Source organism: Macaca nemestrina, chromosome 18 (genome assembly GCF_043159975.1).
Source record: "Macaca nemestrina isolate mMacNem1 chromosome 18, mMacNem.hap1, whole genome shotgun sequence".
NCBI lineage: Eukaryota > Metazoa > Chordata > Mammalia > Primates > Cercopithecidae > Macaca > Macaca nemestrina.
This window is the reverse complement of record NC_092142.1, coordinates 88,196,960-88,456,296: the sequence shown is the minus strand read 5'-3', so window position 1 is coordinate 88,456,296 and position 259,337 is coordinate 88,196,960. Positions and strand designations below refer to the sequence as shown.

Genomic DNA, 259,337 nt, shown 5'->3' with positions numbered 1-259,337 from the left:
GCAATTCATCAGAAGCAGTGTGGGGTGTTGGCAAGAGGCCTCCTCTGGGAAAAGAACACTGGGTTCTGTCCTTCTCGGCCTATGACCTTAAGCAAGTTGTTAACTTCCCCAAGCCTCAATCTTCTCAGCAGTAAAATGGGGATGATAATTATTTGCAAAGCAAGGCTAGTATCAGCCTTGGGTTTCCCACAGGGTGGTTATAAAGATAAAATGCAATAAATGTGTGTGAGGGCAATTGATGAGCCAGGAAGCCTTGGCATCCAGAGTTATGACTAGGATGTCATGGGAAATGAGGGTATGGGAACAGAGTATTGATGCATTTATTTAAACTCATCTGTTTAACAACCGTGCTTTGAAGGCTGGCTGCGTCCCAGGCCCTACAGGTGAACCATGACTCTCACTTTCAGCCCCGGCTGTAGTGGCAGGCAGCAGAGGCTCATGTGGCCTCAAGCAATAGGGGTTCTGTTTAAGGATCCGGGTGCCCCATGGTTTGGGGGTTTTGTTTTTGTTTGGGTCCATGATTTGGATTCAAGAAGAAGGATCTGTAGGAGAGCGGCCTCCCGGGTCTGCTTTTGCCCTCAGAGCCTGCAGCAGAGCAGGACGTTCGCCTTCCCTTCTCCACCCTGTGTGTTCTTTCTATGCTTTTAACTGCTGCTTGCTCATTTGTACCTCCGCGTCACCCCTCCTCAGCCCTCTGAACTCTGCTCTCGGACTTCCCTTCCCTGCCTGCTCTCTAGAGAGGCAGTCTCTTGGTGACTCCTGGTTTGGGTCCGAGCACGCCTTAGGTCTCTGGATGGCTACCAACCCCAGGTTCCCTCAGCTCTAGCCCCATCAGAGAGGAGGCCTCAGGAGCGCCTAGGGCAGCCCTGGGCTGTGGGAAGGGCAGGTGGGCAGCGAGGAGGCCCCATTCCTTTGTTCCCTGTTAATGCAGCAGCGTCCTGTGCTCTGTCCCTTATTCCTGCTGTCGGCTGAAGGACTTCAGGCAAGCTGCTCTACAAACTTCAGTTGCTTCACCTATCAAATAGTATTTTTTTTTTTTTTTTTTGAGACGGAGTCTTGCGCTGTCGCCCAGGCTGGAGTGCAATGGCGCGATCTCGGCTCACTGCAAGCTCCGCCTCCCGGGTTCACGCCATTCTCCTGCCTCAGCCTCCTGAGTAGCTGGGACTACAGGCACCCGCCACCGCGCCCGGCTAATTTTTTGTATTTTTAGTAGAGATGGGGTTTCACCGTGGTCTCGATCTCCTGACCTCGTGATCCGCCCGCCTCGGCCTCCCAAAGTGCTGGGATTACAGGCGTGAGCCACCGTGCCCAGCCTCAAATAGTAATATTTAACATTCTGGAGACAGAAGTTGATCTTTGGGACTTTTTTTTGGTTTTAAGATCTAGGCTGGCTGGGGCGGTGGCTCACGCCTGTAATCCCAGCACTTTCAGGGGCCGAGGCGGGCGGATCATGAGGTCAAGAGATTGAGGCCATCCTGGCTAACATGGTGGAACCCCGTCTCTACTAAAAATAGAAAAAATTAGCCGGGCGTGGTGGCAGGCGCCTGTAGTCCCAGCTACTCGGGAGGCTGAGGTAGGAGAATCACTTGAACCCGAGAGGCAGAGACTCCATCTCAAAAAAAAAAAAAAAAAAATCTAGGCTTCTGGCTGGGTGCTAAGGCCCATGCCTGTAATCCCAGCACTTTGGGAGGGCACGGCAGGCGGATCACTTGAGGTCAGGAGTTCAAGACCAGGCTGGCCAACATGGTGAAACTGTCTCTACTAAAAATACAAAAAGATTAGCCAAGCGTGGTAGCAACCCACCTGTAGTACCAGCTACTCGGGAGGCTGAGGCATGAGAATCGCTTGAACCTGGGAGGTGGAGGCTGCAGTGAGTTAAGATCGTGCCACTGTACTCCAGTCTAAGTGATGAGTGAGACCCTGTCCTTTTTTTTTTTTTTTGAGACAAGGTCTCACTCTGTAGCCCAGGCTGGAGCGCGATCTCAGCTCACAGCTCACTGCAGCTTTGCCTCCCAGGTTCAAACGATTCTCCTGCTTCAGCCTCTCGAGTAGCTGGGATGACAGGCATGAGCCATTGCACCAGACCGACTTGTCTCAAAAAAAAAAAAAAAAAAAAAAAGGATCTAGGCTTCCTTATTACTATCTGAAGAAATAATTACATGTTTGCTTCTTTCCAAATTTGGCAGTAACTAAACTTAAAAATTTTTTTTTTTTTTGAGACAGAGTCTTGCTCTGTCGCCCAGGCTGGAGTGCAGTGGCCGGATCTCACCTCACTGCAAGCTCTGCTTCCCGGGTTCCCGCCATTCGCCTGCCACAGCCTCCTGAGTAGCTGGGACCACAGGCGCCGGCCACCTCACCCGGTAATTTTTTGTATTTTTTAGTAGAGACAGGGTTTCACTGTGTTAGCCAGGATGGTCTTGATCTCCTAACCTCACGATCCGCCCATCTCGGCCTCCCAGAGCGCTGGGATTACAAGAATGAGCCACCGCACCCGGCCAACAAAAATCTTTTGAAGCACATTTGCTTTTGCAGTTAGCCTGTTGCTCTCCAGAGTTCCTGTACTGCTGTGCCCATGATGGCCGCCAAAGCTGCACCCATGGTGACTCTTCCTGCTGAAGCAAAGCCCCGCAGGACGATACGGTGTGTGTTGAGTATGAGGATGTCTTACATAAAACATGTCACCTTGTGGAATGCTTGAAAACAAACAAGTTCATCTCTGTAAATTTTAGTAAATTTTCTTCCTGAAGCTCTTTCTTGGGGAAAATTACTTCTCATATCACTTGTTAACTGGGCTTTACTCACCCCATGTACAACCAGATTTTATTTTTCTTTAAAGGATGGGGCCGGGCGTGGTGGCTCATGCCTGTAATCCCAACATTTTGGGAGGCCAAGGTGGGTGGATCACCTGAGGTCAGGAGTTGGAGACCAGCCCGGCCAACATAGTGAAACCTCGTCTCTACTAAAAATACGAAAATTAGCTGGGTGTGTTGGCAGGCGCCTGTAATCCCAGCTACTTGGGAAGCTGAAGCAGGAGAATTGCTTGAACCTGGGAGGCAGAGCTTGCAGTGAGCCAAGATCGCACCACTGCACTCCAGCCTGGGCGACAGAGTGAGATTCCATCTCAAAAAAACAAAACAAAACAAAACAAAAAACGCTGGGCGCGGTGGCTCACGCCTGTAATCCCAGCACTTTGGGAGGCTGGGGCGGGTGGATCACCTCAGGTCAGGAGTTCGAGACCACCCTGACCAACATGGAGAAGCCCCGTCTCTACTAAAAATACAAAATTAGCCGGGTGTGGTGGCATGCGCCTCTATAATCTCAGCTACTCGGAGCTGAGGCAGGAGAATGGCTTGAACCCGGGAGGTGGAGGTGGTGAGCCGAGATCGCGCCATTGCACTCCAGCCCGGGCAATGAGCGAAACTCTCTCAAAAAAAAGAAAAAAAAATGAACTTTCCATCTTTTTTTTTCTTTGAGATGGAGTTTCGCTCGTTGCCCGGGCTGGAGTGCAATGGCGCGATCTCGGCTCACCACCACCTCTGCCTCCTGGGTTCAAGCCATTCTCCTGCCTCAGCCCCGAGTAGCTGAGATTATAGAGGCGCGTGCCACCACACCCGGCTAATTTTGTATTTTCAGTAGAGACGGGGTTTCTCCATGTTGGTCAGGCTGGTCTCGAAATCCGGACCTCAGGTGATCCGCCTGCCTCGGCCTCCCAGAGTGCTGGGATTACAGGCGTGAGCCACCACACCCGGCGGAAAGTCCATTTCTGCTAGCAAGAAACCTGTACAGGAATTTGAGCGTGACTAAATAATCATGTATTCCTCAGTGTTTCTTTAGACTGTTGGGTGTTGGACTTTGGACAGGTGTTCAAGGACCTGGAAGGGACAGCCTATGTCCTCTCCACGTGACGGGAATCCCCACGGCCCTGGGCAGTGCATTCCAAGTTCGCCAACGTGGCAACTTAAAACAACAAATACTTATCTCACTCTGTTTCTGAGGGTCAGGAATCTGGGAGCGGCTCGACTGGACCGTTTAGTCTCTTGGACTGGACGAGCTTGCAGTCCAGCTGATTGATGGCCAGGGCTGTGGTCGTCTGAAGCTTGACTGGTGCTGGAGGACGTGCATCGCGTCCAGGGTGGAGAACTCATGCAGCTGCTGCCAGGAGGCCTCAGCTCCTCGTCACGTGGGCCCTTCCCCAGAGCCAGTGACCAGAGGGCAGGAGCCACAGCCTTTTCTATCCTCAACTCAGAATTGACCGTCACCTCTGCCAAATTGGTCGCCAAAACCCACCCTTGGACAATGTGGGAGGGACTGGCTGGGGTGTGAGTATCCGGTGACGGGGTCATGGAGGGCCAGCTGGGCTGCTGAGCATATTGATGATAGTATTGAGATCTGCTCAGCAAGACGTATCCAGGCAGCTCCTCATGGCTCCTGACCATGTGGACCAGGCCCAGGCCCAGCCTTCACAGCCACACTGATCAACTCAGGAACAGAAAGTCAAACCTGTTAAGTCCGTCCTCTCGATTTGTATTTGGAGAAGAGACTTTGCCTTTCGGGTCCCAGAGCTAGAAGGGTGAACTGTGAAGAGAGCTGTTAGCATCTTTCCACCTGGCGAGGAAGCCAGCCATGGCTGAAGAGGACCAGGCCCACAGAGTGGAAAAGAAGGCAGGAGATGAGCGTCCCAGACCCAGGCCTGTGTCCCTAGATCCAGTCCCTCGAAGGGGCTCCCTTTCATTTCCTTGTCATGAGCCAATCCCCTTTTTACTATGTTGCCTGTCTAAGTCCATTAGCTACTGGGCTGCTCACACTGGCCAGAGGCCTGGGGACCTTCCTGAACATCCCTGGCAAGGCTTCAGAAGCCTCATATGGCTTCAGCTACTAGGAAAGAAGGATCATCTCTGGGCATCAATTTATAGCCTATTCCTAAAAGTAACTAGTTTGAGGTGTCTCTGGTCCCAGGGAGAATTCCTTAGGGGAATGATACGCTATTTGAAGCGAGAAAAGGTTTGCTAGTCTGTGGCTGGTCTCCCAGTTTTATTTTTATTTATTTATTTTTTGAGACAGAGTTTCACTCGTTGCCTAGCCTGGAGTGCAATGGTGCATTCTTGGCTCACCATTGCAACCTCCATCTCTGGGGTTCAAGTGATTCTCCTGCCTAGTCTCCCAAGTAGCTGGGATTACTGGCGCCTGCCACCAAGACTGGGTAATTTTTATAGTTTTTAGTAGAGATGGGGTTTCACCATGTTGGCCAGGCTGGTCTCGAACCCCTGACCTCAGGTGATCTGCCTGCCTCGGCCTCCCAAAGTGCTGGGATTGTAGATGTGAGCCACTGCACCTGGCCTGGTCTCCCAGTTTTGAATGTGCCATGTAGCCAACAGGATGCTATGTTTGCTTGTCTCTGGGATACAGCCAGTCATCAGATGGTTGTGTCTTCACCGTTTCATTCCCAGCCAGCCACTGTCAGCTGAACTGCTCCCTGATGCCTGCTGGACAGAACCTGGAGTCTCCCTTGAGGATGGCGGTCTCATGCCATCAGGCCTTATCATTAGGTGACAGGTTATCACTGGCTTGTGGCCGTTGGAGGTTCTCAGCACATCAGCAGTGGATCTGCTGCTCGGGAGTTTCCCATGAACCACATTGGAATTTTGACAGCCACAGCTAACAGGGAAGAGGCTCGGTGACCAGTGACACATCCCGGCCTTTTCTGCCAACACCTAAAAGAAACTCTACTTGGCTGGGTGCGGTGGCTCACGCCTGTAATCCCAGCACTTTGAGAGGCTGAGGGAGGTCGATCACTTGAGGTCAGGAGTTCGACACCAGCCTTGCCAACATGGTGAAACCCCATTGCTACTAAAAAAATGCAAAAAAAAAAAAAAAAAAAAAAAAAAAAGCCGGGAATGGTGGCACGCACCTGAAATTCCAGCTACTCCGGAGGCTGAGGCAGGAGAATCGCTTGAACGTGGGAGACAGAGGTTGCGGTGAACCAAGACTGCACCACTGCACCCAGCCCGGGCAACAGAGCCAGGATCTGTCGGGGGGTTTCTGGATGAGAAGTTTTGAGGGGATTGATGAGAAGCCAGTGTGGTTGCAGAGGATGAAGGGACTGGAGACGAAGGATATTTTCTGTAGGATAACAGGGAGTGGCCTGTAACAGATACTTGCCGAGGGACCACACTGCGCTAGGCAGTGTCCTAGAAAACAACGCCTGTCCTCAGTGAGCTTCCATTCTATTGAGGGAGAGAACGAAAACAAGCCCAGCAAACAAGGCACATGGTGAGCAAGACAACGAGAGGCCTCGGAGACAGAGTCTGAGGTGCCATAGGCAGGGCAAACTTCATAGAAAAGAGGATTTGACCCAAACATTTAAAAATTTTTTGGAGCAATGTTGCGAAAGCTGGTTTCCAACTCCTGGGCTCAAGCGATCCTCCCACCTCCGCTTCCCAAAGTGCTGGGATCACAGGCGTGAGGCACTGCACCTGGCCAAGTGACTAGTTTAGAAAGGGACTTTAAAGCCTTCACTGAGATGTGGTGCAGGAGCAAAGGGAAGCGCATCATCCCAGGACAGAAGAGGCTGCCCAGACAGAGGCCCGGCCAGCCCCATCGGTGTGGCCAGTTGGGAGGGGGCAGGGAGTGCTGGAGAGTCTGAGGGCGAGTGTTGCTGAGGACGAATAAAGTCTGTGGTAAAAGCATTACTGGCTGCCGGGAGGAGAATGGACTCTAGAGAGGCCAGAGGTGGGAGTGTGAGGCCAGGGAGGAGGGCGGCGGCTTCTGCAGCAGTGCCAGAGGGAGGAATCCTGGCAGGACTGAGGCACGGGGCTGGCTCTCCAAGAGGCTCCAGTAAAGCCTGGGGTGTCTCGGTGCCCACTCTGGGCTGCTTTCTCTGATCTGCAGCCCCAGGAAGAGAGAAGCCAGCAGAGGCCAGCATGTGGCTGCTGGTGGCCCAGCTGCTGAGGGGGATGAGGGTGAGTCCCCAGACCAGCCTCTGAAATGCCAGGACAGGGCCACAGATGCCAGGCTCAGTGTGGACGTGGAGCAGGAGGAGGGCTTTCTTTTCGCTGTAACTTAAAGGGCTGGTCTGACAAGGAACAGGTGGTCATTTCCATATAGAATATCCACCCTGGCTGGCCCACTTCAGACCTCCTCACCTGGCGGACCTGTGGACAAACAGAACGACGAGTGAACTCAGGCTGCTGCTGGGATTTTCCTGGGGTGCTCTCAGCAGCCCTTCGGAGACCAGCATGCATTTCTGGTTTCTGGAACGCTCCGCGAGCTCTGGCTGGGGAGTACAAGGGCTGATCAGGTGAAGTTTGAGATTATCCGGAGATGGAAGGGTACTTTGGCTTTACATACACCTTGAACCAAAGCATGCAGTTTGGGTTTTACCATCCCTGTCCCTTATGTGTGTTTTTTTATTTTTTTATTTTGAGACAGAGTCTCGCTCTGTCGCCCAGGCTGGAGTGCAGTGGCACGATCTTGGCTCACGGCAACCTCCGCCTTGCAGGTTCAAGTGATTCTCCAACCTCAGCCTCCCAAGTAGCTGGGACTATAGGCGCCTGCCACCACGCCCGGCTAATTTTCTGTATTTTTAGTAGAGATGGGTTTTCACCGTGTTAGTGAGAATGGTCTCGATCTCCTGACCTCATGATCCGCCCACCTCAGCCTCCCAGAGTGCTGGAAGCCACCACGCCCGGCCTGTCCCTGCTGTTTTATGTTTTATTTAGCTTGACAGTTTACTCTGGCCTTAAGGCAGTCCTATATGAAGTTACAGTTTCGTAAACAGAACAGACAAAATAGAACAAACTCCATAGACTATGTCTGCAACACTTTACCAGTAAATGGAAGAACCGAAGCACTTGTCCAGGAGGATCTGGGCTAAGACAACACCATTACTCCACGGGGCCCAGAGGAGCCGGCCTCCCTGCGGCGTGGAGACGGTGCACAGGACCACTGAGGAATGACTGACAGTAGTTTAAAACTAAAACTGGAACAGCCAGTAGCATTTCTATATTTAACTCATACAAAATATATTCTTTAATGTTTCTGAAAAAAATTTAAACTTGGCAGAGTAAAACCGGGTTTCAGTAATAAAATGTATTAATTTATATGACACTGAGCACCTATGCCCTCTCTGTGTGTTTTTTTTTTTTTGAGACGGAGTCTTGCTCTGTCGTCCAGGCTGGAGTGCAGTGGCGTGATCTCGGCTCACTGCAAGCTCCGCCTCCCAGGTTCACGCCATTCTCCTGCCTCAACCTCCCGAGTAGCTGGGACTACAGGTGCCCACCACCACGCCTGGCTAATTTTTTGTATTTTTAGTAGAGAGGGGGTTTCACCGTGTTAGCCAGGATGGTCTCGATCTCCTGACCTCGTGATCTGCCCGCCTTGGCCTCCCAAAGTGCTAGGATTACAGGCGTGAGCCACCGTGCCCAGCCTCTGTGTTGTTTTGTTTTGTTTTTCTAAGACGGAGTCTTGCTCTGTTCCCAGGTTGGAGGACCGTGGCATGATCATGGTTCACTGCAGTGTTACCCTCCTGGGTTCAAATAAGCCTCACATCCAGCTGGGTTTTTACTTTTGGTAGCGTTGAGGTCTTGCTATGTTGCCTAGGCACTTGCAGTGTTGCCCTCCTCACCTCAAACAATCCTCCCACCTCAGCCTCCCAAAGTGATTCCTGCTTCTTAACATATGAAACATTACCTGTTAAATTTCCTGGAAATGTTATTAATAACATCTTCTGGCTGGGTGCAGTGGCTCATGCCTGTTAACCCAGCAATGTGGGAGGCAAAGGCAGGATTGCTTGAGCCCAGGAGTTCGAGACCAGCCTGGGCAACATGGTGAGACCCTGTCTCTACAAAAAAAAGAAAAAAAAAATCGCTGGGGGTGGTGGCATGTAGATCTAGTCCCAGCTACTCCGGAGGCTGAGGTGGGAGGATTGCTTGAGCCTGGGAGGTCAAGGCTGTAGTGAGCCTTGATTTTGCCACTGTACCCCAGCCTAGGTGATAGAAACCCTGTTTCAAAAAACAAAAAACCAAAGAAACAATTTTTCCAGACAAAGGTATCTGTGAGTTTTACACATTTTAAAAGGGAACTTGTCATATGAGACTCATGGCTCACGCCTGTAATCCCAGCACTTTGGGAGGCTGAGGCAGGTGGATCACCCAAGGTCAGGAGTTCAAGACCAACCTGGCCAACATGGTGAAACCTCATCTCTACTAAAAATAGGAAAATTAGCCCAGCGTGGTGGCACATGCCTGTAATCACAGCTACTCAGGAGGCTGAGGCAGGAGAATCAGTTGAACACGGGAAGTGGAGGTTGTAGAGAGCCGGTATCGTGCCACTGCACTCCAGCCTTGGGCGACAGAGCGAGACTCTGTCTCAATAATAATAATAATAATAATAATAATAATGATGATGATAATCATCCCTTGCAAGCCCTCTCTAGCTGAGAAATCCTAAAGTACTGTTGAGGATTTGAGGAATGTGTTATTAAACCTTTACTGAATTCAGCACTAGTAAGAAGTTTTGAATTGGCTATCCTGTAGTATAAGCATTCTATTATTCCCAGAACTGGCCCAGCCAGGGGATGGCTGTCATGACGGCTTTAACCACATAACTCAGCTGAATTCCCAAGGGCTGATTTCCAGGGATGGACGGAGCCTCCATGGCCCATAAATCTTCGGCTGCTTCCCAAATCCAAGGAGCAGCTGGAAAGAGTATTGTGTCATGCACTGGATACATCCACACGCAGGAGTGGAGACTGGAGTCCTTGCTGGGATGGCGTTTGAGATGCGTTCGGTTTCCTCCCTGCTATTGCGGCAGTGCTTGGCACCGTGTCTCCACCCAGCAGGCGCTGGAGCCTTTGCTGAATGAGGGCACGACTAATTTTCCCAACTAAGCCCCTGCTTTCTGTAGTCTGCAATTCATCACATAAAACACATCGGGCAGTGTTATGACAGCCTTACTAGGAAAAGTCCTGAGAAGTTTTCTTTTTTTTTTTTGAGATGGAGTCTCGCTCAGCAGTGGCGCGAGCTAGGCTCACTGCAACCACCGTCTCCTGGGTTTCTCCATGTTGACCAGGCTGCTTTTGAACTCCGGACCTGAGGTGATCCCCCCACCTCGGCCTCCCAAAGTGCTAAGATTACAGGCGTGAGCCACCGCACCCAGCGACTTTTTCTTTTTTCTTTTTTGTACTCCCAACCTTCCCGGTTGGATTATAAGTATGTAATTTGTGATATAATGAGAAAAAAACATATCATATACTTAGACTTTAAAATGACACCAAAACGGATAGGGCCATAATTAGGCAATAACAAGAAGTGAAAGGTACAGGCTGCACGTGGCAGCTTATGCCTGTGATCTTAATACTTTCAGAGGCTGAGGCGGGAGGGTTGAGTGAGCCCAGGAGTTTGAGGCTGCAGTGAGCTCCAGCCTGGGTGACAGAGCAAGACCCTGTCTCTAAAAAAGTAAAAATGAAAACTAAGGGAAATAAAACGTGCAGGCTGTGGGGTGCTCGCCTGTGGTCTCGGCTACTCGGGAGGCTAAGGTAGGAGGCTCCTTCGAGCCTAGGAGTTTAAGACCAGCCTGGGCAACATAGTGAGAACTAATCTCTGGAAAACAAAAAGAGAAGAAAAGCAACAAAAGACATGTAAATTGGAAAGGAAGAATGAAAATTCTCTCTCCAGATAATATGACTTTTTTTTTTTTTTTTTTTTTTTTTAAGACGGAGTCTCGCTCTGTCGCCCGGGCTGGAGTGCAGTGGCCGGACCTCAGCTCACTGCAAGCTCCGCCTCCCGGGTTCACGCCATTCTCCTGCCTCAGCCTCCCGAGTAGCTGGGACCACAGGCGCCCACCACCTCGCCCGGCTAATTTTTTGTATTTTTAGTAGAGACGGGGTTTCACCGTATTAGCCAGGATGGTCTCGATCTCCTGACCTCGTGATCCGCCCGTCTCGGCCTCCCAAAGTGCTGGGATTACAGGCTTGAGCCACCGCGCCCGGCCGATAATATGACTTTTTAAAAGTCTAGCTGTTTACTTTTTTTTTTTCTTTTTGAGACAGACTCTTGCTCTGTCACCCAGGCTGGAGTGCAGTGGTGAGGTTTTGGCTCACTGAAACCTCCGCCTCCCAGGTTCAAGCAATTCTCCTGCCTCAGCCCCCCAAGCAGATGGGATTACAGGCGCCTGCCGCCACGCCCGGCTAATTTTTGTATTTTTAGTAGAGATGGTTTTACCATGTTGGCCAGGCTGGTCTAGAACTCCTGACCTCAGGTGATCCACCCGCCTCAGCGTACCAAAATGCTGGGATTACAGGTTTGAGCTGCCGTGCCCGGCCTTTAATTTTTTGAGATGGAGTTTTGCTATTGTCACCCAGACGAGTGCAGTGGCGCGATCTCAGCTCACTGCAACCTTCACCTCCCGGGTTCAAACAATTCTCCCACCTCAGCCTCCTGAGTAGCTGGGATTACAGGCATGTGCCACCATGTCCAGCTAATTTTTGTATTTTGAGTAGAGAAACGGTTTCACCATGTTGGCCAGGCTGGCCTCGAACTCCCGACCTCAGGTCATCTGCCCACCTCGCCCTCCCAAAGTGCTGGGATTACGGGCATACGTCACTGCACCCGGTCTAAATATGACTTTTTAAAAGTAGGTCGGCTGCGGTGGCTCATGCTTGTAATCCCAGCACTTTGGGAGGCCGAGGCCAGTAGCTCACCTGAGGTTGGGAGTTCGAGGCTAACCTGATTAACATGGAGAAACCCAGTCTCTACTCAAAATACAAAAATTAGCCGGGCATGGTGATGGGCACCTGTAATCCCAGCTACTGAGGCAGCTGAGGCGGGAGAATCACTTGACCCCGGGAGGCAGAGGTTGCGGCAAGCCGAGATCAAGCCACTGCACTCCAGCCTGGGTGACAGAGCGAGACTTTGTCTCAAATTAAACAAAACAAAACAAACAAAACAAAACAAAACAAAAAAAGGCCAGGCGTGGTGGCTCATGCCTTGTAATCCCAGCACTTTGGGAGGCTGAGGTGGGCGGATCACGAGGTCAGGAGATCAAGACCATCCTGGCCAACATGGTGAAACCCTGTCTCTACTAAAACACAAAAAATTAGCTGGGTGTGGTGGTGCATGCCTGTAGTGCCAGCTATTTGGGAGGCTGAGGCAAGAGAATTGCTTGAACCACTGCACTGCAGCCTGGCGACAGAGCGAGACTCCATCTCAAAAAAAAAAAGTCTAGCTTTTTACCTTTTTTCAATACTTTTATATACATTTGAGGTTTATAACATGATGTTATGATGCTGGGCACAGTGACTCACACCTATGAGCCCAGCACTTTGGGAGGCTGAGGATGGGGGACTGCTTGAGACCAGGAGTTCGAGAGAAGCCTTAAAACATAGTGAGACCCCAGTCTCTAAAAAAAAAAAAATTTTAATTAGCTGGGTGTGGTGACTCACACCTGTGGTCCCAGCTACTCAGGAGGCTGAGCTGGGAGGATCCCTTGAGCTCAGGAATTTAAGGTTATAGTGAGTCTTGGTCACACTATTGCACTCCAGAGTGGGGGGACAGAGCGAGACCCCGTCTCTAAAAGAAAAAAAGAAAAAAAAAAAGGAAAAACAAACAAAAAAAGATGGTATATTTCATATTATGTGTATTTTACCACAATAAAAATTGGGGATAAAATAGAACAGAAAATAGTATTTGGCAATAGACACTGCAATTGATAGGGCTGCTGACGAAATATGGGATTTAGAGTTTTAAAAATTGGCCAGGTGCGGTGGTTAACGCCTATAATCCCAGCACTTTGGGAGGCAGAGGTGGGTGGATCACCTGAGGTCAGGAGTTGGAGACCAGCCTGGCCAATATGGTGAAACCCCATCACTACTCAAAATACAAAAATGAGCTGGGTGTGCTGGCGCACGCCTGTAATCCCAGCTACTTGGGCAGCTGAGGTAGGATTGTTTGAACCCAGGAGGTGGAGGTTGCAGTGAGCCGAGATCATGCCACTTCACTCCAGCCCAGGCCACAGAGCGAGACTCTGTCTCAGAACAAAACAAAACAAAAAACTGGGGTGTAGCTTTAGTGACGCTGAGGTCAGGGGCTCCCAGAATATCTGATATTGTTTCATCCCTCAGCTCCCCCTGCTTTTGAGTTCTGGAAGGTGATACCCCACAGTTATGGTAACTGGGAAGCAAGACACATCAAAATGTACTTTGAAATGAGCCTGGGTTCCAAATCCTAATGCTAGGAATGCTGGAAGCTGGGGCTGACCACAGGGCTGAGGCCAGGCCTGCCGGACTCAAACTGAGCTGTCAGTTCTCACCACAGGTCCTGGGGGAGGAGGCAGAGGGGAAAGGCCAGAGGTGGGCTTGCTCCGCCTATTTCTGCCACTTATGAAGAAGAGGAAGCAGAAAGAATGCAGGTGGCTGGGCGGCCTCCCTTCACAGTGACCTCTGGCCCATCTGTAAGGAAGAGGCAGAGGGTCCCACTGTGCACGCAGTTGCTGGTGGGTCCACAGCAGAGAGTGGGGTGTCATGCAGGAGCAGGACTGTGGAGGAGCCTTGCAAGCCTTTCCTTAGGCGCAAAATGAAGTCTGCACATCCCTTCCCAGAAGGGCGGCTGTCCCACATCTGGGAGAGCCTGGCACTGGGCTCTTCCCCATGGGCCACCACATCTGGGAGAGCATCGTCAGAGGCAGTGCCTGAGTGTTTGGCTACCCAAACTGGGTCTTTCCTGGAGCCACATGTGGCTGAGGTTCAATGAACAATTAGCTTCTTTGTTTCAGGGAAGAGAGACACCCGAGAATGTAAGAACCTTTGTCAGGGACTTAGTTGGGTTCACAGCTCAATCCACAGCGCTTAGGTCAGTAAGTGGTAAGTGGCAGGCTCCGAATCAGTGTCTGCTGAATGAATTCAAGAGCTCAGGGTGGGGCGGGCTGGGTTATAGTAAACACAATTGCAGAGCAGCAATGGAGGCATCCCGGGGTGGGTACTGTAAGGACCAGGCCTTACCGGGGAGGCTGGGATGCTCTGGAGACGGAAGGTGACGCCAGGAGTGTTTTTCCTAGACAGCACCTGGACCACCTTGGTGCACACTTTTTTTTTTGAGACGGAGTCTGGCTCTGTCGCCCAGGCTGGAGTGAGTGGCGCCATCTTGGTTCACTGCAAGCTCCGCCTCCCGGGTTCCCGCCATTCTCCTGCCTCAGCTTCCCGAGTAGCTGGGACCACAGGCGCCCGCCACCACACCCGGCTAGTTTTTTGTTTTTTTTTTGTTTTTTTTTGTATTTTTTTGGTAGAGACGGGGTTTCACCGTGTTAGCCAGGATGGTCTCGATCTCCTGACCTCGTGATCCACCCATCTCGGCCTCCCAAAGTGCTGGGATTACAGGCGTGAGCCACCGCACCCGGCTTTTTTTTTTTTTTTTTTTGGGACGGAGTCTCGCTCTGTTGCCCAGGCTGGAGTGCGGTGGCACGATCTTGGCTCACTGCAAGCTCCGCCTCCCGGGTTCACGCCATTCACCTGCCTCAGCCTCCCGAGTAGCTGGGACTACAGGCGCCACCACCACGCCCGGCTAATTTTTTTGTATTTTTAGTAGAGACAGGGTTTCACCATGTTAACCAGGATGGTCTCGATCTCCTGACTTCGTGATCTGCCCGACTCGGCCTCCCAAAGTGCTGGGATTACAGGCTTGAGCCACCACGCCTGGCCAGGTGCACCCTTTTTTGTTGAGACCGAGTTTTGCTCTTGTTGCCCAGGCCTCAGCCTCCCGGGTTCAAGCGATTCTCCTGCCTCAGCCTCCCGAATAGCTGGGATTACAGGCACCCGCCACCATGCCCAGCTAATTTTTATATTTTTAGTAGAGACAGAGTTTCACCATGTCAGCCAGGCTGGCCTCGAACTGCTGACCTAAGGTCATCCACTCGCCTCGGCCTCCCAAAGTGCTGGGATTACAGGCGTGAGCCATTGTGCCGGGTTGGGTGCACATTTCTGAATCTCACTGCAGATCTACTGAATCAGAGTCTCCAGGGTGGGCCCAGGGGACCGCCTTAAAGAACACAAGCATCCCAGGCCAACTATTTGAGGATGTCCCATCGGGGCTCCAGATGAGGGTTTTGTAGATCTGGGGTTTTCTCTGGCCCACAGAATGTTTTAAAAATTGCCCTTAATGAAATGTCCCATCAAAATTTAATTTCCAGTTTGGAGGCTGTGGCAGTGCTGGCTCTCCAGCAGCTGTCCCCACGGCCCCTGGGGTTGTGCTGGCCGCCTGGCCCTCCCCGGCCTCTCTGCATCCTCCCGTTGCTCTGTTTCTACTCAAACTACTATGACAGCTTCCCACCTGGCCTTTCTCCCTTCACGCTGTTTCCAGGGTGACGTTGTAAAATAGGAATCTGATCTTCAGGCCTTGCGTTGAAACCTTCACTGGTGCCCTGCTGCTATTAGGCCAGGGGCACAGCTGCACCCCAATGGCCTCCCTGCTCCTGCTTCCGTCTGGCTGTGGCTCTGGTTTCTGGTGCTGCTCCCCTCGTGCCCTGTACCCATTACCCACGCAGGAGGCCCAAAGAACATCTCAGACTTTAAGTGCACAAAACTCAACTCTTTTTTCACCCAAACCGCCCCTTCCTTAAAGCTGTCTTCCAGGCAATGCTAACCTCACCCTGAACCCTTCTTTTACAGCCCACAATACCTTACCGACTGTCTTCGGTCCAACCGTGGCTCTACTCCATCCACACCCCTGTTCCTGTGCGTTCCTCATCTCAGAGCCATCCTTTCATGCAAGTCTGACCATCCCCTACCTTCCCACAACCCACCTCGGTCTCCCAAAGTCCTGGGATTACAGGCGTGAGCCACCGCTCCCCGCCTCAAAGATCTTCTTTTTTTTTTTCAGATGAGGTCTCATTCTGTTGCCCAGGCTGGAGTGCAGTGGCGTGATCTTGGCTCACTCCAACCTCCGCCTCCTGAGTTCAAGAGATTCTCCTGTCTCAGCCTCCTGAGCAGCTGGGACTACAGGCGTGCGCCACCACGCCCGGCTAATTTTGCATTTTTTTAGTAGAGATGGGGCTTCACCATATTGGCCAGACAGGTCTCGAACTCTTGATCTCATGATTCGCCCGCCTTGTCCTCCCAAAGTGCTGGGATTACAGGCATGAGCCACCACGTCCGGCCAAGATTTTCTAATTAATGCATTTCCTGGCTTCTTTCCCTTTACTCTGCATTTCTTTTCTCTATCATATAGGTTCTACTTCTGTCGAAATGCAGTTTGCTTTTACCTTAGTGTATTTTCAGATTCTGTTTCCGAGGCCAACTGCCTGCTTATTCATATTAATATTTTGTACTTTAAATTCGCTTGATAGCTGAGCATGGTGGTGCATGCCTGTAATCTCAGCTCCTCAGGCGGGAGGACCACTTGAGCCCAGGAGTTTGAAGCTGGACTGCGCTGACCGCACCTGTGAGCGCCACTGCCCCTCAGCCTAGGGGAAACATTGCCGAGTGCGAGCTTGACTGCTTAGGTTGACGTTTTTCAAATTTTCCCAATGATGAGTATTGTAAGGGCCCAAAATAAAAAAATACCAATGCCTAGTTCCCTCTCATCTAGAATAGTTCAATAGGTGATGATGGGGTCCAGGACTCTGAATTTCGTCCATTTTAGCAGATACTTCTTCCAGTGAGGCAAATATGGAAACCCTTGGATCACCTTTTCACGAACGCAGATCAGCCCATACATTGGCTGTTTTTATCAGGCGCTCACCCCTCGTCCAATGACGTGACTAGCTGTGGGTGGAGCCGGAAATCTGGCTGCCTAGAGAAGGCTGAAGGTCCAGTTACAGCATAACTAATGTTTCCACAGAGCTCCCATACGTGCCAAGCACCGTGGAACACACAGCCCCTTCATTTAATCTTCCCTATGGGCCTATGAAATAGGTGCTCCTGGCCGGCACCGTGGCTCATGCCTCTAATCCCAGCACTTTGAGAAGCCGAGGAGGGAGGGTCGCTTGAGTCCAGGATTTCAAGACCAGCCTGGGCAACACAGAGAGATCCTGTCTCTACGAAAACTTTAATAATTAGGCGGGCATGGTGATGCCTGGCTGTGGTCCTAGCTACTTAGTAGGCTGAGGTGGGAGGATCCTCTGAGCCCGGGAAGCGGAGGCTGCAGTTAGCACTGCACTCCAGCATGGGCGACAGAGTGAGACCTTGACTCAAAAAAAAAAAAAAAAAAAAAAAAAGAAAAAGAAAAAGGTGCTACTTGTAGTTCCCATTTTACCCATCAAGAAATTGAAGATCTGAGAGACAAAGCCTGCAGGGTGACCGCTAGTCACTGGTAGGGCTGGGATTTGAATAGGGGCGGTTTAACAACTGATCTTTCAACCACACTGCGTGTTGCCCAACTAAAAAGGCCGTCCTCACGTCCTATTTACTCTGGACTTTGCAATTCCGTTATTTCGTAAATTGAGGCTTGTAAATAGCGTGCTAACCAGTTGTCTTAGCCCCCAGTAACATGCAGAATTGAAAAAGAAACTGAAAGGGGCACCGATTTTGTTCACCTTACTTTTTTGGTTTAGTTCTGGAGGAAAACACAGGTGCACTTAGAACAGGATCCACACTTACCAGAAGCTTAATTTTAGCTGCAAAGGAAACCAGTTCTCATCTACCTTTTTCGCGTGTTGGAGGATTAACTACCAAGGCAGGGGCTGCGGCGCGCCCGAGGGCCGTTCTCTTCGATCGCAGAGCAAGAGTCACCGCGCGGGAGCCCCGAGCGACCGCCCCGATGTCCCGGTCCCCTCCCCTGGCCGCCGCCCAGGGCTCTTCATGCCCCGTGACGCCCTCCAGGACAACGCGGCCGAAGGACGGGCCTTCCGGGGGCCGAGCCGGACGTGGCCCGAGATGCCCGGGTGCCGGCAAAAGACCACGGGTACTCGACAGGCAACCGCCGCTCAGGCCCCTGGAGGCGGACGTTTTGTCTCGCAGCAGTTCAATACCAGATTTTGTTCCCAGAGCACATCCCCGTTGCTTCCGGCAGTTGGAAAGACCAATCGTCAGGCCCGAGAATGCAAGACCCACCCTCCTTTGCGACGGAGGAAGCCAATCCAGTTGCTCGCTACTTCCAGTGTCGCGTGCGCCCTCACGCAGGACCCTGCCCAATCGTTACCGTGACGTCCTCCTAGTCCCGCCTCCGGGCCGCCACAGAGGCTGTCAATCCCGCCTCTCCCCTTCACTCCATTAGCGCACTAACTCCCGATGCTGTGACGTGCGCAGCCCCTGCGGCCGGCCGGGGCGGGCCAATGGCGGTGGCGGATACGGCGGGCCAATGGGCGGGAGCGTCTCATGCGGCCGGCGCCCGCCGCAGCCGCCGCTGGGTCCTGGAGCCAGAGGCCGCCCTGAGACGGTGCGCGATGGACCGAGGGCCTCAGCCGGGGAGGCGCCGCCGCCGAGCCCGCGGCCAGACGCCCCTTCAGTAGCGTCCGCACCGGGAGCCGCGGCGCTCGCCCTAACCGTGGGCGCGCCCGAGGGGCGGGCTCGCTTCCCGCCGGCCCTCGCAGGTCTGCCGGGCCCGAGCCCGCGCCGCCGCCGCCGCCGCCTTCCCGCTCGGGCCGCGCGGCCCGGGAAACGCGGCCGCGGGCTGCATGGGCAGCGCCCGCGCCCCGCCGCTGAGCCGCCGCGGAGCCGCGCAGCCCTCGGAGCCCGGTGAGAGGCGCCGCTGGCCTGGGGGCGGTGGTCGGGGCGGGCACGGGGTACTTGCGCGGCCTTGCGGCCTGCAGGCCTTCCCCGGTGGCGGAGCTGCGCCGCGGGCCTCGGGGCAGGCCTGGGGGCCGGAGCCGGGTGGGCGGGGGTCTTTCGGGGCCCGGGGCCGTCCTGAGGGGCCAATAATGGGACCCGGGGCGGACCTGCGTGTCCGGGTTCGGGACGGCCGGGGGTCTTTGGGGGCCCGGGGTGGCCGTGAGGGGCCAATAGGGGGCTCCGGGGCGGGCCTGGGAGGTCGGGGCGGCCGTGAGAGGGGTCCGGCGGCCCGAGGCGGCCGTAAGGGGCGGACGGGGGCTCCGGGCGGGCCTGGGTGGCCGGGGGCCCGCGGCGGCGGTGAGGGGGCGACTGGGGGCTCCGGAGCGGGCCTGGGGGGCCCGGGGGCCCGGGACGGCCGTGAGAGGCGGCCGGGGGACTCCGGGGCGGGCCTCGGGGGCCCGAGGCGGCGGTGAGAGGCGGACGGGGGGCTCCGGGGCGGGCCTGGAGGTCTTGGGGACCTGAGGCTGCCGGGAGGGGGCTGCCAGGGGGGCCGGGTGCTGCGGAGCGGAGGCGCCGACCTCTGACCCGCGAGAGGGGCGCCTTCCCGGTGCTGGTCGTAGTTGTTATTCTCAGCGTCCCTATTATTATCGCTGTTTTGAAATGAGAGCAGGCGGCTCTCGGGCTCCGAGCCGGAGGGGGCGGGCGAACTGGGGACCTGGGGGCGTCGGGGTTGCAGGAGGCGCGCGTAGGCCGAGGAGGGGCAGGAATGCGGGCAGCCGTGTGGGGGGTGTTAGGGGGAGGGTAGGCGGGCCGGTGGAGGGGGGTGGCTGGGAGGAAAGCGGTGGCGGTGGCGGCTGCAACAGCAGCCCTTGGCCTCAAGGAACAATGTGAGACGTTGCCTGAAATGTTAATTTCCGTTCCTCATTTCATCATCCCCTGGCAGGGCGGTAGCTGTGTGTGTGGTGTATGTGTGTGCGCGCGCGCGTGCGTGTGTGTGTGTGTGTGTGTGTAGGGTTGGCCCTGCCACATTGATTCAGTCCCCTCTCAAAGAGGGATTGTACTGTTAACTCTTGTATTTGTGTCGTTTGGGAAGGTTGGAGGGGGTAGTCTTGATGTTTCTCGATGCCTGCTCTTTTCGCAGTGCCCCGTTAAGATTTTCTGCTTCTGTTGTGTTTTTGGAAGGTTAGTCTTGTATACCAGCTTCCAAGAAGTTTTGGAAGAGGCTTGGGAAGATGAAGCTGGTCTCACAGTTCCCTATGCTTTAAAAGTGTTTTCCTTCTACACAGTTAAGATGTAACATGCTTGGGATTCATGGTTTTTGTAGGTTATAAGTAGTTTTGTATCCATTTGCAAGAACAGGGTTTTTTGGTAGAGAAATTAGATTTCAGGCTCTCTTATACGAGGAGAGAGTTTTATGCAGTCATTTGAGCAATATCCTTAACGCTTGAAATGAGAAATAAAAGTGTGCACAGTGGTTGAACTGCCAAACTTAGAGAATCTTTTGATCGTTTTTGGGATGTTGACACTTACTCAGCCAAACATACAAGATGATATTACTTGTGGAAAAAGTGCCATCGAAACAGTTACTGTTTTGGTTGTGTGCAGACCTAGTCTATGTCATAACGTGGATAGTTCAAAATCAGAGACCCTGAGACTGTTTTTTTGGTTTTTCTGAGACCTTGATTTCTCTTGATGAGTATTGGCTGCCCTGGAAGACTTCGAGTTCTGTTAGGGAATGATTACAGAAGTCCTCTGATTTTACTCTGCAACAGTAGTTAAACTAGAAAAAAAAAGGTGGGGGGCGGATGTCTTGCTCAGCCTTCATTGTGACCTCGTATAGTTGGCGTGGCCTCCCCCACCCTCCATTCAGCTGTTGTTCTCCTCTTTCTGTAGTTTCTCCCCGAAGAGCAGGATCTCATTTGATAGGCTGGCCATCTGAATGGAATGGGATGGGAGGGAACAAAGACCAAGTTGCTATGACGTTTTCTCTGTTCTTTGTGATGCCTCTTGAGTTTGTTGAAAAGTTCCCTCCCTACAAAATATTGCTAAATTTGACCCAAACTTGAAACTTTCAGCAGCTTTTTCTTCTGTTTTATTTTTACTGTGGTAAAATATACATAACACAATTTACCAGAAATTCGTTTTTAAAGGTGTCACCTTTAAAACCTGAGTTCCTCTTTTGCAGCTCTAATTTGTGTCAGCCTTCTAACTTGCATTGCCACCGTCAGATGCTTTTCTCTCGACCGGCCATGCTGGTCACCCCATACCAGCAATGCCTTTCATCACACCCACCCAGATGGGCTGCTGCTGCTAAGTGGCCGCCATGTTAGCTGTAATTACAGTGTTGATACCGTGACAAGTAGAAGTCCCTATAAATAGAGTTAACGAAACTATGCTGTTTGTATTGGAGAATATTTTTCCAAGAAGTTTTTGTGCCCCTTTTTATTTTATTTTATTTTTATTTTTTTGGAGTTTTGCTCTGTTGCCCAGGCTGGAGTGTGGTGGCGCTATCTTGGCTCATTGCAACCTCCACCTCCCGGGTTCAAGCATTTGTCTGCCTCAGCCTCCTGAGTAGCTGAGATTACAGGCGCCCACCGCCACACCTGGCTAATTTTTGTATTTTTAGTAGAGACCGGGTTTCACCATGTTGGCCAGGCTGGTCCTGAACTCCTGACCTTGTGATCCATCCACCTTGGCCTTCCAAAGTGCTGTGATTACAGCCATGAGCCACCGTGCCTAGCCTCTTTTTGTGCCTTTTAAGGTAGATTTGACATAGAAAGGTTATGCTTCATCAAATATAAGAGGAGAGTTATTTTGCATATGGGCAGTGAGCCCATCATCAATTAAATAACATAATTAGAGAGTATCAGTAAATGATGGTTCAGAAAATAATCCGCATTTTGTTGCCAAAATAAGTGTTTTGATGTGTCCATTACCCTGTGTAAGTCCCTTCATCCTCAAATGGTAAGTGTAATGGATGAGTGTCTCTTAATAGCAAGGTAGTTGTAGTTAAGAGGTGAAAATGATGGTGCATTCCTTGTCTGACGGCATGCTGTGTCAGTTTATGACTGCTGTGTAGTCAGTGCTCTGTGGGAATTCAGTGTGGCTCGTTGGATAAACTTTATAGCAAAATGGAATGAATTCAAAGAATTAAAAGTTATTGTCTTGAAATCTTGAAATGTTTTCAGTATGTGTTCTCTTAATTTGGAATTTTTTTTTCTTTTTTTTTTTTTTGAGATGGAGTCTTGCTTTGTTGCCCATTGCCCGGGCTGGAGTGCAGTGGCGTCATCTTGGCTCACTGCAACCTCCACCTCCTGGGTTTAAGCAATTCTCTTGCCTCAGCCTCCCAAGTAGCTGGGATTACAGGTGCCTCTCACCACGCATGGCTAATTGTTTTGTATTTTTAGTAGAGACTGGAGTTTCACCATGTTGGTCATGGTGGTTTCAAACTCCTGACCTCAAGTGATCCACCTGCCTCGGCCTCCCAGAGTGCTTGGATTATAGGCGTGAGCCACCATACCTGGCCTCAAATGTTGTTTTTATGATAACAGTGGTGATTGTGGCCTAACTCTGATTCCATGCCCCATTCTTGACCCCTGACCCAAGCTTCCAGTCCTTCTGGCTACATTGGCCTTTCTTTTCCTCAGCTGGGCCACGTGCCATAGTTTGTGGCATGACCTTGACATACCTCTCGTTGCCTCCCATGCAGATCCCCTGCAAACTCCAAGATAACTCCCACTCAGCCTTTGTGTCTTAGTTTAATATCACTTCCTTTAGTAAGTCCTCTTTTTTTTTTTGAGGCAGGATCTCACTGTGTTGCTCAGGCTGGAGTGCAGTGGCCAGTTGCGTGAACACAGCTCCCTTCAGCCTTGACTCCCTGCAGTCTTGACTCCCTGGGCTGAAGCAATCCTCCCACCTCAGACCCCTGAGTAGCTGGGACCACAGGATGTGCCACCATGCCCAGCTAGTTTATTTTTACTTTTTGTGGAAATGGGGTCTTCCTATGTTGCGTAGGCCTCAGCCTTCTGGGCTTACCTCAGTCTCCTGAAGTGTTGGGATTATAGGCATGAGCCACTGTGCTCGGTCCCCATTTGTTTTCATTATAAGTTTGCTTTTACAACTTAGATAAAGGTGGGAACACAGTTTTCAAAATGGAGACAGAACAAGAGATAAAGAAACATAATTAAACGGAGGGTTGTCTTTGTGGGAAGAAAGTGCTTTCTGTGAAAGTGCATTTCTGTGAAAGCACTTTTAGTAGGACTGCTGTTTTTAGGCCAAAGTAGAAGGCCAGAGGCAGTTTTTATTCGGATTTCCTCATCGTTTCCATCAAGGTTTCAGTTGTTATAAAGGATGGGTTGAAATCAGTCTGGACTGAGTGTCGTTTGCTGCTGCTGCTTATGAGAATTAGGTGTTTCATTTGTGGCTTTGAGTACCCTCTGGTCACATGTAACTGAACAGGTGCAGTCATGTGAAAGTTTTAGCATTTTAATGAAGAAAAAGTAATCCCTTTGGAGGGAAATACAACGAAATGGAAGTGTGCCTTATTGACTTTCCCATATGTTTAGGTTTTCAAAGTTACGTTTTAAATGAAACTGTTAGGTAATTGGCAAAACTTTGCTTTTTAAAGACTATGGGTATATTTGGGAGCTTGAGACTTGTTTTAGCTTTTTGGGTTTACAGTAAGGGGCAAGGGTATTTGGTGGAGGGGAACTGGTTGGTTGTGGTTGAAAACATTCAGACACTATTCTAGGTCTAAGAAACCCCACGGTTTAGTTTTGTTTTGTTTTGAGACAGAGTCTCTGTCACCCAGGCTGGAGTGCAGTGGTGCGATCTTGGCTCACTGCAACCTCTGCCTCCTGGATTCAAGCGATTTTCCTGCCTCAGCCTCTCGAGTAGCTGAGACTACAGGCACATATCACCAAGCCCAGTTAATTTTTGTATTTTTTTGTTTGTTTGTTTAGTAGGGACGGGGTTTCACCATATTGGTCAGGCTGGTCTCGAACTCCTGATCTCAGGTGATCCACCTGTGTCGACCTTCCAAAGTACTGGGATTACAGGCGTGAGCACTGCGCCCGGCCAGAAACCCCACAGTTCTAAAGCTGGCTCTGTGAAGAAAGGGTTAAGAGAGTTTTCGGTGTGGAAATAAAAGGAACCTATCCTGTTTGTATGGCTAAGGTTTTTCAGGGTCCTAAAGGACTGAATCCTGTTGACCAAAAACCCAGTCTTCTGGGCTTCCCCACGCCTGCTTTCTCTCTTTCTCTTGGAGTTCAAGGTTGAGGCAGGTGTCTGGGTGCTGCTGTCTCAGTTACAGCGTCCTCGTGGCTGGTGGAGGGTGAGACCTGTTTCCAGGCCTGTCCTTCGCATCTGTGCAGTGAATTATTTATTATACTGGAAATCTGTAGGGGCTCTTTTTTCCGTTTGTAAAACAACCAGTGTGTACCTGCTCATTATTTGAAAATGTTGGCTTTTTCTTTTTCTTTTTTTTTTTTTTGAGACGGAGTCTCGCTCTGTCGCCCAGGCTGGAGTGCAGTGGCGCGATCTCGGCTCACTGCAAGCTCTGCCTCCCGGGTTCACGCCATTCTCCTGCCTCAGCCTCCCGAGTAGCTGGGACTACAGGCGCCCACAACCGCGCCCGGATAATTTTTTGTATTTTTAGTAGAGACGGGGTTTCACCGTGGTCTCGATCTCCTGACCTTGTGATCCGCCCGCCTCGGCCTCCCAAAGTGCTGGGATTACAGGCGTGAGCCACCGCGCCCGGCAAATGTTGGCTTTTTCTCAACAAAACATTTTTGTAACTTATATGAAAATTTCTTCTGTCATGGTAAAATTCATAAAACTTTCCCCCTCGTTACTTAACTCTAAGAAGTGTGATTTTTAAGAATGGCTGAAATTGAAATGTTATTTGTAAATGCTTAATAACTTTCTGATATCAGAGGTTATTTTTCATGTAAAATTAGCAAATAAACCTCTTTTTGTGGTACATTGATAGTAAGTTGCCCTTCTTCTCCTCCCTATGGCACTTTTTAGACTTAGGATGTTAACGTCTTAGGATAAAGAATGCAGTATTTCCAAGTAAAGGGAAGATTGCGTAGGCTGCTTGGTTCCTGAGGTTTTACTAGAGTTAGGATTAGCTTACCACTGCATTTATATCTGGCACAATCAAAGAAGACTTTGATTTAATTCTGGATGATGATGTAAACTTGAAATCATTATGGCTATACTGTTTAAACGTATCTAAAATAGAGAAGGTAAGAAGCAGTGAAGGACCTTATTTTTCTCTTAAGAAATCAAGCTTTGTTAGTATCCACCATGTTTCTAGATGTGGTTTTACATCTTGCAAAACAGGAAATAAAAGTAGAAAACCAAAAAAACCCCAGAGCACCACTCTTGAAAGAATTAAGTTTTTAAAAATGATTTTGACTAAGATGTCTGGCTGATTAAAGGGTGTGCAGAGCATAAATAACCTTTGCCTTTTCCGATGGTGACAAAGAAGAAATCCAGCTTTCAGGAGGCCAAAGAGCGCCTTGAGAACTTGCAGTGTTAGTATTCCACCACCCCACAGTTGATTTGGATTTTTGAGAACTTGCCGTGTTAGTATTCCACAACCCCACAGTTGATTCGGATTTCAAGGAATTTTTAGACTTTGCGAATTTTTTCTTCTCTAGAATTGTATGTTTGGCTCCTAATTTATTTAAATTACATACATAGATATTTTTGTTACTTTGAGAATAGTCTATCTGAAATTTGAAGTTCTTTAGAGCTTAATATATTAAATATGCTAACACTCAAAACATTTTCTTTTTCTTTTCTTTTCTTTTTTTTTTATTGAGACGGAGTTTCCCTCTTGTTACCCAGGCGTGATCTCGACTCACCGCAACCTCCACCTCCTGGGTTCAGGCGATTCTCCTGCTTCAGCCTCCCGAGTAGCTGGGATTACAGGCATAAGTCATCACTCCCGGCTAATTTTGTATCTTTAGTAGAGACGGGGTTTCTCCATGTTGGTCAGGCTGGTCTCGAACTCCCAACCTCAGGTGATCCACCTGCCTCAGCCTCCCAAAGTGCTGGGATTACAGGCGTGAGCCACTGCACCCGGCCAAAACATTTTCTCATAGGAATTTTTCCTCTGACACAAGAGGTATCTTTGAATTGTATCCTGTATCTTTTAGTATGAAACTCAGAAAAGTGGTATGCGCTTGCACTTACAGTTTAGGTAATGTTAAGCATATGTAGCCTTAATGAGATTTACATTCATACTTTATTTTTCTTTGGCAAAGTGATTAGATCTGATTCTGCTAAACTTGGGTTCTCATTGGATGACTGGCCTTTAAAAGAAGATGATATTGAAACTGACTCTTATTAAAAAGGACATTTAGTAGAAGCTAATGGTACAGTGAAGTTTTAGAGAGTTGAGGAGAAAATCTGTCTTAGAACTTAACCTATACCTTTTCCTTAATAGCTTTCTTCTAAGCCCATAAATACATGGGTTCAGGGGGTGAGCGAAGGCAGATGGAGGGTGAGGAAGAGAGAAGGACAACAGCTCTCAGACGTTGGAGAAGTGCTGGGACTCGTGTCAGTGTTGCCTGTGTTGCTTTTCTAGTGCTGCTATAACTAACCACCGTACCCTTAGATTTATTGTTTTATAGTTCTGTTGATTAGAAACCTAACGTGATCTGCCTGGGCTAAAATCTAGGTAGGTCGGGCTGGTTCCTTCTGGAGGCTCCAGGGGGGAATCTGTGTTCTTGGCTTTTCCGTGTTCCAGAGGCTGCCTGCATTTGGCATTCGGCCTGCAGTGCTTTCCTCAGTCTTCAAAGCCAGCTTCGTGGCATCTCTCTGGCTCCTCTGCTGCCCACCCCCCTTTTTTGGAGAGAGAGTCTCAGCTCTGTTGCCCAGGCCGGAGTGCAGTAGCACAATCAAGGCTCACTGCAGCCTCAACCTCCTGGGCTCAATCAGTCCTCCCGCCTCAGCCCCCCACAGTGCTGGAGCTGCTGTGCCTGGCCCCTCTCCCACTTTTGGATCCTCGTGTTTACATTGGGCCCGCCCGAACACTGCAGGGTCATCTCCCTCTCTGCTGATTAGTAACCTTAATTCCCTTTTCCATGTAACCTAAGGCATTCACAGGTTCCAGGGATGAGCAAGCTGGAGGTTTTTCCAATAATGTTCCCTGCTGTCCCCCGATGCCATCCAGGATCCCACACTGTGTTTAGTTATCATGTCTCCTTAATCTCGTCTGTAACCGTTTCTCAGTGTTTCCCGTTTTTCATGACCTTGGCAGTTTTCATGAGGGCAGTGTGTGTGTGTTTTTTTTTTTTTATGTCTTTGTGACCATTCGCACATTTGGCATGTTTGCAAAGCACTGTGTGGCTGACTTGTGGCTCACCTGACTGCTTTTCCAGATGGGCTGCGGTGCACTGTACGGTGGGAGAAGAGCTCTGTGTCTTCATTTAGCCGGAAGGAGCGCCATGTTTTATGGAAGGGACTTCTAAAACCAGACAAACTCTGCTTTTTCTGACGTTTCACTGATTTCCTCCACAGATGTTCATTGGTTGTTCACTGTGTGCAGCGCTGTGGCCTCCTGCTCTAAGATCTGGGAGAAAGATGCATTCAGTTGACTAAAGCTTGCATTAAGTATTGGTTTTTATGAAAAGAGAGATAACAGATCGGAGGAGAGAAAGGCTCTGTGACCTGGGAGATTTAACGGAAGAAGTGCTATTTTTTTTTTTTTTTAACTGTAAGTTATGTTTCTGTTTTAAAAAAAGAATCAGTGGAATGTAACTGCAGAAATCAGAGTAAGGGCATCTTAGACTGCGGGAAGGCTGTGGACAAAGGCTGGGAAGGCCGCATGTAACGTGAGAAAGTCAGCCAAACCTGTCTGAACATGAAGCCCGTCAAAGAAGATGGTAGCAGATGAAACTGGAAGCATGATTAGAGTTGGATTGTATAGAGTTTGCAATGATAGACCTGAATTTCGTCTGCTGACTTTTTTTGAGGCGGAAGATGATGTGTCAGAGTTTGCAGGTGGTGGATGGGCTAGATGAAAGCACTGACTTGGCAGCACTGTGGTGCCTAAACTGTTCTTTTTTTGAGATAAGGTCTTGCTGTGTCACTCAGGGTGGATACAGTGGCATGACCATAGCTCACTGCAGCCTTGAGCTCCTGGGCTCAAGTGATCCTCCTACCTCAGCTTCATGAGTGGCTAGAACTACAGGCATGCGCCACTACACCAGGCTAATTTTTAAAAATTCTTTGTAGAAATGGAGTTTCACTATGTTACTTAGGCTGATCTCGAACTCCTGGCCTCAAGTTGTCCTCCTGTCTCAGCCTCCCAAAGTGCTGGGATTACAGGCACAAGACATCATGTGCAGTCTTAAGAAGATCCTTACAAGAGAACCTGGAGAATCTTGAAACAGGGAGGGGACTTGGAAAGCAGACTGTGTAGGCAAATTGTGAAGACTTAATGGTGTTTGTTAGCAGGTATTCATTAAAAAGACTTGGAAAAAGAGAAGACAAATTGATTCCTAGTGAGGGGAATGGGGCAAACATTAGTTAGGAGAGTGGCGTCGTGAAAGCATAGAGCAAAGGAGACAGAAAAGAAAGCAGGAATGGGGAATGGGGCGGTGGAACAGAAGCTGGGTGCTGTTTACTTTGTGCCTACTGTATGTCATACTCCATTCTCTGCCCTGGAGACATTTGACAGATGTGGATGTTGCTGGTGTCATTTGCCCACATTCTGGAGGGAGATGTGGGCATCTCAGTTGAGGAAAGGAAATGGCTATTTGGGGAAGTCTTGAGGGGCAGAGCCTTGTGTTAGATGGGTACCTGCTGGCTCTGCTCAGCTCAGCAGCTCTGGTATTTGCCCTCAGATATTTTGTCAGGACAGTGTAAAGTGTGGACCAAGATAGTAGTTTTGGGTCCACATAGAAGGGGAGTAGAGATTTTGGAGGTTGAAGCCTGCTGCTAGAAGCAGCATAGAAGAAGAGGGATTCTGTTTGCCCAGGCACACGGTTAGGCTCATCTTGGACTTGTTTTATATCTTCTACTACTTCTACGCACATATTAATAGATACCTAATTAATATTTGGTTGGAAATCTTAAAAGTTAGAATTTTTTTCTCTTTTTTTGAGACGGAGTCTTGCCTCTGTCACCCAGGCTGGAGTGCTGTGACTTGATCTCGGCTCATTGCAACCTCCGCCTCCTGGGTTCAGGTGATTCTCCTGCCTCAGCCTCTCAAGTAGCTGGGACCACAGGCGCCCACCACCACGCCCGGCTAATTTTTTGTATTTTTAGTAGGGGCGAGGTTTCACCGTGTTAGCCAGGATGGTCTTGATCTCCTGACCTTGTGATCCACCTGCCTCAGCCTCTCAAAGTGCTGGGATTACAGGCGTGAACCACCGCGCCCGGCTGATGCTTAATATTTTATGCAAGAAACATTTAATGTGTTAAACCTGTGCCAGGCTTATGAGCTCATGTGAATGTTGGAGAGTTGCCTCAAGTGAGTGGTGTGCAGCCTCCCTCTGGGTATGAGCCTCTGTGGTCTGTCTGTGTGTGGGGCAGCAGCACCGGGCCCTTTGGTTTGTTGGGTGGCTGTCTCCGGCCGCAGTCTTTCTGTCAGCGCCCTAAATTACATTTCAGCGTAATTGCAGATGCAGAGATGAATGGGGAGCAGAAGTCGGTGTTCTGGACACGCCTCATTGCCCTGCATGTACTCAGGTCCAGGGCTCTTAAAGGAAGTTGCTTCCGGGTAGGGGAGGCCCTGTGTGGCACACTTTCTTTCTTTGTGCTTATTTTTACATAAGCCCTCCAGAGTCTGGCTGAGTCCTTTTCTTAACCAACCCTTCCCTCACAGGAGAACATTTTACTGTCTTTTTTTTTTTTTTAAGATGGAGTCTGTTTCTGTCGCCCAGGCTGGAGTGCAGTGTCACGATCTCAGTTCACTGCAACCTCCGCCCCCTGGGGTTCAAGTGATTCTTTTGCCTCAGCCTCTCGAGTCGTTGAGATTACGGGCGCCCGCCACCACGCCCGGCTAATTTTTTATTTTTAGTATAGATGGGGTTTCACCATGTTGGCCAGGCTGGTCTTGAACTCCTGACCTCGTGATCCACTCCTCTCGGCCTCCCAAAGTGCTGGGATTACATACATGAGCCACCGTGCCCAGCCAACATTTTACTTTTTTCCGGGGTTACCTTGAGGGAGATTGTTTTACAATTTGACACTGCCACAATGCAGTGTCAAGATTGTAGACAATCAGTTTCCTTCTTGATTGTTAGACTGCACTGGATTTGCCATTGAGATCCATAAGGGCCTGGGTGACCTTCACTCTGGGGTTTCACTAGTGCACTGACTACTGTGCCAGTGGGCACAAAACAGCTCTCAGGGCCTGAGATCAGACAGCACAGCTTGGCCCCTCCTTCCTTTTTTTTTCCTTCTCCTTTTTTTTTTTTGAGCTGGAGTCTTGCTCTATTGCCCAGGCTGGAGTGCAATGACACGATCTCGGCTCCCTGCAACCTCTGCCTCCTGGGTTCAAGAATTCTCTTGCCTCAGCCTCTGGAGTAGCTGGAATCAGAGGAGTGCGCCACCACGCCCGGCTAATTTTTTGTATTTTTTAATAGAGACAGGGTTTTGCTATGTTGGATAGGCTGGTGATCTGCCCACCTCAGCCTCCCAAAGTGCTGGGATTACAGGCGTGAGCCTGGCCTGCCACCTTACTTTTTTTTTTTTTTTTGAGACGGAGTCTCGCTCTGTCACCCAGGCTGGAGTGCAGTGGTGCGATTTCGGGTCACTGCAACCTCTGCCTCCTGGGTTAAAGTCATTCTCCTGCCTCAGCCTCCTGAGTAACTGGGACTACAGGTGCCTGGCACCATGCCCGGATTAATGTTTTTTTTTTTTTTGAGACGGAGTCTTGCTCTGTCACCCACGTTGGAGTGCAGTGGCATGATCTTGGCTCATTGCAAGCTCTGCCTCCTGGATTCATGCCATTCTCCTGCCTCAGCCTCCCGAGGAGCTGGGACTACAGGTGCCCGCCACCACGGCCTGCTAATTTTTTGTATTTTTAGTAGAGATGGGGTTTCACTGGGTTAGCCAAGATGATCTCAATCTCCTGACCTCGTGATCTGCCCCCTCGTCCTCCCAAAGTGCTGGGATTACAGGTGTGAGCCACCGCGCCTGGCCTTTTTTAAATTTAATTTAATTTATTATTATTTTTTTTGAGACGGAGTTTCATTCTCGTTGCCCAGGCTGGAGTGCAGTGGCATGATCTCAGCTCACTGCAACCTCCACCTCCTGGGTTCAAGTGATTCTTCTGCCTCAGCCTCCCGAGTAGCTGGGATTATAGGCATGCGCCACCACACCCAGCTAATTTTTTTGTATTTTTAGCAGAGATGGGGTTTCTCTGTGTTGGCCAGGCTGGTCTCGAACTCCTGACCTCAGATGATCTGCCTGCCTTGGCCTCCCAAAGTGCTGGGATTGCAGGCGTGAGCCACCATGCCAGGCCTAGATATTTTTTATATCAGGTCACGTGTTTTATCTAGGAGGCAAACTTTCCTTGTAATTAGTGTTTCTTTTTTCTTTTTTTTGTTTTTGTTTGAGTTGGAGTCTCCCTACTGCGTCCGGCCGTGATTAATGTTTTTCTAGTGATGCTGCAGTCGCTTGAAGTCAGTTAACTGTCACCTGAATCTTCAGGGACTGGGTTGGGTTGTGGGGTGGGTGGTGGCATGACTTGCTGCTGATGGGACAGGAGGACCCACTACTCACACAGGTACCACAGTTGTGGCTCTTGAGGCCTGAAGGTTGAGGTTGCAGTGAGCTGAAATCATGCCACTGCACTCTAGCCCCGGTGACAGAGTGAGACCATCTCGGGAAAGAAAAAACGTTAGGTCATTATTTACGCACCCAACAAGTGAAAGGTCTGGAGGGCCCAAGTGAGGACAGCTCAGTTCGGGCATGTTTAACCTCCAGATTACCTCGTCCTTGAGAAATTTAGGAATAATCCCAGTTTCAGTCTTTTGTGGTGTGGTTCTTTGATGTTAGTCATGGGAATAAGGAATTTGCATTTAGCCTCAAGAGTTGTGGAAAGTCCTAATGAGAAATATCACGGGCAGAAGCTGCTGCTCGCTTCAGTGGTGCAGGTGATGATTGTGCCGGAGAACTGTGCATAGCCAGCTGCTGGAGGAGAGGACGTGGCCTCCACAGGCAGCTTCACACTAGGGGGTGACTGTTGGGGGCAGCAGGGATGAAAGGGACACGTTCGTATGCTGCTCAGTTGCTTATGTCAGCAGGATGTCCAGGTTGCGTTTTTGGGGGGCAGTGGGTCCTTGAGACCTGAGACCCATTCTCTTTGGAACGTAATGAGTTACCAGGTGGGCTGCGGGAGAATGTTCAGTTGTGGTACGGAGGCGTTGGGTTGCTTAACCTCAGAAGGATCTTTTTTTCCTATGAGTTGTGTAGAAGAAGATGTCTTACATAGATTTGAAGGACATTGAAAAAACAAAAACAAAAACAAAAAAACCAACCCCAATTTGGCTTTCCTTCTTTTTTGTTAGGGTGATAGGCCTATGTGCATTTCTGTTTCCTGGCCCCTGGATGTGAAAAGTGGGTCATTGGAGGCACTGGGAGTGTTGCCATGCTGGCCCCAGAGGCCTGTGTGTGCTGCTGGCGAGGCAGCTGGGCCACTGTCGCTGTGCCCTGACAACAGTGGTGGGAACTGTTCCTGAAAGTGTGAAATAAGATTTCAGTTTATTAAGCGCTCCTCTCATTACGCCATTGTTTTCTTTTTCTTTTTTGATTTTTTGAGCTTCTTTTGAAGCCACAATAAATTGGGATAGAAAGAATACATACCCAGAAACAAATATTAGGTTTGATTTTTTTATTTTTTATTATTTTTTTCAGATGGAGTCTTGCTCTGTTCCCAGGCTGGAGTGCAGTGGCGTGATCTTGGCTCACTGCAGCCTCCGCCTCCTGCATTCAAGCAGTTCTTCTGTCTTAGCCTCCTGAGTAGCTGGGATTACAGGTGCCCAGCACCATACCCAGCTGATTTTTGTATTTTTGGTAGAGACGGGGTTTAACCATGTTGGCCAGGCTGGTCTCGAACTCCTGACCTCAGGTAATCCAACCGCCTCAGCCTCCCCAAGTGCTGGGATTATAGGCGTGAGCCACTGCACCTGGCCTCTCCAGTATTTTTGTTATTAAAATGTTAAATACTGCTGGGTGCAGTGGCTCATGCCTGTAATCCCAGCACTTGGGGAGGCTGAGGCGGGCGGATCACCTGAGGTCAGGAGTTCGAGACCAACCTGGGCCACATGGTGAAACTCTGGCTTTTCTAAAAATACAAAAAATTAGCTGGGTGTGGTGGCAGGTGCTGTAATCTCAACTACTGAGGAGGCTGAGGCAGGAGAATTGGTTGAACCCAGGAGGCGGAGGTTGCAGTGAGCCGAGATCGCGCCACTGCGTTCCAGCCTGGATGATAGAGTGAGACTCCATCTCGGAAAGAAAAAAAAAATTAGGCGTGATGGCCCATGCCTTTCATCCCAGCTACTCAGGAGGCTGAGGCAGGAGAAACGATTGAACATGGGAGGTGGAGGTTTCAGTGAGCCACGACGGCGCCACTGCACTCCAGCCTGGGCGACAGAGCGAGACTCGGTCTCTAAAAGAAAAAAAACAAAAGAAGGAGAAATGACTTAAAGGTGCCGCTTTTATACTACACTTCTATTGTGTCTGTTTTCTGAGATACAAATTTAACTATAGCTAATTCTCTTATATGATAAATACTGGACAAAGACAAGACCGAAGGAGACCCTTTTTCTCCGTGTTTCTGACTCTGCTTTTATCAATAGATGCTCGTGGTACAGTCTTCCGCTCACTTTCCCTTTCACCTCTGAGGTGCGAGCTCCTCGCATTCTAGATTGTTACCACGGCATGTGTTCCAGTCTCCATGCTATAGTCTTCCACTCACTTTCCCTTTCACCTCTGAGGTTCATGAGCTCCTCGCATTCTAGATTGTTACCACGGCATGTGTTCCAGTCTCCATGCTATAGTCTTCCGCTCACTTTCCCTTTCACCTCTGAGGTTCACGAGCTCCTCGCATTCTAGATTGTTACCACGGCATGTGTTCCAGTCTGTGCTCATGTATAAAACGTGTGTTGTGTCTTAACGTGATACTGTGAGATGAGTCTGCCCAGAGGGACTCTGAAGTCAGGACTGTCTTTTCCACACCTCTCCACCCTAGCCCTCATCGTGGCTCAGAGAGAACCAGATTCAGAGTGTGGTGAGGGGAGGATGAGGTGGTTTCGGGTGGGCGGTGGGTCCCCATCTCTGCTGGAAGTGTAGTGTACCTCTAGGGTATGTTCCAAATAGTTGGTTGTAAGACCACGGAGGAGAAGTCTGTTTCGGCAGGCTAGTCCCTCGGCTTGAGGTCTCGGCGTCTGTAACCGCCAGCCTGCAGAGCCCCACCTGGCTGAGTCAGGAGTGTGTTGTAACCTGCCCACCTGCCCAGGCTGGTTAGAAGCAAGCGTAGGCATTGGGTCTGCCTGTCCTGGTCCAGGCACCTCTCCTGGTTTGGCCAGGTTTTGGTTTGTATTTATTCCTCATGTTGACATGTAAATAATACCGTTACAAAACAGGTAGTTTGCTTTGCTGTTCTACGAACAACCCAAGAACCTGAGGGTAATAGGACACATTAACATTCTTCTAGTTAAGAGTTCTGATTTTGTGACTTCAGAGGACATATGACCATCCTGACTGTGGCGGGTTATTAAGGCTGTGACAAGTCACAGGTAGCTGTAGGGATGTCAAAGATAGGTTCTTTGAATTTGATTTCATCTTTTTTTTTTTTTTTTTGAGACAGAGTCTCGCTCTGTAGCCCAGGCTGGAGTGCAGTGGTGCAATCTCGGCTCACTGCAACCTCTGCCTCCTGGATTCATGCCATTCTCCTGCCTCAGCTTCCCGAGCCCGGCTAATTTTATTTTTGTATTTTTAGTAGAGACGGGGTTTTACTGTGTTAGCCAGGATGGTCTTGCTCTCCTGACCTCGTGATCCTCCCACCTCAGCCTCCCAAAGTTCTGGGATTACAGGCGTGAGCCACTGCGCCCGGCCTGATTTCGTCTTTTGAGAATGGGCTGCTCTACTTGAAATTGGGTTTGTAGTTTTGGTATTTTGATGTGAGAAGGCATTGGCTAACATTTTTGTTCTCATAATTTGCATATTTTCTGTGTTTTTCCCATTGTTTGGCTCAGTTGTTTTTCTTTGTTTTTTTTTTGAAACAGAGTTTCACCCTGTCTGTCGCTCAGGCTGGAGTGCAGTGGCGTGATCTCTGCTCCCTGCAACCTCCGCCTCCCAGTTTCAAGCAGTTCTTCTGCCTCAGCCTCCTGAGTAGCTGGGACTCCAGGTGCCCTCCACCATGCCTGGCTAATTTTTAAATTTTTTTAGTACAGACAGGGTTTCACCATGTTGGCCAGGCTCATCTTGGACTCCTGACCTCAATTGATCCACCCGCCTCGGCTTCCCAAAGTGCTGGAATTACAGGTGTGAACCACCGCGCCTGGCCTGGATCAGTTGTTTTCACGTTCCTTATCCCTCTTTAAACTTGGGAGGGCATTGCGTGTTTCATGGAGATATTACAGCAAAGATCAGAATTTTGATTGTAATTGTTTTGTTTGTTGTTGACTTGCTCTAGTTACTGTTTTCAGACTTCCAGTGTGAACGATAAAAGATTGTTTTAAAATTTTAGGAAAAACTATCTTTCGTGTGGGTAGTGAATAAATAATTAGCATTAATGTTACTGATGTCTTCTACCTAGTTCTTTATCAGAATTCTTTTCCTGGCTGCAATATTTCATTTTAATAGAGAATAATTTTCATGTAAAACTGGTTGCTTTATATTTTCTTTCTGGTTGCTATAGAAACAGTGCAGTGTGGTGGGTTACGGGGCTTTCATGAGGGAGCTCTCTGGGAGGCAGCAGCCGCCTGGTGATGAGGGAGGGGCACGGAATTGTCGTCTTTCACATCCCAGCTTGGCCGTGGAGCCTCAGGAGCTGCCTCGCCAGAATGATGGGATTTTCTTGTCCCTCCAGCTTAAATGCTGTTGGCTTTGTTCTCCAGTGGAGTGGCCATTGCCTTTTTTCCTACCTGTGAGCTAGTCCATCTCTCCAACCCACTGGCGATCCAAGAGCTCTCCAGCCTTTCTCTGCCTGTCATGGTCAAGACGGTCTGTTGGAAAATTACTGACTGAACAACAAATGCCAGAAATTGCCCTGAATTGTGGAAGTCCCGGCTGCCACCCCCTTACTTGAGGTCCTCATCTCACTGCACCAACAGGGGTGAGGAGAGGGCAGGGGTGAGGAGAGGGCAGGGGTGGCCCTGCACACTGCTGGGGAAGAAAGGAGGCAGCTCCTGGCCAGGCAGGGCACGGCCTTCCTTGCTAGATCATCAGCACAAATTTGCGTTTGAAGGTTTAACTTACATTTTCTTTTTTATTTGGATTATATATCCGTAAGTTTTGGGTTGTTATGCAGTATTCTGAGGATTGACGTTGGTGGCATACGTTAACCTTGAAAGCAGCATTTTGTTCATTATAAAAAACTTGGAATATAGTAATTGAGTATGAAGTAATTGAAGCTGTGAGGTCCGTTATAAGGAACTTGGTCTTGGGAGTCTCTCCGAGCCTACTCTGGCTTGGGAGGCTGCCTTGGTCTCAGTGAGGCTGGCATCGTCTGTGTTGGTGGGAGGTTGGAAAGAGCGTTTGGCATTCTGAAGAGTGACCTGTGCTCCCTTTCTGGCAACCAGTCATTATTTGTGCGTGGAAGGAAGTAGCATGGACGAAAGTTTTTCTTTCAAATGGGATGATGGGTGGGACTGTATTTCTGGTCTTAAAAAAATTTTTTTTTTTTTTAATAAGGTAGAGACAGGGACTCACCATGTTGCCCAGGCTGGTCTCAAGCTCCTGGGCTCAGTCGTTCCTTCCACCTTGGCCTCCCGTAGGCATGAGATTGTAGGCATGAGTCGCCATGCCAGGCCAGTGTGTTTCTTTGCTACTGCTGTGTAACAGATTGACACATGACGCATTCATGATCTCACGGTTTCTGTGGGTTGGAAGTCTGTGCACAGCTTAGTGGGATTCTCTGCTCAGCGTTTCATCAGGTTGCAGCCTTGGTGTTGGGTGGGACTTCGATCTCATCAGAGGGTCAAATGGGGAATGGTGTGCTTTTGGGCTCTTTCAGGTTGTGACAGAAGTTGTCTCTTTCTGATTGTGGGACGGAAGTCTTTGTTTTCTTGTTGACTGTCCCCTGAGGTCTCCTCTTGACCCTTAGAGGCCCAGGCCCCCTGTACTTGCTTGGCAGGTAGTCCCTTGCAGCGTGGCAGCTCCCTTCAAAACAGCAAAGAGTCTTCTGCCTCAGTAGACTAAGTCTTACGTAACATCACGTAGTCATGGGAGTGACATCGCATCAACTTTGCCACCTAATGCAGCGCAGTCAGTGGAAAGCTGTTCCATTGTGTTCACCACATTCTGTGGGTTAGAAGCACGTCACAGGTCCCGCCCGCCCTGCACTCCAGGCAAAGTGACTACAAGGAGGCACTGTGGGGAGATTGGGTGGGGAGATTGCCAGGCTTACCTAGGGTCTGTCTGCTGGCCTGGGGTGTTCTTCATTCCCTGGATACTGACATGTCAGTCTCTGGGAATTGTTTGCATCTCTCTCTCCTCCATGACGTGTCAGTCTTTGGGAGAGGGGTGCATCTCTTCTGTCTCCTGCATTTGCATGCACTCCCAGATCCACTTGTAGAATGGAAGTAGAATCAAGACTCGTGGCCACAGATTGGGTGGACAGGACACTTGGGCTTGCCCTGGTACTGTCAGGCTTTTTGCCCTATATCTTGTATTTCCTGCTGTCCTGCCTGCCTCTCAGGCTTATGGTGAGGATGAGATGAGACGATGGATGTGGTCAGTGAAGCAGCTGGTCAGGGCCTGTTGGAATTCCACTCTAGTCCCGTCTGCCTCTTTCTCCACCTCTGTCCTCTAGGCAGAGATTGGTTATTTTCAGGAGTAAGTGTGGGATCATCAGAGTTCTTGAGGTCTTTGGTTTCTGTCTGAAATTCCCTTCTGTCCTTTCCCTGACTGATGCCTACTCATCCTTCAGGCCTCCACCTTCCCAGTGATCTTTTTTTTTTTTTTTGAGACAGGGTCTTGCTTTCTTGCCTCGGCTGGAGTGCAGTGGTGTGATCTTGACTTACTGCAGCCTTGACTTCTTGGGCTCAAGCCAAGCCATCCTCCTGCCTCAGCTTCCTGGGTAGCTGAGACCATAGGTGTGTGCCACCCCACCTGGCTAATGTTTGTATTTTTTGTAGAGACGGGGTCTCACTGTGTTGCCCAGGCTGGTCTCCCGACTTCTGGGCTCAAGCGATCCTCCTGCCTCAGCCTCCCACGGTGCAGGGATCACAGACATGAGCCACCATGCCTGGCCCCCAGTGAGCCTCCTGGTCTCATGGCTGAGCTGTTCGACTTCACTTGTGACTTTGCCATTGGTTAGATTTCACCCTTGGTCTTGCGGTGTCCTCTGCTCCCCTCTCTGGTAATAATTTATGTTGTGTTTTAGTTACCTTTTGCTTCCTTTCTGCTGAGTGATACTTGTTGGATCCTCAGACACAAGGCTTGGCACACTTACGGCAGATACCGAATAAAACAGTAACACTCTGGGGCCAGTATTTAAATGGTGTGCACAGCCACCAGAATGGAATCAGCTGGGCACAGCGGAATGGGAGGTTGATGTTGCAGTGACCCATGAATATGCCACTGCCCTCCAGCCTGGGGGACAGAGCAAGACTTCATCTCAAGCAAACAAACAAACAAATCAATCAGTGGATCAGAAGAGGTGATGTGCTCGTGACTCGAGTCCCTGCTCTGCCGTCGAAGCTTCTCCAGCCTTACTGCTCCTTTGCTTTGGATCTTTTCATTCCTAGGTTTATTGTTGAGTCTGAGACGGTTTTTCTTCTCTCTTCCCCTTCTTAGTAAATATGCAGATCTCCTAATAATGCACCTGACTTAGAGATCTTGGTACCGTACCCACAGATCCACACAAACACAAAAGCACAGGTGATACTCAGGTTGGAACATGACGATGCAAACTCAGCATCCCCATTTGCCTCTCACTTTTCTGTCTTTCTTAGCTGTGTCCTGTGAGTGTGTTTTGGGCAGTGTTGACAGCAGGTTCAGCCTCAGAAAAAGGATGGGAAATGGCTCTCAGACTCAGAGCCCTAAACGTGGTCCGCATCAGGTTTCTGCCCTGATCCTGACACCTCTCTCTGCCTGGTGGAGAGCACCTTTGCACCTTTGCAAGTGAGGGTTAGGGCTGGGCACAACAGCTTCCTATTTTGTTCAAGGAGATGTGTCTGGAGATAAAATGAGCCTGTGGTGTTTGGCAGGGCTGCATGCGTCGGGGGTCATAGCCATGCACCTGATGTTCAGGAGCTGGTAACTGGGGGAGTAAGGACTTAAGGTACATGTTTTACTGTTTCCTCTTTGCTGTGAGGTGTTGTTGCATGTGAGTTGATTCGGGTGGTAAATGAAATCGTATCTTTATTTTTTGAGACAGTCTCACTCTGTCGCCCAGGCTGGAGTATAGTGGCATGATCTCAGCTCACTGCAAGCTCCGCCTCCTGAGTTCAAGCAACTCTCCTGCCTCATCTTCCCAAGTAGCTGGGATTACAGGTGCCCGCCACCACACCCGGCTAATTTTTGTATTTTTAATAGAGACTGGGTTTCACCATGTGGGCCAAGCTGGTCCTGACCTCGGGTGATCTGCCCACCTCTGCCTCTCAAAGTGGGGATTACAGGCATGAGGCACCGCACCCGGCCATGAAATCATATCTTAAGTGTTTCCATGGTGGCCTAATTTGTTACCTGAAGCTTTTTCTCAGAGCAGCCTCTAGCAAGGAGAATCACTTCCTGTCGACTCCTTCAGGACTGCAGGGTAACTTGGTGAATGCTTGCATCTTGTGAATTCCTGAGTGGTGAGAGCACCACTCCACACAGGACTTCAGGGCAGCAGGCTTTTAGGTTTTGCACACAGTTCCTCGAAAGCTGTGATTTGGAAATTGTTAGAATTTCTAGATAGTATCTAGTTTGGAGGGTCAATAGTGCTTTATTTATTTATTTATTTTTACTTTTAAAATAGAGGTGGGGTCTCACTCTGCTGTCAGGCTGGTCTCCAGCTTCTGAGCTCAAATGATCCTCCTGCCGTGGCCTCCCAGAGTGCTGGGGTTACAGGAGTGAGCCACTGCGCCCAGCCGCAGTCATGCTTTTAAATTGAGGATATAGGAAGGAAGGCTTTGGCTGCTATGCTGTCATGAGATTTCTTTTTTTTTTTTCTTTGAGACGGAACCTCACTCTGTCCCCCAGGCTGGAGTGCAGTGGTGCGATCGATCTCGGCTCACTGCACCCTTCGCCTCTCAGGTTCACGCCATTCTCCTGCCTCAGCCTCCCGAGTAGCTGGGACTACAAGTGCCCACCACCATGCCCAGCTAATTTTTTGTATTTTTAGTAGAGACGGGGTTTTACCACATTAGCCAGGATAGTCTCGATCTCCTGACCTTGTGATCCGCCCGCCTTGGCCTCCCAAAGTGCTGGGATTACAGGTGTGAGCCACCGCGCCCAGCCGCTAATACTTTTTTTCCCCTCCTTTCTGAGTCTATCACGTTAACCAGTATTCCTTACCTACGTTTAGTCTGTACGCAAAACACCCATGGCTGCCTCTCCTCAGACTGACCCGTGTTCACCTGGACTTGGATAAGCCTCACTGTCATCTGGGGTGTGTTTCTCCTTGTGTGCCTGTCATAATAGTGCATCACATTTCAACGCTTCTTCTACAGGGCAGGATTTGTAGAAAGGGTTTGAATCTTAATGATAAGCTATGACCATGAGTAAGTTACTTCATTTTTCCTTGCTTTTGGTTTTCTTGTAAGAATTGGGATTATAGGCCAGGCATGCTGACTCAGGCCTGTAATCCCAGCACTTTGGGAGGCCGGTGCGGGCGGATCATGGGTTGAAGACACGAAGACCATACTGGCTAACACACTGAAACCTGTCTCTACTAAAAATACAAAAAAATTAGCTGGGCATGGTGGCGGGCGTCTGTAGTCCTAGCTACTCAGGAGGCTGAGGCAGGAGAGTGATGTGAACCCGGCAGGCGGAGGTTGCAGTGAGCCGAGATCACGCCACTGCACTCCAACCTGGGTGACAGAATGAGACTCCATCAAGGCCGGGTGCGGTGGCTCAAGCCTGTAATCCCAGCACTTTGGGAGGCCGAGACGGGCGGATCACGAGGTCAGGAGATCGAGACCATCCTGGCTGACACGGTGAAACCCCGTCTCTACTAAAAAATACAAAAAACTAGCCGGGCAAGGTGGCGGGCGCCTATAGTCCCAGCTACTCGGGAGGCTGAGGCAGGAGAATGGCGTAAACCCTGGAGGCGGAGCTTGCAGTGAGCTGAGATCCGGCCACCGCACTCCAGCCTGGGCGATAGAGCCAGACTCCGTCTCAAAAAAAAAAAAAAAAAAAAAAAAAAGAATGAGACTCCATCAAAAAAAAAAAAAAGTTTTTTTTTTTGTATTTTTAGTAGAGACGGGGTTTCACCGTGTTAGCCAGGATGGTCTCCGTGTCCTGACCTCGTGATCTGCCTGCCCTGTGTGGCCTCCCAAAGTGCTGGGATTACAGGTGTGAGCCACTGCGCCCGGCCTACTTTTTCCTTTCTCATTTGCATACCTTTTATACCTTTTATCTCCTTTCTCTTGGGCTAGAACCTCTAGTGCAGTGTTCCAAAGAAGTGATGAGTGGAGATGAGCCAGATGCGGTGGCTCACGCCTGTAATCCTAGCACTGTGGGAGGCCAAGGTGGGTGGATCACCTGAGGTTAGGAGTTTGAGACCATCCTGGGCAACACAGTGAAACCCTGTTTTTACTAAAATGCAAAAATATTAGCCAGATGTGGCAGTGTGTGCCTCTATTCCCAGCTACTCAGGAGGCAGAGGCTGGAGAATTGCTTGAACCTGGGAGGCAGAGGTTGCAGTGAGCCTAGATTGCGCTACTGCATTCCAGCCTGGGTGACAGAGTGAGACTCAATCTCAAAAGAAAAAAGAGAGAGGATATCACAGGCTTATTTCTTTTTTTCTCTTGTTTTTTTGTTTTTTTTTGTTTTTTGGGAACAGAGCCTTACTCTGTGGCCCAGGCTGAAGTGCAGTGGTGGCTCACTGCAAGCTCTGACACAGGCTTATTTCTGATGGTAATTGAAAAGTGTCCACTTTTTCACCATTAAGTTTGCTAAGGGTTCCTAAAGGCACTTTGTGAGGTTAAGGAAGTTCCCTTCTTTTATAGGTTTGCTAAGTATTTATCAGGAATGGACATTGAATTTTATAATTTTCTTTTACATTGATTTATCATTTGGTTTTGTTTTTCAAATGTTTAGGTTTTGTTTTTTGAATGTTTAACCAATCATGTATTCCTGGGTTAAACCCACATGGTGACAGTGTGTCATTCTTCCTGTATGATACATTGGCAGGTAGGCATCAGCTGAGCCCTGCACGTTTCACCATCCAGCAGGCGGCCGCTGGGGCTGCCAGGGCAGCAGAAGCAGAAGCAGGGGCCACACAGCTTCACTTCTGCTGCACCCTTCTTCTTTTTGAGCCGGAGTCTCACTCTGTTGCCCAGGCTGGAGTACAGTGGCGCCATCTCGGCTCACTGCAGCCTCCGCCTCCCGAGTTCCCAAGCAGTTCTCCAGCCTCAGCCTCCTGTGTAGCTGACGTTACAGGCCTGTGCCACCATGCCCGGCTAATTTTTGTATTTTTAGTAGAGACAGGATTTCGACATGTTGGCCAGGCTGGTCTTGAACTTCTGGCCTCAAGTGATTCACGGGCCTCGGGCTCCCAAAGTCCTGGGATTACAGGTGTGAGCCACCGTGCCTGGCCAACTTTTGCTTCATTCTGTTGGTAATAGCAAATCAGTGAGGGAGACCAGATTCTAGGGGTGCAAAATAAACTTTCCCCCCAACCTCATGATGGGAGGAGGGACACTCACATTGCAGGTGTGGGTGAGAAGCTGCGAGAGTCTATGCCATGTGGCATAGCTACCACAACAACTTCAACCCAAATCCTCTTAGTTTTGCTGTAGTCATCCTCATAATTGCTGAGATTTCTGCTTTGGTTTCCTTATCAAATTAACACTAAGTTAATAGACCCTTCTTTCCAAGTTCATGACTACAGTGTCACCAAGTGATAAAGACTGCAGTCTGTGCGCCATGGCTCATACCTGTGATCCCAGCACTTTGGGAGGCCGAGGTAGGCAGATCATTTGAGGCCAGGAGTTCAAGACCAGCCTGGCCAACATAACGAAACCCCGTCTCTACTGAAAATACAAAAGAAACTTAGCTGGGTATGGTGGTGCACAGCTGTAGTCCCAGCTACTCGGGAGGCTGAGTCAAGAGAAACAGTTGAACCCAGGAGGCAGAGGTTGCGGTGAGCCGAGATCATGCCCCTGCACTTCAGCCGGGCAACAGAGCGAGACATTGTCTCAAAAAACAAAACAAAACGCTGTGGGTAGCAAGTCACCCGGTTGTCTTATCTGATTTTTAAAAACATATGCAGTACGTCTTATGGTGTCTTGATTGGATTCACAGCAGCATTTGGGATCAGCTGTGCAGTGCATCCTGCATGTTGAAGAGTGATACGAGGCCAGATACAGTGCCTGTAGTCTCAGCACTTTGAGAGGCTAAGGCAGGGGGATCACTTGAGACCAAGAGCTCAAGACCAGCCTGGGCAGCATAGCAAGACCCTGTCTCTACAAAAATAAAAATAAAACTTAGCTGGGTGTGATAGCGTGTGCCTGTAGTCCCAGCTACTTTGGAGACTGAGGCTGGATGGCCACTTGAGCCCAGGGTTTCTTTTTAGAGACAAGGTCTTACTCTGTGGTCCAGGCTGGAATGCAGTGTTGCTGTCACAGCTCACTGCAGCCTCAACTTCCTGGGCTCAGGCAGTTCTCCCACCTCAGCCTTCCAAGTAGCTGAGACTACAGGTGCGTGCCACCATACCCAGCTAGCTAATCTTTCTATGTTTTTTGGTGGAGATGGGGTTTAGCCATATTGCCGTGGCTCATGTTGTACTCCTGGGCTCGAGCGATCCACCTGCTGTGGCCTCCCCAAGTTGTGGGATTATAGACGTGAGCCAAGGCTCCTGGCCCGATTTCAGCTTGTTGGTTTGGCAACTTTGGTCAATAAAAGTTTATGTGGTCTTTTTCTACCCCCACCTTCTCACTCCTGGCACAGAGTTCCTGCAACCTTTGGAATTTCTTGTGTGATAGGATGTCGTTTGTTATTCATAACTAGCTCTTTTCAGATCACACCAGAGTTTAGGCTAATGAACTGACAGGGTAGGGCTGGTCACCAGGAAGACCAGGTGATTATTAGAAGGCTAGAGCTTTCATCTGCAGCCACTGACCTCCAAGGAGGGGAGCAGGAGCTGAAGATGAAGCTCTAAAAACTCGTGGACACGCCCGAGTCGTGGGAGGGCCCCTGCCGCCCACACCTTGCTTTTTGCATCTTTTGTGTTTGCTGCTGCCGAGTTGTCTTTTTTATGTTTTCCGTGTCGAACACGTGGGATACAGTTCGACAGCTTTTAATACCTTTGTCTACTAATTTTAACACCTGTTTCAGTTCTAAGTTGGTTGATTTCTTTTCCCTCATTATGGTTTGTATTTGTGTTTTTTGAGCACTAATCATAATTCTCTGAGGCTTGTATTTTTTTGCTTCTTTGCATGCCTAGTGATTTTTGTTGGATGCCATGCATTAGGAATTTTACCCTGTTGGGTGATGACTTTCTTTCTGAAATTATAAAATAAGATGTAGTTCACAGAATACAAAATTTACCATTTAAAGCTCACAGTTCAGTGATTTTTAGTATATTCATTATATTGTGCACCCATCACCCCCACTGTCACATTCCAGCACGTTTCCGTCCTCACGAGGTCCCCTGTCTCGTCAGTCCGTGTTACCCTTCCCCCTTTCCCTGACAACCGATACTCTACTTTCTATCTGGATTTGCCTGTTGTGAACGTTTCACATAAATGGGAATTAAGTCTTTTGGGTTTTAGATAAGTAAGATAATCATTTCCTCTTCAGAGAATGGAACTGTCAGCAGATGGGGCTCGTTACTGAGGGGGCTGCATGCACTCTGGTGTTCACCGGGTGTGCCTGAGCCCACTTTCAGTGCAGCAGGTTCTGCCAGCGTCTTTTTCTGGGCAACTTGTTGAGTTTATGACGCAACCTCCTTTTACTGGTCCCTGTTGTGATCAGCACCCTAAGCTTTTAGAAAGTGTGATGGTGGCCGGGTGCGGTGGCTCACGCCTGTAATCCCAGCACTTTGGGAGGCTGAGGTGGGCAGATCATGAGGTCAGGAGATCAAGACCATCCTGGCTAACACAGTGAAACCCCGTCTCTACTAAAAATACAAAAAATTAGCCGGGCGCGGTGGCGGCGCCTGTAGTCCCAGCTACTCGGGAGGCTGAGGCAGGAGAATGGCGTGAACCCGGGAGGCGGAGCTTGCAGTGAGCCGAGATCGCGCCACTGCACTCCAGCCTGGGCAACAGAGCGAGACTCCGGCTCAAAAAAAAACAACAACAAAAAAGCAAAAACAAAAAAAGAAAGTGTGATGGTGGCTGTGGAGCAGAGGAGTCATCTTTTTGCTCGTACACGTGATGTGCCAGGAGTACATGGGAGTCGTGTGCCAGTGGACACACAGAAGAGACTTTTCCTTTGTCTCATGGTGGAATGCTGGAGAAGCAAGTGTTCCCACCTGCTGAGCAGCTGAAAGCAGGCTTTCCGCGGATGTGTGCGGGCCGGCAGTGTGGCACAGAAAGGCCTCGACGGACTGTCTGCTCTTCACGGCAAAGAGTGTGCTGCCCCTGTTCTCTGTCGTGGCCTCTGCTGTAAAGATGAGAGAAGTCCAACGCCAGTCTAATTCATGATTCTTTTTTAGGTAAGCTTTTTAGGATTTTATGGAAACTTGTAGGATTTTCTGTTTATATGTGGGAGTCTGACATTTTGCTATTTTAGGGTTTAGATTGTTACTTTTTTATATTGGTTAGCATCTTGAAGCTCTTTTAATATGCAGACTTGTCTTTTTCATTCCATCTCAGTTTTTCTGTCAAGGGCCAGGTAGTAGATACGTTAGACCTTGTGGCCGTGTGTTCTCTGACAGCTCTTCAGCTCTGCTGTGGTATCATGGAAGGAACCGGGGCCACACTTAAAACGAGCCTGACTGTTTTCCAGTTAAAACTAGTATTAACACTGAAATTAGAATTTCATATAATTTTCACCTACCACAAAATGTTATTTTCTTTCTCAACCAGGTATAAATATAAACCTCATTCTTAGCCTGTGGACTGTCTAAAAAAGACATTGGGCCAGATTCGGTCCCTGAACCTCAGGTGGTTTCCCCATCGTAGTAGGTGAACTTGGAACTATGTGGCTTTATTGATTTTTGTCCTTGAAGCTTTTCCTGTGCAGCGGTCCTGACTTTCTGTAGAGTTTGATCTCTGCAGCTTCTTCCTTCTGTAGAGTTTGATCTCTGGTTTCTCTAGACTGAAGTTATTTGATCTCATTTACTTTCTGTTAATTTAGGTGCTTAATTCTGGTCATCTGTTGGCATATCATTCCTCTGTTTTCCAGTGCCGTTACGGATTTATTCTTTTCTTTTCTTTTATTTTTTTTAGATGGAATCTCACTCTGTCGCCCAGGCTGGAGTGCAGTGGTGCGATCTTGGCTCACTACAGCCTCCACCTCCCAGGTTCAAGCGATTCTCGTGCCTCAGCCTCCCGAGTAGCTGGGATTACAGGTGCCTGCCACCATGCCCAGCTAATTTTTTATTTTATTTTTATTTTATTTTTATTTTTGAGACGGAGTCTTGCTCTGTGCCCCAGGCTGGAGTGCAGTGGCGCGATCTTGGCTCACTGCAAGCTCCGCCCCCCCCGGGTTCACGCCATTCTCCTGCCTCAGCCTCCCGAGTAGATGGGACTACAGGTGACCGCCACCTCGCCCGGCTAATTTTCTTATATTTTTAGTAGAGACGGGGTTTCACCGTGTTAGCCAGGATGGTCTCGATCTCCTGACCTCGTGATCCGCCCGTCTCGGCCTCCCAAAGTGCTGGGATTACAGGCTTGAGCCACCACGCCCGGCCTATTTTTAGTAGAGACGGAGTTTCACCATGTTGGCCGGGCTGGTCTTGAACTCGTGACCTCGTAATCTGCCCACCTCAGCCTCCCAAAGTGCTGGGATTACAGGCGTAAGCCACTGCGCCTGACCAGATTTATTCTTTTCAAAATGTTTGTTACTTTAAGAAATTTTAGTTGAGAGGGATAGATTCCACCATTGTGATCTTTTTTTTCTTTTGAGGCGGGGTCTTGTTCTGTCACCCAGGCTGGAGTGCGGTAGTGGGATCTTGGCTCACTGCAGCCTCCACCTCCCAGGTGCAAGTGATTCTTGTGCCTCAGCCTCCCTAGTAGCTGGGACTATAGGCGCCCACCACCATGCCTGGCTAATTTATGTTTTTTTTTTTGTTTTTTTTTTTGAGACGGAGTCTCGCTCTGCCGCCCAGGCTGGAGTGCAGTGGCCGGATCTCAGCTCACTGCAAGCTCCGCCTCCCGGGTTTATGCCATTCTCCTGCCTCAGCCTCCCGAGTAGCTGGGACTACAGGTGCCCACCACCACGCCTGGTTAATTTATGTATTTTTAGTAGACACGGGGTTTTACCATGTTGGCCAGGCTGGTTTTTAACTCCTGACCTTAAGTGATCCTCCCACCTCACCCTCCCAAAATGTTGGGATTACAGGTGTGAGCCACTGCACCTGGCATTACCGTTGTGATCTAATAGTACTGCAGTACTATTATTTCTTGTAAATAGAATTGCAATGTGACAGGAAGAACTTCCACCATAGGTGTTTTGAAGAAGTTAATTTTTTCCATAAGTAGAAAGCTATGGGAACATGAAACCTAGTAACAGTCTATTGCTTGTAACTTAGGGAATTAATTTTGAATTAAATGTGAACTAGACAATTTGCCATGGAATACTACGTTGAAATTATTGAAAAACACTGAGTGTGAGGCTTTTCTTAAATGAAGCTTGTGACAGAGGGAAGTATACCAGTGATTAAGAAGATGCTGGGATGGGCTTTTGCAATAGATGCTCTGCAGGTCTCCAAAATGAGCACCAGATGTGGGGAGAGGGCAGTGACAGAGTCTTCGGAACGTTCTGAGAGCTGAGCTGCTAGGAGACAGGCTTAAATGAGAACCCTAGTTTTTAAAACTTAATGTTTTAATGGAAATGACCATAATTATTAGTGTAGAAAGATAAATTTTGGCCGGGCGCGGTGGCTCACGCCTGTTATCCCAGCACTTTGGGAAGCCGAGGCAGGTGGATCACAAGGTCAGGAGATCGAGACCATCCTGTGAATGGTGAAACCCCGTCTCTACTAAAAGTGCAAAAAATTAACCAGGCGCGCTGGTGGCGCCTGTAGTCTCAGCTACTCGGGAGGCTGAGGCAGGAGAATGGCGTGAACCCGGGAGGCGGAGCTTGCAGTGAGCTGAGATCCGGCCACTGCACCCCAGCCTGAGCGACAGAGCAAGACTCTGTCTCAAAAAAAAAAAAAAAAAAAAGATACATTTTATTTATTTAGATTAGAAGATGAAGTTCAGAGAATTTAGGTAGCCTAAATAAGATGGCATAGTTAATAATTCTATGAACTTTTCCTTGTTTAGTAAATTTAGTATTAAAATGGAATTATTACGTGGGGTGGGGTGGCTCATGCCTGTAATCTCAGCACTTTGGGAGGACAAGGGAGGCAGATAACTTGAGCACAGGAGTTTGAGACCAGCCTGGGCAACATGGTGATACCCCGTTTCTACAAAAAATACAAATATTAGCCAGGCGTGGTGGCACGTGCCTGTGGTCCTAGCTCCTCAGGAGGCTGAGGGGAAGGATTGCCTGAGCCCAGTGGTGTAAAATTGACCATCTGTACCATTTCTGAGTGTGCAGTTCTCTGGTATTCGATTCACATTGTGTTAAGCCATCACCACCATCCCTCTCCAGAACTTCTTGGTCTTCCCAGACGACACCGGCTACCCTTAACACTGTTTCTGCGTCCCTCTCCCCGTAACCCCAACCACCAATATGCTTCTCTTATGAATGTCACTACTCAAGGCACCTCTCCTATAAAGGGGAGGTCATAGGATATTTGTCCTTTCTTCTCTTGTGAATGTCAGTGCTCAAGGCACCTCTCCTATAAGGGGATCATACGATGTTTGTCCTTTTGTGACTGGCACATTTCCCTTTTGGATCAGTTTGTTACTGTGGGTCAGAGTCTTCATTTGAACAATTTGCCCCCACAGCTCAGAGTCCTCAGTTGTGACCACCCTCTGCAGGTCAAATTCAATTTTTGTTTACTGACTTATTTTGAGGCAGAGTCTTGCTGTCTTGCCTGGGCTGGAGTGCAGTGGTGTGATCGTGGCTCACTGTGGCCTCGACCTCCTGGGTTCAAACAACCCGCCTGCTTCGGCTCCCATAGTGATAGGATGACATGCGTGAGCTGCTGTGCCCAGTGTCAAATTTAATTTTTTTTTTTTTTTTTTTTTGAGACAAGAGTCTCATTCTGTCACCCGGGCTGGAGTGCAGTGGTGCTATCTTGGCTCACTGCATCCTCCACCTCCCAAGTTCAACCAGTTTTCCATATTGGCCAGGCTGGTCTTGAACTCCTGACCTCAGGACATTTATAGAATACATTTATTATTTTTATGACCAAAGCGTGTGATTTTTTTAAATTTTAATTTTATTTTTTAATTTTTATTTTTTTTTGTTTTTGAGACTGTCTTACTCTGTTTCCCAGGCTGGACTGCAGTGGTGTGCAATCTCAGCTCACTGAAATCTCGGCCTCCCAGGTTCAAACAATTCTCCTGGCTCAGCCTCCCGAGTAGCTGGAATTACAGGCTCACACCACCACGCCCAGCTAATTCTTTTGTATTTTTAGTAGAGACAGAGTTTCACCATGTTGAGTAGGCTGGTCTCAAACTCCTGACCTCAAATGATCCACACCAGGATCTCTCAAAGTCCTGGGATTACAGATGTGAGCCACCGCGCCTGGTGGGCTTGCTTCTTTTAGTTTATCCTAACTCTACATTTAATCTAGAAAACAAATCTTTGAGGGGTTACTACAAAGCTAACTGAACATCATAATGTGTCTAGCACATGCATTTCAGGGCTCCACTGCAAGGAGCTGTGCTGAGACCAGCTGAATCATGATTAATAATGGAATCTAAGGAACACAGGCCTCTAGATGTGACCCTTGCCATACCCTCAGATTACATCAGGGCAGAGCTAATAGTCTGCCTGGCCCTGAACCCACGCTGCCCTCAGCCACCCAACACCTTGGAGGCAAAGAACACTCCCTTTCATACCATGTTGTACAAGGTGTAGTAAGAGACCTGCTTTTTTTATTTTGAGACGGAGTCTCGCTCTGTCGCCTGGGCTGGAGTGCAGTGGCGTGATCTCGGCTTACTGCAGCCTCCGCTTCCCGGGTTCACGCCATTCTCCTCCTTCAGCCTCCTGAGTAGCTGGGACTACAGGCGCGCGCCACCACGCCCAGCTAATTGTTGGTATTTTTAGTAGAGATGGGGTTTCACTGTGTTAGCCAGGATGGTCTAGATTTCCTGACCTCGTGCTCTGCCCACCTCGGCCTCCCAAAATGCTGGGATTACAGGTGTGAGCCACCGCACCCGGCCTTTTTTTTTTTTTTGGATACAGGGTCTTGCTAGGTCGCCCAGGGTGGAGAGCAGTGATACAATCTTGGCTCACTGCAATCTTGACTTCTGGGCTCAAGCGATCCTCCAGGCTCAGCCTCCTGAGTAGTTGGGACTGCAGGCACTACCATGCTCAGCTACTTTTTTTTGTTTGTAGATATGGGGCCTTGCTGTGTTGCCCAAGCTGGTCTCAGATGCCTCGAGAAATCCCCTTGCCTAGGCTTCCCAGTGTGCTGGGATTACAAGCATGAGCCACTGTTCCTGGCTTTTATTTTTTTAAGCCTTTTTTTTTTTTTTTTTTGAGACTGAGTCTGGCTCTGTCGCCCGGGCTGGAGTGCAGTGGCCGGATCTCAGCTCACTGCAAGCTCCACCTCCCGGGTTTACGCCATTCTCCTGCCTCAGCCTCCCGAGTAGCTGGGACCACAGGCGCCCGCCACCTCGCCTGGCTAGTTTTTTGTATTTTTTAGTAGAGACGGGGTTTCACCGTGTTAGCCAGGATGGTCTCGATCTCCTGACCTCGTGATCCGCCCGTCTCGGCTTCCCAAAGTGCTGGGATTACAGGCTTGAGCCACCGCGCCCGGCCTTTTTTAAGCCTTTTAATAGAACATGATCAGTTGTTTGATAAATACTGAAACAGTACTAGGAATCAGTTTTTTTAGTTGTTTACCAAACATATTATGCAGGAACTAAATTCACAAAAAGTTCTTTTGAAATTTGGTCCACAAATTTACTGAAGGTTGGAAATTAAAAACTTGTAAGAGGCCGGGTGTGGTAGCTAAAAAAAAAGAAAAAGAAAAAAAAGGATGCTTTCAGGCTTAGAGTTAGTCTTTTTTTTTGAAAATTTTCACAACTTCAGAAAAACTTCATGGACAGGTTTAGAAGCATCTGTTTTATTGACTTTCCCGATTTCTTCGTATGAGTCAGTAATTGTTTTTGTTAACTTGAGGATGGGTCTGAATTCTCTTTCCCAAGCTCTCTCTGCTGTCTTCACTCTTACCACTGTTCCCTCCTCTCAAGACATGCTTCGATGCAGATCTCAATATTACGGTCAGAAAACAGAACCAGATGCACATCTGCCTTTCTCATCCATGCTCTTGGCCCAACCTTGAAGGTTGTCTTGATTTCTTAGAAATTCATCAATCAAGAATTTATTCGTAGCATTGGCAGCCATTGTCTGATCCATTTCCCATGTGAATAAATGCATGTGTGGTTATTTCCTCTAGCACAGTCTTCCCTTTAATATAGTTTTCAAAGAGTTCACCACTGTGAATCTGGGGTCTTTCATCACAGAGAAGTTTTCCTGAAGACAGGTGTCTGTGATCAGTGTCACGACGGTGTGGGTTTGCTGTATCCCCTTGCCAGTGCCAGGACCCCTGAGGAACCACAGGACCAGTGGGCAGCTTCATGAGGCCGGGACCGCAGAGGAGGTGCAGGCAGCCAGTCAGCAGCAGGAAACTGAGGCCCAGGGCACGCAGTGGCCAGCAGCAGGCTGGCTCCCTATTTGGGAGTTTAAATCAAGTTTTGGTTACCTAAGGCAAAGCAAGCTTGGATTTTGTTTAAGGAGATGTTGTGGAATGAAACAGCTTCTTTGTAGCAAGCAGCCTTGGAGATGATGAATGGAACATGTCTGAACGTGTCAGAGTGATGCTCAGCCTTCCAGTGGAACTGCACAATCATGAGTGAAAGCCTGGCAAAGAATTTTCTTTAATGTACAATGTTATTCCTAAGAAATGAAATCCAGGTATCTCAGTTACGTAAAGCAAGTGCTCACGTACAACAAGAATCGGAGTTTATGTTTTGAAGAAAATTGGTTGAGTTTTATTTTGATTAAACCGCTAAAAAACCATTTCAGAAACTTTTTTTTTTTCTTTTTGTGTCACTGCTTTTCTAGCGCCACCCCACAGCAGTGGTGTCTGAGAACAGAGCTGCAGGCGGATGGCTGCGGTCTCCAGTTCCCAGGAGCAGGGTCTCCAGGGCTCTGGCCAGGATATCTTTCTTTGGGAGCAACTCGTTGCGAGGTGCAGTCTCAGCCAGGTGCTTGGTCTGAATCTGACGATTGTGTATTGGTTCACGTGGGTCCATTCAGCTCCACACTTGTGCGTTTCACATGTCCCTGGATTTCTTCAGTGATGTTTATACCGGTATACTTTGTGTAATAAAAGCACCCATTCGAGAAGGTACTGTAGGATGAGTTTGGTAGTTTTCTTACCCCACGTCTTAAGCACCAGATTGACATAGACGTTTCCATTACTGCAGAATGCCCGTTTGTAACCAGAACCTTCTACGGCCCCAAGCACTGCTAGCCCACTTTCTGTTATTATGGATTAGTTTTGCTCATTTTAGAATTTCATATTAATGGAGTTTGTAGTCTTTTTTTTTTTTTTTTGAGATGGAGCCTTGCTCTGTCACCCAGGCTGGAGTGCAGTGGCGTGATCTCAGCTCACTGCAGCCTCCGCCTCCTGAGTTCAAGTGATTCTTCTGTCCTAGCCTCCCAAGTAGCTGGGACTACAGGTGCCTGCCACCACACCTGGTTAATTTTTGTATTTTTAGTAGAGACAGGGTTTTACCATATTGACCGGGCTGGTCTTGAACTCCTGACCTTGTGATCCGCCCACCCCATCCTCCCAAAGTGCTGGGATTACAGGCGTGAGCCACTGTGCCTGGCCTGGAATTTGTAATCTTTTGAGTCTGACATACTACTCTAATTTTCTAGAGGTAGGATTCACGTCACGAACATCCTACCACTCTGACCACTTGAAAGTGTACAATTCCCTGGCCTTTAGCACATTTACAACTTTGTGCAACTAGCACCATTATCTCTATTCCAGGATATTTCCGTTTCCCCAGAAGGAAGCGCTCCACTTCTCCCCAGCTCTTACAGCCACTTGTTGACTCTGTCACCGTGGATCTGTCTATCGTGGAGACTTCCTAGGAGTGATTTCATGTAATATGTGGCCTTTAGTGTCGGCTTCTTTCACGTAACATGTCTTTGGAGTCCATCTATGTTGTATGTCTTGGAATTTTATTCCTGTTTACTTGTGAATAATGCTGCGTTGTCTGGGTGGAGGCATTATGTTTACCCATTCATGTCTTGATTGACGCTTGGCTTGTTTCCACCTTATTTTTTTTGAGGTGGAGTCTTGGTCTGTCATCCAGGTTGGAGTGGCGCAATCTCGGCTCGCTGCAACCTCTGCCTCCCAGGTTTAAGTGATTCTCCTGCCTCAGCCTCCTAAGTAGCTGGCATTACAGGAGTGCACCACCACGCTCGGCTAATTTTGTATTTTTGGTAGAGACAGGGTTTCTCCTTGTTGATCATACTGGTCTCGAACTCCTGACCTCAGGTGATCCACCTGCCTTGCCCTCCCAAAGTACTGGGATTACAGGTGTGAGCCACCTTACCTGGGCCCCGTTTCCACCTTCTTTTTTTTTTTTTTTTTGAGACCGAGTCTTGCTCTGTTGCCCAGTCTGGAGTGTAGTGGTGCAATCTTGGTTCACTGCAACATCTGCCTCCTGGGTTCAAGTGATTCTCCTGCCTCAGCCTCCTGGGTGGCTGGGATTATAGGTGCCTACCACCACACCAGGCTAATTTTTCTATTTTTCTATTTTTTAGTTGATACGGGATTTCAGCATGTTAGCCAGGGTGGTCTTGAACTCCTGACCTCAGGTGATTGGCTAGCATCAGCCTCTCAAAGTGCTGGGATTAGAGGTGTGAGCCACCACGCCCGACCTGTTTCTACCTTTTTGACTGTTTTGAATAATGCTGTGAGCATGTGTGCACAGGTTTTCATTTGAATACTTTTTGGGTGAACACCTCGGAGTGGAATTGCCGTGTCATATCTTAGTTCTGTGGTTGCTTTTTGAGGAATTGCCAGAGTATTTCAGCAACAGCTACACCATTTTACCTGCCTACCAGATAGGTCAAAACGCACAGCCCCAATTCTGTGAGAATCGAATCTGCAGCACTCTCTTTTGTACCAGCAATGGGGCTGCTGTCTCCAAGGATGGGGTGTGTGAGCAGGTAAGTTCATCACCATAGCTCTCTCCTGCCCGAATTGAGCAGCTTTTTCATTAGGCGTTCTCTGCTTGTTAGAAGTTTTTGATTAGATTCCACAGTTCTGAAGATGTTGATTCTGACAGTTTTTGCCAGGTTACTCATTGCACTGTTGGAAGGAATGAGTTTTGGAGTTCTTGTTTGTGCTATTTTCAGTTACATCCCCACCTGGTGTGTTTTGAGGTTTGTCCATGATGTGGCGCGTGTAACTCCTTTGTGGTTTTTCTTACTGAGTAGGTTATACATCTTTGTTGGCTCTGCACTGCTGCTACAGCACTTAAGGGGAGATAGCATGAGGAACCCTAACAGCACCTGGGGAAGCAGCTTGAGGAACCAGAGCAGTGGTAGCCGCTGAGAGTCTCACCTAGAGCCACTTTCATCATGGCTTGATTTAAGACAGATTTATAATTTGTGAAGGAGAAAATTGGCATTATTTTATGAGCAGTGCTTATTAAAAATTAATTGCTTATCTGAGTGTAGTATGATTGTTTTAGAAACTTGCCTTTTCTTAGGGTGTTTTTACCCACTAGGTTAAAGATGTAAGATCTGCAACCTGCAATAGAAGCCTTCTGTGCCCATGTGGGTCAGATCCTTGCTGTGGGACTCAGCGCAGGCCTCAGGTGCTCTCCTTATCTGCCCATGTGTCCCAGGCAAGCCTGCAGAAGTTGTGGTCTGTGGCCCTTGGTCTGTAAGCTACAGCCGCCCACACTTGCTGGGCAGTGACTGAGAGCAGCTCTTCAGGCTCTCTTGCTTGTGGCATGGCTGTGGTTGCGTTGGCTGTGGTTGCGTTGGCTGTAGTGTGCCAGGGGGTGTTGCGAAGCACTGCCCTGTGATGAGTTGAGCGTGCGTGCCGTCTGCATTGTGGAAGGTGGTTGTGAAACACGCACTACCTGCTGGGTGCTCTTCTGTGTGCTCCGTGGAGATCCACTCGGACAGTCCTGGGGACTCCTGAGATGTGGGTGCTCCTCTGCCCCTTGCGGCAGAGATAAGTCAGTTGAGGCGCAGAGAAGTTGGGCCGCTTGCCCAGGGCCACACAAGTTGGAAGTGGACGCCAGCGGTGGACCCTGGGCGGGCTGGCTCCAGAGTCCTGCCTCAGAATCACAAGTTCTATCTCCAGTCATGTTTTGTAATACTTCCTGTTCTTCTTGGACAGGTCAATGGCATACGGTCTCTTTGTTTGTCACTGTGTCTTCAGCACATCACGTTGTCCTGAGTGTGCTATGCTTGTATTTTCCCATGTATGTTCTCATTCTTGAGAAAATGTTTTGTGCTTTTATTTAAATAACATCTCTCTTGCCTCCTTTCTGTTAGCCACACTTTTTGAAGTACGCGATACAAGTGATGGTCAGCTGGCAAGCAGCTTTGTCCTGGGGGACACCTTGGCAGGCAGGACATGTTCCTGTGAAAGGTGGTTTGGCTTGTAATAGTGTCTGGGAAGGGAGAGAATTCTGTCTTGTGCCACTTACATTAGTACTTTAACTTAGTTGAAATTCCTATTAGAATTTTTGAGGAAACGTTCATAAGGAAATAGGTGTTCTCTAAGGGATTCCTCTTCCATTTTGAGTTGGAAGTTGGTATAAACGTGGTTATTTACCTCGAGCAATAGTTTTCTTATTTCTGGGTTTTGAAACATTGATGTAAGCAAGCTGAAACAAAATTTAATGGCAGAGAAATAGTTTTTGAGAGTATCTAAGAAATGCACTTAATCCCTGAAGGGCAGGGCAATAAAAACAAAAAGGAGCCAAGATATTTGTCTTGTTAAATGCTATTATTAAAACAAACAAAAAACGAAAAAGAAATGTGCTTAAGATGTTATGTGTAGCCAGCCGGGCGTGGTGGCTCACATCTGTAATCCCAGCACTTTGGGAGGCCGAGGCGGGAGGATTGTTTGAGCCCAGGAGTTTGAGACCAGCCTGGGTCTCAACATAAGGAGACCCTGTCTCTATTTAGAAAATAAAATGAAAGGTGATACGTGTTTCTCCGCGCATGTGTGGTTGTATGGAAAAGCGGGTGTGTGCAGTTTCTTTCTAGAAGACCATGTGAAAACAAGAACCTAAAAGTAGTGAGGGGAATAGGACCTCTTAATTTTCAAAGATACCATCAAAGTATTCTTTTTTAAAATTTATTTATTTATTTTCTGAGACAGCCTCTCTTTCTGTTGCCTAGGCTGGAGTGCAGTGGCGCGATCTCGGCTCACTGCAACCTCCACCTCCCGGGTTCTGGAGATTTTCCTGCCTCCTGCCTCAGCCTCCTGAGCTGAGATTACAGGCTCCTGCCACCACACCTGGCTAATTTTTGTATTTTTAGTAGAGATGAGGTTTCACCATGTTGGCCAGGCTGGTCTCAAACTCCTGACCTCAGGTGATCCACCCGCCTCCGCCTCCCAAAGTGCTGAGATTAGCTTTCTTGATTTAAAAAAAGTAAACGGCTGTGTCCTCACCCTCTGTGGTTTCTAACAGAAAGCTTTGTGTTACTGGTTTTAATCATACCCAGGGTGTGGGAGAGAATTTGGGGTTCCTGGAGCCATTGGTGGCAGGACACCAGGTGTGGTTGGTCCTCCCTACCTTGCCCTCTCGGCTTGTGGCTCCTGGGATGCGGGGTAATGGGTGTACTCTGCTGTAATTCCTGTCTCTAACTTGCAAATGAGTTTTTTTGTTTTTTTTTTTTTTTTTGATACAGAGTCTCGCCTTGTTGCCCAGGCTGGAGTGCAGTGGTGTGATCTTGGCTCACTGCAACCTCTGCGTCCCAGGTTCAAGCGATTCTTCTGCCTCAGCCTCCCGAGTAGCTGGGATTATAGGTACACGCCGCCACGCCTGGCTAATTTTTTATTTTAGTAGAGATAGGGTTTCACCATGTTGGCCAGGCTGGTCTTGAACTCCTAACGTCAGGTGATCCACCTGCCTCGGCCTCCCAAAGTGCTGGGATTATAGGTGTGAGCCACCACACCCAGCGCAAAGGAGCTATTTGATACCAGAGGTTAAATTTTGAACGTCTGGACATGTTTTAAAGATTTTTTAGGATTTTATTGCGGATTGCGCACTAAACTTTAGGTCTTAGATTACAAAAGTACAATTATACAGATAGTTGACTTTTCTTTCCAGTTTTTAAGATTCATTGAAATACTTTTTCCATCACAAATTGATGCATTTTAAGTATGCAGTTCAGTGACTTTTAGTTAAGTTTAGTTAAGTTTGCTTACTAAAAGTGATTTGTGAGATGGGCCGGGTGCAGTGGCCCTCCCAGCGCTTTGGGAGGCTGAGGTGTGCAGATCACCTGAGGTCAGGAGTTTGAGACCAGCCTGGCCAACGTTGCGAAACTCTGTCTTTACTAAAAGTACAAAAGTTAACCAGGCTTGATGGCGTGTGCCTTTAGTAATCTTAGCTACTTGGGAGACTGGCGTGTGAGGATTGCTTGAAAACTCGGGAGGCGGAGTCTGCAGTGAGCTGTCACACAACTGCACTTCTCCCTGGGCGACAGAGTGAGACTTCGTCTCAAAAAAAAGTTATTTGTGAAACCATCACCGTAATACAATTTTAGAAAAATGTTGTCACTTCAGTAAGATCCCTCCTGTCAATTTACAGTTAATCTGTTCACACCCCAGGCAACCACTAATCTACTATCTGTCTCTATTGATTCGTCTTTACAGATAATTAACTTTTAAAACAAAAACCTGAAATGCCCTTCAGACTATCAGCACTTGAGCCGCTCGTTAGGCTGGTCTGCAGAGGTGTAGTTTGGGTTCTCACGTAGGCCAGGCGTTGGCAGACTTTTTCTACAGAGGACCAAGTGGTCAAGAACTTTGCCAGCCGTAGGTCTCTCTGTTGAAACTACTTAACTTGGCCACTGAAGCATGAGTACGCCTGTGTATGGCTGTGTTCCAGTAAAACTAAGACGTTACAGAAGAAGTGCTTGGCTCACCCCGACACCTCCATCCAGGCTATAACTCTTATCTGGGTGATGAGCCAGCTGGTCTTCCCATTCCCCAATGGAAAGCAGGATGGGGCCACATGGTCATTTACATTTTCATTAGTCATTTTTGTGGCTGATGGACGGCACATTTAGTTTCTGTGTGACATTAAATTGAGCAAAAGAGAATTTAGAATATCTTGACACGCTGGGCGTGGTGCCTCATGCCTGTAATCCCGCCACTTTTGGAGGCTGGGGTAGGAGGATTGCTTGAGGCCAGGAGTTAGAGACCAGTCTGGGCACCATAGTGAGACCATAGTGAGTCTCTGTAAAATGGAATGTTTTGAGAATTTGGAGAAAATAGGAGTTTAGGAATGTATGCATAGTGAAAGAGAGTTTGGGAATGATAATCACAAGAAAGGCTTAGAGCTTAGTGGGATTGTCAGCCCTTGTCTGCAATCAGTACTAAAACAGAGCGGGTCTAGGAGTTAAAACGAACTTTACACTTGCAGCTATTTGTTCAGGGTCACAGGAAAGTCCTAACTACTTGTACACCATCGGAGGTGAGGCACAAGTTTTGTCCTTAGGGCCCATTAGGGTGGTGGTGTCACGGTAAAAGCTGTTCTTCCAGCCAGGTATACTTAGTTGTATTCTTGCATTCTGTCCCTGAGTCTTATGTTTTTATTTGCTTTTTTACAAAATGGGAGTGAATGTCTCAGGTACTTGAATTTTAAGGGAGTAGAAAGAATTGATGACATATCTTCAGGTAGCAGTCGGCTCCCCGGTCTGAGCCAGCTCCACGCTCAGGTCTTGATTTGGGTGTGGAGGTTAAGAGGAAGTCCGGGTCAGAGTCAGAATCACGCACTCTCATCACTCAGGTTCTTTCCTGCAGCATGGAGGGGAGTGTGACACATTCGGTAACACAATTGTTTGCAGATCCTGAAGTCACTGGGTCTCTTGAGAAACTGAGGGGAGAGAATGCCTTTTCCTGTTGTGAGATAAAGCACTCCCCGGTGCTTAGGCAGGGCTCCCCGGTTCTCAGGCAGGGCTCCCCAATGCTCAGGCAGGGCTCCCCGTTCTCAGGCAGGGCTCCCCAATGCTCAGGCAGGGCTCCCCGTTCTCAGGCAGGGCTCCCCAATGCTCAGGCAGGGCTCCCCGGTTCTCAGGCAGGGCTCCCCAATGCTCAGACAGGGGTCCCCGGTTCTCAGGCAGGGCTCCCCGGTTCTCAGGCAGGGCTCCCCAGTGCTCAGGCAGGGCTCCCCGGTTCTCAGGCAGGGCTTCCCGGTTCTCAGGCAGGGCTCCCCAGTGCTCAGGCAGGGCTCCCCGGTTCTCAGGCAGGGCTCCCCAATGCTCAGGCAGGGCTTCCCAGTGCTCAGGCATGGCTCCCCGGTTCTCAGGCATGGCTCCCCAGTGCTCAGGCAGGGCTCCCCGGTTCTCAGGCAGGGCTCCCCAGTGCTCAGGCAGGGCTCCCCGGTTCTCAGGCAGGGCTCCCCAGTGCTCAGGCAGGGCTCCCCAATGCTCAGGCAGGGCTCCCCGGTTCTCAGGCAGGGCTCCCCAATGCTCAGGCGGGGCTCCCCTTGCTTAGGCAGGGCTCCCCAATGCTCAGGCAGGGCTCCCCAATGCTCAGGCGGGGCTCCCCTTGCTTAGGCAGGGCTCCCCAATGCTCAGGCAGGGCTCCCCAGTGCTGAGGCAAGTCTCCCTCAGGCTGCTCAGTGAAGCGGGAGGAGCTGGGACTTGTAGCCAGTACTTCATTCTTTAGTGTGGCTCTGCCTGTCTGTGACTTTGATCATGTCGCCTGCTTTCTGTTGCCAAGATGTGAGCACCTTACCTAGCTCACCAGGTTGGTATGCACACTTCTTTTCTTTTTTTTGAGATGGAGTTTGGATCTTGTTGCCCAGACTGGAGTGCAATGACGCGATCTCGGCTCACTACAACCTCCACCTTCCAGGTTCAAGTGATTCTCCTGCCTCAGCCTCCTGAGTAGCTGGGATTACAGGCATGCGTCACCACACCTGGGTAAATTTGTATTTTTATTAGAGATGGGGTTTCTTCATGTTGGTCAGGCTGGTCTCAAACTCTCGACCTCAGGTGATCTGCCTGCCTTGGTCTCCCAAAGTACTCGGATTATAGGCGTGAGCCACCAAGCCTGGCCTGCACACTCCCTCTCTAAGTATAGAAGAATGTGGAAGGTGTGTGTGTGGGTATAATTTAAAAAAAACACACACACACATTTTCAAAGATCCTTGTTTAAATTTGCCCCATTATAGCTGTCTTCTCTCTCCATGTCTGTGTTTCTTTTTTTCTGAGACAGGGTCTCATTCTGTCACTCAGGATGGAATGCAGTGGTGGGATCACGGCTCACTGTAGCCTCGACCTCCCCAGCTCGGGTGATCCTCCCACCTCAGCCTCCAAGTAGCTGGGACTACAGGCGTGCACCACCGTTCCTCATGCCTGCAAATTTTTTTGTTTTTGTTTTTGTAGAGACTGGGTTTCACCGTGTTGGTTTGGCAGGTCTTAAATTCCTGGGCTCAAGCAGTCCTCCAGCATCAGCCTCCCAACATGCTGGGATTACAGGTGTGAGCCACCACACCTGGCCCGTCTCTGTGTTTCTATTCTTGCATTTTCTTTTTCATTTGTGATTTGAAGTAGCAAAGAATAAAAGAAGCTGCTTTGTGATGGTTGATAGCTGCTACCAAGAACTAAATAAGATGGTGATATGGGCAAGTCAAACTTGGACAGATGGCGTGTTAGGTCTGGGGTGTGGAGTTTTGCTTGTACTCAGAGTGAGCCAGAGGTGGGTGGGGATGGAAAGAGCGCTCCGGCCCTGCCGCACGCTGGGACTCACGTGTGCTCTGGTGGGTGGGGCGGTGCTGGTGAACGTTTTTTCTAGGACTGTGAGTCCAGCACAGTCTCGTCTTGGACTTTGAGAATGATTTTAGGGTACTGTAAGGTCTCAGAAGTAGTTTAACTTTACTTTTAAATGTTAAATTCATTAAATTTGTGCAATTAAATGCCTACTTTTAATTCGGCATATTTGAAGATTATTTGGAAGGTATTATTGTGCTTATGTCATTTATAAAATACTTCAATTTTTAGTTTCAACTTTTGGTTTGAGAGTTTTAATAATACAGTAGTAAGGCTAATTTAAGAAAAAAGAAAATGGAGATTTGTGTTGAGATGCTGTAGTAGGTTTGCTTTGGCCAAGGCTTTGAGTACTTTGGTGTGATTTGGAACTCATGGTGTGAATTCTAACAGATCAGGGAGAAGTTTTTCTTGAGCAGTAATATAACTTGTCCTTTCAATTCAGATTTTCAAGAAAAGGTTTCATCATTGGACTGTTTTTGCTCGTTTTACAGTTGAGACTTTTTCTTTGTATATGATATGGGAATAATTTGCACATATATTCTCCCTAACTAAAATTATCACCTGTCTGGCTTATTGAATTCCTGTGCCCACTGTCGGCAAGGTACCCACTGTCGGCAGGGTATCCACTGTCGGCAAGGTACCCACTGTCGGCAAGGTACCCACTGTCAGCAAGGTACCCACTGTCGGCAAGGTACCCACTGTCGGCAAGGTACCCACTGTCGGCAGGGTACCCACTGTCGGCAGGGTACCCACTGTCAGCAAGGGTGCATGTGACAAAGTCATCCCTGCTTCAGTGAGCCCCAGGCTCAGTCAGAGAATAGATGGCCCAACTCTCCAAGGACTTCCTCAGCAGGTATGCACCCTGCCCCGTGTTGGGGCCTTAGGGAGGAACTGGCTGCGTTCCTGTGGAGATGGATTGGACAGGTCCCTGTTAGAAGAGCTTGGGAAGGACTAGAGCAAGGCAAGTGCAGGCTAGAAGAGAGCTCCTTAGCTAGGCGCCGTGGCTCACGCCTGTAATCCCAGCACTTTGGGAGGCCAAGGTGGGCGGGATCATCTGAGGTCAGGAGTTGGAGACCAGCCTGACCAATATGGTGAAACCCCATCTCTACTAAAAATACAAACATGAGCCAGGCGTGGTGGCGGGCGCCTGTAGTCCCAGCTGCTTGGGAGGCTGAGACAGGAGAACTGCTTGAACCTGGGAGGTGGTGGTTGCAGTGAGCTGAGATTGTGCCAGTGCACTCCAGCCTGGGTGACAGAGCAAGACTTTGTCTCCATTAAAAAAAAAAAAAGAAAGAAAGAAAGAAAGAAAGTTACTGTATTTTAGGAAAATATTAGATAAATGCTGGTACACGTAATGAACACATGAGGATGGCAAAAACTGGGGAATATGGTACTTAAACGAGTGAGTCTAGCAAACATTGGCTGGAGGAACTTCTGGGTGGGGCAGAGGGACAACAGCAGAATGGATCTTGCCAGGTTTTTTTGTGTTTTTTTTTGTTTTTGTTTTTTTTGAAACCTAAGGGAATAGAATAGAGAACATCAGGCAGGGTGAGGTAGCTCATGCATGTAATTCCAGCACTTTGAGAGGCCGAGGCAGGAGGCTTGAGCCCAGGAGTTCTATCTAGGCCAGCCCGGGCAACATAGTGAAATGCCCATCTCTCCGAAAAATTTAGAAAAACTAGCTGACCATGGTGGTGCGGGCCTGTAGTCCCAGTTACTCGGGAGGCTGAGGCAGGAGGATCACTGAGCCCAGGAAGTTGAGGCTGCAGTGAGCTATGATCATGCCACTACACTCCAGCCTGGATGACAGAGCAAGACCCTGTCTGTAAGAAAAGAAAAACCAGTGTGTCCATGTAGTATAAGGTAATATTATTTCTGTCAAGTTTCATTTTGCTTGGGTGTGGCACGGCCTTGGCCAAGGCATGGGTTTTTTTTTTTTTTGAGACGGAGTCTCGCTCTGCCGCTCAGGCTGGAGGTGCAGTGGTGCGATCTCGGCTCACTGCAAGGTCCGCCTCCCAGTTCATGCCATTCTCCTGCCTCAGCCTCCTGAGTAGCTGGGACTACAGGCGCCCGCCACCACGCCCGGCTAATTTTTTGTATTTTTTTTTAGTAGAGATAGGGTTTAACCTTGTTAGCCAGGATGGTCTTGATCTCCTGACCTCGTGATCCGCCCGCCTTGGCCTCCCAAAGTTGTAGGATTACAGACGTGAGCCACCGTGTCTGGCCCAGGTTTTGTTTTTAATCATGGATTATACTCAGAAATGTGGGAGAGCTTCTGGTCTGAATCAGCTTGAAGGCACTGTTTACCCCTTGAGAGTATGGTTTGTTTTATTTTTGTAAGAAATATCTGTTGAACAGTTACTGCATGCCAAGGCCCTAGCCTAGGATACTGGGGTAGAGAAACAAATGAGGTACTCAAGCCTTGAGGAACTCGAGGAACTCTTTGCCTGATATGAGAAAACCACTTCTATAAAACAGTTATTATGATCTTTTTCATTGATTCCAAGGTGCACAGTTTTTTTTTACAGTTCTGAAGTGAGGATGTCTGTGGACAGGCAACTTTTTTTTTTTTTTTTGAGACAGAATCTCACTCTGTTGCCCAGGCCGGAGTGCAATGGTACAGTCACTGCTCACTGCAGTCTCCAGCTCCTGGGCTCAAGCGATCCTTGTGCCTCAGCCTTCTGAGTAGCTGGGGCTTCAGGTAGGCACCACCACACCTGGCTAATTTTTAAATTTTTTGTAACGATGGGGTCTGGCCACGTTGCCTAGGCTGGTCTCGAACTACTGAGCTCAAGATAGACGGTATTTGTAATGTCGTAATTTCTTGCAAGTGGGTGGACCTAGTCATTGCTGTTCAGACTGTCATCAACTCACTTGAGTTATATATGTTGTTACTATATATGATACTAAAAATGTTAAGTGTAGTTGATGTTAGAATGTCTTTAGATTCAGCCTTAGAAATGGAAAGTTCTTTTGTGTGCAGAAAGCAAGCAGTAGCCGCAGAGCAGAAGGCTGGCTCATGTCAGTATGTCAGTGAGGTGCGAGGTCACCACTGGTCAGATGACTCCAGTTCATCATTTCTTACCGAGCAGTAACTAAGCACTCCATGGACCAAGGAGGGGTGATGAACAGATGTGGCTCTGCTCACCTGCGAGCTGAGGAGTGCCTGTCCTGCTCCACGCACTCCACACCTGCCCTCAGACAAGCAAAGCAGAGGCTCACGCAGGAGGCAGCTGTCTGGAGGGCGAGGCAGCGTTTGGTAGTTTTTTTTTTTTTTTTTGAGACGGAGTCTCGCTCTGTTGCCCAGGCTGGAGTGCAGTGGTGCCATTTCGGCTCACTGCAAGCTCTGTCTCCTGGGTTCAAGTCATTCTCCTGCCTCAGCCTCCCAAGTAGCTGGGACCACAGGCACCTTTTTTTTTTTTTAAAGCAGCAAAACGGATGGAATCATCGGATAGATGACTTGATACATTGGGGGGAAATGCCATGTAAGTGCATAGTGGCGGCCCTAGGAACATGTGACACCTTAGCCCGGTGGCCTTCCTCCTGCCTTCCGAGGAAAGGGCTCTTGACTTGGGTTCTGCAGGATGAGGTAGGAGTTGACCAGATGCACAGAAGAGTGGTTGGTTCTGGAAAGAATCAAATGCTGGTTGGTGTGGCCAGGATGGAGGCAGTGTGGCTGGGACCCGTTGGAGGGAGGGTGGGGTGCACAAAGATCTGTGGGGCCCTGAGGATTATAGAAAGGAACTGAAGGTGAATTCCAGAGGAATTTTTGTAGTATGTGTTAGTTGGTATGTATTAGGATTTTTTTTTTTTTTTTTTTTTTGAGATGGAGTCTTGCTCTGTCGTCTAGGCTGGCGTGCAATGGCATGATCTCGGCTCACTGCAACCTCCAACTCCCAGGTTCAAGCAATTCTCCTGCCTCAGTCTCCCCAGTAGCTGAGACTACAGTTGCTTGCCACCATGCCTGGCTAATTTTTGTATTTTTAGTAGAGACGGGGTTTTGCCATGTTGTCTAGGCTGGTCTTGAACTCCTGACCTCAGGTGATCCGCCTGCCTGGGTCTCCCTAAGTGTTGGAATTAGAGGCATGAGTCACAGCATCCAGCCTCTATTAGGATATTCTGTGTTTAAAAAATACAGAAGTTATTTTGTAGCAAATGTTGTAGAAAGTAAAGCTTAGTAGAGATGAGTGGCAAGGCTCCCATAGTAGACAGGAAAGGATGGGATTTTTGGAAGGATTGGCCACGGGCGGAAAGAATCCTGGTTCCTCCAGAGAAAAGGTGCAGGTATTGAGTTGGCAATTGTGGAAGCTGAGGGCCTGCATGCCTGGATGCAGTGTTCTTAGGGCCAAAGGTGGCTGTTTAGGAGGAGTGAGAACAGGTAGAGTGTGGACACTTAAAGCACTAGGCCAAGTGTGGAGCATTGTCGTAGGATTGTGGACCACAGCAGGGATGTGGGTGCACGGACGGGGATCACGAGGACTCTCTTACTCGTAGGATTGTGGACCACAGCAGGGATGTGGCTGCATGGATGGGGATCATGAGGACCCTCTGACTTGGGTGTCAGCTTTGTGGTTACCACAGTCTAGATCATGCTATGTGATGTTTCTTTGGCATCTCAGGCCCCCTTGTTGAGGTTCAGCAATATCTGATGCAGAGACAAGGGTGTTGGGGTGTTTGTGATAAGGCGCTGGATAGGGAAGACAGGGAGGCATCTAGGGACCACTGTCTTTAGGAGTTTAATGAGGGCAAGGAAGTGGGTAGTAGGAGACAGGGCAGCAATAGTGATTAAACTTTTGGCAGTTACGGATTGCAAATATGCACTGGAGATGAGGAGGCCACTGGTGTTGGACGATGAGCTTTGTGGTTGGAACGATGAGTGTGCCCTTTGTGTGGGGGTCATGCAGGCACGTGCTCGGTGGCTCTCATGTAGTGTCTTTGTAGGGTGGGGAGGGTGGCAGGCATTCAGTGGGTGGCAGGTTGTGTTGGGTCCTTTCCAAGCTTTGCTTCATTCAGGCTTTAAGCAGGCCCTGGCCCGTGAGGTACGTGGTGCAGAGTGGAGGAGGAGAGAAGCGGATGCTCGAGGTGAGTGGGAGGCTGTGTGTGAGAAGGGCCGCTGGGTGCTCACTGGCCAGGGAGCTGCTTGCTGGTCGTGGCTGTGGCCAGTGCCACTGTCATTGTGTGCCCAGGGTCCTGCCACAAGGATCTCAGGGCTTTACCTCACAGCCCTCGATGGCCTGGCAGCCAAAATTGAGTCTGTGCGGTTGTTTTTTATTTTTGTTTTTGTGTTTTTTTGAGACAAGGTCTCGCTCTGTCACCCAGGCGTGGAGTGCAGTCGCATGATCACAGCTCTGCCTGCTGAGCTCAAATGATCTTTCCTCCTTAGCCTCCCTGTTAGCTGGGAGTACAGATGCGTGCCACCTCACCCGGATGATTGTTGTATTTTTTGTAGAGATGAGTTTTTGCCATGTTGCCCAGGCTGGTCTCGAACTCCAGGGCTCAAGCAATATGCCTGTCTGGGCCTCCCAAAGTGCTGGGATTATAGGTGTGAGCCACTGCACCTGGCCATCTTAGTGTGAAACTCCGTTTAGATGCAGATACCACAGAAGCTTTAGAAGAACCTCACCTGTTTTCATATTAGAAGCTTTTTTTCTTGTTCTCGACACTGCATCTCAGTAGCTCATTCATTGAAAACACACCCAGTTAGGGACTGATGAAGGATTTTCTACCCACTGCCTTCATGAAATGCAATTAGAAGTCCTTTTTAAACAGGTTTTCTTTTCAAAAGACAGTGGTTCTAAGTGTGGATCCATCTGAAGAACAAAACAAAGCATCATATTCTGTTAGGCAGGAACATATACTAAGCCTTTTTTTTTTTTTTTTTTTAAACCAAATCTGTCCTTTTTTTTTTTTTTAACTTTTTTTTTTGAGACGGTGTTTCGCTCTTGTTGCCCAGGCCGGAGTGCAGTGGCACGATCTCCACTCACCACAATGTCTGCCTCTTGGGTTCAAGTGATTCTCCTGGCTCAGCCTCTCGAGTAGCTGGGATTACAGGCATGCACCACCATACCTGGCTAATTTTGTATTTTTAGTAGAGATGGGGTTTCTCTATGTGGGTCAGGCTGGTCTCGAATTCCTGACCTCAGGTGATCCGCCCGCCTTAGGGGCCTCCCAAAGTGCTGGTACTATAGACATGAGCCACAGTGCCCAGCCTCAAAACTGTTTTTGTTTTTTTTTTAAATAGTTATTTCCTGATTTTATTGAAGGGAATGTTGAGGTATCAGAGTAAGAATTCAGATGTCAGGTAGGGCATTGTCCCTGTGCTTGTGATGATTGCTGTCTTTGTTTCCAGCTTTGGAGTAGCCTGAGCATTTGGAGGAGGACAGGTCATCCCCAGCCTCTGTGGGTCGTTGGGGCTGGGGCATTGGTCCCAGGTATGTTTGCAGATTGGGGTGGAGGATGATAGTGACGTCCATGAGAGGTGTGATGTTGCTTCAGGGGCAGCATCTTATGCCCCAAGGAGATGACCTCTTAGTTTACGTGAACCTCAGAGAGGCTGAATTTGCTCAGCCAGTGGTTTGAACCGGCTGAGCAGTGGTTGAACTAGGGTTGGACCTATATATATTAGTTAAAGAAAACAGCTCACTTCCCTTCACTTACTAATACATTGGTTAATGCCATATCCAAACAGCGTGTTTTACTTTTGTAAACCAGCCCCATGGATAAGGGCTTAGCTTTCTGGGAAGAAATCAGCCGTTAACATTTGCCTCCTCTGAGCTGGGCCTGCTGTGGAGAGACGGGGAGTTCAGTTGGTGAGTGCCTGGGCACCCTCACCTAAGGGGCCAGCAGACCTGGATGGTGAGCCTCCAGGTGGGTGGTGCAGGGCAGATGCTGAATGGGTCTGCGTGGTAGGTCTGCGGGGGTGGCAGTGTGCCACTGTCCGGGTGGGAGCGTGCCTGCTGCTGTGGTGATGTCCTCTGAGGTCTCTGCTTCTTTCTTTAGGTGGTGGTTCCCTGAGCTTCAGCCCCTCATGCATTTCTCACACTGCAGGGTTACTTGTGTGGCATCATAGTTGATCTTTATTTGGTAGAATTCCTCTTTGTTTTACATTTTATTTATTTATAACAGAGACGGGATCTGGCTATGTTACCCAGCCTGGCCTTGAACTCATGGGCCCAAGCCATCCTCCTTCCTGTTTCCCAAAGTGCTGGGATTACAGGCCTCGGCCACCACGCCTGGAGTAGGATTTCTAAAAATTGTCTTGCATGCTGATAGACCCTGAAGGCGCTCATGATAGCTTTTCTTTTCTTGCTTTTGGAGAAGAAACAGTGGGGAAAGTTTGATGATTAGATTTCAGGTGAAATCAAAGTCCAGGGCTGGACTAGCTCCAGGGTAACGCCGATGGTGAACCCTACCCCGCACAACCGCCCCTCCCCAACACCCCCCGTCCCCGCAAAAGTAGACCATTGGCACTTTCTGGAGCCCAGAGAAAATGTTTAGCACTCACTTGCTCTTCCCAGCAAGTCTGTCACGCGCAAGGAGTTGCAGTGAGTGGCAGCCTGTTCAGAGCTATAGTTCAGGGAGGACGCGCTGCTACCGTGGGCTTTGGGCAGGAGCTTTGATCTCGCGGAGACAGTCTTCTGCTCGCTGCATTTCCAGCTGGAAGGGCATACAGAGTGTTGTTTCTTCTGCTTGTAATTTTAAAACTTGCATATCATTATCTACCTGTTTTGAGTCTTACTAGTATTTTATGCAGGAACAGACAAATTTTAACTACCTTTTTTGTAAAATACCGAAGTGAGTTGTTACTTATTTCAGATTTGAACTTTTCATTAACTTTGTCCCAGCCTTGGTGAGTTTCAACATACTACGGAAACTGTGTTCTTGGTCTGCAGAGTCTTTGCCTCCCTGTCCAGCCTGACAGGCCGCTTTGTCTCCGCACACCTCCCCTTCGGTGTTGACGCCGGCCCAGCCCGGCAGCTGTGGTTGGCACAGGCTTTGTTGGCACTGTCCTCCAAGACAAGCCTCTGCCCTCCCAGCAGGCCTGCTCTGCACTCGCGGGCCGTGCTCCACCTTCCTGTGCAGATCTGTTTCTTTTTTTTTCTTTCTTTCTTTTTTTTCTGAGATGGAGTCTCGCTCTGTCGCCCAGACTGGAGTGCAGTAGCGTGACCTCGGCTCACTACAAACTCCACTTCCCAGGTTCACGCCATTCTCCTGCCTCAGCCTCCCGAGTAGCTGGGACTACAGGCGCCCACCACCACGCCCGACTAATTTTTTGTATTTTTAGTAGAGACGGGGTTTCACCGTGTTAGCCAGGATGGTCTCGATCTCCTGACCTCATGATCCGCCCGCCTCGGCCTCCCAAAGTGCTGGGATTACAGGCGTGAGCACCCGGCCACAGATCTGTTTCTTAATGCGTCTTGGTCATAGGTCATCACTTTCACCCCTATGCGATTCGTCCAGCTTGTGTATCTTTACATGTGAGAAAGGGGTGTTCTTGCTCCTAAGAATTGCGTTTGTCTTGCTTGCCAAAACTGGTCGAAAAGGCTTAACAGGTCTGGTGGCCTTCTGGGTGCGGAGGGTATTGTCTAAGAATTTTCCATGCGTGGCAGGCAGCTGGTGGGTGTGTGTCTGGCATCCTTCCCCATGGGTGGTGCTGACACTTGGGGTGCAGGGTGGTGCTTGTTGTGGGAATGGGAGCACCCTTTGTATCTCTTGTCTCTGACTGACTGGAAGGCGTCTGATGCCTTGCAGTGCAGGTCCCAATTTGTGTGTGTGTTTTTAAAGTACGGAATGCTTCACAGATTTGCATGTCATCATTGCACAGGAGCTATGCTGATCTTCTCTGTGTTGTTGGAATGTTTAGTACGTGTGCTGGCCAAAGCGAGCATGCTGTGCTTGCCTTGACTGTGAACAAGTTCGATTTGAAATGCTTCACGTTCGAGGCCGGGTGCGGTGGCTTGCACCTGTAATCCCAGCACTTTGGAGGCTAAGGCGTGCAGATCACTTGAGGTAAGGGTGAAACCCTGTCTCTACTGAAAATATAAAAATCAGCTGGGCGTGGTGACACATGCCTGTAATCCAAGCTACTCGGGGGGCTGAGGCAGGAGAATTGCTTGGGCTTGGGAGGCAGAGGTCGCACTGAGCCAGGATTGCACCACTGCAGCCCAGTCTGGATGACAGAGCGAGATTCTATCTCAAAAAAATAAGAAGAAAAAAAATGAAATACTTCATTTGAAAAATTTCCTGGCTAGAGGAAAAATCCTTGCTTATGTCTGTAATGAAAGAGGCAGAGCCTGGGTGCTGTGGTGAGGTGTTCAGTGATAGTGTCAGGGCCTGTGGGAAGTGGTGGCTGGCTTGTGCTGTAAGGGGCAGGAGCACTGGAAGCTCGCCAGGCCATGATGGGGTTGGAGTGAGAATGGGGCACACACCTTCCTGCCACTGGGGAGCAGGGGAAACAGCAGAACCTTGCTGTGAGTGTCTGGGGTCCAGCAACATTCCTGGTGGGTGATGGGGAGGAAAGGACTAACCGCGTCAGCACCTGGCCTTTGTGGGATGCAGGCCTCCTCCCTGGAGTTTCAGCTTCATCTGAAAATGAGTCTTCGATGCGTAAAACCATTCCTGAATGATACCGTCCAGTTGGTGGAAACATAGATTTGTTTTGACCTAAAATCTAGAGGTATTGAGAGAGAAACAGAGGCAAACAGCGTGTGGGGGAAGCTGTGCATAAAGGAGTGTTTGTGGGATTGCCTTTACTCAGGGTCCAGTTCAAGCCGAAATGGAGGAAGAGTCTTGATCTCTACAAACAGGTAATTTCTGAGACAGATTCCAAAGCATTTTCTAGGGAAGCTCTACTGCGTCCCTCCATCATATTCAAAACATTATTTCCGATTATGTTTTGAGAGTGTAGAGTTAGAGCGTAGAATATGGAAATGAAATCCTTAGTGAGGAAAGCGTTGACATGACCCGGCATGTTCGCCAAAGCACTGGCACCGGTGCACGCTGCGTCGGCAGCCGGGGTGTCCTCCCTCTGCTGAGCCTCCTTCTGAGCCCTGCGGCCTTTGCCTTGGCCCTCAGTGCACTGCATCTGTGTGCCATATGCTCACTGTGCACAGACCTTCTTTGTGCTGATGAATTCATGTGCATTACTTTTTAAAAAGTTTATTTCTTGGATCTTAGTCACAGCTAACCTTGATTTTGCTTTTTAGTGCAAGGAGTTTTAATTTCTAGATCAGATTTGAGTTTGAACTGAGGTCTGGTGACTTTGGGAAAGGTCTTTGCATGGATGATGGGGGAAGTCGCCTTTTTGGTGAGTGCCATAGTTGACTGTCACCTTGTCATCACAGAGAGATACCTGCTTGTGGCCATGGTTCAGTTATGCAGGGTATGTTTAATTTTTTAAGAATCAGGTTTGCGGATTTTTTTTTTTTTTTTTTTTTAGGCAGAGTCTCGCTCTGTTGCCCAGACTGGAGTGCAATGGTGCGATCTCGGCTCACTGCAAACTCCGCCTTCCAGGTTCACGCCATTCTCCTGCCTTAGCTTCCCGAGTAGCTGGGACTACAGGCGCCGCCACCATGACCGGGTAATTTTTTGTATTTTTAGTAGAGGCAGGATTTCACCATCTTAGTCAGGATGGTCTCGATCTCCTAACCTCATGATCCGCTTGCCTCGACCTCCCAAAGTGCTGGGATTACAGGCGTGAGCCACTGCGCCTGGCCAGGTTTGCATATTTTTTAATAATTCTTTTTCTGAAGGTTTTTTCCTGACTGCATTTGTTGCTGGGTGATGGAATATATTCTGACACTGGATGTGCAAAATCTTAAAAACATCTATGTAATAGAGTCTGTGTAAGAGAGCCTGTGTTGAGAAGTTCTGTAGCCTCTTCAGAATGAAAATTCATGTAAATATTTTAGAACTTTACTCCAGAGGCTTTTAGCACATGCATAGCGAGGAAACTTTTTTTTTTTTTTTTTTTTTTTTTTTTGAGACGGAGTCTCACTCTGTTCCCTGGGCTGGAGTGCAGTGGCATGATCTCGGCTCACTGCAAACTCCGCTTCCCGGGTTCATGCCATTCTCCTGCCTCAGCCTCCCGAGTAGCCGGGACAACAGGCGCCCGCCACCATGCCTGGCTAATTTTTGTATTTTTAGTAGAGACAGGGTTTCACTGTATTAGCCAGGATGGTCTTGATTCCTGACCTCATGATCCACCCGCGACGGCCTCCCAAAGTGCTGGGATTATAGGTGTGAGCCACTGTGCCTGGCCGCAAGGAAGCTTATTTTTTGTAAACCACAATGCCCACTCTCTTTCTGTTTTGACTGTGACACACACAGCCACACCAGGATTCGTGCACACTCAAGCATTGCCACAGAGCCACAGATGTGCCTGTTGATGCCACATGGATTTATTTTGTGTCCTGGCAGGCTTGGAGGCAGGTGGCCCCCTTTCTGTAGCCCCTTGCTGGGTGGTGCCTGGGTGTCCTCTGGCTTCTCCAGGGCTCTGCCCACATTGCTGTGAGCTGGATTTTTTGGGGCCCTTAGTTTGTGCTTGATGTTTTCTTTTGCTTTCTTCCTTTCCCTCTTCCCTTCTCCTCCCCCTGCTTTTGAGACAGGGTTTTGCCATGTCATCCAGGCTGGAGTGCAGTGGTACTCACAGCCTGGTGCTCACAGCTCACTGCAGTGTTGACCTCCTGGTCTCAAGCAGTTCTCCCACCTCAGCCTCCTGAGTAGCTGGGACTATAAGTGCATACCACCATGCGCAGCTATATTTTTATTCTGTTTTTATTGTTACAAAGATGAGGTTTCACTATGTTGCTCAGGCTGGTCTGGAACTTCTGGCCTCAAGTGATCCTCCCACCTCAGCCTTCCAGAGTTCTGGGATTACAGGGATTACAGGTGTGAGCCACCACACTGGCCCTAGACATTTTCTGCTGGTCTGCTTTTCCTAGTTCCACTGTTATTTATCCCTCCTCCCCAGGGATTATGTACATTTTACATGAATATATTGATAAAATGTTCATTTTTAATCACAGCACACTGAATTCTTTAAGAGGAAGCCTCCTGATGTGAACTGCCATTGTCCCCTTGAAGACTAGAGAAGTAGGAGGAGGCAGGGAGATGGTTGCGTGAGATGGTGAGCACTGGGTTGGAGGTTCTGTGTTTTAGACCTCAGTCCTGAAAGGCTGTGATTTCCTCTGAGTCTCTGATTCTTTGTCAGATTCCTCATGAGAGCCAGGTCACAGTTCAGGGAGTTAAGGTAGTGGGCTGTGGCTCGGCCCCCACACCTGTGAGAGACACAGGCCTCCTGCTGTGGGTGTGTGCAATAGAGCTGGAGTCCTTTACTTCTCTGGAGGCTGCCTGTCAGTCTAGGTCAGCTGCACTGTGGGTAGTGTTAGAGTTGAGCTTACAACTGGCTCTGTTGGTGATCATTGGGAATGAAAACATTCTACAGAGTTCTGAGGTGTGCAGAGCTGTGTTGAGAACCCCTTTGGCGTTGTGTGTGAGTGGTGTAGATGAAGAATAGAACAAGCTTTTCTTTGCTGATTGTGTGGTTGTGTTCGCAACCTCGATTGCTGAGGCGCTGTGGTGTTTCAGCTTCATCCTAAACATCACATTGCATTTTAGGTGGATTTCTCACCCTTGTCCCTGGATCACTGTTTGACATGGAGAACTTTGACTAAATGTGTATACAGATAGTCCCTGATGTAACGATGCTTCGACTTCGGATTTTTCACTTTACCCTGGGTTTTTTGGGAGGTAACCCCATGGCAAGTCAAGGAACATTTGATTTTATCTCCATAGAAGTAAAATCATTAATTTAGTGTTGTCCGCTTTTAAATTTTTATATATTCAGAAGTCCTATATATTTGTGCTTAGGATTTAGTTGTCTATACTGGAAAACAGCATTTTCCAAAAAAGTTTACTGAAAACAGTGGGACTTACTTGAACCTGTGCTGCAGGTAGGAAAGAAGACGCTCACTGGGACTGTGCATGCACGTGCGTTTGACCAGTGCTGCATGGAGTGTTTCCCGTTGTGATCTCTACCTTCAATATAAATGGAAGAATACAGTTCTTTTTTGTTTGGTTTTGTTTTTCTTAAGAGAAAGGTTAAATTTGTTTGTTTGTTTGTTTGATTCAGGGTCTTGCTCTGTCGTTCAGGCTGGAATGCAGTGGTGTGATCATGAACTCCTTGACTCAAGCCGTCTCCCATCTCAGCCTCTCTAGTAGCTGGGATCACAGGGATGCACCCCCGCACCTGGCTGGTTTATTTTAAAATTTTTTATAGAGATGAGATCTCACTATGTTGCCCAGATTGGCCTTGAACTCCTGGGATCAAGCAATCTTCCCACCTCGGCCTCCTACATGCAGTAACATTTGATGACTTGAGATTTGAATACTTTAGCTTCGAAGGGACTGTGCTTGGTTCTTGGGGACAATGCCTTCCAAACTGTGGATCATGACTCATTATGTCTTATTTTAGAAAATTTTCTTGGATGGACATGGTGGCTCATGCCTGTAATCCCAGCACTTTGGGAGGCCCAGGTGGGTGGATCACCTGAAGTCAGGGGTTCAAGACCAGCCTGGCCAACATAGTGAAACGCTGTATCTACTAAAAATACATACACACACACACACACACACACACACACACACACACACACACACACAAATTAGCTGGACATGGTAGCACATGCCAGTAGTCCCAGCTACTCGGGAGGGTGAGACAGGAGAACTGCTTGAACCCAGGAGGCGGAGGCTACAGTGAGCTGAGATCACACCACTGCACTCCAGCTGGGTGACAGAGTGAGACTCTTGTCTCCAAAGAAAAAAAAGAAAAAGAAAAAAATATTTCCTATCCCAAGGCCATAAAGATAGCTTCCTATGCTTTCTGCACATTTTGTACTTTTGCCCTTTGCATTTACACCTTTAATGTATCCTAAATTGATTTTTGTGTATGGTGTGAGATAAGAAGCCGGCTGTTCCTAGTCTTCATGTAGACACCAGTTGTCCCAGCCTCCTGGGCTGTGCACGCGGTTCGTGGACCCATCTCCAGTGCCCATGCTGTGTCCGAGCTTGTGTTGCCTTGCTGGCCAGTGGGCTTTCCTTGGGACACTGCCACCTGCCTTCATGGTGGACTCTGCCTGGTGTTGGTTTCTAGAAATATAATGGATTTGTGTATATTCATCTCGTATTTTGTATCCCGGAATTTTTCTACAGATGAGGAAACTAGGAATGATTTTAACCATGGCTGCCTGACTCCACAGCCCCTGGGCCTAGTTTGCATCATGCACTCCCCTGCACTGACCCATAGGAGACTGAACTGGGCACGGCATCGAGGCGCACTGGAGGGTGGGTTGCTGGAGCTGGGAGTGGCATTAGGAGCAGTGGAGAGGCACGGCGGAGTGCATGCATGGGAGATGCAGAGGCCAGAGAGAAATGAGAGTGGCCAGGGCAGCACAGCCTCCCTACCGTACAGGAAGAGCCAGAGAGAGCTGGTCTGAGGGACAGCGTCTCTAGTCTTGAGTCCACAGCTTTCATAAACCCCCTGGACATCTGGGGAGTGGGCTCTTGGGAGAGGTGTCAGGTTGGAGAGAGCTCTGGAGGACTGTTTGCTCAGGGGAGATGGTGGCGTGCTGGGGAGGGAGGGGTTGCTCGGTGAGAGAGTGGGAGGCACCGAAGAGCAGACAGGAGAAGAGGTGAATGAGGAGAGAGGAGAGGAAACAGGGGAGTGGAGGAGTCAGTGGGAGGCGGGAGGAACCAGCCTGTTTGCCGCACTGGTTTGGGAACATGAGAGTGAAGAAAATCGATGTTGAGGCAAACAATACAGTCTTTCACTTCTTGGTATTTTTTGGTGGCTTTAAAAAAAATTCTCGGCCGGGCGCGGTGGCTCAAGCCTGTAATCCCAGCACTTTGGGAGGCCGAGACGGGCGGATCACGAGGTCAGGAGATCGAGACCATCCTGGCTAACACGGTGAAACCCCGTCTCTACTAAAAAATACAAAAAACTAGCCGGGCGAGGTGGCGGGCGCCTGTAGTCCCAGCTACTCGGGAGGCTGAGGCAGGAGAATGGTCTAAACCTGGGAGGCGGAGCTTGCAGTGAGCTGAGATCTGGCCACAGCACTCCAGCCTGGGCGACAGAGCGAGACTCCGTCTCAAAAAAAAATTCTCTGTCACGGGCTACATAGCATCGTGCTTGGTTCCTGGATTGAGAGTCCACTGTTGCCCCTCTTCGTAAGTGGACATTCCTTTCTTCTCTGTTTTAGGTTAGAAGGTGTGTGCTGCATTTTCAGCGATGGGTCTGTTCTCGAGGAGTCTGGCTCCACTCCTCTCCCTGGTGTGAAAATGGTCGCACACAGGCTGAGGCCGTTCGGGTGTGTGTCGTCGTTTTCTTCTGTGACAACTCCTTCCTCGTATGTCGCTTTTTAGGAGATTGGGGACAAGTGCTCTAAATTCATCAACTGTGACCATCTTTTGTTTAAAGGAAACTGCTTCGAGTTTCCTAGTGTTCTCTGTTTTTAAAAGATATGGTTGATAAATGTATATTAAATTTTATTCAATTAGCTTAAGAAAGTAGGTAAGTTTATTTAAGAGCAAAACACAAAACATTTAACCTTAAATGACCTCTGACAATTGTCTAGTTATTAATTCCCTCACATTTACCTCAGGTGATTATAATAATTTTATTAAAACGGAAATATGGTAAAACTTTTTTGGTTTTTGCAAGTATCCTCCATTGACTTGTCAGTGTTAAGAGTTACTTTTTATTTTGTATCTGAAGGAGCAGCTCAGAGGAATAGTTATTCTGGGAAGAAGAGCTCTGACGGCCGATGCCCCTGCATCTTCCCTTTCTGCCTGCTTCAGTCCTGCTCCTGCGAACAGCCGTCCTGTTTGCTCTGTCCCAACACCCAAGGCAGACGTCGCTTGAGGCTCTTGTATAATTCTTGCTGTTAGAGACAGTGGTCTTTTCTGCTTGAATTTCTTGTTGATGAGTGTCATCTGTCAGGAGAAACTTGGATTATCTTTTTTTTTTTTTTGAGACTGAGTCTCACTCTGTTGCTCAGGCTGGAGTGCAGTGACACGATCTCGGCTCACTGTAACCTCCACCTCCTGGGTTCAAGCAATTCTAGTGCCTCAGCCTCCCGAGTAGCTGGGACTACAGGAGTGAACCATCATCCCCAGCTCATGTTTGTATTGTTAGTACAGAGAGGTTTCACCGAGTTGGCCAGGCCAGTCTCAAACTCCTGACCTCAGGTGATCCACCTGCCTTGGCCCCCTAAAGTGCTGGGATTACAGGCATGAGCCACTGTGCCCGGCTGAATTATCATGTTTTAATAGAAGAAAAGTTTAGTCCACTTTCCCAAATGGGGAATCTTTCCTTTTGCTGGGGGGCCTGCAGTCAGATTGTTGGAAGAATGTGTGACCCTGCAGAACCCTCTGCTCTCAGCAGCACCATGCGTGTCCCGCACAGCTCAGAACCCTCTGCTCTCAGCAGCACCTGCCGGGCTGGTGGGCGCTCAGCACAGCTCTGGGACACAACTGGCCGTCCTGGAAACGTGCGGTGATTCCGAGGTGATGGGCGGCACCAGCACGTTGAACTGAATGCGGAAGTTGAAGTGAAAAAGGCTTCCTATTCCTTGAGTGGACAGACCGAAAGCACATGTGTGTGAAGAGCTGGTGGCTGTGGGTGTGTCAGTTGGTCTGTCCCTTGAGTGGACAGTCAGTTGGTCTTGGGCTCCCGGCAGGACAGAATGAAAGCACATCTGTGTGTGAATGTGTCCGGAATTGGTTCCTTCCGCTGGGTTCTTGGTCTCGTTGACTTCAAGAATGAAGCCGCGGACCCTCGCAGTGAGTGTTAAAGTTCTTAAAGATGGTGTGTCTGGAGTTTGTTCCTTCAGATGTTCAGATGTGTCTGGAGTTTCTTCCTTCTCGTGGGTTCGTGGTCTCGCTAACTTCAGGAGTGAAGCCGCAGACCTTCACAGTGAGTGTTACAGCTCATAAAGGTAGTGTGGACCCGAAGAGTGAGCAGCAGCAAGATTTATTGTGAAGAGCGAAGGAGCAAAGCTTCCACAGCGTGGAAGGGGACCCGAGCTGGTTGCCACCGATGGCTCAAGTGGCCAGCTTTTATTCCCTTATTTGGCCCCGCCCACGTCCTGCTGATTGGTCCGTTTTACAGAGCGCTGATTGGTATGTTTATAAACTTTTAGCTAGATAGAGAGTGCTGCTTGGTGTGTTTACAAACCTTTAGCTAGACAGAAAAGTTCTCCAAGTCCCCCCCGACCCAGAAGCCCAGCTGCCTTCACCTCATGAAGAGCTAGTGGCTGTGGGGGTGTCAGTTGGTCTTGGGCTCCCGGGAGGACAGACCAAAAGCACATGTGTGTGTGAAGAGCTGGTGGCTGTGGGTATATTGGTTGGTCTTGGGTTTCTGGCAGGTGAGTGTTTGCACCTGGGCCTGCACCCTGCTTCTCCCAGCCGTCCGCATGGGCACTTTAGGTTGTCGCAGGTATTCTTGTGCCTTGGTGCAGTCTCACCAGTTAGAGCATAACTTCCTCAGGGCAAGGCTGCCCCAGACGCCCAGGGTGCTCCCCGCGTCTCCATCCAGTGCTTTCCTGTCTTAGTTATTAGATGCTCATCAAACATGAGGCCACTAGAATCTAGAAGACCTTGGCTAGAGTCCTGAGACCTCCTGTGTGTGGTGTTCCTGTGTGAGTCTGTGCCCACCCCACATGCCACTGTTTAATAAGAGCAGATTTTGGATCCCAGAAGACATCTGTTGTGGAATTTATAGGCACGGACTGTCAGGCCCGCTTTCCTTCTGCTGATGAGAAGCCAGTCGTGTGCTTCTGCAGCCTCACCGGGACTGGTGGGGCTCAGGTGGCCTGGGCAGCGGTGAGACACAGGACTGCGTGGTGTTGCTCCTCCTGGCTGCAGCAGCTTTTCTGGACTATTTTTATGGCTTTCTTTATCAGACTGGGTCTTTCCGACTTAGGTGGAGAAGAAGGGTATAAGAATTGTCAAGTTAGAGAAGAATTGCTTTATGGTCATTATTTCTACAACTGTATGATTGGGAGTTTGGGTGAGGAAGGGCTAGATCAGTGATTTTTAAAATTAGATTTACTTGGAAAACATTTAAAAAATTGCAGCCTTCACCCCCAGACACATAGAATCCATAGTGTCTTGAGGTGAGTATGTGTAGGGCACACCGTGGGTGAGTGGCGTCTTGGAGGCACTGGGGTGCAGCTGCCATGTGGCCCTTCTCTTGGTCCTGTTTGCATTTGGGGCCTGTTGTTTATTTCTAGTGGGTGGTGCGGGCCAGGCAGGGTAGTTGGGCATCCTCGCTTCTCCGTAGTGACACACTGGGCGCATCTTCTCAGAGTAACGAGCTGGGAGCTGGAAACTTCTGTATTTAGAGGCCAGTGTCCTGTCCGTGTACCCCTCCCCTTCATACTGTGGTCAAACCATCAAATGTTACTAATATCAGATGTTGACGTAGCTGTTTTCTCAGGAGTTCTTGGATTCTGAAGCAGAGAGCAGCCCTCTTCTCTCCACACTGGAACTCTGGGGCTGGAGAAGGTGGCGTGCCCAGCCCTCGCGTCCAAGCCCGTTCCTTCTCTCTTGCACTCATGCGGCTCCTTTCAGGAGAGGCCTTTTAGTGTTGCTGGAGCTGGGACTGGTGGCCAACGCCGTGTTTCTGTTCTGAATGGTATGTTTGAAAACCTGTCAGTGGTAGCGAAGTGGAAAGAAAAAGGAGTCTGAACTTGGCATACTGTTGGGTTCCTGTGCTGTCAGGAAGTGGAAAGTCTGCAGAGGAGAAAATGGACACTTTCTTCTAGAAATGGACTAATTAACTTGTAGGTTAGCAGACTGAAAGAGCCTGGAGCATTCCATATGTTAGGGCCGAAGGATCCAGCCAGTCATGGCCGCTCAGCTGGGCCTTGTCATGAAACTCTCTTGAAGGGGAGGTCTCCTTGCTGTCTTCCTTTTTCATTTCTAAATTACTCTTGTCCATAAGCTCGATCTTATGGTGAACGTCCATCTGTTCCAAAGAATTAAGCTGAATGGATCAAAAGGGTAGAATGCTCAGAGGCCAAGGAGAGCTGTTTTCTTATGGCAATGCTTCTACATAATGAATTGTGTGTGTCATGTTTTGTGTCACATTATAATGTGTGTCCATATATTTTGTGTGTGTGTGACATAGGGTCTCACTCCATCACCCACGGCTGGAGTGTGGGGCCGTGATCAAGCTCCTTGCCTGGACCCCACAGGCTCAAGTGACCCTCCTGAGTAGCTGAACACACGGCCATGTACCACCATGCCTGATTTTTTTGTTTTTTGTAGGGATGGGTCCCATCGTGTTGCCCAGGCTGGTCTTGAACTCCTGGGCTCAGACCATACTGTGATAGAGTGTGAATGGGGGTGAGTGTGTGATTGGTGAGGTTTCGGGTATGGTGGTGACATAGTATAAAAATACAAAAACCATACGTGTCACTCTCAAGAATTTGAAGAATATTGAGAAGTATCAGGAAGAAAGTCAAGACCTGAGCTTGGCTTTGAAGAATGAATAGGCGTTTGCCAGGTGGACACAGTGGAAAAGGGCTTTCTAGGAAGACGGAGAGGGACCCTCCTAAACTGGAAGGCGTTTGCTGTTGCTCAGAGGCTGGGGAGGCAGCCAGATGGTGGCACTCAACACAGTTCATGCCACGGACTCTGGGAGGCGGCTGCCACGGCGATGGGTCCTGAGGTTGCAAATAGCGGCTGCCAGCCTGGAGAAACACTGGAGTGTGTCCCATGTAGGGCTGGGAGCTTTTGTCCTGTGAAGCTTTTATTTTCCAGGGGTGTGTGTGTGTGTGCGCATGTGTGTGTGTGTCTCTGTGTGTGTGCGTGTGCTTGCGTGTGCGTGATGCGTGTGCGCGCGTGTGTGTGTGCGCGCGTGTGTGTGTGTACTGCGTCACGATGTACAACATGAATATATTGCCTGTTAGCCCAGTGACTTGTGCACACCAGCCTGAGGTGTCAGTAAGAAGTGAATCAGATGTGGCAGATTCTCGCCTTAGCACTGTGGGGAATAAGTTGATGGTGTGTGTGGCTGGAGGTGGAGATAAGTGAGTTGTTATGATGATGTAGGTAAAGAAATACTGAGACACTCTTGAACTAGAAATCAGGGCGGTGGCCGTAGGGAGGGGTGACAGTGATGGGCAGGAGCTGGAATGGACAGGATTTGTAAGTGGGCTTTTCATGGGGAGGAGGCGGCAGCTGGTTTCTGGCTTGGAGGCTAGTTAGAGAGCGGTGCCCGGCAGCAGGGCGGGGGATACAGGAAGGAGTGGGGTGAGGGCTCTGTATGTGCACAGCCTGTGTGAGGAGAGCTGAGCTCTGTGGGAACATTGTCTCTGATTGACAGCGTCTCTGGTTGGACATTGGTGCAGTGGATTCAGTGGGTTCAGCTCTCATTGGCAGAGCTGGGATTCAGCAGCAGGTTGTTAAAGCCAGAGGCAGGTGAGAGTGCCCAGGCAGTGGCTGAAGACATTGAGGGAGGAGGTGGAGGAAGGAGATCTAGCAAGTGAAACAAAATGGAAACAAAGTTTACAAGAGAAACTGGGAATGGTGGAGCGGAAGCCTGGGAAGAGAGAGTGATTTGTAGGTTCAGCGCCACTGCCAGACCATGTTAGATGAGTGCCAGTTATGTTCTGTGTTTCTCGCAAGAAACATGGAGGTGGCATCTCTTCAGGGCTGTCGTGGGGGTTGAATGAGGCGATGTATGGAGAGCACAGAGTGGGCGTGCGTGGGTGTGTGATCACCGTGGTGTGGCCAGCGGTGGTGATGGTAGGGGCAGCCCCTCAGCCGCTGGCTCTCTCTTCAGCCCATGCGGCCTGCCAGGACTCTTCCAGACACGGGCCGTGTCGCCGAACAGCGCGGAACTGGTGCAGACGTGGGTAAAGATGTTCGTCCAGTCGCACGCACCGGCCAGCTGGCTCGTATTTATCTTCTGTACTTTGCCTTTGCTGCTTGAGAGTTCTGTAAACAATTCTTAATAAACAAAGAGGCAGGTTTTATGTGGAAACTTCTGGGAGAGGAGAGGATTTCACTGAATGCAAACAGGAGGAAGGAGCAGATGTAAACCCTGGCGTCCGGAAGCAGGGTTGAGTCAGCGGCGCCTTGGTCTTAGGAGGAGGCTGGGATGGATAGGTTGAACCCAGAGTGGCCATTTCTGTTTCTCCACCTGCACACCCACTTCCAAGGCTTACAGGGGCTTCCTTTGTGACGTAGGAGGAAGCACAGTGGCAAGAGGAGAGCACAGGCAGGGCTGATGAACATGATGACTCTCAGAAAGAAACTGTGTAAGGTCATATGTAAGGAGCAGACTCCGTTCTGTCTTAAGGAAGAAATAGAATCATTTTGGTGATGTTTCTTTTGTTACAGTGGCCGGCCATCAGGTTGCGTTAATAAAATGGAAAAGTAGTGTTTCAAGATGGTGGACAAGTCTAGCTGGGCAGGGACAGAGCCTGCAGTGTGGAATGCGTGCCAGTCCGCCATTCATCCAAGGGGCATTTGTTGACTTTTGTCCTTATTAAAGGACAGCGCACCTGCTGTGTACTAGAATGTCTGAGCATGAGAGTGAGAATCCCACGCTTCAGGGATGTCGCTGTTCTCTCGGGAGCTGTGTAGTCCCTTCCCTCCCCCAACCCCCATTTACATTCTGTTCGTTGCATCTCAGACGTTGAGCTGTACAAATCATTGTGGGCTCATATTCTAAATCAAAAGAACACTACACATTCAGGGACAGTGGTGTATTTTTATTTTATTTTATTTTTTTGAGGTGGAGTCTTGCTCTGTCGCCCAGGCTGTAGTGCAGTGGCATGATCTTGGCTCGCTGCAACCTCTGCCTCCTGGGTTCAAGTGATTCTCCTGCCTCAGCCTCCAGAGTAGCTGGGATTACAGGTGCCCGCCACCACACCTGGCTAATTTTTGTATTTTTAGTAGAGACGGGGTTTCACTATGTTGGCCAGGCTGGTCTCGAACTCCTGACTTTGTGATCCACCCACCTCGGCCTCCCAAAGTGCTGGGATTACAGGTGTGAGCCACCATGACCGGCCTATGACAGTGGTGTATTTTTAAAGGGAAGAATGTTGTGTTTGTTATTGAAGAAGTTTATTTATTTATTTATTTAGAGATGGGGTCTTGCTCTGTCACCCAGGCTGGAGTGCAGTGGTACAGTCTCTGCTCACTGCAAGCTCCGCCTCCCGGGTTCACACCATTCTCCTGCCTCAGCCTCCCCAGCAACTGGGATTACAGGCGCACACCGCCACGCCTGGCTAAATTTTTTGTATTTTTAGTAGAGACGGGGTTTCACTGTGTTAGCCAGGATGGTCTTGCTCTCCTGACCTTGTGATCCGCCCGCTTCGGCTTCCCGAAGTGCTAGGATTACAGTCGTGAGCCACTGTGCCTGGCCAAATAATTTTATTTTAATTAATTAATCTATTTTTTTGAGATGGAGTCTTGCTCTGCTGCCCAGGCTGTAGTGCAGTGGCACGATCTTGGCTCACTGCAACCTCTGCCTCCTGGGTTCAAGTGATTCTCCCATCTCAGCCTCCCGAGTAGCTGGGATTACAGGCGCCCACCACCACACTCGGCTAATTTTTGTATTTTTATTAGAAATGGGATTTCACCATGTTGGCCAGGCTGGTCTCAGACTCCTGACCTCAGGTGATACATCTGCTTTGGCCTCCCAAAGTGCTGGGATTAGAGGCATGAGCCACTGCACGTGGCCGATATTGAAGAATTTTAGACCTTTCAAACTAAAGAGGTTTTAAAAAAAAGTCAAATCAGTGCCCTTGTTTTATTCCCCCCCCTTAATACTTCAAAGTAAAAATAATCATTTTAGAAAAATCTGGTATCATATGATTACTAGACTTTTTTTTTTTTGGAGGCACACTCTGTCTCCCAGGCTAGAGTGCAGTGGCATGATCTCAGCTCACGGTAACCTCTGCCTCCTGGGTTCAAGCAGTTCTTCTGCCTCAGCCTCCCGAGTAGCTGGGATTACAGGTGTGCGCCACCACAACGAGCTAATTTTTTTGTATTTATTGTAGAGATGGGGTTTCGCCACGTTGGCCAGGCTGGTCTCAAACTCCTGACCTCAAGTGATCCTCCCGCCTTGGCCTCCTAAAGTGCTGTGCCTACAGGCGTGAGCCACCACCCCAGCCCCTAGACATTTCAATTATGTCTTTTCTACTCTCAAAAAAGTTTTAAGAAAAACTTGTATGGTTCTGTAAGTTGTAGTATGTAAGAGGTTTACAGTTCCATATAGATTTTTGGATCAATTTTGAAAACGGAGTTGGAAATCTGATAGTCCCTGCACCGAATCCTTAGGCCACCTTGGGAGTGTTGCTGTTGTAAAGATACTATGTCTTTTGATCCATGAATGTGGGATTTTCCCCCCACTTATGTAGGTCTTCAGTTTCTTTCAACAGTGTTTTGTGGTTACAGGGTGCAAGTTTTACACATCTTTGGTTAAATTTGTTGCTAAATATTCTTTTTGATGCTGTTTTAAATGGAAATGTTTCCTTCATTTTTTCAGATTGTTCATTGCTTGTGTATGATGATGGTACGGCTGACTTTTGCATATTGATCTTGTATCATGCACCTGCTGAGTTGATTGACTGATTGAAGACCTGGTTGCGCACCAAGAGATGGTTCTTCATGGAGTTGTATCTGATTCTGAGGTTCCTGCTTAGCAAAACACAGGCTGGTGACAGGTGTCCTGACGTCCGCTGCCACTTGGATTATTCATTTTGTGAAACAGACAGTGAGTGTTGGGAGAGGTCCCACATAACTAAGTGATTGTTGAGTAGGAGCTTCACACTGAATGAAACGGCCGCTTCCCAGATTTCTCCATCTTCTCTGTTTCGCAGTGTCCATGACACTGATCATAAAATGGTGAGGCCAGCAGTGAGCTCCAGAGACAAGTAGATCACAATATATTCATGGTTTCTTTTGAGTTTTGCCAGGAGAGTGTGGTGCTGATTGGAATTCTGTGGGTTTACTAAGAGCTAGAAGTAAATTGGTCATCTGTGTGCCTGATTTACGCTTTCTGAAAGGTTGGTCTTATGTCTTTGTTGGTCAGGATTTCAGATTTGTGTGTGTGTGTGATGTTTAAGTGACCATCAGAGCTTCTCGTTCCCTTTCAAGGCTTGTTTTAGTGAAGCCAAGCAGGGAGTTGGCGTTTGTTGCTCAGGGAGCTTGTGAACTCGGCCGGCGCTGGCTGGGGGCCTGTGGAGCCTCCTGTGGGAGGGAGGCAGGTATTGCACAGTCCTGTGTTGTCTGTCCTTCCTGCAGCTTCTCCTGCTGTGTTATTGGGACTCTTCTCCCTGTTGGCTTTTGCGTCACTTTCTCTAGTTTGATTTCATGCCTTTGTCCTCCTAATTTTCAGGTATTTCCCAGTTTCTGATCTACAGCTTCCTTTTTTTTTTTCATTATAGCTGTGTGTCTGTTTACTTTCAAACACAAATTGTTTTTGCCGTTCCGCTGGATCTGGTGAGGAAGGGAAGGTTCTGGCAGGAGTTGGATGCCTTCTCTGAGGACTGAAGGTTCTCCTGCCTGAACGGTTGTGTGAAATCATTTCTTCTCGTTCTCATTCTGCATTCATCCACTTTGCACCTTCTTCTGCTAAATGGTATAAAGAGAACTGTTTAGGAACATTGATTTTGTTTCCTGTTTCATTTTTTCCTGTAGTAAAAAGAAACATTTGCATTGAAGAAGGAAGCCTGGTTTTCCTTCCAGCTCCTCCCCATGCTCACCTCAGTTCTGAAGTTTGCTTAGTTGCCTTTACTCCCTCGAGCCTTCTCTTTCACTTTAGATCAGAGAAAACAAACAAGTAGCACCCCACCCTTAAGAAACACCAAAAACAGGAAACAAATAACTGCACCTTCTCCGCCCTCAGCCCAAAAACACGAACGGGGCGGGTGTGTTCACTGGAAGGAGGCCAAGGTTAGGAGACTCGCCTGATCAGAGTGATAGGTGGCCTGTCCGCACCAGCCGGCCTTGGCATTGGGGGCTCCTGGCACCATTGTGGGAGTGGAATCCAATTGGTTGTGTCGTTTTTTTGACTGAGAACTAAAATGAGATGCGGCTGGATCGTAGGTCTTTAGTGTTCCGTTTTAAGTCCTCTAGAGTTACATTGTATGGAGATTTTTAAGCCATAATAATAGCAGGTGCATATTCATGGTTTTTACATTTCCAGTTTCAAGACTGATCGTGGTGAAGAGTGTGGGCTCTGGAGCCAGCCTGGTTTCAAGTCTTGGCCCCACATTTAGTCAATGTGACCTTGACTAAATTTCTCACACCCCTGGGGCCTCAATTTTCTCATCTGCAAAGGGGAGATAATAATGATACCTACTCCGTGGGATCATTGTGAGGATAAAGTGAGTTGATAGTAGATAAAGCCGTATGAAATTATCAATATTGGACTCTCTCCTTTTTGGACTTTTTTTTTTTTTAAATAATTTGAGCTTTTTAAAAAATAATTTGTGTCTTCACTTACAGTTGTAAGAAATCCTTGAGAGCCCCTTGTACACTTTGGCCAGTCTCCTCCTCTCTTCCAGTGGTAACACATTGGAGAACTGTGCCCTTAATAGAACGTCACAGCCAGGATGTGGACACGGTATCGCTGACCAGTCTTAACTCAGGTTGCCTGAGGTTTACCTGTACGTGTGTGTGAGAGAGACGGATTGATTGATCGGAGTTCTGTGCAGGTTTGCCCCGAGGGCTCCCGTCCCTGCCGTGTTGCTGTACTGAACAGTTCCACAACCGCGAGGATCTGCCCTTTGCCCTTTTCTAGCCACATTTGCCCTTCCAGCCCATCTCCCCACCCTGGTCCCTAACCCCTGGGAACCTCTAATTTGTCCTCCATTTAAAGAATTTGTCATAAGAATGTCATATACATGGAATCGTAGAATTGTGACCTTTTCGACTGGCCTTTTGCTCAGTGTAATGTTTGCTCTGTTTGCTGCTGAGTGGTCTGCGTGGTGTGGGTGGACGGCAGCTTAGTATCTGTCTACCCATTGTGAGAAACACACATTCACCCGTCCAAACCCAAAGAATGGACTTGGAGACACACAGAACAGCGGAAGCAAGACTTTCTTCTTTTTCTTTTCTTTCTTTTTTTTTTTTTTTAAAGACAGAGTTTTGCTCTTGTCACGTAGACTGGAGTGCAATGGCGTAATCTCGGCTCACCGCAACCTCCACCTCCTGGGTTCAAACGATTCTCCTGCCTCAGCCTCCCTAGTAGCTGGGATTACAGGCATGCACCACCATGCCTGGCTAATTTTGTATTTTTAGTAGAGACGGGGTTTCTCCATGTTGGTCAGGCTGGTCTCGAACTCCCAACCTCGTGATCCGCCTGCCTCAGCCTCCCAGAGTGCTGGGATTACAGGCGTGAGCCGCTGTGCCCGGCCAGGAAACAAGATTTTTAATGGCAGTCTTGCAAGATCGGGTGCCTGGTAGGCAGGCACACCCACAGCAGTCACAGCAAGTAGCTTATCTCCCAGCACGCAAGTCACTCCCCCAGTTCTTCTTTGGTTGAGTACTGTGGAGTTGCAATCTTCCTGGAGGTCGCCTGAGTTTCATTATCCCCCTTATAAGGTTGTACCCCGTCCCCTTACCTGCGTACGTTTTTATTTCCCAGTACCGAAACTTTCTTGCCATTTGTGGGTTGACCCTCCTCTGCATTTTGTTCATTATTGTGGCCTTCCCGGTGCGTGAGCCGTGTGGTTTGTTCCCTCCGCAGGCTGGCCGCCAGTGCGCAGATAGATCACGCCTGGAAAATGGACCATTTAAAATGTTTTCTTACACCATCGAAGCACATCTGGGCTGATTCCAGTTTCTGGTGCTTATGAATAAAACAGCTATGAACAACTGAGTGGGGGTTAGGGACCATTTTTGACCTGCAGTAATGGTGGGCTCACATGGCTGAGTCGAGTTAGGTCAGGTGCTGAGTGCCTGCTGCTGCACGCTAGGTGTTTCTGCCTGAAAGCAGCAGGCACCATCTTGTCCTTTCAGGTTCACTCTGACCACACATCTCATACCTTCTCTGTGCATGTATTTGAAGTTACTGAAAAGGTGTGTATCAGGAAAGCCGCAGCTCTGCACTAGTCTCTTAAAACCCATCCGTGTGCTCCTGTACTCACTGGGTTTCGTGAAAGGAATGTACAGCCGCCGTTGTGTGGGCAGTAGGGAAAAGACAGACCTGACCCTGAGACAGGCTGGTGTGACTGCCGTTTGGAGCCCAGGCTAATGGTGCTGGTTAGTCAGCCAGTGTCGGGGGCAGACGCCCATCGTCAGTGGCTCCCCTGTGGACCCTCCCACTCAGCCTAACACGAGTGAAAATCATCGTTTGCATACGGTCATGATTGAAAAAGTGCTCTGGCTAACAGCGTTTTGAGACCAAGGCCAGTGTAGGGACCAGTGTTTGCTAACATGGACTCCTGGGCTCTGCGGGTATTGGGAAAGTGGCTCACGGGAGGGAGCTGAGGGGCCTGAGCTCACAGCTGTGAAACCAGAGTGGCCCTTGGTTGTCTGAAGGAGCAGGCGGTGTGGGGCAGCCACAGGCCTCATGGTTTTTCTTTGCTATCAGTTGGAATTAGTCAGTGTGGATAAAAAGAATTGCTCATCTTAGTGGACTGAAGACTATGGTTAGCAATTGTAGATCTCCTGATTGAAAAAAGTGATAATTGATGTGCCTTGATATAAAGAAAGAAAAAAAGAAAAAGTGATTAAAGTGCGAGTGAATTAAACATTCATAGAGTTGTGTAGGTCACAGTCTCCTGAAACTTGTGGTTCTCTTAGGAGAGAAAAGGGAGACTCTGTAAAAAAAGTTAGCAATCTTGAACTTACGTTCCTTTCCAAAAATAAGCGTCAGGTCTGCCCAGCTTCCTTCCCAGGGAGGCTGTCATTCTGTTTCGGACAGTGCTTGTGGCCATGACTGTTTGTTGAGAGCCTGCATAAAGCAGTTGTCATGCAGCAAAGCGAGGGGAGAGCTGATGACGTTGGAAGAAGTGGGGTGCGATTGGGTCCGCGCGAATGTCGTGGTGTTACTTGACAGTGGTTTGGATATTTATTCTTAGGGTCTCAGTGCCTTGCCCAGGTGGAGTGCAGTGGTGCCACCCTAACTCACTGCAGCCTTGGGCTTCTGCGCGGATGTGATCCTCCCACCTCGGCCTCTTAAAGTTCTAGGATTATAGGTTTGCCCTGGAACTCTTTCTTCTTATGTAAGTGTAACTTTTTACCCATTGATTGTATTAAATAATTTTCTTTCCCTATCCCTAATGTGGCAGCTAGCCCATTAAAGGAGTTGGTGAGAGTAAGGAGTCTACAGTAGTAAGAGAAATTTAAAACCTTGCATTGCTCCACCATTTAGAGAGAACTGCCATTAGTATTAAAAATATCTTCTGGTTTTTCTAACACAGAATGCGCATAGCAGACGTCCCCAGCACCTGGGATTGTCATCTTGTCCTGTTGCCATTTCTCTAGGTAGAAGCATCTCCCGTTGTTTCACCTGGATTATGGTTTTGGTTGTGCCTGTGTGCCGACCCTCACCCCCACCTCCAGACATGGACGGGTGATGGTCCCATCCCTGACTCCCTGGTCCCATCACCACACACTGACTCTTCCTATCTCCATGGTCTCTGTCTGCACTCGGCCTCCACAGACCTGTTGAATTCTGAGTTGCTGTAGACATGAGCTGACAGTAAGAAGTGTCGCCTGGTGCTTTTCTGTTTGACAACATAGCTTGTTTATAGTTGTGGTGGTGTTTTGATGTGAACATGTATTCTAAATGAAGTTTTTTTTCATACCTTAGAACATTTCTTTACTCGGGAGGCTGAGGTGGGAGGACCCCTTGGGCCCAGGAGGTCGAGGCTGCAGTGAGCTGTGTTTGTACCACTCCATCCCAGCCTGGCAACACAGGGAGACCCTGTCTCTTTTTTTTTTTTTTTTTTTAATTTATTTATTTATTTATTTATTTATTTATTTTGAGATGGAGTCTTGTTCTGTCACCCAGGCTGGAGTGCAGTGGCCGGATCTCAGCTCACTGCAAGCTCCGCCTCCCGGGTTTACGCCATTCTCCTGCCTCAGCCTCCCGAGTAGCTGGGACTACAGGCGCCCGCCACCTCGCCCGGCTATTTTTTTGTATTTTTTAGTAGAGACGGGGTTTCACCATGTTAGCCGGGATCGTCTCTCGATCTCCTGACCTCGTGATCCGCCCGTCTCGGCCTCCCAAAGTGCTGGGATTACAGGCTTGAGCCACCGCGCCCGGCCCAAACTGTGATGTTTATTCCAAATATTTTAGAGGCTCTGGATTGGTATTTTCTTCCAGAAATAATGGGATCAGTTACTGAGATTTTCTCTTAGTCAGAAAGAAAAGACCTTTAGACCAGAATTTTCTCTTCCCAACTTGCTTTTAATACCCTGCAGGACCCTAAGACAACAAAAAACTTAGTTTTGTTTTACTTTACCTGATTTGGGCCCAGTTTTTTCATATATGTGAAACAGCAGTTGGATTAAAGCAGTAGTTCTCACTGGCGTGTTTTCCCCTTTTGCCGATATCATCTGGAGACATTTTTGGTTGCCAGGATTTGCTGGGTGGCCCTTCTGGCACCTAGGAGACCGACGCTGCTCAACCCCGTTGCGCACTGAACCCAGATGCCAGTGGCACTGAGCGTGCGAATTGTTTGACTCACGGCGCTTTGAGTACCCTCAGGACTCGGGGGGTCGATGCTGGGGTTCCTTGCTGGCTTCCTGCTGCCGATACTCTTCCCCTCTCTGAGCCGTTTTACGGACAGCTTCGTGGCACACTTGCTGCTTTCACTGAAACCAGGCTGCTTATTCACATTTATTTTTATTGATGGATTGATTGAGGCTGGAGTGCAGTGGTGTGAGTAGCTCTGGTCACAGGAACACGCCACCATGCCCAGCTAATTTTTTGGATTTTTTGTAGAGATGGGGACTCACTGTATTGCCTGGACTGGTCTCCAACTTCTGGGCTGGAGCAGTCCACCTGCCTCAGCCTCCTGAAGTGCTGGGATTACAGGCGTAAGTCCGCACACCCAGCACACATTTATTTTTAATGGTCCTTGAGGTTAATGGTAGCTTTGAACAATCCTGTCCAGGAGAGTAAGGAGGGAAAAACCTCACTCCATCTTTGCAAAACACACATGTCATGAGTGTTGCTCAGGAAACACGCGATTCTCTTGGATGCTAAGTGCAGAGCTGGGGAACCTGCACCAGCAAGCCCTGTCCTAGGAGCTGCCTTCAATCCTGTCTGTGCTGGTTCTGCACACGGAAGTGTGTGGAGTTGGAGGAGAGCCTGATGCTTGGATGTTACTGAAGTAACATGGGTGTGGATTTTTTTTTTCTTCCCCCATTTAGACTGGTTTGTTTTATTCTTGGAGCCCCCAGAGCTCTTCAGGGAGATTATATAGTTTTATTCAGCTCCTTTTTTTTTTTTTTCTGTGAGATGGAGTCTCGCTCTGTCACCCAGGCTGGAGTGCAGTGGTGCGATCTTGGCTCACTGCAACCTTCGCCTCCCGGTTTCAAGTGATTCACCTGCCCTAGCCTCCCAAGTAGTTGGGGTTACAGGCACACACCACCACATCTGGCTAATTTTTGTATTTTCAGTAGAGAGGGGTTTTGCCCTGTTGGCCAGGCTGGTCTTGAACTCATGACCTCAAGTGATCCACCCACCTCAGCCTCCCGAAGTGCTGGGATTACAGGCGTGAGCCACCGTCCACAGCCTTATTCAGCTTTTTAAAAAATGGTACTGCAGTATAATCTTTCCTCTTAAAATACTCAGTGGAAATGAAAACCACCTTCTCTTTTTTTGCACCTTTTGTATAGTTTACAACTTAATATGCTTCTTAAACTTAAAATCAGCCTTTTAAGGTAGGGCACGGTGGCTCACGCCTGTAATCCCAACACTTTGGGAGGCCGAGGTGGGCGGATCACCTGAGGTCAGGAGTTCAAGACCAGCCGGGCGTGGTGGTGGGTGCCTATAATCCCAGCTACTCGGGGAGTAGCTGAAGCAAGAGAATCGCTTGAACCCTGGAGGGGAGGTGGAGGCTGCAGTGAGCTGAGATTGCACCACTGCACTTCAGCCTGGAGGACAAGAGTGAAACTGTCTCAAAAAAGAAAAAGCCTTTTAAAAAACTTACCTTATTGGTAATGTTTTGTTTATATGGCAAGACTACCCACTTGGTTTATTTGGTTTCTTATGTATAGAAAGCTCCAGAGTCTCTAAAATCTGGTTTTATGGTGATTTCACAAGATTGTATCAGTGTCATTTGCTCTTTTTTTGTATTGGACTTTGGATTTACCTTTAAGTTGTTGCAATTGCTGCATTTTGATGTGCAAGTATTTGATGAATGACGGTAAGTTTTGGCCTTGGCACACTGACTAGGAGCTGAGCAGTGGGTTATGGGAGAGGAAGGGAGATGGAATAAACCGTGTGAACCAAATGGAGGGAGACGAGAGCTATGAAAGAACTGAGGCTGAAATTATTGACATGAGCTAATTTCACTCTCTTGTTTCAGAATATACTCAACCCTGCTCTGGGGCACACCTCCATTGGATTTAAAAGACAGTCCTCATCAGCACTGACTTTCAGCTATGGAATCGGTAAATATTCACTGCACTCTCTATCAGTTTATATTATTGTCATTGGTTTGGAAAAATAAGTATCAAAATAATGCATGAGTATCCAGGCTGGTTTTCTTGGACTTGATCGAGTTTTGTCGAAATGTTTTGAATTTTGTTCTGGATTTCACTTAGAGTGTTTTCAGAGTGGTAACCGGTGAGCTTTTTTGGATTAATGAATGGGATCCTTGGTGTCACAGTGAGAGTAAATCTGCTGAAAAATTAAATAGGTTGTTAATAGCCTGTAAAAGTTTATTTCCTCTCGTCTTCCTTTAATTTTCTTCATCCTCAGATGGGCTGGAGATGACCGAGACCACCCCCGCCCCGTGCTGTGTGTTGTGTGCTCTGCGCATGTCGTGTTAACTAACAGTTTGCATGAGGATTCTGTGTCCTGGGAGCTGTTCTGCTCTTGCTGGGATCCTGGTGGTCTCTTGCGTTGTCCTTGGATGAGGATTCTGTGTCCTGGGAGCTGTTCTGCTCTTGCTGGGATCCTGGTGGTCTCCCGGGTTGTCCTTGGATGAGGATTCTGTGTCCTGGGAGCTGTTCTGCTCTTGCTGGGATCCTGGTGGTCTCCCGGGTTGTCCTTGGATGAGGATTCTGTGTCCTGGGAGCTGTTCTGCTCTTGTTGGATCCTGGTGGTCTCCCAGGTTGTCCTGTGCTTCTGGGCACGGTGTTGCTGCGGAGCCCTCTAGATGCGATTCTGACTTTTCCTCGGAGCTGGAGACCAGTGTGTGTGGTGGGAGGTACGGAGTGGGAGCCTGGCTCGCCTGCCCTGACTCCTTGCCTCCTCCTGGGTGTGACAGGCATGTTTTTTGAGAGGAGGGGCAGCAGTCTCCATAAAGACTTTGGCCTTGGCTCTGACCAAGCACGTGGTGCTGTAGAGCAGAGTCCTCCCTCCTTCCGGAGACGCGTGGTGACTGGCAGGCTATTTCCTCTGATACGTGGATTGTCAGCAGTTGAAGAGAAAACTTGGCTAATTTAAATTTTCATATTTTGACCAGGTGTGAGTCAGGGTTTTAAAGTGAACAGTCCAAAAATACATGATCTGTTCTGTGTTGTTACTCCTAGCAGACATGAAAGAACCTTTCCTGCAGCTTGTTTCGAGAGCTTCGCAGTTCGGTGTATCCGTCCTTTATCTCCATCACCTAGAGTCAGGCCACTTTAAGATACACCCGACTGCTTTCTTTCATGTGACTGAATTCTCTCCTTGGAAATGGAGGTGAGGTTTGAAGGAAAGGGAATCATCTGAGATATCCCTGAAAATAGATCTAGAATTGTCTTCTCTTAATCTGCGGGATGGTTCGCAGTTAGAAGGAAGCCAGCCTGGGTAGTGGGCGTGTTTGTGGGTCCTGTGAGATGTTTTTGAAGATCTGGAGGTGGACTGAGCCCGGCTGTGATCAAAGGGGTGCCATGGAGGGGCCAAGTACACAGGAAAAGGGGGCAGCGATCAGGGAGCACCCCGCACCCCAGGGTCTGAGCTGTGCTTCCTCATGAAAAGGATACTGCTGACCTTAATGGATGACAAGGAAAAGCAAAATGCTGCATTTTCTTTCTTTTTTTAATTTTTTTTTTTTTTTTTGTAGAGACAGAGTCTCGTTATGTTGTCCAGGCCTGTCTTGAACCCCTGCCCTCAAGCAGTCTTCCTGCCTTAGCCTCCCAAAGTGCTGGGATTACAGGTATGAGCCACCACACCTGGCCAAAATGCTGCTTACTAGTGTGAAAAATAAAATTATTAATAAACAATTAGTGGCCAGGCACAGTGGCTCACGCCTGTAATCCCAGCTCTTTGAGATGTGAAGGTGGGTGAATCACTTGAGGCCAAGAGTTCAAGACCAGCCTGGCCAATATGGTGAAACCCCATTTCTGTTAAAAATGTAGATATTAGCCGGATGTGGTGGTGAATGCCTGTAATCCCAGCTAGTTGGGTAGCTGAGGCAGGAGCATTGCTTGAACTGGGAGGTGGAGGTTTCATTGAGCCAAGATCACAGCACTGCACTCCAGCCTGGGCAACAGAGCAAGACTCTGTCTCTGGGGGGAAAAAAAATTATCGATGGATTCAGAATACATGCTTCTCTGATTAAAGAGGAACAAGCTGTCAGCAACTCTGCTGACAGGACCTGGAATTGGCCTAAATGTGTGGTACTGTAGTGGATTGAGAAGAATAGATGTACTGCTGCTTAGGTTTGGTGACGTAGGAAATGTTGGCATTTTTGACCATGCCACAGTAATAATCTAAGGTGTTTCATGCCATTTGTCACTTTTGTGAACTATAAATACTCAGTATTGAATTTTGTCTTTTTTTGTCTGTGGTAATTAGATTGAATAAGATGAAGGCCCTTAGCATGAGGTCTGTTTTGGCCACCAGGGAGACTGCAGTGTTGCTACAGAGAGGCCCTCCTGAGCAGAGGTTGGGCGCAGTGTGACCATTGGTGCCGTGACCCACATGGGCATGGGAGGACCTCCTGAGGACCACGCTGAGACTTGTTCTCCATTGTTTTTTTTTTTTCTTGAGACGGAGTCTAGGTCTGTTGCCCAGGGCCTGGAGTGTAGTGGTGCCATCTCGGCTCACTGCAGCTCCACCTTCCAGATTCAAGAGATTCTCTTGCCTCAGCCTCCTGAGTAGCTGGGATTACAGGTGCTTGCCACCATGACCAGCTAATTTCTGTATTTTTAGTAGAGATAGGGTTTCACTGTTGGCCAGACTGGTCTTGAATGCCTGTTTGCCATTGTTTTATCTGGCATTAAAATGCAGGGTTTAAAAAAGAGAATAGCTGGCCAGGTGCAGTGGCTCCCGCCTGTAATCCCAGCACTTTGGGAGGATGGGGTGGGGTGGGTAGATCACTTGAGCTCAGGAGTGCAAGACCAGCCTGAGTAACATGACAAGACCCCCCGTCTCTACAAAAAATACAAAAATTAGCCAGGCATGGTGGCATGTGCCTGTGGTCCCAGCTACTTGGAGAGGCTGAGCGGGGAGGAAGGATCACTAGAGCCCAGGAGGTTGAGGCTGCAGTGAGCTATGATCGCACCACTGCACTCCAGCCTGGGCCACAGGGTGAGACTGTGTCTCAAATAAAGAAAGAAGAAGAATTTTCCAGGTTCTCTAACATTTTTCATTGGTGTTTGTGTCATTCTTGTATTTCACGTTGATTACTTGAGGTGGAATGTGAGCAGTTTAGATGAGATCCACAGTCGCTTCTTCAGTATACGGTGCTGTGCTCTTTTCTCCTGTCTGGGCATGACTTAGGGGCCCAGCTTGGATGGATTCTGGGCTGGTCCTGCCCTGAGATGGGGCCAGATGTGGCCGCAGTGACACAGGGTCCCGGACAGCCTGTGTGTGCTGGTCTGACTGGTGCTGGCTCTGTGGCCCGGCCCCTCCCTTCCACTCTCCAAGCCTCAGTCTCCTACCCAGGACAGTGGTCACGGTCATACCTACTGTAAAGACTTCCTTAGAGATTAAATAACACTTTACAGAAATAAAACTACATGAAAATAGAGGCTTTAAAACATTTGAGTTTGTAAATTGTTTCTCCAGTATAAAAGTCATTGAAGCTGACATCTTTCTTGGCAAAACAGAATGGTTAGTCCTCTCAGGCGGTGAGGCTGCGTGGCCCCCGATGACCCCAGCATGCAGTGTCCAGTGAGTGTGGTCTCGAGCGACAGCAGGCTGCTGACCCTAACAACATGTGGATGCTCCATTTATGGTTGCGGTGAAATGGGACTTTCGAATTACGTTTCCAAAACGTTGGGGGTTTGAAAGTGGTTTGTTAATGATAGCAGAGGCAGTGTTGTTCATATGAAAGGAGGCTTGAACTTAATGTTTTACATTTTTAATTGACATATCTATTTAAGATAGAAAAGTAATCAAGTTCTGTCTTGCTGAAATGTTGAACTTGTAAGGCAGGTACGATCGTGTGCCTCAGTGTCCCCAAGTGCGCAGTCTGAGCAGCTGTGTCTACGGCCCGTGTCCTTGAGGGTGTGCAGGTCCATGGTGGTGGCTGGGCTGGAAGTCTGCTCAGCCAGAGCCGAGCCCCCTCTGCTTGCTGTTGGTGTGCTGGGGTCCCTGTCTGGGTGGCCGGGTTGGAGGTGGGGAGGGGCAGGGCTGCTGTCTTTGGTGCCGCCCTCCTGCCTTCCCCCGATCTGGCCTTGAAAGCAGAGAGAGGCTCTTCCTGGGCAGGCCCCTCTGCACCCTAGGGCATGGTGGGGGTGCAGAGTCTCCCTGGCACCCTCACCCCCTGGGGTGCTCGTTGGCTGTGAGATGCCATTCCTGGTGCGCTCTTGGGGTTGTTCCTGCCACGGAATGCTCCAGGCGTTCTTGGGGCTGCGGACGGCCACAGGACTTGACTTGCAGACCTGTGAGAGATGTGTAGGTGCGGATGTGAGTTCATTTCCATTTTCAACTCAGGTTTTGCTAGGATTTAGAAACAGATAACACCATACTTCCATTATTATCAAAGACATATGCGTGATAATTATGCCAAGATAAATAACTGCATTGTTTAGTAGAATGAGTCTTTATTTTAGAGTTCTGAGGAATTATCTGTGGCTAGGCTTCTTTAAACTGCAATAACTTACAGAAGATGCAGTGTCATTTAAGTTAGACTTGTTCATGTGAAAATGGGCACTTGTGGCTGAGTGCTCCCCCCACTCCCTCCCCCTTCCCCCCCAATTCCCTCCCCGCCAGGCTCTGGTTAATGGACGGAGAGTCCCAGGGCCCGGGGGAGGGTTTGGAACGTTGGAGCTTCCCCCACCCCTGTCATCATGCAGAGGGTGTTGGGAGCTCTGGCTGTCAGCACGCTGTTTTCCCACGTGTGTGCTTTTAGCTGGAATGTGTCTCTGGGTGCTGGGACCTCTGCTGACCTGTGACCTCTGCTGTCCTCTGACCTCTGCTGACCTGGGAGGCGTGGAGAGGTCCTGCTGGGGAATTGAGAATGGCTTTTCGTTTGTTGGTTATAATATTGCGGTTATTTTATTTCTTTTGTTAACTACGGTGATTCTCATGGGGCCAGTGTTTTATTTTTTAATACCATCAATTTTTACAGCTGGCTTAAGGGAGTTTTTTCCTCTATGTTTTTATATCTGAGGGTGAAAAACATTTTGCTTGTATCTAGCATAAGAGTACTCAGTAAGTTCTGTTTAAATTGAAGTGAACTTTATGGATGCAAAACCACCAACGTACCTTTTTCCTGTCCCGCTTGTTTCTTCCCGAATGTAACTGGGTTCCTGTAGCAAATGGAGTACGGACTCTGCGTGTCTTCACACATGTCATTGTCACCAGAAGGCCCATTTACAACTGCTTAGATTTTGGTGGGAAGAAGATGAAGGTAGGAGGAAGGAGATGGAGGGTCCAGTGTGGCCTGAGCCCCCCAGTGCCTGGCTGAGGGGGAGGCATGGGACCCGACAAGGAGACTCTGGGAGGCATCTTCGTTACTGGCCATTGGATTCCTCAAGTTCTGCTGAGAATTCTAGTCTCTTTTTCCCCACTCCAGAATAAGGATCATAATTATTTATTTGTGTTGTCCATTGGGAAAAATGATTTGGGATATGCTTACTGTCAACAAGGGGATAGTGGTGGGTTCCAAGTGTAAACTGGCTGGGCACCATGAGACTGTGTCTGTAATCCCAGCACTCTGGGAGGCTGAGGTGGGAGGAGCACCTGAGATCGGGAGTTCAAGACCAGCCTGGGCAACGTGGCAAGACCCTCTCTCTCCAAAAAATACAAAAATTAGCCAGGCATGGTGTGCATGCCCGTCGTCCTAGCTACTCAGGAGGCTGAGGTGAGAGGATCGCTTGAGCTCGGGAGGCAGAGGTTGTAGTGAGCTATGATCACACCACTGCACTCCAGCTCTAGGTAACAGGAGGATTAGAAGAAAAAGAAAAAAGGAAGAAATGTAGACCCTCTCAACAGCAAGATGTGTAGTGCCTGGCCCAGCCAGGGCAGCCTCCTCCTCTTCAGGTGCAGTGAGATTTCCCGCCGCTTGTGTGCAGGGATTTTGAAGGCAGTGCTGACTGCTGGCACAGGGCTGCAAGTTGGAAAAAGAAGTAGAGCAAAAAGGTCCCTGGGCCTCCGTGGTGGCACCAGCACGCACGAGAAGGGACGTGGTGGAGGGCACTGTTGTGGAGGCGTGGCCCTGGGTGTGGACAGCCAGCGTGGGACCCAAGCCCCTGTGCTGCTGCGGAAGGTCCTGCCTCCTGCCCTGGCCGCCCCTCTGTCTGCAGGCAGCTTTCATGAAAGTGCGGGTGGAGGCCGGGCAGCCTGAACGTGTTGACTTTGGCAGCAGGAGCTGCCCGATTCTGCTTACTCTGTGGCCCAGTACATAAGGCTCTGTGTAGAACACGTGCTCACACACATGTGGTTTCCGTCTCGCCCTGGCCATGGTTGGCCACTCCCCACCCCCTTCCGTGAAGCTTCCCGTGTTCTCAGAGGGCTCTCTGCCTGGGCATGGGAAAGAGGGAAATGAGAAGCGAGGGTTCTTTGTAAATCCAAGGATACTTTTATAGCTTTTGGTGTTTGTTGACATTTTGCTGCTAAATGGATGATTTGTTTATTAGGAAAAATAAAACTGGGATTCTCGTTCATATCTGATGGTGTCAGCACATCAGCAGGATAGCAGCTGCTTTAGGGACCTGCATGTGTCTGGAGGGCAGAACCAGAGCAGTAAGCAGAGGGCAGAGGGTAGCCTTTGCAGCCCGGGGCAGGTGTTTCCCTCCGTGGCTCTGCGGGGTTCCTGCTCTGCGGGCTTCAGCTCTGCAGGGTGTCTTAGTCTGGTCTGAGGGCCGAGACTGTCACTCCCACCACCGGTGTCGGAGTCTTTTTCTGTTTATTCTCTGCATTTCCTGGGTACAGTCAGCCTTTGTTTAAAATTTATTATTGCTTGTTTTTGTTAGTGGGAACAAAGTTTCTAAATATCGAATCCTGGTGGCTTACTAACTACAGCTTTTGGGGATGGGCTTGGCGATGATTTTATGAGGCTTTAGGTGATGCTCAAAGGGCTGTACCCACTGGGTTGGCATCTGTGAGGTATCTGTTCCGTGTTAAATTCTGCCCTGTAGCTACAGCAAACCGTGTTTTAAATTTAGATTGAAATTAAGAAGTGAGCTGAAAGATGCCAGTTTAGATGTGATCAGATTTTGTTAAAGAAATTCTATAAAATGCCAGGATATTTTGGCCTAGTAGTACTGTATTCTAAACTTCAGTGTTATAATGGAAACTTTTAGTAACACAACAACCAGTATTCGTGTGTGTGTGTGTGTGTGTGTGTCTTCTGGTACAGACAGGATCTTGCTATATTGCTCACACTGGCCTAGAACTCCTGACCTTAAGCAGTCCTCCCTCCAGTGCCTCCCAAAGCTGTATGATTGCAGGCATGAGCCATGGCGCCCAGCCTTTCCTGCTCTTCTGAGAAGCTAGCTGTCTTATCTCCCTCACCCCTGTATGTTTTTATGCTGTGGGCAGGGCCGTGACGTGCACAAGACGACCCACGGGGAACCCTGGCTGCAACCCATGGAGAAAGAGTGGACTAAGGAAGGGGAACGCCTTCTCCCCCCACCCCTGTTGATAGGTGGATCTTGAATAGAGTTGTGTTGGTGGCTGGGGGTGCTGGAGCCTGGGGTGTTTGAGGTTTGTTGTAGCCCTCGTAATTTATTCTAACACCAGGACTTGGACTGAGTCCTGTGGAGACGGGCGGAATTGCTGAGGGAAGCTGTCTTCAGGGTGTGAGCTCGTCTCATTTCCTCAAGTGGTCGGCTTCACCTAAAAAATCTGTTTTCTGCTCTTGAAGGGGCTTGCTGGCCTGGGCCCCCAGCTTCCCTTGGCTGCTCTGGCCTTTGTGCAGGTGGCTGTTCTGAATGCTGTGCTGTGGCTGTGCAGGTGGCTGTTCTGAATGCTGTGCTGTGGCTGTGCAGGTGGCTGTTGTGAATGCTGTGCTGTGGCTGTGCAGGCGGCTGTTGTGAATGCTGTGCTGTGGCTGTTGTGAATGCTGTGCTGTGGCTGTGCAGGTGGCTGTTCTGAGTGCTGTGCTGTGGCTGTGCAGGTGGCTGTTGTGAATGCTGTGCTGTGGCTGTGCAGGCGGCTGTTGTGAATGCTGTGCTGTGGCTGTGCAGGCGGCTGTTGTGAATGCTGTGCTGCGGCTGTGCAGGCGGCTGTTGTGAATGCTGTGCTGCGGCTGTGCAGGTGGCTGTTGTGAATGCTGTGCTGTGGCTGTGCAGGTGGCTGTTGTGAATGCTGTGCTGCGGCTGTGCAGGTGGCTGTTGTGAATGCTGTGCTGTGGCTGTTCTGAATGCTGTGCTGCGGCTGTTCTGAATGCTGTGCTGTGGCTGTGCTGTGGCTGTTGTGAATGCTGTGCTGTGGCTGTTCTGAATGCTGTGCTGCGGCTGTTCTGAATGCTGTGCTGTGGCTGTGCTGTGGCTGTTGTGAATGCTGTGCTGCGGCTGTTCTGAATGCTGTGCTGTGGCTGTGCTGTGGCTGTTGTGAATGCTGTGCTGCGGCTGTGCAGGTGGCTGTTGTGAATGCTGTGCTGTGGCTGTGCAGGTGGCTGTTGTGAATGCTGTGCTGTGGCTGTGCAGGTGGCTGTTGTGAATGCTGTGCTGTGGCTGTGCAGGTGGCTGTTGTGAATGCTGTGCTGCGGCTGTGCAGGTGGCTGTTGTGAATGCTGTGCTGCGGCTGTGCAGGCGGCTGTTGTGAATGCTGTGCTGCGGCTGTGCAGGCGGCTGTTGTGAATGCTGTGCTGTGGCTGTGCAGGCGGCTGTTCTGAATGCTGTGCTGTGGCTGTGCAGGTGGCTGTTGTGAATTCTGTGCTGTGGCTGTGCAGGTGGCTGTTGTGAATGCTGTGCTGTGGCTGTGCAGGTGGCTGTTGTGAATGCTGTGCTGTGGCTGTGCAGGTGGCTGTTGTGAATGCTGTGCTGTGGCTGTGCAGGTGGCTGTTGTGAATGCTGTGCTGTGGCTGTGCAGGCTGCTGTTGTGAATGCTGTGCTGTGGCTGTGCAGGTGGCTGTTGTGAATGCTGTGCTGTGGCTGTGCAGGTGGCTGTTCTGAATGCTGTGCTGCGGCTGTGCTCTTTCGGTTTTGCTCCCAGAGGCAGGGTTGGGGCCGCCTTCCCTGTATTCGTCCTGCTTTTAGAAATTGCACTCCACAGCGGCCTGTTCACTTGGATTTCCCGGTAACTCCTAAGGTCTGTGGGAGGCACGTGCTGTGCTAGATGCCTTCACTTATGTCCTCTTCTTTTCCTACAGAATCCCAGAAAATTGCATTTTCCTTATTTTTATTACAAGCGGCATCTAGGTCTCAAAAGATGTTTAGGAAGTAGGGTTTGAATTCAGGATTCCACGGCTGATCAGTGAAGTGAGTGAGTGAGTGCAGGGGTCCTGCTCCACCATGCTGAGGCCAGAGGCGAATGTATTGGTGCTGGACTCTAGGGAGGGTGGCGGGAGGTGCGAGGAGGGGCTACTGTAGCCGTGGGCACTGCTGGGGCGTCTTTAATGCTCATACCGAGGGTCTGACTGTACGTGGGGCAGTGCGCACGCTCATCAGCCTGGGCACCGGCTGTTACGCTCCTTCCAGATGTAGCGGGCCTGCGGCGTGCCCGAGCAGGGTGAGGGAATCTGGGCCCCATTTGCCACCGTGCTCGGGGTCAAGGTGAGGCCGTTTCTAACGGCCTGTGTACCTGTCATCCTCTTCCTCCTCTGCCCAGGCAACTGGGTGCTGCTGCTGGCCTTTCTGTGCATCAAACCTGGTGGTTTTGCCAGCTTCATGCCTCTTTGTCCTGGTCACCATGTCTGTGGTAGCTCAAGGCTACCACTTCTCTAGAGTGGAGAACTGGGCGTCGGAGGGAACAGCGCTGGTGTGAGCCCTCTTGGAGTTTGTTGGCCAAGTATCTATGTGCATCCAGTGCTTGCCAAACAGTGTAGCCTTCTGGGGCCATGCGCAAGTCCTTCGGGCTGTCCTGGCCTCTCTTTCCCTGGCCAGTGGTCACACATGTGCAGTGGCTTCCTGTTTGAGTCTGGGACCAGCTTGAGGGCAGTGCCACTGCATGGTAGCTGTGGCTGGGGAGTGACCGTAGTGATTTTCCACACTTCGCTACAGGTGTGTTTGTTCTTTACTTAAAAATTAATCAGTTTGGCTTTTTGAAGTTAATGGAAGACTGAATTTTACTATGTGGACAAAGGAGTTAATTTTTCTTCTTCTTCTTCTTTTTTTTTTTTGGGAGACAGGATCTGACTCTTCACCCAGGTGGGAGTGCAGTGGCACGATCACGGCTCATTGCAGCCTCTACCTCCTGGGCTCAAGCCATCCTCCTGCTTCAGCCTCTCAGCCTTTCAAGTAGCTGGGATTACAGGAGCACACCACCACGCCTGGTTAATTCTGTGTGTGTGTGTGTGTGTGTGTGTGTGTGTGTGTGTGTGTGTGTATGTGTTTGATAGAGACAGCGTATCGCCAGTCTTGAGTTCAAGACAAGACTCAGGCTGGTCTTGAACTCTTGGACTCAAGCAGTCCGCCTGCCTTGGCCTCCCAAAGTGCTTGGATTGCAGGTGTGAGCCACTTTGCCCAGCCCAGAAGGAGTTAGTTTCTTAGGTGTGTGCGGCTGTCGTGCAACAGTCCTGATGAGGTGGACGTGGTTCCTTTTTGGCTCGGGGCAGGGGCCCTGCTGGCAGGAAACGCTGGGAAGGGCCTGGGAAGGCAGCTCGGTGTCACTGAGCCTTCCAGGTTTTATCTCATTGTCTCTTTCTTTAAAGCTCTGGCCATATCATCTATTAGTCTTTGCCTTTTAATTTTTTTTCTTTTTTCCCCCTTGTTCCTTATATGAAAATACGAGTCTTTTTCTGTCAGTCCTCTTCAGTCGTTTCCTTAAGATGCTGATGTTCCTTGTGTGCCTTCTTAGGTCGTTCTTTTCTGTCTGCGTGTTCTTTTCTTTTTCTTTTTGAGATGGAGTTTCACTCTTGTTGCCCAGGCTGGAGTGCAGTGGTACATTTCAGTTCACTGCATCGTCCACCTCCTGGGTTCAAGGGATTCTCCAGCCTCAGCCTTCCGAGTCCGTGGGATTATAGGCGTCTGCCACCATGCCCGGCTAATTTTTTGTGTTTTTAGTAGAGACAGGGTTTCACCATGTTGGCCAGGCTGGTCTCGAACTCCTGACCTCAGGTGATCTGCGCCCCCCTCCCTTGGCCTCCCAGAGTGCTGGGGTTATGGGCGTGAGCCACCGGGCCCGGCCTGATGTTCTTAATGTTGCTGATTTGTCTCCTGTTCCCTTTTCCTTTTCCTCTTCCGTATTCCACAGCTGTCCTTTCTGCTGCCTCCGGGAGGGGACCCTGTCCTGGACAGAAGGCTTTGTCCTGTGCTGTGGGTCATGCGTGGTGGGATCACTTACCAGCGCGAGGGAGGCACTGAAGTCCATCTTCTTCAGAAGTCTGTCCTCCTTCCTTCCTCCAGGCAGACACTGGCATCGGAGTCCTCGTTAACTAAAACCCTGTGTCTGATCTGCTGCCCTGTGCTTTCCTTGTCTCTTTTCTGTCCCCACCCAGACCATAAGCACTGGGAGAGCACATCTGTCTTCCTCGCTGCAGCCTGTCTGCATGCTGACACCAGGCATGGCCAGCGAACATGTCTTGTCACGGTGCATGGTGGCTCCTTTGCCCATGTGTCCTCCTCAGCAGCTGCTGCTTTTCCTCTAGGACTGACTGCAGCTCTCAGAGCGCGCTGGCTGGTGTTTTGTCGCCCTCAGGAGCGTGGCCGAGGCCGTGCTGTGGGTTTCCCATGCCCTTTGTGACCTGGCGGTGAGGGTCTGTGTTTCTGTCAGTGTTGTTGGCCTGAGACATGTCTGTCCTGGAGACCAGCATGTGTGGGCGCCAGCTCTCAGAGTCCCTTGCTCACAGTACCAAACCCCTTGCTGTATTTTTATTATTAAGAAGTAGAAAACAAAGGGCATAACCAGACTTAGGACTTTGGTGATTTTTCTGGCTGAAGTTTTTTTTTTTTTTTTTTTTTTTTTTGAGACGGAGTCTCACTCTGTCGCCCAGGCTGGAGTGCAGTTACGTGATCTTGGCTCACTGCAACCTCTGCCTTCGGGGTTCAAGCAATTCTCCTGCCTCAGCCTCCCGAGTAGCCAAGATTGCAGGCACGTGCCACCATGCCCAGTAAGTTTTTATATTTTTAGTAGGGATGGGGCTTTACTGTGTTGGCCAGACTGTTCTTGAACTCCTGACATCAGGTGATTGCCCGCTTTGACCTCCCAAAGTGCTGGGATTGTTCTTGCTGGAGCTTTGCTGGAAATACCATGTTGGCCAGACTGTTCTTGAACTCCTGACCTCAGGTGATCTGCCCCCGTTGGCCTCCCAAAGTGCTGGGATTGTTCTTGCTGGAGCTTTGCTGGAGGTGAGTTGGGATTGACTGCAGTGCGTCCTTTGTGAGGAGTGCTGGGGGAAGATGTGAGGGATTTGAGCCCTGAGCACCAGGGTCTGGCTGGAAGGAAGAGCTTCGTGGACAGGCCTTGAGGACACTTTGGTGCATTTTGTGAATTGTCCCTGTGAGAACATGCCTTACCTGCAGCAGTCAGGAAGGCCGATAGGAAAGTTACCTGTGAAGGTGGCACGGTGGCTCAGGCCTATAATCCCAGCACTTTGTGAGTCTGAGGCGAGAGGATTGCTGCAACCCAGGAGTTCGAGACCAGCCTGGACAACATAGTGAGAACCCTGTCTCTACTAAAAAAAATAAATGAACCAGGTGTGGTGGCACGTGCCTGTAGTCACAGCTGATTGGGGAAGCTGAGGTGGGAGGATCGCCTGAGCCCAGGAGGTCGAGGCTACAGTGAGCGAAGATCGTACCACTGCACTCCTGCCTGTGTGACAGAGCCAGAACTTGTCTCGAAAACAAGCCTGTATGACTGGAGGAGCTGTTTTGCAAATATGCCCTACAGAATACAGTCGTGCCCCACGTAACGGCGTTTTGTTCCACAACAGACCGCATACGTGGTACCTCCTTCCATAAGATTATTTATTTATTTGTTTATTTTGAGACAGAGTCTTGCTCTGTCGCCCAGGCTGGAGTGCAGTGGCGTGATCTCCACTCACTGCAGCCTTGACCCCACCGTGACACCAGCTTAACTGGTGCGGGCCATTGTCCTGTGAGAGAGCGTGACAGGGTGTCGGGCTGTGGTGTGGGCCATGGCCCTGGCGGAATGGGAGAGGAGAAGTTGTTAGATGTTTCTTTTTGGAAGTCTGATTTCAGTTTTATTTAAAACTACACACTACATTTATGGTGGTCTGTGGACATGATGTTTGTCCACGGGTTCACTGTACTGTAAAGGAAGGATCGTCAACCGCAAGTCAACAGTGTGATTTACGATGATTCTTTTATTGTGTGGTACATTCAGCCTCCAAGTGGCGTTTGGATCCATGATGCCTTCGTCCTCAGGTGTCTTCTTGAGGCAGGCGTGGCTGAGCACGTGGTCGCCAGAATGTCTTCTCGAGGCAGGCGTGGCTGAGCACGTGGTCGCCAGAATGTCTTTCGAGGCAGGCGTGGCTGAGCACGTGGTCGCCAGAATGTCTTCTCGAGGCAGGCGTGGCTGAGCACGTGGTCGCCAGAATGTCTTCTCGAGGCAGGCGTGGCTGAGCACGTGGTCGCCAGAATGTCTTCTCGAGGCAGGCGTGGCTGAGCACGTGGTCGCCAGAATGTCTTCTCGAGGCAGGCGTGGCTGAGCACGTGGTCGCCAGAATGTCTTCTGGAGGCAGGCGTGGCTGAGCACGTGGTCGCCAGAATGTCTTCTCGAGGCAGGCGTGGCTGAGCACGTGGTCGCCAGAATGTCTTCTCGAGGCAGGCGTGGCTGAGCACGTGGTCGCCAGAGCACATGGTCGCCTGTGCCTGTCCCTCCCTGTTCTCCAGGCTTCACCTCTGTGCACTCGTAGGAAGGTTGAACGTCCAGAGTTTCTCGCCCTCAGGATCCATGGTTGTGGCCGCGTCTGTCTTCTCGCGACGCAGGCGTTAGCCGGACAGAGTGCTGGTAACTCTGCCAGTCAGCAGTGTTTTCGGAGGCAGCTTTTCCTTCTCTTCCCTTCACCCCATACCCTTCCAACTGACGGCTCGTTTTCTGGAGGACACGAGAATAACAAGATAGTGTTTTGTGGTATTAATCCTTTAAAAGCAGAGGACATTTTTTACTAGCAGGAGGCATAATAGGGTTGTACCTTTTCAGTGTTTTCAGTGAAGGCCATTTTTTTCATGCCTTCTGATTCCAAAAATGTGTTCCTTCCTGCACTTCCATTTTCCTTAGTTACACACATGTTGATGTTCTCAGAGTCTTTGCTGGTGATGTAGTGCCTTGGTGAGGGTGGGTAAGAGACTAGAATGGGGCTCCACAGCAGCCCAAACTGGGCTTCCCCTCTCAGCCCCATGCTGCCTGAGGCTGGTGGGTCGAGCCACCTGTGGGCTGTGCCCATGACTATCTGTTGGTGCTGAGAGGACTCCTGGTTCTTCACCAACATGTGCCTGGCTAGCAGCTCACGTGGTGCGGCGTTGGCTCGGAGAGCTTCTTGTAGTTTGGAATTGTGGAACATGGAAGTTTGCCATGTTCTGAGTCTCTTGCATTCTTTCACCCTATTTTAGTTTTATAATCTTGCTACTTTTTGTGCCCTATAACATAAAGATGTGTTTTTGTTTTGCTTTTTTGAGACAAGTCTTGCTCTGTTGACCAGGCTGGAGTGCAGTCATGGCTCACTGCAGCCTCAACTCTTGGGCTGAAACGATGCCCCTTCCTCAGCCTTCCACGTAGCTGGGACTCCAGACGCATGTCCCCACACCTGCCTAATTTTTTTATTTTTATTTTTTTAGAGGTGAGCTTGCTCCGTGGCCCAGATTGGCCTCCAACTTTTGGGCTCAAGTCGTCTTCCTGCCTCAGCCTCTTGAGTAGCTGTGATTAAAGGCACGTGCTGTCGTGCTCACCTCAAGAAGCGTTTTGAAACCCCTTCTCCGGGAGCCAGCAGGGCTCCAGTCTCTGTCTGTTTGGGGGTGTCCTTTTTTTTTTTTTTTAAAGCCGCTGCTGTTGCCCTGTCGTAGTTGAGCATGTGTCCAGTTGCTTTATCTGTGGGCTTCCCAGGGGTGCCCTCCCAGAGGATGGGGCCTCGCTTACCATCAGCTTCCTCGGGACTTGGGTTCCCTGCTCTGCCCTCACCTGCGTGTGCTCTGCTGCTCCCTGTCCTCAGACGAGATCCGGACGGATGAGCTTCTCCATGATCTTCCACGTGGTGCTGGTGCCGGTCAGGAGGGGCCGGTCAGGAGGGGAGCAGGCCGCACAGGATTGCTCACAGCATCGGCGTGGCTGGTGTCAGTGAGTGCTCATCAGATGCTTCCTGTCTGTGCCTGTCAAGCAGAAGAGAGGGAGGGGATGAGGCCCTAGAGAGTGTGGGGTCCACCTGCCGACAGGAAGTCTCTCCGTGGTGTTTTACCTGAAAGCGCGAGGGCACGCCACGCTGAGTGGTTGATGACGTGTCCGTGTGCCGTGATGACAGCAGCATTCCAGGTCACCTGCCACCACGCAGCTGAGCGACGTTGGTGGTGTTGGGCACCTCCTGGGGCAGTGCCTACATGGAGCCTGGTGTTCGATGGTGGGGCTGAGGGGACTGGCCGTCCTCTAGAGCTGGAGCCCAGGCGGAAAGGAGGTCTCCACTGAAGGGCTAGGGTGCCCTGCTTTGTCGGGAGCAGCGCAGTGCTGGCCCTAATTGGGCTCCTTCCCCGGGGAGAGCCTGGAGGGTCTGCAGGCCCCACCTCGCCCATCTCATCCCGCGGTGCTGCCCCCCCACCTCATTCCGCAGAGCTCCCACCTCACCTCACCCCACAGAGACCCCCTGTCTCACCCGGCAGAGCCCCCGTCCCCTCTCCTAACCTCACAGAGCCATCTCACCTCCTCCCGCGCAGCCACCCCCTTTACCTGACCCCGCAGTGCTCCCCCTCACAGTTCACTCAAGGCTTGAACTCCCAGACTTAACCAATCCTCCCACCTCAGCCTCCCGAGTAGCTGGGACTCCACTGGCGTGCACCACCATACCCAGCCAATTTTTAAATGTTTTTCTAGAGGCTGGGTTTCCCTATCATTCCCAGGATGCTCTTGAACTCTTGGAGTCAAGCGATCTTCCCGCCCTGGTTTCCTCATGTGTTCAGTACAGGCTGAGCCACTGCCTAAATTTAAATTGATGTACCTGCTAATTTAAATAAGCGCTCAGTTCCAGATACCTTATTGTGGCTTGCTAAGGTTAGGAGTTCCTGTTAACTGTACATTAATATCACTGAGACAAGTCTCATTCTTTCTAGAAAGAACTAGTGTAAGTAAAGTGTAGGCACCCAGATATAATTGGCTCCACATTTCGCCTGCCTTTGTTGGAAGGGCTGTCCTTTGATGCAGTGAACTGTAGGTCCTCATCTTTTCTCTGAAAGTCACACGGATTCGTTGCCTTATGGGAAAATCAGGTTTCCATTCAAGAGGTCCGTGGACAGAGGGAACAACTCGGTGGAGTCTCCTGGGGCCGCCGCGAGAGATCCCCACAGACCAGCAGCTCCAGCAGCAAGGATTTGTTCTCCCACGGCTCTGAGACCAGCTGCCTGCAGGGCCGGTTCCTTCTGGGGTGCTGTTGGTGGGGGTGGGGAGCATCTGCTCCAGGCCCCTCTCCAGGTTCTGGGGAATGGGGGCAGTCTCTGGTGTGCCTGGGCTTGTGGGTGCATCGCCACGATCTCTGCCTCCATCTTCACACAGCGTTCTCCCTGCGTGCACATCCCGGTGTCCGCACCCGCCCTTTCTAGAAGGAAACTAGTCCTGTGGGGTGAGGGTCCACCCTGGTGATCTCACCTTGATCATCGGCAAAGACCCTGTTTCCCAGGAAGGCTATCGTCTGTGTTGTTGGGGGGCTAGAACTTCAACATATCATTTTTGAGGGACACATTTCAACTCATAACACCAGTAAATAAAGTATAGAGAAGAAAGTAAAAATCACGTGTAATCCTACCACCCAAGATAAAACATCTAAATCTACAATGTTGAATATATTACATACTTTTTACAAAAAAAGGATTACTCTGTATATAAAATTTCATATTCTGCATTTTAAAGCTTGGCATTAATTTCCCATTATCCCAACATCATATTTAGTCGCTGCATAATCAAGAGACAAGTTTAATGTCAGACGCAGCGGCTCGTGCTGTAATCCCAGCACTTTGGGAGGCCAAGGAGGGCGAATCACGAGGTCAGGAGTTCGAGACCAGCCTGGCTAACATGCTGAACCCCCGTCTCTACTGAAAATACAAATGTTAGCCAGGTGTGCTGGCGGCCGTCTTGGGAGGCTGAGGCAGGAGAATTGATTGAACTCGGGAGGCGGAGGGTGCAGTGAGTCAAGATGGAGCCATTGCACTCCAGCCTGAGCGACAGAGCAAGATTTGGTCTGGGGAGGGGGAGGGCGTGGGGGAAAGAGAGAAATGTATAATGTTACTAAGAGGCCGGGCGCGGTGGCTAACGCCTGTAATCCCGGCACTTTGGGAGGCCAAGGCGGGCGGATCACGAGGTCAGGAGATCGAGACCATCCTGGCTAACGTGGTGAAACCCCGTTTCTACTAAAAAATACAAAAAATTAGACGGGCGTGGTGACGGTGCCTGTAGTCCCAGCTACTCGGGAGGCTGAGGCAGGAGAATGACCTGAACCCGGGAGGCAGAGGTTGCAGTGAGCTGAGATTGCGCCACCGCACTCCAGCCTGGGTGACAGAGCCAGACTCTGTCTCAAAAAATAATAATAATAATGTTACTGAGAAAACTTGAGGGCCAGCGTGTTGTGGATTTGTCCACCCGCATACGGTGCCTCCCTTTCCATCTTGGTCTTAGGTGCCATGCCAGGCAGCACCGGGGTGGACGGGGGATGTGTTTGTGAACCTGAGGAGGGCGGAGCCTGTGAGAGGGCGTCTGTAGAGTTTGGAGGGCGTCAGGCGTCAAAGGTATGTGCAGCTGGTCCAGGTGGCTTGGCAGAGGTTCCTGTCAGATGACCAGCCTCCAGCACAGGGAAGCCTAGGAAGCAGAGGCTGCCCCCTCTTGTGTCACTCGGCTTACTCTGCTTCTTGGTCCTGGTGCACTGGACTTCCCTGTGCTCTGGGACATTTTGTCTTTCTGACAGGATGGTCACTTTTAAAAAGTAGACTTTATTTTTTGTATTAGCTTTAGGTTCACAGCAACATAGAGCATAAATTACAGAGGGTTCCCCTGCACCCCTGGCTCAGCATCCCCACGAGAGCGGCCGTTTGTTACGGCCGCGACCCCCCTGGACATGGCGTCATCACCCACAGGCCACACAACCTCGGGGTCCACCCGATGCTATGCAGTCTATGGTTGGACGGATGTATCCTGATGTGGGCCCACCGTTGTGGTATCATACAGAGTAGTTTCACTGCCCCAGGTCCCCCGTGTTCCTGCTACACGTCCCTCCCCCAAGCCCCTGGCATCGCTGATCTTTGTGCTGTCTGCACAGTTCTGCCCTTTGCTGGAGGTCACAGGGTCAGAACCCTACAACCTGTAGTCCTTGGAGACAGGCTACTTTCTCTCAGCAGCATGTATTTATGGTCCTTTCGTGTCTTTTCAGGGCCTGGTAATATTCTGTTGTCTGGATGGATGCTGGATGGTTGATCCACTCACCTATGAGGGTGTCTTAGGTCACTTGTAGTTGTCTCTCTGGGCTTCTCTTACGGAGAAATGAACAGTAAACAAAGCCAGCCACTGGCCCCTGAGCTCAGTTCTGCCTCTGACCTGCCGTGATGAGGAGGTGTCCCTGCCTGGATTCTTGCTGTGTCATCATGCTCCTGCTCCGTGTTCAGAGCCACCAGGGCTGTGACAGGAGAACAGTGTTCAGGGATGATGCAGCTTCTGTTGAGTCAACACTGAAAACGCCTTGGAAACTGCATCTCACAAAGCATGGAGTTTGTTAACAATTTTTAAGCACTGATGATGCTGAGGGGAGAGAGGGATGTTGGGAGTCTCTTTGGGGTCTTTGGGGCCTTGTCCAGAGACTGCCCCAGGGTCCTGGGTGGCGGTGCACAGCCAGCTGAACCGTGTGTTTGCCACTGCATTGGCACTCTTGGGCTAGAAAGTACCTTTGCTTAGCCCACCTGATTTTTCTGTCAGAGACTAGACTAGTAATTTCTAACCTGGGCTTGAGACACTAACAGTGTATTGGGATTTTTTTTTTGGACACGCAGTCTCTGTCACTCAGGCCAGAGCGCAGTGGCACAGTCATACAGCTCGCTGTAGCCTCAGTCTCCCGGACTCAAGCCATCCTCCTGCCTCAGCCCCTTGAGCATCTGACACTACAGGCACATGCCAACATACCTGGCCAATTTTGTTTTTTTATTGTTTGTTTTGTTAAAATTTTTGTTTGTTTGTTTTTGTTTTAGAGGTGGGGTCTCCCTATGTTGCCCAGGCTGCTCTCTCACTCCTGGGCTCAAGCAGTCCTCATGTCAGCTCCCAGAGTGCTGAGATTACAGGTAATCTTCAGCTGTTTCACGGTGTTACCAGATTCTCCAAACACAACTTACCAAACACAGTTTAATTTTATTAACATAGTGCTTGGTGACGCTTTGTGGTTGTTTTTGGTGGGTGAAAGTCGCACCGATTCAGCAACAGGCAGTCAGTGCCTCCGGGTCCTGTGTTGCTACTGGGGCAGCTGCTCTGACCAGGGACGCGGAGTCCCATGCCCAGGACGAAGGCTCGTGTGCTGGTGCTGAGCTAGCTGGGAGACGTGGCACGGGCCGCTTGTCCCTGGCCACCGCCTGCTGCTGAGGGCTCCGCTCCGGTCCCTTGGCCACCGCCTGCTGCTGAGGGCTCTGCTCCGGTCCCTTGGCCACCGCCTGCTGCTGAGGGCTCCGCTCCGGTCCCTTGGCCACCGCCTGCTGCTGAGGGCTCCGCTCCGGTCCCTTGGCCACCGCCTGCTGCTGAGGGCTCCGCTCCGGTCCCTTGGCCACCGCCTGCTGTCGAGGGCTCCGCTCCGGTCCCTTGGCCACCGCCTGCTGCTGAGGGCTCCGCTCCGGTCCCTTGGCCACCGCCTGCTGTCGAGGGCTCCGCTCCGGTCCCTTGGCCACCGCCTGCTGCTGAGGGCTCCGCTCCGGTCCCTTGGCCACCGCCTGCTGCTGAGGGCTCCGCTCCGGTCCCTTGGCCACCGCCTGCTGCTGAGGGCTCCGCTCCGGTCCCTGGCCTGTTGATGAGAAGGTGCTTACAGGAGAGGCTTCTGGATCCTCTTCATGTGACATTGCAAGAGCAGTACTGGGTCAGCACCCACAAAAGCTCTCTGTGAAGCTGGGAACTGTGTCTTATTCTTCCTGAGTGAAAAGGGAAAGTTTATGCCTCAGCCTGAGGCAGGTGGGCCGCTTGCCGTCCACACCTTTGTCCTGCAGCCAGGGATCCACTCTGCTGGCTCCATCCTTCCCCGTGGGGGCGACCGCACAGCAAGGAGCAGCAAGGCCTGCCCCGGGGAAGGCCTGCTTCTCGTGGATCCCCTGTGTGGCTGGCAGGGAGCGGTACCGCGCTGGGAGTCCAGAATCGTTCTGAGGACACAGAAAGCTTCAGCTTCTTTGAGAAAACTCAGATGTTGTAAGCGGACACCCGGTTGACGGCACTTACGGTGGAATCCGTGGAGTTGGACTCGTGAGAGGCGTTGCCGTGAGGGGTTCTTGGCTGGTGTCTGTCCCGGAGGTGGATGCCTTGATGGCTGTGTCTCCAGCGCTCCCCTTGCGCAGGTCCTCATCCTCAGGACTGTGAAATGCCCTTGGATGTGGAGGAGCCTAAAGAGCTCTGGCTCTGTGGGTGTATCTGTCTGACATTTGCCAAGTTAAACCTGAAGGATTGTAAAATGTCTGTATACCAATTCCAATTAAAAATAGGAATAATAAACCCATTGCATATAAGTAGTACATTCTTTTAAAAAAAAAAAAGTCCTGTATTTTCCAGGATAAAAAATTAGTGATCTGGTTAAGTCCACTGGCTCATGCCTATAATCCCACCAGCACTCTGGGAGACCGAGGCAGCTGGATCACCTGAGGTCAGGAGTTCGAGACCAGCCTGACCAACGTGGTGAAACCCCGTCTTTACTAAAAATACAAAAATTAGCCGGGCATGGTGGCGGGCACCTATAGTCCCAGCTACTCGGGAGGCTGAGGCAGGAGAATGCCGTGGAGCTTGCAGTGAGCTGAGATTGCGCCACCGCACTCCAGCCTGGGCAACAGGGCGAGACTCCGTCTCAAAAACAGCAACAACAAATAGCAATTACAGGAGCATTTTCTTAAAATTTTACAAACCCCCTTAGTGAGTGGCTTAATAGAAGACAGCAGGGTTCTCCTAGCTGATTCTGCATCAGTCTGTTGTAAATATGTTATTTTGGTTGAAGTATACAAAAACAAAAAAAGAATCTAGTGGGAAAATGGAAGTGTATTTTTAATAAATAGCTTTTTGATGTAATTTTGGAGATTTTCATTGATATGACACCAAAACCCAGCAGGTGTTTGTGTTGTGAGCGTTCGCAACAGCGGGGTAGTCTCAGGGCTTCCCTTCGGCCCCTCTTGCGGCAGGTGCAGCTCCCTCGCCTGTGTGTGGGAGTGTGCCTCTGTGTGTCCACATCTGGAGGTGACCAAAGTCAGCACACAGTGTGCACCCGAGGGCCGACTGGGGGCCCTGGACTTGTGTGCATCTCCCGGTGTGGATCCACTTGGTTTTACTACATCAGAAGTACCACCTGTCTCATCAAGGGAGACTTTTAGTTCTTCAGAAGCTGTCTGCTCTTGGAGTTTTCCAGAATTATCTTTGGAAGCTTGAATTTTCACAATGACAACAGGTTGTTGGGGTGTTCTAGCTGAACTTGCAGCCGCCTTTCGTTCATTTTTCAGAAATGATCTGCCAGTACTTGTGTCCGAACAACCAGAGTTTGCATGTTGGTTGGTCATTGCTTGACTGAAGATGGTGCTTCCTGTCCAGAGGCCACTGTGTCTGGTGTGCGGCAGCAGTGTTTTGTCGTGAAGGATATGCACAAGACGAACGCTGTGGGCTCGGGACGTAGTGCGTTGAGACAGACTTCCCTGCCACCCCAGCAGTTCTCCAGTGAACTGGCTCATCGGTGCAGTGTCACCCAGCCGAGAAGGCGTTGTTACTAAGCAGGTGGTTTTATACCTGGGAAGCAGCTGCACCAAGCTATTCAGTCTGTGTGCTGGGTGAGAAAATGTCGTTGAATCAATGAGGTCAGCCTGTGTGCTTATTGACAACTTTTCAAACATTTCACACCCTTAGGAGAGTCTGTATCGGTTACCTCCCCCAGTACCTGTGCTTGCAAATGTGTGTGCAGTTTCAGAGGGTTCCAGTGTGGTGACCCTGGGGCCCCTCCTGGGATTCTCATGGACATGGAAGATTTGGTCCCCCATTCGGGTGGGTCTGTGTGTCTGTTCCTGGGTGCATGCTCACAGATGCAGCACGTGTCCCAGCTGTGGGCTGGCATCACAGTGCTGTCTCCTTCCTTTGATCTTTGCATGCCAGTAGCAGGCGGACCGCATCCCCGCAGTGCAGGACCGGGTTCTTATGTAACAGCTTGCTGTCAGGGTTCTTTCCACACCAACGCTGCTCCCAGGATTACGGAGCTGGAAAGAGTCCAGCCCATTCCTCTGGCAGTACGCAGCCCTTGCCTGGGACTCAGCCAGTTTACTTTGCTTGCATAATTCTTCCTGTTAAGACGCTGCCTTAAAAGTGACCAAGCATCTCACTTTTTAGACCAGGAGTCTCTTGGATCATTTGAGTGGTGATGTTGCCTATTCTTGGCCCTCTTTAATCTTGTCCTGTGGTTCAGCCTGGTCACTTGGTTTAATAATTTGTCTTTGTTTTTCCAAGTCATGCAGAACTTTTAAGATGATCTGGATTGCAGTGACTTAAAAACATAGCGTTATGTATTTGCTGGTTTGGAGATCTTTTTAACAGCTGGGGAGTTCTCTCTTCAGCTGTAAGTAGCCTTGGATAAATTGTCACCTCTGAATTGGCTGCAAACAAACCTTGAGGCTTTCCAACAGTGCCACAGCCAGCCTGCCGTAATTGGAAATGAGGACTCTGGACGTTTGAAAAATAAGTCAGTAACCTCTTGTGTTTAACTCTTCAGGCCATTTATTATGGAAATGACTGTGTATAATTTTACAGCATCCTTAATGAAGCACTTTATCATAAAACATGACTCCTGTATATGAAAGTAGTTTTTTCAGGTTTTATTGAGATGAGGAGTAGAAAATACACTCATTTTTCCACAAGAGTTTCTTTTGTTTGTTTTTTTGTTTGTTTGTTTCTTTTTGAGACGGAGTTTCGCTCTTGTCGCCCAGGCTGGAGTGCAGTGGTGGGATACTGGCTCACTGCAACCTCCGTCTCTCGGGTTCAAGTGATTCTCCTGCCTCAGCCTCCCTAGTAGCTGGGATTACAGGTATCCGCCACCATGCACAGCTAATTTTTGTATTTTAATAGAGACGAGGTTTCACCGTGTTGGCCAGGCTGGTCTTGAGCTCCCGACCTCAGGTGATCTGCCCATATTGGCCTCCTAAAGTGCTGGGATTACGGGTGGGAGCCACTGTGCCTGGCCCACAAGCTGTTTTTCTAATGGGAAGTTTCCTGATGACTGAGAACAGTGTGGCAGGCGTGGAGGAGAGGAGGACGTCTGCTTTCCAGGGACGTGGAGACCACTGTGGAACTGCAGTCCCAGAACGTGACAGTGTCGTGGAGAGAAACAGGTCAGAGGCTCCTGCTACCTGCCCGTTGACCTCAGGAGGACATTGTGCTCACAGCAGCCGAGCGGCCTGGGAAGCCTGCCTGGAACCTGGGACTGTGATGGGTGGAGTCTCCAGGAGGGTCAGGGAGGTGGGGAGGACACTGCTGTGTTCCAGTCAGCAAACGCTGAGGTCTAGGAACCCGCTTCATTTTTCACACATAGTCGTTTGAGCTTCACTTACTCGTAGCCCTCACAACTAAGTTAGTTTCTATTACAAGTACTTTCTTTGTGACTGTTTGGCTTTCGTTTTTGATACGTTTTCCTCACGCAGATCAGCATGATTATCCCCATTGTGTGACGTGTCTCCTCCTGTCCATTAAATACTGAGAGCCTGTCTCATGCGAGATGCCGTGCAGAGCTCTGCCAGGTTCCAGAGTGAAGGGCAGTAGGCCCAGCTGGAATAGTTCCTCCGTGTTTGCATCAGGCCGGCTGCTTCCCCTTTTAATCCTTAAAGGTCTTCTGAGGTGGACATTATTACTCCACCTAAGAGGAAACTAGGCCGGGCACGGTGGCTCCCTCCTGTAATCCCAGCACTTTGAGAGGCCAAGGTGGGCAGATCACTCTGAGGTCGGGAGTTCGAGACCAGCCTGGGCAACATGGCGAAACCCCGTCTCTATTTAAAAAAAAAAAATCAGCTGGGTATGGTGGCGCGTGCCGGTAATCCCAGTTACTCAGGAGACTGAGGTGGGAGAATTGCTTGAACCCAGGAGGCGGAGGTTGCAGTGAGCCAGGATCGCCAGGATCGCGCCACTCTACTCCACTAGCCTTAGTGACAGAGTGAGACTCGGTCTTAAAAAAAAAAAAGAAGTAAACTAAAGTTTAATGTGTATGGTGGACTCTTTTGGTCCCAGGGTGTGAGCCATGTCCCCTGTGAGAACAGGTGAATGAGGCTGGCATCGTGCCCTCAAGGTACTTATGATGTAGCAAGAAGGTGCCAGGTCCTGAGGGAGAGACTTCCAGAGGCTCCTGTGAGAGAAGGTGTGCGGGTGAAGAAGAGGGAGGGAGAGAGACCGTGTTTCCCTGGGAGCTGGGCTTGCCAGAGGCTCCACTAAGGTTAGCATTTGCGTAGACTTTGAATAATAAGTAGAATGGGAAGAAATGGCCTGGAGTTTAGAAAAGGAGTTTTTGGGGAAACAAACAGAAAGTGACCGTGATCACTCACTTATTTCAAATGCAGGCAGGTCCCAAGGTGGTGATTAGATACAAGTTCACTCTCAAAGGTGTTTTCCTATGTAGTTGATGGAGTTGGTTAAATGTATTCCCAGTTTTCTTTTTTCCTAGCCTAGTGTTTAGAGAAAAGCAGCCTTGGGGGACTTCCTGTCCAGGAATTTGATTAAGTACAGGTTCTGGCTGTGCCAGACGCCCTAGACATGGTTTTCTGTGAGCTCAACCACGTTGATTGGGTGTGCTCTTGCAGGCTGACATCCAAAGTGCATTACAGATGCTGAGTTGAGCATTAACTTCTGTAGCTGGGCTGAGGGACAAAGTCTGCTTCAGCACATCAGGACCGTGTTCTCGAACTGGCTGGACCCTAGTGCGTCTCAGCATGGCCGCATCTCAGCGTGGCCGCGTCTCAGCGTGGCATCATGGTGCTGCTCATGGAGAACATGGACTGGCAGACCCATGGAGACATTTTCAAAACATAAACCTTGTTTTTCTTTTTTCCATTGTTTACCCATTGTAGACAATGTAAGAAAACATGAAAAGGGTGAGAATCTACCTCAAACTCCCTTATCCAGGTAATGAATTTTAGCTTCTTTTGATCCTTCAGGAACGGGCCATCAGTGTGTTTGAAATGTTTGTTCCCTGGTGCCGTAAAGAAATAGCACTTGAACGTAAATTTAATTTTCTCAGCAAGGCCATTTTTATACTTTCTGCAGAAAGGGTACACTCGCCAGCAGTTTTGCCACAAGAGCACAACAGACAAAGGAGACAGGGTCTTTTATAACCTGAGGCGTCCACCCTACTGTTGTGTCCGGTTTCCAGCGGCTGGAACGGGCCCTCACGTTCTGTATTTGTCCGGATTGGCTGCAACTTAGACCTTCTTAAAAGAGGCAAAGGCAGAGGAGAACAAAGGAAGGAGGAAATCACTGTGGAATGCTGAGAAGGGTAAAAACACCTTCACGTAAGGAAGAGGAACAGGCTGTGACCTCACATTTGCGTGGACCAGTATAAGCGTGCCAGGGCAAATATCTAGGCTAAGTTGTGGGAGCTGAGAACATAAAGTACATTGATTTCTTATTATGGCAGTTATTTAAGAATGTAAGCACACGTCTTTGAATAAATTTTGCTTTTGAAAGAAATTACTATTTATTCCTAATTAGATGAGGAGAAAAGTCTTTGAAGAGGAACCTCTACTTTAATTTTTACAGGTGTCCTTACTGATTTCCTGTCAACTTGTCCTCTCGGTGACTGAGAACAGGGTGTTAAAATCATTGCCAAGTTTGTGGTCTTGTGTACCTGTCTGTGCAGCTTTACTTCATGTATTTCTAAGCTCAGTTAGGGGTTCTGAGGGGAAAACGGAAATTTTTCCTCTGCTCTCATGCCACAGCAACAGTCCCCACAGAACACGCAGAAGACCTCTGACCCGTAGTGTGGCTTCTCCCCAGCGGCAGGGAGGCGGCCGGTTCTGGAGCGGACACCAGCTGGGTGTCCCCCAGTCCGGTGCAGCCCAGACACTGTCCACCTGAAGACAGCACAGGATCCCCCAGGGCGAGGGCTGAGTGCCACAAGACTGCCAGCACTTCCAGTGCCCTCCGCAAGCCCTGGGTTACTGTGGCTGTGCTTCCCGCCGACCTGCCATGGATCTGGGTTTCCATGACCCCTCCTTGGGTTCGGTAATTTTCCGAGAGTGGTTCACACAAGTCAGGGTGACACTTACACGTTCACTGATGTCATGGAAAGGATTTTGCAAAGAATATGCACAGTCAGATGCGGAGGGCAGGGCGCGTGGGGAGCAGGGCAGAGCTCCAGGAACCTCCTCCCCGGAGTTAGACAACCATTACCAGCAGCATTGTTTTTGAAAGATTTTCACAGGTGTTTTTCTGCAGGACTTACGGGTGCTGGCCCCTGGCCGTGTGCTCACTGTTCCCCCAAGAACCTGTGGTCCCCATTGTCTGTTATTCTTTACCTGGTTTCTCACCTTTGACTGCCTTTAAGATCTTCTTTTCACCTCTGTGATGTACCTTGGTCTGGTTCTCCATGCTTTGTGATTGGGATTTGTTGAGCTTCTTGGATCACTAGAGTTTACAGTTTTCATCAAAATTTGGAAACGTTCAGGCTTGATTCCTTCACGTATTATTTTCTGCCCTCCACCTCCTTTGGGAGCTCCCCTTACTGTAGGTTAGGCTCCTGCACCTCTCCCACGCCACACTCGGTGGTGGTTGCTCATATTTGAGTTGTTGATGTGCCGTATCTCTGAGTTCACAGATCTTCTGAGTGCCTTTTCTTCTGTGAATCCCACCCAGTGTGGGTTTCATCTCACACAGCATCGTCTTCATCTCTAGAGGTTCATTCCGGTGTGTTTTCCTAGCTTCCATGTTTTTAATTTTTGACTGTGGGGAGGAACTGAGTTACACGATTTCATGTCTGCATCTATTAATTTTGCCTTCTATGTCAGTTCTGGGTTGCTTTTGATTGATTTTTTTTTCTCCTATGTGATTGTATTTTCTTATTTACTTGCCCAGGAATTTTTTTAATATACTTTTTATTTTTGAAAAATTTTAGGTTTACAGCAAAGTTGTAGGTCGGGTGTGGTGGCTCACGCCTGTAATCCCAGCAGTGTGGGAGGGCAAGGTGGGAAGACTGCTTGAGCCCAGGAGTTTGAGACCAGACTGGGCAACGTAACGAGACCTCATCTCTACTAAAAGTAAAAAAAAAATTAGCCAGATGTAGAGACGCATGTCTGTCATCCCAGGCACTCAGAAGGCTGAGGTGTGCGGATCACCGGAGCCCTGGAGGCCGTCGTACCACTGCACTCCAGCACTGTAATCCGCTGCTGTCCTATTTATTTTTTGCTCAAATTGTCCTACCTTCCAAGCCTGAGGATATTTGATTGGATGCTGGACATTGAATTTTACCTCATTATGTGCTGGATAATTGTGTATTCCTATAAATCTTCTTGGGCTTTGCTCTGGGATCCAGATAGTTCCTTGGAACCTTTTTGCCCCTTTCAGCTGTTGCTTTTAGGATTTATGAGACAGGCTGAAGCTTGGCTCAGTTTTGTCTTCATCGTTCCCCTGGCTGTGGCAGGGCCTTCCAGAACCTGCTTCCCAGGGCTGTGGACAGGGATCTGGCTGGGGAGTGGCACCATTCCAGTCCTGTGCGAGCCCGGGACCCGCCGGCTCTTCTTTGTGTGGATAACGTCCCGTCCGCTAAACCTCCAAGGGGGTCCCCTGCTCACTGCAGCGTTCCTGCTCTGTGCAGCCTCCTTCAGCCCCATCTTCTCAGGAGCAGATATTTTCTAGTCAGAGACACACATGCAGCATTCAGGCTTTTTCATCATCTCGGGGGCTATTCTGTGACCTGTGTGTGTTCAACAGCACCACAGGGAAACACAGATCTGGCTTCCATTCTGTTCCACGTTGATTTTCAAGACATTGAAAATCAACCTTATGGAGGCTGGGCGCCGTGTCTCACGCCTGTAATCCCAGCACTTTGGGAGGCCAAGGCGGGCGGATCACGAGGTCAGAAGTTCAAGACCAGCCTGACCAACAGAGCAAGACTCCATCTCAAAAAAAAAAAAAAAAAAAAATCGACCTCATGGAGAGAACGAGAGAAGATAGCAGCCCGCACCGCCCGCGCGGGCCTGGAGCAGGTGACTGCGTTGGAGGCAGGTCTTTGTGGTGGTGAATAGTCTGGTGTTAGTGCTGATTTTGGAATTAGATAAATTTACCATGGTTATGTATGATGTTAGCATTAGGGAAGCTGGGTAAGGCCATGCAGGGACTCTAAACTATTTTTGCAACTTTTTTGTAAGTCTGAAGTTTAAAAAAGGAACCTAACAGATGAGCACAGTCTTTTCTTTTTTTTTGAGACGGAGTCTTCCTCAGTTGCCCAGGCTGGAGTGAGCGGCGCCATCTCAGCTCACCTCCAGCTCCGCCTCCCGGGTTCCCGCCATTCTCCTGCCTCGGCCTCCTGAGTAGCTGGGACCACAGGCGCCGCCACCACGTCCGGCTAATTTTTTTGAATTTTTAGTAGAGATGGGGTTTCACCGTGTTGGCCAGGCTGGTCTTGAACCCCTGACCTCAAATGATTCACCTGCCTCGGCCTCCCAAAGTGCTGGGATTACAGGCGCAAGCCACCGCACCCGGCCAAGCACAGCCTTACTAGAAACTTCACAGACCCGTGGTGCAGACTGGGAGGCCTGACTGTCCCTCTGCTCTCCCCTCGCCGCAGACGCAGCCCCTTCTTTCTGTTCGAGGGGCACTCCCACCATCCGAGCCTCACACTTGAGAGAGGCTTTTTATTTTTATTTCTTTTTATTTATTTATTTTTTAAACTTGGCACTCCAGATCTTCCTGTGTGCTTCCTTGCCGAGCAGTGTCCTTAGTGGGCCGTCTTCACCATTGTTTGGTGGTGGCCGCATGACCTACCTTTCCCATCCTCCCTGCCCTTGGCAGGGCAGACACCTCCTCCATGTTACTGGGGCCTTCTATGGCTCCTGCACCTTCCAGGATGTCTGAAAGCAGCCCTGGCCTGTCACCACGGGCGGCCTCCAGGGCACCCAGTGGACACAGGGCGCCCAGGGTGGGGCCACCCTCCTGCCCTCACTGCCAAGCCCTTCATGCCCTTGACCCAGTGGTCAAGGTGTTGGGGAGCTGGGGCAGGGTGTGTTGCTGGCACACTTGACGGGGACTGTCCGTTCACACGCAGTTCTGGCCGATGGGACTGAGTCTTCAGGCTTCTGCTTTCTGGAGGTGCTGTTTAGCGGTCATTGTGTCGTCTCCAGGGATTCTACAGTGCTCTTTGGGATTGATGGAATCTAACAGTCAGTGGGTTTCTTTAATAAAAAGCTTCAGTAGCTTATAACCTGTCTGCTTTTCCACTTAGCAGAAGGTAAGGGAGTCAGTTTCCTGGATGAGACCAGATTTGTGATTCTGTCTTGACTCGTGCTCTGTAGGCTGCTTTTGGAAACACTTCTCCCCGAGGGCATCTTTCAGGATGCAAGGTCACTGTGGGCCGCTGCCATCCTTCCAAGGAAAAGCCCCTTGTCCCCCGCCACACCCTCATGCTGTGTGCCGGGCTCACTCTCCTCCTCTGCCCCTGGTGAGAAAAGAGGGCCCCTTGCTGGGGAGCGAGTGGCTGGGTTTCCAGCGTCTCCTTGAGTAAAGGGTGGGGCAGCTGGGCAGTGTGGACGATCCCTGGATACGAATAACATTGGGAATTGGTCGTGCTGCCCTCAGAAGGTAGGATTAGTGCATTGTCTGTCTTAATAATCAAGCTTTTTTTTTTTTTTAAAAAAAAGTGACTGATTTTTAACATGGAGTCATTTTTTATTCAGTCATTATGTTAATGGAAAACTTGCAGTGTGGATTTCCATTTTGTTGTAAACCTACATTAAAAGATAAATTGTTCATTGGAAGCCAGTATTATATTTTCTTTTTTTTTTTTTTTTTTTTTTTTTTTGAGACGGAGTCTCGCTCTGCCGCCCAGGCTGGAGTGCAGTGGCCGGATCTCAGCTCACTGCAAGCTCCGCCTCCCAGGTTCACGCCATTCTCCTGCCTCAGCCTCCCGAGTAGCTGGGACTACAGGCGCCCGCCACCGCGCCCGGCTAGTTTTTTGTATTTTTTAGTAGAGACGGGGTTTCACCGTGTTAGCCAGGATGGTCTCGATCTCCTGACCTCGTGATCCGCCCGTCTCGGCCTCCCAATATATTTTCTTAATCTGTAATGACTTGACTTAAAAACAAAAATCTGAGGAATAGGAGAAACCCTGGCATCCCCTTTGCTTCTCTCACAGACAAGTTTGACCCAGTTTGCGGGCATGGCAGCACACACGGTGGTCCCAGCTACCTGCGAGGCCGAGCGGGAGGCTGGCTTGAGCCGGGGAGTTCTGGACTGCTGTCCCCTGTGCACTAAGTTTGGCATCCATGTGACCTCCTGGGAGTGGGGACCACCGGGTTGCCTAAGGAGGGAACGGTCAGAAATGGAGCTCTTGGCGAGCTGCTTGTGTCTGGCCTGATCCCCGGCCTCCCCACCTCTGGCTGCGTGACGGCAGGGGTGAGGCAGGCCTGCTCTCGCACGGTCTCGCGACCGCTCACGTTGGCTTTCTGTCGTCAAACACGAAAGCGGTGCTGAATGGGGCTTTCTCTACAGACTGTACGTGATGGATTCTACCTAAAGCGAATTCGTGGTTTTGAAGTCTTCGAAAGCATTTGAGTGAAATGTGAACATGCAGCATTGTGAGTGTGTCATGTTGGGAATATGGTGACTGTCTTCTTGCTCACTCAGTAGAGTTGGGGAATTGGCAGGGAGCAGCTTGAGGCTCGGACGCAGGGACACCCACAGGGTCTCAGTGTCTCTGGTGCCCTTCTCTCTGTCGGGTGCTGGCTTGTGGATGGGCTCAGTCTGCTCTGCAGGGTGGGGTGGGCGGAGGTGTGCTCCATTAGCAGGTGGCCCTGGCACGAGGTTCTGGTGGCACTTCAGGCTCCCTTTGAGTTCTCCCTTGTCTCTTACATACTCTGCCATAGAAAACCATTTCTCTCCGCCGGGCGCGGCGGCTCACGCCTGTAATCCCAGCACGTTGGGAGGCCAAGGCGGACGGATCACCTGAGGTCAGGAGTTCGAGACCAGCCTGGCCAACATGGTGAAACATCGTCTCTACTAAAAATACAAAAGTTAGCCTGGCCTGGTGGCGTGTGCCTGTAGTTGCAGCTACTGTGGAGGCTGAGGCAGGAGAATCACTTGAACCCAGGAGTCAGAGGTTACAGTGAGCTGAGATTGTTCCACTACACTCCAGCCTGGGTGACAGAAACACAGTTTCAAAAAAAAGAAAAAAAGAAAAAAAACTGTCTCTCATGGTGTGCACACACACACATGTTCTTACACATGCGTGTTCTCGTCTCCAGCGGTTCTATCGTTGGGCTGTCTAGTGGACCTGCTTTTTTTGTAGGTGTTAAATATAGGTTGCCAAAAATGCAGTAAGACCAGAAGGCCACCCGATTGAGGTAAAAAGAGAGAAGAATTGAGTTATATTCTTTCTGTAGTTTGTGTCTTCGCAGCTCTTTTGAAGCTGTCAGTGCCACTGCCAGTGCAGAGGCTCCTTCCTGCAGAAGCTGCCCTGCCCCATCCTGCCCCATCCCATCCCATCCCATGCCATTCCATTCCCATCCCGTCCTGTCGCATCTCGTCCCATCCCATCCCATCCCATCCCGTCTCATTCCCATCCCATCCCATCCCATCCCATCCCGTCCTGTCCCATCTCGTCCCATCCCGTCCTGTCCCATCTCGTCCCATCCCGTTCTGCCCCACCTCAGCCCCAAGTAGCTGGGATTACAGGCATGCACCACCACGCCCAGCTAATTTTTATATTTTTTAATAGAGATGGGGTTTTGCCATGTTGGCCAGGCTGGTCTCGAACTCCTGACCTCAGGTGATCCACCCACCTTGGCCTCCCAAAGTGCTGGGATTACAGGCGTGAGCCACCGCGCCTGGCCTTGAGAAATGTTTGTTTGTTTGTTTTTGAGATGGGGTCTTGCTCTGTCGCCCAGGCTGGCACGCAGGAGCACATCTCAGCTCACTGCAACCTCCACCTCCTGGGTTCAAGCAATTCTCCCTGCCTCAGCCTCCCGAGTAGCTGAGATTACAGGCGCCCGCCACCACGCCCGGCTAATTTTTGTATTTTTAATAGAGATGGGGTTTTGCCATGTTGGCCAGGCGGGTCTCAAACTCCTGAGCTCAGGTGATCTGCCTGCCTCGGCCTCCCAGTTTCAGATTCTTTATCTTGCTGGATGCTTTTGTGAAGTGCCTATGTCAGTGGGAGCTGAGTTTGACAGGGCCCTAGCGGGTGTTCGTGAGACAGAGGTCTGACCTGAGCTTGGAGGTGGTGTTCGGGAAAGTGGGGGTGAGGGAGGAGTCTGCACCTTTGCCCTCTGGGTGCCATCATGATTGGGCTCTTGGCGTTGGGCCTTGCTGGCTTTCGACCTGCTGCATTGCTGGTCTGAGGGGAGGGGCTCGACGTGACGCCATGGGAGGCTCTTGGGCTTTGGCCATTCCTGGCCGTGCTTTGTTCCATGGGGACTTCATGGCTCTTCTTGCTGGCACAGGAAGCGGCAGCGTCCACTGGACATGGCCCCGAGGTTTTGAATCAAACAGAAATCAGCCCATCAGTGAGGGTAGACATAGCGCCTTTCTGAACTCACATTCTCCCAGAGTGTGGGGACAGCCATGGCCGAGATCTCCTCGTCTTGTTCTCCGCGGAGGTCAGTGTTGGTGTGGGGCTGCTGCTGTCCCTCCAGAGTGGCCAGGCAGGCACGGCTAGGAGGGGGTTCCCTGGAAATCCTAACTAGCAGTGCTTCTGGGGGAGCTCTGTTACCTTGAGCTTTCACCCAGCTGAACACTTTCCTCTTGTGGCTCCTCCCTCTTCCTCCTGGGATGACCCTTGTCCACACCTCACCCTTTACTCAGCAGCGCAGGCGTCGTTTGGCCTTAGGCTGTGGGTCCGCGTGAGCCGCCACGCCCAGCTGAAGGTCACTGTTTTAAAACATATATTACAGTGGTGTGAAAGTTGAATCCAGACAAGAAAGAGGTGTATGACATGGCATAATTGAATAGCTACCTTTATTAAAAATTATACTTTTCAGGGTGGGCGCAGTGGCTCACACCTGTAATCCCAGCACTTTGGGCGGCCGAGGTGGGCAGATCACGAGGTCAGGAGTTCGAGACCAGCCTGACCAACATGGCAAAACCCTGTCTCTATTAAAAATACAAAAAATTAGCCAGGCCTGGTGACATGCACCTGTGAACCCAGCTATTCAGAAGGCTGAGGGAGGAGAATTGCTTGAACCTGGGAGGCGGAGGTTGCAGTGAGCCGAGATCGCACCATTGCACTCCAGCCTGGGCAACAAAACGAGACTCTGTCTCAAATTAAAAAAAAAAAAATTATTTCTAGACTTTGGGTGCCCGGCTGTCTAGTTTAAGATGCAGTTAGAGGCTCAAGGAATTTCTAGATATCTTTTAACTTTGCTCGGGCCACCCCCTGCCCTGGTCAGTATCCTTAAATACATTTTATGGGTTCAAGGGCTCCAGGGGAAAGAGGAGATGGGTGGGAGCAGACCGCCCATCACCTGGGTGCGCCCTGCTGCTGGGAGGCCGCGTCCTTCTCACCTATCCTGGTGGCACCTGCCTGGGCCCCGCTCACCGGCTCCTTCCCATCACCTTCCCTGGGCCTGGACAGTCGTGCTGGCTGGTTGCACGGTTTGTAAAGCACTTTTATTTAAACAATCTTAGACACACTACATTGAAGATAGAACTAGATAGGGTCTGAGCCCCGTGAAGAGGTCACAGCCTGAGAGTGCAGTCTGCTGGACTGTGGTCACCAAGTGACTGGCCTGTGGCAGAGGCTGTAAGTTATGCCCTCATGGGTCTCATCTGACCGCTACCTCTACCCCCCATTCGTATGGGGCTGAATGTGCTCAGTGAACACTTGTTCACAAAGTGTGTAAATTCAGTAAGGAGGGGTGTACATGCCGACAGGCGTTCTCCCGTCTGAATGTGAGTAGCGGAGGGCGTCTGTTTCCTGAGGAGAGCTCTGAAGGCGGTTTTCTGTGACACGCGTTGTCTGACTGACAGGCGTGTTGGGGGATGTTGACACCTTTCATCGCTCTCCTCTTGTTGGAAAGTGTATCATCCCATGTAAGTTACTTGTTTGGATAATTAGAAAATCATACCGTGTGTTTTGTAAACTGGAATGCTCACGCTAATTTGGCTTTTTATTGGTGATTTAATGTGGGGACTGTTTCAATGTGAAAGGTTCTTGCTCCTTATACAGTCACTCTAGACTGGTAGGTGCTGATGTCGGGGAGTTTCTTGGTGTCTTGCTTCTCAGAGTCTGAACTCTTGCTCACCCTTTTTTTTTTTTTTGAGGCAGAGTCTCGCTGTGTTGCCCAGGCTGGAGTGCAGTGGCGTGATCTCGGCTCACTGCAAGCTCCGCCTCCTGGGTTCACACCATTCTCCTGCCTCAGCCTCCCAAGTAGCTGAGACTACAGGCGCCCGCCAACACGCCTGGCTAATTTTTTTGTATTGTTAGTAGAGATGGGGTTTCACCATGTTAGCCAGGATGGTCTCGATCTCCTGACCTCATGATCCACCCGCCTCTGCCTCCCAAAGTGCTGGGATTACAGGCGTGAGCCACCGCATCCAGCTGCGCTTCTCCCCCACTTTGGATCTATTGTTTACCATGTGCTCAGGGGCTTCACTTGGAGCCCCTTAGAAACCTTGCCCAGCAGAGCGGGCCCACAGTGGGAAGCATGCTCCATCTACCTGCCTCGGCTGCCCTGTGCCCACGGCCTCTGAGATGCAGTGCCTTGTGTAGGCCTGGTCACCTTTGGGGCCAGAACTGCATGCACTCCTTCCTCCTGTAAGCCCCAGTGCTAGTGGTGGTTATGCAGGCCTGCTGCCTGTGCAGGAGACACTCCGCGAGGCCTCCACCTTCTCCTCTGCCTTTGCTCACTTCTCTTCTCTTGGAAGCAGGCAGGCATGCGTCAGGCTTTCCTTCCTTTATTTCTAGAGTTTCTGCAAATCCAGAAACCTGTGTCCTATTGGTTATTGTCTTTCAACAAAGACCTGTTTGGCATTAGAGAAAAAGTACTTTCACAAGTCTCAAGGCAGTGGTCAGGCTCTTGGGGCTGCTCTTCCTGCCCTATGTCCCGTTTCTTATGCAGGTAGAGACTGCTGGGCGGTCTCTGGAGTAGCCCCAAGGAAGCTGTCTGAAGGCTCAGGGAGCTCTACTGTACTTAGGAGAAAAGGAGTTAAAATGGCATCATTGGGCTGGTGCAGTGGCTCACGCCTCTAATCCCAGCACTTTGGGAGGCTGAGGCGGGTGGATCACCTGAGGTCAGGAGTTTGAGACCAGCCTGGCCAACATGGAGAAACCGCGTCTCTACTAAAAGTACAAAATTAGCCAGGCGTCCTGGCACATGCCTGTAATCCCAACTATTCAGGAGGCAGAGACAGGAGAATTGCTTGAACCTGGGAGGTGGAGCTTGCAGTGAGCCAAGATCACGCCACTGCACTCCAGCCCGGGCAACAGAGCGAGACTTCGTCTCAAAAAAAGAAAAAAGAAAAGAAAAAGGCATTATTGTTTTGCAACTGGGGCACCAGAAAGAACATTTTTCCATAGTGAATTTCTGGTGGCAGAGGAGCTTCATATACACCCATTGACACTGACCTGGACTGAAGCTTGAGGGATCTGGAGATGCAGAAAACAGTGTTTGGGTCAATAGAGATGAAAGTGTGTGTTTTGAGAAACGATGGTTGGGAAACGGAAGAGGTGAGTGTCTGCAGCAGTGTGTTTCTTTCTAAATCTTTTATTTTTCTGCATTTTCAAAAATTTTGTATTATATTTTTTGGAAATTACTATATACATTCTTCTTGCTGAACAGGATGTTAAAAATACAGCCGACATCTTTGCCCATTGTGCTCAATCCAGGTTCTTTGTGAATCGCAAGAACCGACATGTTCTTCGCAAATCCACGCGCTGCACTGAGCTCTTCCGTGCTGCTTGGGGCGCTCGCATCCAGTCACCTGGAGGCGGGAGGGAGAGAGCAGTGGTGGAGCAGAAAATCGTACGCTCCAGCTGGAGCCAGGAGGCCGAGGCAGGAGTGTCGCCCGAGCCCAGGAGGCCGAGGCAGGAGTGTCGCCCGAGCCCAGGAGGCCGAGGCAGGAGTGTCGCCCGAGCCCAGGAGGCCGAGGCAGGAGTGTCGCCCGAGCCCAGGAGGCCGAGGCAGGAGTGTCGCCCGAGCCCAGGAGGCCGAGGCAGGGGTGTCGACCGAGCCCAGGAGGCCGAGGCAGGGGTGTCGCCCGAGCCCAGGAGGCTGAGGCGGGAGTGTCGCCCGAGCCCAGGAGGTTGAGGCTGCAGGGAGCCGTGATTGAGCTCTATCTGGGTGACAGAACAAGACTCTGTCTCTTAAAAAAATGCTCAAGTTGGACTCTGGAAACCAGAGTTACATGAGCTGGTTTTGGATGCCCTGACAGGGTGTGGAGCAGGAGGCCCCTGTTCCCCATGGTCAGCTTTCCATGTATAGTGAAAGCCCCGATCACTGGTAACACTTGATTTGAGCCATTTAAAATTATTTTATAAAATTTTTATTCCACTTAGGAACGGCACAAGGTCTTTGTCAGAAAGCTCTAGGTTTTCAAGACACAATGAAAAAGCGTGAGCCTGTGTTGTTTCCTGGCGCACACATACAGACGGTGCGCACCCCTTCTACAGCCCGCCGGCTGCCCGCAGCTCCCAAAACGGCCGTGTGCTGGGGCAGGCAGGGGGGCCAGCCCCACCTTCTAGAAGCCAATGAGAAAGGCCTCCCTGGGGCTCGTCCACACTGGTGACGTTTTGGGATGGATGACCCTAAGTTTTCGGTTCTAAGTGACAGTGAATGCCTCAGCTGGGCTTGTCTGCGACTGCAGGAGACATCTTGATGCTCCCCAGTGTGCCGTTAGAACCTTGACCCTAAAAGGTCTTCAGGCTTGGAAAGCCCTTCCCCACCTCACCCCCACCCACCAACCCCTTAAAACATGCATACGAGAGTTTTAAACAACAGTGCCTGAAGTTTGGGACCAGCCTGGCCAACATGCTGAAAACCCGTCTCTACTAAAAATACACACACACAAAACTAGCCAGGCGTGGTGGCACACACCTGTAATCCCAGCCGCTCGGGAGGCTGACAGAGAATTGCTTGCACCCAGGAGGCGGAGATCTTTGTGTACACCAGTGTCTTCAAACAAGAGAAGCTACCTGAGCACTTGCGACTCATGCTGGCCAGTTGTGTGTTCTCAGCCAGACTGTTTCCACCTGCTGTGTCTGCAGCCTCACAGCACATACATTTGGCTTAATATCTTTAAAGCTGTACATTTTTGCTATTTTCCAGGGAGGTTTTTGTGGTTGGGCTTCAATGCCATGATTTGAAATTAGTATCAAGAATTTACAAATCAATATTGACCTAATCAATATGATAGACATACATGTTGATGAAATCATTATATACGTTTGACCCTTGAACAACTTGGGGATCAGTGGCACTGACCCCTGGTACAGTCACGTCCACATACAACCTTTGATACCCCGAGTATTTGATTCTGTTGGCCAGAGCCTTCCTGATCACATAAACAGTCAACACACATTTTAACACAACACTGACATATACAAAGCACTTCCCCCGCCCCCCTTAAAGAGAGAGAGTCTTGCTTGTCATGTTGCCCAGGCTGGTCTCAAACTCCTGGGCTCAAGTGATCCTTCCGCCTCGTCCTCCCAGTGCACTGGGATTATAAGTGTGAGCCACCATGCCTCTCATATTTTATATGTCACATGTATTGTATACTGTATTCTTACAGTAAAGTAAGCTAGAGAAAAGATGTTATTCAGAAAATCATAAGGAAAATATGTTTACTGTTCATAAGTGGAAGTGGGTCGTCATGAAGGTCTTCATCCTCATCATTTCATTGAGTAGAAGGAGGAGGGGTGGTCGTGCTGTCTCGGGTGCGGGGGTAGAGGAGGGGGTAGAGGAGGGGGGTAGGGGAGTAGAGGAGGGGGTAGAGGAGGGGGGTAGAGGAGGGGGGTAGGGGGGTAGAGGAGGGTGTAGAGGAGGGTGATAGAGGAGGGGTGTAGAGGAGGGGGGTAGAGGAGGGGGTAGAGGAGGTAGAAGGGGAGGCAGGAGGGGCAGGTGCATTTGGTGTCCCTTACAGAAGTGCTTCGTCGTTTCTCTAGAAATGTTCCTGTCTGGTGACAGTCCTCCCTCACTGTTGGCTTTAGTTTCAGCGCCCATGTCACAGACAGGTCCGTGTTGTACAAGAAGCCAAAAGCAGGTGAGAGTGATGGGAACCCCTCCCCTCTGCAGGAGTGTCTGGTGTCACTTTGTTTTCTGGCACTGCTGCTACCTCCTCCTCGTCACCTGGTGTGGGTCAGAAGCACTCATCACCACCAGGTTGTCTTCTAATTTCTCTGGTGTGGTATCTCTTAGCTCTTGAGTTTTGAAATGAAACCCTTCATCCCTACCTCCCTCTCCCCACCCCCCAACGTCTGCAGTCTCTTCATGATCTGTCTCCTTGATTGGCTGCTGTAAACCCTGTGGAGTCAGACACAGCCTCCTGACACGGTTTTCTCCAGCAGGAGTTCATTGTTTTGGGTTTGAGAGTGTTCATGGCTTTTTCTATAACAATGATGGCGTCTTCCATGGTGTCATCTTCCAGACACTCCTGATGCTGTCTGTCCCATGTTGACAGTCCTTTCATAGTGTGCTGTTGTGTAATGAGCCTTACAGGTCCTTATGACCCCAGATCTAGAGGCTGAATTAGGGACGTTGTGTTTGGGGACAGGAAGACCACGTTGACGCCTCTGCTGTTGAACTGATGGGGTTCTGGGGACCAAGGGCATTGTTCATTGTCAAAAGAACGTTAAAGGCCATTCCTTACTGGCAAGGCAAGGTACTTCCTGACTGCGCGGACAAGGCATCAGTGCAAGCAGTCAGGGAAAAGGGTTCTTTCCAGCCTTCTTGTTGCGTAACCAAATACCTGGCGTCTGGGGTTTATCTTTTCCCTTCAAGGCTCTGGGGTAGGCAGCTTTATAGCTTTATAGATAAGGGCAGTCCTGATCATAAACCCTATTGCATTTGCACAAAAAATAAGGCAACCCTTCTTGCCTTGTATCCCAGTGTTTGCTTCTCTTTCTTACTAACAAATGTTCTTATAGCATTTTTTTCACCAGAATAGGGCAATTTCACCTGCATTCAAAACCTGTTCAGGGCCAGGCATGGTGGCGCACGCCTGTAATCCCAGCACTTAGGGAGGCCAAGGTGGGTGGATCACTTGAGGCCAGAAGTTTGAGACCAGCCTAGCCAACATGGTGAAACCCCCGTCTGCTAAAAATACAAAAATTAGCTGGGCATGGTGGTGGGCGCCTGTGGTCTCAGCTACTTGGGAGGCTGAGGCAGGAGAATTGTTTGAACCTGGGAGGTGAAAGTTGCAGTGAGCTGAGATCATGCCACTGCACTCCAGCCTGGGTGACAGAGTGAGAGTCTGACTCAAAAAAACAAAACCAAAACCCTGTTCATGTCTTTTTCCTCGATGATATTCCTCATGGTGTCTGGGACCTCATCTGCTACCTCTTGATTGGCAGAAGCCACTTCTCCTGTTAATCTTGACATTGTTAAAGGCAAACCTTTTCTAAAACTATCAAACCATCCTTTGCTGGCATCCACTTCTCCAGTTCCTTCCTCTTCCTTTTACTTTCAGTTGTTGTATAATGGCTTCACTTTTCTGGAATCAGACTAGAGTCTATTGGTATGTGCCTTTCTTCTAGCAGTCCTGCACCCACATAAAAGTTGCATTTTCATGTATCCGTGCTGTTTGTGAATTAATTTTAAAGCTGCATTTTCAGTGAAATAAAAAGGTGTTTCACAAAAAGCTTTCATGCCTGTTGCTGTGGCTGCGGTGGTGGCTTCACAGATTCCTGTTCTTTTTTGTGATGGCCCTTCTGCTGGATTCATCCATTTCGAGAAGACAGCATCCACAGCTGCAGAGCACAGGCTGCCAGCGCATGTCGCACAAGTATAGCTTTTTCCTAGTCACAGCTCTTGGGAGCTCTGCTTCTTGGGAGCACTGCCAGCATCACTAGTGGCACTTCGTGTGGGTCTGTGGTGTCATTTGGGGTTTATGGTATTGAGTAAACACAATGAAAAATTTTTGAGAACTGCAAGAGGTTTTTTTTGTTGTTGTTTTTTGTTGTTTTTGTTTTTTTAATAGAGACGGAGTCGGCTGGGTGCGGCGGCTCACGCCTCTAATCCCAGCACTTTGGGAAGCTGAGGCTGGGTGGATCACCTGAGGTCGGGAGTTTGAGACCAGCCTAGCCAGCATGGTGAAACCCATCTCTACTAAAAATTCAAAAATTAACTGGGCTTGGTGGCGGGCATCTGTAATCCCAGCTATTCTGGCAGGAGGCTGAGACAAGCTATTCTGCTTGGGCCTGGGAGGCAGAGGTTGCAGTGAGCCAGGATCGTGCCTCTGTACTCCAGCCTGGGCGACAAGAGCGAAACTCCGTGTCCAAAAAAAAAAGGAGATGGAGTCTTGCTGTGTTGCCTGGGCGGGAGTGCAGCGGCTCTTCACAGGCGTGACCATAGTGCACTGCAGTCTGGGACTCCCAAGCTCAGATGATCCATTTTTTTCAACCTTCTGAGTAGCTGGGACTCCAGGCCGATGCTACTGCAACTAGCTTAGGACTTGAGATAATTTGTTTCCTGCGATACACAAGTTCTGGAGAGACCAGCTGCTCACGCGGAGATGATTAGTGTCACACGGTGTTTTAAGCGGATCCCGGAACACTTGAGCTCACCGCGGCAGCACAGGCCGTGGCTATGAGATCATTACAGCGTGCAGTGTGGTATGTACCGCACTTCGTTTTGTACAGTTCCGCTCGAGCTTGCGTCTTTATGTTTGTTTACATTTCCCTCTACTGAACGATGCCATGTACAGTCTCTGTGTGTAAGTTTTTATAAATTTTTAATTTTTTATAATTTGTGTATAATTTATGGTAGTAAATGATAGACTATTATCTACATATATTTTGTACATTCATGACATACTTAACTTTTTCTGACTTTTTTCAGTATTCCTGGGCTGGATGGTTTGCCTGTAATTTTTTTTCAAATTGTCACACATCTCTAATGTTTTTCAGTGTATTTGTTGAAAACAAATGGATGGGTGATTGGCTGTGTGCAGCCAAGCCCGTGGTGTTCGGGGTCAGCTCTGTGCACACGTGTGTGTCCATGTTCATCATGGAGTTCTTCAGCTGGCATGTTTTAGTTCCTGTTTTTTTCTGTTCCTTACCTGAACAGAGTTGAAGTGCTTTTTTTCCTAATGCTCTCTGGAGGAGCTTTTCTCCTCTGATCGTAGCACAGGGGAGACGGCCCAAGCAGCTGTTCCCACAGCGGTCTGGAGGTTGCTTTGTCAGTGGTGCAGCCCGGAAGCACAGGACAGAGTGACAGAGTGTAGCTCACACACAGCGGCCCGCAGAGGCCATCGGCTCTGAGTTCTCTGCAGCCCGGAAGCACAGGACAGAGTGACAGAGTGTAGCTCACACACAGCGGGCCGCAGAGGCCAAGGGCTCTGAGTTCTCTCACAGGGCAGGGCTTGACAGGCTGCTTCTGTACCGGGCCGATTAGTCATATTTTAGGCTTTCCTGGATGTACGGTTCCTGTTGTATTATTCAGCTCTGTCCATGTAGAATGAGAGTAGTCATAGATGTAAACTATGTTTTATATATGTGTATATATATGTTTTATGTATGTACATAGTATATACCTATAACTATATATAGTTACATACATGTAAACAAGTGAGTGTACTTATGTTTCTTTTTTTTTTTTTTTTTTTTACAAAAACACATGGTGGGCCATAACTCGCTGACCTTGGCTCTCTAGGAACTGTTTTTTAAGTGAAGAGAATTACTAGGATCAATAAGCATAAAATCTCATTGATTTATTTTAAATACTATAAATCTTTAAAGTCTGATATTAGTGTTCTTAAAAAGAATTGCCATGAATGAAGGATTTCTTTAAGGGACGTCATAGGTAGAGGAGAAGGTGAAGAAAATCACCAGTAAAATTATTTGCCATTTTTGTCTCTGGTAACACCTGCTCTCTGCGGGCCCTCACATTTGAGTGTTTTCTCCACTCTGGCTTTGCAGGAGTGTGAGCTCCTGTCCTGCCGGTGTTGTGGTCGTCAGGCCCTTCTGGAGATGTCGAGTGGGCCAGGGCCCCAGCCCGCTTGGCCCTCACTCTTGATGACCCTGTCCCGTGTGGACCACCCGCCAAGACCCAGGCCCCACTTCTGTGTCATGTGTAATTAATAGCAGCTTTAATCAAAAGTGAGGATAAGGTTCTACCAGTTTCATAACCATACACGGGCGTTTCTCAGGTGTCCCTAGGGGCTGGGTTCCTGGGGGGCCCCGGGTCGGTATGGGAGGGGTGTTGTGGGGTTGTGTTTGCACAGCGTTCCTGCAGGCCGTCCCTCTGCATCAGCGAGAGTTACATAACGTTTTGATTTTGTAAAGTAAAGCAGCTCGTGGGAACGTGAACTTCCGACGTCGGCCTCAGTCACATGCTCGTGTTTTCTCTCAAATTGTTGGTGTCTGGTACTGCTATGAGCCATATTTAGTCTCCCCTTGCAGGCGTCCACTCTGCAGAACTGGGCTTTTCCTGGGACTCAGGCAGTGCACGGCTGGAAGGAGCAGCTGGGAGTGGACTGCGGTGCTGGTGTAGCTGGAGAGGGTGGCCTGGCTCCCTGTCGGGGTCGCTCCCCGGTTGAAGGTGTGTGTTTGGAACTGAGCTTCCTGCGCATCCGTGACACTGCCCGGGGTCCATTGTTGCTGTGATGGACGCTGCCTCTTTCCACAGCCTTACCGCTTATTTGGGGATAATTGTGGAAATAGCTGTTTTTGTTTAGTTCAACGATTAAATTGCTTCACAGTCTTGGATAAATGTCTTCACTTTCCAGTTGCATTGGACAATCTGTGAAGGCCTTTTCTATTGCTTCTGTCTTTCCCACAGGGCCTCCCCTCAGAAGGGCTTTATTTGAGCCCTGGTGATCTGCAGTGGTAGGAGAGTTCTTTGTGACAGGGATAATGGGGACAGAGGAACAATGACTTGAAGATTCTTTCCTTGCAGTGAACACATGTACTGTGTGTGCCGTGCCTTCCTCGGGCTGTGTGTACCTAGGCAGGCACACACCAGTCAGCTTGTGTTCTGGGCGTGACACTCTCACATGTACTGTGTGTGCTGTGCCTTCCTCGGGGTGTGTGCACATAGGTGTGTGTGCCTTGCTTTCCTTGGGGTGTGTGTACGTAGGTGTGCGCGCTGTGCCTTCTTCGGGGTGTGTGTACCGAGGTGTGTGTGCCTGCCTACGTACACACCCCCCGAAGAAGGCACACACACCTCGGTACACACACCCCGAGGAAGGCACAGCGCGCACACCTACGTACACACCCCGAGGAAGGCACAGCGCACGCCAGTCAGCTTGCGTTCTGTGTGTGACTCTCCGAGGTGGACTGGGTCACCTGGGAGCTTCCGGGGTCCATGAACGGGGACGCTGATGAAGGGCGGTGCAGGAGCTGTAGGAGTGGCTTTCAGTGAGTCCTGCCGCAGGGTGACCTTCTCACTCTAACCATGTGTTTAACTTTCCGTGGGGGAATATTTTCAGTCACAGAATCGGAGAGAACAGAGTCCCGGGCCCCAGGCTCAGCGTTGACTGGCATTTGGCCAGCTTAGGCTGATCCATCTCCTCCTTGCACTTGTTCATGTTTTCGAAAATATTTTTTCTTTCTTTAAACATTTTTTAATTTTAGTATTTTAATTTTTAGTATTAATATTTTAATGTTAGTATTTTAGTAAATCTCAGACATCGTCTTGTTTTACCAGCACGTTTCAGTGGCGTCTCTGTCAGCTGGAAACCTTCACAAGCCGTGGCCTTCGCTCTCTCCACAGTGACTCAGTGGGCAGCTGGTGCCCACGCTGTCTCTGACTCTGCCTCTGCCACAGCCTTTCTGACCCCGTCCGTGCCGTGAGGGGCGGCTCTGTGGCTCGGGCTCCACGCCGGTGGCAGGCCCTGCAGTGGTGGCCGCATCCGTCACTGGGTGCTGCTGCCACCCACGCCTGCCCCAAAGCCCCTCTTAATCTCAGTGAGAGGCTCAGGCTGCAGGAGGACGCGTGGCTCTTTCCCCAGCTCTGAGTATCACGGTCAGTCTCGCCGTGCGCTGCCACTGCTTTTCCTCCTGGGGGTGGGCTCTGGTCCTTCTTCCCAGGCCAGTTTGTCAAGTTGCCCATGTGTGCATGTGAGGGCTGGGTGTCCGCCATGGTGATCCTTGTGGTTCCTCAGTCCACCTGGGGACCCCTGGTTTCAGTGTGAGTGCTCAGTCCTGACTTCACCATGTTCTTGGCCTGCGACAAACTGGTCCCATCTTCAGCACCTCTGTGGGTTCTTTCTTCCAGCTGATTTCTGTGGAGCATCCTCCTGTTCTGTAACAGGGCAGTCTCCAGACCCCAGACCACCTCTCCTATCGCCCTCCACACCCGAGACCACCTCTCCATCGCCCTCCACACCCGAGACCACCTCTCCATCGCCCTCCACACCCGAGACCACCTCTCCATCGCCCTCCACACCCGAGACCACCTCTCCTCTCCGTCTAGTCATCCTGAGGGGTGCAGGGGGTCCACATCACCCTCCACACCCCTCCTCGGGTGCCATCACATGAGCAGGGAGTACACAGCATCCTTGAAAGTGGGGAGCAGCGCCTGCCTGGACCTTCCTGCAGCGTGGTGGAATCTGAGTTGGCCTGGTCCTTGAGAGAACTCGTCCGTGGGTGGCATACAGACTACGGACCACAGAGCCTGGACACCAGGGAGAAGTTGCTGGTGTCAGTGGCCCCTTCTGTGGCTCCGGCCTCCATGCGCCGAGCACCTGGACACCTGTCTCTGCAGGGAACGACTTTATTTAAACAACATAAAACTACACCAAATGGTAGAATGGACACTGGCAGTGCTCGTCTGTCATCTGTTTCTTATTCTTTATTTGTCTCTGTTCCATGAGAAGCGCCCGGTGGTGTCATGCTGAACCTGCCCCTCTGTGTACAGATGGCTTTTCTTCAGTGAGTATTTGTGAAAGAGTGTTGGGAGGTAGTGAGAGTCACTGCATATTTTTGTGGCATTTCCTTAGTGGGACCAGCCACTTATGTGCACCCTGAAAGTCAAGACTCTCGTCCTGTCTTCCCCCTCGGCGGTTTTCAGTAAGCGAGCACGTAGTCGGACATTTCTCACCTGAATGAGTCTCATTGGTCGTGAGATGGAGCAGCTGATAACATCATTGCTAAACACATTTTTCTCCACCAGGAGATCTCAAACAAGGGACGGAGCCCTGCGGTTGTCTCGTGGTGTCTGCAGGGCTCGGTTCTTGGGTGTCTCATGGCGCCTGCAGGGTTCTTTTCTTGCGTGTGTTGAGTGCTGTGGAGTGAATGGAGGGGGGCTTGGCCTTTTGAGAGACTTCTGTACTGAGCACTCAGGTACCGGCTTGGGGGTCGTCTGGGGCTGACGTTGGCAGGGAGGTTGCTGCCACCTTTGGCTGCCTCTGACCAACATCATGGAAACCTTTCCCAGCACAGCAGTCACCGTGATGAAAGCTCCCTTCTGCTCTCAGGTCCTGCCGTGGAGGAGCAAGGCCAGGTGGGTGCAGGTCAGGGGAGGATGCTGCGCTCACCTGGGGGTCCTCGGCTTCAGTCCGGCATTTGTCAAATGTGTGCGGAGATCTGAGCTGCCTGGAAGGCCCTGTGGTCGCTGCTGGGCTGTTTCCACCAGCAGGAGTGTGGAGTGTGCGCCAGGCCTCTGGCCTTCTCTTTGCTGGGTTGGGGGATTTGCCTCAGGCCCCGGGTGTCATCTTGCAGGAGTGTGGAGTGTGCGCCAGGCCTCTGGCCTTCTCTTTGCTGGGTTGGGGGAATTTGCCTCAAGGCCCCGGGTGTCATCTTGCCGGAGCCTTTTGCTATCTTTGTCCTGGATAATGGCAGGAGGGCTCAGGATCCTGTAGGATCCTAACTGGGCCCAGGGTGTGGCTGGGGCTTCATGACGCTGGGGCAGGTACCAGGCGTACCTCTCTCCCCTCTGGGCTGCACTATGGCTCACATCTCCTTCCAGAAACATCTCCTCATCCTCAGAGTCGCCATATAGTTGGACACAGGCCCACACTAAAGTACACGCTGGCCACCCCTGGACACGGGCTTCCCCTGCCTGAGTCCTGAGAAGAAAAAGCTCCACCCCAGCTCCAGGGGATGGAGGGGTGTGGGGAAGAATGAAAAGAGCGTTTTACTGAGTCCAGTCTTTTTCCAGTTGAACAGCAGTGTCTTCTTCCTGCCATCCCTGGTATTCTTCCACAGTGAGAGCTCCGAAGCTGGACGGTTTGCATCCTCCTTACCAGCCCTTCCTGAAGAGGCCAGGCCCCAGCCTCTCTGAGCTTCCATCCTGCAGCTGGGGTTTCAGGTGGGCTGGGCTCCCCGTGTTCGGTTTTTGTTTGTTTTCTTCTGAGATAATCCTAGATCACACGAGATGAAAGAAATAACAGGGAGCAGTCCCTTGTACACTTTGCCGAGCTTCCCCAATGGTGGCATTTTGCACACTGAACGGTATCACCCTCAGGGTGTGTGTCGGCATTGATGAAACCCTCTGGTCTTATTCAGACACCTGTTTCACCCTTACTTGGAAGGGGTATTGAGTTCTGTGCAGTTGATCACAGATGCAGATTCCTGTGTCCGACTGTCAGGACCTTAAAACCCTGCATCACCACAAGGATCCCCTGGTTGTCCTTCTGTGACCACACCCCCTCCCCTCCCAGGATCCTCTTTCCACCCTGGCAACCACTAGTCTTGTTTTCTGTCTGTGGATTTATCTGCCTATTCCAGACATTCATGTGAAGGACAGTCCGTGGGCCTTTGTGTCTGATATGGCTGAGCTTGGTGCTGTCGAGGCGTACCCAAGCTGCGGCAGGTGTCAGAGCACAGCCCTCCCTGTGGCAGGGTCATGCGGATCATGCACCCATCATCTAATGGACACCTGAATGGTCTCCTCTGTTTGGCCCTTGGTAGTGCTGCTGTGAACACGGGCATGTGAGTGTTGTGGAGACTTGTGGGCATTTCTTGGGCGTACCTAGGTGGAGATCGCCGTGCTGCCTTTTGTTTGGAGACAAGTCCTTTGAAGATCTTGTTTCATATTCTCCTTTGGGAAAACTTCTTGGGGTTGGGCGCTTATGGTGTGGTTTGTCCTTTCTAGGGTAGATTGTCAGGCCAGAGCTAGGTAGCGATGTGGTAATTCTGGGAGCGGCCGTGGGCTTGCTGGGGAGGAAGGGCTGCCAGTGGAGGTTCCCCCAATCTGCTGCTCACATCTTGACTGACTGCCAAGTCCCTATGCAACCCTTGTTCCCTCCAGGTGAGCGTGAAGACCTGCTCTTACAGTCCCACCGCCTCTTTGTTCTGTGCGCCTTTTTTTTAATTTTTGGGAACAGGGTCTTGCTGTGCCTCAGGCTCGAGTGCAGTGGCTTGGTCAGGACTCACTGCGGCCTCAACCTCCTGGGCTCAGGCGATCCCGCCTGTCTCCAGAGTAGCTGAAACCACAGGCGTGTACTACCACACCTGACTAATTTGTGTATTTTTTATAGAAATGGGGTCTCACTGTGTTACCTAGGCTGGTCTTGAGCTCCTGGGCCGAAGCAATTGTACCCCTTCAGCCTTCCAAAATGTTGGGATTACAGATGTGAGCCATGGCACCCAGCTTTTGTTATTGTTGTTGTTTTCAGCTGTGTGTTTTTATTGCCGTCTTTTCCCTTAGAGCAAAAAATTAAATTGAGAGCAAGAGAAAATGCTGCACAAAAGCAGCTCTGGGCCGGGCATGGTGGCTCACGCCTATAATCCCAGCACTTTGGAGACCGAGGCAGGTGGATCACGAGGTCAGGAGTTCAAGACCAGCTTGGCCAAGATGGTGAAACTCCGTCTCTACTTAAAAAAAAAAAAAAAATACAAAAATTAGCCAGGCACCGCAGCAGGCACCTGTAATCCTAGCTACTCAGGAGGCTGAGGCAGGAGAATCGCTTGTAACCTGAGAGGCGGAGGTTGCAGTGAGCTGAGATCGTGCCACTGCACTCTAGCCTGGGTGACAGAGCGATAATCCGTATCCAGAAAAACAAAAAAAAAAAGCTCGAAAACATGTTAAGTGTGGACAGAGTATGTTGGAATTGTTGGTATCTGGTCTGATGTAGGACTTATTTTTTTAAACCAATGAGTAGTGTAGTGAGCACTGTGAACAAAACTGGAAACCAGATAAACACAGCGTTTTCAGATAAGGAGAGCACAGCAGTTGGTTGTAAGGACAATTTCTTTTTTTTGTTTGTTTTGAGAGAGAGAGTCTTGTTCTGTCGCCCACACTAGAGTGCAGTGGTGCGATCATGGCTCACTGCAGACCTGACCTCCGGGGCTCAAGTGATCCTCCCACCTCAGCCTCTGGAGTAGCCGGTACCACAGGCACACCACTGTGCCTGGCTGATTTTTGTTTTTTGTAGAGAGAGGGTTTCGCCGTGTTGCCCAAGCTCCCCACTTGCCTTTGAACAAGTTGTAGTTTGCAAGAGGCAGCAGCAGGTGGACATGCATCCACTGGGTGTAGTCAGGATGGGATGCGTGGAGCTGTACTCACCAATTTGCAAAGAACCTGCAGCTGTTGCTCCTTGGAGCCTTTGGAAGCTTTCCAGGTCGGTCGGTCCAGGGAGGTTTTGTGCCATGGAGGATTTGTAGAGGCCCCCAGGCAATATGGACTTGTCAGGTGAGGAGGGATGAGTCAGGAACAGGGTAGGGGGGAGCAGGCAGCAGGGACTGATGTGTGCTGTGGCCTGAGAGGGAGTGTGGGTGACCATGGCAGCTGCACACTCCAGGTTGTTTGAAAGCGTCGCTCCCCTGAGCTGCTGGCTAAGGCTGCGTTGCACACCAGTGGAAGCAGTGGTGTGAGGTCTGCTGCTCTGGGCACCACCCCTGTGCCCAGGAGGAGGGGCTCCCGGTACTGCTGGGCCAGCGCTGGCCCCTGCGGCAGGAATCGGAGCAGCGCTCCACCCACCCCTGAGAGAATGCTGAACTCCCATGTGGAACGGACACTTGGGTTTCGATGTGAGACACCAAGGGGGATGTAGACTGTCCCCCTTCACTGAGGTGCCTGCTCCTCCTCACCGATGGGTGTGGGGTGCAGAGTTGAGGCAATGAGTATCTGGTGGGTCTCGGGGCGGCATCTTGGAGTCTGTCATAGAGGAGAGGGCGTCCTAGCAGAAGGAGCCATGGCTGGGCATCCAGCCTGCACACTGGCAAAGCTGCAGGCCAGGGGCTGGCAAACCACAGTCAGTGGACCTAATCCAGCCTGTGGTCTGTATTTGTACAACCAGATTGCGAAGGAGGGTCTTCACTTTCTTAAAGGGTTGTTCACAGCAGCAACAGGATGATGTGACAGAGGCTGTAAGTGGCTTGCAAAGCCCAAAGTCTGTCATCTGGACCCTTCCAGAAAGCCTTCACTGACCTCTGCCCTGGGTGCCCCTGCACGTGGGACTTGGTGTACCCATAGCCCACATTCAAGAGAGCTGCTTTGTTGGGGCCGAGTCATGGATGTTAGGACCGGTCCAGTTGACTGCGCCACAGCGCTGTCTAGACGTGTCTCAGGACCCTCATGACAGGTCCAGGAAACGGCCCGGGTTAGCCAAGGCAAGATGGCAGCCTTTTCAACAAGAGTCTGCTGATGGCAGCAAGTGGAAACCAGCCGATCGTGAAAACTGGGTTTCTCGCAGCAAGATACCACCTCACACCAGTCAGCATGGCTGTTATTAGAAAGTCAAAAAATAACAGATGCTGGCGAGTCTGTGGATTAAAGGGAGCACTTATACACTGTGGGCTGGAGTGTAAATTAGTTCAACCCTGTGGAAAGCAGTATGGTGATTCCTCAAAAAGCTAAAACCAGAACTTCCATTTGACCCCAGCAATCCCGTGGCTGGGTATATACCCAGAGGAATAGAAATCATTCTACCACAAAGACACATGCGGGCGAATGTCCATTGCAGCACCATTCACAGAGAGAGACATGGAATCCACCTGAGTGTCCGTCAGTGACAGATCGGATAAAGAAAATGTGGTACACGTACACCATGGAACACTATGCGGCCATAAAAAGGGGTGAGATCATGTATTTTGTGAAACGTGGATAGATCCTGGAGGCCGTCATCCTTAACAGACTAACACGGGGACAGAAGACCACACGCTGCAGGTTGTCGCTTATGAGTGGGAGCTAAATGCCGAGAACACGGACACAGAAAGGGAGCAGCAGACGCTGGGGTCTGCTTGAGGGCGGGGGTGGGAGGAGGGAGAGGAGCAGAAAAATTAACTGTCGGGCACTGGGCTTAACCCTGGATGATGAAATAATCTGTTCAACGAATGCCCGTGACATCGTTTACCATATAATAAACCTGGACCCCGAACCGGAAACAAAGTTAAAAAAACAAAGGTGGGTTTCTGTGGAGAAACCGCCTGCACCTGTGTCTTATTTCCATGGACACTGCCCAGGAAGAATTGTGGTGAAAGCCCCCTACTTGGCTTACTGCTCTTCCCTCTCTTTTTTTTTTTTTTTTTTTTGAGACGGAGTCTCGCTATGTCGCCCAGGGTGGAGTGCAGTGGCCGGATCTCAGCTCACTGCAAGCTCCGCCTCCCGGGTTCACGCCATTCTCCTGCCTCAGCCTCCCGAGTAGCCGGGACTACAGGCGCCCGCCACCTCGCCCGGCTAGTTTTTTGTGTTTTGTAGTAGAGATGGGGTTTCACCGTGTTAGCCAGGATGGTCTCGAACTCCTGACCTCGTGATCCGCCCGTCTCGGCCTCCCAAAGTGCTGGGATTACAGGCTTGAGCCACCGCGCCCGGCCTCTTCCCTCTCTTGAGTGAACATACCTGCTTTTCAATTACTAGGGCGTACACAAGACATACGAGCTTGGAAATATTTTGAAAGCGAGTTTCAGAAAATCTGGAGCCATTTCTCGTGCAGAGTGTCTTAGTAGCGTGGTAAGGCTACGCCCTGTGGGACCACGTGCAGGCCTCTCATCTGGGCAGCTCCCCTGCACCCTGGTTGGGCTCTGTAGCTCTCACTCTTGTGTGCAAGGATGTCTGTGTTCTGTGCTCTGCAGCCAGTGATTCGGCCTCGTGCTGTTTAACGTGAGAGCTCTGCCTCTGCTGATGGAAACGTTAGGAGGTGATTACACAAGGGTTTAGACTGCATGATAAGATGGCCTGGGATTGAAAGCATGTGTCTTGTCAAACAGTCTGAGGTTTCTGAAATTCCATATGTATCTTTTCTACAAAAACCAGCTCTGGAACTTCCCCTTTCTCCAGGCTTTTCAGCCACTTTAAGAATTCAGTTCTCTGACCAGCCAACAAAATAGTCATCGCTGGACAGGGTTGTTGAAAGAACTGAGTTAACCATCTAGTAAAAAGGAGAGCAAACAGGGTCTGCCATAAGGGAAGGAGAGTCTTGTCACTTTTGAGGCCATTTTATTAAATCTTGATTATTTTGGCTTCCAGACTTGTTACCTATAAAACAGATTTCATGGCACCCTCCAGAAAGCTTGGGAAGCATCTTAGAATGCGATTTCCATGCCAACATTTGAAAATTAACGTAGTGTTGTTCGTTTGGCTTCATAAGAAATGATCTCACAGGTATTCAGCATTCGATGAGGCTTTTCCCTGGGCCTTCTACTTGCCAGGCTGTCGGAACGGCTGCAGTGGGACCAGGTTGGCCATGGTGCTGACCGAGCTTCCACTTGGAGCCAAGATGAGGTTGTGTGATTCTGAGTAGTGTTTTCGGTCTGACAGGGAACAGTGTGCGATAGGGCAAGCTTGTCCAGCCCGCGGTCCACGGCGGCTTTGAATGTGGCCCAACACGAATTTGTAAACGTTACGAGATTTTTTCTAAGCGTATCAGCTGTTGTTAGCATTGGTGTATTTTGTGTGTGGCCCAAGCCAGTTCTTCTTCCAGTGTGGTCCAGGGAGGTGAAAAGGTTGGACACCCCGCGTTTGGGTCTGACTGCGCAGTGCTGTTTTGAGGGTGATTAGGTTAAGAAAAATACATGGAAAGGCTCCACTCTGTTTGGAGTTAAATGTGTGTTTAAGCAGCATCTCATACAACTTACCGCATTCCACGTTGTTCTTTCTGTGAGTAGGATGTTTCAGTTACCGACCGGCGTGACACAACTGTCCCGATCCGTGGTGTCTTAAGAAAATCATGATTTGCACGTCCTTGTAATTCTTGTGTTGCTTGATGGTTTTCTGCTGGTCATGCCTGGATCACTCATGAGGCTGCAGGAGGCTCGCGGGGGCTGAATCCATGTCGTACTTCAGTCTGTGTGGGTCCTTCCCGCGCTGCCTGAGGGCACAGGTGGAAGTGGCAGGGGCCTTTGTTTCCTTCCTTTTCTTCTGCGCCGCCTTCCAGTGAGTGAGTGAGTGAGTGTGTGTGTGTGTGTTTTAAATCATTGTGTCACTTGGTCAGCTGGGCGGGAATGCAGTGGCACAATGATAGCTCACCACACCCTCCAGCTCCTGGGCTCAAGCTGTCCTCCTGCCTCAGGCTCCTGAGTTGCTGGGACTACAGGCACGTATGCCATCGTACCTGGGTAATGTTTTGATTTTTTTTTGGAGAGACAGGATTTTGCCGTGATGGCCAGGCTGGTCTTGAACTTTTTGCTGCAGCCTCCTAAAGTGCTGGGCTCACAGGCATGAGCCACCGCGTAGGGCTGGCACTCCACTTCCTGGCTGGGACCCGCAAGCCGGTGTTCCAGTGCACACAGAGAGTGTGTGTGTTTCACAGGGGCCTGGGCCACATACACAGAAAGCAGTGTGTGGTGCTTGTGGACATAAAGTGAGCGAGGCTTGGCACACAGAGTGCCTTTGAATTTGACAGAATGCGAAGAAAGTTTTGGTGGTTTTTCCTAGATTCTGGACTCAGAATTGTGAACTAATTTTTTTTTTTCCTGCAGAGATTTCAAAACTTTGCAAGACTGAATCTTAATCTTTGGCTGGCATTTAAGCATAAATAACACATTCGCATGCATTGTCAAATACAAGGTGAGTTCAGGGACTACTTCAGAAGGTAGAGTGAAAGAAAAAACTTTAAATGAAAACCTATTTCTGATCAGAATTCTTTTTTTTTTTTTTTTTTTTGAGACGGAGTCTCGCTCTGTCACCCAGGCTGGAGTGCAGTGGCCGGATCTCGGCTCACTGCAAGCTCCGCCTCCCGGGTTCACGCCATTCTCCCGCCTCAGCCTCCCAAGTAGCTGGGACTACAGGTGCCTGCAACCTCGCCCAGCTAGTTTTTTTGTATTTTTTAGTAGAGACGGGGTTTCACCATGTTAGCCAGGATGGTCTTGATCTCCTGACCTTGTGGTCTGCCCATCTCGGCCTCCCAAAGTGCTGGGATTACAGGCTTGAGCCACCGCGCCCGGCCCAGAGTTCTTTTATCTGGAAACATGATGTATTTTTTATAAACAGGGAGAGGCATGTTCCCAGCTGTGTGAAATGCTTGTTCCCCAGTGCCATAAAGAAACAGCACTTGAACATAAATTTAATTTCCTCAGCATAGCCAGTTTTATACTTTCTGCAGAAAGGGTACGCTCGTCAGCAGCTTTGCCACGAGAGTACACCAAACAAAGGAGGGTTATTTACAACCTGAGGCGTCCACCCTACTGTTGTGTCCGGTTTCCATTGACTGGAACGGGCCCTCATGTTCTGTATTTGTCCGGATTGACTGCAACTTACAACCTTTTAAAAGAGGCAAAGGCAGAGGAGAACAAAGGAAGGAGGAAGTAACTTGTGGAATGCTGAGAAGGGTAAAAACACCTTCAAATAAGGAAGAGTAACAGGCTATGGCCTAATGTTTCCTTGGACCAGTATAAGCACGCCAGGGCAAATATTTAGGCTAAATTGTGGGAGTTAAGAATATAAAGTACAGTGATTTCTTTATTATGGCTATCAGATATTTAAGAATGTTAGTATAGGTCTTTGAATAAATTTTGCTTTTAAGAGAAGTTACTATTTATTTTTAGTTAGATGCAGAGGAAAGTCTTTGAAGAGGAACCTCTAGTTTTTACACAGCTGAGATGTGTGCTCCGTCCAGTGTCTCTGGTGCTGGACACATGGGTCCAGTCACGTGGGATTGAGTACCGTCCCTTCTGGCTTCATTGCTGTTCTCTTCATTCTGTAGCTGTGCAATGTAGGTTTGAGTCGAAATGGAGCTTTCAGACAGTCTCTCCAGCTCAGATTTTGGTTCTGCTTCCGGTCAGCAAGGACTGTTGGCTGTGCAGGGTGTGGTGAGGTTTCCCTCAGGCAGACAGAAGAGACTCTTCATCCCTAGCAGTGGGAGCTGCTTACACTGGGCTCCTGAAAAGCGTATGTGCCGTTCCGTTTGTCCAGTGGTTGTTTCAGAAGGGGAAGAATAAGGGAGTTGGTATTTCCAAAGAGTAAAACAGAAATTCCCTAATCCGCTCACATTTGTTAACCCACATGTCAGATTGGCCAAATAATCCTATCTCGTGTTGAAACTCGCATCTTTTACAAAACTTTTAGTGCGTTTAATGGAACATACCTGAGGAGCACTTGAGGGTTAGTCTGGCTTGCCCCTTCCCATAAATTCAGGGTCCTCCTGCCTGGAGCCACTCTCACAAGCCCCTGGCCGCCCATCCAGGGTGTTGCGAGGCTGCGCCAGCTCACACCCCATTGCTGCCCCGTCTGACCTTTACTGTCCCTCTGAGAGGCGTGCAGTTTTGAAGGTCTTATCTAGAGTGAGGTTTTTTGTTTTTGTTTTTTGTTTTTAATGTTTAGGGTTAATTTTCCCAAGCTTAAATCTTTTTACTTTGTACTTCTCCCTGAGTCCTTAGAGACACTTATCTTCGCAACTTGTGATCCTTGAGCTTGAAAGTGATATTTCTGGGTGGGGATCTTCTACTGATTGGTGCTTCAGTAGGAGTGGAAGGTCTGCCTGGGCCTGTGTCCTTTGCCGGCCGTCCCGCTGCCCTCAGTCCCGCTGCCCTCAGTCCCGCTGCCCTCAGAGCAGCATTCTCCCAGCAGGGTGGGCCTCGGTGCTGCCTGGGCAGAGCCTTCTGGTGATGCGGATGTTTCTCAGCTGATTCTGTAGCATCACAACAGAAGGAGAAAACACTTGTTAATGGCTTGAGATATGTAAGTATGGAACATAAACAGGTGAGCTGGTGCAAACCCTAAGTTTCCAAGTGGAATGATGATGAAGACAGTCACCTGGCCTGAAGGAGGCAGCTCACCCTGTGGTCTGTGCTGGCCCCAGAGAAGTGCAGCTGGGGTGTCTCGCTGCAGCACCCCCGCCTGGCACCGGGACGGTTCTGCGTGTGCCGAGGCCAAGGCCTGCGTCACCCTGTTTCCTGCTCCTTGGGGCAGGCCCTCTGCAGGAGGAAGAAGGGGAGGTGTTGCTGGGGTTTCCTAGGGGGAGCGCAGAGGTGGTGGTTTAGGGTAACTGAGCAGGGTTTCAGACTTACAGGAAGAAGTGGGGGCCTAGCCAGGGTGCCGGAGCCTCATCTGTGATTGGGTTAACAGGTTTCCACAATGAGAGCAGGAGGTGCCATGGCAGCAGGGGCTGGGGTGGGCTGATCCTCGAGCCCAGGCTGCCCAGGTTTGGAGTCATCCACTGCGGGAGTTAATTGGATCCATCTGGATGTGAGACACGAGGAGCCTCTCTCCCGACGTGAGCAGCAGCCAAGTCCCGACACAGGCCTGGTGCAGGGCAGGAGACCATGGATTCTGTTGAGGTTTGCAGGTCTTAACCCCAGGCAGAGAGGCTGTGACTGACCAGGTATTTTACTGCTCGGATCTTTCTTGGAGGCTTAACAGGAGTTTTTAGTGAATTGAAATCTTTTCTTCTCCTCCTCCTCCTCTCTGTAGCCCCTTGACAGACACACACACACCTGGAGTTCTGATAGGGAGTCCCCTTATGACAGGTGAAGCTGCTTACTGTTGGCCATAGATGTTCTAGGTTCCATACCATTAATTTCATCTTAGGTGCACCTGCTTCTAGAATGCTGTCATTCCTGACTTCATGCTTTGGTGCCCTTTTAGTGGGGAAATTGAATATTGAAACCACTGACATTGGCTAATGCACAGAACAATAATAGATCCATGGTTTTTCAGTCTTTTAAATTTTGTAGGATTTATGGTATATAGTTTCTCAGAATTTTGCTGTGTGTAATTTAATGTCATTCGTCATAAATGTTTATTGAGTGATTAAGATGGGTAAGTTGGGCATGGTGATGTTCACCTGTAGTCCCAGCTGCTTGGGAGACCAATTCGAGAGGATGGCCTGAACCTGGGAGTTTGAGGCCAGCCTGGGCAACATAGTGAAGCCCCATGTCTTAAAAAAAAAAAAAAAAAGGTAAGAGAATGTAGCCATAAAAATGAATGAGATCATGTCTTTTGCGGGAACATGGATGGAGCTGGAGGCTATTAGCCTCAGCAAACTAACTCAGGAACAGAAAACCAGATACTATGTGTTCCGACTTACAAGAGGGATCTAAATGATAAGAACTTGAAAACACAGGGAAGGAAACAGCAGACGCGGGGGTCTACTTGAGGGGAGAGGGCGGAGGAGGGAGAGGAGCAGAAAAGATAACTATTGGGTACTGGGCTTAGTACCTGGGTGATAAAATAACACGTACAACCCCCCTCCGCTCCCGTGACATGTATTTGTTTATGTAGCAAACCGTTACGTGTGCCCCCAAACCTAAAAGTTAAAAAATATGTGAAATATGTGATGCTCATTTGGTATCCATGGCACTCTTTGTTCTTAGGGTTTTGTAGCTTTTACACAAGAATTGAATAAAAATTATCTTATCTTTCTGCATCGCATAGAATGTAGTGTAGACTAAAATGCAAACATGTTCTACTGCTGGCTGTTGAGACTGGGATATGAAGTCCTTTAAAAGTGCCTTTTGTACAATTGCCCAGTTCCTGCTTTGGTGTGGAGAGGCAGAGAGCTGGACAGCCGGCTACCTTCATGGTAAAAGAGGCTGAAATGAGAAGCTCTGTGCCATTAATAACAGTTTTGGCCAGCAGCCAAGGCTCAGAGTGGGATTAGCCTGAACAATCAAGACTGCAGGGCCAGAACCAGGAGGTGGGCACGGTGAGGTCACAGTGCTGCCACCTGTGTCCCAGAGCAGTGGGGGCCGAGGGACCGCAGCAGACGCCTGTGCTGCTCCTTGGCGCGGGCTGGAAGGTCTTCCTGCTCCTCCGCTCAGGCTGGCTCCAGGGAGCTGGCCCGCAATTCCCCGCGAGTCTGCTTTTAAAGGGCTGTACGTGCGGTTGAGTTGTATGGGAAATGGCTGCTCTGGGATTTTCTGGAGTCTTTACTAAAAATAAAGAAGCATACTCAAGCAGTTTGCATCTAGCATTTGTTCTGTGGAGGCACCATTCATGGTGAAGATGGTGTGTGTGGGACAGATCGCACTTCCGTGATCTTGTTTCAGATTGTTTTTTGTTTTTTTCAGAATCAGTCTTTTAGATGAGGACAGTGAAAATGATGTTTTACGTATTTTGGAATATTAAAATTTGAAGTAGAGAAATAATTTGCTCTGTCAATGTTTAATACTGACGATTTAGACACACGTAAGACATTTATAGCCTTGTCTTTACAAAAAATAGAAAATTAGCCAGGTGTGGTGGTACATGCCTGTGGTCCCAGCTACTCTGGAGGCTGCAGTGGGAGGATCACTTGAGCCCAGGAGGTCAAGGCTGCAGTGAGCCATGATCGCACCACTGGACTCCAGCCTGAGCAGCAGGGGGAGACCCTATTCTCAAAAAAAAAAAAAAAAAATTTTTTTTAATCAGGCAAAAACCAAACTATAACTAAAATGTAAGTGAGACGTGGGTTTCAGTGGCACAGGGGAAGTGGTTTGCATGCAAGGTTATCTCGGGCTGGGTGCAGCTGTGCCGTCCTCCGCACGCAGGGCTAGCCAGGGCAGCTTTTGGGTTGACACTGACATTAGCTGCAGGCAGCACCCTGGGTCAACAGGTGAAATCCGAGTCATTTTATGTATTTTGTTATTTTAGAGTGTTTGTGAGTACGTGGGTGAATGTTCATGGGTCCGTGAGACGTTTTGATACAGGCGTGCAATGCACAGCGATGACACCATGGAAAATGGGTGTCCGTCTTCTCAACTAGTTACCCTTTGTGTCAGAAACAATCCAGTTACTAACCCAACTGAAAATTGGGTACCAGTGATAGAGGCATTTATCCACGTGGCTCTTTGAAACGTGGTCGCTAAGCTGTGCGTGTTTACAGATGTGGAACCTGTTGTGTAGATGTTCACTCCTGTGAACGTGCGGTTATGATGTGGCCGACAGTAGGGAAGGAGCACGCCTGTGTGCTCTGAGTCTCCTGCCAGCCGGCGCAGCTCCGTGCAGGACCAGTGCTGATGTCAGAGTGAGGTGTGGGGGCTATGGCCTGTGTCTGCCTGCACGTGGTGGCGTTCTAGCAAAGCCAGGTGGGTGGGTGTGGCGTCTCCAGCAGCCCTGGTCATTATTAACTATCACAGCTTGACCTGTGTCCTTGGGTCAAAAGTTGCATCTGGTGCCTTTTCAAAGCAGTGAGAGGGTTCAGTCTTTGGAAAGGAAACATTTACCGGCCATTTGAAAAGACTGATTTCAGAAATTGAGCATCGTAATGAAATCTGATTGTTTTGAAAGGATTTATACTTTTAATTACTTTCATCCCAGTGTTCAATAAAAATAGGAAAAGAAAGACGTCCCCAGAAAGGGGCAGCCAGCACCCTGGCTTCCGGTACCTTCAGCAGCATTGTCCTGTGGCCCTGGGTTGGGCTTGCCGAGGAGCGGTGGTTCCTCCCTCAGGGCCCTTCCTCTTGGGCAGCTGCTGTTTGTCCCTGGACCGCGTGAGTGGAGTCCACAGCGCTGGCTGCGCCAGGTTGCAGCACGTGGCCTTGCTCCTTACGGCTGAGTTGCGTCATGCTGCATGTAGATGCATTCTGCTTGCTCTGTCATCCGCCAGTGGACACGGGTTCGCTGTTGGGAGCCTTGCTGTGTGAACTGTGAATGTCCACGTACAGCCGTCTTTTGGGGGCCCTGCTTTTAGTTCTTTTGTGTGTCTGCCCAGAAGTAGAACTGCTGGATCCTGGGCTTAGTCCGTTTGTAGTTCGTTGAGGAATCATCACGCTGTTTCTCTGGCAGTTGCACCATTAGACGTTCCCACGAGCAGTGCACAAGGATTCCCGTTTCCCCACAACCTCACCTGCCCCCTGGTTCCCTGTGAGGTGCTGGAGACTGGCAGCAAGTGTCCTGTCCCCGGGACACATGGTGAGCACAGTCCGTGACTGCCCTTCCTTCATGGTGTGACCAGCAGATTTGACAGATGAGAGGTGAAACCCTGGGTGTGTTGAAAGGAAGCGGACTCACCCCGCCCCGGCCCCACTGGTCTTTGGAGGTGTTGTTGTAGCTCTGGCCGCGCCCACCTCGGAGCAGTGCCCCTAGATGGCTCCACTTTCCTCCCACCATCTCTCCTGGAGACTCATCCTCATCCCAAGCACTGCCCTTTCGTTCTTCTGTGGCAGATTTTTAGAATAAAAGATATCAAGCCTGGCTGTTGAACGCTTAGCAAAGGGACCTGCCCTGCAGACAAGGCAGCCATCAGCCCCTCCAAGATGGTCACAGGTCACCTGGGAGCTGGCCCTTGCCAGCAGCAGGACGCCTGGGACTCCAGGAGACGACAGCCACAGGGCCTGGGAGAAGCCTCAGGCTTTTGGTGTTTATTATGTGCATTATCTTTTTGGGGTCCCCAAAATTGTACCATTACATTCTTTTTTTTTTTTTTTGAGACGGAGTCTTGCTCTGTCGCCCAAGCTGGAGTGCAGTGGCGCGATCTCAGCTCACTGCAAGCTCGGTCTCCCAGGTTCACGCCGTTCTCCTGCCTCAGCCTCACAAGTAGCTGGGACTACAGGCGCCTGCACCACACCCGGCTAACACCCGGCTAATTTCTTTCTTTTTTTTTTTTTTTTTTTGTATTTTTAGTAGAGAAGGGGTTTCACTGCGTTAGCCAGGATGATCTCAATTTCCTGACCTCGTGATCCACCTTCCTCGGCCTCCCAAAGAGCTGGGATTACAGGCGTGAGCCACCACGCCCGGCCCCATTACATTCTTTCTAGAGCTCACGCTGGAACCAGCTGTGTCTGGTTGAAAGCACTGTTGTGAATGTGTCCGGTTGCTCCGTCTGGCTCCCAGGGCCTGTGTCATCTAAGCAGGGCTGGCTGAGGATCACGTCCTTCTCACCTCAGTGGATGGCTTGCCCCCGAGAACCGCGCTTGTCTCTGGAACTCTCCACTTTACTCCCTTGACAAGCATGTCTCCTTTGGACTTGTTGAGACTCTGTAATCAAGTTTTAAAAACCCACAAGAGTTCATTGTTTGTAACCTATAAATGTTATACTTAAAGATAGGGATCAGAAATGTGAGAATTAAAAATACTTGTGTTTTGTTAGTGAAAAGCACTGGTTCATAGTAACTAAGGTTTTCCAGATTCATTCTTGTTCTTGTTTTGAGACAGGTCTCACTCCAGTGCCCAGGCTGGAGTGCAGTGGCGCTATCTCGACTCACTGCAGCCTCAGCCTCCAGGGCGGGGCTCATGTGAGCCTCCTTCCTCAGCCTCCCAAGAAGCTGGAACCCCAGGTGTGCACAACCACACCTGGCTAGTTTTTTTATTTTTTGGAGACAGGGTCTCACTTTGTTGTCCAGGCTGGTCTTGAACTCCTAGGCTCAAGTGATCCTCCCCCCTTGGCCTCTCAACACATTTCTTGTGGTCTTGGGTGAGTCGCTTAGTGTTCCTGAGCCGTGGTCTCCCCACCTGTGCAGGGAGGAGCACCGTGCTCCTGTGGTGTTTATCTCGTCAGTCACTCTGCGCCCAAGAGAGCACACAGACAGACGCTTGCTGTGAACTGCCACGGCCGGGCCTTTGTGCAGATGCGATTGTCAGGCTGCGCTCAGTAACAAGAGACCTGCCCTCGTCAGACGGATGCTCATGACGAGATGAAGTTCAAGTGACGTCTTTGGGTTTTTCTTGTTTTACTTATTAATGGAAGCAACGCTTTATTTGTAAGAGACCTTCTTTTGATACTAGCGATACTGTGACATTTCAGTCTGCTTTTGAGTTGGTTGTGATACTCGGTGTCGGGGGCAGTCCCTGCTGGAAGAGAGAGTGTTCAGAGCGGAGCATGTGGCCCACACAATGCCACGTTCACCCCTGAGGAGGACATTGCAGTGACTTTTGAGTTCTTGTCAGCCTTGATTAGGTCTTTCAGGTAAACAGTCTGGCCTGTGAAAAGTTTATGGTACAAGCAGCAAAAACTTCGTCAGCTCTTGTATTTTGCTATCGTCTTCCGCTTGTGTTGTAGTCGTGTACTTTCCTCTTCGGTCCTTGTGGGTCTGTGTGAGCCCTCCGCCCACCTCCCGAGCCTCACCTCACGGCGTGAGCCCTCCGCCCCTCTTCTGAGCCTCACCAGCATAGGTTCGCCTGGACTGGGAATATGTTGGGAGCAACTGAAGACCACAGAGCATCTGCCCAGGAAATGTCAGCAACATTTAGACTTTTTCTCATGGTTTTAGGTAAAAGCAAACGTGTTGTTTTGGTGTTTCCTTCTTACATCTGGTAAGTCTTCAGCGCGTCGATCTGCATTTCCTGGGTGTTTGGAAGTCTGTTGCCCCCGCTCCTTTGGGGGCGTTTTCTTTGCCGAAGGAACTAGAAGAACGAGCTGACAGACTCACTCACAGCCTTTGTTTGTTTATTTGTTTGAGACGGTGTCTCACTCTGTCTCCCGGGCTGGAGTGCAGAGGCCTCAGCCTCCCTCCTGAGTAGCTGGGATTACAGGTGCCTGCCACCATGCCCAGCTAATTTCTGTATTTTTAGTAGATATGGGGTTTCACCATGTTGGCCAGGCTGGTCTCGAACTCCTGACCTCAGGTGATCCACCTGCCTCAGCCTCCCAAAGTGCTGGGATTACAAGAGTGAGCCACTGTGCCCGGCCAGCTTTTGTATTTAAAGCATGCTTTGATGACACACAAACAGATCTCTTGAGTGTTCCAGCCTAGAAGTGGCCTCCCTATCAAGAGCAGGTGCTGGGCACACTGCCCCTGCCCCGTGTGGCATTTCCGCTGTGCAGGGAGGTGGGCTGGCTCTGCACTGCACTGCCGTAGTGTGGACCTCACTGCTGCGGTGTTGACTGTGTCAAGCACTTTTTATATTTGGAGATTTGTCTAATATTGGTAAAATCATTTTTGAGACTTCAAAAAAGATTTACAGTGAGAAGGAAAAGGAGGCTTTTCTGATTCTAGGGTGAGATACTGTGTTTCAACATGAATTTTTTTTGTTTTGTTGAATACAAAATTTAGTTTGTTCTATGTGAGATTTGTGAAAATGCCTTGGAAGATTTGAATGGGTAAAGGCATACTTTCCGCCATCTGTGCAGTGCATTATTCAGAAGCAGTGGAGTGACCTTGCGGGCGGCACCTGAGGGGGTGCCAGGCATGGGGCTGTTGGGCAGGCAGCTCCCGAGAACCCTGCAGGGCTGGGTGCGACTCTGGCTCCCATCAATTATTTACAGACTTGGGGCACTCGGCTGGGCTGGTTCACAGGGCTGGAAGCCAGCTCCACCTTTATGTCTCCGGCTGTGCCCACCGCCTGTCACCCTGTGGCAGACATAGCCCACTCTCCCTGCATGAGAGGCTGGCTGCAGAGACTGCTGTGCCTTGTTTCAGGTGTCTCAGGGCTGATGTGTGTTGTGTTCCCGTGGTGGCTGTTGATCATGAAAAACATTATGTCACATAAAATATGTGACCAGGTTGGGCATGGTGGTTCATGCCTGTAATCCCAGCACTTTGGGAGGCCTAGGTGGGCAGATCACCTGAGGTCAGGAGTTTGAAAAACCAGCCTGGCCAACATGGTGAAACCCCGTCTCTACTAAAAATACAAAAAATGTAGGCAAGCTTGGTGGCACATGCCTGTAATCCCAACAACTAGGGAGGCCGAGGCAGGAGAATTGCTTGAACCCGGGAGGCGGAGGTTGCAGTGAGCCGAGATCACACCATTGCACTCCAGCCTGGGTGACACAGCGACACTCTGTCTCGCAAAAATAAAAAAGTGACCAGTTCCTTCTAGTTGCCTTGGACCTGGTGTTCATCTTACTGCTGGCATTTCCAGCTCTACCTTTGAGATCTTCTGGAGAAATAAATAGAAACTTTGTTTACTTTCTCTCTCTCTCTCTCTCTCTTTCTCTCTCTCTCTCTCTCTCTCTCTCTTTTTTGGAGTCGGAGTCTTGCTCTGTCACCCAGGCTGGAGTCCTGTGGCACCATCTTGGCTCACTGCAACCTCCGCCTCCTGGGTTCAAGCAATTCTCCTGCCTCAACCTCCTGAGTAGCTGGAATTACAGGTGTCTGCCACCACGCACGGCTAATTTTTGTATTTTTAGTAGAGACGGGGTTTCACCATATTGACCAGGCTGGTCTTGAACTCCTGACCTCATGATCCGCCCGCCTCAGCCTCCCAAAGTGCTGAGATTACAGGCGTGAGTCACCGTGCCCAGCCTACTTTCTCTTGTTAAAATTTTAACTCAGTGTTAGGGTGAAGTAAATGGATCCTATAAAGTTAATATATAAATATTCAATGTTTAATGTTCTCCATAAACTTTTCTGAAATATGTTTGTTTTAAAATAATTTTGTTGTAGTGACTGCCTTTGCTTAAACATGCCGTGAAGTAGTAGAAGCAGCAGTGAGAGAAAAGAGGGAAAGGACAGGTTGCTGATAAAGCAGGTGTGGGCCCGGCTTGGGGGCCCATGTGGTCACCTTGAAGGAGGACAGCAGCATATAGGAGACCCACTCGGGAATCTGCCTGGCCGAGCACACACGTTTTCAGAAGCAAGTGGGACCCACCCAGCCGAGGCTTCAATGAACTGGTGAATTGGTTGGACAAAGGCCAGGCACAGAACACTCTGGTGCTGATGAGTGGCGCGGACAGAGCTTTTACCTTTCAAAGATCAGCCGCAGTGTGTGTGAGGTCTGGATGGGCCGGGGCGAGAGGAGGTGGCCCTGACCAGGGCCTCACTCTTGGGGGCAGGGCTCTCTTACTGTGCTGAATTTGCCAGAAGTTCTGGTGTGAAGTCGTGGGTGTGAGCCCTGAAGATCTGCCCGGACATTCCTCTGTGCCCAGCATCGAGTGCCCTCCTGCCGCTGACCTGAGAGCAGGAGGGCGTCACTGTGGCTTTCTGCTTGGCTTTCTTGGGGGCGCTGCCCTGAGACATTGCGGGGCCTAGACCCCTGGCTTCTTGACTTGCCTTCCCCAGGGCTCCGCACCTCCCGCGTGGCATGATGCATACCTGGCCACCATGAGATCCAGTCCTTAGGACAAGTCTTGTCTCGTGTCCAGCATTCCATCCCTAGGGAAATGTATCTCGTGCTTTTCAAAGAAGACAATTGGCCAGGTGCAGTGGCTCACACCTGTGATCCCAGCATTTGGGAGGCTGAGGCAGGCGGATCACTTGAGGTCAGGAGTTCGAGACCAGTCTGACCAACATGTTGAAACCCCTGCCTCTGCAACAATTAGCTGGACGTGGTGGCTTGTGCCTGTCATTTCAGCTACTCAGGAGGCTGAGGCATGAGAATCGCTTGAATCCAGGAGGCAGAGATTGCAGTGAGCCGCGATGGCACCACTGCACTCCATCCTGGTGACAGAGTGAGACTCTGTCTCCAAAAAAGAGATAATATTAGCTTGAGTGAGAGGATTGATAGACCGTAGGCCTACCCAGTTAAAGCATACAGTTCAAAGGTTGTTAGTGGATTCACAGGTCTGTTCAACCACCAGGACTGTCAGTTCTAGAACATTCCTGTCACCTCAGAAAAACTTGGACCTTTAATCGTCACTCTCTGTCCCCCCCCTTTCCAGCCTCCGCTTTCTCTCTGGGTCTGCCATTCTGGTCATTTTGTGTCCATGGAATTGCATGCTGTGTGGCATGACAGAAACCTGTGCCCAGGTCACAGGACCTGTGTCTGCAGTGCACACAGCAGCATTGCCTCAATGCCAAACACAGAGAGAAGCCTCATCTCCGTGCCTTAACTTACAGACATGCCGGAGAGTCTGTATCCAGTGTTTTCTTGAAAAAGTTTGCTAGGATCCTCTTTGAATACATATATTTATGAAATGAGAATCAGTTATTTTGTGTAGTGGGTAATGAATGCCTGGAGTGATTTGAAGAGGTAGTGGAGGGTGTGTGGTAAAGTCAGCCACCTGCGCACCTCCATCCCCCAGGCCCTGGAGACCGTCTTGGAAGTGCTGCCTGCTCAGGATCAAGGACAGCCTCTTCCTGCTCCTGTCGGGATCTGGTCGTCCTTCCCTAGGGTCCTGGATGCCATCCCCGCCAGGAACGTGTTCTGCTTTTCCAGATGTGTTTGGTGGCCTGTGGGTGTGGGGTGATCAGTATTTGATTTCATTCTTTGCCGGGGAACCCCTCACCCACGCCCACCTCCAGCTGCCGCCACCTCTCTGCTCTCCTTCGCAGCAGTGCTCTTGAGGAGCTCCGGTGCCTGCCATCGTCTACTGCCCTGCATTCTCTCTTAGAGCTTCTTTGAGGTACAGTTTAAATACTGTGGAATGCACGGATTTTAATAGGGGTTGGGGGATGCATCCAGAGAAATGCATCGTTAGGTGATCTTGTCCTGTGAGCGTCGTGGAGTGCGTGTACACAGATCTAGAAGGCAGAGCCTCCCACACCCCTGAGCTGCATGGTAGAGCCTGTTGCTGAGTCACCGTGCTGAATCGTGTAAAGAAATCGTTACACAGTGGTAGGTGTTTATGCCATGGGACCCGTTCTGCTCCGATAGCATCTTATGGTACCTCATACCACCATCGTGAGTGTGGCCTGTTGACCGAAGCATCACGTCCCTCATGACTACAGATGTGAGAGTTTTAACAAATCAGTTGGAACCGTCTTGTTCCCACCATGACAGTCATGATACAGAGCATTTCCATGACCCCAGGAAAGGTCCCCTTTTCCCCTTTGCGGCAGCACATCCTCCTGTTTCCTGGACCCAGGGTGCTGATGTGCTTTCTGTCACTGTAGGTTTTGCTTTTCTAGAATTTAATATGAATGGAAACCTTGAGTGTGGAGTCTTGTGTCTGGTATGTTTCATCCTCCTTTTGAGAGTGATCTGGGTTCTGTGGTGTATGTCAGTAGGTTGCTAAGTTGCTTTTTTGGGGGTTAAGTATGTCACATGTTCATCCAATAAGCAGTTACAGACATGTCCATTGTTTCCTAGTTTTAGCTGTTGGGAGTCCAGCTAATATGAGTAGTTGCATGCAAAGCATCAGATGGCTGGATGTGGTACTTCTTCACATCCAGGTCATAAGTTTCCAGGTCATAAGTTCTGTGATTGTTTAACTTTTTAAGAACCTGACAGACTTTTTTCCAAAGGGACCATGCAGTTTTGTGTTCCCACCAGCAGTGAATGGGAATTCTGTTTGCTGTCCTTGCCGTTATGTGGTACAGTCCGTCTTTTCCGTTTTAGCCATTTTAGTGGATTGTGGTTTTATTTTCCAGTGCCCCAATGGCAAATGATGTTGCTTGTCTTGTCATGTGGCTGTTTGGTGGGGGGAGGGACTATCCACGTATTTGCTTTGGTGAAGCATCTGTCTTCATCTTCATATCTGCCAGTTGCTCATTTCTAAAACTCGGGTTGTCTGCTAACTTTTGAGAGTTTTTTATAGATTCTAGACACAGGTCCTTTACCAGCTATTTGTTGTTTGAAAATTTTTTTTTTTTTAACCAGTATTTGGCATGTATTTTTATTTTCTTAATAGTGTCTTTTGAGCAGCTGAAGTTTTTCGTTCGATGAAGCCCAACTTCATAGTTTTGTCTTGGGTACTTTGTGCTTGTATCTTTAAGAAATCTCCTAACCCAGCATCGTAGAGCATGTGTTCTTCAAGGAGATACCTAGTTTTCACTCGTTTACTTCATTTTTTGTGTATGGCATAAGGTAAGATTAGAGGTTTTTGTTTTTTGCATGAGGATCTTCAGTTATTTCCAGCATCATTTGTTGAAAAGATTATTTTCCCATTCAGTTCCTTTACATTTGTTAAGAAATTAGTTGACTATATTTGTGTGGGTCTATTTTTGGTCTTTTCTGTTCCATCATTCTATTTATCGATTCTTTTGCTAATAATACCACAGTGTCTTGATTACTATAATTATTATTCTTTTTTTTGTTTGTTTTTTTACTTTTGGAGATGGTGTTTTACTCTGTCCCCCAGGCTGGAGTGCATCTAGACTCACTGTAAACTCCGCTTCCCAGGTTCAAGTGATTCTTCTGCCTCAGCCCCCTGAGTAGCTGGGATTACAGGTGCCTGCCACCACGCCTGGCTACTTTTGTATTTTTAGTAGAGACGGGGTTTCACCATGTTGACCAGGCTAGTCTTGAACTCCTGATTTCAGGTGATACGCCCGGCTGGGTTTTTTGTTTTGTTTTGTTTTAAGACAATAAAACTGGTAGCCCCTTAGCCAAATGGATCAGGAGAAAAAGAAGCAACAAATTTTTAGTGTGGACATGAGAAAAGGGACATTGCTATGATTCTATAGCCATTCAAAGGACAATAAGGAAATTTTGTTAACTTTATGCCAATAAATTATACAACTTAGATGAAATAGAGAAATTCTTTAAAATACTCAAACTACTTCAGCTTACTAAAGAAGAAATAGATAGCTTAAATAGCCCTATGTCTATTAAAGAAATTGAAATTTTAGTTAATACCCTTCCCACAAAGAAACCTTCAGTCCCAGATGACTTACTTGGTCGTTTGTACCATACGCTAAAAGACTAACTAAAGTCAGTTACGTAGAAGCCCTTCCACAACAGAGGAGGGTGCACCTCCCAGTCTTTCTGTGAGTCAGGGACACCTTGATGCCAAAATTAGAGAAACACCCACATTAATACAGACGTAAATTAAGTTATGGGAGATGGAAAGAATAATGATAATACAGATGTAAATTAAGTTATAGGAGAAGAAAGAATGATGATACCTCAAGAACAAGTGGGATTTCTCTCAGAAGTTCATATTTCGTTTAGCATTTAAAAATCAATGTCGTGTACCATATTGACATAAGAAAAACGAAATGCCATAAGATCATCTGAGAAGATTTTTTTTTAAATGGTATTTGAGGCCAGATATGGTGGCTCATGCCTGTAACCCCAACATTTTAGGAGGCTGAGATGGGAGGACAGCTCGAGTCCAGGGGTTGCAGGGCAGCTTGGGCAACATGGTGAAACCCTGTCTCTACAAAAAAACACAAAAATGAGCTGGGCATGGTGGTGTGCTGGTGGTCCCAGCTACTCAGGAGGCTGAGGTGGGAGGATCCATCGAGCCCAGGAGGTAGAGGCTGCAGTGAGCCGAGACCACGCCATTTCACTGCAGCCTGGGTGACGGAGTGAGATGCTGTCTCAAAAAAAAAAAAAAAAAAAAAAAAAGGAAAGAAAAGAAAGAGAGAAAGAAAACTGACAAAAGTCCATACCCATTCATAAGGAAAGTGCTCTGCAAAGTAAGAACAGAAGGGAGTTTCCTCAGCCTGATGGAGGACATTCTGAGAAACACCTACAGCTGACTGACACCGTTCTCACTGATGAAAAACTGAATTCGTTTTTCCTAATGTTAGAGATGTTTGCGGTCACCTCTTTGAGTTCTCTTTTTAAAAAAGTAACCTTTATTACTGAAGCAATATTCAACATTTTAGAAAATTAGGAAAAACTGATAAAGAAATGGAATGTAAAATAATCACATTTTCATGACCTGGAGAAGAGCACTTTTTTTTATGTGTGCATGTTCACACACACACGTACACACGTGTGCGACAGTCAGGCTTATATGTCAGCTTGTCGAGGCTACACTGCCAGAGATGTAAAGAAGCCCTGCCCAGGTGCTGCTGTGGCAGTGTTTTTCATTCACATTTCCATTTCAGCAAGCTGCTTGCTGTTTCCTCCGAAGCCCAGACGAAGGAGAGGCACCCCCACGGGCCTAGTGCCTCACTCCAGCCTGAGCCCAGCCCACGTGCTCAGTCACCCCTTGTAGCTGGCCTTTTGCCCAGCAGAGCCTTCCCTTCCTGCTACTGACCAGCTGTGGGGATTGGGCCATTTGCTTTGCAGAAAGTTCGCACCTTCCTATTTGGTCTTGTTGCCTTCCTGTTGTGTCATTTAGCTTGTTCTCTGTTTTATTGTTCATTTAAAATAAAACTCACCTTTGACTTTAACCTCTGTTACATGTTTGCTTTTTGTTTCATTTATGTTCCTACATTTCTCATGGTTTTCTTCTCTTCTTTTAGTTGTATTCTAGCTTTTAGAGTCTCTTTATTGGGATGCCTTCTAGCCATAAATATAAATACAATTCCCTCTAACATCTACTTTACCTGGATCTCCCAATTTGCTATATAGCATCTCTGTCATTTCCAATTTTGAGTATTTTAAACTCCTACTCTGGTACTCCTCCTCCCTGGTACTTAGAAATGCATTTCTTAACTCCCGGATTCAAGGTCTTGTTTTCTAGTCACCGTCCTCCCATCTGAATTGCATTGTCGCAGTTTTTAGGCTTACAGTGTAGTTGTATATGTGATTAGGCTTGGATGACTGTTCTCTGGGAGCTTGAAAAATGGGGATTGCGTGATTATTGGATTGTTATATATGTAATTATTGGATTATTTTATATGTGCTTGTTAGCTCCAGCTTGGTCTTGCTTTCAGATCTTCTGTCTTGTAGTTCGGGTTGGGGTTACCTCCTCGTCTGTTCTCTACTGAAAGGCCCTTTAATGTCTGCTGCATGGTCGAGGCTCATTTTCTGTGTTCCGAGACGGGGTCTCCCTCTGTCGCCCAGGCTGGAGGCCGCGGTGTGATCTAGGCTCACTACAGCCTCGCCTCCTGGGTTCAAGGGACTTTCCCTGCCTCAGTCTCCCGAGTAGCTGGGATTACAAGCACCCACCACCACGCCTGGCTGATTTTTTTTTTTTTTTTTTTTTTGTATTGTTAGTAGAGATGGGGTCACACCATGTTGGCCAGGCTGGTCTCGAGCTCCTGACCTCAAGTGATCCGCGTGCCTTGGCCTCCCAAAGTGCTGGGATTATAGGAGTGAGCCTGTGTCTGGCCTGTTCTATTGATTCTTGTTCTTTACTCAGAGACTTTTATTTGTATAAATGTTGGACCATCTTAGCTCTCTTGTGAAAGAAACATTTTGCCATATTATAGTGGCTCACCTTATCTCCTGGCATGCATTCTGGCCTCAAGTCTGTACCCAGCATTGATAGAGGAAGGCCAGCCTGGTGTGCGCACTTATGTACCTGGCGTGCGCGGTTATGTACCTGGTGTGCGCAGTATGTACCTGGCGTGCACAGTATGTACCTGGCGTGCGCTGTATGTACCTGGTGTGCACAGTATGTACCTGGTGCGCGCGGTTATGTACCTGGTGTGCGCAGTATGTACCTAGTGTGCGCAGTATGTACCTGGTGTGCACAGTATGTACCTGGTGTGCGCGGTTATGTACCTGGTGTGCGCAGTATGTACCTAGTGTGCGCAGTATGTACCTGGTGTGCACAGTATGTACCTGGCGTGCGCGGTTATGTACCTGGTGTGCGCAGTATGTACCTGGCGTGCACAGTATGTACCTGGCGTGCGCTGTATGTACCTGGTGTGCACAGTATGTACCTGGTGCGCGCGGTTATGTACCTGGTGTGCGCAGTATGTACCTAGTGTGCGCAGTATGTACCTGGTGTGCACAGTATGTACCTGGTGTGCGCAGTTATGTACCTGGCGTGCGCAGTTATGTACCTGGCGTGCGCAGTATGTACCTAGTGTGCGCAGTATGTACCTGGTGTGCGCGGTTATGTACCTGGTGTGCGCGGTTATGTACCTGGCGTGCGCAGTATGTACCTAGTGTGCGCAGTATGTACCTGGTGTGCGCAGTATGTACCTGGTGTGCGCGGTTATGTACCTGGCGTGCACAGTATGTACCTGGTGTGCGCGGTTATGTACCTGGTGTGCACAGTATGTACCTGGTGTGCGCGGTTATGTACCTGGTGTGCGCGGTTATGTACCTGGTGTGCGCAGTATGTACCTGGTGTGCGCGGTTATGTACCTGGTGTGCACAGTATGTACCTGGTGTGCGCGGTTATGTACCTGGTGTGCGCGGTTATGTACCTGGTGTGCACAGTATGTACCTGGTGTGCACAGTATGTACCTAGTGTGCGCGGTTATGTACCTGGCGTGCGCGGTTATGTACCTGGCGTGCGCAGTATATACCTGGCGTGCGCAGTATGTACCTAGTGTGCGCGGTTATGTACCTGGCGTGCGCGGTTATGTACCTAGTGTGAGCAGTATGTACCTAGTGTGCGCAGTATGTACCTGGTGTGCGCGGTTATGTATCTGGCGTGCGCAGTAGGTACCTCGTGTGTCTTTTCTGAAATGTTTGTTCAAGGATTAGACGTCACTCAGCTCGTGCTGAGCCAGCTGGATTACTTTTTCCATTCCATTCTGACAAACTTGGTCTTTTAACTGGATTTCTTAGTCCATTTACTTTTTTCCCTTAGCCTGTTTATGCTGCTGTAACAGAATGCCTGAGACTGGTTCATTTATAAAGAACAGAAATTTATTTCTCACAGTTCTGGAAGCTGAAAGTCGGAGAGCCTGGGGCCACTGGTCTCTGCCTCCGTGCTTGGTGCTGTCCTTCTGTGGCTTCAGGGACAGAGGAGTGGACAGGACTGCCTCCCAGTCCCGGCCCTTCATAGCAGCCAGCGTTCGTCCGCCCACGAGGGCAGAGCCTTCCCGAACGGGGCACCCGGTGCCGGGGCGGGTAGGTGGGGTGGGTGGAGGGACGGCACTGAGTTTTGTGGTGTCGAGTGCTTTCCATTTGTCCTGTCTTCTCTCTCTCTCTCCTTTTGCTGAGGGGTGGGGTGGAGGGAGCTGATATATATGTTTTTTTCTGCTCCATTTTTTTTTTTTTTTTTTTTTTTTTTTTTTTTTTTTTGAGACGGAGTCTCACGCTGTTGCCCAGGCTGGAGTGCAGTGGCGCGATCTCGGCTCACTGCAAGCTCTGCCTCCCGGGTTCCCGCCATTCTCCTGCCTCAGCCTCCTGAGTAGCTGGGACTACAGGCGCCCGCCACCGCGCCCGGCTAATTTTTTGTATTTTTAGTAGAGACGGGGTTTCACTGTGGTCTCGATCTCCTGACCTTGTGATCCGCCCGCCTCGGCCTCCCAAAGTGCTGGGATTACAGGCTTGAGCCACCGCGCCCGGCCTCTGCTCCATTTTTTTTTTTTTCATCTTTACAGTTTGGAGATTGTATAGTGTCTTTTGTGGTTACGTTGGGAGTTTGCCTTTTCCATTTCCTGGTGGATGCTCCCAGATTTTAGTACCCTTTTAGGCCGTGAAGCAGTTTTTAAGCATGAAGTGGTTGAGAAATCATCTGGGCTGGGCTTCCCTGGAGCACGTCTTGGCCTTGCCTTTATTCCTGCCTCATGTGCTTCTGTTGTGTGGTGTGTTTGTGCTTTTTCCTGTGGTTTTCAGTTCTGGCAACCATTCTTTTTCACTGGTGTTTTCTACAAGGAGCCTGGTGATAAAACTAAGGAAAATTTAGTTTGAGATTCTCTTGAAGATGAAGAGAAAACTTTGAAGGTGGTTGAGAGTCTCACACCTCGTCTGCCGTTGGTGGGAGCTGCTGCTCTAGCCGCCTCTGGCCTCACGTCTGGCCCTCCACTGTGCTCCCGGGCCCTTGTGCTTGGGAGCTCTTTGTTCTTCCCAGTCTGAAGGTGTGGGCAGCTCCCAGCATGCGTGAGGGCGCCCTCATTTCTGTCCCTCTTTATTCCTGGGCCCCTCGGCCTGGAGTGTCCTCCTGGACGCTTGCATTGTGGGCTTATCCCCCAGACGCTGAGGCAGCGTTCAGACAAGGAGGAGCCTTTATTTGTGGGTCATCTTGGCAGATGGGATTATTGTATCTTCAAGAGGGTAAAATCTGTGTCACTCAGTTCAGACAGACGGATATTTTCCAGGAGTGTGCGGACAGCAGTGACCTGGGTTGGCCCTGACGGGGTCTGGAGTTGGTGGTCCTGCCTGGAGGCCTGGCCAGGCATTCACAGCAAGGGGGTGTCTTTGGATGGTTGCAGCTCCCGCCTCTTTGTTTGCAATGTGGAAATAATACCATCTGTTAGCTTAGACTCGTTAGAGGCGCCAAATAAAATAACATATGAAAGTACAGCACCGTGCAGATGTAATTTGAAATGGATCGTTAAGCCCTAGTCATGACTTACAGGCTGGGAAGCTGTCCTGAGCCAGGGTTGCCCGCATGTGCTCCTCCCAGAGCACAGACTCCAGGGATTGTGCCCAGCCTGTAGCTGAGGAGACTGAGGCCCAGGAAGTCCTGCACCGAAAGCCTCCTTTGGGAGCTGGAGATGCGGCGCCGGACTTGAGGAGTGGCGTTTGTGTCTGTCGTGTGCACCTGGGGTCAGATGGTCAGAGCTGGCCGTGAGTGTGAGGGGGTGGATGTCCTACACCCAAAGCAGCCCGTGATCCGTAGTTTCCAAGGTGCCTTCGTTTTCCCTACTCTGTTGGTCTATGGGAGTGAGGGGTGGAACCTCAGAGCCTGCGAAGCGTAAACTGTCAGACATGGGCGACGGGGGACAGGTGGAGGGAGGCGCGCCCTGACGCAGGCTGCACTGGCGACTGCTCAGTTGGAGGCCCTTCCTTGAAAACATGAGCTGTGACTCATCTGTAATAAACCTGTTAGTCGTGATCTGTGAAGGTAATTGGTGGTTTGTGGATGTGACTGACCAAGTTCCGGCCCATTGCTGCCTCGTGTTTTCCGACTGCGGTGAGGTTCTGAACGAGGTTAATTCTCCGGCAAATGCAAGAGGAGGCGCTGTGTTTTGCGCGCACCCTCACCACCCCTCCAGCCCGCCTCAGGCTCTGTCTGATTTGCTCACTCGCTCACACGTACATTATGTGTTAGGAATACCTGTGTACCCTGGCTTTTAAGAGATTACACAAAAAACACAAATCTGAGCTGATTTTTACTTTGGAATAATTTACCACAAATTCAGTTTAAGCAATTAAAGTGTTGGAGCTTATAACTAAATGTTAATTTTTCTCTTTTTGGAAACAGGTATTGCTTTTTAAAAATGCGCTCAGACCCAGCGCGGTGGCTTACACCTGTAATCCAGCACTTTGGGAGGCCGAGGTGGGCGGATCACTCTTGAGGTCAGGAGTTCAAGACCAGCCTGGCCAACATGGTGAAACCCCATCTCTACTAAAAATACAAAAAAAAAAAAAAAAATGAGCCAGGCGTGGTGGCACACACCTGTAATCCCAGCTACTCAGGAGACTGAGACTGCAGTGAGCTGAGATCGCAGCACTGCACTCTAGCCTGGGTGACAAGAGCAAGACTGTCTCAAATAAAAATTTAAAAAGCGCTTATATTTGCAAACAGACATGAGTGCCTAGTTTTTAATTGGTTTGTACATCCCGAATTCGGAATTAGGAAGCGTGTAAATGACGCCTGTTTTGAGCTCTGGGATCTGAGCCGCCTTTTCATTCACCTCCGTCCCTTACCCACTCTTTTACCAGTTGGGCATAAATTATCACAGAAAGGCATTCTGAGGGAACAAAAGTTTGGTTATTCTGTAATAACGTTTTTCATGTTTTAACATGCAATTGTGTGTTTCCTTAAAGTATTTAGTATTTAATTTTAATGAGGACTACAATGAGAAGTAATTCTGTAGGGCCCATAAATAGATTTTTACACCATGAAATATCAAGTTTGTTTTTTCTATTAAGAATGTCAGCTCATACTTGGGGATTTATTCGCCCAGTTTTCCATATAATGCTTCAGAAAGATAATAGAGGGGAATTAAGGAAAAGGCATATCCTGCGCAGGCACGTGGCATGCTGGGAGGGCCACGCAGGCTGCAGGGAGTTCACACTGGCCTCTCCCTGCCTGTTCCTCTTCACCCTTTGCGTTGTTCCTGTTGGGCCAGCTCTGTGCAAACCTGGTCCAGAGTATTGCTGGTTTATCCTGGACTAAATGCCGTCTTCCCAAGGCCTCAACATCTCTGGGGAATTCCATGTTTTCCGACTCTCAGGTGAAATGGACTGCGTTCTTCAAAGATAGAAACTGATTCTGAGGTCTGAACTTGGGTCATCGCTCTCCTTCACCAGCAACTCTCGATGTTCCACCTGGAACCCTCGCCCAGGCAGTTGACCTCATCTTTTTCTCTCTCCTGTTGGAGACCTACCTGTCATTACCTGTATTGCGCTTTGGGGCCCAGATGCGAAGATCTGGAAGGGCCCTGAGAGAAGGGACCAAGTGCTTATGGTGGTGTGAGGCAGAGGGTGGGAAGCAGAGCTGTGGGCGGTGGAGATGCAGCGCTCCCGCAGTGGGCCGTGGCTGCTGTGGGCTGGTCCGTCTTTGCCAGACTCTGCCATCTCTTGGCCACTTTTTGTTTGTGCACATTTTTGTGCAGAGAGTTATTAACCCAGGGACCTTACTTGGCTTTTGTAGGTATGTGATTATGCAGATGAATAGGTGTGTGAGGGAACTAAAGCCACGTTTGCATACGTGGCCTTGCTCCCAGTGTTAACAGTGGGATGTAAGGGCTGGATGCGGTGGGAGAGGAGGCAGTGGGTGGCCCTTACTTTAATCTGGAATTTTTTTTATGCCATTATCCTCTATTTACAGCTTTCAGAAATCAGCTGGTGTCACTGCACATATGTTTAGAGCTGTTGCTAAGGTGACGAGCCCAGCAGCCCACACAGGCCTTCTGGAAGGCAGGGAAGCTGCCTGGTGGGGTCTGTTCACGTTGGGGCCTCGTCCCTCCAACCTATGGGGATCTGCAGATTGCGGTGTTCCAACTTAAATTGTCTGCTTCCTTTTGGTTTGATTGCCTGATTGACTAATAATTTAAAACGAAAAACCCTGTGGTGTATTTAATACAGAGAGAAATGGAGCCACAGCATTGTTTCCAAACCGGCTCTCCTTACCATGATGGCAGCAGAACTCCAGTCTTCTCCACCGGTCTCACTTCTCATTCACCTCAGAAACAGAGCTGTGGGCTTCAGGCTTTTCGCAGTGGACTTTAGGACATTTCTTTTCTAATATTGCATATAAATAGTCCACTTGACTTGGGTTATGACTTACTAATTTTTTTCTGGGCATATGTTAAAGGATTCTGAAGTCATTTATATTTTTAAAATGTTCTTTCTGGGTGTATTGGTGAGTCTTTGGTCTGCTTTGGAAGGTAGAGTCCAGGATTCTGTTGACTGATGTTCACTCCCACATCACTGCCCACGTTTGGATGTTGAAAAGGTGCCTTCCTAAGTGTTTTTTTGGGTCTGGACTCTCTGAGAGTTGGACAAAAGCTGTGGCTCCTCTCCCCAGGACTGTCCACATACCTGTGCATTTTCTGTGTGATTTCTGGGGTTTCAGAGCTCTCTGGGTCCTTGCACCTCTTCCGAGCTCTTTTTTTGCCAATGAACAGCCTCCTGTTAGCACTTGAGTTTATAGTTTTTATTCAAATGAAATTTGTTAATTATGTTGTCTCTTTTTGTAGAATGTAATCTTGTTAGAAAAAAAGATGACATGCAAAGTACTTTCCCCTTTTCCTACCAAGATCGCTTGATAAAAAATTTACAACAGAGCCGGGTGCTGTGGCTCACGCCTGTAATCCCGTCACCTCCCAAAGTGAGGCGGAGGCGGGTGGATTGCCTGAGGTCAGGAATTCAGGACCAGCCTGGACAACATTGTGAAACCCCATCTCTACTAAAAATACAAAAACTAGCCGGGCGAGGTGCCGCACGCCTGTAATCTCAGCAACTCGGGAAGCTGAGTCAGAAGAATGGCGTGAACCTGGGAGGCGGAGCTTGCAGTGAGCTGAGATGGCGCCACCGCACTCCAGCCTGGGTGACAGAGCCAGACTCCGTCTCAAAAACAACAACAACAAAAATTACAACAGAAGACATCTGCCCTAATCAGAAGTGAAAGACGACATGTTTGTGAATGACTGTACAATGTGACACTTCATCAGACATTTTACAAAGCATTTTACAGTTTCTTGCTAGAAATTCCATTTCTAGTTATAAACCTTAGATATGTAAAGAAACAGACAAATACTCATTTTAGTGTTGTTTGTATTCGCAAAAAGTTGGAAAAAACAAATGTCAGCAGGAGGATGGATTTTTCAGACAAGGAGGAGCACACTGCAGTTATCATAAGAACAGTAGAACTGCCTGTATCCACACAGATAAACCCCAGAGCACAACTTGGAGGGAAAAGGTGTGGCAGGAACCGTCCAGTGCGTTCCCTGCAAAAGCAGCAGCCGGCCTCGGTGTAGGCTTATGTGTAATGTGAGCGTCAAAGCATCGAGAGGAATGAAGAGCCCCAAAATCAGATCGAAGCTGAGGAGGAACCAGAGCAGGGTGGGGCTTATATAAGGGGCTTCAACCATTATGTAATTTTTAAATGTTAAAATTCTAAAGCAAATATGGCAAAATGAACAGATGGTGGATGTGTGTGTATTCTCCTTCATGCTTTTCTGTGTGCTTGAAAAATTTTAAAGGAAACATTAGCTATTGCTAATTTGTTATAAAATGATATGGTTAGAAAATATTTTCTATGTAGAAATCATAAAATATAATAACCCATTCTAAATAAATTCAGGGTTCATTTAAATTTCTGAAATGGTTTGAAAAAGAGCCACTTTGACTCTTCACAGACGCTGCGTGCGCTCAGGGCAGGATGGGCTCCTCGGACCGTGGGGCTTTCAGATCTGACCGGTGTGGCGCTGCAGACCGGGTCTCCCAGTTCTCGGTTTTGTTTTTTGTTTTTTTTTGTTTTTTTGCTAGTGTAGGCCTTCAAGCAAACCTGGGCCCCTCTTACTCCTTCGGTTGTACTCGGGGAATTCACAGATCTCTAGGTCCTTTTATTGCCTAATGCGTGATTTTGACCTAAATAGCAAAAATTCACCTTCATTGTGATAATGGCCTGAAAAGTGGACCTTTTGACGGGCATCACAGGAAGAAGTTTCTAGATGGGATATGGTCCTGGTCTTGGTGTTCTTGAGAACCTGCAATTACAGGGATCCTGGGGGTGCAGCGCTCACCCATCAGCGGTTACCCAGGAGGTCTGTGCGCCTGGTTCAGAGACTCAGGTCAGGAGCGATGGACACATTGTTCCTTCCGGGGTTCTCAGTCCACTGAGGCCCTGGGTGGTGACTTTGAGGAAAAGGAGGTCCCCATGTGCTTTCATTATGTGCTTTCGTTATGGGTTTATATCTGGGTGATTTAGTTGTTACTAATTAGGCTTATTTTGCTCCAAGTATTCACTTGGCAAACCTTTCAGTTAAGAAAGGGAAATTATTGTTTTGCCTGGCTGATTTTCTAAATGCTGAAAAGAGCAGAGATGATTTTTTCTTTTAAACCTGTTTCTGCAAAAGCTCGCTCTTTTTTTTTTTTTTTTTTTTTTGAGACGGAGTTTCACTCTTTGCTGCCCAGGCTAGAGTGCAGTGGCACAATCTCGGTTCACTGCAACCTCCGCCTCCCAGGTTCAAGCGATTCTCCTGTCTCAGCCTCCCAAGTAGCTGGGATTACAGGTGCCCGCCGCCACGCCCGGCTAATTTTTGTATTTTTAGTAGAGACAGAGTTTCACCATGTTGGCTAGGCTGGTCTTGAACTCCTGACCTCAGGTGATCTCCCACCTTGGCCTCCCAATGTGCTGGGATTACAGGCGTGAGCCACTGTGCCCAGCCTTATGTGTTAAGTATAGGATTTCCACTCAGGCCCTTTTCAAACCCATGTTTTAATTTTGCAGGTAGTCAGTATTTGTCAACACCCCTGTAAATAGGTGGCTGTCCTGGCTTGGTAGGGGTGGGACTAACAGAGACCCACATCCTGGAGGACACAGTGTGGCTCACAGCAGCACATGGACACTCAGCAGACGGGCTGCAGAGGTCCCACCCCTGGCACAGTGAGGGTGGGTCTGGGGGCGGCACACTCACCGAAGCTGGGTGCTTGGGGCAGCGTCCTGGGAGCCTGACGGGCAGTGTCCTTGGATGGCCACAGTGGGGGCTCCTGGGGCTCCTAAGTGGCAGAGCAACACAGTGGTCCTGGGGTATAGGGAGCCACTGTGATACTGGCACCCGCTGACGTGGGAGGCGGGTCACAGTGTTGCTTGTCACCCATGGGATAGTGAGCTTGGAAGCTGGACCCTCATGCTCAGCAGGTGCTTGCAGCCCAGGAGCTGTGGTCCCAATAGAGGGGGATTCCACACATAGTAGAGTGAAGGCCACACCATTAGAGAACAGAGGGAGAGGAACAGGCATTGCTGACACTAGCCCCGCTCGTGTGACTTGGGCAAGCTTGCTTTCCACCAAGGAAAGATGTGCACATGGTCTGCATGGTTAGAATTGTCTAGACCAGGCCGGGCGCGGTGGCTCACGCCTGTAATCCCAGCACTTTGGGAGGCGAGGCAGACGGATCATGAGGTCAGGAGATGGAGACCATCCTGGCTAACACGATGAAACCCCGTCTCCACTAAAAAGGTAAAAAATTAGCCGGGTGTGTCGGCGGGCGCCTGTAGTCCCAGCTACTCGGGAGGCTGAGGCAGGAGAATGGCGGGAACCCGGGAGGCGGAGTTTGCAGTGAGCCGAGATCGCACCACTGCACTCCAGCCTGGGGCGACAGGGCAAGACTCCGTCTCAAAAAATAAAATAAAGTAAAATAAAATTGCTTAGACCATGTTTGTATATTGTGCAGCAGGGTTAACAGTGATGAAAACTGTGAGTGTCTGATGACAAATCCAGTAAGACCCAGTGCTCAGCTGTGCTTGGTCACGTGGCGCTGAGGGCTCTGAGCCTCCTGAAGTCGTCTCCTTTCCGACGTTTCGTTGGGAGCATTTGGGCTTCATCCATCAATCTGTGTGTTCAGCGTTTAATCTGCACTTGGTTTTTATTCTTTTGTTTTATGTTTGTTTGTTTTTGAGACAGGGTCTCACTCTGTTGCCCAGGCTGGAGTAGAATGGTGCGATCTCAACTTTCTGCAGCCTCTGCCTGCCAGATTCAAGCAGTCCTCCCACCTCAGCCTCCCAAATAGCTGGGACTACAGGTGTGCACCACCACACCCGGCTAATTTTTGTTGTTGTTGTTGTTGTTGTTTGTTTGTTTGTTTGTTTGTAGAGACAGGGTTTCACCATCTTGCCCAGGCTAGCCTCCAACTCCTGAGCTCAAGCTGTCTGAGCCTCAACTGTCTGAGCTCAACTGTCTGAGCCTCCCAGAGTGCTGGGATCACAGCCCTGGGCCACCGTGCCCGTCCTCCCAGAGTGCTGGGATTACAGGCGTGGGCCACCGCGGCAGGCCTGTAGTTGTTTTCTAATGGAAAGACATTCCTTTATATTGAAAATGTTACACTTGTATTGAAATCCTTTTATCATCTTTCATGTAGTCAGAACATTAGAAGCAGGTAGGTAGAGAGTGGGGACTCCTTGTAGGCCATGCTTTTAGGACGGGCCGGATCTCCTAGTGCCTGTGCTCCCTGTTGTAACCCAGCCCGGAGGAGTGGCACCCGCATGTGGCTTTCCTTCCTAACCAAGTGTCGCTGTAGCCTCGTGTCTCATTAAAGTGCTGGGTTCCCACCAGTGCAGAAGAAACGGTGGTTGTGATCTTAACTTGAGAGGAAATTGTGGGAAATCTGGGCAATGTCCTGCTACAGGACTCCTCCTGGACCCCCTCTGGCCCCTCCTTCAGAGTTTACCTGGCCCCTAGCACCACAGAAGCACACAGCGAACACACTCCTTCCTTCTGGGTCTTGGAATCCAGTGTGCTGTCTGTGGACGCACACCCCCCTCTAGGTCTGATGATGATCTTGGAGGTGTGGGCAGTCGTGTTTGTGTGTGCATTTTGTGGCTGCTCCCCAGTACCTGCTCCCAGCCAGGCACTCGGTCTGGCTCTGTTGATGTGGCTCTTGCATCAACCCCTCAAGTCTTGAGTAGCCCACAAAGACAGTGGCTCTGAGCTCCAGAGGTATCCCGGACAAGTGGCCGGAGGCCTGGGTTCTGTGGATTACATGGCAGAAAACTGTGTGGCTGAAAACTGGATCAGCAAATTAACAGTTAAAGCTTTTTCAAACCAACTGGCAGGAATAGTATCTAAGGTTTCCTGTGATGTTGGCCATCACTTCTTAATTTAGAAACTCTAATAAAAGACCTATCTCAGAGAGTCACAGGGCATATTGAAGCATGTTGCATGGTCGTGTTTGCGGCAGATGCCTCAGCACAGGCAGGGTCTGGCCAGCCAGCTACCGGCCTACGGGGATCCTGCCCTGCGTTTCTCCTAGCCCTTTAGAAGCACCGGCTGTAGGGGAAACTCACAGGTACTCTCTGGGTCAAACCATAAAACAAGCTTGTGAGAACCCACACTGGGGCCTCTCAGGGTCACACACCGGGGCCTCTCACGGTCACACACCGGGGCCTCTCACGGTCACACACCGGGGCCTCTCACGGTCAGTGACGCCTTGGTCCTTGTGGGTCCTTGCTGTTCGCAGGCCCTGGGCGCCCGTGCGCTGTGTCCTGGGGGCTCAGCTGAGGTGCAGAGACAGACTGTCATCTTACGTCCGCTTGTGTGTGTGGCGGGCTTTGCAAACCAAAGGTTCCCTGCCAACACGACACCACTTGCTGTTGTGCTACAGGGTCCTGAGGCGGCACACACAGGCTTTTATCGGAGTGGTGCAGCGTTCATAGCGAGAGCACCTGTCCTCACCCACTGCGCGCTGCGTGCTGGGGGGAGCCCGCTCACCTGGAGCCCGGGACGGCGGAGACCCCTGAATGCAGAGGCCTCGAGCTGCTCCCATGCTTCCGGGACTGTGGGACGCACGGATGCCCTGGTGTGGATTTGTTCCTGTGCTGGGAGGAACCGGAGCCCTCTGTGCGGCATCCCCTGCCTCGGGGTGCACTGGCCTCTTCCGGGTGGTGTAAGGCTGTCACCCAGGTCCGGCCCCGCATCTCTGAGCCAGGACGACGGGGAAGGCACGCACTGAGCTCACTTCCTGTGCTTTCCACAGTGCCCCCGCAGGCCGGACACGGGGCATCAGGGTGTGTCCTGGTTAGTTATCTGGGGAAGTGGTCAGCAATCAATTTTAGTCATTTTTTATTGTTCTTTGAGGTACAACGTCCGTGCAGGAAATGGCACACATCTTAGGTGCACATATGATAGAGCTCATGTCACGTGTGCCTGTGGGATCTCCCAGTGAAAGGACAGGACTCCTGGACCTCCCTCCACCCCACTTCTTGAGTGTCTGCCTGGCCCCTAGCACCACGGGGCCCTCGTGCATGCAGAAGCCCGCGGCAAACACACTCGTGTCTGCTCTTTGAGTCCAGTGTGCTGTCTGGACACCTGGGCCCCGTGTGTCGGGGGCCGCCTGGACTCATTTGCTCTTCTGCTCTGGACATTTGGGCTTTGTGCAGTTCGAGGGTGTTTTGCACAAGTGAGTATGGGATGACGTAGTTGGCGGCCTGTGCTGCTCGTCCCTGGGGCGTGCCTGGGATGTTGCTCCTGGGCTGTGGCCCCTCATGGAGCGTGGCTGAGCCTGTGCTGGGCTCTGCTTTTTCTGGGTCAGGGTCTGGCCTACCCGCCTGGCTGCTTCTCACGGCCCCACGGCATGCCGCATGCCGGCTGCCCACATGGGTGGCGTGTTTTCTCGTCACTTTGCCAGCCTGGGGTTGGAAGTGGTGGGACATTCCCCCTTTGTGAGAGGAAGCAAAGCAGTGGAGGAAGAGAGGACTCCTCAGAGAATGGCAGGCTCGGAGGGGCAAGAAGAGGTGGACCTGGGCCGGGCACGGTGGCTCACGCCTGTCATCCCAGCACTTTGGGAGGCTGAGGCGGGCAGATCACGAGGTCAGGAGATCGAGACCATCCTGGCTAACATGGTGTAACCCTGTCTCTACTAAAAATACAAAAAAAATTAGCCGGGCGTGGTGGCAGCGCCTGTAGTCCCAGCTACTTGGGAGGCTGAGGCAGGAGAATGGCATGAACCCAGGGGGGCAGAGTTTGCAGTGAGCCGAGATGGCGCCGCTCACTCCAGCCTGGGCAACAGAGCCAGACTCCGTCTCAAAAAAAAAAAAAAAGAGGCGGCCCCACTGAGAACCTGAGAGGAGGTTGTTTCCATTCAGTCTTGGGTTCCCTCACGTGTCACCAGCTTCAGAAACTTGGCCGTGTTGGCAGCGTGCGGAGTACACTCCCCGTCAGCAGGGATCGTGCAGGCCGTTGATGAGGCTGCGCCGGGCGTCAGACATTGTCCAGCGCCCGCAGCCTGGAAACGGTGTTTTTTCTTTTCTCTTTTCTCTTTTCTTTTTCTTCTTTTCTTTTCTTTCTTTTTTTGTTTTTTTGTTTTTTAAAGACAATGTCTCACTCTGTTGCCCAGGCTGCAAGCCTGGCTTTTTTTTTTTTTTTTTTTTTTAAGAGACAGGGTTTCATCCAGGCTGGTCTTGAATTCCTGGGCTCAAGTGATCCACCCACCTCAGCCTCCCAAAGTGCTTGTTTTACAGGCGTGAGCCACTGCACCTGGCCTTATTTCTGTATTTTATAGATCGAGAAACTTAGATATATCTGACCACCAGTTGAGGGCTCTTAACGAGTTAGGCCAGCACTTGAATTGTCCTGACTGCTGCTAGTGGCGAGAAAAGTGGTTTAGCTCTCTGTTCACAACACACGCTCACATACGGGAACATAGCTCTCTGTTCACAGCACACGCTCACATACGGGAACATAGCTCTCTGTTCACAGCACACGCTCACATACGGGAACATAGCTCTCTGTTCACAGCACACGCTCACATACGGGAACATAGCTCTCTGTTCACAGCACACGCTCACATACGAGAACGTGCTCACAGAATACTGCTGGCGCTTTCCACGATGGTGTGTGCAGTGCCCCTGATATCTTCTGTTCTGTGTTGTTTCCCTTCCACAAAATGGCTTTATTCATAATTGCCAAAACTTGGAAGCAGCCAAGATGTCCTGTAGCGGGTGAATGGATCAGTCAACCAAGGTCCATCCAGACAACGGAATATTACAAGGCCATAGAAACAAATGAGTTGCCAGGCCTGAGAAGACAGGCCTGAGTGAAAGCAGCCTGTCTCTAAGGACTACACGCTGTAGGGGTCCGACTCTGACATCCAGGAAAGGGCAGAACTGTGCAGACAGCACAGAGATCAGCAATGCCAGGGGCTGGGGAGAGGGAGGGACGGAGGGATGTGGAGCAGCAGCACGGGGGACCTGGGGCAGTGAAACTGCTCTGTATGATACCACAACGGTGGGTCCACGTCAGGATACGTTCATCCAACCATAGACTGCACAGCACCAGGTGGACCCTGAGGTCGTGTGGCCTGTGGGTGATGACGCTGTGTCCGGGGGGTCGCGGCTGTAACAAATGGCCGCTCTCGTGGGGATGCTGAGCCCCGGGGTGCAGGGGAACCCTCTGTACTTCCTGCTCAATTTTACTGTGAACCTAAAGCTGCTTTAAAAAATAAAATATTTTTTATTTTCAATGGCTGTATAACATGCTAAAATGATTCTGGAATTGACCTTAGGCATGACCCAAAAGTTGGGATGCAGTGTTGCATCTTTGTGCTAGAGTTCCCAGAGCATTGTTGAGCTTGGGCACTGAATCCAGTGACCTCAGACCAGGGGCAGGTGCCTCTGCATGCCCCACAGGGGACCCTTGTTCCCTGGGGGTTCCCTGTCGCTCTGGGGGACCACATGTCAAATCCTCTGTGTGCGCGGGATGGGAAAGTGGCTGAGAAGCCTGGGGCAGCCCCTCTGTTCTGTTGCAGCTCTTGTTTCTTGAGTTTGTGATTACGCTCTCAACTGTGGACCCTTGCATTAAAAAACAAAGCAGCCCTGAGGAGTAATAAAAAAATATGAGCATAAAGGAAAGAAGTGGATGTTTCTAAGTGAATTGCTTTCTTTCTCAGTTGTACCAGGATAACCTCCTTAGAGGTGTGGAGGGTGAAACTAGGGAGATCAGGGCAGCGAGGCACTTTGCTCAAAGAGGGCAGTGCAGACCAGGCTCCAGGGAGAGCCCTGCCTGGTCTATCAGCGCCTCTCTCCTTGTGTTTGTCCTCTGCTTTTTTCTGAAGCCATTACAGTGATGATAACCTGGATTTAGATAGTGCTTTACTGTTTACCAAGTACTTTTTCATTTAATCCCCACAAAATCCTTTAAGAGAATGTGTTCTCCTCATTTGGTAGAGGAAGTTGGTGAGAATCAGTCAGCGAATGAGGCTCAGTTTTCTTGCATTTGTCTTGGCCTGCGGGTGTCATTTCTCCCCCAGGCTGCTCGTTCCTCCCCAGCTGCAGGTGCAGGTGGTGCCAGTGTGGAAGGATGTGTGGAGCTGAAAGGCATCTCTGCCCTCCGGGACGTGGGGGGCTCGGTGTTTCCTTCTGAATAGGTGCAGCCCGCCGGAGATGTTTGGGCCATCCCAGGACTTCACGGAACTGAAGAGCACTCACCAGGTGTTTCTCATGAGTTGGGTTTTGAGTTTTTTGTCTGTTGCAGTGTTTATAGTCTGCTTGTAAAATGGTCCTTTATTATGAGGATTCTTTAAGACATAAGGAAGTCATTTCTTTGACACATTCTGCAGCTTCTGGCATTTTGTCTTTTAAGATTATTATCTTTTTTTATATGTATCTAGAGATGGGATCTTGCCGTGTTACCCAGTCTGGTCTCAAACTCCTGGGCTCAAATGATCCCTTCCACCTCAACCTCCCAGAGTTCTGGGGTTACAGGCATGAGTCACCGCACCCTACTGAGTGTTTAAACTTTTATGGGATGTTCTGTATGCCCGTCTTGAGAGAGAGTGTGGTGAACACAGTGGTGATGACGGTTCCCAGCATGTGGGGCCCACATGCAGGAGCCATCCCAGCACGTTACCAGAACCAAACCCGAGACCACACCATCACGTCCGTCGAAAACATTCAAAACCATCGCCATATCTTACAGTAAGGCTAGGCGTGGTGGCTTACGCCTATAGCCCCAATATTTTGGGAGGCTGAGGCAGGAGGATCCCTTGAACCCAGAGTTTGATTGTTTTATTACGCTCCAGCCTGGGAGACGGAGGCGACCCTGTATCTAAATATATACCTATAAAATCTCTGTCTCGCTGAATCGGTGGGTGCCTTGAACTTCCTCAGCGGCACCACACACCCAGCGGTACCAAAAGGCTGTGTCCTAAATGTGCCATTTGCAGAACTGGTTTCCAAACAGGGTCTACACACTAAGATTCTTTGATGTCTTTTAAGTCTTTAATCTGTAAATTCTCCCTTTGTCCTTTTTTCTGGGATTTTTCGCTGTTTGTCAGAGATCGGGGTCTTTGTCCCATAGAGTTGTTCTGTCCATGAGGTATGTGATGTGAATTGTGCATCTAATTTTACATTTTCTATTAGCCTCATTATAGAGTAAAAAGAAACAAATGAAGTCAATATTAAGAATGTATTTCATCAGGCTGGGCACAGTGGCTCACGCCTGTAATCCTAGCACTTTGGGAAGCCAAGGCAGGCAGATCACCTGAGGTCAGGAGTTCGAGACCAGCCTGGCCAACATGGCGAAACCCCATCTCTACTAAAAATACAAAAATTAGCCAGACGTGGTGACACGCGCCTATAATCCCAGCTACTCTGGAGGCTGAGACAGGAGAATCGCTTGAACCCGGCAGGCAGACATTGCAGTGAGTGGCACCACTGCACTCCAATCTGGGTGACAGAGTGAGACTCCGTCTCAAAAAAAAAAGGAAGGTTTTTTTGCTTATAATATTTTTCAAGCCGGGCGCGGTGGCTCAAGCCTGTAATCCCAGCACTTTGGGAGGCCGAGGCGGGTGGATCACGAGGTCAGGAGATCGAGACCATCCTGGCTAACATGATGAAACCCCGTCTCTACTAAAAATACAAAAAACTAGCTGGGCGTTGTGGCGGGCGCCTGTAGTCCCAGCTACTCGGAGGCTGAGGCAGGAGAATGGCGTAAACCCGGGAGGCGGAGCTTGCAGTGAGCCGAGATCGCGCCACTGCACTCCAGCCTGGGTGACACAGCGAGACTCCGTCTCAAAAAAAAAAAAAATTTTTCAAAATTTTAAATTTTGTCCTTAGGGCATATGGCACTAACTAGAACTGTACAGTCAAATTACCAGGTTTTAATCAGAAGCCACTGGTGGAACAGTTTAAAGAATGTCCACAGAATCTTTGGTCTTCCTCCCTTCAGAAGTGGAGCGCCATTCTCTGCTCTCGAGTGTGGGCTGGACATTGTAACTCACCCGGGACGAACAGGATGAGGTGGAAGTGAAGCCGTGGAACTTCTGATACGAGAGGTGCCGCGGCTTCCTCCGTGCCACCCCATCAGTCACTGCACTGCGGAAGCCCGCTGCCGTGTCACGAGGACCCTCACGCAGCCCCACGGACATGTCCACGCATCTGCAGCCGTGTCTGTGCACCAAGGCCTTTGGACCTTCTGCCAGAGCCAGCAGCAGCCCTCCCGGTGTGTGGTGTGCGCGCGGCGGCCTGGGAAGCAGCCCCTCCGTCTCCACTAGCACCTGACTCCCATCCGGAGCCGGGTCCCCCAGCCTTCCGCCCACCCAGAAGCTGTGGTGTCAGGAATGCGTCTGCTGTGGTGTTGGCTACATGTCATTGTTGACAAATGCTTTCTGTGTCCTGCCCCTGACCGGACACACGGCTCAGTGTATTGCTTCCTCTTCCTTTTTGAAGTTTTAGAGATGGCTTTTTGTATTTTTATATTGAATGCTTTAAATCCTTAAAATGTTTAATGTCAGTGAAATATATTTAAATCATTTTAAACATTATTAAAATGTTTATATTTAATGTGAATACTTAAGCTTTTATGTTTTTACATTTTATTTTATTTTATTATTTTATTTTTGAGACAAGGTCTCACTCTTGTCTGTCACCCAGACTGGAGTGCAGTGGTGTGATCTCAGCTTACTGCAGCCTCTGCCTCCCAGTGCCTCAGCCTCCTGAGTAGCTGGGATTACAGGCACGCAGCACCAAGCCCGGCTAATTTTTTGTATTTTTAGTAGAGATGGGATTTCACCATGTTGGCCAGGCTGGTTTCGAACTCCTGACCTCAAGTGATCTGCCTGCCTCAGCCTCCCAGACTGCTGGGATTCACTGCACCCAGCCTCATTTTATTTTTAGGGTTTAAAATGATGTAAAATGCATGATTCCAAAGCCAAATACACAAAACAAGGTTCATGAAGGAAATGAAAGGGAGATTTTACCTCCTGCCTCATGCTGTTTTCTACTTTATTCCTTCTGAAGGGAGCTTTCACCTCCTGCTTCACGCTGTTTTTTACTTTATTCCTTCTGTCTTTCTATGGGAATTAAATTTCTTTTCTGTTACTAGTTAATTTTTTAACAGCTTCATTGAATTACAATTGTAAACTTCACCCATTTTAAATGTACAGTTCAGCGGGTTTTGGGAAATGTATACTGGTGGGGAAACACCACCACATAAAAGTATAGAGTATTTCCATCACCCATGGGAGTTTCCTTATACCCCTTGTTTGTGTTTTTTCCCGCCTTTTTTCCTTTTTTCTGTGAAATCGTTACAGACTCACAGGAAGTTGCGAAAATAGCAGCATCCCTTGTGCTCTTCCCCACCTTCCCCCAGTGGCTGGGAACATGACCCTGGAAGACAGGGTGACTGCCCTGCACACTTGATCCAGATCCTCCTGTCTCGTCCTGGATGCCGGGTCCTAGAGCCTCCTTGACAGCCACGGCAGACATGAGCCCTCCTCATGGAGTCCTCACCTGTTGTCCCCTGGTTCCTGGAGGAAGCTGTGGGAGTGGAGTCCACAGGGAGTGACCTGCGCGATGGGCTTTGTGTACTCAGTCAGCAGGGGCCTGTGCTCCTGGGTGTATCCATAGCCCTCGCTTCTGCTGCTGAGGGGACGCCGTGGTGTGAACGAAACCCAGTTTGGAGGACACTGTTGAAGGGTTTTCCCTGTTGGCTGTTGTCAATAAAAGTTCTATGAACATTGTCCACAGGTCTTCGTGTGCACATGAGGTTCCGTTTTCTCAGGTAAATGTCCTGGGGTGCAGTTGTTGAGGGGGTAGCAAGCGCACACTTAGGTTCGGAAGGCGGACTTGCTGTTCTCCCGAGCAGCAGCGCCACTTCCCCTTCCCACAGCAAGCGAGAGGGTTCCAGCGTTTCTGCATCCTCTCCGGCATGCTCGAGTAGTCTGTATTTTAGCCATTCGGACAGGTGTGCAGTAATATCTCACTGCGGTTCTAAGGTGCATTTCCCTAACAGCTTGGGATGTCGAGCGTCTTCGTGGCTTGTCCTCCTCTGAATGTCTAATTCGTGTTTGTTGTTTGATGTTTATTTCTTCTACATACAAGCCTAGGATCTGACTTGTGGTTTGCAGATTTTTCCCCTGTCTGCAGTTGGTCTTTTCACTTTTTAAACTCGATCTTTCGAAGAGCAAAAGTTTTCCATTTTGTCGAGGTAGTTTATCAGTTCTTTTCTTTTATGGATTGTGCTTTCGGTGCCATGTCTAACAACTCTTGGCCCTAGGTCCTAAAGATTTTCTCCTGTTTTTTCCTAAAATCTGTATAGGTTTTTCTAGTTTTGTTCCATTTGAACTTAAGCATTTTATTTTTATTTGGAGCACCCGTAAATGGTGCTGTGTCTTTATTTCTTGTTTTCATGTGATCGTTGCTAGCATGCAGAAATAGAATGGTACCGTGTCTTTATTTCTTGTTTTCATGATTATTGCAGAAATAGGATGGGTGTTTGTGTGTTGATCTTGATTCTGTGTCCTTGCTGAACTCTATTAAATAAAGTTTCTTGGAATTTTTGATAGATTCCTTGTGATTTTCGACATGGACACTTACGCCGTCTTCAGAGAGAGACAGTTTTATTCCATTTCTTCCTTTCCACCCTGTATGTTATTCCGTCTGCAGCCCTCAGCACGTCACTCTTGATCATGTCCGCCTTGAGCTCTTGGTAGATGGCCTTTATCGTGTTGGATGTTTCTTCTTTTTTTTTCCTTTTTTTTTTTTTTTGAGACGGAGTCTCGCTCTGCGGCCCAGGCTGGAGTGCAGTGGCCGGATCTCAGCTCACTGCAAGCTCCGCCTCCCGGGTTCGGGCCATTCTCCTGTCTCAGCCTCCTGAGTAGCTGGGACTACAGGCACCCGCCACCTCGCCCGGCTAGTTTTTTGTATTTTTTAGTAGAGACGGGGTTTCACCGTGTTAGCCAGGATGGTCTCGATCTCCTGACCTAGTGATCCGCCCGTCTCGGCCTCCCAAAGTGCTGGGATTACAGGCTTGAGCCACCGCGCCCGGCCGCCTTACGTATTTTACTGTTAACAGAAGCGTAGGTATTCCTCTGCATTTCCAAGTAGATTTCTTGCTGCACCCGCTTTTCTCTGCGTCTCCACCTGGCCATGTGTCTGCGGAACCTCGTTCGTCCTGTGAACCCCACGGGCAGATGTGCCCAGATGCCACCAGCAGCCCCTGGCGAGTGGCATTGTGTTCAGCCCCTTTCTTAGGAGATGCTGCAGGGCACTGCTCTGGGCCAAGCACCTTTTCATGCCCTGGTTGTGTTTTTTTGGTTTGGGGTTTGGGTTTTTTTCACACAGGGTTTCGCTCTGTCACCCAGGTTGGAGTGCAGTGGTGCGATCTCAGCTCACTGCAGCCTCGACCTCCTGGGCACAAGGGGTCTTCCCGCCTCAGGCTCCCAAGGAGCTGGGATTACAGGTGTGTGCCACCTCGACTGGCTAATTTTTTAATATTTTTGTAAAGATGAGGTTTCCCTACATTGCCCGAGTCTCAAACTCGTGGGCCCAAATGAACCCCCTGCCTTGGCCTCCTAAGTAGCTGGAACCGCAGGGATGAGCCACCGTGCCTGGCCCTTTTGGTGTAATTTGGGAGCTGGTTGCTGGGTGGGGTGCACCTCGTGCTGCAGGGTCGGCGGTGGGGTGGCTGCGTCCCCTTCTGCTGGCCGTCCTCCTCTGCGTTCCCAGCAGCGGGGCGTGACACCCCTGACCTTTCTAACCTTCCTCTTCCCTGCGTGTTTCTCTCTGCTGGTCACTTCCGTGTGTTTATTTCCACACTTGCAAGCCTGAGGGGATATCTGCTGAGTCACCCTCCATCTGCCGTCCCTGCCTTATGGCCATGATTCTTTTTAGCTGTGCAATTGTACCTTTAACACACACGCCTACATTTCTTTGTTTTCATCACGTTTAGTTTGTATCTTGGTGCCTTCTGTGTAAAGGAGCATTTTCCTTGCTCCTCTTCCCCTCTGTCTTCACAGAGCTGTGTGTGTCTCCTTGGTAGGCTCCAGGCTCCCTGTTGCATTCTGCAGTGGGTGCCCTGCAGCATGTGTCAGGCATGACTAGGCCTGCCCGACGTGGCAGGAAGCCTCAAGCTGCCCCCTCATCATGCTCGTGCCCCTGAGGGTCCCAGTAGGGCCTAGCAGGGCGATGGGGCCCTCCTTCCTCTAGGAGGCCAGGACCCCTGAGAACAGGTCCTGCAGCAAAAGGTCAGTGACAACTCTGAGGCCTTGCAAGGACATAGTGTGGCCTTTATGTCTGTCACCTTCTGAAACACTGCTTCAGCTGAAATGCAGCACAACACCCAAACGTCCGCACAGTAAAAATGTACAACTCAGCAGACGACAAAGCAAATGCCTCTGCAGCCTTCACTTAGAACCCCTGTTTCACCCTCACTTCCAGTTCCATCCACCAAGCAGCCATTTTCCATGCTTCGATGATGTCTTGTCTACTAAGTATGAATCCCTAAGTACTGTAGTTGCTATGTTCAGAAATTTATGTAAATGTATCATGTATTTTGTCCCCAACATTATTTGTGTGTGTGTGTGTGTGTGAGAGAGAGAGGAGAGGGATGGGGAGAGGGGAGAGGGATAGGGGAGAGGGGAGAGGGTCTGGCTCCGATGCCCAGGCTAGAGTACAGTGGCATGATCTTGGCTCACAGCAGCCTCGACCTCCTGGGCTCAAGTGATCCTCCTGCCTCAGCCTTCCTGGTAGCTGAGACTGCCAGCGTGCACCACAGCACCTGGCTAATTTTTAAATTTTTCGTAGAGACAGGGTTCTTCAACATTATTTGTGAGATTGACTTACGTTGTGATGTTTTCGCTTCCTCTGCTGTGTAGTGTTCCATCCTCGCATCGTAGTGACACGCTGCAAACCCCACTGCTGTGAAGCATTTTGCACGTGTCTCTCGTGTGTGTGCGCCTGCCTTTCTTTTGGACGTGTGTGTCCAGAATGGCATTGCTGGGCTATAGGGCACACTTGTGTTCATTGTGAGTAGAGATTTCCAGATGTGTGAGTTGGCCCTGATGAGAATGGACCAGTTTGCTTTGCTCCACCTCTTCACCAGTACTTGAATGTATGAGTCAGGGTTCTCTAGAGGGACAGCACTAATAGGATAGATGTATACATGGAGGGGAGTTTATTGGGAGTATTGAATCACCGATCACGAGGTGAAGTCCCACAATAGGCCATCTGCAAGCTGAGGAGCCTGGAAGCTAGTCTGAGTCCCAAAACCTCAAAAGTAGGGAAGCAACAGCCACAGCCTTCAGTCTGTGGCTGAAGACCTGAGAGCCCCTGGGAAACCACTGGTGTAGGCCCCAAAGCCCAAAAGCTGAAGCACCTGGAGTCTGATGTTTGAGGGCAGGAAGTGTCCAGCATGGGAGAAAGATGGAGGCTGGAAGACTCAGCCAATCCGGTCCTTCCATGTTCCTCTGCCTGCTTTACTCTAGCCGTGCTGGCAGCTGATGAGATGGTGCCCACCCAGATGGAGGGGAGGGTCTGCCTCTCCCTGTCCACTGACTCAAATGTGAATCTCCTTTGGCAGCTCCCTCAAGACGCTCCCAGGAACAGTACTTCACATCCTTTAGTCCAGTCAAGTTGACACTCAGTAGTAACCCTTACACTCACGTTGGTTTTAGTTTGCGTTTTCTTGATGACTTAACAAAGCTGAGAACTTTGCGCCCACTTGCCGCCCTCCTGGCTTTTTCTCTCTTCTGTGAGGCACCACGTCGCCCCACCTCCTGTGTCCACGCTCCTGTCGGGTGGTCCGTGTTTCTGGAGCAAGGGGCCTCTGTTATGTTCCACAGCCTAGTGACCAAGCACGTGTGTGAGGGGCCAAAGCAGAGGCCAGAGATGCTGAACGCCCTCTTGGTGCTTCTGCCCACCCTGTGATAACAGAAAATGTACGTGGAAAACGGGGCTGCAGTAGAAAGCCTGTGTGCCTTGGAGCACAGAGGGTGGCGAGCACTTCGGGAGGCCGAGGTGGGCAGATCATGAGGTCAAGAGACGGAGACCATCCTGGCCAACATGGTGAAACCCATCTCTACCAAAAATATAAAAATTAGCCGGGCACACTGGGGATTTGGTTTGAACCTGTGAGTTTTGGGGTTTGAGGGGGGCTGACACAAACATTCAGACCATAGCAAAGAGATTCTACCCCTTGGTTTGTGGTACCCGCCTGGCCTTGGCCAGTGTGGCTTATGGGGTGAGAGGGAGGACACCCATGTTAGGAGCCCTTTCCCCAAAGTGATAGCTGGAACCCCACAGTTGATGTGGCCCTGAGGAGGAGAAGCAGGAGGAGGAGGAGAGTTGGTGTGGCCCTGAGGAGGAAGGAGAGAGTTGGACTCTTGGGGAGGGCTCTTCAGAACGTGCAGGGGTGTGTGGAGGCTGGACAGAGACAGAGACGCTGATGTAGACTGTCAGGCGGTGCCTGGGAGGGCCTCTGTCCCTTGGCTCAGCCCCTGCCCACAGTTCTGCCCCTGCCCTGGGCTCTGCCCCTCTGCCCTCGGCTCTGACGCCCTGCCCTCGGCTCTGACGCCCTGCCCTCGGCTCTGACCCCTGCCCTCGGCTCAGCCCCCCTGTCCTGGGCTCAGCCTCCCTGCCCTCAGCTCTGTCCCCCGTCCTCGGCTCTGCCCCCGCCCTCGGCTCTGCCCCCTGCCCTCGGCTCTGCCCCTGCCCTCGGCTCTGCCCCTCTGCCCTTGGCTGTGACCCCTGCCCTCGGCTCTGCCCCCTGCCCTCGGCTCAGCCCCTGCCCTCAGCTGCTCTCCCCTTGCCCACTGAGATGGTGAGAGGTGAGAGGCCAGTGGTGCTTCTCTTCCACACCCGGGGTGGCCACAGTGCTGTGGGTCATGGGGTACGTCACTCAAGGGCTTTGCACACAGTAGGCCTGCAAGGTATGCAGCTCTTTTTCCTTTTCTCATTTTGTTCTTTTCTCTGCTCAGTCGGTTGGCGTCTTCTCTCCCTCTGAGGTGTGCACAGGGCACCGCTCCTGATGCAGCCCCTGGAGAACGCGCTCCCCCCTTTCCATAGAGTGCATGACAGCCCGCAGGGCTCAGCTGGAAAAGGCAGGGGTTGCTGTAAAGCATCCTTCAGACACCAGCCTGGGAATCATGGCGAAAGCCAGCTGCACAGAAAATACAAAAATTAGCCAGGCATGGTGCTACGGGCCTGTACTCCCAGCTACTTGGGAGACTCAAGTGGGAGGATAGCTTGTGCCCAGGAGGAGGAGGCTGCAGTGAGCTGTGATCACACCGTTGTACTCCAGGCTGGGCAACACAGCCAGACCTTGTCTCAAACAAACAAACAAAAGAACTCTTCAGATAAAGATAAGGTATCTGGAGCATGGCCGTGTGCTGCAGTCAGGCCAGGCCTTATCACCATGCGGGGTTGTGCCCAGGGCCAAGGTGGGAGCAAGCCCCTGGTGCCACATAGGACTGCTGCTTCCAGCTATTCCTCACTCCCCTTTTCCCACCCTCCCCAGTATCCCCCTCAAGGCAAACAGGCCTTTGGTGTTTGATCCTCTCAATCACGAGTGTGTTCCTGTCTTTGGAATTGGAGCTGGGATTGAAGGTTCTTGGAGAGCTTCCTTTGAAGGGCTTCCCTCGCCTTTTTCACCTGGCTGCTGACTTCCCTGTCTTCCTCCTCCTGGGCCTCTGAGGCCACGTGCCTGCGTGAGGGGAGGAGCTGAATCACATCCCTTCTCAGGGGCTTTGGGCACCATTTGATATGTAAACGTTTGGTCATTCATTACACAAGCTAGTGGTTGGTGGAGTTGTTCACTTACATAAGGAGAGGAGCATTTGCCCAGGACGTACGTAAGCCCTGTTCTATCAATATACTGTGGAAGACAAATCTGAATTTGAAGTGTTCTCTTTCTCTCTGGGAGTCTTTGGAGGGTAATGTCACATCTGTTCAGGGAGAGAGACTTACCCAGGTGGAAGGGGGCTTGGTGTTTTAATACAAATTACAGCGAACCCTTGAACAACACAGGGGTTGAGGGCGCCAGCCTCCCGTGCAGTTGAAAACTTGTGTATAACTTTTAACTTTCCCCAAACTCAACTCACAGCCTTCTGTTGACCAGAGCCTTCCTGACCACATAAAGCCAGTCACGCACATTCTGTATGTTACGTGTGTTCTACTCTTACCGTTAGGGTAAAGCAAGCTAGAGACGCAAAAAGACTAAGATCACGAGGAGAAAATAGACTTAAGCCTCGCGCAGCAGCAGCGCGTGAATGGCTTTCGTCATCCTCGTTTTCACATTGAGGAGGCTGAAGAGGAAGAGTAGAGATGGGTCTTGCGGTCTCAGGAGAGGCAGGGGTGGAAGAAAATCTGGTGTAAGTGAACCCACGCAGCGCAGACCCAGAGCCCGGTTGTGCAAGGGCAGCTCTACTCACATTCCATCCCTTTATTGAAGGGGAAGTGCAAACCCAAAGAAGTCTTTTTTTTTCTGTGAGTTTTCAGAATGAATTGTGTCATTACAAGTTTTTTCTGGTGCAGTCCTTCTCAGATGTTAGTGTGTAGAACAGAACATGATTAAAGTGCAGGTTTGGGTTCAGAAGGCCTGCGAGGACCTGTGAATCTCCATGGTCCACGGACTCCCTGGTGATGCCAAGGCCTCTGGCAAGGAGTGCTCCTGGGTAGGAGCTCCGTAGCTCCCCACTCCCCACCCCGCCCCACAGCCTCCTCCCCCGGCCCTGCAGGAGTCCCGCTCGCCGCACAGGTGTCTCAGGGTCGTCCTGGCCCAGCTCCAATCTTAGAAGCCTGGGAGAGGCAGCTCCGCGTTCCCCACAAGTGGCTGCTCTTCACTTGTCAGCTGAAGAGACCAGATAGGCTGAAATTCCTGGGGTTTTGCTAAACTGACCTTGCAGTAGTCAGTGTAACCCCTTCTGTGTCAGGCTTGGTCCTGGTGCAGCCCCTTCTGTGTCAGGCTTGGTCCCGGAGGAAGGCCCTTTGGTGCTCGCTGCGTCTGCTGTGGAGTGGAGGGAATGGCAGTCGGGCTCCTGTGGGTGCGGAGGGGGAGGGCGCGGTGCCTGGATGGTTTAGGCGAAGACTCTGTGCTTGCTGGCGCGTGGTGGGTGCTGGGAAACCTGCCCTGTGCTTTCCCTGGGCCGGTCTTGACAGCATCTCTCACCCCTGAGTGCTCTCGAAGCCACCTTCAGGGAGGAGCAGGGCATCGTTGTTCCTGTCATGTCTGTGGAAGGATTGTCTTTCGAGCCCCACTGCAGGGGAGGCGGAGCCCCTCTGGGCCGCAGGGCCTCCCGCAGCTTGGAGAGGACAGGGCAAGGACGGCTGTGCCCAGCATCGCTGCCCCTGGGTCCCAGAGCTGGCCGCAGACACCGTCCACTCCGCTGGGCTGAGTTGTGTCTTTATTTTGGCACAGACGCGGGGCTGCCAGGTAATCGGCAAGTTCCCTGAGCCCACAGCGTTGGTGCTGTGGCTTCTGCCTCAGGGAGTGTGCCGGTGGCTCGTGTGGGGGACTCCTGCCACCCTGGACTCTCGGTGACCCTGGCAGTCCATGAAGCCGGGACTGTTGCTGTCAAGAGGTGAAGTAACAAGGAATGCGTGGCCTGGGGCTGGTCAGGGCCGGGTGCTGGCTCTGCGTTTCCCTTCCTGCGAGGGAGTGGGCCCGGCCCCCCATGCTGCTCGCCACAGGGCGTGAGTCAGCCCCAGTGCCCCGAGGCGTGTTTCAGTCTCCTGCTGACTCAAGGGTCATGAGTTTAAAATAGACTTTGCCTGATAACTTGGAAATGAGGGAGATTTAGGCTGCACTTAGAATGAGTCTAGGCAGGGACAGCCAAGTCACCTTCCAGGGAAGAATCTCTCCCGGGAGGGAGACCTGCTGTGTGGTCAGCTGTGCGGCATCGTGATGAGAAGGCACAGGGGCCAGGCCCGGGCAGCAGCAGAACTGTCTAAAGAGGGGACTCTCAGCTTCTTGGACTGCTTTATGTGACAGCTCTGCCAGGGAGGCCCGGGGGCGTCGCCACAGCCCCCACCCTCAGACAACGCCCACGAGTCAGCAGAGCCTGTTGTCCTGACTCCTGAGTGCTGTGCAGCCCCTGGGAGAAGTCACTGGCACGGCTGAGTACGGTGCCTCGGCCCTCGACTGGCTCTGCCATTTCTTGGCAAGGGGCGAGGCTGACCAGCCCTGAGCCCGGTGGAGGGAACACAGGGCAGTGTGGGGGCCAGAGGTGCCAGAGGCATCACCAGGGCAACTTCTGGGAGGACTGGGATGGCCAGTTTTGGAAGAGAACAAAAGCAACTGGAGCCTCTGTCTTCATCTGGTCTCTCATTGGAAAAGACTCTAGAGTGGGCCGCGAGCTGCACGCCCGGTGCCTGCAGACGGGTCCTGGGAGGTGCAGGATGGGCTAGATGGCAGCTACATCCAAACCAGCTTCATCCACATCCACCCAGATGCTTCAGCGGCACATCTCAGCTGTCACCATGCCGACGACTGCGATGAGGGTGGTGGTTCATGGAGGGTGGGGGCTGGGGTTTCAGGGCCTCAAGCACATCGTTGCCATCGGTAACATGTAGCCAAGGCCAGGCGGGCATGAGGGTCCTGGAAGGGCAGCAACCTGGATGGTCTTAGCTGTCGTCATGCAGGTGGCTGGAGAAACCTCCAGAAAACACAGCGTCCACCTGGGACCACACTCCGAGCCCCTGGAGTGCTCACGGTGTTGCAGGCCGTGAAAAGTATTCTGCCTGGTGGGCGCCGCCCACTTCCTCTACCTCCTGAGTGGACTCGCAGATCCCTGGTCCGTCGGGGAGGGTGCCTGGGCACAGCATCAAGCTGGGGACATGGAGAGAATCGGGTGTTTCAGGAGTGAAGTGATAAGCCCCACAGTGTGGGGCCAGACGCCGTCCATTCCTGACCACACCAGAGCTGTTGAGCGTGTCCATGGGCCACAGGCGCACATTTGGGATCAGGACAGTGGACTGTACCAGGGTGAAGACCCCGTTTTTCCATCCTGAGCGCAGGCAGTCTGGATTTTTTAAAACGTTACTTCGTAATAACCTTACACTTCTAAACATTACCACGGAGCTTCTAGACAGCCATACGTTTGAACAGCCTTCCCTGAGTCGGGTGCTGAGATGCCAGTTCTCCAGGCTGAGACGTTCCAGCTTTGTGGTGGGAAACTGGAAGAGAATGTAAAATTCATAGGTTCAGGTAGAGGGAGGAAAAAATCTCTGGCCTCAGCCATCAGGGATGATAGATGGAAACACCTGCTCACCTGCACTGCGGGTGGAGGCGACAGGCAGTGAATACGTTGACCCGACCTGTCCCTCTCTCCAGAATAACTTTAGATGTGTTCTTGTGCCAGTTAAATACCAAGACAGCACTTTGTGGGATTTTATCATTTATTTTGGAAAGACAAAGCAGGTCGTGAGATGGTGTTGGAGGAGAAGCATCTTGTGGTCTCGCCCAAGCCTGCATCCAGGGGCAGGTGGCACACGGCCTAACCTTTAGCTGACAGGGTGGAGGTGGCAGAGGCTCGGAGTGGAGCTGCAGCTCACAGATGGGTCTGCACATCGTGTTTCAAAAGCCACACTTTGCATGCGTGAGATGGGTAAATACAGGGGGAGCAAGTTGCAGAAGCCGCTTCTCCCAGCATGGCCATGCACAGGGGTGCTGATGTGGCGAAAAGAGCGGAGACGTGTACACAGTTCAGTTCGTATGAGATGTTTTCTTTTTTTTTTTTTGAGACGGAGTCTCACGCTGTTGCCCAGGCTGGAGTGCAGTGGCGCGATCTCGGCTCACTGCAAGCTCCGCCTCCCGGGTTCCCGCCATTCTCCTGCCTCAGCCTCCTGAGTAGCTGGGACTACAGGCGCCCGCCACCGCGCCCGGCTAATTTTTTGTATTTTTAGTAGAGATGGGGTTTCACTGTGGTCTCGATCTCCTGACCTTGTGATCCGCCCGCCTCGGCCTCCCAAAGTGCTGGGATTACAGGCTTGAGCCACCGCGCCCGGCCCGTATGAGATGTTTTCTAACTGACGATGTGGTGAGGACGTGACGGGAGGACAGTGGCTTTGGGCATGGGGGCGTAGGTGTGTCCCCCATTCCTCTTGTGAGTGCACCTGGGAGGCCTGACTGTGATGGTGAACAAACCTGGAAGGCCTGCAGGCAGGGAGGAGGCCCGTGCTCTAAAAGGGTCCGTGCCAGGTGTGGCGTGGTGAAGTTGGTGCCGCCACAGAAGAGACCAGGATGAGGCTGGGAAGGAGGAAGTGCGCTGGCACTGCGTGTCCTAGAGGGGCCGCCTCAACCACGGGGGCCGGGAGTCGGAAGCAGGGGCTCGGGGAAGGCCTCCCCCAACTGCCTGTTGGGTTTTCTGCAGGAAGAGTGTGACGGGGCAGAGCGAGTAGTTTGGGAGTGGCTGCTTTGGAAAGTTCTTGCAGGCTTTGTGCTGTAGGCGTGCTTTCTCGTTTCCTTTACCTGGCTTTGCACTGGTTTCAGGGTTTCAGGCTGGGCCTGGCCTGGGTGTGGAGTTGGGTAAGAATGTGATTGGCTTGCATGGGAGCCCTTGACTGTCTACGAATTTGCCAGCCCTGAGAGGGGCAGTCTCTCCCTGGCCAGAAACTTCTTAAGATGCCAAAATTTCCTAAAATAAAACATGATTAATAAATACAAATAAAACATGATTTATACAGTATGTGTCCTCAGATTTCCTGGGAAACCCAGGAGCTGGAGCCTGAGGCCCAGGGGGGCGTCTGCTTCCATGGGCGAGGAGTTGGGACCTCGGAGCTGCCAGGACTCCCTCAGAGACACCCCTGGCCCACCAAGTTAGGAACTGGGTGTGCAGAAAGCATAGGCCTGGTGGGGACAGGAGCTCCTTCCCAGGTGGTGAGTGGACTGTGAGGCTGAGGCTGTGGACGTGACCTGCCAGACCTGAGGGCTGGGTACTGCACTGCGTGTCGTGACCTTGCCTGTGCTGCGGGGAAGGGACTGCCTTGTGGTGCCTGACTGTTGTGGGTGCATTCTGTACCAGGCGGGACCCAGGATCCAGGTGCTGCTGGCTGCCACCCAGAGCATAGCCACGCCCTAGACCATGTGTCCCTTTCTGCCACCACGAAGTGCTTGACCCTTCTCTGTTCTTCTTCCTGCTCAAAGCTGCCATTCCTGTTGCTGGCGACCCCTTCATGGGATGCGCATCCTGAGGAGTCCCTTCCTGGGCCTGGGCCTGGGCCTGGCCCCGGCCCCAGCCCTGATCAGAACAGCTGCCTGCCTTGACCAGTCGCTGAGTCTGTGTGAGAGTGGATGAGTTGGTGCTGCCTCTGCGTTCAGTGACTTGTGCGTTTTCTCTTTTGAAGCAGACGGTTGATGATGAAGGGCCGGCCGTGTAAATGAAGATCGGGTGAGGAGCAGGACGATGCCCAAGGGCGGGTGCCCTAAAGCACCACAGCAGGAAGAGCTTCCCCTCAGCAGCGACATGGTGGAGAAGCAGACTGGGAAAAAGGTAATGCTGCCCGTCACCCCTGTGCCCCCCCCACCCCTGTGCCCCCCACCCCTGTGTGCTCACCCACCCACATGGGGATGAGGTGGGAATGGGGTGCTGCCCGCACGTGGCCTGTTCTCCGCCCTCCGGCCCTTTCTTTGCGCCTCTGTCTGCAGGCAGCACCTCAGTGTGGCTGCACGTTCTACCCCCAGAAATCCAGGATTTCTGTCCTGGCGTCCGTAAGGCCTGTCAGGTATTCGGGTATCCTGACTGCAAGCACTGCTGGGGCATGTTACTTCCAACTGTGGTTTATTCCAAACGTGAACAGGAAAGTGGGATGTAAATCTAAACCCCTGCATTTTATTTGTGTGCGGTTAATGCTGATTCCTGGGGTGCAGACTTCCTGCCTTCCAGTGTGGGGGGTGATGCAGTTTCCTGGGGTACAAGCTTCCTGTCCTGCAGTGTTGGCAGGTGCTGCTGGGTTCTGGGGTGTTAGGAAGTGCAGACTTCCTGTCCTGCAGTATTGGCAGGTGCTGCTGGGTTCTGAGGTGTTAGGAAGTACTTCCTGTCCTGCAGTGTGGGGGAAGATGCCGAGTTCTAGGGTGTGCCCAGCGAATGTGAACTTGGACAGATCCGGGGTCAAGTTCAGGCTTTGCCATGTGTTATCTTTGTGACCGTCAACAAGTCAGGAGTCTCCTGAGTCAGCTTCCTGTCTCTGCAGCAGGCACAGGAGTGTCTGGTGGAGTGAATGGTGAGGCAGGGCCGTGCTGTGCAGGATGCGTGTCAACTCCTGCCATCCTGCCGCCGTCGTCCTTTGATCCTCGTGCCTCCTTGCTCCTCCTGACTGCTTGGCCTGTGTGGCAGGCTGTTCATCTGTAACCTGTCTGACCCTCAGTGGTCCCTGGTGGGCAGGGTTCCCTCACCGTGTTCCTGGCTGCCGGTTGCTCTGGGCCACCTTCTGGTCCCCAGGTCACTACCTGTGAGGCCTCTCGCTGCTGCCTGTGCTGCTGCGCTGCGGCCTCTCTGCTCACGTTGTGGGTTTGGTGTGAGCTCAGCAGGGATTCCACATGGGAACATAACCAGCAAGACTGCCTTCCTCTCAGCAACTACATGGTGGCGATTCAGGTCACTTCTTTTTGGTGAATTGTGAAGCATGTTGTGAACCCGGACATGTGCAGGTGCTGAACGACAGCAGCTCCGAGACGCTTGATGTCCGGGCAGTGTCCAGGCGTCTGCTCCCACTTGCTCAGTCCCGAGCTCTGGTGCCGTGTGCAGGGCCGGGTGGGTACCATGGCTTGCGGCCACCAGTGAAGGACGAGCTGAAGCCAGTGCTTGGCCAGCACCACACTGCCGAGCTCACACGCGGGGACGCACCTGTCTGTGAAGCCTGTGGAGAGTCTGGGTTTGGCAGTTGAGGTGGGCGTGTCCTGCTGAGCTCCTGAGGAGGTGGGTGTCAGGGTGCCGACGTGCACCTTCAGCGGTGAGACAGAAAGGCGCAAGGGCAGGTCACGCTTCCTGGTGGTTCCTGCTCTTCTGTGGCTAAGTGCTCAGAGCGCTGGGACAGCTTTATGTTGCCGCCCTGGCCTCATCTTCCTCATCTTGTGGGGTTGGGTCCTGGGACTCAGCATTCACAGGGAGCAGCCCAGCTCTGCAAGGGTGCAGAATACTGTGCACACGGCCCAGGCCTCGCTGCCGTCCTCTCGAGCTCCTGCCACTACCACCAAGCTTCGGTTTCAGCGTGCTCCATGCCTACAGTGAGCACTGTCTCCCAAAGAGGTGGTGGATGGTGTGGTTTCACCCCGAGAGTGTGGAGGCGTGAACTGTGTATTTGGATCAGAACCCCGTCATGTTCACGTGGGTGATGCGGGCACATGGGTGATGCGGGCACATGGGTGATGCGGGCACATGGGTGATGCGGGCACATGGGTGATGCGGGCACATGGGTGATGCGGGCACATGGGTGATGCGGGCACATGGGTGATGCGGGTGGGGTTCCCGGGACCTCAGAGCGTCTGTGAAAGGATTTCTTGGCCTCTGCACCTGGGTTGTGCTCTGCGAACAGAGGTGTTTGGGTTGTGCCCTCGAGAGTCTGATGCTGGAGTTTGGAGTGGCTGTGCGAACGGACCGCTGAGTGAACCGGGCCCGCGCTTCCTAGAGGACCCCAGCTCCGTGCCCGCAGGCTTTAGGGTCAGGGCGGTGGTGGTGGCCTGGGTAGGATGCAGAAGGCGTGTGAGCAAAGGAGAGCCTGGCACTGGCGTTGATGGTGAGGTGGCGACTGTCACTCCTGTTCTTCTCTGTACCTGGGCTGATGAAGATGAACAAGCAGTGGAGGGAGGAGGGAACTCTCCTGGCTCAGGTCTCAGAAATGCTGATTGAGGAGGTGGTTCTCTGAGCCGCTTGACACACCAGCAGGCTGGGCGTGGTGGAGCCCTCCGTCAGTGGACTTGCAGGGAAGGCCGTCCAGGCAGGGTAGCGTGAGACGAGAAAGGCCCGGAGAGCCACAGAGAGCAGGTCGTGTTGGCGCACGAGGCAGGGTATCGTGATTTGCAGACAGCCTCAGCCCTGACGCCTGCTCTCAGCTGCTTCGAGTTGTTCTCTTGCTTAAGGAGAAGAGAGACTTGATAAACTGGTCCTCATGTTGTCGATGGGAGCTCTGTTCACACATGTGCTGTGAGAGATGCGTGGATTTCACTCTGGGCTTTTCCAGTAAGGTAGCTGTGTTCTGGGTTCGGGTGTGTGTGTGTGTGTGTGTGTGTGTGTGTGTGTGTGTGTGTGTGTGTGTGTGTGTGTGTGTGTGTGTTGGGAGGGGTGGTTGAGTTCTGGGTTCGGGGGTGTGTGTGTGTGTGTGTGTGTGTGTGTGTGTGTGTGTGTGTGTGTGTGTGTGTGTGTTGGGAGGGGTGGTTGACAGGGTCAGTGGTACAGTCTCAGCTCACTGCAACTTCTGCATCCCTCCACCCTGCCCCACCGCCCCAGGCTCAAGCAGTCCTCCTACTTCAGCCTCCCTTGTAGCTGGGACCGCAGGAGCATACCAGCACACCCTGCTAATTTTTGTATTTTTTGTAGAGATGAGGTCTCACCATGTTGCCTAGGCTGGTCTCAAACTTCTGAGCTCAAGTGATCCTTCAGCTTCGGCATCACAGGCAGGAACTACCAGCCTGTCCTGTTTCGTTTGTTGGTTTGTTTCCAGCTACTCACAGTAAAGCCAAGCATTTTCCTCCTGCAGGCAGACAAATTTTAAATGCATTACAGGGAGTAGGGAGCTCTCAGGCCTAGTGGAGCTTTCTTAGCTTGAACAGTAGCTTGAAATAGAACGCCTGGGAAGACGCACTCCTGGTTGCAGCTGCTATTAGAAGAGGCTGTATTCCTTAGGGAGGAAGTGACCTCAGAGGGCCAGAACTCAGGTGCACATGTCTGACCTGCCTTCTCCTGGTACAGGCTGGAATGGTTTCTGCTCAGTTTTCTACCATAAATTCCCTTTTCTCCAGATACAGTTTTATGTTATCAAAAACAATATATTTTTAGATTTTTCCAAAAGAATCGTGATCTCAGTGACATACACATGGAAGATGGAAACGGAGCCCATGACTCTGCAGTACATCCTGATGCCGTGCTGACCTGACAGCTTGTGCGTGTCCCTTGGGCTGCACCAGTGAGCGCAGTGGCAGGTGTGTCAGAGAAAGGGCCCCTCCTGGAGGCGGTTTCTCACCACTGCCTACCATGGACTCTCAGAACCACCAGGCTGCCTCAGGAAGAACCATCAGGTGTCTGCATCGTTGAGTGTGTTCTGATCCAAAGGTGTCCAGGGCCACAGAGAACAGTGTCACCCCCAGCCCCGTGGCACAGTCACCCTGTCTCACTGAGCTCTGTGCACGCCACTCGGAGTACAGACAGCCTCACAGTCTCCTGAGCGGCTGGAGCTTGTTAGGAACCCACATTCGCAGCCCCGCTCAGACCCGGCAAGCTGTGTTGAGGCCGAGAAGCTGGAGGTGGCGCCCACGGGCATGGAGGCTGCAGTTGAGAACTGAGCATGTGGGCCCTCCAGCGAGTCTCAGCAGAAACACCCCCAGTCTATGCCAGTTACAGACTCACATCTGGTCTGAGGCCCCTTCCAAAGGTAGCTTTGTCAGCACTGCAAGTGGGGAGCTGTGAGCTCTGTCCCCCGAGATAAGTATTCCAGAGTGACCTTAGCTGAGAAGCTGGGAAGCGCATGGCCGGGCCTCGGCACGTCCCACCTCAGGCTGTGGCCTCACGAGCAGGTCCGGGTTGGGGTCTGTACTCAGAGCAGAGCCCAGAACTCACCCTTGTGCTTTGGGAGCAGCAGGAGGCCGTGTCTGACGGCGAGAACACAAGAGGGTAAAGCTGGGCTCAGACAGCCCTGAGGCCGCTGTGGGCCCGCATGGGCACCTGGAGAGGGTGGTTTCTGTCCGTCGTTTCACTAAGGCAGAAAAGGACATAGAGCAGCATCACAGAGAAAGCCGGACTGGCCAGGCTTGCTGGACTGGGGTCCACTTCTCTTCCCAGTCCTAGGACTCAGAGCACAGGGCCTGTGGCTGGCCAGCTCCTGCCATTTCTGCTCACCTGACAGTTGGGCTTCCCCCACCACCCGGTTCACACGCCTGCACGCTGCCTCCGCCCCACCCTCCCCTGCGTTACTCCTCTCTGTGGAACACGCCGTCCTCGTCTCCTCCCACCGGAGGTTTAGCTCTGAAGCAGCAAATTTGCATTCTCTGTGTTCTGAGCTCTGCCACATGCTGTCTGCACTGAGGCTCACCTGGTACTGTGAACGCCGAGCTCCTCAGGTTCTCACATCACCTTTAAGAAGTGGGAGTTCTTGGCCGGGTGTGGTGGCTCACACCTGTCATCCCAGCACTTTGGGAGGCCAAGGCACGAGGACCACCCAAGGTCGGGAGTTCGAGACTAGCCTGGCCAACATGGCAAAACCCCATCTCTACTAAAAATTCCAAAATTATATGGGCTTGGTGGTGCACACCTGTAATCCCAGCTACTCAGGAGACTGAGGCAGGAGAACTGCTTGAACCAGGGAGGCAGAGGCTGCAGTGAGCCAAGATCACGTCACTGCACTCCAGCCTGTCTCACTGCCTCACTCTGACAGAGTGAGAGTCTGCTTCGGGGAAAAAGAAAGAAGTGGAAGTCCTTCCCTGTGTTCCTGATTCTCACTATTAGAATAAAGCAAACACTTCCCACTTTAAGAAGAAAAAGCCGAGGAAATCCCCTTGGCTCTGGGTCCTTAGACAGTGGTGCATAGGGTGCTCTGAGCAGCCCCCATGTCTTCACTCTTGCCCAGCTCCCAAGATAGAAGTCCACTCTATTTAATTTTTTCCTCTAGAACTCATGCTGTCTCTTAAAATCCTATCTTTGGCAAATGAAGGTCACAGAAGTTTTTCCTGTGTTCTGTACGTTTTAGAGTTTTAGTTCTTAGATGTAGGTCTATGGTCCATTTCTAGTTATATTGTGTGTGTGGTGTGAGGTGAGCATGGAGGTTCCTGTTTTGTATCTGGATGGGTAGTTGCTGTGTCAGGACTACCCTGATGCCAAGGCCAGACAGAGACACGGCAGGATAAGAAGACCACAGACCAGCGGCCTCACGAACACAGACATAAACATTTCAGAAAGAATTTTAGCAAATTGAATTCATCAGTTTATAAAATAAAATGAATCATGTACCATGACCAACCAAGTAGGGTTGATTCCAAGCATTCAAGGTTGAACCTCCAGTATCAATCAGTTTGAGTTGTTCTGTTATTAGACGGAAAAAAGAAAACCCTGTGATCATACCAACTAATGCAGCAAAAACATTTGACAAAAGTCAACACACTCATTATTTTAAAAAAATTCCGCCAACTAGGAATAGAGGGGAATTTCCTCAACCTGATACAGAGCATCTGTGAAAACCTGCAACTGACTTCATATTTAACGTCAAAGACTGAATTCTTTCCACCTAAAATTGAGAACAAACACTGGCCTTCTCCACCACAATCAGCATCGTCCTGCAGGCTCCAGGCAGCACGGTCCACTACACGAAAGTCAGACTGAAGAGGAAAGAGGAACACTGTCTTTACTCGGAGACATCTAGTGAGGAAAGCCCAAGACGTCTGTCCAAAAGCTGCAAGAATCAGTGAGCGTAGCGTGGTGTTCCAGTGTGCGGAAGTGTATTTCTAAATACTCATAAATAATAGAGGGCTGAAGTTGTAAAAATATGTTTGCAGCAGTATCAAAAATACAGATAGTTTTGGGGTAAATTTGACCAAAGGTGTGCTGCAAAACCTGTACCCTGAAAGCTGCAAAGTATTCCTGAGAGAAATTAAGCAACACCTGAATGGAGAGTGATACAATATTCATTATCAGGAGACCCTCAGATCTCTCTCCACATTGATGTATAGTGTCAGTGTGATGCCAGCCAAAATCCCCATGGGCTTTTTTGGGTAGAAATTCATAAGATGATTCCAGAGTTAATAGGGAAATTCAAAAGACGTGGAATAACCAAAGCCGCCTTGAGAAAGAACAGAATTGGAGGACGCAATGTGGTGTCATCGCTTCCTCTTGGCAGCGGTACAGGCCCATGGGCGAGTGGAACAGAAGAGAGCCCACAGGCCGACCCCCCACACAGGCCGACCCCCACACAGGCAGACCCCCCCACACAGGCCGACCCCCCACACAGGCCGACCCCCCACACAGGCCGACCCCCCACACAGGCAGACCCCCCACACACAGGCCGACTCCCCACACACAGGCCGACCCCCCACACAGGCAGACCCCCCACACACAGGCAGACCCCCCCCACAGGCAGACCCCCCCCACAGGCCGACCCCCCACACAGGCAGACCCCCCCCACAGGCAGACCCCCCACACAGGCAGACCCCCCACACACAGGCAGACCCCCCACACAGGCCGACCCCACACACAGGCAGATCCCCCACACACAGGCCGACCCCCCACACAGGCTGACCCCCCACACACAGGCTGACCCCCCACACAGGCAGATCCCCCACACAGGCAGACCCCCCACACAGGCCGACCCCCCACACACAGGCCGACCCCCCACACAGGCCGACCCCCCACACACAGGCCGACCCCCCACACACAGGCCGACCCCCCACACACAGGCTGACCCCACACACACAGGCTGACCCCACACAGGCAGACCCCCCACACACAGGCAGACCCCCACACAGGCAGACCCCCCACACAGGCAGACCCCCCCCCACAGGCAGACCCCCCACACAGGCAGACCCCCCACACAGGCAGACCCCCCACACAGGCAGACCCCCCACACACAGGCCGACCCCCCACACAGGCCGACCCCCCCCACACAGGCCGACCCCCCACACAGGCAGACCCCCCATACAGGCCGACCCCCCACACAGGCCGACCCCCCACACAGGCAGACCCCCCACACAGGCAGACCCCCCATACAGGCTGACCCCCCACACACAGGCAGACCCCCCACACAGGCAGACCCCCCATACAGGCTGACCCCCCACACACAGGCAGACCCCACACACAGGCAGACCCCCACACACAGGCAGACCCCCCACACAGGCAGACCCCACACACAGGCAGACCCCACACACAGGCAGACCCCCCACACAGGCAGACCCCACACACAGGCTGACCCCCCATACAGGCTGACCCCCCATACAGGCTGACCCCCCACAGAGGCAGATCCCCCACACAGGCTGACCCCCCACACAGGCTGACCCCCCCATACAGGCTGACCCCCACACAGGCAGACCCCCCACACAGGCAGACCCCACACACAGGCAGACCCCCCACACAGGCAGACCCCACACACAGGCAGACCCCACACACAGGCAGACCCCCCACACAGGCAGACCCCCCCCACAGGCAGACCCCCCACACAGGCCGACCCCCCACACACAGGCCGACCCCCCACACAGGCCGACCCCCCCCACACAGGCAGACCCCCCACACACAGGCAGACCCCCCACACAGGCAGACCCCCCACACACAGGCTGACCCCCCACACAGGCTGACCCCCCACACAGGCTGACCCCCCACACACAGGCAGACCCCCCACACACAGGCTGACCCCCCACACAGGCAGATCCCCCACACACAGGCAGACCCCCCACACAGGCCGACCCCCCACACACAGGCTGACCCCCCACACACAGGCTGACCCCCCACACAGGCAGATCCCCCACACAGGCCGACCCCCCACACAGGCCGACCCCCCACACACAGGCCGACCCCCCACACACAGGCCGACCCCCCACACACAGGCTGACCCCACACACACAGGCTGACCCCACACAGGCAGACCCCCCACACACAGGCAGACCCCCCACACAGGCAGACCCCCCATACAGCCAGACCCCACACACACAGGCAGACCCCCCACACACAGGCCGACCCCACACACAGGCCGACCCCACACACAGGCCGACCCCCCACACAGGCCGACCCCCCCACACAGGCAGACCCCCCACACACAGGCAGACCCCCCACACACAGGCAGACCCCCCACACAGGCAGACCCCACACACAGGCAGACCCCACACACAGGCAGACCCCCCACACAGGCAGACGCCCCACACAGGCAGACCCCCCACACACAGGCAGACCCCCCACACACAGGCAGACCCCCCACACAGGCAGACCCCACACACAGGCAGACCCCACACACAGGCTGACCCCCCCCACACAGGCAGACCCCACACACAGGCTGACCCCACACACAGGCTGACCCCCCATACAGGCAGACCCCCCACACACAGGCAGACCCCCCACACAGGCAGACCCCCCATACAGGCAGACCCCACACACACAGGCCGACCCCACACACAGGCCGACCCCCCACACAGGCAGACGCCCCACACAGGCAGACCCCCCACACAGGCAGACCCCCCACACACAGGCTGACCCCACACACAGGCTGACCCCCCACACACAGGCTGACCCCCCACACAGGCAGACGCCCCACACAGGCAGACCCCCCACACACAGGCAGACCCCCCACACACAGGCAGACCCCACACACAGGCCGACCCCCCACACACAGGCCGACCCCCCACACAGGCAGACCCCCCACACACAGGCTGACCCCACACACAGGCTGACCCCCCACACACAGGCTGACCCCCCACACAGGCAGACGCCCCACACAGGCAGACCCCCCACACACAGGCAGACCCCCCACACAGGCAGACCCCCCACACACAGGCAGACCCCACACACAGGCTGACCCCCCACACACAGGCCGACCCCACACACAGGCTGACCCCCCACACACAGGCTGACCCCCCACACAGGCTGACCCCCCACACAGGCAGATCCCCCACACACAGGCAGACCCCCCACACACAGGCCGACCCCCCACACACAGGCCGACCCCCCACACACAGGCCGACCCCACACACAGGCTGACCCCCCACACACAGGCAGACCCCCCACACAGGCAGACGCCCCACACACAGGCAGACGCCCCACACACAGGCTGACCCCACACAGGCTGACCCCACACAGGCAGACCCCCCACACACAGGCAGACCCCCCACACAGGCAGACCCCCCATACAGGCCGACCCCCCCATACAGGCCGACCCCCCACACACAGGCCGACCCCCCACACACAGGCCGACCCCACACACAGGCTGACCCCCCACACACAGGCAGACCCCCCACACAGGCAGACGCCCCACACAGGCAGACCCCCCACACAGGCAGACCCCCCACACAGGCAGACCCCCCCCACAGGCCGACCCCCCACACACAGGCCGACCCCACACACAGGCTGACCCCCCACACACAGGCAGACCCCCCACACAGGCAGACGCCCCACACAGGCAGACCCCCCACACACAGGCAGACCCCCCACACACAGGCAGACCCCCCACACAGGCAGACCTCCCACACACAGGCCGACCCCACACACAGGCTGACCCCCCACACACAGGCAGACCCCCCACACAGGCCGATCCCCCACACACAGGCAGACCCCCCACACAGGCAGACCCCCCACACACAGGCAGACCCCCCACACAGGCAGATCCCCCACACACAGGCAGACCCCCCACACAGGCAGACCCCCCACACACAGGCAGACCCCCCACACAGGCAGACCCCCCACACACAGGCCGACCCCCCACACACAGGCCGACCCCCCACACACAGGCTGACCCCACACAGGCCGATCCCCCACACACAGGCCGACCCCCCACACACAGGCAGACCCCACACACAGGCAGTTCAGATTCCAAGGCAGCTGAGCCGGGAATGGAACCGGAGGGGCTGGGTGGCATCTCTGTGCTGCAGTCCGTGGACAACACGATTCTCGTTCTTCTAAGAAAGATTGAGCTCCGGGGAAGGGTATCGACTGGACATGGCCATTTTCAGTCACTACAACTTTCTCTTTGCTGTGTGTGTGCTTCCCATGAGTGGAAGTCATGGTGTGATGGAGAATCTGCATGTGACGTGTGCAGAGCCTACCTCGCCAGGTGACCAGCGGGCTGGTGGGCCCGGCAGGGTCTTGCGCCACGGCTGTCACTATCTGGTGGTCCTTGGGGCATAGTGGGGCTTTATAAGAGGTGCCTGATAAGGATTGGATTTAATGTTTGAGGTATTTGCATTTAGAAAATGAGAACATTCTGTAGCACGTGCAGGTGGTTCCTGCCAACAGTCCTCTTGTGCTGGTGAGGAAAGCTCAGAGGGGCCGAAACAGGGCCTGTCCCACCCCAGCTGCCCGGCAGGCTCTGAGCCCAGGTTGATGGCAGCCGCCTTCCTGGTGGCTGTGCCACGCTCCCCGTTCTGGGCAGCTGGAGTGTGTCACACAGGTGCCTTGCCCGTGCGTGCTTTTCCCTCCACAGCTCGTTGAGGTGTAAGGAGCTGGGAGGTGAAAAAGAAACTTGTGAGCTTTTAAAGTGAACTATAGATATGCATTATTATAACTGGTAATTTCATCTGTAAAACCTGGGATAATCACCACCCAGGTGAGAACACACAATATTCCAGAGTCCTCGGGGCCTTCAGTAACGTTCCCCATTCCAAAAGTCACCTCTGCCCTGACTTCTGTCTCCACTGGTAGGTTTTGGCTGTTGAGATTTCCGTGGGAGACACTGGTTGCTCCACAGTGTCTGACTTGCAGGATTTTGCTACTGTTGGCATTTGGCATTCTCTCCCTTTGTGACTGTGGTCATGCCCAGCATTTGTGGGCCCTTCTGTCAATGAGCCAGTGTGCCCCAAGAACCACCAGGGAACCCGCATCCCTGCCAGCGCTCAGTGTGTGGGCCTGACGTCAGCAACGCTGACAGGTGTGTGGACGGGCATGTGGTGACGTCACATGGTGGTGTGGTGTGTGTTTTCTTCTGGTGGTGAACATGTCCTCCTGTGCTGTCTTCTAGAAGCTTCCATGTGTGAAGAAAGGGATTGAGCCCAGTCTGATTCCAGAGGAGGGCTTCTCTTTGGGGTACAGATATTCCCAGCTTGGTTGCCAGATGCATCTGCCACTGTATGCATAGGGCTGCTCCACGAGGCTGCACACACCTCCTGTGTTTATTGCGCGCACCCCTGGTGTTTTTTTTTTTTTTTTTTTTTTTTTTGAGATGGAGTCTCGCTTTGTCGCCCAGGCTGGAGTGCAGTGGCCGGATCTCAGCTCACTGCAAGCTCCGCCTCCTGGGTTTGCGCCATTCTCCTGCCTCAGCCTCCCGAGTAGCTGGGACTACAGGTGCCCGCCACCTCGCCCGGCTAGTTTTTTGTATTTTTTTTTTAGTAGAGACTGGGTTTCACCGTGTTAGCCAGGATGGTCTCGATCTCCTGACCTCGTGATCCGCCCGTCTCGGCCTCCCAAAGTGCTGGGATTACAGGCTTGAGCCATTGCGCCCGGCCACCCCTGGTGTTTACTGTGCACACCACGTTTTCATGACGCTCACCCTTGGAGTTTATGCTATGCACCCCCCTTTCCATGGTGCGTACACCGTGTTCATGGTGCACACCCCGTGTTTATGGTACACACCCCCCGTGTTCGCGGCTCACATCCCCGGCGGTATTCCATTTGTATTCTAGAATTGTTCATTTGCCTTTGGACGGGCAGTTTAGTTGTGTCATTTTTTGTATTACGAACAAAACAGCCTTTGAACAGCCTTGTGCTTGTTTGTGAACGCGTCATGGGAAACGCACCCGCAGCTCTCCCTTGAAGCCTCGCCGCGTTTGCTGGGGTCTGCCGAGCCTGTCTTCTCCCAGCTGTCCTGGTGGAGGTGCTGGTGTGCATCTCCTCGTGGCTGTCATTTGCATTTTCCTGATGAGAAACACCGTTTCGGGTGTCCATTGTCTATTTGGGTATTTTCTTTAGTGAAGTGCCTGGCCGAGGTGCCTGTAGGCATCTTGCCTTGACCGTGGCCCTGAGGACAGTGTTCCTTCTGTCCAGGCTCCCGGAGGCCTTGATCAGTTTGGGGCTTTCCTCCCACGTCACAAAACTGTGGAATTTCATCACAGGCCTTTTCTGGAGCTGTTGAAATGAGCACATGGTTTTCCTTCCTTTATTTTCTTAGTGTGGTGAAATACATTGCTTTTTAAATTTCTTGCATTCTCAAATCTGTTCTTGCTCCTATCATTTGTGTTATCTTTTTATATATATCCTGTCTGTGTTCATAAAGTATGTTGGTTTATAATTTTCTTAGTGTAGAATGCCCTCATCAGGTTCTGAAATGCAGGTTATGGTGGCCTCTTCACATGTGTAGTAGAACCCCCCCCTCATCAGGTTCTGAAATTAGCGTTATGGTGGCCTCTCTTCAGATGTCTGATGGAACCCACACACTGGGCCAGGGGTGTTCTCGGAGGAAGGAGTTTAAGATTGGGGCTTCTTCCTGGTGTGTGCCATTCTTTCCTGTCATTCCCCGGCCCCGAGGAGGATGCCTCTCACATTCCAGGTGGGGACTGCACTCCAAGGGGGCCATAGAAAAGCTCAGTGGAGCTGCAGCCAGGCAGCAGATGAGCTGCATCTGGGCACCCAGGCCGAGGGCCGGAAGGACCTGCACTGCTGGGGTGGGTGTTGCGTTCCTGAGGCCCCATCTCCCCAGAGATCCATCTGGGACCCTCCTCCTGTCCCCGTGTCTCACTGGAGAGGCCCCATCTCACCAGAGACCTGTCTGGCACCCTCCTCCTGTCCCCGTGTCTCACTGGAGAGGTGGGCACATTGCCATGGCTCTGGTCTGCTTGGCAGCTTCTCTTTAACTCCATTTGCCCTGTGAGCTTGCAGCATGTTCTCGAAAGCGCTCTCATGGTCACTCAGGGATGTCTCTAGTTAACTGCCAGGTTTGGTGGATGCAGTGTTGATCAGTCAAGCTAGAAGATGCATCTGGGTCCCGGGAGGCAGGACCGTGGCTGGGGATGCTTGGGCTTCTCCCAGGGACAGTTGGGCATCTCAGCCCTGGAGCAGCTGAGGCCTCCAGTGTGCTGAAGGCACCGCTGACCACTGCACACGGTATTTGCCGGCAGCTTCCCTAGGGAAAGTTCCAGAAAGAAGGCTTACTGATGGGGAGAGGGGCTGTGTGTGTCGCACCGTCTGCCTCCCCACGTCCCGAGTGCTGTGTGCGTCACACAGGCTCCCTTCCCCATCCCCAGGGCACGTCTTCCAGCCAGTGGATTATGCCATTGAGGCAGTGCTTGCTCAAGGCCAACCTTGGGGCCAGGGCTGGATGGAGTTGGGGCTTCACAGTCCCTGCCCTGCTTCTTGCCTGGTGGGTGGGCCCTGCATTTAGGCCTGCGAGGGGCTCTGCTACCCCACAGGGACTCCTTCCTGGAGCTCCAGGGAGGGCAGAGATGGGGCTAGGGGCTGCTCAGTGGCCTCTGGAACAGTGGAAAAGTCCATGTTTGGGAATGGAAAAGGCAAAACTACAGCACAGCCAGTGTGAAACAGGCAGAGGAAGACGTGCTCTGACAGAACTCAGAACTCAGGCTACAGAGAGCCACACCTGGCCACTCACCTGAAGACATGCCCCCCCCCCCCCCCCCCCCCCCCCCCGAGACCCTGCTGGCCTTCACTCCACAGGAGGCTCCTGATGGGAACTTGGCTGTGTGTGGCAGCGCCACTCTTTTGGGAAGGCAAAGCCCTTGTTTTTCCTCATTGTTCAGTACCTCCCAGAAAGGCAGGAGTGGAGTGGGAGGTAGCACGTGTCTGTCTCCTCTGCTTTCTCCACACACACACCAGTGATTTCCTGAGCGTCCCTCCGGTGTGCAGGATGAGAAATGGGCCAGAATCAGGGCTGAGCCACAGCCCGGCCCCAGGCTTCTGGGTGAAGGTCCTGCGGTCAGTGACCCGCCTCACACAGCCACACCCTGGGGCGCAGGGAGGGTGTTTGTTGCCCAAATCAGAGATTTGCTTCTCCTGGCACATGAAACAAAATCTTGAGAGCTTAAGAATGTAATTTGGGAATCATGATTGAATGTATCCCTTTCTTTTCTAGGATAAAGATAAAGTTTCTCTAACCAAGACCCCAAAACTGGAGCGTGGCGATGGCGGGAAGGAGGTGAGGGAGCGAGCCAGCAAGCGGAAGCTGCCCTTCACTGCGGGCGCCAATGGGGAGCAGAAGGACTCGGACACAGGTACCAGCCCGCGGCCCCTCCTGCACTCAGCCCTCCACAGGCTGCCCGGAGCAGCCCAGGCAGGGTGTCCCCAGTCCCCGCACCTCCAGCTTTGCACTGGGACCCACGGTAGCACCCTGCACGCCGTCTAGGCAAGGGGCAGCAGGGGCGGGGCACAGGCCCCCACGTGCCACCTCCTCTTCACCCGAGGCTCAGGCCCCCAGGGCTGATTGGAGAGCTTCACTCTCGGGTCCCACACGTGTGGAGATGCACCCGGTGCGTGTCCAGCCCTGGGCGAGGTATAGGGCTTCTGACCTGTGGGTCTTCTGACAGCTGGACACAGGAGGGAGACAGTGGTTCCCCTCAGGGCCACAAAGGCACAGGAAGAAGCTCCATTGCTTGTAGTAAAAACCAAAGGGAGCCCTAAAAGTGAGCAGGAGGCAGGGAAGTCTTCCCAAGCGCAGGTGGGATCTAAGGCTGCAGAGCAGGAATGCGTGTGCTGTGTGCTGTGCCTATGCCAGAGTGTGTACCTGTGTGTATGTGTGCCCGTGTGTGCCTGTGTGTGTGCACGCCTGTGTGTGTGCCCATGGGCACATGCCCGTGTATCTGTACATGTGCCCGTATGTGCCCATGTATGTGCTTGTGTGTGTACCCGTGTATGTGCTTGTGTGTGTACCCGTGTGTGTGCACCCATGGGCACATGCCCATGTATCTGTGTACATGTGCCTGTGTGTGCACATGTGCTTGTATGTGTACCCGTGTGTGTGCATGTGTGTGTGTACCCGTGTGTGCCTGTGTATGTGCCTGTATGTGCGCCTGTGTATGCCCATGTGTGTGTTCCTGTGTGTGCCCATGTATGTGTGCTTGTGTGTGCCCATGTGTGTGCCTGTGTATATGTGCGCCCATGTGCATATGTCCGTGTGCCTGTATGTGCCCACGTGTGCGTGTTCATACCTGTGTGCCCGTGTGTGCCCATGTGCAAGCCCGTGTGTGTTCATGTGCACACACTCCTGGCAGGTTCAGCGCCTCCTGCAGTGCCCCTTCCAGTGGATTCTGTCTTGAGCTGCTCAGCGGGGAGCCCAGGCCTCTGTGCTGGCCGTGCTTGTTCTTTGGTGATTCTTGTGTCCAGAGGCCTCCTTGTCCTCCTGGTCATCCAGCTTCTCTACAGCCCTGCTGGGGAAAGTTGGAGGCAGTAGAGCACTAAGCTGGCCACAAAGCCTGGAGTGAACCGGCCTGACGTGCTGTGTCAGGCCCTGGGCTCTGTCCCTGGCCTCCTAAGACTCCTTGAGTGCAGCCATAGCACAAGGTGTAGAGGCTGTGCCAGGATGCGGGTTTGAGAGCAGACGGGGAAGTGGTCCAGGTGATAGGGGCTCATGATACTAAGGAGATTGTTGAAGAGGAACAGCAGCAGGCACAGCCGGTAAAGAGGATCCAGGCCCCGGCTTTTGTCAGCACAGCTCAGGAAGCTTCAGCCTTGATGATTGTGTGGCTGCCGCAGGCCCGTGGCCCCTCCTGTCCTATGTGGGGTGCTCCAGGGATGTGCTCGCAGTAGCCAGGTGGAGACTCTGCCGAGTGAAAGGCCAGCGGAGAGGGCTGGTTTTCCCAGGTGGGAAGTGAGGGGCAGGTGCAGTGCCAGGCACATGGCTCCTGTCTCTGGGCCAGCACATCTGGGGACAGGAAGGCTGCAGGGACACCAGCACAGGCCCGGGAGGACTCCTCTTCCCCGCAGCGGACAGCTCCAAGGAAGAACATTGGGAGGCACAGGGAAGTGAGTGGACAGAATGTGTGGACAGGTCCTGCGAGGGACCTCAGCTCCCAGAAGGGAGGGCCTGGGCGACTCCCGGGAGCTCCCAGCGGTGCCGTGTCCTCTCGGGCTTTAGGCCTAGAGAAAATCAGTCCAGTCCTGAAAACCCTGTGCTTGCTCTTTTTGGTCCCACGCTGGTTTTGGTTGTCGAAGGCCGTCACATTGATGCGTAGTTGTTCGCTCTTTGTACAGTGGCCATGTGGAGTTGGCCTCAGACCTTTGAGGTGTTTCTGTGATGTCTCTGGAAGTGTTGCTGAAAGGGTTAATGAGACAAGCATCTGCTTCTGCTTCCTAGGGGAACGATCCCGCTTGGTAAGATGGTGTTCCCAGGGCTACCCGGTGCCCACCCCGCCTGGCTGGTCAGGTCTCTTTGTGGTGGCCGTTTCGTCATCGTGGAGAGAAGCTCTCCCCCAGGGCCCTGCTGTGTTGTCAGAATCTTCCGGGGTCTGTCTGTTGATGGTTAGCGCCTGCCTGGTGCCAGCCCTGCTGGCCCACTGAGGCCGTTCTCACTATCTGTGGGTCCCTGGGATATTTTCTGCCACAGCCCTGAGCGCTCCTGGAACTGTGTGTTGAACACCACGTCCTTTCTCTGTGAGGGGCAGGCCCAGGTGAGGACAGGGTAGGTGAGAATCCCTGTGAGGTGGGAAAACAGTAAAGAACATTTTGAAAATAGAATTTTCCAGGCAAGGACTGTGACAGAAAGACCTAAGAAATATAGTATTTGTCCTCCTGTGTTTATCACCCTTTTGGGGCCAATTTTAATAACTTCTTGTTTAATGTCGCAAAACTAGATTTCCTAGGAAGATTGTTCTGATGTATGAATGTGGAGCATTGCTTATCCTAGAAGCTTGCATTTTAACCAGGACCCTCTTAAAGTAGCGAGTCCACGGCCAGGTGCAGTGGCTCACGCCTGTAATCCCAGTACTTTGGGAGGCCGAGGTGGGTGGATCACAAGGTCAGGAGTTCGAGACCAGCCTGGCCAACATGAAGAAACTATACCCCCGTCTCTACTAAAAATACAAAAATTAGCCAGGCGTGATGGCACGCGCCTGTAATCCCAGCTACTCAGGAGGATGAGGCAGGAGAATTGCTTGAACCCAGTAGGTGGAGGTTGCAGTGAGCCACGATTGCACCATTGCACTCCAGCCTGGCGACAGAGCAAGACTCCCTCTCTAAATAAATAAATAGTAGCAAGTCCAACTCCAGTGCGTTCAGCCCCACCCTGGGCCAGGAGGCAGGCTGCTGGGTGCTGTGACTCTCACACACGCTGCACCCCCCTCCTGCCCCCAGAGGAGCATTTCTTGCTCAGAAATGAGTGGGGTGGAGGGAGAGGTGCACACCTTGGCTGTACCCATCTGGTGGCCACAGCAGGGATGAGAAGAGAAACATTGGTGCAGGGTTAACCGACATGTGACAGACGAGAGACTCTTCTCTGGTCCCCAGGAGTCAGGCCCCTCTGGAGAGGTGTGGGTGCACCGAGGCATCCCTGCCAGGCTCTCCTCCTGCAGTGCCCCTGCAGCGCCCTCTGCTGAGCAGGCGCAGCCAGTGCCCCTTGCCATGGTGGGAGGGATGCAGGGTCACCACCGTCCCAGGTACCTTGGCTGTGTCCAAGTGGGAGAGGCTGGCACACCTCCCTCAGAGACTTCCGTGTTGCCTTGGGGATGGCTTCCCGCCTCCCACACACGGGGTGGAGTCAGCCCTGCCCGTGGTCCAGTCCCATGGAGATGCAGCCTCTGCAGTGCTTAGTCAGGGCTAGGGGCGGCCTGCCAAGAACAACGTGGTTGTCTGTCGTGAATCAGCGCAGTTTAAAGCAGTCCCTAAGGCTGTGCATCTGCGTGGTCCCTACACAGCGGCCTGGAGGCTGTCCAGGCAGACGTGAGCATGTGACACAATCACCTTTGCACGTTTCAGAGTGCCAGGCAGGAGCCTGTCCCAGGACCAGACCTCTGTAAGGGCTGTGGGTGCAGCAAGGAGTGGGAAGGCACCTGCCATGTCCTGGCCCCAAGACAGCTCTGCCCACCGAGCCCTCTCAGACCAGCTTGCCCTGGGACTTTGATCCCATCTTGCCTGCCCTGCTCTGCCTGCCCTGGTTGCCTGGGGCCTCTTGTATCTGCTTTTGAAGTCTGTCCTCTACCACCTCAATGGTGGTCTCAGTTTAAAAACCCTTGTCACTGAAAGCATTCATATTGAATTATATGATATCTGGGATTTGCTTCAAATTATACTACTTTGTCTACTTTTTCATATGTGTAAGTTTTCCCAACACTTAAAAAATCTAAAAGTAGCCAGGCGCAGGCGCTCACACCCTTCTAGCACTTTGGCGGGAGGGTCCCTCGAGGCCAGGAGGTCAAGGCCACAGTGAGCCGTGATTGCGCCACTGCACTCCAGCCTGGGCGACAGAGTGAGACCCTGTCCGTAAAAAATAAAACAGATAAATAAATAATCAGTCAATCAGCGCATGTTTTTGAGGTTGCTGTGCCTCATTGCCTGGCCTCCCTGGGGTTCTGGGGAGCCTCCTGCCCTGCTGTTTCTCCTGCGCCTTCGTCTGTGACCCTGAGTCTCGCTTCTCCCTGCCTAGGACCGCCGGGGTCCTGCTTGTCCTGGGGCAGCTGCGAGGGAGCCCTCGTCAGGAGCGCCGTGGGCCGATGCTGCCTGCCCTCTGCACGTGGATGTTTCTTTGGAACGAGGGGAAAAATTATGATTTTCTTATTTTGTTTTGACCTGTGACTAACGCCCTGGTCTCTGGTGCCTGGGTGTGTGCTCTGCGGTGCTGGCGGCACATGCTGGCTCCTTCAGCGTTAGGTGCTTGGCACCTTCAGTCTTTTCCTGACGTCATGTTTGTTCCTGGTGCCTCAGATAGGAGATGGCTGCCCTGACGGCTCCTGCTTCCCCGTTCCTGGAGGGAAGACAGACTTAGCCACGGGGGCCTGTGGGATCTTGGAACTCTGAATGCCAGACCTTGCCCAGTGCTAGAGGCGACGCGTGTGTGAAGTGGAAGAGGCTTCTCCCATCCACTCAGCCGCAGTGGACCCGAGCAGGCAGAGAGAGCAGAGTGCAGCAGGGGCCAGGCTGTGCTCGCAGGCAGGGCAGGTGCCTGGAGAGCATGGCACCCCGGGAGCCTCTTGCCAAGAAGGGCGTGTGCACTGCAGTGTGCTGTGGACCGGTGGCCTCAGCTCAGTGTCCTGACGAGGGTCCCAAGGCACTCACGTGTGTGGGGATGTTAGCAACACACGGCGGGCATCCCTGATGCAGTTTCTCACCGAGCACGTAGCAGACCCCATGCACCCCACACAGGGCACAGACCCCACGCACCCTACACAGGGCAGGCACCCACGCAGGGCACAGACCCCACACACCCCACACAGGGCAGGCACCCACGCAGGGCACAGACCCCACGCACCCCACACAGGGCACAGACCCTAAGCACCCCACGCAGGGCACGGATCCCACACACTCCTCGCAGGGCAAAGACCCCACGCAGGGCACAGACCCCAAGAACCCCATGCAGGGCACGGATCCCACGCAGGGCAGGGCCAGCCCAAGGCCAGGCCCCTCCCCTGTAGAACTCCTACCAGGCAGGACCAGAGCCACAGTCACTTCCACACCATCTCCTTCCCGAGAAACCTCAGCAGACTCTTCCTCCTTTCCTGGCTACACGGGGGCCCCTGCCGCAGCCTGACCCTCTGCTACCTCCTGAGCCTCAGGAAAGCAAGGTCGGCCTCTGAATACAGAGGACTTCGGTCCTGCCAGAGGGTGCGTGGCCGTGGGTGCTGGCATGCAAGCAGCCTGCGGGGAGGCAGAGTGGGGCTGCAGCAAAGGCCGTGGTGGTCGTGGTGAGGGTGGTGGCCAGGTCTTGTTGCCATGGTGAGGATTCTGGGGTCACCCTAAGAGCCACCACATTCAGGCACTCATGAAAAAGCACATCAAAATAAAATATTTTCACATGATGAAGAACTCCGCGTGATTGGTCTCTGGTCCTACTACTTCCCAACCATTTTTCCTCTCTGGATGTAAGCAGTTTCTCACACGTAGGGAAGGTTCTTCCTGTTTAAAATTCCATACTCCCCAAGCTGCAGCAGAGGCCTCCCTGACTCCCCTCAGAAGTGCACTTGGGCCGATAGCCAGGCCCATGTTGTCAACACAACACAGACAAGCTGGGGTCCACCAGACCACCGCAGGCTCAGCGATTTGACAGGACCCCAGGACTCAGGATAAAGGTGGTGGCTGCCGTGGGAGCCGTCAGCTGAGGCGGGGGCGCGCGGGGGCATCTGCTGCCTCGTGGCTCCCTGCGGTGGGACTTTGGGCCCATTTCTCAACCTTTCTGTGCCTCTCAGCCCTTTCATCCGTAAAGCTCTGCTGTGTGAGGAGCTGTGGCCCCTTGACAGAGGAGCCCCCCCCCACCAGCCCTGTGCTCTCACCGCCTACGCACTCGACCAGGCAGGCCTGTGCCCTGCAGGAGTGACGGACACAACTCAGGCCTCAGTGCAGGTTTGGACGTTGATCTTGTTTATTTTAAAATACCCACGACGCTGTGTGTGTGGAAAGGAGGCCCAGGGTGGGAAGCTGTTCGGTTGTCATCTGAGCCCTTTTGCCGACATTGCTTCCTTCCTTCTTGGCTTCCTGTTCACCATGGTGACAGCTGAATGCTGGTGAAACCACCATGGGGCTTAGACCCTGCTCCTTCCCACCCTTGCCACGTTACCCTGTTTGCCTCCGCAAGCTTCCTGTGGAACCGGTCCTTCCACCCCACCCCGGCCTGGAGATGGGGAAGGCATGGAGGTCGTGCAGGCAAGGGCTGGACGCACAGCCTCATCTCTGTATGACCCCTTCACATATACTACAGAAGAAGCTGAAGCTGAAAGGCCTAAGAGATGACCCCAGCTCCCATCGGCAGGCAGGAGGGCTGAGGTCACGCAGCAGACAGGGTAGGCCCTGTCTTTCTCTAAGTGATCAATAATGGTAACTGACAGAAAGAAGGCAGAAACAGAGAAACCTGGAGATTGGAAGGAGAAGCCATTCTCACCACACACGGTGGCTCACAGGACTCAGCGGGGGCCCTGCCAGCTTCTCTCGTTGGCCCAGGACAGGCTGTGGGGAGCTCCTGTCTTGCTGCCCCGAGGGGGTGTCGGTGGCAGGACTGCTGCGCCCTCGTTTGTGTGAGTTGAGCTCAGTGCTTGGGTGGGAACTTGGTGATCTGGACCATCCGCCTGGTGTAGATGGGCTGTGATTAGACTTCTTGGCCAGAAGTGCTGTATTTCATGGCTATGAACATCCAGATGAGGCCAGATGTTTGGTTTTAGTGAAGTGGACAGAATCTGTGAGCAGCAGCCATGCCACAAAGCTGCACCCGGCCGTGCCCATCCGTTCCATGAGCTGTAACCGCCATTGGCCATGAACTTTCTCTTGTTTGAAAATATCACCATGGAAACATCCCTTTGTGTAGCAGAATCAAGAATGTATTTTGACATCTTTGAGTTTTACGGTGGGATGCGGGAGTCGCACATTTTCCTATGTTGACAGTATCGTGGCCTGTGTCCCCTAAAAGACTTGCTAGAAAAGCCTAGAAATTAGAGGTGCTAAATGATTGATACAAAAGGCATTTGTTCAGATGAGTAGCAGAGGCCACACAGCTCCACATCCCTGCGGCTCTACCTCAGGGTCTCTGCATTGGAGCCCAACCTCAGACCTCCCAGGGAGGTAGAGGAAGGGGTTCTGAGCCCAGACCCCGTGAAAAGCTTGTCCTCTCAAGGAGGCCACACTTCCTGGACACTTTGGGCTATCTGAGCAGACACTATTCCCCCAGCTAAGAGGGACAGGTACTGATGAGGGGCTTTGAGAGGTCACCACAAAGACTTCTGACCCAGTCCTGCCCTCCGGTGGGGCTGGCATCTGTATTTGTGCCGTTGCTGGAAATGCCCCGCTCTCCCTGAGGCCCCCACCACCACAAAAGCAAACCCTCCCTGGAGAGACACACCGTCCTCATCCAGGCCTCGCGGCTCCGAGTGCAGACAGACGAAGAGCCCGGTTGGAATTACAGACGTTGAGGAAGAAAGCTGTCCTGAGAGAGTCAGCAGGGGTCAGCCCCAGGGACCTCACATGCTGGGATGGTTAAGTGCACAGTATCCATCGGAGGATTTAAAACCATCGAGTATCATGCAGATGTTTCTAAAGCATATGGAATATCTGGAAATGAAAACTAGAATCACTGAAATAAAAAACCCAGTGGGCAGATGATGTAGCTTATTAGACACAACCTAAGAAAGTATTGGTGAGGCCGGGCGTGGTGGCTCAAGCCTGTAATCCCAGCACTTTGGGAGGCCGAGGCGGGTGAATCACGAGGTCAGGAGATCGAGACTATCCTGGCTAACATGGTGAAACCCCGTCTTTACTAAAAATACAAAAAACTAGCCGGGCGTGGTGGCGGGCGCCTGTAGTCTCAGCCACTTGGGAGGCTGAGGCGGGAGAATGGCGTGAACCCGGGAGGCGGAGCTTGCAGTGAGCCAAGATCACGCCACTGCACTCTAGCCTGGGAGACACAGCGAGACTCTGTCTCAAAAAAAAAAAAAAAAGAAAGAAAGTATTGGTGAATTGGAAGTTCTAACAAGAAATTGCCTAAACTGGAGCACAGAATGAAAATGAGACAGGAAGCCCGCGGGGAGCTGTGGAGGAGAGAATGCAGCTCAACAGGCACCTCGGCAGAGGAGAGAGCAGGGCAGGGAGACGGTGGCTTTTCAAGGTTCATAAAAACACAAGCCTCAAATTCAAGAAGTGTAATGAATTATAAGCAGGAGAAAGAACAGTAATTACACATTTAAATATGACATTTCAATATGACTCTGACATGAAGTTTTCACAACAGCAAAGGGAGGATGTTAAAAGCAGCCAGATGTGGTGGCACAGCCACCCATGGTCCCAGCTACTCTGGAGGCTGAAGTGGGAGGGCCGCTTGAGCCTGGGAGGTGGAGGCTGTGGTGAGCTGAGATTGCGCCACTGCCTCCATCCTTGGCTACAGAGTGAGACCTTGTTTTAAAAAAAAAAAAAAAAAGGCAGCCAGATAGAGAAGACACTCCCTGCAGAGCACCCCCAGGCGAGTCACAGCTCCCACATCCCACCTGCACAGAGCACCCCCAGAAAGGTCACAGCCCCCCATCCCACCTGCACAGAGCACCCCCAGGAAGGTCACAGCCCCCCCATCCCACCTGCACAGAGCACCCCCAGAAAGGTCACAGCCCCCCCATCGCACCTGCACAGAGCACTCCCAGGCGAGTCACAGCTCCCACATCCCACCTGCACAGAGCACCCCCAGGAAGGTCACAGCCCCCCCCATCGCACCTGCACAGAGCACCCCCAGGAAGGTCACAGCCCCCCCATCCCACCTGCACAGAGCACCCCCAGGAAGGTCACAGCTCCCACATCCCACCTGCACAGAGCACCCCCAGAAAGGTCACAGCCCCCCCATCCCACCTGCACAGAGCACTCCCAGGCGAGTCACAGCCCCCCATCGCACCTGCACAGAGCACCCCCAGGCGAGTCACAGCTCCCACATCCCACCTGCACAGAGCACCCCCAGGCGAGTCACAGCTCCCACATCCCACCTGCACAGAGCACCCCCAGGAAGGTCACAGCCCCCCCATCCCACTTGCACAGAGCACCCCCAGGAAGGTCACAGCTCCCCCATCCCACCTGCACAGAGCACCCCCAGAAAGGTCACAGCCCCCACATCGCACCTGCACACAGCACTCCCAGGCGAGTCACAGCCCCCCATCACACCTGCACAGAGCACCCCCAGGAAGGTCACAACCCCCCCATCGCACCTGCACAGAGCACCCCCAGGAAGGTCACAGCCCCCGCATCGCACCTGCACGGAGCACCCCCAGGAAGGTCACAACCGCCCCATCACACCTGCACAGAGCACCCCCAGGAAGGTCACAGCCCCCCCATCCCACCTGCACAGAGCCAGGTGCTGCTGCCATTTGCCCAGGAAGCTCACCTCCAGTCTCTTTGCTGCCTCAGAAAGGCCTTGGCTGGATGCAGGGGCAGGAAGTGGGCTCCAGCTCCCAAAAGCATCATCCACTGTAGCCCCTGCTGCCCCAGGCCAAGGCCATGCTCCAGCAGCAGGAAAGGGCTCATGGCGGGGGAGGTCTCAGCTCTGTGCTGAGGAGGGGAGGGTTCTGTGGAATCTCCCATTGGCCAGCTGGGTACTGAGGTGCTGCCAACCTCAGAGGGCTGGCAAGGTGGATGTGGTTTGAAGAAAGGTCCTACAGGCCTTGTTTCTTAAAGATGAGGTGGGTGGCCGCCCAGGCTCAGGTCAGTGGACGGAGGTGCCACCGCCGACACGCTTGACTTGGGAAGATTCAGCCTTTCCTGGCGCCCTCCATGGCTCTCCCTGGACCTCTGCCCTCAGCCCCAGGCTGCCTGAGCCCATAAAGCCCTCAGAGCCTGCAGGCCATTTTCCGACTGCGGAGCAGGAGTGGAAGGGGGCTTCTGAGTCCTGTGGAGTTGCTCCCACCCCCGACCCGGGGCCACATCTGCCTGTAGCTGGGACTCAGTCCCTAGACCTGCATGTTTTCCACTTTGCAACTTGGTGAATACCATTTGGAATTCATAGAAATTGTATTTGACTTCTATTCGGACAGTGGAGACAGGAAATTTGCAGAATGCTGCAGGAACTTGCTGGTTGTTGCTCGGGGTTCTCCAGATGCTCTCAGCCTTTTGTTCCCTGCAGACAACACCCCACACCCGCCGTGCCCTGCACTGTGTGGAGGGGCAGGGAGCAGGTTTTGCAGCCTCTCCTCTCAGAGGGGCCTTTCTCAGGGGTGCACAGCTCCAGGTCAGCCCAGGCCTGGGGTAGGAGGGGCAGGCAGGCAGTGCGTGACCCCCTGCAGGACCCACTTCTGTGGCGCCTGACAGTGCAGGTGCCCGCGGCGTGTGTGCACATCAGGGACCCGCTCAACTGCTCTCAGACCGTGGTGTCGCTGGGCTGGAATGGAGAGCAGGCATTGTTGAGCCGCAGGCTGTGGCACACGGGGGTCTCTCTCCGTGGGTGGGGCTTTCCTTCTATCCCAGAAGCCCCTGGAGTGGGCAGTGTCTCGGACCTGACAGACATGCAGGTTTGCTGGGCTCTGGAGCTCGGGTGGTGTCTGGTACGTGTGGTGGGCCTCGTGGATGCTCGTAGCTGCAGGTGCTTGTTTCACAGTGGAGAAATTGGCATCCTGGGAGATCTGGTTTCATACTGGACTTTTGTTGTGTCAGGACAAGTACAGCGTCTTGTTTCGGGACTGGGAGAAAAGCTGCTGCTTCCTGGGAGCAAGCTCTTCCTGAGTCAGGGCAGAGCGAGGTCCCTGTGGTGGCTCCAGGCACCAGAATTCACCAGGAGGTTGGCAGCACCTTCCATGCGAATTTTTGGGAACCCTGTAAAGCTGACCTGGCCACGTGAGGGAAGCCAACTCAGTCTTTCTTCACCAAAGCTCAGAGCAGAAGCAGGAGGGCCTGGTGAGGAGCGGGAGGGATGTGGCCCTGACCCTTAGGCTCGGGCCCTGGAGCCCACCCAGGAAGTCACTGGGGCACTGAGTCCTGCCCAGTCTGCACACACAGGGTGTGGGCTGCACCTGAGATGGCTGCCCTGCAGGAGCGGGACACGTTCTGTTTGCCATAGAAAGCAGCTCTTCACTGCCCCTCAGAGGGGGTGCAGCGTGGTCTCCTGGCCTGCCACTCTAAAACCTGACTTCTAAGGAACACCTTTGCCTCTGCCTGTTCCCCTGACACACACCTCCTAGGATCCTTTGATAACTTAAGAGCATAGTAACATCTGCATTTTGGGATCTGAACATACCACAGCCCCAACACCACCCCACCTCCTCCCTCCGGAGTCCCAACACCGCCCCAGCTCCTCTCCCCGCAGCCCCAACACCGCCCCAGCTCCTCCTTCCACAGCCCCAACACCGCCCCAGCTCCTCCTTCCACAGCCCCAACTCTGCCCCAGCTCCTCCCTCCGCAGCCCCAACACCGCCCCAGCTCCCTGTGTCCACCCCTAGCGGCCACATGCAGCAGAGTGGGGCCCACTCGCTTTTGACTTCTGATGGCCAGTGGAGTAAGGAGATGCCTTATGCTCCCAGGAGTCTCCTGTGCTGTGTGCTGCTTTGCAAAGTCTGTATCTCAGGGGTTCTGCTTTCCTCATGTTCTCAGGGGGCTTCATGTCTCCAAAACATTAACTCCCCTGCTCTGGGTGACGGAGAGAACAGGCCTCTGAATGTGCATGGCTAGGTCTTGGGGTTCAAGGCCCTGCAGAGGTTCTCAGCTGCTTTTCCAGGCAACTGTGGGCAGAGCAGCCGCTCGCTGAGCGTGGGCCCCCTCCCGGAGAGAGGAGGACTTGAGGGCTATCTGTTGGGGAGCTGGGGTTTCTCCGGCAGCTTCGCCACCTCTTTCCTAGAGGGAGGCAGCCGTGGGTCTGCTTCTGTTGTGTACAGGTGGCTATGAGAAGCAGGCCTGGGGAGGGCTGGCCCCCGGGCAGCATGCAGGGTGCAGGGAAAGCATGGGGTGCGCGCATAGAGACCCACGGCCAAGCTCGCTGCTGAGGTGTGGCTACGCCACTGATGGCTGTGGGCTGGGGCTCACTGGCTGGTGGCGAGGCCACCTCCCCCACCACTGTGTTTGCCGCATTATATGAGGGGCTGGTGCCAGAGCTCAAGGGCTGTCTCAGATCTATGCACTGAGGACTGTTCACAGACTCGCTGGTGGTGGCAATGGCAGCCTGCGGTACTTGGGGTTTTGCCCGTGAATGTGACGCAGGTCGATGTGGCCAGGTGTGTGCCCTCCTGCAGGCTTGTCCCATAGGACATACGAATCCGCATTCTCAGCATGCCCCAGACCTAGTTCCTAGGAAGTCAGCCTCAGATACCTTGGAAAGAGCTAGGGTGGGTGGGCAGCGTCTTCTGAGGAAAGCGACGGGCACATTCATGGGGACTGTGGTGGTGAACAGCAAGGGAGTTGCGCCCTGGGAGCTGAGCCAAGAGACCAGTTAAGATCCTTCTGTGTTCCAGTGACCGGGCAGGTGTGGGGCCCAGTTAGCCCGTTGTCACAGACGTCACCCACCTCTCTAGGGCCAAACACCAGCTGAGGGAGAAGTTAAGTCCTGAAGAGAGAGGCTTCTTGGATATGCTGAACGGAAGGGAAAGGAGGTGCCTCAGAGGAGAGCTTCAGAGGCCCATATCTCCCTGGTGGCACTTCTTCCCCAAGTCAGGCCTTGGCAGAGCCTTGCCTCTGTGCTGCACCTCTGCAGTTTGCACCCCATGAGCTAGAAAACCCCAGAACCCACAGGGCAGCTGGAGGAGGATTCAGAGGTGTCTGGCCCCTGATTTCCATCCACAGGAGGGCACTGGTCAGGCAGAGGAGGAGGCAGCTTCTGTGCCCCTGACTCTTAGTGCTTGGGGTCTTCTCTGCCCCGCCCCTGCCTCCTGCCTCTCTTAGAAGACACAGCGCGTGAGTTGTGTTAGACGCTGGCCGAGTTCTCTAACGGGTCAGACGAGTGCAGGGTGTGCTTGTTACGAGGAGGCTGAGGTGGAACAGCCCAGCTCTCACACCGTGTCTTGTTAGTGCTCTGTGTTGATGCCTTTAGATGCCTCCAGCCCAGTCCCTGTTGTGGTGCTGCAAGGCTGGTACGCTCCTCGAAGCACCATGGCATGAGATGGAGGTTCCTAGAAGCAAGAAGAAAGGTACAGTACTGACCAGTTGGCCTTGATTTACTGATGTGTTTTAAACTGTGTCTGCCATTTTATATCTGCACTGTTTGGAGGAGGGACGGGGAAGGTGGAGTTTAATTACAGGCACGTGTTTTAACAGAGACCTGTCCTGTGTGAGCCAGGTCACCGGTGCTAAGCTGTCCCACCGCATTCATGTGTGGTACGAGGTCTGGGGAGGCCCAGGAGAGGTGCCTGGAGTGAGTGAATGCTCGGTGGAGGTCCAGGCTTAGCGGACTTGAGGGGCTGGTAACGAGGTGTTTAAATGGTCTCACAGTCACTGCTGAGAGGTGAGGTGGGTGGCACCAATGCTCCCAGCACCGCTGTGCTTTCCCCACTCACAGACCTTCCTTTCTGCTCTGTCAGCTGTCAGGTGGACGCAGGGGGCTCCGTAACATTAGGTAAGGACCTGGGTTTGGAGGACGCCGTGGCATGAAATCTCTCCTCCCTCTCTCCCTCGCCCGCCTCACAGAGAAGCAGGGCCCTGAGCGGAAGAGGATTAAGAAGGAGCCTGTCACCCGGAAGGCCGGGCTGCTCTTTGGCATGGGGCTGTCTGGAATCCGAGCTGGCTACCCGCTCTCCGAGCGCCAGCAGGTGGCCCTTCTCATGCAGATGACAGCCGAGGAGTCTGCCAACAGCCCAGGTGAGCCCAGCCTGGGGGTGGTCCCTGGCGCAGGGAAGGGGCTCTGCCTGGTTGCAGCCTGGTGGCTGTGCTGAGGATAAGCCCTGTGCAAAGGGTCCTCGTGACGGTGGCCTGGGCTCTTGAGGATTTGAGAAAGCAGGGCCACCCACAGTAACGCCCACCTGTCCCCTCCTTGGCCTGCAGTGGACACAACACCAAAGCACCCCTCCCAGTCTACAGTGTGTCAGAAGGGAACGCCCAACTCTGCCTCAAAAACCAAAGATAAAGTGAACAAGAGAAACGAGCGTGGAGAGACCCGCCTGCACCGAGCGGCCATCCGCGGGGACGCCCGGCGCATCAAAGAGCTCATCAGCGAGGGGGCGGACGTCAACGTCAAGGACTTCGCAGGTGGGCGCCCTGTGCCTGGCAGGGGCCAGAGGGCCCCACTGGAGCCCTGAGCCTCCCATTGGGTCGGATGGGCTGTGCCCTCGTGGGCTGTGCATCTGCTCTGCAGGGCCCGGGGTGTTCACAGCCACACTCACTCCAGTGGGGTTCGCTGTTGCTGAGAAGAAATCAGTGTTTCTTGGAAAGTATTTCAAAGTAAACTTGTTTGCTGGGTTTTACTGTTATTTTTATTTTTAGACAAGGTCTCGCTCTGTTGCTCAGGCTGGAGTGCAGTGGCGTGATCACGGCTCACTGAAACGTTGAACTCCTGGGCTCAAGCGATGTTCCCAACTCAGCCTTCCAAGTGCAGGCGCACGCCACCACGCCTGGCTAACTTTTTTATTTTTTGTAGAGACAGGATCTTGCTAAGTTGCCCGGGCTGTTTTGAACTCATGGCCTCAAGAAATCCTCACGCCTTGGCTTCCCAAAGTGCTGGGATTACAGCTGTGAGCCCCCATGCCTGGCCTATTTTTAGAGAACTGAGGAATTTTAAATCGTGCTCTGCTGTGTTCCATAAACCTCACGTCCAGGCCCCTGGAGGGGCCGGTCCCTGGTGTGTCTAGTGAGTGGCTGCATTCTGCAGCAGAGGGTGCCCCCGAGCCGGGAGCGCGGCTGGGTCCACACCCTGGACTAGACTCCCTCCCTTCACGGGGCTGGGGCCTGGGGCTTGCCTTGGACCCGGACAGAACTGAGTCTCCCCAGACCTGACACAGCCCGGGGGCTTAAAGGCCCATGATTAGAGTTTAATGTCCCTTCTTTCCATAAATGCCCCATCAAACCATGGGTGGTCCACATGTCCCAGAACTGTCTGTTCCCAGTGTGAGGAGAACAGATGAACGAAATCGTCTGGGTAGAAGTCTTCTAGATTTCTCCCACTGCCCTGGTTTATAGCTGTCTGACCCAAACCTAATTTAGCACCTTTCTTTTTAAAGCATTTTTCTAAAAGAAACTTCTCCAGAGCACTGCCGTGTGCTTCCCATGGGGCTGAGCTCCGTTTCCACCGCCGCATGCGGCCACACCGTCCGATGGTGGGCTCCAGGCTCCCCAGGCAGAAGCTGCCAGCCGGGGCGGCCTTCGTCATGCAACCCGAGCCTGGGCGCCTCTGGAGCTCCTGCTGCAGCAGCTCTTCAGCCTTCAGGAGGCGCTCTCAGCCTCAGTTTCCCTGTTTCCGACACTGGAGGCTTCCCTTCCTTGTTTTGCAAAGGCACATACGCCTCCAGATCGGTGAGGACGAGGCTGCTGTTTATGGCGCTTGTGTTCACTGGTCTCCTACCCCTTTAGGGCGATTGCTGCAGGTCAGCCCTGCGGGTTGTTAGTCTGTGAGGTTAACAAGCTAGATACGGATTGTGCTAGGGGTGCCACAGTAAAGAGAAGCGAGGGGTTCTCTGGGCTGGCACCTGCTTCCTAAACTGCAGCCCTCACAACAGGGCAGCTCCCCACCTGGCTTGTCCCTGCCCCTTAGCCCATCCTCAGGGTGCTGCCTCCAGAGACAGGAGGGAGTTCCCAGGATTAAATCACGTATGTCCTGAGTGTCTGTTTCCAGGCTGGACGGCGCTGCACGAGGCCTGTAACCGGGGCTACTATGACGTTGCGAAGCAGCTGCTGGCCGCAGGTGCGGAGGTGAACACCAAGGGCCTGGATGACGACACGCCTTTGCACGACGCTGCCAACAACGGGCACTACAAGGTTGGCATCCCCCGTCCTTCACACATCCGGCCTGTCCTGGCATCTGGGTGGTTCTGTAGCTCTTTGTCCCCGTAGCTAGCCGGTTTCATGGTGTGGGGCACCGGAAAGCGAGTTTTTGCCTTGCCCACCCTGAAGGCCGAGCTGTGCCCTCTGTCTGCCCCCAGCTTTCCCCTCCTGGGTCAGCACCTGGACGGCCTCTCACAGGTTTCGCAGCACCTGCCATCTATGAAAAGGCTCGTATCCGCCAGCTGTGTAGGTCTGGTTGGATTGGAGCAGGTGAAGGATTACACCAAGTGGAAGGAGGCCTGCAGGAGTTGCTGCCGGTCCCCGTCACCACTGTGGGGCTCTTAGACCTGCAAGGCAGACCCACCCTCGTCTGGAATGAGGTAACACCAAGAGGTGTGGCCAGTGCACAGAACCATAGACTCAAGATTTAGAAAGTGGCCACTGTGGCCGGCCCAGGAGCAGTGGGCACTGAGAGGTCTCAGCCTCTGTGGGAGCCGAGAGAGGTGGTTGTGCCTGACAGCCTCGTCCCGCAGGAAAGCAGGGGTGCTGCCTGGAGATGGGGCGGGTCTCACCGACGTCATCACCAGAGCTCTGTGGAGAGCCCCTGGTTGCAGGCAGGACAGCAAGGCTGGGGGGTCACACGGGGCCACATCTGCCCGTGCCCGTCGTGCTCCTCTGCAGCAGGCCCCACCTGGCCATTGCGGGAGGTCCCGGAGCCCACAGCACCTTGGCCTTAAAGAGCAGACTTGAGAAACAGCTCATTCAGGTGGGGTGGGGGGTAGATTGAAGACTCTGAGACGAGCAGCGAACTTAGAACGCTGAGTCCATATTTGATGTTAAAACGTGACCGTTAAACTCTTGGGTAAGATGATGAATGGCGTTATGGTTTACCCTGTTTCTTTTTTATGGGCCCTTCCAGAGACATGAACTGGAAAAGGCTCTGCAGTGTCTGGGATTCGCTCAGTACTGCGGGGGAGGGCCGGTGTGAGGGGTATGGCGCTGGGGGCGGTGTTGGGGCTGGGGCATCCGATGCAGCTTCATACTTCTGTAATTACCACTTTTAAATTTTTTTGTTATGAAAAATGTCAAGGATTTACGGTGAGGTAGGCAGGATAATGGCCCCCAAGATGCCCGTGTTGTGACCCCAGACCTTGTGAGTGCCTCACATGGGGAAATCGTCCTAGGCCATCTTGCAGGTCCTGGGCAGTCCCATGGGCCCTAAAGCCTGTGAGCCTTTCCTGCTGAGTCTGAGAGATCCCAGAAGCAGGAGAGGTTAGAACCCGAGGAGGGCCACACCTGTGCTGCTGGCCTTAGAGGAGGGCCGAGGAGTGTGGCGGCCCCTAGCAGCTGGGACTGGGGACCTCCGTCCCAGCCCTGCAAGAAACTGAATTCTGCCAGCAGCCCCCATGATGGAGGAAAGGAAGGACCCCGCCCTGCCAGCAGCTTGACCTCTGACCTCCAGAATTGTAAGCCTGAGGTTTTGTGTGGTCACCATAGAAAACTCACATAAGAACTCTGTGCTGATTAAACAATAGAACATGTCATACACGAACTGGAAATTGATTCTGTGGGCGACAAGAGTCTATAGTAAACGTTATTACAGATTCTTTGAATGCTCTACTCTCAGACTGGACTAAAGTTGGGATTATATTTAATTTGTACGTGAGTTCAGTGCGTTGCTGTTCTGGGCATAGGAAATTCAGGTTGCGGGTGATGAGCAGCTGGACAGAGCTGTGGACGGAGCTGTGGAAGTGTCACCATGGCTGTTTCTGTCATCCGTGTGACCGCCCTTACCCTTGTAAAATCAAGCAAGGGAGAGATTATTTTATTTTCTAATGTAAATGAAAATAAAAAATAAAGCAGCTTGCAGAAACTTGGTCTTTGTTTCCTCTATTCTGTCCCCCCTGCCCCTCCATAACACTCTTCTCCCTGACCTCCTGCCTGAGCCCTCCACGGCCGCTCCGCACCACTCTGCTGAGGAGCTCGCTGTTGGCGGGAGGGGAGCGCCTCCGTGAGGACATCCCCAGGAAGTCATCTCCTCGCAGCAACAGAGAAGTGGTGGAAAAAAATCCAAAGGAGGCAGAGCCCTTCTGAAGGAAAGCACAGGAGGGTGCGGGAGCCCCTGCGGCTGCAGCCCTTCCCACAGATGAGCCACGGCCTCGCCCATCGCACCCGGAGCCTCGCCAGGCAGTCCCTGTGCGCTCGGCTCCCACACCCTCAGACTGTGAGGGGCCGCTCTCGGGTCGAATCCCAGGGTTCTTGGAAGGGGCTGCCGTGTTACGCGGAACGGTAGAGGAGTTGTGCTTCTCCAGCAGCCCTTGACGCGGGTGTTCCTGTCTTGTAGGTGGTGAAACTGCTGCTGCGGTACGGAGGGAACCCGCAGCAGAGCAACAGGAAAGGCGAGACGCCGCTGAAAGTGGCCAACTCCCCCACGATGGTGAACCTCCTGTTAGGCAAAGGCACTTACACTTCCAGCGAGGAGAGCTCGACGGGTAAGTCACGGCCACCTGAGCTGCTTGTTCTCTGTGCAGGGGTGGTAGGAGTGCCTTGTGGTGTTTGCGCAGTGTTGCCCCCTGATGAGCTCCTCCTCGGATGCTGGGGGCTTTACAGGAGCTTCTGGACCGCGGGAGACCCTGCCCGGGTGTGTCACTGCCGAGAAGCCTGCAGTCTTGCTTCTAAGATGCCAGCCCTGTCTGGTTTCCTCCTGCCTGCGGCTGGTTTCCATGAGTCACGCAAAGTCTCTGCAGAGGCAGGGTGGGAGCTTGCCACGGGGCACCTCCGCAGAGCCTGCCCGCTCTGCCGTTCTGGGGAGAGCTGTTTTGAGCCTGCCTGTGACCTCTCCTTCCTGCCTCCAGCAGAAAGCTCAGAAGAGGAGGACGCCCCGTCCTTCGCACCTTCCAGTTCCGTCGATGGCAACAACACGGACTCCGAGTTCGAAAAAGGCCTCAAGCACAAGGCCAAGAACCCAGAGCCGCAGAAGGCCACAGCCCCCGTCAAGGATGAGTATGAGTTTGACGAGGACGATGAGCAGGACAGGGTTCCTCCGGTGGACGACAAGCACCTGTTGAAAAAGGACTACAGAAAAGAAACGAAATCCAATAGTTTTATCTCTATACCCAAAATGGAGGTTAAAAGTTACACTAAAAATAACACGATTGCACCAAAGAAAGCGTCCCATCGTATCCTGTCAGACACGTCGGACGAGGAGGACGCGAGTGTCACCGTGGGGACAGGAGAGAAGCTGAGACTCTCGGCACATACGATATTGCCTGGTAGTAAGACACGAGAGCCTTCTAATGCCAAGCAGCAGAAGGAAAAAAATAAAATTAAAAAGAAGCGAAAGAAAGAAACAAAAGGCAGAGAGGTTCGCTTTGGAAAGCGGAATGACAAGTTCTGTTCCTCGGAGTCGGAGAGTGAGTCCTCAGAGAGTGGGGAGGACGACAGGGACTCCCTGGGGAGCTCCAGCTGCCTCAAGGGGTCCCCGCTGGTGCTGAAGGACCCCTCCCTGTTCAGCTCCCTGTCCGCCTCCTCCACCTCGTCCCACGGGAGCTCTGCCGCCCAGAAGCAGAACCCCAACCACACAGACCAGCACACCAAGCACTGGCGGACAGACAACTGGAAAACCATTTCTTCCCCAGCTTGGTCAGAGGTCAGTTCTTTATCAGACTCCACAAGGACGAGACTGACAAGCGAGTCTGACTGCTCCTCTGAGGGCTCCAGTGTGGAATCGCTGAAGCCAGTGAGGAAGAGGCAGGAGCACAGGAAGCGAGCCTCGCTGTCAGAGAAGAAGAGCCCCTTCCTCTCCAGCACGGAGGGCGCCGTCCCCAAACTGGACAAGGAGGGAAAGGTTGTCAAAAAACATAAAACAAAACACAAACACAAAAACAAGGAGAAGGGACAGTGCCCCATCAGCCAGGAGCTGAAGCTGAAAAGTTTCACTTACGAATACGAGGACTCCAGGCAGAAGTCGGATAAGGCTATACTTCTAGAGAATGATCTTTCCACTGAAAACAAGCTGAAAGTGTTAAAGCATGATCGTGACCACTTTAAAAAAGAAGAGAAACTCAGCAAAATGAAATTAGAAGAAAAAGAATGGCTCTTTAAAGATGAAAAATCACTGAAGAGAATCAAAGACATGAACAAAGACATCAGCAGGGCTTTCCGAGAAGAGAAAGACCGTTCGAGTAAGGCAGAAAAGGAGAAATCGCTAAAGGAAAAGTCTCCGAAAGAAGAAAAACCGAGACTGTACAAAGAGGAGAGAAAGAAGAAGTCAAAAGACCGGCCCTCAAAATTAGAGAAGAAGAATGATTTAAAAGAGGACAAAATTTCCAAAGAGAAGGAGAAGACTTTCAAAGAAGATAAAGAAAAACTCAAAAAAGAAAAGGTTTATAGGGAAGATTCTGCTTTTGACGAATATTGTAACAAAAATCAGTTTCTGGAGAACGAAGACACCAAATTTAGCCTTTCTGACGATCAACGAGATCGGTGGTTTTCTGACTTGTCCGATTCATCCTTTGATTTCAAAGGGGAGGACAGCTGGGACTCGCCAGTGACAGACTACAGGGACATGAAGAGCGACTCTGTGGCCAAGCTCATCTTGGAGACGGTGAAGGAGGACAGCAAGGAAAGGAAGCGGGACACCCGGGCCCGGGAGAAGCGAGACTACAGAGAGCCCTTCTTCCGAAAGAAGGACAGGGACTATTTGGATAAAAACTCTGAGAAGAGGAAAGACCAGACTGAAAAGCATAAAAGTGTCCCCAGCTACCTTTCGGAAAAGGACAAGAAGAGGAGAGAGTCCGCAGAGGCGGGTCGGGACAGAAAGGACGCGCTGGAGAGCTGCAAGGAGCGCAGGGATGGCAGGGCCAAGCCGGAGGAGGCATACCGGGAGGAGCTGAAGGAGTGTGGCTGTGAGAGTGGCTTCAAGGACAAGCCCGACTGTGACTTTGGGAAGGGCCTGGAGCCATGGGAACGGCACCACCCAGCACGAGAGAAGGAGAAGAAGGATGGCCCCGATAAGGAAAGGAAGGAGAAAACAAAACCAGAAAAATACAAAGAGAAGTCCAGTGACAAGGACAAAAGTGAGAAATCGATCCTTGACAAGTGTCAGAAGGACAAAGAATTTGATAAATGTTTTAAAGAGAAAAAAGATACCAAGGAAAAACATAAAGACACACATGGCAAAGACAAAGAAAGGAAAGCGTCTCTGGACCAAGGGAAAGAGAAGAAGGAGAAGGCTTTCCCTGGGATCATCTCCGAAGACTTCTCTGAAAAAAAAGATGACAAGAAAGGCAAAGAGAAAAGCTGGTACATCGCAGACATCTTCACAGACGAGAGTGAAGACGACAGGGACAGCTACATAGGGAGCGGGTGCAAGACGGGAGAGGCCAGCGACTCACTGAGGATGGACGGCCTCCAGGAGAAGGAGGAGGGGCGGGAGGCCTGTGCCTCCGACAGACACAGGAAGGCTTCTGACAAGCAGCACCCCGAGAGGCAGAAGGACAAGGAACCCAAAGACAAGAGAAAGGACAGAGGAGCTGCCGACGGGGGGAGAGACAAAAAAGAGAAAGTCTTCGACAAGCACAAGGAGAAGAAGGATAAAGAGTCCACAGAAAAGTATAAGGACAGGAAGGACAGAGCCTCAGTGGACTCCACACAAGACAAGAAAAGTAAACAGAAGCTCCCTGAGAAGGCTGAAAAGAAGCACACTGCTGAAGACAAGGCCAAAAGCAAACACAAAGAGAAGTCAGACAAAGAACATTCCAAGGAGAGGAAGTCCTCGAGAAGTGCCGACACGGAAAAAAGCCTGCTTGAAAAGTTGGAAGAAGAGGCTCTCCATGAGTACAGAGAAGACTCCAATGATAAAATCAGTGAGGTCTCCTCTGACAGCTTCACGGACCGAGGGCAGGAGCCGGGGCTGACTGCCTTCCTGGAGGTCTCCTTCACAGAGCCACCCGGAGACGACAAGCCGAGGGAGAGCGCCTGCCTCCCTGAGAAGCTGAAAGAGAAGGAGAGGCACAGACACTCCTCATCCTCGTCCAAGAAGAGCCACGACCGAGAGAGAGCCAAGAAAGAGAAGGCCGAGAAGAAAGAGAAGGGCGAAGATTACAAGGAGAGCGGTAGCAGGAAGGACTCCAGCCAGTACGAAAAGGACTTGGAGGCGGAGGCTTACGGAGTTTCCTACAACATGAAAGCTGACATAGAAGATGAGCTAGATAAAACCATTGAACTGTTTTCTACCGAAAAAAAAGATAAAAATGATTCCGAGAGAGAACCTTCCAAGAAAATAGAAAAGGAACTAAAGCCTTATGGATCTAGTGCCATCAACATCCTCAAAGAGAAGAAGAAGAGAGAGAAACACAGGGAGAAATGGAGAGACGAGAAGGAGAGGCACCGAGACAGGCATGTGGACGGCCTCCTGCGGCACCACAGGGATGAGCAGAAGCCCGCCACCAGGGACAAGGACAGCCCGCCCCGCGCACTCAAAGAGAAGTCCAGGGACGAGGGCCCGAGGCTCGGCGACGCCAAACTGAAGGAGAAATTCAGGGACAGTGCAGAGAAGGAAAAGGGCGAGCCAGTGAAGATGAGTAACGGGAACGATAAGGTAACGCCATCCAGAGACCCAGGCAAGAAAGACGCCAGGCCCAGGGAGAAGCTCCTGGGGGACGGCGACCTGATGATGACCAGCTTTGAGAGGATGCTCTCCCAGAAGGACCTGGAGATCGAGGAGCGCCACAAGCGGCACAAGGAGAGGATGAAGCAGATGGAGAAGCTTAGGCACCGGTCCGGAGACCCCAAGCTCAAGGAGAAGGCGAAGCTGGCAGACGACGGGCGGAAGAAGGGTCTAGACATTCCTGCTAAGAAACCGCCGGGCCTGGACCCTCCGTTTAAAGACAAAAAGCTCAAAGAGTCGACTCCTATTCCACCTGCTGCCGAAAATAAGCTACACCCAGGATCAGGTGCAGACTCCAAAGACTGGCTCGCAGGCCCTCACATAAAGGAGGTCCTGCCTGCGTCTCCCAGGCCTGACCAGAGCCGGCCAACTGGCGTGCCCACCCCTACGTCGGTGCTGTCCTGCCCCAGCTACGAGGAGGTGATGCACACGCCCAGGACCCCGTCCTGCAGTGCCGATGACTACGCGGACCTCGTGTTTGACTGCACCGACTCCCAGCACTCCACACCTGTGCCCACCGCTCCCACCAGCGCCTGCTCCCCGTCCTTTTTCGACAGGTTCTCCGTGGCTTCCACTGGGCTTTCGGAAAACGCCAGCCAGGCTCCTGCAAGGCCTCTCTCCACAAACCTTTACCGCTCGGTCTCTGTCGACATTAGGAGGACCCCTGAGGAGGAATTCAGCGTCGGAGACAAGCTTTTCAGGCAGCAGAGCGTTCCTGCTGCCTCCAGCTACGACTCTCCCGTGCCACACTCGATGGAAGACAGGGCGCCCCTGCCCCCAGTTCCCGCGGAGAAGTTTGCCTGCTTGTCCCCAGGGTACTACTCCCCAGACTATGGCCTCCCCTCGCCCAAAGTCGATGCTCTGCACTGCCCGCCGGCCGCCGTTGTCACCGTCACCCCCTCTCCAGAGGGCGTCTTCTCAAGTTTACAAGCAAAGCCTTCCCCTTCCCCCAGAGCTGAGCTGCTGGTTCCTTCCCTGGAAGGGGCCCTTCCCCCGGACCTGGACGCCACCGAGGACCAGCAGGCCACAGCCGCCATCATCCCTCCAGAGCCCAGCTACCTGGAGACGCTGGACGAGGGTCCGTTCAGCGCCGTCATCACCGAGGAGCCTGTCGAGTGGGCTCACCCCACTGAGCAGGCTCTTGCCTCTAGCCTGATCGGGAGCGCCTCCGAAAACCCTGTCAGCTGGCCTGTGGGCTCGGACCTGCTGCTGAAGTCTCCACAGAGGTTCCCCGAGTCCCCAAAACATTTCTGCCCCGCGGACGCCCTCCACTCTGCCGCCCCAGGGCCCTTCAGCGCCTCAGAGGCGCCGTACCCTGCCCCTCCCGCCTCTCCTGCCCCATATACTCTGCCCGTCGCTGAGCCAGGACTGGAGGACGTCAAAGACGGGGTGGAAGCCGTCCCCGCCACCATCGCCACCTCCGAGGCGGCTCCTTACGCCCCTCCCTCCGGGCTGGAGTCCTTCTTCAGCAACTGCAAGTCACTTCCGGAAGCTCCGCTGGACGTGGCCCCTGAGCCCGCCTGTGTAGCCACTGTGGCTCAGGTGGAGGCTCTGGGGCCCCTGGAAAATAGCTTCCTGGACAGCGGCCACAGCCTGTCTAACCTCAGCCAGGTGGAGCCGGTGCCCTGGGCAGATGCCTTCGCCGGCCCCGAGGACGACCTGGACCTGGGGCCCTTCTCCCTGCCGGAGCTTCCCTTGCAGACTAAAGATGTCCCAGACGTTGAAACAGAACCCGTAGAAGAAAGTCTTGCTCCTTCAGGAAAGATCCCTCCGGGGGCCCCCGTGGTCGTAAACGGTGGGGATGTTTCCGCCTTAGTGGCTGAGGAGCCGCCGGCGCTGCCTCCCGACCAGGCCTCCACCCAGCTCCCTGCAGAGCTCGAGCCTGAGCCCTCAGAGGAGCCAAAGCTGGACGTGGCTCTGGAAGCTACAGTGGAGGCAGAGGCGGTGCCGGAAGAGAGGGCCCCTGGGGATCTGGACTCTGGCGTGGAGCCGACGCCCGTCCCCCCGGAACAGCGCCCACTGGGGAGTGGAGACCAGGGGGCCGAGGCTGATGGCTCCCCCGCCACGTCCCTCTGTGCCCCTGACGGCCCCCCCATGGACACTGTGGCACAAGCCCAGGCTGTGGACAGCGCCGGCCCCCAGGACAACACGGAGGCCTCCCGTGCTGCCACCCCAGCCGAAGGCCCTCCCGGCGGCATCCAGCCAGAAGCCACAGAACCAGAACCAAAACCCACCGCCGAAGCCCCGAAGGCCCCCAGAGTGGAGGAGATCCCTCAGCGCATGACCAGGAACCGGGCGCAGATGCTCGCCAACCAGAGCAAGCAGGGCACGCCCCCCTCCGAGAAGGAGTGCACCTCCACCCCTGCCCCAGCCACCAGGGCCAAGGCCCGTGGCTCCGAGGAGGACGACGCCCAGGCCCAGCATCCGCGCAAACGCCGCTTTCAGCGCTCCACCCAGCAGCTGCAGCAGCAGCTGAACACGTCCACGCAGCAGACGCGGGAGGTGATCCAGCAGACGCTGGCCGCCATTGTGGACGCCATCAAGCTGGATGCCATCGAGCCCTACCACAGCGACAGGGCCAACCCCTACTTCGAATACCTGCAGATCAGGAAGAAGATCGAGGAGAAACGCAAGATCCTGTGCTGCATCACGCCGCAGGCGCCCCAGTGCTACGCAGAGTACGTCACCTACACGGGCTCCTACCTCCTGGACGGCAAGCCGCTCAGCAAGCTCCACATCCCTGTGGTGAGTGTGGGGCCCGGGAGAGCCACTGCGTTCTCTCTCTGGGATGCGTCTGGGGCCCCCTAGTCACGGCTTCCTGCAGCCCATCTTGTCCCGCTCCCGGCCCTTGACCTCTCTCGACCTTCTCCCACCTGAGTAGACACAGCCCCGTTTCTGCTGTGAAGGCAAAAGCCAGAAGCTGCCCAACCGTTCTGCAGACCCAAGGTCCTTCCTCCAGCTGGTCCGTGCCAGGCCTTGGTCTCCTGGCCTCCCCCTCACCCCGGGTGCACCCCAGTCCCACTGGTGTGGGGTCCCCCTCCATGCTGCTCGCTCACTCTTCTCTACTCCCCATCCACCAGGACGGCCTCAGCAGAGCCACCCTCTCTGTCTCCAGCCCCTGCCCCCTTCTCCCTTGGACCCATGTGGGTTCCCTGAGCCCCCATACCCACATGATGGATCCCTTCCCCCACCTCCCTTGGGCTTCTAGGACAGCAGAGCTGCAGCTCCCTTGGCGCACGTTGGTCCTCGGCCCCCAGGCTCACCTTGTTCAACCCGACACTGTCACCCCAGTTCCCCAAGCATCATCCCGACCTCTGCAGGCTCAGCTGCAACATCTCGGAGTCACCCCCACCCCCCCGTCCCTTGCGCTGCATCTGGGCCCAAAATAGATCCCTCCAAATGGGGCCCCGCTCTGAGCACATTCCCATGAGGGCTTCCCCCGCTGTGTACCCTCTGCCCTGGTCGCAGGGCCTGACTGGCTTCCCACCTCCTCCTACCACCGAGGTCTTTCCCAGCAGGCACAGGGGTTCCTCGTGGTAGAGCCAGAGTCCACCCATCTGCCCTCGGTGATGGCCTAAGCCGTGCACGGCCTCCCCTGCCCTCCTGTTCTCAGGCCCCCCCGGGGTCCGTCCAGCCCCCGCGTGCGGCATTCTGGCTCTTCCCTGGAGTCTCCCCCCAGACCCCGCGACTCCGCTCACGCTGCCTGGTGGACTGTGTGGTTGATGCAGCCGTGTCACTTGAGTGTGTTGTGTTATGTCCAGAACGGGCTCTCCGTCACCAACAGCCATTTCCTTCTGGGGCTTCCTGGGCACTGAAACTCACAGGTGGCGCGAGGTACAGCCAGGGGCCCTCAGCACGCATTGGCTCTGTGGGCCCAGGCCACCTGAGAGCCCCTTGCCATGCTGGCCCTGACCTGGCTCAGCTACCCGGCACCCCTCTGATGAGGATGACGGGGTGTGCTGAGCTGGCCCTGAGGGTGAGGCTGGGTCTGTGCTACTGCCCGACATGTCAGGGGACACTGTGCAGAACCCAGGAGCGAGCGCCCGCGGGCCCCACCCTGCCGAGCTCTGAGCTCTGTTCCCAGGGAGCACAAGGGGCTCTGCACCCTGGGTCACCCCTGCGGTCGTTCCCTTCTCCTGGAGCCTGGCCCCAGCCATCCCCGGGGAGGCCCGTCCACAGGAGACAGACGGCAGCTGGGTCATGACATTCAGAAAAACCTGCCCCGGGATCTCTCCTCAGTAAGACCTTCTGACCTTCTGTACTTTTTGTTGTTTTGCTGTTGTTTCCTCTTGTTTTAATTGATGATAACAGTAGTCTGACTGCTGTAGAAAATTTGGAAAATACAGGGAAAAAAGCCACTAGAATCCTGACAATCAGAGTAATCCTGGGAATGTTCTGTGCACCTCCCGCCTGGTCTTTTGAGTACCCCCTAGACTTAGACCCAGGCAGGCAGAGGTGCCAGGTGCTCCAGGTACAGCCTGAGGCCCAAGGCACAGCTCCTGCCATAGCTGCCGGCCCTGGGGCTGAGCCGGAGGAAGGGGCGGTGCCCGGTCCCGGCTGTGCGTTAGTTTGAGCTCGCATCAGTCCCACCTTGCGGGTGGCCCACAGAATCCCTGCCACCAACAGGCCCCATCTCAGCAGAAACCCCACATGCAGAACCCGAACTGGGGGCTGGGCTTGTTGAGGCAGAGGGTGGATGTGGTGCTGAACAGTGAGGTCTGTGGACTAGAGAGACTCAGCTCAATGTTTTAATCAAAATTTGTTTTTTTAAAGACAAGTCTGCTCTGTTGCCCAGGCTGGAGTGCAGTGGCACGATCTCGGCTCACTGAAAGCTCCGCCTCCTGGGTTCAAGCAATTCTCCTGCCTCAGCCTCCTGAGTAGCTGGGATTACAGGTGCCCGTCACCATTTCCGGCTAATTTTTATCTTTTGTGTAGAGACGGGGTTTCACCATGTTGGTCAGGCTGATCTCGAAGTCCTGACCTTGTGATCCGCCCGCCTCAGCCTCCCAAAGTGCTGGGAGTACAGGTGTGAGCCCCGCGCTCGGCCTGAATCATTAATTTTGAACTGATTGTAGATTGTGGGCAGAAAAGTTCAAAAGCAGCAGAGACAGGTTGACGCACCTGCCGCACGTGCAGCCTCCTCCGAATGTGCCTTAGCAGCCGTGGCGGTGACGAGACGCTGCCGTGCGTCCGGGCTGTGGCGGCCCTCCTGTGCCCTGTCTCCTGGCTGAGAGCTTCTGGGCGGTGTCGGTCAGCAGTGTGGTCAGCGGCCCCAGGCCTGGCCTGTGATGATGGTTCTTAGGCAGGAGCCCACAGGCGTGAGGCGGGGCCTTTTGCTCCTGGTGTCCTAGGTGACGTGACCTGGAGGTCTGATGAGGCCCGTCCGCCGTGAGTCGAGGTGTCTCCCTCTGTGGTGAGTGTGTGTCTTGGAAGAGACGTAGAGACCGTGTAAACCTGTTTCTCTCAGCACATTGTGCGCATTGCTGTCCACAGCTCTTGTCTGCAGCAGTCACTCCTGTGGCACTGGGCCCGTCTCCCTTTCCTGTGTTTGCTAACTGGAGCTCTGCTGTCAGGAGGAGCCGCCCCTTCCGCCTGCAGGTGCCCAGCGTCGCCAGCATTCGTCTCGTGCCATGTGTTGCCCCAGCCTTGGCTGTCAGAAGCTCCTCCTTGTCTCCCTCTTGTGCGTCTACGTGCCCATCTGCCCCATGCGCTCCTGTTTCTGACCGGCCCCTCAATGTTCCAGCTGGTCTTGGCCACCCCTCTCTGCCCCACCATTCCCGTGTGGGTCCACCTGTGGGGAGCGGTGGCCCTGGCACAACTGCTGTGGCCACCTGAGCACACGGCCGTGCTTTCTGGGTCTGCTTTGGAAACCTGACTCCCTGTGGGCCCGAGGTCTCCCCTGCACCGTGGGGCTCAGCCTGGCTCCCCACTTGTGTGTGGCCCTTGTATCTCCAAGAGTGGGAGGCCTCGTCCTGAGGGTCTCTGCTGTCTACTTCCGTGTTCACTTCCGGTGTGCGTGTCGTTTCAGAACGGCTGGCCCACCCCGTGAGAACCCTTCCACTGGTGGGAGTGCAGTGCCTGCGCTTCCGGCCCACAGCCCTGCAGCCCCCCCGTGGCGACCTGGGCCGGTGCGCTTCCCTCCCCCGAGCCACTGCAAGACCACAGGCTCGGTTGTCAGCCTTCATATTCCACTGTGCACGTTACACCCTGGTTGAAAAGCTGATCTGGGATGCATGGGCCCTCCCTGTGAACACAGGAAGCTCAGCCTACCCCCAGCCCACTCCTGCTGTCTCTCTCTATCTCCTTTGCACAGTTGGGTGCTCATGCCTGTGTTTTAGGCCTTCCTTGGCACACGATGGCCCACAGATGCTGTCCTGCGCCTCTCCCTGCACTCTTATTTCCTCACCACATGGTGCTGTGCTGGGCGCTGTGGAGGTGTCCGCTCCCCCGTGTCCAGCACATAGGTGGTTTCTAGAAAGCTTCCTGGTGTATCTGTGTTGCTGGGACTGGAGGAGGTCTCCAGGGCAGGCTCCTAGGAGTGGGGAGGCTGAGTCCGGACCCCGATGAACTCCAGACTGTTCTTCGTGCAGTTCCACGGCCCCATCCGACCCCCCACTCACCTTTTGCCTGCAGATCGCACCCCCTCCCTCCCTGGCGGAGCCCCTGAAGGAGTTGTTCAGGCAGCAGGAGGCAGTCCGGGGAAAGCTGCGTCTGCAGCACAGCATCGAGCGGGTAAGTGGGCTGGCACAGGCAGGGGCGCCATGGCCAGGGCGCTCATGATGCAGGCCCCGGGGGCTGTTGTGTTGAGACAGTGGGGCCTGGGGCGTGACTGTGTCCCAGCTCACTCCACTCCTCTCCTCCTCCAGGAGAAGCTGATCGTGTCCTGTGAGCAGGAGATTCTGCGGGTTCACTGCCGGGCGGCCAGGACCATCGCCAACCAGGCAGTGCCATTCAGTGCCTGCACAATGCTGCTGGACTCCGAGGTCTACAACATGCCCCTGGAGAGCCAGGTAGGCCCCCTCGGCATGCCAGGCCCACGAGTTCAAGCGCCCCCACCCCACTCCCACCCCTTTCCCCTCCCCTTTATAGATTCTTCTGCACTTTGACCAGGAACTTCCCTGGTGCTCAGCGTCTTGCAGGGGCTGCAGAGTCCTTTGTATGCCTCTAGCCTTGGGCGAGCCTGAGAAAGGAGCTGAGAAGGCTGGAGCAGACAGCTCCCCTCATGGGCAAGGCCCTCGGGCCACTGGGCTGGGCCTCAGCAGCTCAGTCCCTCCGCAACACTTGTCCATGCAGTTCCTCAGCTGCCCCTACCTACCTCTCACGGGTGTCAGGGCTGGCATTATTTTCTGTTTAAACTGCTGGGCTCAACCTGCAGCTCTCAGGCACCCCGGGGCTGCCACATCGAGGGCTTTCACAGCACAGGCCCCAGGGGCTCTTGTACAGGGACAGCAGGGACACTGGGTGGCTAAGGGGACACACGCACCCAGGTGTGCCGCTCATCTGGGCCAGGGTGGGCCGGACTCAGGGTCCCAGAACTGCAGTCACTATCCTGCCCATCTGCTGTGGGGCTCCCGCCCGCTCCTGCAGCTCCCCTGCCTTTGACCTGTTCTGTCCACTGGGACATAGGATGTGGGCAGCCAGGGCCTTGTAGCTCTCCCCAGGGTAGCTCTTCCTGTCTGCCTTCAAGCGGCCCACATGCCAGGGACTCCTGTCTCAGAAATCATCCTCCAGCCACCACTGACCTTCCATGTGGGCCACGTGGACCCCTGGTTCTCCCATTGCCTGCCCTGCATCGGCCCCTCCCTCTTCCTCAGAGCCCACTGTGCTCAGGTCATGGGCCCCCTGGGCCCCAGGCCCCATATCCTGCGCAGTGGGACGTGCCTGGAACACATTCCCGCCTCGATGTCCAGGCCGTGCACCAAGACCCCTCCTATGTGGCCCCCGTGACGCCACCCGGGCCCGGGCACTCTGAGCTGTGCACTCGGCTTTGCTGTGTACTGACGGCCAGAGGCTCCAAGGTGTTTAGTTGAAAGCATCTCTTAGTGCATTCAAGATCTTCCTTTCTTTGGGGATGTATTTTATCAATGTCCCTCATGCACACAGTGACAAATTTTATTTTCTTTTTGTGTGCGTGAGATGCAGTCTCGCTCTGTCGCCAGGCTGGAGTGCAGTGGCACGATCTCAGTCACGGCAACCTCTGGGTCTCGGGTTTGAGCGATTTTCCTGCCTCAGCCTCCCGAGTGGCTGGGATTACAGGCATGCGCTACCACGCCCGGCTGGTTTTTGTGTTTTTAGTAGAGACAGGGTGTTACCATGTCCAGGATGGTCTCGATCTCCTGACCTCATGATCCGCCTGCCTCAGCCTCCCAAAGTGCGGGAGTTACAGTTGTGAGGCACCTCGCCCGGCTGACGAATTTTCTTTAAAGAAAACATGAGTTGGACCAAATGATGCTTCGGGGGCTGGATGCTGATAAGTTTGTGTTCTCGAACCCCACTTGAGAGTCTGTGAAGGACAGGCAGTTGGGACAGCTCCGTACAGAGCAAACACGAGGAGGACCAGCTTGTGCCTCTCACTTCCCAGGAAGCATTTCTTCCCCCTTTGTTTCTCGAATGGGGTGTCCGTCCCCTCAAGCATTTAGCCCTTGAGTTACAAACAATCCAGTTAACACTTTTTATTTTAAAATAGACAATGCAATTAACTGTTGACCATAGTCACCCTGTTGTGCTGTCAAATAGTAGGTCTTATTTTTTTTGGTACCCATTAACCATTTCTACCTCCCTGCCAGCCCCCCACAACCCTTCCCAGCCTCTGGTGACCGTCTTTCTATTCTCTGTGTCCATGAGTTCAATTGTTCTGATTTTTAGATCCCACAAGTAAGTGAGAACATGTGATGTTTGTCTTTTTATGCTTATTTCACTTAACATAATGACCTCCCGTTCCATCCATGTTGCAAATGACAGGATCTCATCCTTCTTTGTGGCTGAATAGTACTCCATTGTGTGTGTGCCACGTTTTCTTGACCCATTCATCTGTTGATGGACACAAGCCTTAGCTATAGTAAACGGAGTTGCATTAAATACGGAAGTGCAGATACCGTTTCAATATACTGATTCCTTTCCTTTTTTTGATTCTGAGTCTTCCTCTGTCACCCAGGCTAGAGTGCAGTGGCACAGTCTCAGCTCACTGCAGCCACCGCCTCCCGGGTTTGATTCTCCTGCCTCGGCTTCCTGAGTAGCTGGGATTACAGGCGTGAGCCACCATGCCTGGCCCCCGATTCCTTTCTTTTGGGTCTGTACCCAGCAGTGGGATTGCTGGATCCTATGGTAGCTCTATTTTTAGTTTTTTGAGGAACCGCCAAACTGTTCTCCATAGTGGCCGTATTAATTTACATTCCCACCAACGGGGTACGAGGGTCCCCTTTTCCCCACGTCCTCGCCAGCGTCTGTGATTGCCTGTCTTTTGGATAAAAGCCATTTTAACTGGGGTGATACCTCATTGTAGTTTTCATTTGCATTTCTCTTATGAGCATTGATGTCGCCTTTTCAGACGCCTGTTTGCCATTTGTGTGTCGTCTTTTGAGAAATGTCTATTCAGATCTTTTACCCATTTTTTGATGGGATTATTAGATTTTTTTCGTATTGAGTTAATTGCGTTATATGTTCTGGTTCTGAATCCATGTCAGGGTGAGCGGTTTGCAAGCATTTCCTCCCATTCTGTTGGGTGTCTTTTCACCTTGGTGACTGTGTCCTTTGCTGTGCAGAAGATTTTTAACTTGATGTGATCCCATTTGTCCATTTTTACTTTGGTTGCCTGTGCGTGGGGGTATTACTTGAGAAATGTTTGCACAGGCCAATGTCCTGGAGATTTTCCCCAGTGTTTTCTTGTAGTAGTTCCATAGTTTGAGGTCTTGGATTCCAGACTTTAATCCATTTGGGTTTGATGTTTGCATGTGGCGAGAGCTAGGGGTCTCGTTTCACTGCTCTGCGACGCGTAGCCAGTTTTCCCAGCACCGTTTATGGAGGAGACTGTCCTTTCCCTGTGATTGTTATTCTGTTCTTAGCACCTTTGTGGAAAGTGAGTTCCCTGCAGGTGTGTGGGTTTCTGTGGGCATTGTCAGCTTCACCCTGAGCTCATGAAAAAGGGGAGGAGCCTGGACATTTTATCCGTGTCCCATCCTCCAGGACACAGGGACGATGACATGCCGAGAAAGTCCCTCCCAGGATAAACCCCATCTCTACTAAAAATATAAAATTAGCCAGGCGTGGTGGTGGGCACCTGTAATCCCAGCTACTGAGGAGGCTGAAGCAGGAGAATCGCTTGAACCCGGGAGGTGGAGGTTGCGGTGAGCCGAGATCGTGCCACTGCACTCCAGCCTGGGCAACGAGCGAAACTCCGTCTCTTAAAGTATCTCCCAGGAGTTGGCACCGGGCTGAGCTCTGACTGTCTCATGGGGGCAGGGCTGGGGACCAGCTCGGGCGGGGCCTGCGGCCACCCAGTGCCCAGGAGACAAAGGCCCAGCCACCTCCACGTGCATTTTAGAGAAGCTGTTTAGAGAGATGGGCAGGGTGGCACCTGCCATGCCTTGAACGTGAGTCAGTGTGTGGTCAGTGGAATGAGGCTGCCCCTTTGGTTTTTCCTTGAGAAAGCTCACTGTAGCATCGCTCAGGCTGGCACGCCTTCCCATAGCGGTCTCTGGGGTTCCTGATGAAACCCCGTGTTTGGTTTCCACAGGGTGACGAGAACAAGTCAGTGCGTGACCGTTTCAACGCGCGCCAGTTCATCTCCTGGCTCCAGGACGTGGACGACAAGTACGACCGCATGAAGGTTGGTGTTGCGCTTCCCGCCCAGCTCTGCCTGGGCGCTCCAGCTGCCTCTGGGGCCACGGGAGGCTGCTGCCTAGTTCTGTGATGGGTGGTGACAATTTCAGATTCTCTTAACCTGGCTGATGCTTTCAGGGCGGTGAGGTCCTGTCGCTGTGTGTGGCCTCCTCAGTCCTCCCTTCTGTCCCGGGGTGCAGGCAGCAGCTCCTGTCGCCAGCTACCAGGACCCTAGGCTTGATGGTCAGAACTCCTGGGACCACCCCGTGAGCCCCCTCTAAGGTCCCAGCATTCACCCTCCACTGCTCTGGAAGTGCTGGCCGGGGCAGTGGGCAGAGGCAGGGTAGGTGCCAGGAAGGGCAGCACACCCTCAGTCCCAGTCGCTAGGGCTGTTCACCCGGACACCCTGGAGGATCCACCAGGAAGCAACGGAAAGCGGAAACTTGCCAAGTGACAGAACTTTAAAGTCAGCGTCACCCTGTGCAGTTGCCAGCCATGCCCGGGAGCAGGCGGCTCTGACTACCTGCAGTATCAGGCTCAGCACCACCCAGGTCCCTGAACCAAGCACCCATGTGTCATGCTGTAGCTTGTGGGCGCAGATGAGAACCACCAGCCCTACCTGGTGGGAGCCACGGGTATTTGCGGGACGTGGCCCCTGGGGGCTTGTGCTGAGGCAGAAACTCAGGTCTGAGCTGTAACTGAGTGTGCATTTCTGGCCAGCCCCGAGGTGGTGGTGCAGGAAGTCACTCACGCCACACCCTCCCCAGGCCACTAGGCCCTTCCTAACCAAAGCCGTGAGGAGAAAACTGAAGGCTTCATCAAGACACAGGGAGGACTTTCCTGTAAGAAGATAAATGTTTGACTGCATTAAAATGGGACTTTGGGCCGGGTACGGGTGGCTCACACCTGTGATCCCAGCACTTCGGGAGGCCCAGGCGGGCGGATCACCTGAGGCCAGCCTGGCCAGCATGGTGAAACCCCATCTCCACTAAAAATACAAAATTAGCCGGGCGTGGTGGCACACGCCTGTAATCCCAGCTACTCGGGAGGCTGAGGCAGGAGAATCGCTTGAACCAGGGAGGTGGAGGTTGCTGTGAGCCGAGATCACATCATTGCACTCCAGCCTGGGCAACAAGAGTGAAACTCTGTCTTTTAAAAAAAAAAAAATTGGGACTTTGTACATACATTAAAAATGCCACATAGGGTTAGCACCATCCGTGCAGATAGAACCCTTACAAACTAATATGAAAATGGTACACAGAAAAATAATTTATATAAAGATACATTCCACAAAGGAGATAAAATGACCAACCTTCATGAAAAGATACTCACTATAATCATTAACATCAGGACCACAGATGAAGCAAGATCTCATTTAAAGGTCATCTGCAGGGTTGGGAGGCGGTATCACTGCAGTATTGGGAGAAGCGTCAATTAGTAGATTTTTACTAAGTAAACTGACCGTATCTATCAAATTTCAAAATGCATTTACCACCTCACCTAGCTATTTCACTTTAGTCATTTAAAACTTAGGGATACGGCCAGGCACAGTGGCTCACACCTGGAATCCCAGCACTGTGGGAGGCCGAGGCGGGCGGATCACCTGAGGTCAGGAGTTTGAGACCAGCCTGGCCAACATGGAGAAACTTTGTCTCCACTAAATACTAAAAATACAAAAGTTAGCCGGGCGTGGTGCGCGCCTGTAATTCTGGGAGACTGAGGCATGAGAATCATTTGAACCCTGGAGACGGAGGTTGCAGTGAGCCAAGATTGTACCACCGCACTCCAGCCTGGGTGACAAAATTATTTAAAAACCTTAGGGATGGCCGGGCACGGTGGCTCAAGCCTGTAATCCCAGCAGTTTGGGAGGCTGAGACGGGCGGATCACGGGGTCAGGAGACCGAGACCATCCTGGCTAACACGGTGAAACCCCGTCTCTACTAAAAAATACAAAAAACTAGCCGGGCGAGGTGGCGGGCGCCTGTAGTCCCAGCTACTCGGGAGGCTGAGGCCGGAGAATGGCGGCAACCCGGGAAGCGGAGCTTGCAGTGAGCTGAGATCCGGCCACTGCACTCCAGCCTGGGCGACAGAGCGAGACTCCGTCTCAAAAAAAAAAAACCTTAGGGATATGTATAAAAATATTCACTGGAACAGTCCAATACACCGGAAACTCGGAGGCCCATCAATAATTCAGTGACTCACTGGAGTTTGGATGTTCCAAAGGGTTACGTGATTCCATGTAATGATTTACACTGGCAATGATGTCTGAGCTGCCGAATAAAAGCTCTACGGCCCACTGAGGATTGTGAATCCATCCTGAGCTTCAAAAGCAATTTAGCATATATATAAATATGTTGAGAAAAATTTAGAGACAGACATTACCACACTGGGGCTGGCCAACATTGCAAAACCCCATGTCTACAAAAATTAGCCGGGCACGGTAGCACTTGTAGTCCCAACTACTCGTGAGGTTGAGGAGGGAGGATCCGGAGGTCAAGGCTGCTGTGAGTCATGATGGGGAGCACCACTGCTCCCCAGCCTTGAGACCCTATCTAAAAAAAGATTTTCTACACAGTTGCTGTGACATACCAGTACTCCCTGGGCCATGTTTAAATTTCTCCATTAGTTCCCAAAATATGTCCTATCCCAGTCCAGTCCCATTATGTGCACTTTTAAATGGCATAGTTTCTACTAGAACACAAGTAAGACTATCACTGGCCATAAATAATTGTAAAATGATGAAAGCAAAGCTGTTAGATTCTAATAAGCTGCAGTGGCTGCTGGAGGTGAGCCCCAGGCCGACCCAGAGCAGGGCAGGGCCCTCGGGCCAAGATGGGGGTGCCACAGACAGCACTCTTGGGAACAGACATCCAGCACAGCTGGCGCTGCCGCCCCGTGTGATAACTAGACACCAGGGGCGGGTACAGCTGGTCCTGAGTATGTGCCCCCTGCCAGCAGCACCACAGCAAGCAGAGGGTTCCAGGGGGCCTGGCCCATACCAGGATAGGTTCACAGCCCTGTCACGCCCTCGGCCCTGCTGGCAGCTGAGGTCGGCAGAGTCTGGGGCTCTCCCTTCACTCCTCCTCCTCCTCCTCCTCCCCCCCCCCGCCCCCGCTGTGTGTCCCACAGACGTGCCTCCTCATGCGGCAGCAGCACGAGGCCGCGGCCCTGAACGCTGTGCAGAGGATGGAGTGGCAGCTGAAGGTGCAGGAGCTGGACCCCGCCGGGCACAAGTCCCTGTGCGTGAACGAGGTGCCCTCCTTCTACGTGCCCATGGTCGACGTCAACGACGACTTTGTGTTGTTGCCGGCGTGACACCACGGGACGGCCGCAGGACGCAGGCGAGGGCCGCACGGCTGCCCAGGGCTGCTGCTAAGCCCCAGGGGCAGAGGAGGGAGCGCCACGTCCACCCGGGCGGGGAGAGACCCCGAGAGAGACTGCACTTGGCCACAGCGTCTCCATCCCTTCCAGACTGGTCCAGACGTCGGGGAGGTGAAACACGGCTCTTCTCTACCAGCTGCCGCGGCGGGGGCAAAGCCCCCAGAGCCTCACTGGCCCCGGCGGGACGAGGAGATCATGCCGGGCGCACACACGGCAGCTTCTGTCTGAAAACGGTGACCTTCGGGCCCTTTTCTCCAGCAACTGCAGAGGCATTTCAGGAGTTGGAGAGCGGAGTGCATTTTTTAAATTTTTTGTTCCATTCTGATCAACTAAAGAAAATTAAGGTGTCCACCTCTCACAAACAGTGACCTCCAGGTCAGAGGGGCAGGAGCCCCATCCCAGCCATGGTCCTGTTGCCACAGAGCTGCGACGGCCTCAGACTGGGCATAAGACCTGGTGCGGAGCCAGGCGGAGGGACACAGAGCCAGGACTCCCAGGCGTATTTTTAATGGAGTCAAATCCACGTGGTTTGTATCTTCTTTCCTTTAATCTTGGGCATTTTGTTTCTCTTTCTGAGAACATAACTTGAAACACTACAGAGCCAATAATCATATAAAAAGTGTATCCGTAAACGCTGTACAGTTTTATATACATTCACAATGTACTTTTGCTGCCTTCTAGATAATTTATTTTGCAACACATTACTGCACAGTTGTAAATAACTTATGTACTGTAACATCACTTTCAGTTATGTGTAAAGAAATAAATAAATTAATTAAAATGCTGTTTGTATAGTGCCTCCCTCTCAGGAGAGGGGCTGTGTGGGACTGAGACAGTGTCTTCCCTCTCAATGACCTTCTTACTCCCAGGACAGATGTGGGTCATGCCTGTAATCCCAGCATTGTGGGAGGCCGAGGCGGGGGTCTGAGACCAGCCTGGCCAACATGGCAAAATCCCATCTCTACTAAAAAATACAAAAATTAGCTGGGTGTGGTGGCAGGCGCCTATAGTCCCGGCTACTCCAGAGGCTGAGGCAGGAGAATCATTTGAACCCAGGAGGTGGAGGCTGCAGTGAGCCGAGATCGTGCCACTGTACTCCATAGGCAGGCTCTGTCTGGGGAAAAAAAAAAAAAAAAAAAAAATTCCTACCAAATTGTTAGCTTTTAATTTTGAAACAAATTACATGTTCCCCTCCTCCTCTGCCATTACACAGACCGGGAATGCTGGGAAATTAGGTGAAGGCAGCTCCTCGGGGACAGGACCCCGTTGCTCACCGCTGAGTACAGGTGCTTCTCCTGCACTCGAGTGGACAGGCTCAGGGGAGCTTCATCTCGCTGCAGGGCGGTGCAGGAAAGTAGAAGGGGCCGGCCCGGGGCCATCTGTCCCACAGGGCCTGCGAGAAGTTGGAGAGAAACGGGAGCATCACTCCTCACGGATCTGAGCAGTGCAGCTGTGGACAGACCCTGTGCCAGCTGCGGATGCCCCTGAGCTTCAGCTTGTGGCGGGCTGGCTTGTGCCACTGCCCACAGTTCCCTGGCAGCTGCAGCTGGTGAGGGTCCCCGCTTCAAGAGCCCTGTCCTGGCTGGAAGGCAGCCCGGGCAAGCATGGAGATGCGAGGCCTCCCCTCAGAGGGTGCTGCTCTCTGCTGGGTCTTGGCACAGAGGATGCCTGCCAGGGCCCTCCAGCTAGTGTGGCTCCAGGAGACTGTTGGTCCCCGGCGTGACGGGAGGGTGAGTTGAGGGAGACGCCTCACCCTTTTCCTTCTGAGCTCTGTCTCCCCTGTACCTGGGGGCTGGGAAAGGAGTGGCAGCTGCAGAGGCAACCCCCACAGAGAGCAGAGACCACCCGTGCATCAGAATCAATAGGTGTCCTGGTCACTGGGTCCCCTGCAGAGGAACCTGACCTGGGAGGGTCCCTGAACCCTGCCAGGCAGAGCCGCTGGCGGGGGCTGTGCCTTCATTCCCCCCAAGGTCCCTGTGAGCTCGCTCGCCGGCTGGGCCCCTGCATGGGGTTGGGGGTGGGCGTGGGTCGTGCCTCTCTCCTGTCTTCCATCTGCACAAAGCTCTTGTGGGTTCCCTCCTGTTCCCTTCAGGGCTCAGCCTGGGTAAAGGCAGGTGGTCCACCTCGTGTGTGGGCTTGGGGTGAGGGTGTGAAGCCAGAAGGTTCCAGTATATTTTTCTGGGTTCGGATTAGCTGTGGTTTCTTGTGGGGATTTTGGGGGGGTTTTGTTTGTTTTTGAGATGGAGTCTTGCTCTGTCCCCCAGGCTGGATGGGGTACCATAGCGCGATCTCGGCTCACTACAGCCTCCACCTCCTGGGTTCATGCAGTTCTGCTGCCTCAGCCTCCCGCGTAGCTGGGACTACAGGCGCTCGCCACCACGCCTGGCTAGTTTTTGTATTTTTAGTAGAGACGGTTTCACCATCATGGCCAGGTTTTTTGTTTTCTTCGCCCACCCCCACCCCCGACCCACCCCCATCACAGAACTTTGGTCACAAACTTCCTTTAAGCTTTAAAAGAAAAACCTGAGTCAGTCTGTGCCACACAGAGCACGCTGCAGTTCCAGCCCACCGTGGTGACGATGTCCCGGCCACCGTGCTGTGCCTCCGTCTCGGGTGCCCACGAGGGGCGTCAGGCACGAGCAGCTCCCTGCCGGCTCCCACCTGGTCTGCTGGAGTATCGACTCGTACCTGCCGGAGATGCCACGCGCGGTGCCCATACAGCCTCCTGCCACAGGGGCCAGAGAGAGCCTGCCGTCCCTCAGAGAGAAGATTTGTGAATCAACACAGAAACGTCAGAGTACCCAGAGCCTGTGTGCCAGCCTGGAGACCCTGCTGCCCGGGGCCACCCATGTGGGCACCAGACCACCCTCGGGAGGCTCTGGCTGGAGCTGGAGGAAGATGGCCTAACCCCACCCATTCACCTGCATCCGTGGACCCCAGCACTACCCAGCTCCTGCCTGGAACCCGGCTCTGGAGCAGGCTGGCTCTGCCTGCCTTGCTGGTGAGAGGGTCCACGCCCTGAAACTCAAGCCTTCCCAATCCCTTCTCTTCCAGAGGCCTCGGGACCGCCGTTAGCACCAAAACCAAAGCACAGAGCAAGTGAGTGTCCGACCCCGGGCACTCCAGGGAAGCCGGCGCCCCTCCCTGGCACAGGGTCCCCCTCAGGGAAGCCGGCGCCCCTCCCCGGCACAGGGTCCCCCTCAGGGAAGCTGACACCCCTCCCCAGCACAGGGTCCCCCTCAGGGAAGCTGACACCTTGCCAAGGGGTAGGACCTCAGGCTTCAACAGAGAAAGGAAAGAAATACGGTTTTTTCTTCCGCTGCAAAAGAGAAGCTGGCGGCTTTTGTAAAACCTGGAAGGAGGGGAGAGGTTTCCATGGAAAGCCCATGAGCCGTCAGCCCCCTGCATAGAGTGCGCCTGCTCTGCCCAGGCGACCGTGCAGCGTCTCCCTCCGGGGGTCTCCATTTCCAAGTGGCAGCTGGGCCTGAGCCTGGCAGGAGGAGAAGGAGACGAGCCGCACGCAGCCTCCACCTCCCCCCACACCAGGGAGCTGCTTTGCTCCTTCCCGTTGGGGGACAGCAAAGACAGTCCCACAGGAGAGTGGAAAGAACTGGGCCCAGCTTGCCTCTGCTGGGAAGCAGAATGAAATACTGAAGCGAGAGAGAATGACCCACAGGCAGTGAGAAGGCAGCCGTGGTACCGGCGAGAGCTCAGGGACGGGGTGCGAGCTGCACACCAGAGCTGGGGGAGTGAGGTGGTATAAACCCGACGGCCCCATTACTGGGCACAGAACGTCACTCACATCTGAAATTACCCATGATAGATAAACTGGAAACTCCCAGCTGCTCGGGAGGCTGCCCCAGGAGGGTCACGTGAGTCCAGGAGCTCAAGGCCATAGCGCGCCATGAGTGAGCCTGTCGACAGCCACTGCCCTCCTGCCTGGGCAGCTCAGCAAGACCCTGTCTTTAAAACCAAAAATCAGGCTGGGTGTGGTATTTCACACCTACAATCACAACGGGAAGCCAAGGCCGGAGGATGCTTGAGCCCAGGAGTTCACGTCCAGCCTGGACAACATAAGACCCCGTCTCAACAACAAAATACAGGTGGCGGCGTCTGTGGTCCCAGCTACTCGGGAGGCTGAGGCAGGAGGATCGCCTGAGCCCGGGAGGTTGAGGCTGCAGTGAGCTGTGATGGTGCCCTGCACTCCAGCCTGGGGGACAGAGCAAGACTCTGTCTTAAAAAAAAAAAAAAGATACCGGCCGGGGGTGGTGGCTCAGGCCTGTAATCCCAGCACTTCGGGAGGCCGAGGCGGGTGGATCACCTGAAGTCAGGAGTTCGAGACCAGCCTGGCCAACATGGAGAAACCCCATCTCTACTAAAAATACAAAACTAGCCAGGCGTGGTGGCACATGCCTGTGATCCCAGCTACTCAGGAGGCAGAGGCGGGAGAATGGCTTGAACCTGGGAGGTGGAGGGAGGTTGCGGTAAACCGAGATCATGCCATTGGACTCCAGGCTGGGCCAGAAGAGCAAAACTCCATCTCAAAAAAAAGAAAAGATACCAAGTTAAAACAGCAGCAGCCAGAGCCATTTACCCTGCAGTCAAGACCCCCAAAAGTAAGAAAAGGGGAAATAAATGATAAATGTCAAGCAGCTATGTAGAGACTATGTCCCAGGTCAGAACCTCTGAGCAGAGGGTGCAGAGGGTGAACTGATGTGATAGAAAGGACACAGGACTTCCAGGGTAGCAGAGCAAGTCCCTCTGAAAATCCCTCCTCCAGAAAAGCAATGAAAACACTAGGGAAAAAAATGGTCAACATTAACTTTTTCAGAACTCTGGAAATTATTAACTAAGGCTTACAATAATTTAATGAATGTTTATTAAAGAAAAACAGCTGAGGTTTGGCATGGTGACTCACGCCTGTAATCCCAGCACTTTGGGAGGCCGAGGTGGGTGGATCACGAGGTCAGGAGTTCAAGACCAGCCTGGCCAACATGGCAAAACCTCGTCTCTACTACAAATACAAAAATTATCCGGGCGTGGTGGCGCGTGCCTGTAATCCCAACTACTTGGGAGGCTGAGGCAGGAGAATTGCTTGAACCCGGGAGGCGGAGGTTGCAGTGAGCCAAGATTGCACCACTGCACTCCAGCCTGGGCAACAGAGCAAGACTCTGTCTCCAGAAAGAAAAACTAAAAAGAAAAACAGCTTTTTTTTGAATCTTGGTACAGAGAGCTTTGTGTCATTTTAACTTGCCATGTTTCATTCTCCTTACTCCGACTCCCTGGTGCTTTGAAAACTAGCAGCCCAGCAGCTAGTGGAGAGGCAGGCTCAGTGTGAGCCCCACAGAAGTCCAACCCCAGAGACAGCCGTTGCCATCTTGACGGGGACAGGAGGCAGAGAAATTCTAGGCAGACGGGCAGGTCCCTGGTAAGCCCCACCCTCAAGCTGAAAAGCCTGAGACCACAGCCCACCGTGAGAACTTCCATCCCTGCTCTCCTGCCCTAATGCTGCCTGTTCCTAAACCAGCCGTGATCCAACCCTGTCCCCGCCATCCTGTGTCTATAAAGACCCCAGCATCCGCCGGCAGAGAGGAGAAGCAGCTGGACGTTGAGGGACAACTTGATGGTGTAACTTCAGAGAAGAATCCAGCCACAGACACAGATGTGGCCGGACTCCAGGGGAGATCACCTTCCCGCCCCATCCCCTTTTCAGCTCCCCTTACTGTCGACAGCCACTTTCGTCAGCCGTAAAATCCCCACATTTGCCATCCTTCAGTTCGTTTGCACAACCCCATTTTTCCTGGATGCCAAACAAGAGCTCGGGAGCCACGGGTGGATACAAAAGGGGGTCACCCTGGCCCTTTGCCTCTCACTGGCAGCCTCGCGCGAAAGGCAGAGGGCCCGCTGAGCCGTTAACGCTTCAGCTGTGGACGGCAGAGCTAAAGGAGCCCCGTAACGTGCCCTCTGGGGCTTTGGGGGTGACAGGCACCCCGGCCCTGGACCCTGCTGTGGGGCCTGCACAGAGTTCACTCCTGCCAGCGCCCAAAAGCACGTGCTTCCGCTCCTGCACCCACTCACCTGTGCACTCCCTCCTGTGAGGGGTGGAGAGCAGCAGGCTGAGTAAACCAGGCACCCCTGTCACGAGTCTGGTGAAACAGCTTCAATCTGACCTCTGGCAGCCCCCTGGAAAAGCTGCATTCACAGGCCTGTGAAACCCAACCTGCCCTGCAGTTCACTCAGTGAGAAAAGCCCCTTCCCACAGCATTTGTCAGGAACAATCAGTGGCACGTTTAACCACACAGCTGTCCGAGGCACTACCCACCGGGGCAACCGGCACCTGCCCGAAAAGGAAGCTGTGAGGAACGAGAACCCTATGAGGACCCGGGCAGCACTGACGTTTTCCTGGGGACACGGAAAGCCCTGTGCACTTGTGGGTCTGTACACGTGCCCAGGAAGGGACAGAACATTCTCTGCTCTCTCTTGGCTGACGGAGGCTTTGTGCAAACAGAAAGTGAAAGTTACAGCAGAACTGTAACCTGCGGGAGTACGGAAAAGCCTCCCAGCCAGGAATAAAAGACGTACTGAATCGAGGCATGTAAGAAACCTGTACAGTGCAGAGCCTTCATTGGTCACACAGCAAAGGGAACAGAGAATTAGTTAAGAAAAGTCACTAAACACACAAAGCAGCAACCAAACCACAAAGTGACAAAACCTGGAGGATAAGAGCAAGTTGTCTCATTATGTTGCTTTAAACGTCTACGTTTCAACAAAATATGCAGAGAAACAGAGTATCACCCGTACATGGGGGCAAAGCAGTCAACAGATACCATCCTTGGGGAAGCCCAGAGGCTGAATTTACTAAAGACTTTTTTTCTTTTTTGTTTTTTTTATTTTTTTGAGATGGAGTCTCACTCTGTCACCCAGGCTGGAGTGCAATGGCACAGTCTCGGCTCACTGCAACCTCTGCCCCCCGGGTTCAAACGATTCTCCTGCCTCAGCCTCCCGAGTAGCTGGGACTTCAGGTGCCGCCACCACACCCGGCTATTTTTTGCATTTTTAGTCAAGGTGGGGTTTCACCATATCGGCCAGGATGGTCTCGAACTCCTGACCTCGTGATCCGCCCGCCTTGGCCTCCCAAAGTCTGGGATTACAGGAATGATCCACCACACTCAGCTTAAATAAAGACTTAAAGTTGGCTTTTACTAATTTATGTTCAAAACACTAAAGGAAATTATGTTTAAAGAACTAAAATGGGCCAGGCGCGGTGGCTCAAGCCTGTAATCTCAGCACTTTGGGAGGCCAAGACGGGCGGATCACGAGGTCAGGAGATCGAGACCATCCTGGCTAACACGGTGAAACCCCGTCTCTACTAAAAAATACAAAAAACTAGCCGGGCGAGGTGGCGGCGCCTGTAGTCCCAGCTACTCAGGAGGCTGAGGCAGGAGAATGGCGTAAACACGGGAGGCGGAGCTTGCAGTGAGCTGAGATCGTGCCACCACACTCCAGCCTGGGTGACAGAGCGAGACTCCATCTCAAAAAAAAAAAAAGAACTAAAATGGTAGTATAAAAACTGTCATTGTGTCACCAAATAGAGAATACAATACAGAGATAAATTATTCAAAAAGAATTAAATGGAAATTTAGTTGAAAAGTAAAGTAATTGACTCTGAGTTGGTAGAAGCAAGAATCAGCAAACTTGAAGATAGGTCAAATGAGATAATGAAATTTGACCAGACGCCTTAGCTCATGCCTGTAATCCCAAAACTGTGCGAGGCTGAGGCGGGCAGATCGCTTGAGCCCAGGGGTTTGAGACCAGCCTGGGCAACAGGGCCAAACCCCACCTCTATGAAAACAGTCGGCCAGGTGTGGTGGCGCACACCTACGAAAACAGTCGGCCAGGTGTGGTGGCGCACACCTACGAAAACAGTCGGCCAGGTGTGGTGGCGCACACCTACGAAAACAGTCGGCCAGGTGTGGTGACGCACACCTACAGTCCCAGCCATTTGGAAGGCGGGAGGTTCATTTGAGACCAGGAGTTCGAGGCTGCAGTGAGCTGTGACTGCACCACTGCACTCCAGTGTGGGCGACAGAGTGAGACCACCCTGTCTCAATTAAAAAAAAAAAAAAAAACCGTTGCTGGGTTTTTAATGTATGAGGATGTAATTTACATGTACTTTGCAGCACAGAGGAGGAGAAGACAGTGTTGGAGTTCATGGTTTGTATCCTGTTGAAATTCACCTACTATCGGGCCGGCGCGGTGGCTCACACCTGTAATTCCAGCACTTTGGGAGGCTGAGGTGGGCAGATCACAAGGTCAGGAGTTCAAGACCAGCCTGGCCAACATGGTAAAACCCCGTCTCTACTGAAAATACAAAAATTAGCTGGTTGTGGTGGCAGCGCCTGTAGTCCCAGCGACTTGGGAGGCTGAAGCAGGAGAATTGCTTGAACCTGGGAGACGGAGGTTGCAGGGAGCCGAGATTGCACCACTGCACTCCAGCCTGGGCAACACAGCAAGACTCCATCTCAAAAAAAAAAAAAAAAGGAAAGAAATTCACCTACTGTCAATTGAAACTAGATTTTAGTTCATTATAATCCCAACAGCAATCCTTTTTTTTAAAAAAAACTCAGAAATGTAGTAAAAGAAACAAGGGAATTTAAATGGAATATACTAGAAAATATTTAACACAAGAAGGCAGTAGAGGCAAGAAAGAAAACTCAGACAACATAAAAACAACAACAACAAAAAAAAAAAAAAACAGCAAAACGGCAGCAGTCCTTAACAGCAATTAACCACAAATGGATTACACCTTCCAATTAAAAGGCAGAGATTGGCAGAATGGATTATAAAAGGATAACTATTTATCCTTTTATAAATAAAAGGGGATAACTGAACAGTTCAACAATAATGGCTGGAGGCTTCAGACTCAGGACCTTTACTTCCCACAGTGGATCGAACAACAGGAAGAAAACGCGCCGGGAAACAGAAAACCTGAATAGCACTAAGTGCGCCTAAGAGACGCCTGCAGACCACTCCACCTGGTGACGGAAAAACAGACTTTCCTCCCAAGTGCACAGGATTCTTCTCCAAAAAGACCCTTCGTTAGGCCACGGATCACACCTTGGGGACTTAAAACGGACGGCAATAATATAAAGCGTGTTCTCCAACCACAGTGGAATGAAATTGGAAATCAGTAACAGGAGAGAATTTGGAAAATTCAAAAACATGAAAATTAAGTACCACACTCCTAAATAACCAATCACTCAAGAAAGAGATCACGAGGCCGGGCGCGGTGGCGCACCCTGTGATCCCAGCAGTCCGCGGGGCCGAGGTAGGAGGATCACTCTAGTCCAGGAGTTCAGGACCAGCCTGGGCAGCACAGCAAGACCCTATCTCTACAGAAAACACAGTAAGTAGCCAGGGCGTGGTGGTGACACGAGAGCGCGGCAGGGAAGTGCTGGGTAGAGAAAGGAGGTCCCTGGCGGAGGCGAGGACAGGCACTCCTGCTCTTCTGCCCAAATGTTGCATTTTCCAAGACCACCCTGGCCCGCCATGCCCCATCCTGGGCCTATAAAAACCCAGAACCCTAGCAGGCCGACACAGGCAGCCAGAGGTGGAGAGGAGCACGTCAGTGGAAGAAGACACCAGCGGCTGGTTGGCAGGAGGACGGCGAGGGAGCAGCGGCCACCAGTCGCGGGACCTGGTGGAGTTTGGCCAGGCAGTTGGAGGAGAGCTGGGCTGCCAAGCAGCCCAACTCCAGGGGAGAACCACCTCCCTTCTGGCTCCCCCATCTGCTGAGAGCTCCTTCCATGGAATAAAACCTTGCGCTCATTCTCCAGGCCCACGTGTGATCAGATTCTCCCAGTACACCAAGGCAAGAACCCGGGATGCAGAAAGCGTGGGTCTTGGCGACGAGGCGGGGTCTGAGCACAAACCACCTACAGACGGCAAACTGAAAACGCAGCCTGGAACACACACCCACTGGGGCTTCGGGAGCTGTGAGCATTCGCCCCGAGACACCGCCGTGGGGTCGGAGCCCCCCAGCCTGCCCGTCCGTATCCCCCCGGAGGCTGCGCGGCGGCCACACCCCATCACACCCCCTGCGAGGGGGACGAGGGAATTTTCCCGTCTCAGTGCTGCATGCCTGTTGTCCCAGCGACTCGTGAGCCTGAGCGAGGAGGAAGTTTGAGGCTGCAGTGAGTCATGACTGCCCCACTTCACTCCAGCTGGGCGACGAGACCCCATCTCAACAGCAGCAAAAAGAAGGCGAGGAAGGGGAGGGGTGTGAGGGGGGACCCGAGGGGGGACCCGAGACCTCGTGGTGTATTCTGACGATGCAATGGGCTTTTGGAGGTGACAGTGGTGACAACATGGATGAGGTGACGTACGGAAGAAGGGCCCTAAGCACCACCCTGGGCCCGCACACGACTTGGTTTTGCACAGAGCGCACCTGTCCCTTCTGCTTTGCTTGGTGGACAACGAACCATTTGGTCAGGGCCCAGGTGACCTGCGTGGTCCTGGAGAGGGCGATGGAGATGGTGACAGGGTATCTTCTCCAAGCCTCCCTCCCTTCCCCCACTGCCACCTCCAGTTTCCTGGGCATGGGGCGAAGGGCGACATCTTAGTCACTGAAGCAGGAAGCAGAGTTGGAATAGGATCCAGGATGGAGAGGCTGGTGTGAGTGCAGGGACCAGGACTGATGCCAGGTTTTGTTTTGTTGTTCTGTTTAGTTTTTTGAGATGGAGACTCGCTCTGTCGCCCAGGCTGGAGTGCAGTGGTGCAGTCTCGGCTCACTGCAACCTCTGCCTCCTGGGTTCACGTGATTCCCCTGCCTCAGCCTCCTGAGTGTCTGGAATTACAGGCGCCGCCACCACGCCTGGCTAATTTTTGTATTTTTGGTAGAGACGGGGTTTCACCATGTTGCCAGGCTGGTCTTGAACTCTTGACCTCAGGTGATCCGCCTGCCTCAGCCTCCCAAAGTGCTGGGATTACAGGCATGAGCCACCGCGCCTGGCCTTGTTTTGTTTTTTAAATTTTATTTCTCTTGTCCTGCCAGTTTTATATTTTCAAATAAAGTGTTATGATGTGTCATGAAAAAAAAAAAAGACAAGACTAGACCCTCAGGTAGCTGGGGAACAACAAAAGGCAACAAAAGGCCTGACATTCCTGTTTTTGGAATTTCAGGAAAGGAGAAAGACAATAGTGTTAAGGAAATGTGTGGACCCCAGGTCTCCGGCACGTAGGAAGTTTGGAACTTGCCATTCTATCCCAACAAGTAAAAGGCTAAACAGGCTGGAAACTATCGACCGTCCTCAGGTCTGTGTCAGAGGAGAGGCCACAGAGCAAACGGCTGCCCCAGATCAGGAGACAGACACACCAGAGTGGGGCTGGCGCCTCCACAGGACCCAGGGCTGGAAAACCTGAACCAGATGAGGAAGTGCTGGGGGCTGGTGTGTGACCTGGTGTGATGCCTGCATTGCCGAACTTCAACCCTGTGCCAACTCGGTTTAAGAAACAGGATGCCTGAGATAACAAGTTCCTCTTTTACCCAGAACAGTTGAGACTGGTTAGAGCCAGGACAGCTGGCCAAAAGATCACCAACGACCTTCGGCTTCACGATCCTCTCAATCCCACGCTCAGTGACACTCCAGCCAGCACCACGACAACTGACAAAAGCAGCCAAGGAAAGGAAGACGGCGGGAATTTCACCGCCCATTTCCAGAAGACATGAACATTCTTCTCCTCGCGGTTCACGTCCACCCCTTCAGTACAGAAACCCTACATTTAACCCCGGACCGCTCACCTGTTGAGAACTGAATTGTGGGCCAAGCTCCTGCTTCTCGGTCCATGGCCACTGAATAAATACGCCAGAGCCTCTGCTCTCTTTAGAAAAAGAATGGGTTCATGTCTTTTGTAGGGACATGGATGAAGCTGGAAACCGTCATTCTCAGCAAACTAACACAGGAGCAGAAAACCAAGCACTGCATTTTCTCACTCATCAGTGGGAGTCGAACGATGAGAACACGTGGACACAGGGAGGGGAACATCACACACCAGGGCCTGTCAGCGGGTGCGGAAAGGGGAGGGCGAGCATGAGAACAAATACCTAATACATGTGCGGCTTAAAACCTAGACGACAGACTGATGGGTGCAGCAAACCACCATGGCACATGTATACACATGTAACAAACCTGCACGTTCTGCACACGTATCCCAGAACTTAAAAAGAAAAAAGAAAACAGACATCTGCCCTCAGGAGAAACAGTTTAACCAGAGTCTAAGCTATTGAGGTCTTAAGGGCCTAACTAACCTCGAGGAGGGAAATACAGCCAAGTCCATTGTAGCCATCCTGTGCCTCTAAGGGTGGTGGCAGGGGACAGCTGAGAGCGTGTGATGGTCACATCTCAGGGCAAAGGCTCATCAAAGACTGAGGCCTGATCACAGGGCTACAGAACAGCTCCTCCTGCCCGGACCTCCTCACTTTATCATTATGTGAGACAGGGACTCGCTCTGTTGCCCAGGCTGGAGTACAGTGCTGCAATCGTGGCTCATTGTACCTCCAACTCCTAGGTGTAAGCAGTCCTCCTGCCTCAGCCTCCTGAGCAGCTGGGACTAGAGGTGCACACCACCACGCCTGGCTAATTTTGTTATTTTTTTGTAGAGACAGGGTCTCACTATTCAAGACGGGCCAGTCATGAACTCCTGGGCTCAAGCAATCAGCCTGCCAAACTGCTAGTATTTTACAGGTGTGAGCCATCACACCCAGTCCAGCCAATTTTTAAATTTTTTCTAGATACAGGGTCTTGCTGTGTTGCCTAGTCTGGTCTCAAACTCAAACTCCTGGGCTCTAATGATCCTCCCACCTCGGCCTCCCAAAGTGCTGAGATTACAAGCGTGAGCCACCGCACCCAGCCTCGCCATCTCCTTATTAAAGGCCTGTTTACAACAGCTTTTTTTTTTTTTTTTTTTGAGACGGAGTCTCACTCTGTCGCCCAGGCTGGAGTGCAGTGGCGTGATCTCGGCTTACTGCAAGCTCCGCCTCCTGGGTTCACGCCATTTTCCTGCCTCAGCCTCCCGAGTAGCGGGGACTACAGGCGCCGGCCACCTCGCCCGGCTAGTTTTTTTGTATTTTTTAGTAGAGACGGGGTTTCACCGTGTTAGCCAGGATGGTCTCGATCTCCTGACCTCGTGATCCAGCCGTCT

The 259,337-nt window shown here is 51.7% G+C and overlaps 1 protein-coding gene, 1 long non-coding RNA gene and 1 other non-coding gene across 8 annotated transcripts; 1 reads left to right on the top strand and 2 right to left on the bottom strand.

Annotated features, from left to right (window-relative positions):
* The first annotated feature begins 18,310 nt into the window (after positions 1 to 18,310).
* LOC105488862 (ankyrin repeat domain containing 11) lies at positions 18,311 to 246,920 on the top strand. 6 transcript variants are annotated; one of them, XM_024795070.2, is made up of 14 exons: positions 18,311 to 18,661; positions 92,893 to 92,977; positions 194,289 to 194,434; positions 208,854 to 208,992; positions 222,390 to 222,486; positions 222,983 to 223,153; positions 223,337 to 223,540; positions 225,120 to 225,262; positions 227,613 to 227,760; positions 228,124 to 234,683; positions 238,572 to 238,670; positions 238,805 to 238,948; positions 242,671 to 242,763; positions 245,886 to 246,920. In XM_024795070.2, the coding sequence occupies exons 4-14, from the start codon at positions 208,966 to 208,968 to the stop codon at positions 246,069 to 246,071; spliced, it is 7,872 nt and encodes a 2,623-aa protein (XP_024650838.2). In that variant the 5' UTR covers positions 18,311 to 18,661; positions 92,893 to 92,977; positions 194,289 to 194,434; positions 208,854 to 208,965; the 3' UTR covers positions 246,072 to 246,920. The 6 variants fall into 6 exon arrangements, with proteins under 6 accessions (XP_024650838.2, XP_070941228.1, XP_011751651.2 ...); XM_071085127.1 differs by lacking the exon at positions 222,390 to 222,486 and adding an exon at positions 98,222 to 98,316; XM_011753349.3 differs by lacking the exon at positions 222,390 to 222,486 and having other exon boundaries at positions 194,292 to 194,434; positions 228,127 to 234,683.
* LOC112427887 (U6 spliceosomal RNA) lies at positions 70,104 to 70,210 on the bottom strand. The gene has a single exon (XR_003019647.2). It is a non-coding gene; the product is annotated as a U6 spliceosomal RNA (small nuclear RNA).
* Positions 246,921 to 247,051: 131 nt separating the features above from the next.
* On the bottom strand, positions 247,052 to 249,311 carry LOC139359941 (uncharacterized). Its single transcript, XR_011616694.1, has 3 exons — positions 248,661 to 249,311; positions 247,412 to 247,530; positions 247,052 to 247,251 (listed from the first exon to the last, which is right to left on the bottom strand). It is a non-coding gene; the product is annotated as an uncharacterized lncRNA (long non-coding RNA).
* Positions 249,312 to 259,337: the final 10,026 nt, after the last annotated feature.

Coding starts and splice junctions, on each gene's coding strand:
- LOC105488862 (XM_024795069.2), top strand. CDS start 194,348: ATGCCCAAGGGCGGGTGCCCTAAAGCACCACAGCAGGAAGAGCTTCCC. Junction 223,154..223,336: donor GGAGTCTGCCAACAGCCCAG/GTGAGCCCAGCC, acceptor CTTGGCCTGCAG/TGGACACAACACCAAAGCAC. Junction 225,263..227,612: donor CCAACAACGGGCACTACAAG/GTTGGCATCCCC, acceptor CCTGTCTTGTAG/GTGGTGAAACTGCTGCTGCG.